Source organism: Echeneis naucrates, chromosome 5, assembly GCF_900963305.1.
Source record: "Echeneis naucrates chromosome 5, fEcheNa1.1, whole genome shotgun sequence".
NCBI lineage: Eukaryota > Metazoa > Chordata > Actinopteri > Carangiformes > Echeneidae > Echeneis > Echeneis naucrates.
In genome coordinates this window covers 12,359,610-12,633,328 of record NC_042515.1, presented here as the reverse complement: position 1 = coordinate 12,633,328, position 273,719 = coordinate 12,359,610, and the positions used below count along the sequence as shown (strand labels likewise).

Genomic DNA, 273,719 nt, shown 5'->3' with positions numbered 1-273,719 from the left:
ATGCTAGAATACAAAACATGTCCAGTATTGTTCACAGTTAATATCCCCTTATGCTTCTTTTGCCAGAATAGGAACAAAAAATAATAAATTAAAAACAGACAACTACAGCTGGATTCTCTTTGGCTTCCAATCACATTGTTATATTCCCCAGATTTTTCCTGTCCTGTATGGGAGGCCACTGCACTGAATTGCAAGTCAGTGAATGTCATTGACAGATATTTATCCCTCCCAATCAACATGTTATTAAGGAGTCTTTGGAAAATATGGTTAATACTCATTAATACTGGTTCGTCCCGAAGGGAGCAGGGCATCTACGGAGTTTATCTATACAGACCATCGGGACAGGACCGGGTTTTGACCACACACCAGACGGATCAGATGGTTGAGTCTTACCGTCCTCATGTTTCGCTTCTTCTGCTTCCTCGCTTTGGTGGCGTAGACGAAAGCCCTCCGGACCGCCCGCACCGCCAGGCTGTAGCAGCGGTTCTTCCGGCCCCTGAAGTGCTGTGGAGGAACCGACAGGGAGGTGACCACAACCAAGCTCACCGCTGTGTGTTTGAATATTAGCTCAGCGCGATGACGGTGCGCTTTCCTGACACTTAACACTAAAATAAAGCAGCATGACGCAACGAGGCGATTACAGCACCGATTACGGCAGAATGGTGACATGAGACACAGCATGAGTTAGCCGGTTAGCCCGCTCGGCTCCAGGCAATAGTCGCAGCCTTACCCGTGCATGTTTAAGAATTTCTTGAACTTTCCAATATCTGTCCGGCCCACGGCTCCTGATCCAACACGACAGGGTCAGGAACACCATGTCTGAGCCCCAGTCCTCTTTCCACGCAGAGAGGACACTTTGATTGGGTGACCTTAAGCCGGTTCACCTGGATGAGGCTGAGTTTGCTCCTCACGCAGGACTGTGACTGACGGAGGCGCGCTGGGGTCCGTTCGTTTTAAATCTCAGTTTATCCGGCGTCCCTACCACCCCGATAAGGAGATATCTGAGAGACATCAGCGACGTGAGTTAGAAAAAAATATATAATACGTTTACTGAAAGATATGAAAAATGTGGGCGAAATATGACAAAATGTAAAGTATAAAGGAAAGGCTGAGTAGAATGTTAGAGTTAAAAACGTCGTCTTATAGACATGCGTGGCGGGAAGCCTGTACACTCTTGTGAGAAAAAGAAGCGCTCCATTGAGAGCGGTAACGGAGCAGCGCAGTGGATTCTGGGATAGCAGACAGTGGAGGTCAGAGAACCTCCAAAATGTCTGCCGCTTGTCTCACGTCCTTGAGCCGCTGTGGTGTTTCGGCCGTCCGCTCCCCCGCCGGACTGGTGGTAGGTTTGAACCCGGGAATGTAACAGCTTATTGGTGTGTCGTTGTCACGGAGCTTCGTGTGTCTGCCCGCAGTGATACATCATGACAGCAGAGAGGCCGGCTATATTCTGCTAACTCCCTGCTAACTCCCTGCTAACTTTCAGTTGCTCTGAGACCGACTCTGCTAAAACGCTGACTCTCTTAACGTTTCAAACTATTACTTATTACACAAAGACAATATAAATAAGTTTAATGATACTTTTAAACAATATTGAGCTCATTAAAGTCCGACAGCGTCACATTATCCCAAACCACAAACAAATAAACAAAACAACCCGGAAGAAAAATCACGGGTCAGATATTCAGCAGTGTTATCATCACAAAGACTTGATCTGTTTCTTTTTTTTTTTTAACGCTGTTTAAATGTAATGACTGTGATTACATATGTTGTCACAGCTACGGTGGGATGATTGTTTCCATTCACCAAGTCAAAAATATTCATCTACTTCCATTCATCGTTTCAGTCGTTTTTAAGGAACCAAGCATTTGGTTTGCTTGGAAGATTAATGAGTTCATTGTCTTCCTTTATATTATGACGTACATCAATAATTGATGCTACATTGATATTCGCTGATTTATAAAGATATCTTGTAGATGTTTTAAACCCTGTTTATAGATATAAATTGGTAGAGTGAGTGATGATATAAAGATGTCAGAGTAAAGTGACTCCCAGGAGCAGTGGGAGGCCAGATTATACGTAAATATGAAAGCATGTTGAAGTTAATACGTAGATATGTTTCTTGTCACGTGAATGAGAACATTAGATGAAAATAAGTTGTGATAGTCAGCAAGACAATGGAGGGGAAAGGGAGAACTAGAGAATTTCCATTCTGTCACTCTTTTCAGAAACATGCAGGCATTTTTCTGTTGCATAGTCAAAACAGTGCCAGACTAATCTTTATTGTTCTCCTCTTGTCCCTGCTGTCAGGCAGTGCGCTATGCCCAAACAGCAGCAGCTCCAGCAGCACAGCCCAGAATAAAGAAGTTCCAGGTGTACAGATGGGACCCAGACACCGCAGGAGACAAACCTCACATGCAGACCTACGAGATTGACCTCAACACGTAGGTGTTACAAACCTTGTTGGCATATTTTCTTGAATACAATATCAACAATGTACAACAGTGTGTCCTGTCTGGCAATAATGGGTGAGACAGGCATGAATCTATTGTTTTCTTCATTAAAACACTGTGTAGGCTGAGGTTGCATGGCAATGAAATGAAGATGTTTTGTTTCTCATTATTTTCACTTGGCTTGGTACTCCAGTCGCTGAAAGCATCACCTAAGTAGATGTATACAGAGGGAATGATTAATGAAGTGAGAACAAGCTTCAGGTGGAAACTTGAGGAGACTCTTGACTGTAAAATGGACCAGAGTTGCCTCCTATTAAGTTTTGATGTTTTACTGAATGATTGAATGGTTGTTTATTTTCATCCAGTTGTGGTCCAATGGTTCTTGATGCCCTAATCAAGATAAAAAATGAGATGGACTCCACTCTTACCTTTCGCCGCTCCTGCAGAGAAGGCAAGTATTATGGAAGCTTTTCATCATGCTCAAAACTTTTTACTGGTAGTGTAAAATGGACGCCTTATTAGAATATCGCCATACAAACTCCAAAGCTACTCTCTTGTGATGGTGCAGCATGCGTTGTTTAGTTTTATTTGTCAGAGCTGGTCAGTGCTCATTTAATCATGGTAGATAATTCTGCACAATCCCCTCTGTGTAAGAGAAAACTGTTCAGGTCGAACTCAGTCATCATACTCACAATATATATTTTTTTCTCTTAATTGTAGGTATATGTGGATCCTGTGCAATGAACATTAATGGAGGAAACACACTTGCTTGTCTTAACAAGATTGACACCAACCTTAGCAAGCCAATAAAGATATACCCCCTCCCACATATGTATGTGGTCAAAGACCTTGTACCTGTGAGTAACAGAGTCTACTACACTGTGAACTGTTGGCATAGCTCTGAATGGTAACTGATGTTAGTCAGTTACCTGTTGTTATCTTGTGTAATTTGAAACTTAACAACTTAAGCTTTTTGGATTTAGAGAATCTTATATAATACAATAATGGGCCAAGTGTGACATGTTTTTACATGTCACACCATCAAGTTAATGTGTCCCACAATGTTGTTGATACATTTCTTGTCTTTTTTGATCCGTTAGTCAGACATGTTTAAATTCCAGATTTAAAACCTTTAATTTTATTAATTAAATGAAGTTCTATTTTGACTGGATCCCTCATTTCACTGTTGTGTTTACAGGACATGAGTAATTTTTATGCCCAGTACAAGTCTATTGAGCCTTACCTGAAGAAGAAGGATGAATCAAAGGAGGGAAAGGAGCAGTACCTGCAGTCAGTGGAGGACCGACAGAAACTGGTTCATAACGCTTTTATTTCGGGCAAGCATTGATTCTCAGGCTTTGTGGTGCTCAGACTCACATGTTCTTTCTGCTCTCCTGTAGGATGGCCTGTATGAATGTATCCTGTGTGCCTGCTGCAGCACGAGTTGCCCAAGTTACTGGTGGAATGGAGACAAATACCTTGGACCTGCAGTGCTTATGCAGGTGTGTGTGAGAGAGAAAGAGAGAGCACCCATTGATTCAGTACTCTGAATCAATTCAAAACATGACTGCACATATGAGTAACAGATATCTGTCCTGTTGTCTTTCAGGCGTATCGCTGGATGATTGACTCACGAGATGAGTTCACAGAGGAGCGTCTATCCAAGCTGCAGGATCCTTTCTCCCTCTACCGCTGCCACACTATCATGAACTGCACCAGAACTTGCCCCAAGGTTACTTTATGATCCTGATCAAAATGTTTCATACTTGTTAAAAATATAAAAATAGATACATTTAAATGTATAGCTTGTTAAATTATAGCCTTTTTTCAATACAAGACAGTTTATGTTAAAATAAGGAAAATGGGATGTACCTTTATTTTGTGTCCTTAAAACAGTACATATAGAATCAAGAATACATGCCACTGTTGGTGTTTTACAAATCCAAGATCCTGCCACTCAATTCATCAAATGTCAGAATGATTCTAACTGATCTCTCCATATCTATCTCCGCACTCAGGGACTGAACCCAGGAAAAGCAATCGCTGAGATCAAGAAGATGATGGCGACATTCAAGGAGAAGAAGGCTGCTGCCATCTGAAATCTCAGTTGTCCTTTTGTACAACCTCTCCCTCCATTGTTAAGTTATATTTTGATTTAAAATGTTAAATGAGGTCTCAAGGGCCAGTGCACTGGTCAACTCCCACACCACTCCTCTAAAGACCAACAGTCAGCTAATGGAGTTTAGCACGGCTGTGTGTGGTTGGAGGGCTCGATGCTGCACAAATGCACATGTACAGTATGAATGCATAATAGTGTGTCGGAGTCTTACATGTACCATAGCAGGTATTTATCTTCAGCTCCATTGTGTGTGTGTTTGCACACTAGAGAGACATAATGAAACATATTATGAAGGTGAAACCATGGCTTTTTATGTGCAGTGACATTTTTTTAGCTCAGTGTTTTAGAAGTTAGCAGCAGTTTTGACATCACAGGGTGTATATATTCCCTCCAATCTTCTTACATACCTACACCAGTCTTTTTTTGATGGAAAATAAATAGTTGAAATAAGAATCAGTTGTCGTTAGGTGTTCCTTGCTGTCATTGATAGAACTCCTCTGCCTATAGTCTTCAGTGTCCACTAGATGCCATTATTGTTCTGCTGTGAGGTGTTCACCCCGCACACTGGACATCAAACCTGTTTGTGTTGGAAGTGTCACAATCTACACCAATGAGATTTGTGCTTTTTAAATGAGCAAAAATAATCCTGATATGTTGTGCTGTCATGCTGTGGTAGTTTGGTTATGAAGTGTGTTGAAGAAGAAGGCTCCTTTTCACCGTACTTGTGTCGTTACCACAAACTAAGCTTCATACAAATGCTGGCAGTTGAGTATAAACCAAGGTGGCAACACTATACGGCACCGATGCGGGAAAAGGTTCATGCATGGTTTCTTTGTTTTTGTTTTTTGACTGGCTCTGGTCTAACCCTGCTGGTCTTGGTCGGGGTTGGGGGGCTGGACGGGACGGGGAGGAGACTCCAGATGCGGGGTGGTACAATGTGGCGCTGCTCGGTCCCCCCGCACTCAGAGACCGCATGAGAGCTGAGGAGAGCTGGAGCAAACTGAACTACAGTAAGGTAAGACACCCGGAGGAAGGCCGACTTTCTCATTTAACAGGACCACTTTTTTTTTCTTTCATGCATGTGACAATGTTCTGGGAGTTACAGGGCTCCGTGTTTCAGGAACATAAAGTGCGATAATTAGTCAGCATGTTAATGGCCGTGGTCCTGACATGTGGTCCGGTGTTTTCACTGGAGAGACTGAGGAGGAGGAGGGACCTCCACAGCCCCAGCCTGCAGACATGGCACCATCACGGACACACGGTGCCAGCAGGGAAAAAGATCAGCTGGCTCTAAAGGTCTGAGTCAAAGAGGACACATGGACAGACGATTTTAAAGTTGGATTTATTTATCATGGTTGAATAAATTCAAATGGCTTAAAATGAAGATGACAGCAGTCTGAACCTCCTGTTGCTGTTCTGAGGAACTCCGTGTGTGTGTGTGTGTGTGTGTGTGGGGGGGGTCTCTAACTGGGGAAAGACTAAATGGGGAGAGGGGGGCTAATCGCTCCCAGATGTGTGCTGTGAAAACATATGGTTTCCGATCGTCACTGTGATGCACAAGAAGAATGTGTGTGTGTGTGTGACAAATACACACACAGATTTACTGTTACATATGCAGAGCTTGTGCTAACAATGTTTCAATCCGCTTTTGTGTTTTGTATACAGTGCAGCCTCACAAAAAGCTGCATGTAGCCACACAGAGAGGGCTCCATAAGCCACTGTAGGATGTGTTCAAAGCACAAATGAACTGCTCCATGTTGTGTGCATGAAGGAGCCTACAGTGCTGCAGCAGAGGAGGAGTGTTCATACTTTCCACAAAGTGGAAAAGTAGTTTAGTTATTCCTGCACAACGCTAAGGTAATGGCTTTTACTCTGTGTAGTACACTGACAAAAGAATGAGCTGGATTATTTGTCACTGTTCGTGTTTTTCTGTCCACACATCATTTTGAGTCAACCTGAGAGGCCCTTTTGCTTGGTGGAGTGTAGAAGAAAGAAAAGGGGGAAAGGGGGGGGTTCGAGGAAATGACCAGTGAGGGCGACAGAAGGGAAATGAAGGATGTGGACACAGACGGATAAAGAGAGGGAGGGATGAAGAAATCTCAGAAAGTCGGGTGGGGTTGAGGGGTCCACTGTTTCTTTTCCTGGAATGCAGCCTCCAGACTGTCTGCTGCAACGAGGAAAAGTAGGAAAACAGACCAATTGTTTTTAGGAAGACAAACGTGCCACATTCTTGCTGTCAGAGTTTTCTCCCCCTCTTTTACGTGCTGTGGCTGTTTGGGGCCAGTGGAGGGGGTTTGGTGGTAGTGGAGGGCAGAAGAACAGCAGTGGGGGGTCTGAGCGGTGATAGAGGGCAGGGGGTAAGAGAGGACAAGACACTTCAAGAGGCTTGGGGTATATTCAGCTCCAAGCAGTTTGTCGACCTGATGTTGGTCTGTTTTGACTGTTCATCTTCTCCTCAGGTCCTCTCCAGTGTTGAAGTCTGTCTACCTCCCAAAGAGACCATGAGAGTCCTCTTACTAGTCTGCATGCCAGGTATCTGCACTGTACTCTCCTTTCACTCAGTCCGTTGAAGCCCACCGAAATGCAGCTTCAAGTCTGACAGATTAAACACTCATTAAATGTTAAACTACCATAGCTAAAGTAGTAGATAATGTACCTTAGTTTGAGAAAATAGAAAAGAAAAGTCACCACTCTGCTCCGTGCCAGAAAGAAGAAGCAGCAGCCAGTTATCTTAGCTTATTATAAACACTGGAAACAGGCTGGAAATGAAAAGCTTGGCTCTGCTTGCAGGTAACAAAATCCGTCTCACGCAGAAAAGCACAACAGCCACCTTGTTCAAACTGTATTGCACCAACTCTAGACCAGTTGGACAAACACAAGTGAAATACCAATATACATACATATAACAAAATGGTTCCAACTTAGGCAGAAAATTGGTAATTATTGTTAATAATTAGTTTTTGAAATTTTTTGCAGTATTCAATATATCTTAGAAATGAGTAGCTGTATCTACCATTTATCCGTTTCCGGCTCATGGGATGTGCTGGAGCCAATCCCAGCTCACATTAGACGAGGGCGGGGTCACCCTGGACAGGTCGCCGGCCCATCGCAACATTAAGAGTTTCTTTGGAATGTTATGTTGAATGAAGATTTTCGTACCGTGAAAGAGCCAAAACCAAGCTCATACTGTGAGGCCCTTGATGTTCAAAGAAAACAACACTACAAGACTATATTTGAAACAAGAAATGTATAAAAAACTCACCTTTAGGCTATAAAAACAGGTCGGCAGAATGAAGCACCTTATTGTTTGGAGAATTATTTTGTTGACGGCGTTTGGGTGACTTGGGTTACAGGATGATGGGTAAGAACCAGTGTGAGTAGCACACACACTTTAAACCTTATGTGTGTAAAAGAGGTGAGTATGTGTTCAGAAACTGAAAATTGAAAATCTAAAGTGAGAGCAGATTACATACACCAGAAAACACCTGAAAAAGGCGCCCGTGCACGATAGTGTAACTCAGTCACAGTGTTCAGAACACTTGTTTTTGTGATTACTCACATTCAAGCCCTATATCTCAATCGTCGCTTCATCTTTGTGATGACTTTATTTCTCTAAAATGTCGACAGTTCTGCTGCTCGCCCAGGGCCAGTACCAGGAACCGTTTCCTTTTTTGGGTGAGTTCATTAAGACAATATTGCTGTGAATTGTTCCAGCTCAGCATCAGTTTATATCAGAGCTCTGCACATCTGTTCCTGATCTCTGCTTGTCCTCTGATGTGTCACCTCGCCCCGGGGAGTTCTCCCTCCTCCTCTGATTGTTGTTTACCTCCCACATAGCAACTGTTGTCACAGTGTAAAACTTTGACCACTCTGCATGTTATTATTTGTAAACATCTTGCGTATGAGGTCATGAATTACAGGCGCACAAGCTGCTCATTTTCCTCATCTTTGGCATGCAGGTGGTTCACCTCATATGGAGCGGTGCTTTTTGTGTGTTTGTGCTCTGAGTTTGAGGGGGCAGACTGTAATTGGTTTCACAGTGTTGATCTCATGAAACATTTTTCTCTCCTGCTTCCTTTACTACTTCACAGACTATGAACCAGAGTATTTTCAAGGTAAAACCCCTTCACACTCACAGAGAAGATCGTTGATGCTCCTGAAATTGGTGGGGTGTTTAAAAGGGGCTCCTCTCCTTCTCTTTAGGCAGTCCAGATTCTGAAAACCCTGATTCCTTTGCGGGGACCTTCCAGCAGCAGGTCCGGCTTGACCCGGTCGTCCGTCCAGAGAAGTTAGGTATCTCGGCTAAATTCTCCTCCAATCATGTCATGATTTAAAATAGGCTTATAATATGCCACCAACCTTTTAAATCTGTTTTCCATGTGGACGTCAGAGCCGGACTTGGAGACAGAGCCAACAGAGCCTGGCCCTCTTGGTGAGAAAGCTGCAGTGATGAGAGCAGATAGCAAGCTCTTTTCTTTAGGTTTCCATTGTTTTTATTTATTTGTTTGATTTCCAGATTGCAGAGAGGAGCAGTACCCCTGCACCAGACTCTACTCTGTGCACAAGCCATGCAAGCAGTGCCTCAACAGCCTCTGCTTCTACAGGTACACAGACCCAGCACTTTAAAAGGAGCAGTTCAACCCAAAATATATCGTCTTTTCTGCCCCAGCATGAGTCACAACCCTACTGAGCACACTTGTATATCGCTCCCTTTCAGCCTTCTTCCAAGCACACTTACATCTCTACCAACAGCTTCTGCCACACAAAAAATATCAGTGATTTATGTGGCACATTGTTGACCTGTAGTTGGATTTGAGGTGGTTCTGTTTCTGCAGTGCAGATTGTTAAAGAAAGGGATGTGTAGAGTTGCCTTTCGCTTAAAGGGTCGAAACAAAGATCATGTTTACTGTCTACAATTTGCAATAATAAGCCGAACTAAAATTTTTGCCTTTCTCTTTTCTCAGTACTCACAATGATGCAACTTTATTTTCAATTACAAATAAAATCGTTTTGATTTCTTTTTTAAGAAGAGTCAGCTTTTACCTTAAACAGCTAGGCAATGTTTTTTTTTTTTTTTTTTTTTTTTTTCAAAAATTACACAAAATAAATAGCATGTTTGATGGGTATTTTAGGAGCAAATAATTAAAGCACCAGAAGGTTCTTGTCTCGTGTTACTCTACAGATCAAACATGTCAATCAAAGCCTCATTGTGATGATTCAAATGTCATTTTAAATAGAGTTTATCATCCTGATTATTCTTTGTATTTTGTCTGTATTTTCTTTATTTTACCCTGAACTGTAACATACTCTACCGGAAAGTTTGGCTCAAACTAGCTGACAGTGCTCACGCATGTCCTAATGGAAAACCTGGTCTGTGGTCACTATGTGGGTCACTGATGGCTGTTTGCATTTTGGGGTGAACTACTCCTTTAACGTCACTTACACATCAGCGTTTTGCACTTGTTTTTTTATTCAGTTTGCGACGGGTTTATGTCATCAACAAGGAAGTTTGCGTGAGGACTGTGTGCGCACATGAAGAGCTGCTCAGAGGTGGGCTCAGTGTATTGTGTGTGTGTGTGTGTGTTTGTTTGTGTACGTTGTGATTTTAACTTTGACATCTCCCTCTGTGTCCAGCGGACCTGTGTCGTGATCAGTTCTCCCGCTGTGGTGTGGCGGCCCTGAGCGGGCAGTGTGCATCACTAGGGGGGAGCTGTGGAAAGAGCTGTGGTGGCTGCTGATTGAGCCTTGAGATCAGGGACACTACCTGCCCAGATACTGCCGCTTTTCCTCCTACTTCCTCCTCCTCACTCCTCTCTCTGATTCCTTTGTATGACTCATTACTTTCTCCATTTAAAGACTTTTATCCGATGTCTTTTAGTTTTCCTCATGTACGTCTGCCCAGTAGATTGTGTGTGTACGGTTAAATATACGCCAAAGAACGTGGATGATTGTATAAATCACTGGTGCTATAAAATCATCACACTGGTGCTATAAAAAGTTAACCTTTAGAGATGCACATAAAACTGCAGAATATCTTTTTTTTTTTTTTTTTCAAAATTTTTGGCATATTGTATCATATTAATCTCATGCTTTGTGTTTGTTCATATGTTACTGTACTTGTGTTGGGAAGCAGTCGTTGTCAGGATGATCAGCTCATCAGCGGTGGCCACTGTGCACTGACATCAGATAAAGCTCAATATCCGGCCTTCTGCCGTCTCACTGTTAAAATTGTGAGACGTGTGAAGAAACAGGTGGAGAGTGACCTCAGCTTTTGTACTCCTGCCACTTGGATCTGCGCTTCGCGACCAAGCAGCAAGCTCATATAAATATATTCCAGTGGCAAGTCTCAAAAAGCATCTCACAAACGGCCTCTGTTGTACTACTGCTTCGTTAAACTGTCATTATAAAGACAGAGGAAAAAAAATAAACCTTTTTTTTTTCTTACTACAGCTGTTTTTGGTGTGTGATTGAGTCAAACATGATTCATTGCTGTAATGTAATCAGAGGCTGCAGCTCAGCGCTGAAAGGTATTTATGGTGCACATTGTCAGTTTATTCTCCTGCAGACATGTGGTTCCCATGTGTAGTGTCCATACAAGTCTTACTGCTGTTGTTAATTATCAGTCCATTGCTTCATTCAGCAAGTATAAAGTATATACAGATAATAAAACAAGTACTAATGAAAAAAAATGTACTGTAAGTATACTGTCACACTGCAGCACCCGACTGCTTTTGGTCCCTTATAAAATACAGCCTGTGCACATAATCACTACAATCTGTTTCTAAGAAAAATCCAGTGCAGTTGCCTTATTATGCTCAATTCATCTGTTTCCTGACACATGCACTCAGTGAAGACCTTCCCGATTTCTTTTTCTGTCCTGGACTGCTGATATAAATGAAGAGGAATCAAGGCCAAACTCCAAAACTGGCAGAGTTTCCTTCCTGCACAGTGTCCAGATTCTGAGAGAGGGAGAATCCTGTGGTGATTTGGGTTTTCTCTTGACTAAGAGCAGGAGGTTTGTGGAGATGTTGACTAAGTATCAAGTACAGATGTTTGCCAGTAATCAAAAGGCTGCCAGCGTTTTTTAGCACAGCTGGGGAATCACATCACGGCCAGTCCTGCCAGTTAAGTGTTTGTTACTTTACAAAATTGAGATTTTTTTTAAATCGAATTATCAAAATGAAACTTGTGATCATTTGAGACTCACAACATAAAACATTTAGCGGGTAGAGTTTGAGTATCAACACCTCTACAAACGCTGTGTGGGTAGATATTGCCTTTCAGCCATTCAAGATGAAGGATTTTCCCTGGATTAGAAAGTTGGTGTGAGGGTGATTCTGAGCTTGAGCCGCATCTCAGTTTCCAGCCACCACTAAGGATGATGGAAGAGGAGGCTGCCGCCGTTTAATCTCCTGCTGGAGCTGCTCCTTCAGAGTGGAGACCTGTGGGAAAACAGTGGGCGATCACAGTATCTTTTACATTTCTAATCTAATATAGATTTCATCGTTACAAACTGATGGCGTAAAGATGTGTAAGGTCCTCCCACAGGTGGCCGCAGATTACAGAGGTGAGAGGGCCTGAATGTGTCACATAAAATATACTATATTATCTTTGGCAGACCCGCTTTACATGCACTGATGTCAAGAGATAGGCGACGCTGTAAAATCAGAGTGAAACAGCCATTTTTCTGTATTTTGGTCCGTGTTGATAAGAAGCTATTTCACTGTGCAATGTGTGATGACTAATCATCTTCTAATACAGGCTAACTCATATACTGTTGGCCTCCTAATGCGTCATTAAATTTGTTTTAAAATAAGAAAACGTGTGTAAAATTAGTAGTGATTACTTCTTGAAGCTTTCAGTGTAAAGCTGAGCTCAGCAGCACATGGCTTCAACCTGTGAGTGAGTACCTGCTCCTCCAGGCCTTTGACTCTGTGTCGGTGAGCTCGCTCTCTGGTGCCCAGCGTTCGCTCTATGTCCCTGAGGTTGGTCCTCAGTCTCTCGGCCTCCCGCTGAGCTTCGTCACGCTGCCTCCCCAAACTCTCACACAGACTGTGTGACTGCTCCATCTCCGTCAGCTGAGTCTATTCATCACACACACACACAAGTGAAACAGAAATGTGAAGGATTGAGCAAAACAGACAGCACAACAAAGACTGGAAGCATTCATATATAAAAACTAGAGTTATGTTTGGCTGGAAGAGTCTAACTTAGTTTTTCACAACCACCTTTATCAGACGCAGACAGCTAACCACCCAGAGACCACGATGGATCCTCTGGGGGAAAACGATACTCATGATTTCTACAGTTGGACTAAACTAAAGCCTCTCTGGAACAATATAATTGTCCTAGACGTCATTGGATTTATTTTTTCATTATCTTTATTGTTGGGATGCACCACCAGGGAGCACTGAGGAGAGTATTTTCCTTGAAAACTCATAACTCATAGACGTAATGTTACTCAAAGTACCATTAGTCAGGATGTATTTTCTTTTTCTTTTTTTTGTTGAATGCTGTTATTTGTTACACTGTTTCCCGTGTGTAGCCCCCTTTTCATAGGTGTAAGTATAAAAAAAGAAAGTAAACATGACAAATACAGATAATGCCTGGCATCTGCACTGGTCTGAAGGAGGCGGAGAAAAGATCAAAATAGTTCAACACCAGCTTTCCAGGTCAAATGGCACAAAGTGTATGTACTCCACCTCTTTGAGTTAATATTAAGTGAAGAGGAAACGACAAATATAAGCATACAGTGTAACATTTGTTTGGCTTTGTCCTTTAGTGAAAGGCGACACCAGGCTGTGTGCAAGCTGTCCCCAGTGGAGGTGTGAAGCAACAGCTAGGAAAACAGCTCTGTGCTTTCTGGGTATGTTACAGCGGGTGTCAGTGGAAGACTGGAGCCCCCCCCCACCTGAAGCATCAGTATCTGTTGTTGTGCCTCCTGCAGCTCTTGCTCGATGGTGTTGAGAGATCGATCCAGACGGCTTTTCTCTGCCGACAGTCGCATGCTGCCTTCTTCAGTCTTCAGCTTCTGACGTTCGACCTAAGAGCAAGTGTGTTCATAGAAATATCACAACACGCGCATACACACACACACACACACACACACACACACTTCAACACTGTGTGTAATTTGACGATTTCCCAAAAGATTATTTATATTGTCACTAAAACGAAAGGAACTTGGCAAAAATTCCAATCGTCATTAATTAATGTAATCAAAAATTGTTGAGTCCAAAAACTGCAAACCTTGAGTGTCCTTTTCTCTCTATTATATATCAAAATGGGATGTTTTTTCAACTTCATATACAGAATAAAAATCAATGCCAAACTCAGAGGAAAAAGACAATAAACTTTGTTTGAAATGACACAAATAATACTTACCCTCTTCAGCCAAATTACAAATAAATAAATAAATTATATATATATATATATATATATAAAAGGATCAGACTTTCTGAGCCTCAGTGGCCCCGGCACTCTGTCAACCACACAGCACCCTCTCACTGTGACTCAAGATGTGGTAAATCCTAAAACACTCATGGACGTCAAAAATTTTGAATCAAAAGGGTCTTTGTCAGGACAGTGCTGACCTTATCCAGTGTATTCCTCAGTGCATTCTTGTCTTTCTCCAGTCTCACAGCTTGTCTTTCAGCATCTTTTTTCTCTGTCTCAAGCATGGCGACTGCTCGCTGCAGCCCACGTAGTCGCTCCTCTACAGCGGCCCGCTCTGTCTGGGCCGAGTGGGCGTTACGCTGCGCCTCCACCAGTGTGGCTGAACGCTGACGGAGAGTCTGACAGAAGGATACAGATCACACACAATGACATCGGGTATGAGACTCATAAAACAGGGACAGCAGTGTAGTGGTAAGGGCCTTTGCTTTTTTTTGGGCAGATGTTTGTCTTTCATGTTTTATCTACACCTCTTGAGTATTGCTGAGCTCGGCCTCCAGTTCCTCTCGCCTCAGCTCACTCTGGTTCAGCTCACTCTGCAGGCTTTGCAGGCGCTCGGAGAGGGTGGCCGTGCTCCTTCTTGCTTCAGCAGCTGACGCCCGGACTTCATCCATTCTTTCCTTTGTGACAGAGTGATCATCACGTAAAATATTTATGTTTTCATCTACATTGTTTCAGGTCTCTTCTCCATAGTTTTCACCCACCTGCAGAAGTCGTTTGTCCTGTTCAGCCACACTCAGAGTCTTCTGTAGAGCGACCAGGCGACTCTGCGTGCTGCTTTGAGTGGCTGCCGCCTCCTGAAGACTCTGGTTAAGAGAGGTGGTTTTCTCTTTGAGGAACGTTTCAGCTTCCTGAGCTTTGAGCAGAGCCTGGCTCAGCCTCTCCACCTCTCTCTGCAGCAGAGACACACGGGCTTCTCCGTCCGCAACCTGCAGTTTGGAGAAATATATTATTGCACAACTCTGTTCTGAGAAGTGATATAATAAGAAAAAAAAAGTGTATTTAAAGTAAAAAACTAGAATTACAGTCAGATATGAAATGCGTTGCACCTGTTTGAGCAGAGAGTCATGACGGTCCTTGGAGGCCTGGCTCTCAGCCTCCCGGTCGCCAAGACTCAGTTTGAGTCTCTGCAGCTCCCCCTCTAGACTGCGCCTCCCTAGCTCCACCCTGGTGGCCCGGGCCTCAGCTGCCTCCAGCGCTTCCCGCAGGCGCTTCCTTTCTGCGTCCACACGCATCTCAGCAGCGCGTTGCTTATTTAACTGGTCCTGCAGCAATGGAGATTAATGTTACAGACCAGTTTCTCTTTAGTAGAGAACTAATTTCTTTGTATACTGGAGACCTGAGATAAAGCTGTCTAGACCTTTTTGTTCTAGAATATTTTCATGTGACAAATATCAATTTTCTCTCCTGAAGCCTCGTCTGTGTGTTTCTTTCCAGTCAGTCTTGTTCCCCCTGAAGTCCAGAAGGTGAATTATAACGAAAGACGTTGGCAGTTAACACAGACATATGGAGAGCTAGCATGGGACGCAACAAAAAGGTGTGACACTGTGTGTGCGGCATCTGTTGTTGTTCCCTGAGAAGTGATTGCTCCTAGATATTGCTCTTCTGTAGAGCGCTGGCATATGGAGATCATGACTGCTGACTGAGTCATAACACAAATACACTGTGATTACGGACATGTGCACAAGCATGTGTTTACCTGTGTGCATTTCCTATCTGCCTCAGAGGTCTGCAGCGCTCGCTCTAAATCCTTCACCCTGTCGCTGAGAGCTCTCCTTTCTCTGTCTCCTCTCCTCACCATCTCCTCCTGCTGCTGGAGCAAAATCTGAGTGGTGGTGAGACGCTCGTCCACGCCCCGCCGTCCTGCAATAACACAAACGCACATCAATACACCACAATTAAGCAGCTATGGCAGCTTTCTACTTGGACAAATAACATTAATGTTGAACCTTCTTGATATTCTTGTAAGGTGTTTTGTAGCTGAGTTAGACGACTCTGAGTTGAGTCTCTTTCTTGAGTCAGCTCCTCCACCTCCCGTTGCAGGACCCCCAGCTGACATCGAGCATCATCCTTCACAACATCAACAAGAAGAAAATGCTTGAAGCAAACAAAAAAATAGCCCTGGGTAGTAATGTATATTTACTTTTTGTGTTTTTGTGTGTTTGTTGTGCTGCTCATCTACCCGCCCTCTCTGTGCGTCACGCAGCTCCTGGAGGAAGTCCCTCAGACCACTTCGCAGAGTTTCAGGGTCCAGGTCTGGCTGAGGGAGGGGCAGGGGGGTACTCGCTCTCTCAGGAGACACCGGCCCTGAGCCTAAAGTGTTGTCAGGAGTGCTTCCTCGAAATTCTTAAAAAAGAGCAAAGATGAAGTTCTTTTTATGACGTGTATTTGTTGTTTCTGAGTGTAGTTTTGTAGTCAATGTTTGTGTGGGGGAAATAGATCTACGGTCTATTTCTTTTATTTAGTGAATTGACTGTAAGAGTAAATATTTACTGATAGTATAGTATTTCCTTGTTGATAAATGTGATTTGAATAAATAAAAGCCTAAACTTCACTTCATTCAGACCTTTAGGAGGGGAGAACGAGGAACGGAGGGGTGAGATGCTGTGGTGGCGGGACATGGTGCCAGGTGATGCTGAGCTGCCCCCTGGGCTCCTCCCCCGTCCTCCTCTGCTACCCGCTCCAATGCCGAGCGTTCGCGTCAGGGCTGACTGGAGGCTGCTCAGGCGAAACTCCAGGTCCCTCCTCCCGGCCTCAGCCCGGGCCAGTTCAGCCTCGGTGGCGGTCAGGCGGCCCTGGGCCTCGCTCAGCTGCAGGCTGGAGTGGGCGGCGGCATCCTGAGCTGCCTGAGCGCGCAGGGACAGATTCTTAACTTCATCCTGGAGCTTCTTCTCGCAGCCACGTGCCTCCTGCAGGTGGGCCGTCAGCTCTCTCTCACAGCCACGCCAGACAGACTCTGACTCCAGCAGGCGCTTTTGAATCAGTGAAAGCTGCAAAAAATAAAAAGAATAAAAAAATCATGATACACTTGAAACCAAAATTATGTCGAGCCAGTGCATCCCTTTTCCCCGTCCTTTACCCCCACCTCTTTCTTGAGGGAGTCTCTGGCTGCTTCAGCCTCAGTTAACTTCTGTTTGGTGGTAAAAACCTCTTTCCCTCTGTCCTCTTCTCTTTGCTCCTCCAGTGTCAGACGAGTTAGCAGCTCAGCCACCTCCCTCCCTTTCTGCTCCTTCTCTGCATCCAGAACTTTCAGCTGCAAAAAAAAAAAAAAAAATCATCAATCAAAGTATTCTTTCTACAAAAAAACTTCACTGTGGTTTATTTCATTCTGCCTTAATATGACATTTGAGCTCTACAGTTTTGTGATGCGGCCCTGAGCTTGTTACATGCTACATGTGTGCGTTTGTCTGACCTGTCGGCGGAGCTCCTGCAGTTCTCTCCGAGCTTCAAGCCGTGACCGCTCAACTTCTCTCAGGCAGCTACGCAGCTCTGCTACTTCCTTCTGGGCCGATGAAAAATTCTCCTCCAGCACAGCCAGTCGCTGCTCCTTCTCCTCACACTGTCGCTTCACACTGACAAACCGAAAACACACGCTTCCTTTTACACGCCACTCTGACACATTTGTCTTATTTTGTTGCGGCTTTCCCGTTCGTTCAAGCATTTACCTGATTCTCTCAGTTTCTGCGCTTCTTAGACTTTCTCTGAGCTGGGTGTTTGACTGACTGAGTGTGTCTCGCTCCTTGCTGGCATCACTGAGGTTGCGCCGCAGCTCAGTGCTTTCTCTTCTGGAGTTTTCTGCTGCCTCCTGAGTTTGGTTGAGATGGCGCTCAGTGTCCATCATGTCCCTTCTCATCTGATCTCTGCTTTCCTCACTCACTGAGAGGGAAGCTCTGCATTGGTCCAACTGTGGGGAGAAACTCATGTGTGTTACTAGAAAATTAAGTGTAGACATATGCCAGGGAACAGCATTTTTTTGGGAAAAAACAGTTTCATGTATTTTAATTATAAGATTAATTAATGTGTGTTCTATGATGTGTCATGTTTGTCAATGCAAATCCAGATCCATAAACACTGAAAGACTGAAATTAGGAATTAAATACTGAAAATTCTGACTCAAAATTACAGATTTAGACAAATGAGCAGCCTCAGTGGATGGAGGTTTTCTCTTTTCTCTACATCACCTCTATCTACTGGTTAGTACAGGGTCATCTACCTCTTTTAGAGCAACGTCAGCTCGTGACTGAAGGTCAGTACAAGTCTCTCGCAGACTGTGAAGTTCACGTTCATGCCCAGAGGCTGAATCCTCCAGCTGGCAACGAAGCTCCAGCAGCTCTGCATTCAGAGCCTCAACTCTGACCTGCATGGATAAAAAAATAACGTAGAGTTCATTTAGTTGATCTTTCAGATGCTTTTGCTGGATAAGACTAAAGATAGTTCAAAAGCTACGGAGAATAATTTCCAACAGGAAATTGCATCACCTGCTCCTGCTCTTTGGAATGAGCTGCTTCTCTGGACATTCGCTCGGCCTCCAGCGCTGCAGCTGTCAGCTCGGCCTGCAGACTGGACAGCCTGTCCGACAAGATAGCTTTCTCTGCCTCCTTCAGAGAGAGGGCCTGGGAAAAAGGAGTGGTACTTATTACAGGAACATGGTGAAAACCAGGCTTGTATAATTTCTGCTTCTGCTTTGTTTCCTCAGTCTTGGAGCCAGATCTGACCTGTTGTTTCTCAGTCTCAGCTTGAAGAAGACTCTGATCTCGGTCATGCCGGAGACTCCGAAGTTCAGCTTGCAACTCCTCGCTTTCTCTCTGTGTTCTGTGGAGCTTATCCTCCATTTCCTGTCTGAGCTTCTTCAGTGCGACCTCATGCTCCATCAGCAGGCTCTGCCGCATCACCTCCTAAGAAACAGGGCAGCAAAGAGGACAAATATTGATTAGAGAGTCATTTCCAGAAGTGAAATGGGCCTACAAATAGCACTTAAAGTAATGTATTGATCCTTCTGACCTTTTCTGAGACAAGTCTCTCCACCTCCTCCTGATGTTCAGCAATGGCCTTGCGTAAAGCCTGCTGGGCCTCCAGCTGTGCAGCATTTAGAGTTTGAGTCAGAGCCTGTTTCTCCCTCTCAGCTTGGACCAATGTGCTCTCCCCATCTGAGCGAACACGCCTAAGTTCAGCTAAAGCCCATCCAGGAAAACAACACAGAGAGAAACATACAAATTTCAACCATCGGGTTCTAGTTTGTTGTGTCACTGAGCAACTTGGATTTCTTATTATATTAAATATCATCAGTTTGGCATGTTTGTGTCATGGTTTTTTCTGTTTTGCTTTATCTTTACATGTTCTTGTATGTCCTGTGTCCCTGTCCCTCACCAGCAGCTGTTTCACAGCGGACTCGAAGGTTTTGGTTCTCCGTCTCCAGCTGCTCTCTGCGAGACTCCACCTGAACTAGCTGCTGCTGTATCTCAAACAGACTGGTCTCCAGGGACTCCCGCTCTGACCTGTAAGGTCATACAAACACAAATTACACACACACCACCCCTTGACCCTGCAAAAACATATTTACCAAGGACAAACAACAACAACACACACCTAAAAGCAGCCAGTTCCTCTGACAGCATAGTGTTTTCTCTCTCTGAAGCCGTCAGCTGAACCACCAGAGCTGCTTTGTCTCGAGCCAGTTCTGCCCGACCGCGGCCGACCTCCTCTAAGGCTACTTCGTTCCTCTGACCCTCTCCCCTGGCAATACTTAACTCTGATCCCAGAGAGGTCACTTCGCCACAAAGCTATCAATCAGAAAACAATAACATAAAAAATAAACAAATAAATGAATAAAAATGCAGAAATGAAAAGCCATTCATAAAACTTCTTCTCATGTGGTGCTTTTGGAAAATGTGCTGTGATTGTGTTGTTTGTTTTATTGGCATTTGGTGGCATTGAGAAATGGCTCCTCTTACATGAATGAATAAGCATTTTATTAAACGCAATTGTAATTGCATGAAATCGTTTCTGAAGGCCACATCCTCTATTTAGAGAGCTTGTGACTTAACTAGAAATGAATGTGTAGAATAAACTCACAAATGGCAAGTGCTTTGCCTATAGCTTTGCTTAAGTGTTTGTAGGTGGCACTGAACCTTTAAATGATGATGTAATATAATCTTTTATGTACCTGGGTGACTCTCTCCTGCAGCTTAAATCTCTCAGCCCTGAAACTTTGGAGTTCTGCCTCCATCCCCGCACGGCTTAGCTCGGTGTCCTGCAGTGACTGGTGAAGGGTGATGCGGGCGGAGTCCAGCTCCAGCCGGTCCTGCTCCAGCCGAACCAGCTCATCTCTCATGGTCAACTTCTCCTGCTCTGCCTCGCGTTTCTGAGCCTGCAGGAGCGTCTTCTCCTCCTCCAGCTTAGAGACACAGGTAAAAGAGAGACTGAACAAGGAGGCCCTAGAAACTCGTTTTGCTGATTAGATTTTTGCCATGAGCAATGGCGAACACTTTCATACACTCTTCTTCCAAAGTTGGAACAGTTTTGATTATTTCTCGTCAATTTCTGCTTTTGTTTGTCCCCTCAGTGGTTTGAAGTGGACAGGACTGTTCATTTGGATCTGATTCCAATGGGTTGAAGGCTTATGTTGCCAGATCAGAAGAAAATAATTAAAGCTCATTCACACAGTCCTGATGAAGCTGAGTAGCTGCATTCTCTACGTTGAACAATTAATATTAAATAATAATAAGCTTACTGCTTATTAATTCATGAATATTCGATGTCTGAAGAGTCAGAAGATTTTAAATTGGGAGCTTTAGTAAGGCCAGGTCTTCAGAGGTGTAAAGGTATAACATGTTATTCTATTTTATCTATTGTGAACCATGAGAAAGTCACTGTCTACCAGCCAGAAGAGGCTATGATGGCAAGTTGTTGTGAATTTGTCTGTTTTGAAATGGGAGAAAAACTAAACATATAAAATGTGATTTTAAACGACACCGAACCAAGTTAATTTCAAGCTTACTGAACCTTGAAAAGTTCAAATACATTTCTTTATTCTCCTAACCTGGCGGATGTAGGTGTTCAGGTCAGCTTTATCCCGGGCCAGGCCTTCATTCATACTGCCCATTTTGGCCAAGGAGTCTCTGAGAGCAGCCTCCTCAGACTGCAGCTTGTTGAGCAGGAGAGAAAGCTCTGCATTACTGCTCTCAGCCTGGAGGGACAGTGAGTGTCGTAATACAAGTAACAGACATTTAAATTAGCACTAAATGGGATGACTTTATCTTACCCGAGCAAGAGCCTCAGACAGTTGGGCCCGCTCTTTCTCCAGCAGTTGCCTCTCAACCTCCCTCTGCTGGTGAGTTTCCTTCACTGCTGACAGCTCTCCTCGCTGAGCGGAGGCCCGGTTCTCACTCTGATCCCACTGTCTCTGTCTGTATCAGGAAAATACGCATCTCCACAGGTTATGGCAGGGTTATCAACGCATTTCAGTACTCTGTGTTTGTGGAAAAGTTATTGTCTGGGGGAAACGCTGTTTGAGTCCTTGGGGCCCAGTAAAACTGAGAGTTCACAGATAAAATATCACACTTTTGTGTTCAATTGTGTCCAAACATCAGTCAGACATGAAGGGAGGAACAGCCTGCACAGTTCTGCTGTGATGCTTCAGATAAAGGATTATCACTAGATCTGATTAACAATGTTTGTTGGTCAAGGAGTGCTGACAGAGGCAGTAAGGATTTGTATGTGTGTGAGTTTTATAAGCTTTTACAGATCTTTTGAATGGTGTTTACTGTGGTTGTAGGCACTCTGTCTTGGCTGCACTAGGCTTTGTGGATTAGTGCCCACATCACATTCACTTAATCATGACCAATTAGCCGACTTACATCCTCTGAGTCTCTGCCTTTGCCCGGTCTCTCTCCTGAATGGCAGCCTCCTTCTCCTCCCTCTCGTGATCTCGCTCTCGCTGCATGGACACCACAGTCAGCTGCAGCTTCTCACAGTCCATTTGCAGGACCTGGTGGCTGCTCTGTGCTGCCTGTATGGCCTTCTCCAAGTTCATCTTCTCACTGTAGTTATTCATGCATGATACGTGTAGGAGAGCATGTTGTAGACTTATGGTTACATTATCAACGGGATTCAAGGATTAGACGCAGATTTTTAAAGGTGATGTAAGTGTCTGTCAACCTGGCCAGAATGTCTTTCTCCTGTTTCAGGCGGTCCTTCTCTCTCTGTGTGGTCTCCCTCTCTCTCTGAGCAATGTCCCTCTCTCTCTGAAGGGCTTGGTGTCTCTGTTCTGCATCTCTTTTCGCCAAATCCGCCTCTGAAAGCTGCTTTCTTAGTTGTTGTAATGAGGACTGCGCAGACAGGAGACGTCCTCGAACATCCTGCAAACACACAGCAAGACATTGGAGGGCTGACTCAATGCAGATGATGATAAAATGTGGCCCATAGAGTGAGGGGGCTAAAATAACTCCTACTGTTGCTGCGTTCACTCGGGATCATTGTTGATCTTTCTCTTTTATACCCTTTCATGTCTCCTTTCTGTTTGTATTGAGGCTCAAAATGCTAAAAAAAAGTGATAAAGAAAGAGGATGTGCTAAAGGTGCAGATTTCCTTGAAATGACATGTCACCTGCAGCTGGAGCATCTTGTTTGTCACAGCAGAGTGGATAGCAGAGAGCACCGCCTCTGGGAGGGCAGCCAATGAGGAGTGGCGAGAAGGGGAGGAAGACCTTCGAGGAGAGGAGGAGCGGTGAGGGGAGGAGCCACACATCAAGGCCAGCAGTGGAGCGGCAGAGTTGTCCTGGTCAGCTTCTGATGATGACTCTCCATCCGACAAAACTGTCTAAAAAAAAAGACATTTAAATGAGACAGAGTTTAATTAGTCATCTATCATTGCAAGTTGCAAATATTCCAATGGACTTTTTATGCATTCAAATTTTTGTTTTCTTGGCTGTATTCAGTCAGGTTGTGTGTCTTTATGTGTTTTTTTGGGTTTTTCCCTTTGCTATAAATCAAATTTCCTCTGAGGGACATAAAATTCTGAACTGAAGCTGGAAAACTGCTACCCAAATGTTATGGCAAATCCAATTTGTGCAGCTTGTTTACCTGAGCAATGTCCCGCAGTGTGTCTAACAATGCTCCAGTGTGAGCTCTCATCATCTGCATGTCAATTTCATCATGGCCACTCTGCTCCTGTAGGAAAACCAGGGAAATGGTGCAGCACCACCTCAGACACCTCAGCAGGGGAGGAGGGTTAAAGCAACAGAGCAATTACAGTCTTTACGATGATCTTCTCACCTCCAGCCTACTCTTCAGAACAGCAACCTCTCCTTCTCGCTCCTCCATTTGGCCCTTTAGTCTCTCCACTTCTCGCACTGAATCTGAAAACCTGATAGTTGGCATTATAAGAATTTGTCAAACAACATGGGAAAAACAGGCCTCGGTTATGTTGCGGTCATCAGCAGAACATGTGTTGTCAGTTTACTGAGGATGGGATGTCACCCTGTCACTGCGGATGATTTATTTTAACTATCATGGCACTTGGGGAACATCTCCCAGCCCATGTAGGACACTCTGACAACACCAGGCTGTTGCACCAGTGGTTTGTGAAGTAAACACACTGCAGGTCATCTCCTCCTGTTTCTGTTACACAATATAACAAACACTGCCCTGGTATGACACCAACTGTGCAATATTCCCTACCTGCTGCTATTTGTGTTACATTCAAATATCTAATTGTGCACTTCAAATTCCCCACAGTGGAATTTATAAAGGACTATCTGATTCTGTGGTCTCTAATTTTACATGCCTTACTGATTGAAGTGCACGTTGGGGGTCATTTTCAAAGTGACGTCATCACACTGACCTGACATTGAGCTCACTTCTCTCTGCATCTGTTCTGATCTGAAGATTCATCATTTCTGCCACTCTGTCTCTTAGCTGCTGCTCCAGCCGGACCCTCAGAGCTTTCTCCTGCTCCAGAGCCGAAGCGGCTTCTGCCTCACGGCTCTGTAGCACGGCGGACAGGCCTGTGCAGGACAGCTGAGAGGAGTGGGACATCCGAGCCAGCTCGTTTCGCAAGTCTGACAAGTCCCTGAGATCAGAGAGAGAGAAGGGGCAAAAGCATCAATGTGAATGTCCACCCTGTTCAAAAAATGTAATCAATACACAGTTTACATAGTGCTGATCTTAACCTTTCAGTGGCACTCTTCATATCACAGACGTGCCTCCTAAAGCCGACCACTTGCCGCCACAGCATCAGCAAACGGCTGTGCTCACTGCTGAAATAACTGTGGAACGACTGAAGGGAAAAATGGAGAGAGAACAACGGGTAAACTATCCTGATGTCATTATTTCCTTTTTCATTTTAAATGTTTGATCATGACCTCTTCTTCTCTCCTCCAGTCAGACTCCTTTTGTTCCAGCTCCTCCCTGGCTTTGGTCCAGTCAGCAGTGAGCCTGCGGATGTCCTGGCTGAGAGCCTCATTGGCCAAACCAGCCTGTTCCAACTGCTCTCTCAGCATCGCATTCACAGCAGACAAACTGCTGCTCCTGAAAACACACAAGAGCAAAATAAATAATGCTGACGGCAAAAACAATACGATAATTTCAGAACTCTGAAAAAATGAAACTCCGGAGGCCGAGGTTTCACCTCTGCTGTTCTTCCTCCAGACGGATTAAAGCATCTTCCAGGTTGCTGCTTGATTCATCTTGATGGCGTCCGTTTGATGTTTCACTCTGATTGAGAATAAATGTCATCAAAAGTGTGGGACGTGAATGACTGTAGGTATAAAAGCATGTTTCCCTCGTTTCATAAATTCCACTTACACCAGGCCTGTTTTTCTCCAGCTCTGATGACTTCTCCTGCAGCATCTGCTCCAGATCGCCACACCTCTTTTTGTACTGAAGCACCTGTTGAACCAGCACAAGCATTATTGTCTGTTATATCTCAATGAAAAACAGAGTAAAATAGAGTCCAACCTTGGCCTGTAACTTCTGCACCAGCTGCGCCTGCCTCTGCTGACCCTCCTGGTAAGCTGTGAGTTTGCGCTTGTAGGCAGCTTGTTCCTCATCCAGGCGTCTACGTAAATCCACATTCTGCTGAGCCAGGCTCCGAGAATCTGGTGACTCATGGTCCCCATCTCCCGTGTCGAAGCGCAGAGCCTGCTCCAGCTGTAGGTTTGATTAGAAATAAGCAATATTTAACACTATGACTCTACATGTATTGAAAGCCCTGCATACTTGCTATCTGATACTGAAATTTTACCTTGATAACAGCCGGTAGGAATTCACCCTAAGTCAATCTATTGCCATTCAGGCTTTATGTGTACTAAGTATAGACACTGAAAGTTTGCTCTTTCAGCCACTTACCTTTTGGGGAATGTAATTATAGCTAGAGAAGTAAAATTTTTGAATATCTAGTGTTGTCATCTTCACTACAGGACATAGGAAACACTTACACAACCTCTGTGTTCCTTACATCGTTAAAAAGCCATACATTTTTGTGATAATGCTTTGGGTGTGAAACTACAACCCTTGAATAAACAGTTTGGGAACTTATTGTCAACTGAGCTCTGAATGGGGATGTAAATGTTCATGACTAGCACAATATTGCAGTACATGCATTCAAAACTAGCTCAAGGACTTTGAGGTTGAGGCTCCGTCCGGCTGTGGACCGTCTAAATGGGACCTGCTGCCTGTCCACCAACGCTACAGCTCCCCTCCTTCCCACCAAAGCCCCTGTTTACAGTCACCCAGGGTGACAGGTGCCATGGCAACATTCCACTTCAACTCATTCCAGCCCCCATCACCTGGGAGACCAGCAGACAAAGAAACATCGAGAAAAAAGGCAAATGGGAAAAAGGAAAAATGCTCCGATAACCTGGAGGATTTTGAACGTCTTACTTTGGACACAAAGAACAGATGATGGTTAGCGATCAATCATGTAGAGGAAGCAACCCAAGTGGGACGCCGTATTTACTGAAATCTAATTCACAGCTAAAAGTTTGGATTGTTTCTTGGTGCCCATCAGTGGCCAGTGCTGTTTCTACCATTACTGCAGTTGTGGTGCTGTGTCCTGCCTCACCCTCTCGCTGATGGCACCATATTTGATGGCGAGCTCATCTCGGTCTGCTCTGCTGTGGGCCAGCAGGTCCTCCAGCCTGGCCAGCTCGACCTGCAGCACCCTGTTCTCCTCCTGGAGGGACATGACCGACGACATGGCCCCTGGTGCTGAGAGGACGAAGCAGACACAACAATTAGGTCGAAGAAAAGACTCTAACCTTTAATCTGAGGATGGAGATCACACTGTAGCCACTCACGGCTGTCGTTGAGGTTTTTAGTGACAATCTCTCGTACTCTGGCCGGTAGACATGTGGGGGGGGCATCAGGTGATGGGCCCCGGACTGTCAGCCTCTTCTCCTCAGACAAAACACTCTCCTCCAGTCTCTGAAGCACAAAACACACATTTATCATTTCAGGCCATTTCAGAGATGATGACAACAACAGCCCTGAATAATAGAAAGTCCATACGCAGGCAATGACTGTGGTTATGGGATGCAAAAAGCATACAAACAGGCCACAACACCAGCTGTATTTGTCACATGCGGGACCAGGCAGCATTCAGACTCCTGCACAGTGAATGAGCCTCAGTGGACGGATGGAGGAAGAGCCGGTCACCTCACCTGAATCACTGACTCCAGTTTGTTGGAGTCCGGCTCTGAGGTTTCTGCTTCGCTCATCGCTCAAATCCGTCCGGGATCAGGATTAACACCGATTAAATTACAACCTCCTCACAAGACCCGCGATCGTCCTCTGTTTTTCCAACAGGCGTGAATCATGAGGAAAAAGCTCCTCAGCCCGGTTAGTCGGTGCTGTCCGAGCCCGCAAAGTTTTCCGGCGGAGAGAGCGTCCTGCCTCCGCCGAGCCGGCAGCACAGATTGAGGACGGCGGGATTAGCAGGTTTTACAATGCCCCCCCTCCCTCCACCAGCATAACACACCGCTGCTGTGAGTCTGCATGACAAAGACACACCGGAATGAAACTTTACCAGCCGCTCACTCTCTGTCCTGAAGAGCAGAAACACCGTTTGGGCTATGCTGCTGAATTTCAAAATAAACTCCGGGGACAGGGGCAGAGGTGTGTTTTTATTCAGTCCACCACTTAAAAGTGGGAAGATCCATTCAAAGGCTGTACTTTTTGTTAGGAAATCCTGTTTGCAAGTCATTTTAATTGCTATTAGTGACTTTGTATTCACATCCGTGTCAGCAAATCTGATTATTTGCCCCAGATTACTGTGGATATCAGTGGATTAACTGCAAATTTATATGAGAATATTCACTGTGCCTGAAACATTAAAGGTATTAAAACTATGAGGTGTTTCTCTTCTAAAAGACAGCAGGACCTCAGGATTGGTTTTACATACAGCATGTAAGAGCACCTCTCCATTAACCAAATACCCACTTTATCACCACTCACAGTGTGTTTGAGATTCAGGGGGTTTATTTAGCAGGACCGATAAAATAAACACAGCTGCACTCTCAAAGTCTGTTTCCTGCAACAGAATTTCAGAAGTTTTCCTCCCTCACAAATTAGGGTTTCAGGTCCAATTCATTTATATTTAGGTGACTGCTAGCCGACACATATATTACTGTTTAATCTCTTTCTGGTTCAGGCCACAGACAACAGAAAAACAGACTAATACCAACACAAGACAGATGTAAATATTATAAATCATATCCACACTGATTTCTGCCAACCAAAACGTAAAAAGTTGAAATCAATTGACATATCAACATGATTTCATTGGCAGCTATTCAGAGAAGTTATTTTAAGTCATGGAAATTTCAAGAGAGAAAAATCTTCCTACTCTTCAGATTTTAAAATTTCTGGTCTTATTGCCCTCTTTTATAGTAAATGGGAGGAATTTGTCAGTCCAAAGATACTCAGTTGTTTCTGATTGGTCGACAGGTGTTGTTGTAACCATGTTTTTAAATTTTATTTTAATTATTACTGTTTGTGCAACAAATACAGCGCACTTTAATGAAAGCAGGAGTCTGTAGTCATGTGAAACTGTGACAACGCTAAACATCGGGGGGGTTGTGCTTCCACCACATAGTGTTTGGATTGTCATAGTTACAGACAAGAGGATCATTGTCAAGACCAGACACCAAACAAACACACACACACACACCTATATAGTCACTGGTGTCTTCGGCTAACCCCAACTCTTATCCTCAGTTTAACCATATCAACCACCTCCTGCCTGTTTCATGCAGGCTGCTGTTTACAGGAGAAGAATAAATGAACATACTGAACAATCTGATGAAGATTTACAATAACAATCTGAACAATCTAAAAGATTCAGCCGATCACACGGGCATACTTCCACTCAGTCTTAGAACATTTTAAGTTAAATTTATCAGACATCAATAATAATGTATTAATGTTAATGTTCATTATTACAGTGGTCCCCCTTTTTAACTAATGAAACCATCAGTAAGCTCCACTGTCTCAGAACACACCCCGTCAGAGCCAGTACCTTGTATGTGAACTATATAAGCTTCAGTGCAGCCTGTTGAGCTCTCCCTTCCACAGTCAAACCATCTAACCACAGCCTGGACTGTTTTCAGTAACAGCAGTATGTCCAGTCTGTGACCACCAGCTGCCTCCTCTGCAGTTCCTGTTTCATACTCAGAAAACAGAAGTGCTGCTTATTGTAACCGATCAGCCGCAGGCTCTGTATTTAAACACAGAAATGTTTGCAGAGAGACGCATCCAAGTTTTCAAGTGTCGCTGAGGAGGCGGAGGAAGAGAGGGGGCAGCGTGTTAAACCGCGCAACATCCGTGATGATGAGTTCAGACTTTGATTTACAGAATCGGGCTCAACGTCGCCTCCTTGTAAACAACATCCGGGTTATAAAACAAACAAACAAAAAAAACAAACAAACAATAAAACCTTCACACGCGCCAGCAGCGCCGCGTCTGTGTGGCGTTTGCTGCAGCTTTTCCCCAAAACATCCGCACACTTCCCGGTCTGATTTCTCCGCTCACCTCGGCTGCTTGGGCCGATCCGGGTTACTGCGCTCTCCTTCCGTGATCTGCAGCCGACGTTGCGATAAGATAAGCGGAGAAGATCCGCCATCCACGTCGTGCCCAGCGGGATCATCAGCGGCGGCCAGGCGGCACAGCCCGCAGATCCTCCATGCTTCTTCCGGGGAGGGACCTCACAGCAGCCCGCAGGCCGGTGACAAGATGCTCCGCTGTCAGCGGTCATATGATCCGTCTACATTTTCAGTAAATTCATCGAAAAACATCGAGATTTTTTGGTCTAGGTGGACCAAACTAAGAGGAGTCAGATAATATCAATTTCTGTGGTGATTTCCTAAAACCTAACATGTTAAACATTTAGAAAATTAATAAGGTATTTTCTTTTTTTGTGAGCAGGTAGCATTTTTAAAGGTAGTTAGTTAGTTTAGTTTTGTTAATATACCTAACTTTATACTACATTAAACAAGTTCCTCTGTGCTGGGGAGTTCCTTTGTGAGCAACAAAAATTCCTTCAACACAACACAAAATAAATATATATACTATACATATATATTTGTAAAAAAAATAAAATATATATATATATATATATATATATATATATATATATATATAATATATACACACACACACACACACACACACAGATCAACATAACAAGAGCCCATGAAATTGATTGTTTATTTACAAGAAGACAGGTTTACATTTTATACATATTTTAGATCTTTTTCAGAAAGGCACTTAATCAAATACCCGTTGCTAATTATCAACAAGATTAAAGAAAATCAAATTTGGTAAAAGGCACAGTCTGAAAAGAAACAGCACACAAGGAAAAGGCAAATGAAGGGTGTACACAAACTCAAACATGAAGAGACCAATACAAACAGACAAAATGGCAATCATGACTTTAGTCCAACACTGTGATTAAAAAGTCTTGGTATCTTTGAGGAGGGCTTAAGAGCTTTAATGTAAAACTGATCAACTATGAACGTAGCCTCAAAGAACTCCTAAAACAAGAGCTAGAAACAGAAAATACACACACACAAAACTTAAACAAAACCTTTAACAGGTAAATTATTTTACTTTCCCAAATGGTAAAGAAATCCTTGAGATGAGAGATGTTGGTGCAACGAGATAACTATGTTATCGCAGAAAGAAAATATATGGATGATGTTGTGAAGACGGAGACCAAAGGGCTACTGTAATGAAAACTGGTTTTGAACAGATTGAGAGCAAAAGGAGAAGAAACTACGGGGAAAATACAAGAACATCTGATTTGAGGCAGCGAATCAATGTTTTCACTTGATAGTGAGGAGACGATCTCCCACCAATCAGGTGAAAACAGAGAGAAAGTTTAGTGGTTACTGACGACTAAAAATCAAAAGACAGATTCCACTGCATAGCAAACTGAAAAAAGAGAGGAAGATTGTAAAGATTAAGTAAAAAGTGCACTGTACTGTTTGTTCCTCAGAGAGTGTTGGTCAGCGGGATAAAGTTTATATGAACTGGTTCTTTACAGTAGAATTGCGGTAAACGAGCCAGTCTGGTTTTCACTAACAGTTCCTCTCTATTAGTTTCTTCCTTTTTGCCACAATGGTCCTGTCCAGGGAATGTTTGAAACATCAGCGTGTGCACATTCTCTCACAACTCAACTAAACTGCACCCATCCTGATTTGACAGCATCTTTACTGGAGCTGTGGAGGAGAGTGGGATGGAGGATGAGAGTGATGATGGAGTGAAGAAAGATTCAAAAGCAGTAAAATTGAAATGAATTTTACAGATGAATGAGATGATTACTACACAAGGAAAACAGGGGAATGTTCTAGAAAAAAAGTTTACTTACTTGGACCCTGCGGATGTGAAGTCCCCCCACATGTCAGAGTTGGGCTGGGCCGCAGGGACAGGGGAACCGAAGTCTAAGAAAGGGGCTGCGTTTGGAGAAAAAAAGTGATGGAAAGTCAGACGGATGTTTCTATTATATGAAGATGTTTTACAGAAATGATCTGATATAAGATCAAGGTATCACCAGTGTTAGTCTGAACAGCTGTGACTGTCTGCTGTCCTCCAGGAGGTGGTATGACCCCTCCAGCCTTTGCTCCTGGTGGAGGTGGGAGCAGACCCCCGCCCATTGGCCGCAGTTTGGCACCACCTGCATCCTTCTTCTTTATGTTCTGGGGCAGACAAGTCATGTCAGTTTCTAAATATTCATAACTTTGTCTTGTTTGAAATGTTCCAACAATCTAACTACCCTTCCTCCCACTTTGATGACAACATACTCACCCCAATACTGATCTTGATTGTCTGTCCCTCTTTGAAGCTCAGGTCCAGTTTAGGTGCTGCACTTTCAGAAGCTTCCAGTTTTGCAAGCTCACCTTCTTGTTTGACCCACCTATAGAAATCACATTTATTTTATAGTAGTCAACACAAAAATTTGTCGTCCGCAAGTACTTAATGTCAACATATTTTAATGAAGTTACTCATTACATAACGATATTTTAATTTGACTTAATGCTAAACTTAAATAAGATGGACTTTTTAGGAAGTAGTAAATGTGCAAGAGTGTGTGCTTAATGCACTAATGTCTACTCACAAAGTGAATTATGCAAGAATGAAAATTCCATTGTACAGATTAAATAACACGTTAGTGTGTCAAGAGATATATTCATAAACAGTATGTTCATGTATGTGCAAAAATAATTATCAGGTGCTGAAACACTAATACATCAGAGTATAACTCACTTAAAATGGTCTTGTAAGGCAACGTTGAAATCAAATGAATCGCCACGATCAGCAAAACCCAGGCCAATAAAAGCATGACGTCCTTCAGTCAAAGTAATTGAGAAGACAGAAACACATTATAATGCATTTGGCATTACATGATAAAGCATATCACTTATGCAATATTTATAAAATAAACATATTAAAACGCTATGGTCACTTGAAAATGAGAGATGACGAGATTCTGGTGTTTAGAGAAATGCTATGATGTCATTTTGACATCATGGTCACAAAAAAACAAAGCTATCTTTACAAACAGGGTTGTCATTACCAGACCCCACAATATACAGGTTTAAGTTGAGTTAGGATGAAGTGTCTTACCGTTTCCGTCCTCGATCCGGATCACAAAATACCTGCTGGAGTCTGTGACTGCTTCAACTACACAGCCTGGATACTGCTCAACAGGAGCTTGTGCAAACAGCTCTCCTGCAAAAAAAACACCACATTGTACCTTAGAAGAATTTTCGGTCTGGTAACTAATCCATTTAAAAAACTAATGAAAGACAAAACAAGATAACCAGCTTATTGAGAGACACAGTGATTGCACTGTGAAAAACTTTGTGAAAAACCCACAATTTGGGTTTCATAACACAAACCATGATAAATATCACTGGAACTGAAGACAAGACCAGTCCTTATCAATTGTGCTGAATTTTATGATATTCTCAGTAACAAACAAAAAACAAAATGCAGCAATTAAAATGTGGAAAGCAGCAACATGCTTGTGTTATCTTATCAGCTGCAAAGTCTCCTACCACTCACCTGCACAAGTACACCACAAAACAAGTCATAGGCCAATCAAACCTAGGGTGTGTGCTGGGCAAACATGAGGTGGAAAGGTGGAGACTTGTTTTCAGCTTATCAGTTTCCTACATGGCATTGTGTTGAATGTGGAAGTAGGGCTGGGTGATATGGAACAAAATCCTATCACGATATTTCATGTCCAAATATCACGATATAAATAATATAACTATTTCTGTCAAGATGAAAGGTTTCCTTTACAGTCCTGAGATGTGAAGGTAGTACATTAATATTGGTTTAAATATTATTTATTTTCTTCCAGAAGTTAAACATATGAAATATCCTACAGACCTTGTAAAACTGTATTTCAAATAAATGAAACGATTATATAATAAACTAAAATCTTAATTCTGACCAGTCAGAACCTTCAAGTGTTACAGGAGAACACAACACAACTAAATTCTTTGGTTAACTACAAAAAATAACATAGGTAATACAAAATAGGAGAGTCTCAATTCTAACCAGTCAAAAGCTCAACACAATTTGCAGCGCACGCTACTCCCCTTCTTCTGTCACTCGTGTTAATATTTTCTGCCATTTTCACGTGTTTCGGTGCCACTCCTAATGTACTGATGGCCAAAACATTAGCATGTGTGCTTACGTTTATGCCGGCTGCATCATCTACTCTCTCTTTGTGTGTCAACCTAGCCTGACGTGGCTGTAACTCTATTCCAGCTGCATGATTGGCTCAGCACGGCGCTGCTCTCATTATCATTGGCTGTTCTTGTTGTCTGTCAAAACATGGATGGAATGAGTTCTATCGCCCCAGTCTTATATTTTGTATCGAGGAAAAGCTATTTTTGCGATAATTATCGGTATTGTTTTATCGCCCAGCCCTATGTGGAAGACATGGTTTCATTCAAGAGTCATATCCTTTCCAATCAATTACAGGTGCATGGGTGAAGGAAACTGCAAGTTGTTTTATCATAATCTGTCTCTCCTTTATTGATATAAGATCTTCCACCATGTAAAAAAAAAAATTCTACCCATTGCCTTCTTGCTACTTTTCATTCCCTTTAATGCACAATTGTCCTCATACCGTATACCAAATGTATCAAGTTTCTTAAGTACTGTGGCACCTAAAAATTACATCAACAAAGCCAGCAGTAACTAACTATTACAGGATCTATTTTCAGTGTTTATAAGCTCTGGTAATGACACTCTTTCTGGGTTTCATGGCTAAAGTGATGAGCATTACTAGCCTTCTGTCTGGCAGTATTCATTAAGGCTGAGCCAATGTGCAGAACTGATGGTTCACTTTAAACAGTGTTTTCCTCATTTCTGAACCACCTGTGTCATAAAAAAAAATAAGGGAATTAGTTGTGAAGCAGTTTGGCTTGGTGACATTTAGAAACATTCTGAATCATGCTCATATTAACTATTAACACACTCAGAAAACACACCCCTACATTACATCCCAGTGACAATTATGCACCTGTGTTTTTGTCCTCTAACTTGATGAAGGCCATTTTGCCTTTAGCAGTGATTTTCATCCGACCACTCCATGCAGGTTCATCCAGCTTCCAGTCAGCAGCACTGAAAGAACCAGAGACAAGCATGTGTATGTTTAAATGGTTTGTGTAATTACTCCTTGTTCACAACCAACAGCGGACTTGATGTCCGGCTGCTGCATTTTGTAACAGGAGGAGGTGAATGATACATTTTTAGGAAGACTGAAACAAGACACTTGTGGAAACAATAAGCTCTTTTGTTCTGCTGTCAACTAAAGAAAAGCAAGTCAATGAGACAACACTAAAGAAAAACACAGTTAAATCGTGTATTTTTAGTTATTTCCACTCAGAGTAAAGAATCATTTGACTGCTTCAACAGCCAGCTCATTACAAACAAATTGACTTAATCAGCAAGAGAACTTTAGATGAATTTAGAGTAAATACTTATGTCTTTGTTGCTTTAAGCTGCCCTCCCTTTTCCTGGTTAAACAATCCTTTAACAAACTTGAATGGGTCCCTGTAAAACGCTGTCCTTACATATTCTTTCTTTTTCCTAAGATATTCAGCCCTTATGAGTATTGCTAGCCTACTTTTCAATTCTTGCAACACGTGAATTTCCTCCTCTCTTCCTCTGCTCTTTTCCACTGCTTTCTTAATTGTCTTCTTTCTTGAACTAATTTCTCCATTTCTCTTTGCCGTCTAGACTTAGCTACCTGTACTCTTTCAACCCTCTTTCTATACCATTAGGAGTAAATTATGTCTCCCATCTTCTCTAACCTATCGCTTGCATTTCCTCCTAGTCTGCTCAAAATTATTGACAAGTCCCTGTTGACTGTCTCCCATTCTTGCTACTATTTGGCCATGGCCAGTTAACTCTAGCTTTCTGCTCCATATTTCTCTCTTTGACTGGCCTATTCACCTGTTCCAGGTCTCATAGGACACAGCTGACATTAAGCAGAATTATTTTTGACAACCGAGTTTGGTTTTGTGGAAGGAAAAAGTAGCAGAATATCTTTTTTTTTTCTTTTATTTCATCATGTCTGCATTTTTTTAAGAGAAGAATCTCAAAATTCATGAGTGTTGATCAGTAAAACTATAGAGTAAAATGCCAATCAGATCAATAAACTGTACAATTAATTGTTGGTTGTATGATGTAATAATGTTTCGGACTTTAGACTAAACTGTTTCGGTGTAAAAAGTCGCTTTTGACAGTCCCAGTGTGAGGGACGGTGTTAGCTGCACGCCGGCAGCTATCAGAATATCCGCACAGTCAGCGTTTGTCCCCAGAACGGGCTAACTGACGGTAACCAGGGAAACTGCGCCAGTTCGCCGTGTGTGTCTGGCCTCTGTGTACTTTCCTGGCGCTGTGGTCCGAAAGAGTCGGCACATTTAACCGAGAAACGGACAAAAGTAACCATTGTCCGTCAAACAACCACCTGTCCGATAATGGATCTATTTCCGTTAAGTTTAGCCCACCCCGGTGCGTCCAAACGTCGCCCCGCTGTCGGCTCGTCTTACCGGTATCCACGGTTGGAGGCCCGCGGCGGGATCCGGTATACATGGACCTCCGGCTTTACGCAGAGCATTGACTCGTAAGTGTTGTCTTCTGCCATTTTGTCAACTTTCACTATAAAAACAACTTCCGACTTTCAATGGACACCGCAACTGAGGAAGAACTGTGCGACAACATCCACCCGGTGCGGGAGCCGGAACACGGACTGAAGCAGCGCCGCCTCCGGCCGGGATGCTCCGAGCGGCTGAAGGTAACAAACATGGACAGTACAAAACCTTTTGGAGTTAGTTAGCTTCACCAGCAGCACAGAGGACAGCGTCTGGGTTTCAGATATGATGAAATCACTTGTGAAAACAACAACGACTATACAATATTTTACATCGCTGCTGCACCTTACAAAACAGTAGACCTATCTGTATGCTGCACTATTTATGTTGTGATATATCAACCAGATATTACTTACTTATATGCAGGGATTAATTAATTAAAGTACTCCGGCACCGTGCGGGATCTGCTGCGAGTGTCGTTGGACTGCGATTAAAAAAGATCAACATTAAAAAAAACAAACCTGTTGAGTTCGTCTAAATGAGAGTAACAGCTTTCCCTCTCAACCAAACTAAGATCACCAGCCGGTCAGCAGAGGTGGACAGTAACAAAGTAGATCTACTTGAGTACTGTGCTTAAGTAAATTTTTTGAGTATCTGTACTTTACTTGAGTATTGTTTTGGTGGGACACTTTTGTTTTCACTTCACTACATTTGAAGGACAAATATTGTCCTTTTTACTCCACTACATTTCTATTGATGCTGTCGTTACTCACTACTTTAACATTAACATCTCTAGTCTAACATTACTGTTCATTGTTTTTAATCGTAATTATTTTAGTAGCACACACATATCTGTGTGTGTTCCAGGTCAGAATATGGCCACGATGTATAATCTTCATCCTACCTGGATTATTAATGATCAGCTCCTTCTTCATCATACATCGTGGCCGTATTATTACCTGAACATGCATTAGCTTGTATCCAGAGTTTGGATGTCTTCTGTGGACATCACTGACAACAACACGGTCCAACTCCTCATCAGTCACAGCTGAATACAGGTCTGTCTCTCTGCACAAAAAAACCCCCAAAAAACCATTAACAACGAGTCACGTCGCGTGTGTTGCTGTGTCTGAAGCGGTGGAGTACTTCTTCTAAATTTGCGGCCATTATCTTTGTCAGATAAATAAATCCCCCCCACTGTGTCTGTGACCTGACTGCAGCTGAAGCCCTCTCCTCTCTGTCTCGTCCTTTCTGATGGAGCTACCAAACTCAGCTGTTTCTGTCAAAGATAATGTGTCAGGCTTTAATACAAGCTAGGCTAATGGACGTTAGCATTAGAGCTGGCCAGTTAGCTTATGTTACAAGCTAACTGTGCGGTTTCTTACCTTGCTCTACGTTTCTGGTCCCAGGTTCACCGTCACCACCTTTTTTAAATATTTGTTTATAAAATGTCTTCACCCTTTATTGTCTTATTCTCTTTTCCTTTCTGATCATCGGACTGATGCTGACTAGACATTTTCCTACCGAACTTCAGACAACAGAAAACAGCCAAGCATAGCAACAGTAACCAAGGGGGCGGGGCTTAGGGAAGGCTCAGTGGCCAAACCATTTGTTGGGGGGGTTAAACTTTGATGGGTGAGTTTGACAGTTAAAATAAATGAATGAAGCACTGCAACAGGACCATGAAATAATTAATTAAATAGCGAAATAATTATATATATTTTGATGAACTGGTAGATTAAATTCTGGTCCTTTTTCCTTCATAAATAAGTCATCTCAGTGGGTGATTCGTTCTGTTTTTTTCCTGGTCCATATTCTCTGGCCTGATCTGGTCTAGTCTAGTCCGGTCAGATCAGCGGTCAAGTCCGGTCTGGTCTGGTCTAGGTCCTGGGGGGGCACCATATCTTGTTTTAGCCCAGTCCATTATTCCTAACCAATTTACCTAGCCGTGGGCGGCAGCCCGCACTGGAAATCGGACCGCATCCTTCTTGTCTGGTCTGGTTTCTTTTCTGGTCCTGTTTACCATCTGTCTACTATCCGCTTTTCCTTGCTGTAGCCCAGGCACTCTTCACCAATTGGCCATCTGCCCCTACCGGGAATCAAACCCGCCCCCTCCTTATTGCTTATCTACTTTATTTATCCTGAAGGAAATTCACTTCCATGCAACACTCACACAGACAAACAATAAGACATACAGAGACATGCTGCCTCACCTTTACACTGCAATGTGCTTCACTTCACAACATGAAGACAAACAGCTCATTTTTGTAGAGATCAGATGATGAAAGGTTTACAAACACAAAATAGGCTCAGCAATGGGGAACGATAATGAAATGTATGTTGATACTTGTGTCACATGAGACATTGTGCTAAAACAGCTGGTTAATATCCACACAGCTCCACTTTAGAGGATCAGACTCCGGGTCTTCTGTCCTGAGTCTCTCATTCACTTGTCCCATGGCCGCTGTGCAGTGTGTGGCCTTGTGGGTAATGTGTGACATAGTCAGCATGCAGCCATGTTGTGTTGTGTGTACGCTTGCAGAGAAGCGTGTTTGTTCCTCTCTCAGGTGAATGGTGTGAGAAGTAACGCCAGCTGTAGCCGCTGTAAGCTTTATAGTCAGTGTGATGAAACTCATAAAAGTCCTGTGTTGTGATGTTGAAGGAAGAAAAGAGCTAAATAAAGCCGGTCCATGTGTTCAACTACTCTACCTCTCCTCTTCCGTGTGCGAAATTAGCCTGGACTGCTAGTCACCATGGTTACCAGCTTCAACGAGCCAAGCTAAGGTTAAACCAGACTTAGCTTTATAGCTAGCTACACTAGCTTAAGCTGAGCTAGCTAAAGTGTGGAGCCGCGACTCTTAACTCACTAATTCTCGCCTCCATTTTTTCCGTCATCCTGCATCTATGACATGAAGTACTATCATAAAAGGAGACAGAGGAGGAACTAGACATGGAGCACACAGGACAGTCTATTAATCAAGGCGAATAGCAGAGACAGAAACACGAGGTAACACACAGCACAACCATCAGAGACCGGACCCCCACAGACCCCCCAGAGTTTGAGACTGTGTTCATTGTGTCCATATAAAATATGTTTTGTACAGATGAGAGACTAGACCAGAGACTAGAGACTGGACAAGAGGTCCCCAAATCTGGTCCTGGATGTTTCCTGATTCCAATGAGTGACTCCTGATCAGACTTCAGCAGAGCTTGATGACGAGCTGATCATTTGAATCAGGTGTGTTGGAGCAGGAAACATCTAAAACCTGCAGGACAGTGTCCCTCCAGGACCGGAGCTGGAGACCTCTGGACTGGACCAAACCCCTCCAGAGACTGGAGACTGGACCAGATCCCTCCAGAGACTAGAGACTGGACCAGATAACTCCAGAGACCGGTGAAGGTATTTTTGAGCTGTAAACATGTCTGTAGCAGAATCGCATCAGTGTATTGTATAATTCCAAAAAAGCTACATTGCTTTCTTGTATTTCTTTTAACTTTTACTTGAGTAATTTTTTAAGCAAATACTTTTGTACTTTTACTTTAGTAATATTTTGACAAAGCTACTTTAACTTGTATTGGAGTAATATTTGACAAGGAGTATCTGTACTTTTACTGAAGTAGTGAAGTTGTGTACTCTGTCCACCTCAGCCAATCAGAAGTAGGGGGTGTGGTCTGGGAGAACTTGGTTGAGATCCTGCAGCAGGTGATGCTGCATTCTAGTAACTTGTGAAAAATGAGCTCTAAGTTATACTCATACTCAGGAATTACTGCTTCCAAAATAAACATAAATGGCTGCTGCACATATTTTAGCGTTCAGCAAACGATGGCAATATGCCAAACGTATTTTTTCTCCTCCTCCCCAAGTTGTGAACGCTATGATATCGGAAGTTGGAAATTTCCAAGTTGTCATACAGAACTCTTGGTTCAGAGTTTTAGTGAACGCAACATCCAAGCCAGCTGTTTTTTTTAAATCAAAGTCACTGATGGAGATGATGGAGAATAAGTTTATGAAGCCAGACAACAGACAAAGGACTTAAAATAAGAAGAGAGGGGCAGAGACGACAAGCAGTTTGGTTATTTATTTCCTATTTTGTATTTAGAATAAGAATTAAATAGTTTACTATTACACCCCCTGGAAAAAAAAAATCCAGGCTCAGGATTTTTACTTACGATATGCTCATTCACTTACATTTTTTCTTTTACTTTGTTCTTTAGTGTTTTTTTTTTTTTTTTACACCATATTTTTATTATAACTGTGGAGCACATGTAATAAACCAAATTCCCCTAGAGATTAATAATACGTTTTTGATTCTGGTTCCTATCATGATTATCCATTAAACTCAAAACACAATCACAAAACACCAAAATAAAACTCAGATTAAAACACATTAAATTCTGATGGGCATTGCATTAGGTCAACTGACTAGTGATGTTACACTTACCCTAAGTTCTGGATATACAACTGAATAAAATCCCTAACCCAAGTCCATGTGTATACAAATCTCTGAGTTCCATCCCCTGAATTTTATTAACATCTGTACTGTTTGCGTGGACGTGCCAACAGTGATTTGTGTAAGAAATAGTTCATAATTTGTTTTTCCTTAAGAAGCAGGTATCATGAAGTATAAAACACACACCAGACTCTCTCGTTGAAGTGTGTTTATTAAAGGGTATTTAAATTTCATTCATGTTTTTAAGCTTCAAAATAACAATGACATCAATTCAGCCTCAAATGCAACAGGAGAAACAAAACATCATGGGTGAATTTCACATGAAAAACATGATAATTTGATTTAAACAGCTAATTTTAAATTCTTAGAAATCTTTTTAATTTCATCAAAGAGCCATGGGGAGTGGATTATAGGCATCAGTAGATATCAGTGATGTTACAACACTCCTCCAAACAGTGTAAATGATCTAATAAGACAAAAATACTGAGATTTCAGAATTGAAAGATAACTTTGGCTCCCTGTCCGCAAGCAGCAACAAAACTTCAGTTCAGCTCTAAATTCTAATTCCCAGAGATCATTAGTGAGCAATGCACTCATCTGACCTGAAGTTTTTTTTATTCTTTGGCAGGTAGTGAAGTTTAATGGGTGGAACCAGCCCAGTTTTAACCACACCGAGTTTGCAGTATAGCACAATTGCTCAGTTGTGTATCGAAGCAAAATGTAAAATTTATTGTTTAATTATAGCTTCAGTGACTTACACTTCCTGCAAGTAATCAATGTACCTGGATTCATTTGGACAAATTACAGTGAATGCACAGCTGTGGAACATTTTAACTGCACATTCACGGAGTGTGTTTTAGTATTATTTTAGAATCCTAAAACTCTAGTTTAGTGTGACAATAAACTTTCCTTTATGTATGTATGATTTTTATTAAAGAAAATAACTGACCCATTGCATGTGCACTACAAGTAAGATTAAAGATCATGGACTACACAAAACTACCCATGGATATTGTAACCAGGGATAATTGTTTTTAAGGCAAAGTATTAAAAGGATCAAAACTTGCTGCAGGTTTATTGTGAACCTTTCAATAACTATCAGTACTAGTGATTCATCCATATTTGACCATGATAGATTTCATGATTTGAAAGCAGAAAATGTTGAAAACTGGTGTGAAATAAAGAAAAGAAAATAAAAAAAAAAAAAAAAAAAAAAAAAACAGCACCAAAGACATTCATCAAAACCAAGCAGTTGAATCTAGCTTAATTCTAAAGGGCAGATTACAAGGTTCAAACTATTTTCATAGTTTGAAACACATTTCCCTGACACTGACAGAATATTTTCCAAAAGGAATCATATGATAATTACCTTATGAACTACTCCATGCTGCACTGTTATTCCAAATTATTAACAATTTTAAGAGCACACAGTCCGTCTGTTGACGGACTGCACTTTGTGACAAGGAAAGCTCCAACTTAACGATTCCCATTAGAAGCAGCAAGACAACGCAAACATACATGATTACTACTTTCAATTCATGGATAGGTCCAACTTTTTCAATTTGATGAACTTTAATGATTCTAACAGCAAAGCTTTCTATGCAGACTACATCATCTACTGATCTCCTGACATACTGTGACTCATAAAACCCACATGCGCGCGCACACACACACACACACACACACACACACACACACACACACACAAAAAAGGGAAAAAACTTAACAGTTTAAAACAAAAACACAGCACAAGTAGTTAGTCAATACATAAATGACAAGCAAAATTCAGGGAGTAATTTCTATATTATTGCTTGAATAAGCTTAGATTGAATGACACTCTGTCCTTCCGGTCTATAATCTTTGGCCACAGGCTGTGTGCCCACCGGGCATTTCTTCAATAGCCACCAGTGCCAAACAGTATGTTGGAAGTGCTGGTCTGGGCTATTATGGCATAAAAACACACTTTTGGCCACAGGGTACTGTTAAACACTGAGTTTTCTATCACCTCGCACTGAAACTCCTGAGCATACAGTAAACTCTTGGCGCTCTCAAGCACTTTATTTCCACTGAACCCCACAAACTGAGGCCAGCTCCCCGGTGGACACCCAGCCATGATCCACGGTAAATCAGTGGAAGAACCAGTTGGTTTGTTTGCACTTTTCCCATGTTCCCACAGATTCTCAAGCTCTCTTTATTCTCCTTAAAGAGACACCTGATGCCCTGGCACTTGACCAGCCAATCAGATTTAAAATCGTAGGGCACCTTATGGTACATTGGTGTATCACAGTGTGTAGGGAAGTGAGGCAAAAACCTGTTCCCAGTGTGGAACAGAAGGGGGGTTCAAATCTTGGCTGATCTCTGCCAACCCCTTGCAATGTTCCACATAAGGGAGAAGGCAAGGTGAAAGCAAAGACCACACCATTAAGCAGAGAGGAGAGAGGGTGGAGAAGATCATCATTGTCCATGCTACGTCTTCATATTTCCTATGTCAGTCAAATTTAATGTCATCCCACCACTCTGCTCTTCATATCACAGACAACCCCTTTAACTGCCACCCATAATGGCCTCTCAGGGAGACAGCAGTTTCCTTGCATCAGGCAGCTCCAGTTTATCTGCAGAGTCGAAAGCCTGAGGTGCCATCTGGGCCAGTTGGCTGGCGGATCACATGATTGTTTGGACGAACTGGTTCTGATGGTTGTTGTGCACTCAAACGAGCTGGTCTAATGACAAAAGGAAAAATGCAAAATAATCACATCTTTCTCCTGCTAATATGCATCAGTTTTTTTCCTCTCACCTTTATAACAAATTGGATGGATTGGGTGGATTTAGATTTTTTTGCCATCATGATGTCTTACCTGTCATGGCATGGGTTGTCCTGAGGTGTTTCATCTGAAGACGCACTTCCCAAAATCCTTCTCCTGGCTTCTGCATACTCTGCTTCCCTTTGAGCCAAAGACTTCATTTGCTGAGAGGGACGAGATAAGGATGCAGGGTTTCCTGTAGTACCATTATTTGAAGGACGCTTTAAAATTCGAATTTGAGGTGGGGGTGCTGCAGGTAGAGAGTCATCCTGGATTACTATGGCAGTTTGCACAAGTGAGCCACCACCTGAACCCAAGCTGGACTTCCTGTAAAGGTGAGAACGTGTGAGAGATAAAAATGAATCCATAGATGTATACATTCATATCACACATTAAAGGTTTGTTTAGTTGTGTTTTTTTTTTTTTTTAAAACAAAGTTGCTGTGTGCTTACTTTGCCGCCTGATTTATTTTCAGCTTTGCCTCAAGTCGTCTCTCTATTTCCTGACGAAATAGAAATAAGTTAATTTTCTGTCTTCATGACCTATACAGCAAAGATGTCAAATTTACAGGCAGTTTTGAAGGATATTGTGACACAACACAATCATGAAACAAAATTCATCTAATCTTTTGGCAATAGAGAATGCAGAAACACCACCTGGAGGGTTTAACATTGATTATATTACAGTTATAGATAAACCAATCGCTTTTTCATTGCAACTGCTTCTACTTTGGTTCCATTATTATTCAATAACATAACTTTAAATCCTGAAAAACAGAATTCATTTTTTCAAGGACAGAAACTGTAGCTCTGTAAGCGATGACCGGGAGAGCTGCATCCACAGTAACATCCACTAGCCATTTGATATCAGTTCATTAATCATTAAATGCTAATAAATAGACATATGCAACTACTGATGATCAATACACTGATTTTAACTTTTTTGTAAGATAATAGGTCAAAGTTCAGTTTTAACATCTAGTCTTCTCCAGTCAAGAAAACAAACAAAAAGCCCAAATTAACAAAAAACTATTTATTAATAACAAATAATAATTTTAGTTTCAACATAAGCATGAAGGAACTCAACCATTAAATTACTTTGATAGTTACAATAACAATGTAATTTTCACAGCTACTTTAAAGGTGTGATGTTGAAGAGAAAATAACATTAAATATGACTATTTTACTGCTACAGATAAATAAACAGACTTTGTCCAATCAAACCCCATTTTGTTTTCGCTGTTGTTGCTCAGTAAACCTGAGTTAACTTTTATTCACTGTGATCATTATTATTGTTGTTGTTTCTTTGCTTTATCGTGACAGATGCAGAGACAGGGAGGTCAGGAATGTGAGAGGTCTGTCCGAGATGCAGAAACGACTCAGATCTGAACTCATCTGAGATCCCAGGCCTGTCTGTGATTTTATTCTAATGGTTCATCTTAGTTCAACCTGCCATTTCCTGAGCCACGGTGCCATTATAGGAAAAGTCTGCTTGGGTTATTGGGTTATCTTTGCCGTTACCACTCAGCATAAAAATAAAAAATAAAAACAGTATTATAAGGAGCAGGAAGTCTTAACAAGAAGTCAGACTCAGCCCGACGTCCTTATGAGACAGTGAGGCCTGGAGGACTCAGTCCGGAAGAGGCGGCCGCCTTTACTTAGAAAACAAACCCGAAGTAATAAACACAAAAATAAAAACATGTTTATAACAAAGCACTACACCCACCCAGAATATGACGGATCCCTCTCAGTGACTGTAGAGCTGAAATAATTTCATAACACGGTTTAGACCGACATGTGTTTCTCACCCCGCTGTCAGCTGCCTCTTCCCAGCTCTCTGCAACCTCCTCATCCTCCATGTTTAGCAGGGCTGCTGGCCGGTTACCTCTTCCTTTCCGCGGGATAACTACTTGCCATACACGCCGGGAACAAAATGACGGATGGCAGTGTCGGTAGTCGCCTACTGAGAGCTGGATTTAAGGAGTTTGGCGGCCCGGGGACGGCTGGAGGTCTGGGTTTACCAGCCTTTCCTGGTCGCGTGTTAGCCGGTTAGCCTGCCGCTCCACCGTGGACACCCCCTCCGTCCTCCGGCGGCCTGCCACTTTAAATTTGGCGTCACGTCCCCCGCGGTAAATGAACCGTCTGCCCTTAATACAAATACACAAAATTATGTCATATTGTATTATATTATTACATTTTGACATTGGTTTTGTTTTTGTGGACTGTTGGATGTCTCTGTTTCGTGTGTTTAGGGGAAGTAAAATATATGTTCTCAACAGGATAAAAGAAGCAAAATCAAAATAATATAAGAAATAAGCATTAACAAAAATCTTTTAAAACTAAAGCACAAACGTAATATTTTGGAAGAACCGCATCAAATCTTAGTTAAGTCTTGCTATTTCACTTGCTGCACTAACTACAACTAAAATGTTAATTTCACAGAATGAAATGCAAATGATTTCAAACCAAACAAAGGCGATTTTCTTTTTTAGTGCTTAGTTTTTTAGTCTTATTTAGTAAACATGGGCATAAGTCCATACATATTATTAAAATTTGGGGTCTAAGGGTTGTATTGATGTACAGCAAATTAAAATACTCAAGAAAATGGCACCACAGCATGTAAAATTGTAAAGATACGCTGTGGCGGACTCTTCAAGGGTTAACTTTGGAAATGACAACACACTCCATTTCCATCAACAGCAAAAACCTTTGATATTTGAATTAGGATGTAATGATGTAAAATATAGTTTAAAACATTGCTTTTTTTGTGGACATACAATCCAAGTTTTCTTTCGATGGGCATTTTTCCTGATTATGGGCTATACCTATCAACTCTTATCATTTTCAGTGTTTGCCTTTTTTTATGTAACAGGTTATTTTATAGTGTGGCGCTGGTGTTTGTATTTTTGGTAAATGACCTCATTGCCTCCCACACAACAACATTTTCTTTACTTTATATTCGCTTTACCTGTGAACCGCAGCTCCCCCCAGCCCCACCCCCGGACAACACTTTCCCCTGCAGCGGCTGGGGGCGCAGTGTCTGGGGCTGGGGACCCACCCTGGTCCACGGACGGTCCGCGGCTGCTGGAGGGTTGCTGTGCTGCGGAGGACGCTCTTCACGGGGCGGAAGATGGCGACTGTTTGGAGGTTGCAGAGGAACCTCTGGAGCTGATACCGGGGAAGAAGAGAGAAGAGGAGACACATCAGAGCCCACGGAAGACTACGTCTAGAATAACGGTATGAACTAGGCCGGCGTGTGGGTTTTCAGTTTCAGGGCTGAAATCACGACAAAGTGTCTGACATTAGAGGAACCGCTAGCAAAGATTACCAGCAGTACACCTGACTGAAGGGAGCAGCTAGCCTAGCTCGTTAGCTACCAGGGGTGTAAGTTAGCCTGAAATTTCGTCGTGTCATCTAAATAATTAAGAAGTGGAAGGGTTTCTACCATGTGTGGAGCAGGGGTATTTAAAAAGAAGCACGTCAGCTGTGATTCTTTGCGTTTTTCTCAGGATTAATTATTGCTAACGTTAGCTTGGGTGGTCATGATAAGTTAGCTCGCGTCGTTAGCCGAAGCTAGCTCTTATTCTCTGAAGATCAAACGTTAAATCCAGCAACCTTTACACGCCGGTTAGTCAGCAAAAAAAGTGTTTGGCATCATAAACAACTCCTCGATATACACATAGCATATCACCCGCTTCGTTCCTTTTTTTTGGATGCAGATATCTTCAGCACTTAATTAGCATTAGCAATCTAACATTTCATTTATGTGACGGCTAACGGCAGATACTAAGATGGTCCAAACGATGTAGAAGGGGCATGCTGTGTTCAGGGGCCAGCGGCTGTGAAGAAAGGCCACCACCCGTCTTCAACAATGGATCCAACAATTAGGCCTTCCAGTCCCAAAATGTTATTCTGGTTACAGCTCTGCAGTGCCATTATGTTTTTACAGTACGCTCAGGTTTCATGCAGTTGTCTTTGAGGATTTCTAATTCATTTTGCCTCAGAAATCCAATAACAAAAAAGGGCAGATGTGAAACAGTGAGTGGAATAGTATACATAGAAATAGAATGACGGGCTTCAAACCTGCTTTAAGAAACACTTTGCTAATAGTAAATGTGCTCCTCAGCATCAGAGTCATTGGTTGATACATCAATATGTCTCCCAATGTCTCAACAGACAATAATGTCCCGCTCCCCAGACAGTGAGGATGGGTACTTTGTTGCCATGGATACAGAGGATGATGGTCCAGAGCCTGCTGGGATAACAGAGGATGTAGAGGCAAAGATGGGGTCCTGTCAACAAGAAGGGAACATGGACAGCAGTGCCAAAAGAGGACTGAGAACAATGATGGAGTTGCCAGAGGAAGTTCTTGAATATATTCTGTCTTTCCTCTCACCTTACCAAGAGCACAAGACTGCTGCACTTGTATGTAAGCAGTGGTATCGGCTCATTAAAGGTATGGCTCTTGTATTTGCATAATCTTGTTCAAAACTGAAACAAAAGAGGGGCCTGTCATTGTGTATCTGAGAACACTGTGAACAGAAAAGTCAGTTAAAGTCATTAACACATGAGACAGATAATGTAAGCGGCATTTATTCATTGAAATGTGGTCATGCATCAATTTGAATATTCTGTAAGTGGAGACGTAACCTCTTTTGTGCCTTATATTTTGTCCTAACTAGGTGTTGCTTATCAGTGCTACCATGGCTTCTTGAGATCTGTCCAGGAAGGAAATATCCAGTGGGAAAGTCGAACATACCCATATCCAGGAACCCCTATAACTCAGCGCTTTTCACACAGTTAGTATATGCTTCTTTGCAACAACTAGGGATATGATTAATGCCCATTTTTCCAAATAAACTAATGGCATTTCTCAGAAATACAGTACTTTGCCTTTGATTCCTTAAAATGTTTAAAAGGTATTTTCATTATGGGTCAGATTATTTCTGCAGCCTGGAGCTGATAAATTACTTTCTGATGCGGATTTAGTTAAGTAGTGCAGCAATGTTGGATACAGTATCCATTTTGTTCGTAGCTAGACTTCAACATCAGTTAAAGTTTTAGTGTTCAACTTTATTTTTTTCAAACTGGTTCCCTTAACCCTAACCCAATAATCTAAAGCTTTATATTTTTACATTTCACCTGTCTTTACACCAAGAAGTTTACATTATTCTTCTTTCTTTATGTCCACACACGAAAACAAAACCTCTACAAAAAAGTAACAATCTGCAGTCAATATGAAATTCTGAAAGAATTTACAGTTTATTGCTGCTGGCTATAAATTTGTGCTTAATTGTTCTTTTTTTGGCAATTGCAGGTGCATGTTATTATGACTCCAACCAATCCATGTATGTGTTTGGGGGTTGTACTCAGAGTAGCTGCAATGCTGCCTTCAATGATCTATGGAGACTTGACTTGAACAGCAAGGAGTGGATCCGCCCTTTAGCCTCAGGTACGAGTACATGGGGATTATGAGGGAGTGAACTACATTTGTGAACAGTAGCAGCTAAGTGCATTGTATTTGGATGAAGTGGCATTAAAAAGATAAAAGCAATAGTATAATGACATTGTAACAAAATAATTTTACTGATGCATTTTATGAACCTGAGGAAATTGCATTCCCAGGATTAAAAGGCTGAACTCTATCTATCGTCCTTATCAGACCTTTAACCTTTGGTGATCTAATCAAACAGCTATAAGAATGTCAGTTTACTTATGGCAATAAAATGGTCCTTAAAAGTTCTCAAGTGGCTACTGCTTATTCGATATTATTTCCCCTTTCTAGAAAAAAATGTATATTTTCTTTTATTTGGTCCTTCAATGTTGTCCAGGACCCAGTAACATTTATAAGAATGATAGAAAAACATCTCTGAATTGAGTCTAAGTGATCACATGTGATATCATCCGTCCACAGTGTGTCCTGGCTCAATTCACATTTGCAATTACAGCTTTCCATTAGTGACTGGGTCACTTAGGGGTGCTGTTAGGGTCCAACTACTGTCAGAGACACTCTGAAATATCATTGCATTAATGTTCATGTAAAGATTTCTTTTCCATTGTTGCATTTGACTGTGATGCGTGTGAAATGATCACTGTCTGAATCTGTGGTGTTTTTTACATTTCCGTTCAGCTATTTTCATATAATAGACTGTCAAGTAAAACTTTGGGCATATTTTCCACGAAATTGACTGGGGTTATTTATTAATTTATTTTATTATTTTTTTTATTTATTTTTTTTTTAAATCATAGATTTTCTTAGATGTATAAAGCATCGTGCTTATTCAGCAAAAAAAAAAAAAAATCTATTGTTACTGTCTTTACCTTACAGGCTCTTATCCATCTCCAAAAGCTGGAGCAACTCTAGTGATGCACAAAGATCTGTTAGTGCTCTTTGGGGGATGGACTCGCCCAAGCCCTTATCCACTGCACCAGCCAGAAAGATTTTTTGATGAAATCCACACATACTCCCCCTCAAAGAACTGGTGAGATGGATTTCAGTACTGGGAGTTAAATGTTGCAGTTATGAGAAATAATAAATGTGTTAAAGCTCAGAATTTCTCTGACCCCCCCCTTTATTGTTTATTATTTCCTTTGCTCTATCAGGTGGAACTGTATCGTTACAACACATGGACCTCCACCAATGGCAGGCCACTCTTCCTCTGTAATTGGAAACACCATGGTGGTGTTTGGTGGATCTTTAGGAGCACGTCAAATGTATGAATATATAACTTAAATTATACGTTATCTAAACCTAAGCTGTGTGAAGTAAAGCTAAAACCTTTGCTGCAATCAAACTACTGAAAAGTTGATGACGCCTCTATATTATCATGTTTGCCAAAGTTTCCAGTCAATAAAAATGTCATTGACTTTTCAGATGTCAGGTGACCTTTGCTGTATAAATTTGCATCAGCTCATTTAAACACAATCCGCAAAACAGTCACAGTTGTTCAGTAAATGCAAGAAAATAGACTTAAAGCTGTTTTGTTACTCTTTTAGTGTAATAGCAAACAATAGACCTTTCAGCTTTAAATCTTTAAACTTGCCCTTTGCTGGTTCTCACCAGGAGTAATGAAGTCTGGGTTCTGGATCTGGAGCAGTGGTCCTGGTCGAAACCGCCCATATCTGGCCCTTCACCACACCCACGAGGAGGCCAGTCACAAGTAAGGAGTCCTATGTTTATTCAAGCTACAGAAAATAATCCATTGTGTTTTTAACTAACTAGTCTTAGATGGGGCTATTTTTGCTTGAAGGTTTTTTATGTGGTCCCTTCAGTCTGATAAGACAGTGGAGGTGTAAAAATTTTAAGAATTTACTGAGCGTAGTTAGCATTAACAGCTGCTTCTTTGTCTGTTTTTTGAAATGTGACAGCTGTCTCAAGGTCGTGGACAGAAAACCTGACACATCACTCCTTCAAGAATCCCATCTCAATATAGTTTTAGTTTGTGAGATTTTGCTTGCTTGTCTTTATTTATTAATTTTATTTAACTAACTGATGCCTTTTTAAATGTTTTCCTACCAGATTGTCATTGATGATCAGACGTTGCTCATTTTAGGAGGATGTGGTGGCCCTAATGCAGTAAGTTTCTTATTTTACTTTATTGTTGTATTGGAACAATTTAGCATTTCTCAGCAAAGGTTTCGCATAGTTGTAATTAACTGCTGATTTTAAATTTTGCTTTGTGTGTAAAAGCTCCTAAAAGATGCTTGGCTGCTTCACATGGGCGTACCACCATGGAGGTGGCAGCAGCTGCAGGTGGAAAATGAGGACCATGGTGCCCCAGAGCTTTGGTGTCACCCAGCTTGTAGAGTAAGCACCTGTCACAACTGTCAGTTACAGCTTGCATATAAAATCATTAAGTCTGTCACTAATGGGTCATTCATTCTTCTGTCTTCTTCAAGGTGGGCCAGTGTGTGGTAGTTTTTTCACAAGCTCCTTCTGGCCGTGCACCACTCAGCCCAAGTCTTAACTCTCGACCCTCCCCCATAAGTGCCACACCTGCCCCCCTGGGCCCCGAACCGCCTTCCTTGCGTTCTCAGTCTCCTGTCCGAAGCGGGGCTGCCGGTGTTGTCCTGGGAGCTGTTGAAGAGGCTCCATGTGTAAATGGCCGATGGGGAACATTGAGACCTCGACCTTCAGCGAGGGGGAGTGCTCGAGATGGGAGCCCATCATCATCCCAACAACCTTCTCCTTCACAAGGCCCAGACAGCCCTCCTCTTCCCCCACTCCCTCCATTATTAAATGGAACTTCCCCTTCACCTCGGACCAGCCCAGCTCAGGCTGCATCTCCTCCCTCTCGCCCTCTCCCACCTGCCTCCACAGACTATGGTTGGGAGTCTCCCCCTTCTGCCTCTCACCATGCTGAGGTGCCCAACACTAATGGCCTACATACGCCTCCTGCAAGTTCCCCACGTACTCCCCCAGGAGCAGTGTCCCCTGCTGCCTTACGAAGAGGCCTGGAAGCAGTGAAAAACAAATCTACTTTACCATCTTCTTCATCACCTACCCTTCAGACGCACGGAGCTTCTCCTGGAGGAGGAGCAGGTCCTCCTGGAACACCTCCCTCATCATCTTCTAGCCCTCCACAGGCTGCTGGAGCTGATGGACACGCTATCCCACCTATCGCACGGCGTCTTGGCCATCATCCACCCCAGAGCTTGAACGTAGGCAAACCCTTGTACCAGTCTCTCAATTGCAAGCCCATGCAGATGTATGTGCTGGATGTGTCACGGGCCAAATCTGTTGGGGTGGTGTCCTGGAGAGTTTATGGCAATGGGACTCCCGCGGCAGTTACAGGGCCACCAGAGACCAGCCTTCACACAGTGGTGCAGGGCAGGGGTGAGCTCATCATTTTTGGAGGCCTCATGGACAAAAAACAGAATGTGAAGTACTACCCTAAAACCAACGCCTTGTACTTTGTCCGTGCTAAAAGGTAATGGAGCTCCAGGCGGAATTGGGAAGACAGATACTTCACCCTGTGACCACACAAGGGAACTGACACTGACAAAGGCCTTTTTCCTATAAAGAGGATTTTGGGGGAAATAAAACATAATCATTGTTAGATGTTCCACTTCAGAACTTCACAATCCCCCTTCTGCCGACTGCAAGCATTTAAACATAAAACACTTTAACTACACTTTGATAAAAACATTTGGTTGAAAGAAAATCTTTACTGCATGAATGTGGTGTGTGTGTGTGCGTGCGTGCGTGTTTGTGTGTTTGTGAGCGCAGTGATGAGAAAGAACAGGACAAAAGTTGTTTTTCCCCCAAAAGGTGATCAAGTAAACAATGACATTTCTGGTTTTCTGTCTCCCTCCTCTGAATTATTGAAAAAGAGAAACGCTGGAAGAATAGACGATTTTGACAGGAACAGTTGACTTTGCTTTTGTATCATTCTTAAAGCCTGCAATGTTTACATTGAAAACCGTGTGTGTGTGTGTGCACGTGCGTGCGCGTGCAGAGTTTGTGTGTTATGTGTGCACTGAGGTGGTTAAAAGTTGTTAACTAGTGTGTGTGTCGGGGGCCATTGTGGGTGTGAGAGATGGCACTGTACTATAAACATAGTTAAACAATAAAAGCCTCCATGTCTGAGTTGTCACATTCCTGATGTGTGTGCATATGTGTGTTTGTTGTCTAGCAGTCATTGCTGCTTTTGTTGACAAAAAATGTCTCACAAGGTCCATAATTAATTTATCCCAAGTAATAGATATTGAGAGTAAAGTTTTAATAATCAATCTTAAATTTTTTACCTGCAAGTGACATTCAGGTTAAGCTTAGAGTTTTTTCAGAATTTAACAAATCCATCTAGCAACTGTTCATGGAACATATAACCTGCAAAGTATTTCACAAGAAGTGACAGCTTAGCCAACTTCAACTGTTCAAGAAGGCAGTGAGATCTGATCAAACGCTCCAGAGCAACAAATGGACTCTGTGATGTGATTTTATTGATTTGAGGGTGAAGAATGAGGAGGTCAAATGCATTTTGTTGGCATTGTGTTTAATAGTGCTGGCTAACAATGACCTCTAGTGGCTAATGATGACTCAAAAAAAAAGAAAAAAAAAGAAAGGGCAAATCGATGAGTCATTCCAACTGGACGTAATATCATTTGTAGCAAATGTTACCAATAGCCCAGACATTTCACAGAAAATACATACTACTGCATATCATTTATCTGTTTATAAAATTAATCTCCACAGCTAAATGTGTTCAAAGTAACTACCTAAATACAAATATTTAATGAAATCATATCATGCCAAAGGAAATGTACAGGTTTGCTTGTTTTGTTGGTGAGATTATCCATGGATTAACCTGGTTTTAAAACTCTTCTGAGCCAGCCTTAGGATCCTGGCCCTCACTCCACCCTCTCCCTTTTCTGACCAACAGCAACCTTTTACCCAGAGAGCTCCTATAGGGCAGGAGCTGGGGCAGTTATGAGCTGGGCCGTTTGATTGGTGTAGACTCAGGGATATGGTGAGGTGGCAGGCAGAACTCACTCTGTATTGGCTCTGAGCTGGAGGGGGTGGGGGGAGACTTTGACAATGAATGTGCTGAGGACACATGTTTACAATGATGGGAGAGAGGGGAAGCTTGGAGCTGTGCTGGACCACCAAACACTGTGAGTTTCTCAATGAAGCCACCAAATTCAAGAGATATTTTCTAATCTCTCAAAAGACAAGGAGTTTTCTCTTACAGTGCATTTTACCTCATGTTAGTGTGCGTGTTTGTATAGTTGTGTGGGAATTGAATGAATTTGACCCAAGTTTGTGTCAAATCCATCAAACTGTTTTCTGTTTATGTGGAACATTAAATTTTAGTTCGACACCTCTACATGCTGTAAATTTAAAGTTAAGTTGCCAAACAGGTTTGTCAGGTAATCAAAACCTGAGCACTTCCAGGAAGACAACAGCTTCTTTCCACACTTGCTGCACACTGTCCTGACGAACATTTGAAATGATGGGATGTGAAATGGTAAACAGAGATATACGGGTACAGTCTTGTGTCCTCCTTACAGATGGTGTGTCTCTTCAACAGACTGATAGTCGAGGAAGCTGATGACAATAGCTTCAGACAGATACCAGCGTGGCTCAGTGTCCTGTCGGAAACAGGCAGAACGAGTGTTCAATGAATCAGCACAAAAGCATTTTCTATGTAATTGATCCGGTCAATATACTGTCCCAGTTCACTAGAAAGTGAAAGAAGGAAGACAAGTCATTTCTCAGGTATGACCAGTGCTCAGCTGCAGGAAACATCATCCAAGGAGTCTGTGTTTGGTGCCCAAACTTCACCCAGGATGGCATCCGCTGTGTCTGCAGTTCCCTGTGGTGTGTTGAGCCCATCCTCACCCCGTCCAGCTGTCTGGCCTCCTCTGGACTTTTGCCTGGGTGCTCTTGCCTGCTGCACAGCCTGTGTGTTCACCAACCCTCTTGAAGTTGTGAAGACTCGTCTCCAGCTTCAGGGAGAGTTGCGTGCACGGGGATCCTACAAGAGGCACTATCGTGGGGTCCTGCAGGCGCTCTGGGTGGTGGGCCGCACAGATGGTATCCGGGGCCTGCAGAAGGGGCTCTCAGTTGGGCTGATGTACCAGGGTGTCATGAATGGTGTGAGGCTGGGTTCCTACTCCTACTGTGAACTTTTGGGTCTCACATCATTCCATGGAGGAAGTCTGTTGTCGGGGGCAGGGGCCGGCGCACTGGGTGCCTTCATTGCCTCACCTGCTTACCTGGTAAGTTTAGATACATTTTTCCTCTCTTATTCTGCAACTTTTGGGATCTATAGTGTTCCTAAAAAAATATATATATTAAGGTAACATCGGCTGCTTTGGTGCCTGCCACCTTTTTCTAAATATCTACTCTGTTTAATTTCCATTTTTTAAGTCCAGCTCCACATGGTGGATGTAGCTGTTACTGTCAGTGCATTGTGCTTAACAGGAGTCACGTCTTATAATCCTGTTGCTTGTTAATATTTTACCTCCAATATTGAGAAGACTGTCGTCCATCATGGTGTCATGTTCGTATCTTTCATACTGACTTTGTGTGAAGTTAAAAGCCCTCATGTAATTGAAACCCTGTTTACTATTGAATGTAGCTCTCAACTGATTAGATTACACTCAGCATGCTCAGTATAGAATGTAAAGAAGTCAGTATACATGTGAGAGAAAACCAAAGTGATGATGACCAGAGGGGACATGCTCAGAGATCTGACTGCTAATAGTTTTCTGAGGCAGGAATGTGTGACATGAAGCCAAAGTCTTTCAGCCCATTACTGTTTTTATGCAAACAGGCAGTTGAATGAAGAACATTGTGATCTATAGAAACCAGTGCATGTTTACTCGTGTTGGATCAGTAATTGAAGTAGAGGTCAGCCACCCTCAAGCTGTCTTCTGTAGTAGCTAAATACGTGTTGGTCAATAGCTGTTAGACATTACAGTACAATGTCTGTCCAAAGTTCACTCAGTTAAGTCACCATTTCACACAAGCTGCAGCAGGACAATCAATCACAATCACAATGCACAATCAAGGATGAATTAAAATTTTTCTCATTTGCAATACTCATTGGTTTGTCTGTAAGATGAATCAGTTTTTGGTTGCTGTTATCATTTCTCCTATCCACACTGGCACATGGAAATTCGTTATTTAAACACAATATAAAAGGAACTAGACCGTGCCCAAGCATTTTAATGTTTAGGTCAAGCTAATAAGTGGATGTCTTACAAAGCTGTGGTCTTTTTTGGTAATACAAGCCTTCCATATTTGATTTCCAGTTTAAATGAGTGAGGCCACTCACATATACCAGTTTTTATTTTCAGCCAGAGCAAAAGCTTGTGAGGAAAAGTAACCAGAGCGAGGTTAATCATAAATAGCTCATCATCTACATTTTTTTATTTAAATATAGTCAGATGCTAATAAGCTTTGTGTAATCGTACAATCATTTAATTTCCTGTCTGTCCCATGAGAAGCACAACTGGGCTCAGCTCTGCAGATGATTTCTGCAAAGACATAGGCCTATGAAATCAAACGAGATTTAAAGCACTCATCTGTTTTTCAATGTCGCTGTCATCCTTTCCAGATCCTCACATTTATATGTACATGTTGCTTTTTAACCCAAAGGCAGTGATGTTGTTTGTTTGTTTGTTTGTTTGTTTTTTTTTACTCTGACTGGCCGACAGTACAATTTAAACCACCTAACCTTTTGCTCCATCATGGAAAGACAATCTTGTGTGATGATATATTTGTTTGTATTCTAGGTCGATAAATATACCTCGCGTTTGCTTCAGACAAACTACTACTTCTCCAAATAGAAAGTATCTTGTGTCTTCCTGAGTTGTGCTGTTGGCAGTGAATGGAGAGAGGTTGAGGTTAAATGGCGAGGCTTCTTGTTTATTGTGCATACTGTGAGTGTGCTCTGCATGCTGACTCCTAAGGCTTGCCACAAATGAATGATTCAGGACATTAGGTAGAGCAGTTTGAGCAGTACATGCTTTCCAGCTGATTCCTGGTTACATGAGCAGAGTTATACAACTCATTGTGGCATCTGACTCAGACATTATCTGAAAGAAAGCCACTTTTATATGGACATGGTTCATTTTCAGCTCTTTATTTCGAGCAGTCTGGTGGATACAAAGTGAACGCATTCAAACTTTTGTGTGCTGCATTTTAATTCTTAGGTGAAGACTCATCTACAAGCTCAAAGTGTGGAAGCCATAGCAGTAGGTCATCAACATAACCATCTGGTAAGATATGCATACCCAAAATAAGACACATAAATACATAATAAGTAGATTTTATATGGAAATCAGATGCGTTACTTATAGAAAAGCAGCAATAACAAAGTTTACATTTACTAGATTATTGGCAAGTCCTTCATCCATGTCCGTCTTTAGATGTTGAACAGCGTTGCCACTGTTACAATGATATGCTAACAGGGATCAAATGTAATTTTTAAACAAGCTTAATATACCTACAGTGCAAATTGCTCACACAAGGGAAGTCACTAATTTCTTTTACCCTAAACATAATAGAAAAGCATACACGGCACTGTTATCTATGCCTTCTTATTTACTTTCCACCTTCTTTTTGCTCCAGGGAGTGTCTGATGCCTTTGTTACCATTTATAGAAGGGAAGGTGTCATTGGTCTTTGGAGGGGTGTGAATGGAGCCGTGCCTCGAGTCATGGTAGGATCAGCTGCTCAACTGGCAACCTTCACATCGGCCAAAGAGTGGGTGTCGCACTCCCAGGTAGACGTGATGAACAGCTGACATTTTCACACTACATGCAACTGAACATCTGCCATCACGCATCAGCCAAAGGACAGTGTGTAAGCTCCTTTCTTTCCTTGCAGTGGCTTGGTTCAAACAGATGGCTCACAGCTCTGATTGCGGCCATGATCAGTGGAGTCGCAGTGGCTGTCACAATGACCCCGTTTGACGTCATCAGCACAAGGCTCTACAATCAGCCAGTAGATGAGTGCCGAAGGGTGAGCTGTGGTATTCTTTAGTATTTCATCATTTTTCTTGCACTCAGTGTAGAGGACTTCAGTTAGATTGAGTTCTGTTTTCCTTTTCTTCCTTTTAAGGGACGTCTGTACCATGGATTTGCAGACTGTATGCTGAAGGTCTGCCAAGCGGAAGGCCTGTTTGGGCTGTACAAAGGCATGGGTCCTGTCTTCCTGCGCTTGGCCCCCCACACAGTGCTCAGTATGTTATTCTGGGACCTGATGAGGGATCAGGCAGCAAAGGTCAACTAGAGCCAAGGAAGGAGCTAAAACATCCAAAATGCCTGCTTAGAATGACTAGGCTCAGTCGTAGATGTCAGAGTGGTCCATCAGTGAGTGTGAGATGAATCTCAAGAAAAGGTTTGACATTTTGCCAAAAAATCACAAAATGTCAAACTATTCCTTTAAGTGAGACTTGTCCCTGTTGCAGGAAGCAAGAACAATGAAGGAACATTCAAATAATGAACAGATGTTGCACATACTCACAAACATTATGATAAAAAACATCGAAGTTCTCAGATATAAAAAGCGAATGATAAACTATCAGGTTTTACCTTAAAATACCTCAAATAATGAATTTGAGTAAAGTGACTCCCTCTTAAGCAACGAAGTGCCGAAAATCTAACACAATCTGGATTATTAAAACATAAACACTCTATGCTAGTGTGTATAATCCAGTGTGGCTGCTCTAATATGTCACAGTTTCATAGCTACAGTTGCCTTTTCTTTCATGTCTGTTTGTTTTTATCGACTGCCATATGAACTGCTCATAACTAAATGATTTGATGGTTTTATTTTCATAGTCAGGTACTTAAAGTCTTTGAACAGCAATTAATAATAATAAAGATTTTTTTTGTATAAAATGAATATATGTTTGTTGTTGTCATCTTTGTGCGATATCAAAGAGAGAGGTGATTTTATTCAGACCCATCTGAAAGGTGCCTGAATGTCCTATCTCTAAACCTAATCATCTTATTTGAAAAGACTTTGAGTAGCTTTTATCAAGGAATGGTGACACTGAGAACAAGAGTCAATCACATTTGACCTTTGGATCGGCAGTTGGAGCCACTCCGACCTGACCTGAGGAAGTGTGAAGTCTTTATAAAGTAAAATGATGTGTTAGTCACTGTTGTTTCTGTGCAAATGTGTAGCTAATAGGGGTTTTCTTTTTTATTTGTCACTGAAAACATAAGAAATGTTTTTCCCCTTCTCCTGGATCCTGGGAACTTCTGAATGGTTGCCTTTTGGTTTAAACCCAATAGACTGTTTTCTTCAAGGTTAGTTTGATGTTTTTCATCCTTCTGGCAAAAGTCTTTATTTGTTTTTCCTCTAGATTCTCAACATGTCTGCAGACAGTCTCCCTAGATATGTGGTTGTATTTGGTTGTGGTGTTTTGGGTTTATTTTGTTTTATTTCCAAAGGTCTTGTTGGTGCCTGTGGAATATCTGTGCTGTGCAGTTTAACGAGAGTTTATCACTTCAATCAGACATGCACGTGAGTTTACTATGGTGAAAAATTGGGTGGGATATGAAAGAAATTTCAAGAGCAGTCATCATTCTCTAATCTGATCTTCACACAGTGAATCTGAAGTTGAAACTAAAAAGAAGTCGTCCTCACCCACCAGTCCTCTGAGAGGGAACTGGAAGACAACAGTCCAGTTCTGGTCCCTGACGCTCCTCCTGTCTGCGGTGGGCTCGAGGGCCTCCTCTCTTATAGTGCTGGAGTTTTCCCTCAGAGCTGTTTCTGCCTGGCTTTCAGCAGGACGGGCAAGTTCTTAAAACACACAGAGCAGCTGATAGCACAATTATTTAGTATTTTGTGTTCTATGTATATGTCAGGGGTTAATTTCTCATTGTTTTCAAAAAACGCTTTTGGATTTGTTTTCATCTCAGGATGCTGACAGCAGAGGCCTTGACCTCCTCCTGATCCAGTGCCAGTTTTCACTGGGTTGCTGCCTCACCTGTACTCTGGACTTCCTCCATCAGGGGGCTCCACACAGCTCCTTCAGTTTGTTTCTGGCAGCTGCACTCAGCTGGGCACTGGCAAGTGTTGGCCATGGTCTGTGGATCCATGTGGCCAGACTCTACCCACTGCATAGCACAGAGCGTTGCTGTGGGAAATGCATCACCCTCCTGACCTCTGGACACACCATTCTGGCTTCACTGCAAAGAGCGGTTGTCTTGGTTTTTGCTCTAGCAACTGTGGCTTCGACCGCCATGGTTTATGACCACTTCCTGTGTCAGAAGGATGCTCTAAAGTTGTGGATTCCACTGATACTCTGCTACACTATGCTGGTGGTCTATATTCAAGGTGATGTTTTGGGACGCTGTGTGCTAAACGAAAATGGTCCTTTAAGAAGACATCCCGAGATGGAAAGAAACGGTAGATTAGATTAGTCTAAGAGGGAAAACTAGTGTGGTTACCCAAGTACAGTGATTAAAAAAGAAGCACAACACTTAGTCAATAACAGTAATAACATCAATACACAAACTAGTAGTTATAGCATTAATTAACTTTAAATGGCAGAAACAACTTTCTGAAAATATTGTTTAACACTCTTTTTTTTATCATGTTAAGCAGAGGATCAGAATCAGCAGACTTCTTCAGAAACCCTCATGCGCATTGTCGTGGTGCGACTGGGAGCCTTACTGGTGCTCATGCTGACAGTGGGCAACTGGTCTGATGTCCTTCACATCCTCTTCACTTTCTTGGGAGAGGCGGTCTGTTTGCTGCCCACTCAGGACCTCCTGCAAGCTGTGTTAAAGTCTGTATGAATGAACTTTCCCACTCAAAATGATGGATTTAATTTTTTCCCATATTTGCATTTAAGCTGTCACCCCTACAACATGACCTTTTTCATATTATTCATTTTATATGGCTGTTACTGCGTAGTATAGTGGTGAATTGTAAAAAAATGACCTTTGGCATTTAATGGTCATGCTTCTTTCTTTTTTTTTCTAGGAGGACGAAGCAACAGTCTCCAGTCACAAAACAAATGAATCCACAGAGACCCGAGGTCTACCTCAAAAACCAATCACAGTAATATTCAATATTACCATGAATAATAAAAAGATTATTCTTACCTCTAAAGTTGTGCATTGACTGTTACTGAACCTTACTGAACCTCACAGCATGGAGAGGAAGGACTTGTTACTGGGCACACGTATATATGTATATGTATATATATATATATATATATATATATATATATATATATAAATAGATAGATAGATAGATAGATAGATAGATAGTCATGGGAAATGTAGGATCCACGTTTGTGTGTTTTGTTTTGCTTTACCTTTATTCAAGACTAAACCACAGATTGTTTCCGCTTCTGCTTCGCATTTCTCATGATCTCTTTTCTATTCTTTATCCAAAAACTCCACAGGCCTTATTTCCAAAGTCTTCTCTTAACTGTTACCCAAAGGAAAACCAAAAGTTTTCTTTTTGGGATTTCTCTCTCAGTGGTAGTCTTCCCACCCTTGCAGATGTTTACAGTTAGGAAATCAGCATTTGCTGTAATTTTGAACAATTGTCGTTTTTCCTATCTACTGTGTTTCTTCCTGTTTCTCTCTTTATTTCCCTTCATTCATTTAATTCCTTTTTGTTTTCCAAAATATCCAAAACCAAAACCTCTCAAAAGATTCAAGGAAAGCATGTCATGATGTTGAAGAGTAAATTGAAAAGTCATGTTGTTAGAAGCAGGGAAGAGGTTTAGAGGGTTTAATGGGGATTTTAGCTGTTGGGGGGGTAGGCGGAGCATGGAGGTCTGGGGATTGTGTCATCAGTAGGCATGCTCCCTCCTGCAGCCATAACATCACTGCAGCATTCCTTTCCACGGAGCTGGAACAACAGAGACCCCCATCACTCTCCTCATCTCTGTCTCCTGTTAACCCTCTCTTGCACATTCCTGCCTCGCTCCATGTTGATCAAGAAAGCTTTACTCAACATCCAGTTCCCTGTTCTATCCTCCTTTTTGAATCCCGGGAAAAGGGGCAGACGTCACCAAGTTTAAGTCCAGAATCTAACCACAATATTTGCTGTTCAGCAGACCTGATATTGTTCAGAGTTATTCTGGTGGAAAGCAGCAAAAACAACAAAGCAGCTTTTTCATAGCTTTCACTGACATCACTTACTGCCCCCCTTCTCTTAATATAGCAACATCTCCTCTTGCACAATGCCCTGATTCATTGCACTGTAATACTGCTGCTCCTTATGCAGCTAAATGTAAAAGTATCCTCAGGAGAGACTGATAAAGTGCACCACATTTTAATAGAAAATGTGCTCCACTCCAGACAGTTGGTGAGGCTCAAATGGAAGCAATGCCATGAGACGCTGATAGTGAATCAAGGCCAAAGTGATAGTGGGGGAAGGGAAGAAGGAAAGAGGGAGAAGAAAAAAGCAGGCAGACGCAATGAGGGAGGTAGGGAAAATAAAGCTGACAGAACAATAAGGCAGACCTGCACATGAGAGGGAAAGAAGGGCGGCTGAGACAGAGAGCTGTTAGCAAAGGCAGGTACAGTCACATCCTGCTGGCATGCAGAAAGATAAAGAAGTGGGAGGTGACTGTGTGTCTACATTAATGAGAGACTTTCTGACATGATATTACATTGTTGCATAACTTAATGTGAGTGTGTGTGTCTACGTGCATATGTGCCAGTGAGTGTGTGAGCTCTTGCCAAGTTTTCATAGTAGATGAATGTGTCATGCTTTTACAGAACTTTGCCCAAGATTAACTGTTCACCTTTTACGGTTCGGAGGGAGGTGGTATTGTCATTCAGCCAGAGAAAGAGGAGGGGTCGGTGGACGGGAGAGTTGGGGAGGGAGGAACAGAAGGAAAAGGAGTGGCCTTCTGCAGATAGCTGCCCTCTCTGCCAGAGTAAAGTCTTCTCACTGTGGCTGCTTGTAGGAGGGAAAACAAACCAGAAGTTTTGAGATACAGAACAAGGAAGGAGAGAGAAGGAAAAAAAAAAGAGAGAGAGAGAACCGTCTTCAAGCCACATTTTCTCCCAGGTATGTAATGGCAGCTTGCAGCCAGTGTGAGTGGGTTTAAAGCAAACAGAAGAGTCATATTTATTCTTTCTGCATGAAAACCATTCATTATAGTCAAAGAGAGCTGTGAGTATGTGAATCTACCCCTCCAGTGAGAGTGAGCACTCACACTGAGCAGACTGAGAGGGTGTGTACACTAGTTAAGTGATCAGATAAAAATGTTCACCTCTCATATGCTTTATTCTTACACTCAAGTGATATGACTCTTGGTGCTATGATCTGTAAAACAATATCCTAATCGTCGTCCTGTCCTCCTGTCAGGCTGTATGTGGGTTAAAGAGAGTCATGGCATCAGCAGCTTCACCAAAAAGGATGGTGTCCTCAGTCTTTATCACTCTGGCATCTCCTTATCGAGCCACTGTAACACAGCAGCAGCCTGCCCTCCAGGCTCACAGTGCCTCGGCTCGGGACAAGCAGCATACTGCTGTACGAGTCAGTCCAAGCGACAGCATCCCCTCCCTCCGACATAGGAAAGAGGAGCCTTCACCGTCCAAATGTTACAGCAGTGTGGACAGCAAAGACCAGGGCCGTGCAGGGGCCCCAGTCCAGGCTTCAGAACTGCAGAATCGCAAACCCGCTCAACCTGGACCCAGCAGAGGGAAGCTAAGAGGAGATGACAAACGTACTGCAGGTATTTATGAAAATGTATTCTTTTTAATCTTGGCTTCAATGCAATAACCACTGCACCAAACCCTGACCTGTTTCTGAATTCCCATGGTGGGATTCCCAGTTCATGTATTATTGGTTACTCTATGTAACTATGACCTCATATATATTATATTTGTTTAAAAGGTTTAAGTATGAGGCCTTTAAGAGATTGTAGCTAAAGATTACAACTTTGCTGAGCTTGACTGATTCCGGTAGCCTGCTTATCAACTTTGCATGACGTTAGTGGTGCCAGCTAGGTTAGTTGCATTTTGGGTAATTTGGGTCACAATTCTGCTGCATCCACTTTTTAGCAGGGGTGCCATAAATCTATAGGTGCTACACAGGTTCTGTAATTTTTTTGTTTTCAGCATTCTCATGCTTTTAGTATTTATTTTGTCATCTTGGGAACAATAATGAATCATCTGTGAAAAACAGCTGCTGAATGTGATTGCATTTTGTTTCCTGTTTTGTGAACATATCTTAGTCATATATGTCTAGAAGACTTAACTTTTTTTCTCTTATTTTCTCTTATTTTATTTTTTCCCCCTTTTCATTAACTTTTATGGGTCCATGCATTTCATGTACAAATACAATGTATATGTGTTTATGCAGTAGATATACATGGTTTCAACTAAGTGTTATTCTGAATTTCAGGAAACGTAATTACTTACTGGAAACCATTGAGACAATTTTTCTGTGAAAGTTACAATAAAGTGCCTAAAAAAATGTATTTTTCTTTGCAAACAGAGCTCTTCCCTCCTTCTCCTCCTCCTCCTCCTGCTACTGCTGCCCTGCCTTCATCCCTAGGAGCTAGGCTCCATGAGGAATCAGCACCAATTCCACCTCCTCCTGCCCAGACACCTCCGTCACACCCTCTGACCCCAGGCCAACCGCCACTTTACAACACAGAGGTAGGCAGACTTCTCTCTGTCCCTAACTATTAATCACATTTTCATCTGACCAATCTTCATGTTTACCACTGATGTCATTTACTATTTTAAACATTTTCAATCCCACTTTCCCTATATAACTGTACATATACAGTTTTTTCCCACAACGAAGGATTACAACTTTGCACGACTTTTACAGATTCTGTATTATGTTCTGCAGCAGTTGTGAAGAGCCATCTGCAATACCCATCATGAAGGAAAAAAAAACAGCTGTCTTTTAAGGATAGTGATGAGAAGGACTGTACACATTTTCCTTCCACAAACACAGATCTTTCCAAACTGCTCATATCTTCAAGCAATTTTTATTACAGCATTTGTTCCTGTCTTTTCAGTGTGTACGAACTCTGCACACAAAACAGGAAATGAGCTGAGTCTGTGTTTTCCCTTTTTTTTTTTTTTTCTCAAAAAAGATCATCCATAAACTGTGAAGAATTGTCGCATTGTGTGGTTCTTCTTGTGAGGCCAAACTCCATTGTGACCTGATCGGTTGTCTCAGTCTGAGGTTTAGTTTTACATGAACAGAATTTTTTACCTTCTAGGCGGAAACAAGCACACCATCTAGTGGGTTAAACGAAGATGAACAGTCCCATGGGATCCATAAAAACGGCGAAGATTCAAACAGCAAAGGTAACATAATCTCTATTTACACAGTAACCACTCAGGCTTCAAACTGCTCTGCTTTGCCAACACACATATTATTATAATCTGCTCTTATATTTCATGTCTGTGTACAATACAGAGGTGTGTGGCTTCTGCCGGAAACCTGTGGCTCTTTCTGAACCCGCAATAGAGGCTTTAAACAGGACTTACCATGATGGATGCTTCCAGTGTAGATCTTGTCACATCCCCCTAGCTGGTAAACATTATTACAACAAAGCAGGAATCCCACTCTGTGAAGCCTGTTACCAGGTAGGTCCAAGTAAATACACCCTCCAATATGTTTCAATTATATGTCTTTGTAAAGGATCAGTTCAATGTTTGTTTCCAAGTATCTGTGTTTTACATTGTTTGACATTTTTTTGACTGTGATAAGCTTGCTAGCTTCACTTGAGATCAACCTGCATAGACCTTAAATTTCCTTAAAATTCATTAATTGCAGTTAAGTTCGTGTTATCTGTTGTGAGTCTTTGTCATTTTCGAATGGTTGTTGGTGCATCTGGAGACTGGTTTTATGCCTGACTGCAATGTAACAAAGGAGCCAAGTTGGAAGTGTCTGGAAATATACTTCATTTAACCATTTCTTTCTGTCTTAGACCAGTCTGGAACTTTGTTGGGCATGTGGCGAAGTCATAACAGACCATGTGATCCGCGCACTAGAGCGAGCTTATCATCCATCTTGTTTCACTTGTACAACATGTAACCAACAAATTGGAGAGCAAGCGTTCGCTCAGGGAGAAGTTGGAGAGGTGTATTGCCTCCAGGACTACTACAGGTATACTACTGATAGAGTAAAATATATCACAAGCATTAAAGGGGAACTTTATTAAAGCTACGGAACTTTAAATCTTATATTATTCTATTTCGAATTTTCCGTTTATTGTACTTTAAATGTATATCTTCATGTTGAGTAGAGTGTTTTGATTCCCTCTGTAGAGAACGATGCTGAACAGTTTTTCTTTTGTCCTTGAAGGAAGTATGCTCCCAAGTGTAGCGCCTGTAACCAGCTAATTATTCCAAAAGAGGACGGAACTGACAGCTACACCGTTGAATGTCTGGGAAACGCCTACCATGAGAACTGCTACAGATGTGAGGTAGGTGCTCTGAGAGCAAACATTACACTGTACACAGACTGATGTATGCAAGCACACAGACACATGTTCGTCAACATGAGATAATCTTTCATTTTGTCTTCAGGTCTGTGTCATCCAGCTCTCCCCCGAACCAAATGAGCACGGCTGCTATCCCTTGGACGGGAAGATGCTTTGCAAATCTTGCCATCTGAACCTGATTTCCGGCCAGCACTAACACTGGCCCTGATGCCTGTGACAAACTGCAACCACGGGAAAACGCCACAACACCAGGTTTAAAGAGATGGGAGACTATACGTGTATGCAAGGATCTAGCATAGGAATGTCATACATTTTTTTCAGTATAACATTGATGAAATATGGTTATTTTTTAGAATATATCATGCTTTTCTGAAGATCCTCCTCTACTCTTTTTATACTTGATAATTTTGCACTCAATAAACTCTCCAAAATGCACCAAATATATTTATGCAACAGACTCACAATGAAAATTGTTACATTTTTTGTGATAAGCCTTCATCAGTATACTGTTTCTTGATCACATTAACGCTTTATATAAAAAAACTTTATATTAAATAAACACAAAACCAACTATATAAAAAATAATATATTTTATCTCCAGAAAGACTTCAACTTACATGACGTTTGTTAAATTACACATAAACTATTGTTAAGTGTTAAGATTTTGTTAAGATATTGATTCAACAAACGACAAAAAACAAGCAACAGATTCGACTCATCATCTCAGTGCATTAGATAATACAAAATATAAATGTGGTTTATCTGAAATTGTGTATAATAGAACAAAAAGAAAATTCTGAATCAACCACTAATAACCAAAAATCCCAAAATAATTTTAGTTCATGCCATTACATTCACATTTACCACAAATACCACCAAGTATTTTGCCACAACAAGAAACTATTTGTATTGATTTGATCACAGTATTAAAATCTCATTTAGATCTCAGTGTAGTTACTTGGGTATTTATGCTTTATATCTCAAAATGACCTGTTTGTGGAATTATATAATTGTGTATTATAAACATTGATTACAACATTTTTGAGATAAAAAGTATTTGTGTTTCTATTCATCATATTTCAGTTTTTCTTTTCTTCTATTTCTGTAGTTATAGTCCTAAATATTATAATCATGTTTTTTGTCTAGATTATTTTGTCTGGTATTTGAAGTCAGACAAATTCACTTTCAAGATGAAGAAATGGCACATTGTTGTTCTCACAAATGAAAAGCTGAATTCATGAGAAATAAAACACAGCCTAACTCAGTTCAAGATCTCGGCTATGTAAAAGACACAGTTCAGTCCGTTTGCTGCTTTTGCATCTCTTCTCTGTTTATGCCATTGTTACATTATGGCATTGCATTAAGTGTTATAATCCCATTGTACCATGATGCGCCCCCCCGAGACTTAGAGACTGGCAGGAACTGAACCAGTGTCACCAAGTAGGACCTTGTAGCGTCCCATTAATGAGGCGTGTGCTCTACATACCATACAACTGGCACTCCGTGTCAGTGTGTTTTGTTATACAACATGAACATAGCCTTACATTAGGTGTTCCAAGAATGACATTTGACAAGTTATGTTTCAGGCTCTTCAAGTTTTTCCTGTTTGCACAAAGCACTGGGGCAACATGAACATTCAATTTCATTTAAAATGCTAAATACTGTCATTGAAGATCATGAGTCTCCTGTATTTGTATTTCCTGCTGATTTAGACATAAAGCAAACATACTTAGTCATATCAGTCATATCGGTGGATGAAATATTTTTGAATGGGGAAAACCCATTTTTGAGCAAGGATGGGCACAAATTTGGTTTTATTTTTGACTGCCTTTTTGTCTTTGGGTTTTGAGGTTTGAAACCACAATTTTAACACATTTTCATTATTTATTTAGACACTTGTCACAAGATGAAGATTCAATTGCAGCCTCATCTCAGTGTGTGACTTGTTTATCAGTTTATACCTAAATGAGACAGGTAACCATCAGTTCATCTAAAAGGTTTCACATGTTGTTCTTTATAATCAAGCCTTAATGCTAATTATCTTCTGTCTAGCTGACACTAGCACAATACTTAAAATAAAAAACAGGCAAATAAAAAAAAACATTGTTTAGGACTCGAATGATGTGACGCCAATCTAAATGTGTGGCCTAAAAACCTGCCTGTTGGCGCTCCCTATCATCGTGGTGTACTTATCATTTTATGTTTTTTTCTTGAGTTTTAATGAGGTAACTACACTTCAGTGTGCACCCAGAGTGGATTCCTGACCGATCTCCTCTAATTCTGTTGCTTTTCTGTCCGATCGACACCTTCAATCACAGCAGAGGAGCTCCAGAGAAACGCAGCTCCGTTTGCGGCGTCAGCTCCGACACGTCGCGTGCTCACCGTCTGGCACGCGTGGTACGCCGGGACCGCGCCCCGCGCGCCCAGACCCAACAGGAGCGAGGCTGGGGCGCGTTCTCGTGAGAGGCTCGGAGACACAGCAGCTAAAGCTACACGAGCGGCGGCCATCGGGCCTAGATCGTTCACGGAGTCCGCCGTCGTTCATTTTGTCCAGGCGCACCTCCGACCGGCAGGGATTAGAGACGTGCCAGATCATATGTGTGTGAAGGGGGGAAGGTTCGCGCAAGATGGTTCGGGAAACCAGACACCTTTGGGTGGGAAATTTACCCGAACATGTCCGAGAAGAGAAAATTGTGGAGCATTTTAAACGGTAGGTTACGCAAGAGGGGATCCTGCGTCTGAGGAACAGCGCGGGCTAGCTGTCTCTCTGCCGTTAGCCGTGTAGCCCATCACTGATGCTAACACAGCTAACCTTAGCCTTTTTAAGTTTTACAACTAATGGGCCCCCTTGTGTTCTGGCTGTAATGTTTTATAGAACAGAGAGGTTGGTTGAAGCGAAATATCGGGAAAGAGAGGGCTGAAGTGTGAATATGTAGAATTTGTGATGTTTCGCTAACTTTTGCGGACGCCAAGAGGCAAGTAGCTATGTGTGCTAGCCGCCGAGCTACCACCCAGGCAACATCCGACCATTTTGTGGGAAGTGGAGACGTTTTCATGATCAGTGCAAGCCAAAAGCCAGTTTACGTTAACTGGAGAGCCGAGCAAATAACAACACATAACTCTTTTCATTTTAGCCACTAATGTAGCCACAGCGTTAGTTATGTGACCTCGAATGTTGTTCAGGGAAAAGCTAAAACGACAAGCTTCAAATTTGAAACCGAGCTCACGGTGCTGAAAATCAGATGTTAGCAAGTAGTTGAGCAGCCTAACCAAGGCGAACATCATTATACTTCAACTCGGCTCTTATACTTCTTGTTGTCTCGCAAGTTCAAAGTAAACTGCGGGTTTTTTTTCCGCCGCTAGTGAGCCAGTAGCTGGATTTAAAGAGTGCTAATGGTCTTAAGTCGTGTTTCTCCTTGTTCACAGGAGTCATTTAGCGCTACGTTTCGTTACATGTCATTATCATTTTCCGTGAAATGCAAAGTCTGCCCGTGTAGCTGATAAACTAATCTTGAACATAACAAACTTAACATCCAGCCACTTCATAGGCTCAGCTGTGATTTACCATAAACATTAAACATTATTAAAACATAAAAAATACTGCTGCAAAGTTGCTGACGTTTCACATCTGTGAAGCCCCAGAGGAATCTATTAATAAAATGAAAGATCTCCAACTGTAATGTTAAGCATTTCAAACATGTTTGGATGCCCAAAGGAAAACTCTGCTTCAAACTTTTCTTGAATTAAAATTGAAATTCAATCATTGTCTGCTCATCATATTGGTGTCTCGTCTGTTCTTTATTTCCATTTCCTGGCACACATTGAAATGGTTATACTAGACCTATTCTTAGCTGCTGTGTATGTAATTTCCTCTCTGTTTTTATTGTAATTTCCTCTCAGGTATGGGCGTGTGGAGAGTGTTAAAGTTCTGCGGAAGCGGGGTTCAGAGGGTGGTGTTGCAGCGTTTGTGGATTTTGTGGATATTAAAAGTGCGCAGAAGGCTCACAATGCTGTCAACAAGATGGGAGACAGGGACCTGCGGACTGACTACAATGAACCTGGATCAGTCCCTAGTGCTGTTCGGGGCCTTGAAGACAGCTCCCCCTCGAGCAGTCGAGACGTTACAGGATTCTCTAGGGGAACAGTTGGTCCAGTGTTTGGCCCACCTGTGTCACTTCACACCAGAGAGGGACGTTATGAACGGAGAATAGATGGGTAAGTGGACACGGCCTCCCCTTAAAATCCAGGGGAATCTAGGTATTGGATAGCTGTAAGACCAAGACACATAGTGGGGTTCTTGTGAGCGATAGATGCCCCGAGGGGGTAACACAAAGGTAATTTAGGGATCGTTCCACTTCTCATCATAATTGACTCGCCATTCCCACGGGATCTAAATGAATTAACTACACATTATCATTTGGTAAGGTAGCTTTAATTCAAGGTTTGACATCTGGTTTGGATATTACATCTGTGAGGAATATCCTAGTGAGTTTTGGATTTATTGCATTTTGTGGAAAACTACCATGGCAAGTTTTGGATATTTTTGTTTAACCATTTTCTCTTCAATATGGATCTAACCGTAATTTTTACTTGGAATCGCTTGAAACTGGAAGTAAATCCCTACTACGGATGCACTTTTCTTTGAAGAATCTATAATGATATATAATTACTTAAAGGACCTTCCATCTTGGGTTGTCAGTTTTTTTTGTTTTTTTTTTCCTTTTGGCAACAACTGATGGTTGGAGTACTTTAACCATTTTTCCATCTGTGGATATGACTTTATCTGGATTTACGATTTGAGCAAGTGGGTGGAGGAACTATAAATTCATTACGTGTACAAAGAAAGACAGATTAGTGTGTATGCATGTGGCTATTTCAGTCGTTTTAGGATAAGTTTTATTATATATCAAGATCACCTTGTTCTCTCAAATATGGAAGCTACTCAAAGAAGACTTTTCAAGATCATGGAGGATCCAAACAACCATCCATTCAAAGTTTGTGGAGATAATCTTGTTTTGGATTGATGTCCACGAAGATACATGAAGGCTGCAGAGTTGGAATGTAACTTCCTGGATGTACGAAATACGATGCCTCGTGCTGGATCTACGATGTGGACCCTAGTATGGATAGGTATAGCTGCCAGTCATTTGGATTACTCAAGTGTGGATTTAGCTGTGTAAGGCCTCAGTCAAGAGAATAACACTCCTAAGCATGTTACAGACGGCTGAAGACAACTTTTTCAAACCAACTTGAAAAAAAGAAGCCTGTCAATGAATATGCAGAGCTGATGGGATACATGGATTGTGGAATTATGTATTCTACTGGCCCATGCGGATTTTACATACTGTGATCATAGTATTTGCTAGTCTACAAGATTGTTTGAAATTAACTACCAAACATACAGTGGAATAAATTTTTGACGATTTTTAGTGTAAAGTTTAACTTTGGGACATACTTACCCTTGCAACAAGAAGAGACTGATCCATTGGATGTATTTTCCCATTTTGGCACCATCTTGACCTATTGTCAACTTGGAGTCTGCTGAATAACACTGAAGTTCATCACTTTTTTCTTTTTTTTTTTAAATTCATATTTATTTATTGAGGTTCTATGTTCCTATGTTTTTTTTGTTTTTTTTTTTTCGCATGTCCTGAAATCCATAAAGAGGTCAATTTCTGTGGTTGTTTTTGTTTTTTCCTTTTTCCATCCACTGAAGAGAATTAAGTAGCCTAACTTTGGATTATACATCAACAATCTACTGGCCTGGTGCTCCACAGTATTTGAAGATAACGTGCAGTGCGATTCAAGAGAAGCGTTTTTGCCTAAATAGATCAGTTGATTTTTCCCCTTGGTTTTTCATTCGGGCTCTCACATTCTGACCACCTAGATTTTATTTGGATTAGTTTCGGTAACTTCTTTCCCAAAAGGTTGGTATTGCTCTGCCCTCTGCATATTTTCTTTGTCTAACATTCATTAGTGCTTTGTCTAATATGAGGTTATGCACTACTTTAATGTAAATATCAATTTGATACAAGACAGAAAATATTTAGACGTTTTATTAAGTGCATATTTGAAAATTCTCTGTATTATGTCACTTATATATGAAGATTTCGAGAACCACAAAAATAATCCAAACTATTGTATGAACTATTTATATGGCTCTGCAAAACACTCTTTGACTTATGCCCATGAAAAATGCCATATAAATAATTTTGACTTGCTTGAAGGGTTTTTGATTAAATACAGTCAATCTGAAAATTTAGGTTTAACCCTTAACATGAGGATATGGAGAAATGTTTCATTTGTAGATTTTCTTTTTCTTACCAATAGTTCATGAACAGTCAACCTCTGAAATCTGCTACCCTGGACACCCCGAGGAGACAAAAATGCTCTGTGTTTAAAGTTATTGAAATAGACCAAGCACAGCTTTCAGCATTACTGAACTATGTGAATGTATGAGTAGCTCTTCAGTCCTGGGTGGCTTTGTTTCATGGGACTGTTTATGAATCTACTTTATAGCATGCTCTTCATAAGTCTTATTTCTTTTAAAGAATAAAATGTCATTTTGGCTGCCCACAGTTTAGATACAAGAGCAGCAACTATAAGTTGTCCACATTTGCACTTACTGATGGTGCCAGTATTTAATTATTTGGAGAGTCTAGTTATATGGCTTGGTTTTTGGGGGTTGTGTTTCTAACGATTGCTATGTTTGTCTTATGCAAAAAACCCAATAAGCCTAAAACATTGCATTCCAGTGAAAATATGCTGCGGTGCTGTAAAGTTTAAAAAGCAGTTGATTGATTTTGGCACACAGTAGGAAGAATGACAAGAATCATTAGATTTGAAATACTGGCACTTGTCGATGTCTCAGTAATGAGATACTGAAGTTATCCCCTCATGGCCTGTTCTGAGTTGTCTCAGCTACAGCTTAGCTGTACTGAACATTTGTATATTTACTCATGAGCATTTAGATGCCAAAACAATTGTAACAACATTTTTCCTTCTTTTATTTGTATCCTAATAATGCTCTTTTCCCTCTCTGCCCTTTACTTACTCCACAGTAGCTCAGAAAGCCGAGAACGTGCATATGATCACAGCCCGTATGGACACCATGACCGCAGTGGAACTTTTGACAGACAGCGGCACTACAATGCTGACTATTACCGTGATCGTTCTCTGTTTGCTGCTGCTGGCCCAGGGAGCAGTGCAATTGGAGGAAGCTTTGAGGCAGCAGACGCACATTTTGAGTCCAGAATTCGAGACCCCTTTGCTCTAACTAATTCTACACGACGTGACCTCTACAGAGATGACAGAGGGCGACGTGTTGACAGAACATATCACCACCGCCGGAGCCGATCATCTCATTCCTCACAGTCAAGGCACCCCTCTCCCCAACGGACCACAGGACAAACCCCCAAAACTCCTCATTCCCCGAAAAGAGCACCTTTGTCCCCTGGGAGAGGCCCAAGATCTCGATCCCGCAGCAGATCTTCTAGCTCTGATTCAGTCAGTAGCACCAGCAGCACGGGCAGTGGCAGGTGTGACATCTCTTTTGTTACGATATAAGAACTCAGTGTTTCACAGGTTTATTGTGTTTAACTGACAAGTGTCATATTGCTGTTCTCTGGGTTTTAGTCCAAGTTCTTTCTTTTTTTGCCAACAGTGATTCAAACAGCAGTTCAAGTGGTGGGTCACGTGCACGTTCTGTTCAGTCGTCAGCTGCCCATGCCCCTCCTCAGGCGTCTATGGTGCTTGACTCAGATGAGCCACGCAGAAGCTTTGGAATTAAAGTGCAAAACTTGCCAGTGCGCTCCACGGGTGAGTTACTGCAAGTTTGACATGCTTCTTTAGTCCATGACTTGTGTAATTTTTTTCTTGCCTAAATTAGGATTCGGATATTTTTTTTTTTTCCAGATAAAACATTAACCAAATCAAAATAATAAACAAACATTTGAATAGGGATATGGTTTTATGACTTGGACTGCCATTAATTGTATCCCCCCCACATCATTAGACCTTTGAGAGTTTAGTCACCAATTTATTGATGTGGCAAATGCTTTTCACATCCTTAAAAATAAACATTTTTCAGGATTTTTTTTGCCAACTAAATATGGTTTAATATTTGGTGTGAAATATTCAAGAAGTACCCTGGTATATTGGATTGAACAAAACAAGAAGAGTTATATGGAAACAATTTGGGGAAAGTGCAGGCACTCTCAAAAATACTCTAAGTTTAAAAGTTAAGACTTTAACTTTGGATGTGATCCCTCTAGCGTACAGGTCAATTTGCTTGTAATGTTTATTTATATAGCGAAACGTTTTCTAGACCTCATTCTTTCTTCAAGAGTGATCAAGATCAGATTGCATACATTTGACTTGATAATTGAAAACATGCAAAGTATGTTGCCATTTTCTTCTGAGTCAAAACCCATTGATTTCTATGTACCTGTTAAAATAGTCCAGCTCAAAAATATTCTGGTGATGACAATTAGTCGGCATCAAAGCAAGTTTAAGAAAACAATAACTTCTGCTAATTTGCTTCTCGGCTGTATTACTCTCACATTACACAAGTAGTTGAAGTCACTTCTGTAAACAATCTGAAATCTATAGAGTGCCGGAAAGGAAAGTGGGATTTAAGAAAGGCTCATAATATGGAAAGCGCACCATCTACTACTACTTCATTATTCCAGAAATCAGAGATTAGTTACAATCGGGTGTTCAAGTGACTTTGATTTAGATTGATAAAAAGTTCAGTTCACCTTCACTTTGAGAATGAGTATAAAATGACAGTAATTTCTTTCCCTTGACAGATACAAGTTTAAAAGACGGACTTTTCCATGAATTCAAGAAACATGGGAAAGTGACCTCAGTGCAGATCCATGGAGCATCAGAGGACCGCTACGGTTTGGTTTTCTTTAGACAGCAGGAGGATCAAGAGAAGGCCCTCAGTGTCTCCAAAGGAAAGCTCTTCTTCGGCATGCTCATTGAAGTCACTGCCTGGAATGGTCCTGGTAAGTGATGAGAAATTAAGTTTGTAATCATTTTCCAAAAGTTATTTTAATAGAAGCTGTTTGTTTGCTGGTGGAAGAGAATACCAGCCGGGCCCTGAGTAGAATGTCAGTAAAATAAATGCTTCCTACAGAAACGGAGAGTGAAAACGAATTCAGACCCTTGGATGGACGTATTGATGAGTTCCACCCAAAGGCCACAAGGACATTGTTTATAGGCAACCTTGAGAAAACCACAAGTTATCAACAACTCCTTGACATTTTTCAGCGGTTTGGAGAAATTGTGGTAAGTTGCCATTATTGATGTGCTTAATATGTAATATTTAAACATTGACCAATTAGAGAACAATACAAGTGTAATGTCTTTTCTCCTTAAGGACATTGACATTAAGAAAGTAAACGGCGTTCCCCAGTATGCCTTTGTGCAGTATTCTGATATTGCTAGTGTGTGCAAGGCCATAAAGAAGATGGATGGGGAGTACCTCGGCAGTAACAGACTGAAGGTAATGTTTTTAATATAAATAATGGCAACATTTTTTATTTTTAAAACTTTTCAATCTAATGTAATCAATCAATGCATAATTCATTTGTTGTTTTTTCTTGAAGCTTGGTTTTGGGAAGAGTATGCCCACAACATGTGTTTGGCTAGATGGTTTGGCAACCAACATTACAGAACAATACCTCACACGGCATTTCTGTCGTTATGGACATGTAGTTAAGGTAAAGTATTTTATATCCTCTTGCTAAATAAATGTTTTCCTTTTTATTTTGTGTTTTTATGTGATTTTTTTTTATTTTTTTTTTTTAATTTGTCCTTGTCATCAGGTTGTATTTGATAGGTTGAAGGGGATGGCCCTCATCATGTACAACAACACAGATTTTGCTCAGGCAGCTGTCAGGGAAACTAAAGGCTGGAAAATTGGTGGCAATAAAATAAAGGTAAAAAAATTTAAAATTATGAAATCGAAAAGTAAAACATACATTATGTGACTGTGCTTTTACTTATGTTAAATTTGTTATGGTAGGTGGACTTCGCAAGTCAAGAGAGTCAAATGGCGTTCTACCGATCTATGCAGGCATCTGGTCAGGACATTAGAGACTTCTATGAAATCCCTCCTGAGCGACGGTAAATTGTGCATATTGTTGATTGCTTTGGTCGATTGATTGTAGGATACATGTCTGATCTAAGGTCATGGTGTGTTGAATCAGTTCAGTTGCAGAATATGAGGTACACGTTCATGGATTACTTGCGTTAACACAATTCCACACTCTCTCCTGTTACTCCACAGAGAGGATCGCAGACCTCCTTATCATGAATTTACCGCAGAAAGAGCTTACTATGAGAACATACGAACACCTGGTCTCTATCCAGAGGATGCTCGAAGAGATTATGCGGCTCGCAGCAGAGACCGCTTTCCTGAACTGGAACATTATCAGGGGGATCACTTTGACCCACGCTATCATGAAGACCCACGCGACTACAGGGACTACAGAGACCCCTTTGAGCAAGACATTCGAAAATACACATATATTCAAAGAGAGCGAGAAAGAGAGCGAGAACGCTTTGAGGCAGACCGCAGCAGGTGGAGCCCCTCCCATCCAAGGAGGGCCTTAACTCCTACAGTATCACCATCACCATCTGAGCGTGCTCCCAGAGACTCAGAAAGACGGGTTTACAGCCAGTCCTCTGAGCGGAGTGGAAGTGTGAGCTCAATGTCACCACCACACTTTGACAAATCTGAAAAGACCTTGCTAGAACACACCTCTAAAAGTGACAAAAGTGAGAAGGGCAGTCAACCAGATCGTGTGACAAGTGCTGAGAAAACCAAGCGTGCAAAGCGAAAAGAGAAGGGTGACAAGGACAAGTCTGAGAAGATTAAATCAAGGAAAGCAAAGGGGCAATCCCCATCAAACACATTACCTGAAACAGAACTTGAGGCTGGTTTTGATGGAGGCTCTGGAAGATTAAGGGGATCAGAACAAGATGCTCATGAGAGGCAGAAATGCAAGGTGGATAGTGATGCTGTTTCCGGAAATCAGTTAGCAGCTGCCCATCATGACTCTGCAAAAACAGAAAGATCAGAAATTAGTAAAGGTGACAGTTCAGATTTTGATGGGAAAAATCGACTCAAAAAACATCAGAGGTCAGATAGTGGAAATGATGGAAAGGATGTATCAGGGAATTCAGATCGCCTTGCTGCAAGAAAAAGGCGCTTTGCTGATTCAGGTGGAAGGCCTGTTCGACAGAAGAGAAGCAGACATGAGGAGGAAGATGGCAATCAGTCCTCTGACTTTGGTGCTAGTGCCACATATTCAAAAGAATCAGACACTGACAAACACAAAGAATCACGGAGGGATTCAAGACTGAAAACCGATAAAAGTGGCACTCAGACAGAAAGTCAAGAGGACCATAGAGGACAAAGAGAAAAATTGGATGGATCTTTAGATGCTCCGGAGTCAAAACGACATCCAGGGAGCTCTACTTCCAGAAGGTTTTCACATGAAGGGATTGCAGAACAAAATAGTACCAGAGAACAAGAACACCATGCATTTAAATTTGGTGCTCAGAATACAGACACTGACAAAAGTGCCAAGAGCAAGGAAGACCATGTAGACATTGACCTGTCTCAGAGTTACCGCAAGCAAATGGAGCAAAATAGACGTTTGCATCAGCAGCAACAGCAGCGCGAGTCTGACAAATCTGAAAAACCAGAAAGTCCCCAAGGAAGTGAAACTGATGATTTGGAACATCGCAGTCTTGTGCATGAAGTTGGAAAACCACCCGAGGATGTCACAGATAATTTCCCGTCTCACAAACTAAAGAAACAAGACCAGTTTGATACAGACTCTGGAATAAAGAGGGAGCGTATCTACAGGAGCTTTAGACAAAAAAGTGAAGATCCTGACTGGAACAGCACCTCCTCCCCAGGACATCAGCACTTCTCTCACCATACAGATGAAGACTTTCTGGATACTTCTCAGAAAGAGTTGAGTAGAAATGATGAAAAAATTCACCCTGATCTGGAGCATTTAGTCAAAAAGACGCATAGCACACAAATAAACAAACCAAACACTCCTGTACTTGGTGTTGAAGAAGAGCAGCAAAAGAGATGGGAGAGCAGAGTTAAACAAGACTTGTTACCTGACCTCAACTTTTCCAGAAGTCTAAGTAAAAACATTCACAATTGCAAGCGTTTGGAATATGGTATTTGGCATGATTTGGAGCCTGGCGAAGTGAGATCTGACTCTGAAGAGGATAGAGAGCCAAAACCCCACTCCCCTGTGCCCTCAACATCTATGCCTTTTTCTGAGAGGCCAAAGGTTGACCGCTTTTCAGATCCCAAACTGGCACATCTTGAAAGAAACAAATTCTACTCTTTTGCACTTGATCAGACCATCACACCTGACACAAAGGCTCTGCTTGAGCGTGCAAAATCTCTCTCATCTTCCAGAGAAGATAACTGGTCATTTTTGGATTATGATTCTCATTTTGCTAGATTCCGTGACAGAAAAGATACAGAAAAAGTAGAATCAACACCAAGACCTACACCTTCTTGGTACATGAAAAAGAAAAAGATCCGAAGTGGCTCTGAAGACAAACTTGATGACAGGAAGGAAGAGTCTAAGCCAGAGGAGCAGGAACGCAGGGAATTATTTGCATCTCGCTTTCTTCATAGCCCTGTCTTTGAGCTGGACTCCAGACGACTTCAACATTTGGAACGCAAACATGAAGAACCTGAGCATACACAAACTCAACAACTTTGTCAGCAAGGGACAGTAGATGGTGAACTTGATTCAGAGCCAGTCGTCCTTTTTCATAGTCGTTTTTTGGAACTCACGCGATTACAACAACAAAAGAATAAAGCCCCACAGATACAAGAGGCAAAGGGGGACGCTATGCTTACAGATGAGAATAAACAGGAAAAAGCACCTGTTCAGGAGCAGCAAGCATCGCAGTCACCTGAAACAACAGGAACTATCACAGCACCAGAGATTAAACCTATCAGTCCTGCTGAAGAGCTGTTAGCTGAACCTAAACTCACAGTTAGTTCTGTCACCCAATCTGTGCCCAAGGGCTCTCCACCACCAGAAGAAAAATGTGTTGTCATAAATCCAGTCACTGATCCTTATCCACCTGTGTCTTTCACAAAGGAAGAAGTGAAGGAAGAGGTAAAGGAAAATAAACATATTGTGCCCATGCCCCATCCACCAACTGAGAAGACATCAGCACCTGATTCTGAACCTGGGCCTGTAACAGCATGTGAATCCAGTTATTCACTTGATAGATTTAAACTTTCTCCTGCTGAAGGAAAAGTGGATATTATTACTGAGAATATTAAACCTCCAGTTACAGAACAACCATGTCTCCGTGATTCACATGATGAGTTTGTAAGCAGTTCAGAACCAGAGCTGGATCCTGAAATAACACAACCAGAAGTGCCTGAAAACACCAGTCCCGTACCATCAAGTCTTACAGATGAAGTGGATGTAATCAAGAAAGAGACTCAATCCACTTTTAAGGCAGTAACAGAGCCAGAGGGAGAGAAGAAACTTCCAGTTAGTAAAGTGCAGATGCCTACTGATGATGACACAAATGATGAGCCAGTCTCCTCTCAGAAAGAGCATAAAACAAAAGAAATGAAAACTAAAAGGTCCAAACAATCTCCTGCTCAAAGTACTCTTATTCTGGGTATGTCTACCTCTGGTCCTGAGAAACCAGCGACACGCAAGAGTGAGCGCATTGACAAAGAGAAGTTGAAACGTGGATCATCTCCAAGAGCTGAAAAGTCCACAGCGAAATCTCCTATTCATGGATCAGATCTAGATATTTTAGAGCAAAGCATATCACTAGGTAGAGCAAGGCGAAGAAATGTAAAATCTGTGTATGCCACCCCAGTTGAAGATGATGCACCAGTTCGTTCTGGAAAGGAAATTACAGAGTCGCCACGCTCTGCGCGGAAGCGAGTTACAGACAAAGATCCAGCGCACCAGCAAAATTTTGAGCAGGATCAGCCTGCTCCTGCTCCTGCTCCTGCTGCAAACAAAAGGGGTCGTCCTCCAAAGAATCGTAAACAAAGTGAAGACAGTTCAGCAGTTAAAGTGGAAAAATCAAAGATTGAAAGTAAAGACATTGATTCAAATGAATCAGAAAGTGGCGAACGAATTCCAAGAGTGTTAAAGGGGAAAACATCCCCTCATGCCACAAAGAGTTCTCCGATTCAAATGTCAACAGCTCTAGGATCTGGATCATTAAGGAAGGGGTATAAAACCGATGTGGCAGAGGATGATGATCAGGAAATGGCTTCCACAGATGACGATACCTTGGTTTTGCAAGATTCAGCAATTTCATGTAAAGAAGATCCATCAACAAGAGTTGACCAAGCAAAAGAGGAGAAAGACAAACAAGGTAGCCATTTGGCCAGGGATAAAGACATTCATGAAAAAGTATGTGATGGTAAATCAAATGGGAAAGAGACAGATTCCCAAGTTGTAGAGGAGAAACCCACTCCAGAAAAAGAAAGGAATGTAAGAGGAAAGACGAAGTTGGCAAGAACTCCCAAGTCACCTGTCCTCAAGAATCTCAAAATTAGACTAAATGTCACAGAGGTGAAGGATCTTCTGCAATTAGGAGAGGATGAGCTTGGAAATCAAGAAGATTCTTCAAAAAGATTAAGACCTAGTGACCACAGTGATCATGTCTCAAAGTGCACTGATGCTACCAAGGGGGTCTCCAATAATGAAGAAAATGAAATTGCTGCCTTGGAAAAAAAGGAGCTCCTGGAAACTTCAAAAAGCCTAATTTCACAGGAGTTGGAATTGGAGCAGGCCGTGGAGAACATTGCCAAACTCACAGATCCTGCTTTTCCCGCAGAGGCACCAGTTCCACCTGTACATCCAGAAGTTAAAGGTGACCAAGATGACGAAAAGCCTTCTAATCCTGCTAGTGAAACAGAACTCATGGCTGCTATTGACTCCATAACTGCTGAGGATATACCTGTATCCTTAACTCAGCCACCTCCGTTAACGTCAGATGTAGGTTCTGAACATGAAATGCAAGACATCATTCATCCTTCTAAAGAAGATGAACCTGAAACAAATTCATCTGTACAGGATGAACCTGTCTTTCCAACAACACTGAAAAAGGGACCCACAAGAAGACCTAAATCATTGAAACGTTCTAAGTTCCAAAAGCAAGCAAGAAAGGACTTAAAGGAAGGACATTTAGTAGGTGAGGAACTGCCAGCTACAATAACAGACAACGTAACCTCCAGTGTCAAGACTGTCACTGAGACAACTCCAGTAACGGCAGCTGCTGCAGTTATTACTCCCACAACCTGGAAGCCAGACCTTGAACCTTCAGTTCTCAAGGCTACAGATGTAAATGCAGAGTCAGAGCCCTCTTCTGAGGAACAGATTCAACATCTTAAATCTGTTTACCCACAGTCTAAGAGCCCAATGTGCCCAAAGCCTCAGCAGCTGCCATCTGAGTGCATTTCTCCTTCCCTGTCTCCACTAGCCAACAGGCCAAATATCAGACCCATTCCAACAAGCAGAATTCCTGTTTCTCCACCAGATTGGCGTCACCAGTCTAAAGACATGGGTGTCTCTGCTCCACCTGTCATGCCATTAGCCTCCAAAGAAAACCAACCTTTACCTTCAGACTCTGTTAACGTGGAACCAGAACATGGCACAAGTGACTTGAGACAGATTCTCATGAAACACAAAAATATTTCACTGCCGGGCAGCAGTTCAATTTCTAGCAATCTGTCCACCCTCCATGATCAGAGCCCATCTGAAAGTAATATTCCATCAGCTGTTGTGCCAAATAAGTCACCACTGCCTGATAGTAGAATGCCAGCTCATTCAGCCTCACCTATTGTTCGACCTTCAGCTTCACTGCCATCTCCTGAGACAAAGTCTGTGATCTCTGTAATTGCATCCACTGCAACCTCTGTTATCAGTCGTGTTTGTAACGCTCCTGAGCCTGAAGACAAAGTGAACATGAACATTGGAAATCCCTGTGTGGACATGACTCTACCAAAATCGACCTATAGGCCTAGCAAAGATGATGCTGGATCTTACCATGGATCAACAGTTGGTGATGAGGGAGGAAGTGCTGCTCGCTGCCTTGTTGAGAGTCCCACTCTTGGGATGGGCTCTTGCCCTGGTCTACGGGTAAATACATCTGAGGGTGTGGTTGTGTTGAGCCACTCAGGACAGAAGACAGAGGGACCCCAGCGTATAAGTGCAAAAATAAGTCAGATCCCACAAGCAACAGCAGGTGATATGGAATCTCAGCAGTTGGTATCAATGCCTCAGATAAAACAGGAAATGTATGGTCACTCTCAGTCAGGACTTCAAAAGGGCCCTTCATCGCAGGCAGATCATGGGCATCCTGGTAAGACACAGTCAGCTTTGTCTTCTATTAAACAAGAAAACTCTGGTTTGGAAAAGATGGAATCGGCTTACCAGTCTGGACCTCAAGGAGTAGTCAAGCGTCTTACACAAGGTGGCCAGCAAGTATTGAGCTACCATCAGGACTACATGCCATTAAAACATGCTAAGAAAATGGACAGTGCCGATCCTCACACTGCAGATAGTGCAAAAGCACCTTGGACCTCTGCCATAAGTCCTGCAATAAGTCCCCATTTGCCCTCACCACCTGGCAACCATGTTGGATTTGTTTCAGCAGCTGGTGACAGAGCTCCATCACATCTCAGTGGGGTCAAACAGGAACCACGGTCCCCACGCAAGTCAGGTCACCCACACCCTCCGTTTACTAAAGTGTCCTCACCCATAGGGTCATCCTCACCCAAGGGCATACCAGTGATGTTATCTACAAGTCTCCCTGCCATGCAACAGTTTATCACAGGCGTACATCATCCAGAGCAGTCTGTTATCATGCCGCCACACAGTGTGCCTGGAGGCTTGGGACGGATGTCCCCACACTGTGTTTCCCAGTCAATTCCAGTGGGTCATCTTGTCCAAGGAGATGTCCGCGTCAATACTCCACCTCTGTCTGTGATGAGCTATGGGATGCACAGTGAGTCTCTTGCCTCTCCCTGGTCTGGCTCCATGCAGACCCGACCCACCTCACCCCAGGCTGTTGGCAGAGACAAGGTTCTCAAAGTAAACCCTGGTTCTTTGAGGGGTCATGAGGGGGAACAGGAAGACACAAGACATTTTCACATGGCTGGGAGACAATCGGCCACACAGCTAAAACCAGAAACTATGCAATCAGATCCTCGTGGGTCTTTGCGGAGTAATGTCCCATTGGAGACATACATGTCACAGAGAGATTTACGTGTACTCTTGCACCAACAAGGAGAGCGTTCAGCCACAGAGACACATTCTGGACACATTCAAGACACTCTTCCCCCTTCTTCAACACCTTCCAACATGCCTTTGTCCCTGTCTCCAAGATCACATGTTTTGCCTAAAGGTGTATCTGAAAAGGACATAACAAAGCCATTGGAAGCAAAGAGGTCCCACTCCCCTCTTCCTAAAGATGGGATGATGGGTATCCGACAAACTGGGCCAGCAATGGCATCTCCCCAGCGAGTTCAACTAATGCCACCAGCACCTGGTGGCTCATTTCCAGAGTACTCAGGGTTGTATCCAAACCCAAGAAGCATCCATTCTCAGATGACAGAGGCGTCTGCTGTTGGACTTAACCAGCCACCTTTGAACGTCACACCGACTGTGGTGAGTTTGCTGCTGTTAAAATGGTACCTAGCTCAAATCAAAAGAACACTGCTGCATTCAAAAGTACTCAAATGAAGGTTTGACTTTGTTTTACCAATTTATCCCATTGATGTAAGAATTCAGATTAAAAAGCATCATTATATGACAACACGCTGTAACTATAAGTTCATTGTCTGAGTTAAAATGCAAGGCTGTTTTGATATCCTCGTTTGAAAGAAACTGCCCACGCCTCACTATTTTCTTGCATCATTAGGGTGCTGACCTTCAGGCAAAACCAGATGGCAAGATGACACAACCTGTTAATATGGTGCAGTTGCTCACGGTAAGAATAGTTTAAGAAAATACAATTCTTACTGTCAAATGCGTTGAGGATTGTTGATCTGAACAAGACCTAGCTTTGTCTGACAAAGCCTTTGTTTTGTCTCATTTAAACAGAAATACCCGATTGTGTGGCAAGGCCTGCTGGCACTGAAGAACGACACAGCTGCAGTCCAGTTGCATTTTGTCTGTGGCAACAAAGCTTTGGCTCATCGATCACTCCCCTTACAAGAGGGAGGCGCACTGCTTAGGATTGTCCAGAGAATGAGACTAGAGGCTTCACAACTTGAGAGTGTAGCCAGAAGAATGACAGTATGTGATTTGTCTTACTGTGATTGAGATATTTTGTGTTTGAATAAACTGGGTCAACCAACACTTAACGTATTTTCCTTCTTTAGGGTGATAGTGACTACTGTCTTCTTCTTGCTCTACCATGTGGACGCGATCAAGATGATGTCCTAAACCAAACTCAAGCTCTTAAAGCTGCTTTCATCAACTACTTGCAGACAAAGTTGGCTGCTGGTATCATCAATATCCCCAACCCAGGTTCCAATCAGGTGAGACTGTTAGATTCTTACATTTGAGAGACTTAGACACATTCCGTGTCTCATCTCTGTGTTGTGCTCTCAAATTCTGCCTCAATTTCTGCAGTGCAGGTGAAGCTGAACACAGGTGGTTTGTATGAATGAGGATGTTATTCAGTCTCAGCACAATGCTGAAATCAGTTGGCCCTGGGGAAAGACATGAAGTAGTTTTGTTTCAGTATTGTACACTAAAACCTTCATGTCTGACTTTCATATCAACATGTAACCAGCTCATGACATTTATAAACGTGGTTAAAGTTTCATTTTGGTTTTTATACTGCAGGGTTATTAGGCATATCAAGAAAATAATCATAACCAGCTCTCAAATGTTTCTCTGTAACGCCATGTATGCTTTTCACTTTTTTTCCCCAGCCTGCCTATGTGCTACAGATTTTCCCACCGTGTGAATTTTCAGAGAGCCACTTATCCCAGCTCGCCCCTGACCTCCTCAACAGGATCTCCAGCATCTCACCACACCTCATGATTGTCATCACCTCTGTGTAACCTCCACTGCTGGGAACTGTCCCATGGATGAATGTTCTCACTGATGAACCTCAGGAAACCAGAGGAATATGAGAACTTTTTTTCCCCCTGAACACAATGGGAATGTGTAGGATGTACCCTATCAACACTTTCTGCGCAACCCCCCCTTTTTCCCTTCTGTCACTCCTGTCTGGTATTTTTGTCCTTCTCAAAAGAACTCAGGGATGGACCAAACCAGATTAGTCTTATTTGACCATCTCTCTGCTGTATATCTATTTATTGGAGTTTTATTTTAATGGTCGGAGATGCTCTGAAGAAAAATGTTTAATGAACAAGAGTGACTATTTGGGTGGCCTTTACTTTCATCTGTCTTTTATTGATTGTCATTCATTTCTTCACAAGAGAGGATCATCAGCTGTTGTACTACAATGGCTAAAAGACATTTCAACATGTAATTTTAAATAACTATGTACAGACTTTCTCACCCAGGCTTTCTTTAGAGGGAGGAACTGGGCCCTTGTAAAACTATGGAGACCCTGTAGAGGACCACGTTCATTTAACAGCTCCTTTAATTCCACCAGCTCTGCTCATTTCTCACACTCCTGAAGCAGTTACACCTCTGGCATCTGCCTTTGCATCGAACAAGCTACAGTATGATTTGGGAGTTTTTGAATACAGGACTTTGTAAATATTTTAAATATTTAAACTTTGACCATGGAACTTGGACAACAGAGACCTGAACTCTGGGACTTTCCAGAACAGTGTGAAAATTTAGATGGATATCGTTGACTATTGGGTGTAAATACTTGTAACACAAGAAGGTTAGCAAACTCTCCTGTGGAGTCTGCTGATGGCACTTCATATTTTGTAACTCAAATAAAACAAACTCCAGAAAACTTGAGTATTTAATGTACAGTCTTTTATTTTTTTATGTTGTGCATTAGCAATAATGCCATCTGTTAAAAGATGTAATGTTATTACATCTAAAATAAAAACAATGCATTGCAATACAACAGTCTGGCAATAAGCCCTAATGTCAGGTCTTTGTGCCTGGAGGTGATGCATTAAGATCATTTTGGAAGATGTTTTCATGCAGCTGTTAGAAGTATACTTTCATATAGATATTTCAGTTAAACTTAACCTCACTGATTTTGCTTTGACAGATGATCAGGACAGCGAAACAGTTTCAACTTAAACTAAATGCTATAGTCTTCACAAAAGAAGGATTTAATGCAGAACTATTACACTCGGCTGCATGTTTTTTTGCTGTGTGTTCTTAATAAAGTGCTAACCGGGTGTTTTAAGGTTTATGTGAACAGTAAACCTCAGCCATTAACAGTTAATGCACAGCACCTATTATAGCCAGACCAAGAAAAACAAATGCGTGTATGTACACGACTGCAGAAACTGGGACCTTGGTGGTTAAAGAAAGAAACTGCAACAGCTTTGTGGGAACTTGTTTTGACTTTTTATTTACAATGTGGCTGGATGGATTGTTTTTATTTTCTACTCGTGAGAGTTTGAGTCATTAGATAATATTAAAATAGAAAGTTTTCAGCCCAGAGCTTCATTAAAACTTATTTATTAGTCATTTAAAGGTCAGGTCCTGTCCAATGGTTCTAGGCTGTACCTCTCACTGTGCTCAGGTACGTCTGAGTGTTGGTGGTACATGGATGTTATTTAGGTGATTATCAGGAGAGTCATACATGAAACAGTGTCCTCTACTCACAGCATATTTACCTTGTAGCATCACAGTTTTACACGGCTGGTACATTTTACTGCATGGGACATATAAGCCATGCAGTGCTACTATGTTTTATCAAAACCGCTGATCTGTAATTTTATGTACTAATGGTTCAGTACACTGGAGCCAAACAGAGCCACCAGCTGCTCTTCGTACTGGGAGATATTCCTCCTCATGATGTCCATACATGGGCCCAGCAAACGCTCAAAAGCCTGGATGTCGATTACTGGAAGGAAAGGAAACATTTAGAAAGAGGACATTACAAGCTTTGTAGGAAGCAAAGTATTTGTTAACACATTTTAAATGTGACTTTGAGTAATGTTCAGTCAACTGCATCACGCGGCTACAGCTGAGGTTTTTTCTTCCTGTTTTCTCCTGTTCCACCTCATCCAATCAAATCAGATTTATTTATACAGTGGCAAATCAAGGCACTTTACATAGAGAGCAGGTCTAAACCAAATCCCATCTCTCCTGAGCCCTGAGGCTCTTTTTAGCTGCTTCATGTCTCTTTTTCTTGTAACTTTCTTGATTAACTATCAAGCAAGAAGTGACTTGCAACAGAAGCTCAAGAGCCCTGAACTACAGCAACTTGCAGTGAGAACAATTGGAGAGAGCTAAAATAAGTATCCTGCTTTTCCTGAAACAGAGACAAACCTAAACATTTGGTTTCCCCCACAGCGTAAACCGACGCTGCTCTCGGTTTGTTGGTGACTAATGCCAGTTCCCCAAAATACTGCCCTCGAGTGCAACGAGCCACCTCCACCTCTGCATTGTCCTGCTGGCCGGCCTTCATCTGTAACAGACAGAGGAGTCGTGCAGTTATGTTGGACAATAACCCCACAAATGACAAGATTAAAAACGGAACTAACATGTAACGTCTGCCTTCTGCCAAACATGAGCAAATTCATTTATCCACTCATTATTTGAAACCACTTATCCGTCAGGGCTGTGAGCCAATCCCTGCTGGCGTTTAGTGATGGTTCATGCTCACACTCATCCTTTGTGCAGTTTAAAATCACCAAATAATCTAAACATACCCAGTTATCAAACCCAGAAACTCTTTGTGAGGTGCACCACATGCGTCCTATTTAGGGTGACCAGACGTCCCAAAATTAAAGCAGTTGTCCTGAATCCCGAATCCTGCCCCAATCGTCCCAAATCACACTAGAGTAGAGTCTGGAGTTTTTTCCTGATATAACATTAAAAACTGATCATGGTGGTTGAGTTGTCCTGCAGCTGCACAGTGTATGAGTGTGCAGTCACTGCTTTGTCACCCCCCCCTCCTGAATTTTACCCATTCCCATCTGGTCACCCTACTCCTATTGTTTATTTAAAACATTTTGTGGTATAAAGTAGATCCAAATATAATGTTACCACTGCACTTACATTGGTCTTTATCATTATCTTCACCTCTCCTGATTCCACAATATAGAAACAGTCAGCTTTGTCCCCCTGCAGACAGAGAGCAGCAGAAACACCTCGCCTATCAGGTCCATCCAAAACAATAAGTAAGTAGAAACACAGCAACAGATGTCCCAAGACTGTACTTGTGTAATTATTCGCTCTCCATCTTTGAATCCTCGTCCTCCCAAAACATCAACAATCTTCATTCTTTCACACAGCTGGTGAGAAGAAAACAAAAGCACACTTGAAATTACATTACAAATTGATCAAATGGCCCAAAATGTCTGTATCTAAACCAACCTCCAGGGAGTTCAGGAGAGGAACACAGTCGATGAAGGCCTCGTACATCTTCCTCTTCTTTGCATTGTTTTTCACAATCAGTCTGTGAAATGTGGCTCGATCCTGAAAAAATATCATAACAACCAAATAAAAAAAATAAAATAAAATAAAAAAAGCTGTTCTTGGTTCATTCCTCATCAGTGCCACTTTTCAGTGGTCCTCCAGATGTACTTGGAAAATGCTTCACATCTTTGTTTGCTTTCAATAAATGCTTCAGCCAATAAAATGGCATTAAGTAGAAATGTACTAGACTATATTTGGCAGGATAGCTGCTGGATGTTATATAATTTTATCACATACTGTAATAAACACATTGAAAATGATTGATCATGGTGAGTTTCCATTGTTGGAATAGTTGTGAACAGGGGCAATTATTAATATAATAAAGAACCGAGGTTTGGCACATGTCACGTCCTTGCCACAAGGCTGCAGGACTACTGGATGTCCAAGTTAGGCCACAAAAGCAGATAGACTTTGTATTTGTAAAAAAAAAAAAAAAAGCCAACAAGTAAAAATGACAGGAAATGTTATGGGCGAAAAACAGACTTGGTGTGTTACTGATCTTCCTTAATACAAATGTATTAATAACAACAATAATAACTCTCATTAATGCTTCAGAGAGCCACAGGTGGAGTACTGACTTAATATATGATATGAATATGAGAGCACTTTATTGCCAATTCACCCTTTCGTTGACTTTATTCCTATATGAGTGTGGGACAAAGGTTGCACACACACAGACGTGGCAACAGGACCTGATGAGGCACTGTTAACATTTCTGTGAGCAAATTTAGTATTTATGCACCGCTATTATAAATGGAATTATTTTGGGCTGTAAGAGAATTATGAAATTAAATGTGTACATTGTCCTGTGTCTTTTTCTCACATGATACGTGATAGTTATCTCCCTTTGTTGCACTCACCAAGCCCCACAGGGCGCCCTCTTGAGTTGCAATGATTGTGGCAGCTCGGGGCGTGTTGTACATCAGAGCCAGCTCACCAAAACTTCCCTTGTTGTCATATTTTCCAACTTGAACAGGGACTCCTTCCTTCTGCACAAAAATATCATATACACCCCTGGAAATAATGCAAGACACAGGAGGGGGGAAGGGCCATTATCAAAACACAACTTATTCTAATTTAAATGTTTGAAAGAAATTTTGAAATCTCTCACTCACTTCTCTATGACATAGAAATTATCCCCATCATCTCCTTGGTCAATGATGTGCTCCTGAGGTTTGACCAGGACCTCAAACATGGCATCCAGAACCTCAGAGGACTGCTCCTGCAGGACATTCACCAGGTTTATGTGTGTTGCTTCTTCCAAAAGTGCTTTATATAAGGCAGAGAAGGGGATCAAGTATTTAAGAAAACATGTAAGATTTAATAAGAACATAAAATGGAAGATAAGAGAAAAGAGGAGAATATAACATTACGTGCTTGTCTTTGTGTTTTCAAGAGGAGCCATCATTTTTTATTCTTCTAATATACAACCTGCTGTACCTGGTCTAGTGTTTTAAACAGTAAAATATCTTTGCACGCATCCTGGAGTCTGCGGCGCTGCTCGTCTGTTTTGGGATGCACCACTCGGGGCTCTGCATCATCGTCCTCATCATCATCAGGGTTGTACGCCTCTGCACAAACTACAGCAGGACAAGCAAACTAAAACAATGTGACGCTGTGCACGCATTAATATTCATCACATTTTAGGTTCCATCTACTGACCTGAAACTCTGCGGTTGTATTTGTGTGTGGTGGACTCTGTGGAGAGAGACGGTGGTGAATATATTTGATTACTTCACAGGACTGTTGAAGGTCATCCCACTGTACTGCTCCAGCTCCTGTGACGTGTGTGTGCTGGTTACTTTCCATTTCTGCACACATTTTAACCTCCTATGTGCTCATCGTAGTTAGAGCCATCAGTTTTATGCCTGTTCACAGAACAGAGCCTAGTTTTTCTTTCACATGGACATCTGTCTGACTGCAATGTTTGAAATGCATCAATGCATTCATTCATTCACTCGTCTTCTATCGCTTATCCATTTCAGGGTCGTGGGGGTGCTGGAGCCAATCCCGGCTCACATTAGGGGACAAGGGAACGGTCCCAACATGCATGTCTTGGGATGATGGGAGGAAGCCCACGCAAACATGGGGAGAACATGCAAACTCCTCACAGAAAGGCCCCAGGGCCCGGGAATCAAACCTACAACCTTTCTGTTGTGGGGCAGAAGTAAAGGTCAGGTTAGGCAACAGTTCTAACCACAAACAAACTTAGTAAATTTGTAAGACGTCATTGAAGTAATATTTTCCGCTAGAGCAGAAAACAAACAAAACAATATACTTACTGACAGAATCTTCCTCCTCTTCATCCTTCGAGTTGTGTATTTCAAAGGTGATGCCTTTTCTTGCTGGTTTGCTGCTGCATTTCTTGGCTCGTTGGTCATTTCTTTGGTTTTCAAAAACATGTGTGAAATACTGCACCCCAAATTCAGCAATGTTTGGTGGCCTGCGGCGAAGCACCTCCACAGTGAATCCCTGCAAGAGCTCTTTCAAACCAGCTGGTATCCCAATATTAGTCATCATTCAGCAGCAGAGATTTGAATTTGATCATGAACAATGAACCAATAAACTCTAGAGGACCCACATTTCCAATGAGCTCAGTTGTTCACACCTGAAATATCAAATCGTAGTGAGTCTAAAAAATGTCCAACAGATCTAATACGATCTTTTGTCCAGGCCTTCATCATGGGAGCAAACTAACTCCTCCCTCGCTCTCATTCAGCAGCTTATTGATTTCTTTATTCAGCACAGCCTGTTGGAAAGTATTGACCTGGACTTTTCACATCACTTGTAATTAGGCTATCGAAGGGATTGCACATCAGAAGTTGATGATTTGGAAAAGACACAGCATGCAGAGAGGACATCTTAGCATTTATGATGGAGGTCAGCCTGAAGTTGACCTCTGTAAGAAAAAGCCTCACTACATAGACACCGTGGAAATCTTTGGTATGAGGAGTATGTTTTCCAATTCAAACTTTAAAACCATACAAGCCTACTAGAAAATAAAGTAAGAAATTATTTATTCATTCATATTCTGCCTCTGATCCATTTCCAGGTCACAGGGCCCAGAGCTCACTCTGGGCGAGGGCGGACTACAGCCTGGACATGTCAGCAGTCCATCACAGGGCCAACACACAGAGACACACAGAGACACACAGAGACCGACAACCACTCACACCTACGGACAGTTTAGAGTCAGTTAACCCAAACATGATGTCTTTGGACGGTGGGAGGAAACACACACAGGCACGGGGAGAACATGAAAACTCTGCACAGAAAGGCCCCAGGCCGGGAAACTGAACACGCAACATTTTTGTTGTGGTGCAACGGTGCTAAGCACTATGCCAACAAATCTGTGACCCTGAATTCCAAAAAAAGAAAAATTAAACCTATATGTGGTTTTTAGTAGGAAAGCTCAGGTTTTTGATTTCACCTGTTCAGAAGACTCACTTGATTAATCCTTCGGTTGCTTTAGGTTATCAAAACCAGATCGTTGTTATTTATCTCTTGGTCTTGGTCAAAGGTTCAACTTCTGCAAATAAATAGCCTGGGCAGAAAAAACACAGAGCTATCTTCCACTTATGACTGAACTGATATTATTCACACTATCGTTGTGATAATATGAATTTTCTCTTTTAAATTTTGACAGTTATTTGCTTCATTTTCCATTTATGGCGTTCATGGCTTCATAGGCAGGAACATTCATGTCTACAATGTTTTAGGACAGGAACAATATTCATATTTGGATTTTTCAGTTAACCCGAATAAGATGTGCTACACAGTCCAATTTTTAAATATGGATTCTGCTTTTTATTTCTATACATATCAACATTCGAAAACTGTTCAATCAATCTCATGATGACTACGATCAGAGTTTCACATTAAACAAACAGAAAGTGAAATATCAGCGGTCACTGATGTGGCGTGTGACCGTACAGGATGCACAGACAATCTGTAAGGCGTGTACTCCTGAGACTGAACACACAGTACGACAAAGTGCACCTTTTCCCTGATATGTACACTTGCTTTAAGGTAACAAAAGGTAAGGCACAAAATGTTCAATTTACTCCTTTTCCTCGATAAAAAAATGTGGAATTTGAAATAAATCAAAAACACGTAAAACAAAAAGGAGTGCAAACATTTGTTTGTTTGTGTGTTTCTGTACTGGCTTTGATACAGAGTCAGTGTCTCCACTGAACTCTCAGCAGGCGTGATGTGCATGTTCAACAGCGACACAAGTTATCAAAGATAATCAAGTGGATTTTTGGAAAAATTAGTAAAACCTCTTTATATGATTTGAATCTCTGAGTGTGCACTAATAATACCATCGATTTCTTACACACTTCTCTTCCTGGGATTCAGACATGAGGTGATGCTGAGCCGTCATTACAAGTTTGGCGCTAACCAGTTTAGGAACTTCATTGCGAGCTCAAATCCTAAGAAACAAGCCTGAACACAAGAAAAAAAAAGTTAGCACTTAGTGTGTTATATACATATACCATGAAACATGTTTTTTTGTGCATATATATCTATATATAGTCCATTGAGCTTATAAAAAAAAAAAGCCATGTCAGCATGTTAAAATGGTTCATGTATGACTTTGGCTTTTGCTCATACTCTGATCTTTAAAATGGAAACTTCACTCTGAAGTGCGTGTTTTAAATTTTCAACTTTTTTTAACTTTAACTTTATTGAACCAGCTTAGTGACACTGATATCTGTGTGCTGTTCTTTATATCAAATATCAAATCATAGTCAAATCCTCTTCTTCATCTTTGTGCTCGTGCTATTGAACCATACAGTTACTCACTGTCACAACATTACTAAGAAAAAATATACTCACTGCATTTGCAGGGAAAGCTCTAAGCATGACAGCAGTGAATCCTTTGTACAGCGAGCCCACACCTTCCTCTCTGATCAGCTCCCGCAGAACATCCCGAAAGCCGTTGGGATATTTTCCCTCAGGAGCTAATGGTAAAGATATATAGAAAACAAAACATGTAAACAATCAAAGCCTGCCCGTGTAAACTGCAAAACCACGCCACCCCTAACTGAGCCTACACAACATCTCAGACTAGAAACTATATAGCAAAAAAGAGACAAGAGACAAAAAAATCTGGCAGATCTGGGATTTGCCCGAAATATCAACTCTCTTCTGTAATAGTTATATATAATATATAATAGGAACTACAAAAATACTTTTTAAAAAGTATGTAACTCAAAACAAATACTGAAATGAATTAAAGAGCAAACCTGTCTGGAAACGAGACTTGAGAACATCAGGTGGAATGGCGACTGCCCAGTTAAAGATCCCAGCCATTCCTCCAGCAAACAGCACGCTGGGGATGCTGAGTTCGTTATGGCTGCAGAGAAACGACAGCAGGATCAACTGCTCGGGTCTTTTTAAAGCACATTGGTCTGATTACTGAGAGAAAAAACAAATATACACCTTCTTCCTGCAGGTGTGAGGAGGTTCTTCAGCCACTCGTAAGACATGAAATACATCCCACTCGCTGGAACATCTAAGTTTGAATATAAAACAGGGACAATTAAACAAGTGCTTGTTTGGCACGCAGACAACAACCTACAGTGAGTTAGAATCACTGATTTGATTCTAATTATCAATGCAGTTAAAAAAAAAGTCATATTAACTCATTCATCAAACAGCAGACAGCAGAAATGTAGCAGAGCTTCAAATATGAAATATGTCAAATGATGAAGACAAACTGCATCAGGGAAAAAGAACTGGCAGCAAGAGTGGAAATCCAAGACTAGCAAAAACCTCCTACAGGTACTGTTTATTCACAGGTCTAAGTCTGGCTCTTTTTCATAAAGTCCCCCCCTCCTTTTTTTAATGAGCACACCTTCAAAGCTCAACCATCTTGAAGCATCAAATTCAGCAAGTTGTTCAGGATTCATCAAAGTAAAGAAGCACCTCTCATGAGAGTCAAAGCAGTGCCTTTGTAGATTCCCCTGATCCCAGAGTCTCGGTACAGCTGTTTGACACAGTCCATGGGTCCAGCATACTTCACTTCCCCAGTTGATGCCTGGATCTGTGACACAAGCACACACAAACACACCATTTTACACTCTTTTCTAACAATAAGATTGGCAATTGGCAAGAGGAATCAATTCCTCGTGGTTTAGAGATTATGAGTACAAACACATCCAGTAAGCACTAACCTGTAGGAGGCATTTGATTCGCTCTCCAGGAGCCATGATGGCTGTAGTGAACACACCAGACAACATCCCTGCAGCAAACAGCTGAGGATACCTGAAGGGGAAGAGTGAAGAAGGCTGATTCTGATAACAGTGAAAATAAATAACCTCGTCCAGAGCAATGACCTACGTCAGGATGTCATCAGGAGTTTTCTGTTGTAGTTTCTTGCCGAGTCCAAATCCAAAAAAACAGACGGCAAACATGGGTGTGACTCCAATGATTGGGGCAGCCATACCTTTATAAAGCCCTTTCACACCCTGAAAGACAAGAAGACAACAAGGAAACATCGGCAGGAGAGGAAAAAAACGTCATCACAGTTCATCTGATCTTTCTTTAACCCTGCAAGCATCCTCACCTCTTTGGCTAAAGTCTTTTTGAAACAGTCAATGGTCCCGGCATAAATGAGGCTCTCCCCAGGTTTGGGCTTGGGCTGAGTCTGTAAACGCACCTGAGAGAAAAACATGTGGGGTTTTTTTAGGACTTCACACGAAGAAAATTACAACACAACCGTGCTAACACACGAACCACTTAACCACCAAAGCCTGCCACATGATGAAAGATTTGAAGCCCACAACAAATGTTATTCAGAACTGCCCTGACAGATGAACACACTCCAGCAGGTTAGAATAAGAATATTGGATAACACTATAGTTGGTCTGTGACTGATGGATTTGTAAATAGGCAACTGTTTGCTCACTGTGTTTACAGTTTGTTTCTCCAGGCTTACACAAACAAAAAGAAAGAAATCAGTTGGACAGACAGGGAGTCCTGGACTGTTGGTATCTGTTTGTCATAATGAAGTATAAGACAGCATGTTGGTGCTGATTCAAGTGCAACTCCATCCAGAAGCTTCCGAACTAAAGCACTGAGCTGAGTCAGCAAACACACTGTGGATGGAAAGGCTGCAGCAGTGGACATAAGCAGTGGACACGGTCCCTGCAGCAGTGGACATAAGCAGTGAGTGGACACCGTCCCTGCAGCAGTGGACATAAGCAGTGAGTGGACACGGTCCCTGCAGCAGTGGACATAAGCAATGAGTGGACACGGTCCCAGCAGCAGTGGACTCATAAACATTGGACACCGTCCCTGCGGCAGTGGACATAAGCAGTGGACATGGTCCCTGCAGCAGTGGACATAAGCAGTGGACACGGTCCCTGCAGCAGTGGACATAAGCAGTGGACACGGTCCCTGCAGCAGTGGACATAAGCAGTGGACATGGTCCCTGCAGCAGCGGACATAAGCAGTGAGTGGACACGGTCCCTGCAGCAGTGGACATAAGCAGTGAGTGGACACGGTCCCTGCAGCAGTGGACATAAGCAGTGAGTGGACACGGTCCCAGCAGCAGTGGACTCATAAACATTGGACACCGTCCCTGCGGCAGTGGACTCACAAACATTGGACACCGTCCCTGCAGCAGTGGACTCACAAACACTGGACACCATCCCTGCAGCAGTGGACTCATAAACACTGGACACCGTCCCTGAAGCAGTGGACTCATAAACACTGGACACCGTCCCTGCAGCAGTGGACTCATAAACACTGGACACCGTCCCTGCAGCAGTGGACTCATAAACACTGGACACCGTCCCTGCAGCAGTGGACTCATAAACACTGGACACCGTCCCTGAAGCAGTGGACTCATAAACACTGGACACCGTCCCTGCAGCAGTGGACTCACAAACATTGGACACCGTCCCTGCAGCAGTGGACTCATAAACACTGGACACCGTCCCTGCAGCAGTGGACTCATAAACATTGGACACCGTCCCTGCAGCAGTGGACTCACAAACATTGGACACCGTCCCTGCAGCAGTGGACTCATAAACACTGGACACCGTCCCTGCAGCAGTGGACTCATAAACACTGGACACCGTCCCTGCGGCTCAGACTATCAGCAGTCTCTCTATAGCGATAGATGTGTCCTATATGAGATGTCGTGTGTAAGTGATACACAAACACAGACACACACTGGAAGCACTCACTTTAATGGTGTCCAGTGGATGTCCAGCGAAGACGAGACAGACTCCTCCAAAACCTCCGGCGAAGAAGTTCTTCAGCGGACTGATCGGCTGCTGCTGTTTGGACATTTTTGTTTCCTGGTCTGCTGAAGAAAAGAAAAACTGAACGGCAGAGAAAAAGACACACGTTTTAAAATGAGAGAAGACCGACGAAGACAGCAGCTCACCTGGTGGACTCTGTCTCTGTTGTCTGATGGACCTTTGACCCACTTATCCACCGGACCGGTTTGACTGGAACTCACCGCTACTGTAGTCCGTCACGGTTTGGTGTCCGGGTGGAAACGCCATGATCGACAACGATGGTTAAAACATAAACAAACGGTAAAGTAATACTAGTAATACTACTACTACTATAATAATATAATAATAACAACAACCATTGTGTACTCACAATATTATGGTTATTAATAATGTGATTCTATGTTATAGCAATTTAAGATGTGTTTGTGTTATGTTACAAAATAAAAATGTAAATAAAGAAGAATGTTGTGGAAGAAGTTCATTTAGCACACATTGAGATAAATAGGTGGGAGTGACATGAAATTATAATATGCAATGTTTTCCCACAAAGTATATATACTATATTTGATATAGTTATATAGTTATACATGTGTGATACACACGGTGGCAGGGTGGCTAATACTTTTTCCCACAATGCAAAGACATACAAATTAGGCTAATTGTTGACTCTAACAGTAAGTGTGTTTGTTTGGTTGTTGTCTCTATTTTGTGCTACAGACTGGCAACCTCGGCTGTGACTCATCCTCCAAATGTCAGATGAATTTGGCTCCAGACAAATGATGATTAAGACAGAGAAACTATTTTTACCTTTTGCATTAATGCTCATTATCATTATCTTTTATCTAACAAAAATTGGTTACATTAAAACGAATATACAAACTTATATTATGAATAAAAAGACCAACTATATATATAAGCACAAATGACTGTTTAGCCCTTCATATGATTAAAGCTCTAATTGTTTAATGTCTCGTGTCCTTAAGAAACAGAGTTAGCAAAATCTTAAGTTGATTTCATTACACTGTAAAAATATTCTATCATACAGCAAGTGATCTGAGCATCTGCACTGTTAAAATATATCTTTATTAGTTTTATTACAACACAGTTGTAGCAGTTTTGCAGACAATGTTAATAATGGAAAGGAGATGGCCACCTCTCTCTCTCACACACACACAATGTAAACAGACTCACAAACAGGTAAGGAAAGAACTCAGTCATGAACTAAAATCTGATATCAGTTCTGCATTGTGTCAACCTTCCTGATACAGAGAAGCCATATTGGACAAACACAGATAGGTTTGAGTGTAAAATGGGAGAGGAACATCAATCACTACTTCATGAAGAAGAAACAAGGAGCCATACAAGTTGCTGTTAAAATATAAGATCATGAGGAGAAAAAAGAAATGCCCTGTATTCCTTGAGGACAATAAGATTATAACCAGAAATCAGCAACAATGACTAAGTTATTATTATATATAACTGCAGAACACTTTTCAACACATCAGCCAATATTCAGTTATTTACAGCAGAGTCTGAAAAGTCTTATTGCAGCACAGTTAGTTTGAATGCAAATGCAGCATAGAGACATAAACCCTTCAGTCCAACAAGCTGGCATTAATCTGTAAACAATCAGGAAGTTCTGATGCTTGGAGAGCTTTGTATATGTAAGTACGGATTGATTAGCTTTAAGAGTCTGAAAAGAAACAGAGACAACTGTACCAGACGGAACCACAGGAGAGACTCGATACATAGCAGCAAGTTACTCAGCTAAAAGCTTCGTAGCGATGACACATAAGTCAGTGTGCTTTTTCTCACAATGATCGTATACTGTTCAACTGGATTTTTATTTAAAACACAGTGAAACTGGGGGTAAGTGAAAGAGGAAGTCAGCTTCAGGGAGCACTGTACTCTACAAAGAAAATAATGCTGTCAGAAACACAAAGTAGTTTGGTCCCCCTAACAGGGAAGCAATCAACATTTTCTCACAGCGGTTCACTGTAGTGGGTCCGTTATTCAAACATAAATTCAGATCTGCTTTTTTACCAAATAACTTTGAATTAGTTATAAGATACATTTATTTTATTGTAAGTCTCTTTGGTTAGGATAAGTTTCAGTCATGGTTGTGGCTACTTTAATTTCTATATATTATGAGTCCATTTAGTTCATGTATTATTTTTAAGGTAAGAATTCACTGTGAGAATGACTCCATGACTTGGCCTACTTTAGCTACATTTATTTTAGTCTAGATCTCACAGTTTTCTTTATTCATTTGTCATATTTTTAACCCTCAATCCATCAAAAGCAACCTCACACTCAAATTAAACTCACTTCAGAGAGGAAAGGCTGTTAAAAAAAAAAAAAAAAACTAAATCTTTTTTTGATATCAACATCACATGGATGCTGCAGCCCTGGTTTGAGTCCAGGAAAACATTGGCAAAACTGATTTGTCTCTCAGTACAGGCTATCACAGATTACGGGACATCCCATCAAACATCAGTTCATTTTTCTTTCAGGCTTTTTCGTACCTTCCTGCAGTAGACGGGATCAGGCTACGGTGTGTGTGTGTGTGTGTGTGTGTGTGTGTATGGTAATGATATCATTAGTCCTGGTTCTCACAAATCTGTGGAAACTCCTTGTAGATCTGTTGTACAATTAGCTTATCCATCTGTTTGGCTGTAGAGCTCCCCTCATCCTCTCCCGGATCTTCCTCTTCCCTGAGAATCCTCTGCAGAGCCCCCTGCAGGTCAGCCAGGCGATGCTGGTGCTTGAAGTAGTCTGTCGAGCGCATTATGGAGTGCATGAGGGAGAGATACTCCATTCGCAGCTTTGGGTGAGGGACAGATCAGGCCGGTTAATGATTTGCTCACATACTGTAGACAACATTAAAACTGTACAGCGTCTCACCTTGTCCCCTGGGGAGAGGTCAGATATCTGCCGGACGGCTATGTCAATCATAACCATCATGTCAGTGCTGTAAAAGATGTCAGCTGTCTCTCTGCTGGCAAAGATGTCCTGCAGAAACTTGAGAACTGAGTGTGGTGCAGGTGGGGTGTGTTTGAACATGCATACAGGGTCATCTGGAGAGCAGAGGACAAAAGGTGACAATGTGAGGAGTAAAAAGTAAGGGTACCTCGAGCAAGAATATGAAAAATTGGGCATTTTCTTTACCGCCTCTGTTCAGAAGTAGCAGCACTTTTTCTGACAGGATCTTGACATTTTTCTTCTTCACCTCCTGCATGATCACATTGTTGCTGGGTGCTGGGTGACAGACAGAACACAGACATGCAGTACAAATAAGCATCTGTAGTAAGAGTAATGGATTACAGTCATCGCTCATTTATATGTTACACTACTGTTATCATTAAGAGAAACTCTTTTTGAGGATGCTCTTACTTGTGTGGTGCAGGTTAAAAGCCAGCAGGAGGTTCAGAAAGGTGTCGGGCAGCTGCTCTGTGGGATCAGAGGGAAGCCCGTCCTCCACCACACCCAGCAGGAACTGAACAAAGTCAGCATTCAAGTGCTCTGAAGCAGGGAGGGGCAAGAATTTGTCTTAACGATTGTACATATTGTCTCTCTAATCCTTGCATGTCCTAGCAGAATTTGACAGAAAACTTCAAGAATCTGTGCAACGACATATTCTTATTTTATTTATTTTTAATTTATTCTGTTTTTATGTTCCTAATTTTACATGAAGGATTTCAATTTTTAGGACATCATGTATGTGATGTACCAACGAAAATGCCTTTTCCTACCATAGTGATGATATGGCACCTGTTCACCCATTGAGAAGATCATAGTGAGCACCAAAGCCGTGTAACACATCTTCTGGTGCTCTGAAAAAAAAACAAAAAAACAAAAAACGAAACACAAAACAGACAAAAAACTAAAATTAAAAAAAAAAAAAAAAAAAACATGTTGAGGTCACATCAAGAGGAGACAGAGCAAAGGGGCATGTTTTCACCTTGTGTGTCCGTCTGAAGGTCTCTGGCCAGCTCCATGGGGAGGATGGCATTGAGGAGGGTGGAGATGAGTGCAGCGTCCAGACTGCACATCGCCCCAAACACTTTGAGCAGCAGCAGCCGCAGAGACACACGGTGCTCCTGCACAACCAAAGAAACAATTTTGTTTCACTTTTTGTTCATTGTTCATTGGTCATTATTGTGACTATTGTTACCGCTTACCATCTGATAATATGAAACCAGAGAGAGCACATTTTCATAGTCATTGGCCTTGCACATCCTCTTACAAACTTCTGGATCAGCATCAGTCTGAAGAAAAAGCTGCTTTTAGTTTCACCAGTAATGATATAATAACATTATAATGTAACTTGATAATCTGTTCAAGTGAACATCCCAAAGGATTATAGAGCCCATTTACAACTCATCAGAACATCCCAACCCTGATCTGGGGTTGGGTTAGGACAAACTGCCAACAAAGAATATCTAGCAGCCTGGAGGGTTTACAGATACAGTCTTCAACCACACAGCTGGATTTCCAGAGTTGGCTGAGTCATTCTGATCCTATCAAAAATGGTTGGTATTTACAAATCAGCATCAGGACAGGTCCAGGGGCCACATTGTCACCAGCAGAAATTTGTGTAATGTAATAACGGCAAGCTCCATGGCCAACTTAATTTAATAAGCATATAACATATCTTGAATATAGTGATCCTCTCTGGTGACACAACTTTATTTGAATCTTCTTTTTTGGCTCCTTTTTTAAACATAAAATAATGTATTGGCAAAAAAAAAAAAAAAAAAAAAAAAAAAAAAAAATATATATATATATATATATATACACTATATATGAATCCACAATTGCTTATGTTGGGTTTGAATTTAATTTAAAGTTAATCTGTTTTATTTATTTTAATCTTAGTCATGTGTGACACCGTTAGTAAGGATGAATCATACCAGTATCTTCAGCAGCTCCTCGAGATAGCAGGCAATTAGAGCGTGGTCTTCATGAAGCGCCCAGCTACGCTGCTGGGAATCATCCCGGTGACGGGCGAGGTCACCAAAGATCACCTCCAGCCGCTGTTCATCATGGCACACCTGGCCCTGCGGCAGCGCTGCACTCAAATCCTACAGAGGCAAAAAACATTTTAGGGGGGCTTCAACTATTTATCTTCCATGTCAAGTGATGTGGCTGAAACAGTTGTTGCATAATCAGTCTGCAGGTTGGTCCCATTTCATTTTACAAACATTAACTGGATTCACTAAAAATATAATCATCCAAGCTCTAACCCCCAGTTTGGTTTTGTTTAAATGGCTTTTTTTTCATCAGATCCTGTCCTGACATCCATGTTGGATGTCTGACAGCAGCTGAGGATGCCTCTGTAACAAATCACAGAGTCCGAGGCTGTTCAGTCTGATGAGAATGAGACAACAGAATGTTGACAAAAAAGATTGCTGCTTTTCGTTTCATTAAAGGGCTGACTACTAATCTCCTTAAACCAAGGAAACGTCTGCCAGGAAACGATCAGCAGTTCTTTCATGCTTCGTTTGTTGTAAAGTTTGCATTAAAAACAGGAAATGAATAATAGGTGCTGTCCTGTGTTTTTACAATGACCCTGAAAATGTCATCTAAAAACAAAGTGAGCTGTGATAAAATGCGCAACATTCTCCCCTAAGCTGTCAAGGCCTCAGGATGCTGATCCACATGATGTCATGAAAACAAATCTGACCTTACTCTCCACCAGTGAGACAAGAACTTGCTCCAAAGCAGAGGAGGCTTGAGGTAAAGCGCTCTGCAGATGGCCGACGACCACACCGACAGCGACCCGGGACAGCTCATAACTCAGGTCCGTGTTCTTCCGTACCAGCTCGATCAGCTCAGCCCCAATGGTCATTGGAACTGGCTCAGATGTAGTGGGGCTGCCAGGGGGACTTTCAGCGACAGATGGGGGGGCAACAGGCCATTCACTTTCTGGCTCATTCTCCAGCGAGGGGGGGGTGGGCTTGGGAGGCTGTGGTGCTGGGCTTTTCTTTGCAGGAGCTGGCTGAAAAGAAGAATCAGAGGGAAGGACATCTGGGGGCGTGGCCGAGGGCTTCACACGGGATGGCACGGGGGGAGGGGGGGTGCTGGAAACACTGGGGAAACTGACATCGGAGGAGCCCAGGGAGTGGGAGGAGCCTGATTCTAAAGAGGTGGTGCTGATCGAGAGGGAGGGAGCAGGGGACGGAGGAAGAGAGGAAACCCTGGATGGGACCTCCGGCTCTGCTGGTAGGGAGAGAGAGCGTGAGAGTGATCCTGTTACTGAGGAAGAGTGAACAGGAATGACCGGACTAAGAATAGATTATGTTTGTATCGTACAGAGCTGAAGCATATAGCATCAGCTAAAAGCAGCACAGAAACACTTTGCTGAAATGTCCAACACTGGAGAGTGAGAGTTAGTATTGTTTCCACTGCTGTTCACTAACCGGGACGCCGGCTTCTCTGTTTCTCAGGGGGAGGAGGGGTGATCGGGGCCGCACGCCGAGGCTGAGGAGGCACCTGCAAGAGGGGACAAGGCTGGATTACCAACCAGGAAAAGCAGGCAAAGGCCACAGAGCTTCAGACCCCCAGGGGCCCAAAATCTTAAGGTTCTTTGTTATTCTTTTGACTCTTGGTGAATCTTCCCATTCCAGATTTGTAAATTAATCTGTACCACAAAACATATTCACTGTTGATCAGCCCAGCATTATTGCTGGATTATGCTACATGTAGTTATTATTTAAATAATCAATTTATCTGCAAATTATTCAATCAGGTCACATTTTCATTGGGTCCTTGATGACCTACTCAAATGGCTTTTGTACAATCAACAGTCTAACATCTAAATATTTCTTAGACAGTGATATAAAAACTGAAAACAGTTGGAGAAGCTGGAACCAAAGTTATTTAACAGAAGAGATTAATTTTCAAAAGACAAAATTTATTCTTACTGTTATTATTATTATTGTCAAAGCTAATTACTATTCTGGATATTCAATAACTTAAAATAAATCAACTCATTATCTATATTTTTAATCCAAAAACTCAGAACTATTTTGGATAGGTTTAATATTCTCATAAAATTGTGGCAATTTTCATAATGTTTTTGAAAAGCTGACAAGAAATATTCTTGAGCAGACTTCAACAGAGCTCGTCAGAGCTCATGGTTGACATGATAATGGCTGAGTTATATGGGTGTGTCTCATTAAGTTGTGATTCATTAAAATTACCACTAAAAGAGAGGGTTATTTTTAGTGCACCGCAGCATTTCTATAAATGTCTGTGGATAATGATCATGACCACACGATTGTAAAACCAAAGAAAAGCATGAAAACATGAAAAATTACCATTTTATAAATATGTTTTTCTGTTTAGAAAGAAAAATTTGAGGGATTTAAACTTGTGATGATGCTCTTCAATGTTTGTATGAGGAAATGAAACTGGCCCTGAATGCATCAGTTGCAAATGTGAAATTAACCAAATTTAGGGCACTTTGAGGGGAACGTAACATGTAACCTGTTACGTGTGTTACCTGGTAAAAGCCCGGTTCTCCTTGCATGTTGTCCATGCTTCCTGATAATGGCACACTTCCCTGTCGTCCATAGTCTCGGTTAAGGCCATTGGGTGGAGGCGTTTGACTGAGAGATATTTCACTGCTGGATGATGGTAAACCTTGTTTGTGACCAGAAGAGGAAGAACTTCGCCGAGCCAGCGTCTCCTTTCTGTGATGGATCAACTTTCTGTGACAGAGCATGATGACTTACATTACAGCACATAACAGGAGAGTGTCTCACTGTTAAACACTTATTGTGTGGATTTTGAACTCACTGAAGAACATCTCGCTGTTCCAGATTGTATTTGCCTCCATTTTTTAAGGCCACATTGTGAATGCCTTCGATTGCTCTGTCAATAGACTGCAACACCTCATCCTGCTCCGGAGCCTAGAAGATAAAAAAGAGAAAATTGACCCGAGAAGATGAACAAATGAAATATGCATTAACATGGCAGGCGCATAATTATTAAATTTTAAACATACCAGAACAGAAACAATTGTGACTGCGGGCATCAAGAAACTAGGGCAGTAATCTTACAGACAGGCTCTTATCCACGGGAACTCAGCGAAACCTCACATTCAGCCTCACTGAGGCTCAACAGCCAATGTCATTAAAAACAGACCAAAGCATTCCTGTGAGAGCCTATGATTTTACCAAATACATGCTCAGACTAGTTCAGTCAGTACAGCTTTTATCATTGGAAAAGAGGGAGTCCCCTCACTTTGGAGCACATGTGGGTGTGACTGGCAGACAGCTCAAAGTTATCTGGAAGGAAGCTACTTATTCAACAAGAAGAAGGATACTTGGGAGTTCTTCCAGATAATAAATTGCGCAGAGTCACGGGTGAAGACTACTTTAGTGTGAGAAGAAAACAATGGCTTTTTGTTTTGGTGACTGTCTTGTCCTATTCTGTCCTGGACTGAATCTCTGTACCCTGTGTCATCTCATCATGTCCTGACTCCTTCCCTCTGTCGCAGTCAGCAGCTGCAGTGCAGAAGGCCATGACTCCACATAATCACTTAGGTCCTCTGCAAACCTGCACAAACCAGCATTCAGCCACAACACGGCCTGCACTGCAGCGTGCACACACACACACACACACACACACACACACACACACACACACACACACACACACACACACACACACACACACACACACACACCAAGTCTTGTTTGTCGACCCCCCAACAGACACGTCCGAGATTTCTGTGCGCCTCCAGATGCGCCACAGTGTCGCAGGGACACGCAGCGGTGGTGCGCGGAAGGAGGGCGGCCCAGAGTGCACTTTACCTGGATCTTCTCGATGTAAGAGGCGGGGATGTAGCCGGTCTCCCCCGAGCTGCAGCGGGACCCCAGCCACCAGTGTTTGTTGCTCCTCTCCAGGATTAGGAAGCTCTCTCCGGCCGCGAAGTGCAGCGAGTTGGGCTCGGCGGATCGGAAGGCGTACAGAGACCGGTACATACTTTAAGCCGGACTTAAACCCGAACTGCAGCTGGACAAACGGAGTCTGGATCCGGGAGGAGAATCTGGTCGTCTGGGGTTGATTTAAACAGACAGCGGAGACATGGACCCGGCGGATCGCTGCTGTCTATTTACAATGTGGCTCGATCATCTGACCTGCGGCTGTTCCCAGCAAACACCGCGGGGGGGCGCCGTCACGCCCCGAACACGCCCCCTCCAGACATTTTAATCAAAAGCAGAGCCGAGAGCTCTTCATACAATTTTTCTATAATAATATTTGACAAACCTTTTTTTTCCGACATCTTTCGATGAATTTTTCTAGTTTCTAACCTCTTCTGGATTCATCAATGATCCGTCATATGTTCGTGTTTATGTGTCGGCCCGCGTGTTCAGCTCGCACAAGCTAAATTAAAATAACCGTGATATCAAACATGACGTTTATAACATAACATTATTATTTTATTAACGATATAAACATTACAGAGTTCATAGGGCTAAATAACAGATCAGATCGACTTTGCGTTATACAACACCGGAAATGAGTTGCTGGTGTCACCCTGAAGTGTGTCCCCCCTGCATGTCCCCGTGTGTCTCAGTCCGTCAACATGTCCACTGCGGTATGTTCCAGGCTCCTGTCCTCCAGAGGGACAGCGGGGACTGTCTTCATCAGGACGGTGCCCGCTTTCTGCAGGTAGGACGATGTTTTATTCATTTAGGTCACAACCCAAAATAATTTCGTCTCTGTGGGGTTGGACCAACAAACTGCCCCTCTTCTTCTCAGACTGCTATGAAAAACCAGTACATTAAAACCTTTATTATTCTTATTCTTATTTTTTTGTAAATTATGAACTGTCGCACCAATTAGTTCCTCTGAGGTGATGGTCTTCATTGGTTGTTTTTTTTTTTTTTTTTTCCCAAAAACATATTTATAATACAATTTCCATAATGTCCTAGATACAACTGAAGGCCAGTGCTGCAACGAGATATAATTGAACCATGAATACTATAGCAATTGACCAAAATGCAGAGCACGTCACATCTTTTGGCTTTATCTGTAACATCTTCATAACCATTTTTTCTTATTTTCTCTTGGAGGTTTAATTTGACTGTTTATAAGAGCAGATATCAGTGATAGATTTGGGTTTTCTAAACCTACAGCCAATGGCTTTTCCTGTCGGTCGCCTGTTGTGGGATGAATAAATATCCAACTGCGAGATATTTACATATGATGATGTTTGTTTGTGGTGTTTTGTGCCTGATGAAGATCTAATTGATTGAATAGTGGATAAAGAAACACCGTAGGGGAATAGAAGAGTTGTTGCTTGTTATTGTTGCATCACTTGTTTTGTGTGCATCCTGTTCGCTCCAAACAAACCCTAATCCTTTCTGCCCATCAGACTAACTCTGCTTCCATCTGGTGGAGTCAGGTATTACATCCACACTTTGTCCAGGTCGGGGCACGTTGTGCTGCTTACATAACCATCTGGCGAGTCAGCAGCTGAAAAGCAAACGCAGAGCTTCATTGCTCTCAAATAGAAGATTGCTGAACTCGCTCAGGTTTCTGTAATAGGAGGAAAAGGTGGGAGAACAAGAGGATAAAACCTGCTTCAGCTCCTTACACAAGCAGAAATTTTTGCTTCTTGGCTGTCTCTGTTCTTCAGAAACAGGCCGAAAGCTTTTGGCTCTCAGCCCTGTCAGTAGGTTGGCCTTAGATTCTGGCTCTTAAACTGGGCCATATGGCAACAGCTCTGCAGTGCTCCCTGTTTTTGTGAAATTTAATGTGGTGGAGAAATAAATGCAGTAAGAACAAAATCTCACTCAAGCCTACAGTTCTTCAGCCCACTAGCATTCTTCACATTGATGATACTGACAGTAAACAAACGAAAGCTATTAGAAAAGCACCACACTCTGTGTTCTTTTCCAGCCCATTTCTTTCTCGTGCTCATCGACTGGGACCCAGTGATGATGAGATGTATCAGCGTACTACAGTGTCTGTCATGCAGAAGGAGCCTGACAGTGGAGTCATGATACAGAGCTATAGTTCCAGAGGATTCACCATCGACGGCAATAAGGTGTTTGGACCCTGCGCTGTGCTGCCTCCCGCCATCCTGCAGTGGAATGTGAGTGAAATATCCAGACTCCCTTCACAGATCATGCTGCACCACATGCTGCTTTGTATTCAATTAACACACCTTTTATGAGTTTTATATGGTTTTTCTACAGGTTGGCAGTTATAAAGACATCACAGAGGAAAGTGTCTCTCTCTTCCACATGCTTGAACCAAGAATAGGTAAATTGACAAATGCCACCCAAAATACACATTGGTGTTAAGGTGTTAAGCACAGCTTTACTGATACTTGACTTTGTCGACAATATTTGAAACCATTCTTCCAAAAGATAGTCCTTCATTCGATGTTTTTAGGATGGTGGCCTCTGGCCTAAAATGTCCTGTGTAACTTTCCTAATATCTGGTGCATGATTTACATGGTTTACATCAATTTCATAGTCATCGAACCATTCAGTGACTCCTCATACCCTGGATAGAAGCATCTCCATGCAGTTAAAAGAAATTTCCACAATATAAAAATTTTTTTAGATGTACATGTGTATAGATGAAAAAACATTTCCTGATGCATTTTTTTCTGTTATTTATGCAGAGATCCTAGTGCTGGGCACAGGCGCACGGGTTGAACGAATTGACCCATCAGTCCTCGCTCTACTCAGGAGAAAAGGCATTGCTGTGGAGGTGCAAGATACGGTAAAGCATGCCCAGTCAGTAAAATGAATATGCTCATCCTGACAACATGAAACCCTTTAACAAAGACATGAAGATTTTTTGTCTCACCAGCAGGACCTCAAACATGGCTGTCCTTATTTTCATAATTTAAAAAAAAAAAAATCTCTGCTGTTTTTCAGCCAAACGCATGTGCAACCTTCAATTTCCTGACTAGTGAGAGACGCATTGCAGCAGCTGGTCTGATCCCTCCACCTGTTAGCACAGCCCTGGAAGTGAAACAGGAATAACTTTGAGGATAATCTGTAATATGGTTACATTTATTGTGTTCGAAGCACACAATGGAACAGCAACAGAAATCTCCACCTTCAGTATTTGGTTTAGCAGTTACTTTAGAGATAAATGTGTTTAGAACAGCTGATGTCATCCCTTGATCTGAGGCAAACAGAACATTGAACTGATGACAGTTTGAACAAGCATTTGGACTGCTTTCAGATCTTAGGGGGCAAATAAACTGTGTGCGTTTGTTCGTGCACAAATGCTCAGGAAATGTAGTCAAGTGAGGACAGCAATGATGGAGAATTAGACCACAGTAAAGTGCAGTTCTTGTATAAAAACTGTTTGTATAAATTGTGTATTTAAATGCCTTACATGTCACCAAATATATCTGATGTGTATTTAAGAGGTTTCATGCATACCATAAATGTATAATAAGACTAACCAAGTTTGTTTTGTTGTTTTTTTTTTTCAATTTAAACAGACAGAAGAGTTGATTTTGTCTGTGCAGCGGTCGATAAAGCAAAACTCTATATGTGAAAATACATTCCAAGCTATTGCCTCAGGTGTTGGTGGGAACTGTCCTTCACTTGGATAGGCCTCTTCTATCTGTGTGTCTCTGCATACTTTGTATTTCTGGCACCAACAAGCTGCCTGTGTGCAGCATATGACATATTTCAGTGGCTTTGTCCTTCTCACCCTACATAGATAAGAGAATCCACAAATCCTCTACAGATCGCTGTGATTCAGCTCTAATCTTCTACCCCTGTGCCTCATGCCCCTCCTCTGTCTGAATGCTTAAATCCCTGTCATTTGCATGTATGGTCCTACTTGAATATGCGTCAAGCATAAAAAGGACCTATTTCTATTCACAGCCTGTTCACGCGGTTTCATTTGGGAGCTGATGTGTTAAGTTAGGTCAATTTAGAGTTATATCTCATTTAGACCATGTGTCGGTGGTCTTTGAAAAATGTAGTCACGTTAATGCTCAAGAGAATACGTGAGACCTTTTTTAGACAAATGTATGAAGAAACGCCTGCATGCTGACAACATTACTTTAGTGCTGTTAGTAATAAATTCTAAAAAATGTCATTGTATATTGCTGTTAGAAATCACTGTAATCATCTGTTATCACCAGCAAGAGTTTAAATACAACATGGTCCCACACCAAAACACTGCAAATACAGAATAATGGATTTTAAAAGAACTGAAAAACCAAAAAATAAATAAATAAATTCCAAACCGTTCTTCAACATCATCCCAAAGGGAGAAATTATAGCACAACAAATCAGAAAGGAAAAGAAACACACAACCCTTAAATAGCACACTCACTGCCCAGTCTACCTACTACTTAAAACCCTCTGCCCAGTGATCTGGTACAGATGTTGTTATTCATCATCAGAGTTGTGAGACTGGTGCCTCTGTGATCCTCTGAAGCAGAGCTCTGCTCCTGTGATCCGCTGGTACAGGTCTTTGATGTCTTCACATTCAGCCTCACAGTGGTTTGTTGCATCATATGAGCGTGACACAAATATCTAAACAAGGAAGAGAAGAGCAATTTGTTTCCAGCACTGGGCCCACCATGCTTCACCTGATGTAAAAAAACAAGCTTTTTTCTCTCAGAGGAACCACCGTCATTACCTGACTCTTCCTTCCGTCTTCGTTGGGAACCAGCATATTGTTTACTGAAACAAATCTAAAGTTCAAAATGGACACAGGATCAATGAAATCCAATTTCAATTAAACATTACTTACACAACCATAGCAGTGAAGTGAAAGACTCAGAGGTTTCACTGACTTTTGCATGATAGGCTCGAGAAGCTCCAGTGCAGGCTGCACCTCCTTCTCTGGGTTACTGGTTTCTGCTGTCGTGCTGACTGTGGCGATGTACATCCCGTCGCAGGTCACATTGTGGGCATAGGACACCACAGATATGTAAATGTCTGCATGGGAAAACAGAGGAGTGTTCTGTACATTATAAGGCATTGTGCGATCTATTGGAAGATTATTGACAGCAAATGAATTACATGTAAATAATCTGCTCATAAATGCAGGAAATAAGGCTGTCATTCATTTCTCAGACTCTGACAAATATCTTACCTGATTTCCTGTTGACCTGAGCTTGAGGGATGATGATTTGACAGGAACTGGCATCATGGGTGTTTTTAACTGGATGGTTTAGTAAACAGATGGCCCTAATGGCACGTCCCACTCTCCTCACTCGGTTGGGAACATAGCTGGGATCACAGATTAGCTGTTTGCAGTGAAACAGCTGTTAAAGGCAAAATCAGAGTACAGTTATTCCCAAGGGTCATTTCAATCGGCACATTCACCACTTTTTTTCTTTTTTTTTTGCATCTACTTACCTTTCCCTCAGATTTCACAGCTGTTACTTTACCGTTCTCCATCACAATCTCATCTACTGCTTTGTTCAACAGGAAAGTTCCTCCATATTCAGCACTCAGTCTGAAACACACATAAATGACGTGAATGAAATGCGTGTCGATCCATCAGTCAATCAATCAATTTATTTATAGAGCACATTTCATGCACAAGGCGAACTCAATGTGCTTGCAAAGTACAAAGAAGTGCTAAGCTTTTAAGATTTAAACCAAACAAAATCAAAAAAGTATCGCATACACGTATTTCTACATACATGCTCAGGGGCAGACAAACACACACACAGAATTTAGTCAAATGCAGTTTGGAAGAGAAACGTTTTTAACTTGTTTTTGAATGTGGTCACTGATGTCGCCTGTTTTACTGTCTGGGGCAGGTTGTTCCAGAGGTGTGGGGCATAGATGCAAAAAGCTGCCTCCCCTTGCATAGTGTTACTACGAGGGACAATTAGACTGCAGTTATTTGTAGATCTGAGAGTTCTTGGTGGAGTGTAGTTGATGAGCATGTCTGCTATGTACTGAGGTACATTACAGTTGCTGAACCTTTGTGATCACAACTGGTGTGAGTGTAACCTTGCGAATCCCTGTGGTAGTTCTCCCAGGCCATACACAGGGTAGATGTATGGACTGGAGTTGTGGCGCGACAAGGACTCAGCGTACAGTCTGATTCGTCTAATGGTTTCCACACAAGGCTGGTCCAGGTAACTACAGGGACACCAGGTGACAGGAAATGAGATCAGGCAGGTTTCCATTTAGAACAGCATCTGACATCATCTGTGACTGACCTCTCACTGCTGTGTAAGGCAATGGCATGACCTGTGAACTCCATAACATCTAATCCCAGATCGTAGCTGCTGAACAGGTCCCGTGTGGTCGTTTTTTGAGGGTTCACATCCTGGTAGGTGCACGGGTTTCTCAAATCAAAGTTCATGGCGAAGAGCAGCAGCTTCCTGAACCTTCTCTTGTCAAACATGCCCATCAGATCTGAAACATTATGTGTTAAAAAAAACGAAAACAATGATGAACGCATTGCTATTTATATATGGAAAATAGGGGAAACGGAAAATAACAGTACCTGAAGTGTGGGCCTCTTCCTCTGTGGCGGGGACTTTGTGTACTTTCCCTGTTTTATACACATAGCTGCCATCAACAACTTTGAAGTCCAGATACCGGGTAACATCAGTGTGCACCAAGATCTTCACCAGCTGACCTAATGCAAACAGACAACACATCTCACTTGTAAATTTTAGAAAATCACATAGGATCAACAGCACAAGTCGCACTCGCTGATGAATAACACCAAGCTCTCACCATTGGCAAGAAAGAACTTGGGAATGAGGTCGATGTTCCACTCTTTTCCAGGGCGCATAGATTTAGCAGGACCTGGAACCTTAAACTTCTTGTACAGCTGTGAACGCAGAAAAATATTGGATAATAAACAAATCAGCAGTGTCGCACCACTTGTGTTTATGGTAGATGCATTTATGTTAGTTTGCTGTTTGTATGAACACACCTCCTCAAGGGGAGAAATGGATGCACTCTCTCCTCCATAGAATGGATTTCTGTCAATGTGAAGAACCTTTTTCCCACTTAGGGACATTAAACCAGACAGGACACATTCCTGGGGGAGACAGGGGGCAGTTGATCAAATGCTGTCAATAACAGCAGGACAGCAGTTTGCAGTGTAATGTTATTTAAATATTGGCCTTTAATGGTCAACAGTAGTTCAATACTGTCTGTGGAACTGTTGAAAATATGGAAATAAATATGGAGATTTAGCTCATTAACAAATGTCATCAATACTTAAGCCATCAAATGTAGTTAATAAGCTCCAATAGCATAAAATGTGTCATCGGCAACCTGCATCTGAGTATCGAGAAAGCTCTCCTGTCTGTGAAATGATAATCTTTAATTTTTTTTAGCACATTCCAATAAGACATGTCTCTGCCGTAGCACTGCTTGACTATTTTATTCAAATAAAAAGCTCAAAAAACTGAGAAGACAGAACTTACATTGACAGCTACATGGATTTCAAACAGCAGGTTGTATACAGTACATTCCAAAAAAGACAAGTTTTCTTACCTTAAATCCAGTTCCAAGCACTATGATATCATATTCCTGCATCCTTCCACTCTGTCCACTTCTTTTTCACTGTCTCACTGAGTCAGTGAGTCCCCTTTCCTGACTGCAGCCTGTTGCAGTATGTATGTTTGTGTGTGTGTTATGCGTGTGTGTTTGGTGTGTATATATGGATGCTTATGTGTGTTTGTATGTGCGGCATGTGCATGCATGCTTACAGAGACATGATGATGAGTGCTGCTTCATTAATGCAATAATCCTATTAAGACCGGCACTATACAATCCTGCATTTGTGTGTGAGAGAGAAAGGGAGAGAGGGAGAGAGAGATTAGCTTTAACAGTTCAGGTTTCCCAGTGACTGCAGTTTGAGGTATTGGATGAAGATCATGACATCAGTGATGAAGGAAGCAGTCAGTTCCTGACTTAGTGTTCAAATTAACACAACAGAGTAAATCTATAGAGTTATGAGTAAAAATCATTATCTACCTTATGAAAAAGTAAAGTAGCATTTGTGGCAAATTACGGTCTGCTTCATGTAGCACAAGGAGAAAAAAGTGCTTCTTGTGTAAAATACCTCTTAATTATTAATTATATATATATAATGTTTTCCTCTGAAAAGTGGTGAAGTGGAAGTTTTTACTATCACAAAATGCACACTACAGTAAAACATACAAAATGAATTCCTTTTAATTCATAATGAATGCCACACCTCATTAAACTACAGACACTAACGGGCTGCTAAAAAACGTCATTACCCATGATACCTTGAAAAGACGACGTTCGCTCCCTGTATCAGGTCATTCCGGCGGCGGAAAGGCGATAGAGACGTACGACGTTGACTCCGCCCACCGGGCTCCGTCGGCTCACGCCGTGTAGAAAACGGAGCGGACATTGGTGCCAGCACTACCTGCTGCTGCTTCTTCCAGCGTCCGACTTCACTGTTTGACTGCGGAGCCGAAAGAGACGGAGAAATGTCCTCAGCACAGACAGTAAGCTGTTTATTTCAACCCTCAGGTTTCATTTTACCAACATTAACTACTTCCGGGTGTTACTGTGCAGTTGACTCCTCACCGACCGAACCGCCTCCGTTTGATACCAACGGCGGGTTAATAACTTCAACACTTTGGGTTTTTCCTGATATATTTCATTTCTTTGGAAGAGAGACAGAAAGATCAGAGACAGAAAGGCCAGGAAAGTCAAAGCAGCAGAGACAAAGAGAGGTGTGTCTTCTGAGACAAGGCTCAGTTTCAGGACTGACCTGAAGATCCAGCGAGCTGTTTGATCACAGCTCGTTTGTGAAATAGTTTGGGAATATCTGGAGATTTTAACCAGAGTTATTCAATGATTTCCTATAAAACGGCACCATAACACTTGTCAGCTGTACCAGAAAGTTGTTTTAAAATCCTAAAATGAAATATATAATTATTTAAATTTATCATGACACACACAATTGCTATGACTCAATGAAGGTTTTCTTATTTTGAAGTCAAATCTGAATCTGAATCATTTCCAGTCGAACCAGAAATGTAAATTTATTTAAAAGATGAAATTCAGAGTCCAGTTAAACTTTCACATGTCATTCATGTTGGGATAATTGCTGACAGTCTCAGTTGTTTTTGCATGTTTGTTTCAGCTTTCAGGTAAAAACCCAAACCAACACAAGCGTGTATCCATCAAGTCCAACCCTGGATTTCTGGAGCGATTAAGTGAAACTGCAGGGGGGACAGTTGTTGGTGTTGGACTGTTTTTCCTGTCTATTTATGTTCTTTTTACCAATGAGGTAGGAAGCACTGACTCTGTCTCAAACACTTACAAGAAGTGTTGCTAGTTAACGCCACACCAGACTGAAAACAGTGCATGTCCTCCATGTTTTTCTCCTCAGGGACGAGCTCTGCAAACAGCATCTTCTCTGGATGAAGGTCTTTCTCAGGTTGTATCACTTGTGCCCTATGTTAGTCTTGACCTACAGAACAACAACCGTTTAGTTCACCTGTCTGCACAGCTGCACACTGCACAGGTACGTTGTGCATGACAATTTGTTGCAGTTTTAATTCTCTTCCTATTTTCATGTCAGTCTCACCAATCTATTATGACAATTATCAAGAGAACAACTGTGAATGGAGTTGACAAAAGTTTAATGTAAACTATCTTTCCACATTTGTGGTTTTGTAGCCTTTGCATGACCCGAACTACAGAGTGGTGGTGAAGGCAGTGAAACTGAAGAGGCAAGTGGAGATGTATCAGTGGGTGGAATACCAAGAGAGCAAGTGAGTCTGACTGCCATGCCCTGTTGAACACAGTCAGGTGTAAAAATGTTACAGAATATTTTTGAATGAAGTGGGGCGAGTTTGTAACGTCATAATAATTTTCAGGGACTACCAAGAGAATGGTGAAACCAAAACTGAGACAACATACAGCTACAGTAAGTTTCTTTTTCATTTTTCTTCTTTTTTATTTATTTATTTTTTTACTATTAGGACTGTAACCTGATTTGTATTTTGTGGCAAGATGACCTGAATAAAATTGTCATCTTTTTTGAAGCACAGTGATTTTCTTCTTTCCAGACACTGAGTGGAAGTCAGAGCTGGTCAACAGTCGTAATTTTGATAAGGAAATTGGTCACCAGAATCCAAGGTAACCCAGTAATTCTGTTGTGTTCTGTAGTGTCTCAAAACATTTTCTGTTGTCCCCTTCATCTTTTGATGTAATCTTCATTACAGCGCCATGGCGGTTGAAAGTGTAACGGTAGTGGCTCCTGAAGTCAAAGTCGGGCCTTTCATCCTGTCTAAAGGTATCTGAACACTCTGATATCGAAATTGTTCACCTATTATTTAGCAGACTGTTGCGCTTCACTGGGTGTTTGTCCTCAGGTTTGGTGGCGCAGATAAATAACTTCCAGACGCTGAGTTTGAAAGATTTTTCTGCCTTAAACATTGATCCTTTTCTTTCCATTGATGATGATTATTTCTACCACACTCAATTCCCACGCAAGCCAGAGGTGAGTATCAGGATGTAAACTTCTCCCAGATAGACAAGGTGCAGCAAGGTGGAAGACATTATGTCTTCCATATTGACGCTCATCCTGAGCTGGTACTATTATTTGGGTTTTATTCACAAGGTTGGGGATGTGCGTGTGAGATTCTCCTATGCTGGACTCAGTGATGACACATCTCATCTTGGCCCAGCTGAAACTGTGAGTGCTGCAGATGATGTATGGTGATGGTCATTATATTCATCTCAATAACAATGGCATGTCGTTGTATAATGGACATGTAATTATGAAGCTCTAAAAATCTGCATACTGTCAAAGTCAAAAATCAACTTTCCCTCTTCAGTTACAAGAGAAAACAACTTTTCTTTTTTTAGGTCAGTATTGTGGCCATGCAGAAAGGGGAGCAGCTGATGCCTTTTAAAACCAAGTCTGGGGACACCCTGGAGATCTTGTACCTGGAGGAGCTCTCTGCAGAGGTCATTGGATTTTATTTCTCTTTTGGTTCAAATCTTTCCACTTGGTCTTTGTTCTGGTTCTTCATGTGTTTGTATTGCTGTCTATAGGAGGTTTTTAAAAGGGAGCACCAGTACAACAGTATGAAGACGTGGGGACTCAGAGCTGCAGGATGGGCTCTCATGTTCCTTAGTATTCAGCTGACCATGCGCATCATCTACACACTGGGTAGACCAACACTTCTTGTCAAACCTTCCATGGATTTCATTCATCCCTACATCAGTTCTTCTTTTTTTTTTTTTTTTTAATATTCCATGCATGTTTTGTTCCTGCAGTGGATTGGGTGCCTGTTCTCAGAGAGCTCGTGGGTGTGGGGCTGAAGATCTTCGCTTTGTGTGTCTCCTGCTCTCTGTCCCTTCTCACGATCGGAGTAGGATGGCTTTTTTACCGACCATTGGTGGCAGTTGCTCTGGCAGCTTTAGCTCTCCTGCCAGTACTTCTCGCCCGCTCTGGACTTCCAGCCAAGAAGGACGAGTGACTTTTGATCTGATGATCATCATAACACAACACTCTGCTGTCTCGGTGTTGGGCAGTAATATACAGCTGTTTTTTCCACAGCAGGCAAAGGATTGGTCTTATTACATCCAAACATTCTCCCAGTGTGTTTTGGGAAAATAAGTTTAGTACAACATTCTGTCTTTGAATGGACACGAAAATTTAAAAGTTTTTCAGCGCTCACCATGACAATATGGCTAAGTACAGTAAGAACTCACCTCAACAACACTGCTTAGCCTATTGGTCACTGGTGGTTAGTGTGTGCTGTTGAAGTGTTCATCCACCGAGGGAGATTTTAAACTGCTGCTGCTGCTCAGTGAGGAACAGTCATTTTTTTACTACAGAAATCAGTGACACCAAAGCTGAGGCTCAGCTGCCAGGTTGTAAGTACATATAAGAAGCTAATTCTGTCCGTTACAAAAGGTCTGCAACAGACAAATTTAACGAGGAGAATAAAGAAAAATAAGTTGCTTTCAAACATCCTCCTTTTTCCAGTTTCATCTATACACAAATATTTTATTTGTATATTCATCGTGGAATTTTTCTAAACTTGAAAACCAAATACAGTATGTTAATGCACTTCTCCTTTGTAAAGTTATTACTGCCATGTTTTCAAACCACTCTTGATTAAAAAAGAGCTTGGTCAGCATCAAAGTTAGTATCGGCAATTTACTTCTATTGTTTGTATGCAATGTATCAAATAAAGCACTCTTTTGTTTTTCAACAATAGATCATTTCTGCCTCATGAATTCCTTTGAGGAGTAAATTAAGTTAGCCTGCACGTAAAGAGGAAAAAAAAAAGATCAGTTTTGCTCAAAGATCAGCAATTGCAGGAACTGACAAAAAATATTATGTTCAGAAATGTCAATTACTCTTCTGAAATTTAGAAAATGTAGTTTATCCACTAGAGATCAAAGAAGTTTATTTTTCAACTGGGTGAGGTCTCAGTAAATATTTTGGTCTTAATTTAACCAATTTAAAAGATCTTCAGCATGCATGTTGACAACATAGACTGATTAGCTACTTAAAGAAAAGCTTGTATTAAATAACAAAGCCTGCCAACTTTAACTAAGTCTCCTTGAGCTTGTACTGAGAAGTGCGTATGCAAAAAGACTAATATCAAATTGCATGTTGAAAAAGTTTAATCCTTGTAAACATTTTGCCTGAATTTTGTTTAATGAGGAAAAAAAAAAATCTTCATTCAGTTTATAAACTGGATTACGATTGACTGGGTTAAATGTCACTCAGTGATTAGCAAAAGATACAAATTATCAAGATTCTTACAAAGTAATTTATTACACAAAACACTAAGTTTCCATTTGCGTTTTTAACAAAATGAGTTTCCAGTCTCATGTTGTGCATGTGATCATAATGCACATAGGATTTGTATATGAAGCGCACAAACAAATTTCTACTTCATGTGTGCATCAGTTTGTTGAAATTATTCCAAGGACTATGGGTCACAGTGTAGAGGTACTTCACCCTAGTTGGCTGTGGAGAAATTCCTCAGATCAGCAGGCAGGGCTTAAGCACTTAACTGTAGTTGGCAGGTATGACACAACAGGTCCCCTGGCTGAACTCTGATTACACGTTGACAAAGGAGGTTTCATTATGGCAAATTTACTCATGTTAAAGTACAAAAAAGTATTTTTCCATTACCTCAAAATTGAATACTGACAGAACCTGACTACTTTTGCTTAAGACCAAAAAAGTAAAAGCATTACACCTTTAGTAAAAACTGGGGAGAACAGTCTTTTTTTTGTGGGTGTGTTTGGGGGTGTGGGTTTGACCTAACGCTCCTTCTTCCTTCCCCCGTAGGAAGCAGTCCTCGTGCCCCCATTTACAGTAGGACACATTTACTGCTCTTCTTTCCCCGCCTAGCCTGTAGTGCGGCCCTGGTGGCCATCTCGAAGACTTCCCTCACACCATCCTTTGTTTTTGCAGAGCACTCCATGTATCCAAAGGCACCAATCCTGTTCGCCATGTCTCGTCCGTCTTCTGGTTTCACTGGTTCCTTAAGAGAAAGGGAAAGTGGAGTTTTAGGAAAGGCGTTTACATCAGTGGGAGACTTTAAATGCACTTCAACAGTTTTACCTGCTTCATTTTGGCAAGCTCCCTTCGGGTGTGATCATCATTGCGTAGGTCCTTTTTATTGCCCACCAGTATAATGGGGACATTTGGGCAGAAGTGTTTTACCTCAGGGGTCCACTTCTCTGGGATGTTCTCTGAATGAGGGGATGACAGACGCCACCAGTCACAACGGGAACACAATATAGTACTGCAGCAACCAAATGTTTTCATTACTGAATAATCTGTGGAATATTTTCTCAACGGAACAACTAAGTTTGGTTTGGTAAAACACCAGAATAATGTAAATGCCCAATTCAATTTCCTTCAGCCCACGATAATCAGGAGTATCCTTTTATTATGGCTGCACTCTCATAATTAGTTTGGAATAAACAAATCTTCTGTAGTTTTGGAAGGAAAAACAACCACATAATGAAGATAATCATCAAAAATACTGTCTACAGACTACACAGTTGCCTCAGTCATTCATTAATATGAAGCATAAACACACTAGTGATGTATAGAGATGAGTAAAGAAAGTGATATGATGTGACACAATCACTAGAGAACTCTTATTAATATGCTACTTTGGCCCTCTTTGTGTCTCGTGTATAATTATTTTACATCCATTGTGCTAGTTCTCTACGTTCTCTCCCAATGTATAGACGTTTTTATATTAACAAGATACAAAGTGGGGCTAGGCTTTCCTGTCATTTTTGTAGAAATCCCTTGTTGGCACAAGAAAAGACAACAATGAAATATAAACTTTAAGATACACCTCATAGCTTTCTGTAATCACTTACCAAGACTGTCAGGGCTGTCGATGGAGAAGCACATGAGAATGACATCGGTGTCTGGATAGGAGAGTGGACGCAGTCTGTCATAGTCTTCTTGACCTGCTGTATCCCAGAGTGCTAACTCGACCTTTCAAAAGAGTTAACAAGTTATTAACTACAGACGACCAAATGAGCATCAATATTCTTTTTTTCTATAGGTCTGATATAATCTCAACCTAATGAATTGCTCCTGTGTTTAGAATTAATGATGCATCACTAGAAAACTACATCCTACATTTGCAACGACTGACACACAATTTTACATAAAATGTGTTATATCACACAAGGATTATTGTGATGAACTGTTTGAACGCTGAAACAAGTATTTAAAAGAAATGATGGCAAATTTAAAAATGTAAATCCTGCTTCAGTATATGTTAAACATTAATTCTAGCATTCAGATAAATCTCTGGTTGTTCTAAATTGGTCTCCCTCTTACTTCTTATAGAGTTAAGGCCGTAATTTGGGATTGGACACATTTAATCATGCTAGTGTAGTGTTGTAAACGTTGCACTGATCTATAGAAACAGTGGCAATGACTTAAAGGGCACCAGGAAAGACATGTACAGACTCAAACTAATCTTACCTATAGCGATCAACTTTTCATACCCCTGTGCACCTGAGGGTGTGAGGATGATACAACCAGCTGCCAAATTACATAACGGTGTTTCTGGTCTGAAATGGGATAAGACTTAAATAATTCATACCTGTTTGCTATCGACTTCAATGTCAGCAACATAGTTTTCAAAGACTGTGGGCACGTAGACCTCTGGGAACTGGTCCTTGCTGAACACGATGAGCAGGCAGGTCTTTCCACAGGCTCCATCTCCCACTATGACCAGCTTTTTCCTGATCGCTGCCATAGCTGCTGACAAAACCCAGCAAACGGCAAAGGTTACAACGTGAGAACATTTTATCTTCAACAACAGGGAGGGACGTCTTACTGCATTCATGCATTATGCAACCACAGCCATCGGTAGGACGGTGAGCAGCCAGGAGCTGCAGTAACCTTCAGCTGTGTTGACACAACGCCAGAGCCGCCTGAAACCAACACCCGAGGCTAGCTCTTTAGCTCCTTAGCTCCCAGCACCGATGCTGTTCACACTTAGGTACCCGATGTGTTGTGTACAAGGAAGGACGTGCGAGCTGTATAAAATGATGACAGTCCCGTTTTAGTTGACTTCTTCTACGATGAGACATTTCCGCCCAAGTATTTCTGACCCACCCCGGCATCAAGCCCGACTCATCCCGCATCACCAGTACTTCATCCACCAAACGGACAGTAACGTTTAAACACCAGCAGTTGTTACCGACATAAAATTGTGGATCACCTCAGTACAGACTGACCTAGATCTCAGCTAGCAAGGAGGATGTTCTGTTTACAAAAGACATGACGCTAGCTAACAGAGCTAACCAGCTAGCTTTAGCCGGATATGCGGCTAGTGCGCCAAGTTTACATCTTTATGAGTTCTTATAAAGACGATGTGTGCTATATAGCTATACGATACTTGTCATACAATTCATCTACCTTTAAATCAGTTTTTTGGCTGCTTCTAAATCATTTGGTCAAACATCGCTTTTCCCTTTGAGTCATAAACCCGTTCGGCTAACAAGCTAAAGTTAACTTAGCATAACGGAAGTCAATGCGACTTCATCGGGTTGTTAGCTGGCTAAGGTAGGCACGAGATCGGAGGAAAATAAAGGTTAATTAAAACGATTAAACGCACATATTGCCAGCAAGACAAAGTGTCGAGGAGCTGAAACTCCAATATAACTGTTAATATCATGATCTTACCAACTGATTGCCTTAAAATATGTCCAAAAACTGTCTGAGTAGTGCTTTGTTGGCCTCCGTCGCTTCTCCCTGACTGCGCCGCTGCGGCTGGAGGAGTAACAGGAGGGAAGTGTCGGAGGGGCGGGGAGAAAACAACAATGCCCCGCTGTGTCAATGCCACAAATCCTACCTTACACCGGCAATACAGTTTTCAAAGAAATGCTGATCTGCGAAATATCAAATTATAAGTAAAACTGCTCACACAAAATAATGGCCCCAGTGAACGAATAAGGCCAATTTCATATACATACCACTGTGCTATGATCACTCAGTTGGCTGTTGCATTTTATATTTTTATTTTGTAAGGGACTGCAAGTTCTATATAATTACCATGACAGTTTTTTTTCTGATTATTTTCCAGATTAGTTGATTGATTGGTTTGCAAAACTTTAGAAAGTGATTAGAAATATGCTCAATGCACAAAATTTGTCCTACCCAAGTTCAAAGTAACACAATTGTCCATACCTCAATAATGTATACATATTAAAAAAACAAAAAACAAAACAAGATTAACTAATGACTCATTTCATATTGACTCCCACAACACTGAAAGATTATTATATCAAGAAACTATATAGATTCAAGATAATTATAAAGAGCTACATACATTGCTAGATAGCCATTTTTCTTAATTTGATGACATCACACACTAATGATATATACCATGCAAACACATAGTTCATTCTATGTGGGAGATATTCCAATTTGTCATAGTAGAAAAGTAAAGGCATTATTGATACCATTAACATTAACACATTAACAGTATTCTCTCTGAGTGTACAAGTCAAGCATGCCAGTATGACAGAGAGCCAGCATGAACAATAGCAAGAAAATGAAACTGAAGAAATTAAAAGGAATTCAGCCATCACTCATATTTACACTCTATTTACACTCACGTTTCCTACTGTGACATGTCGCTGTGTCTCCTTAACTGGAAAAAGATTTTGAAACAGGCCCTCATCTGGGCAGGACCACCCATTCCATGTCCACAGATGCTTTAGCAGCATACAGTCTCATGCTTCAAAGACAAACCATGAACCATGTCAGGTTTTGTCTTTGAAGCATGATGCTTCAAAGACAAAACCTGACATGGTTCATATTGCAATGGATCACGTTGTAGTTCAGTTTGCAGCTCATGTCTATAGCCGAGCTTGTTTATAACAAACTTGGGTCTTGTCAGGCATTTGCCATTTTTACCCAATTAGTCATTCAGCCATGTGAGATACGTGGAATTGCTTGAATATTTTTATAGTGTGGTTGTTTATGACACACATCTATATCACAGCATTTTAGATGGAAATATTGTACTTACTTGAGTACTATACTTAGCAGATTTCACATCCATCTATCTATAACTAGACCTACTTATCTGTGCAGGGTCGCTGGAGCAAATCATAGCTGACACTGGGCCAGGCTGGGGCAGAAACTGACCAGGTCACCTGTCTATCGCAGTGCTGACAGTGCTGACACAAACCACCATTCACACCTCTGATAAAATTTAAAAGTTACTAGTTGGCCCAGTGTACATGTAGACTGTGGGTTTAAGCTGGAGTGTCCTGAGGCAGCCAGGCACAGCAAGAGCATGAACAATCCCCCAGGTGCGGACCCAGATCCTTGTTACTTTGAGGCAGAAGAACTGATTTCAACATTATCCCTCTCTTTCACAAAAAGTATGATCAGTAAATTCAATATATTATTACAGACTAAAATACAGAGTATCATCAATGCATAGCTGCATATAGCTCCATCTCAACAAGGTACATTAAAATGTCTCTTACGCATGAATTCATCAATATCTAAAGTCAAATAACTCACTAATGGCCCCCAAAAATGTGGTCTCAGACTTTTGGACCCTGAACTTCACATTTTATGCTCCATTAGAATATGCAATTAAAATGAGTTTTACTGATATAAATTTTGATTTCTTAACTTTCACATGTAAGAGAATTTTTACACTGTAATATTTTAGTATTATTCTGAGTGTTGTATGTTGTACTGATTAGCATCAGCTTACAGCCTCTGCAGTTGTGGTGCGGTGATGTTGTTTACCGAAAGTCAAAACATTCATTAATTTATAAAGGAGATCGGGAACAGCACAGTGACAGAGTGGTTATCGCTGTTGCCTCACAACAAGAAAGTTGCTGGTTCAATTCCTGGGCCTGGGGCCTTTCTGAGTTTGCATGTTCTCCCTGTGCCTGTGTGGGTTTCCTCTGGTTAATTGGTTTAGGTTGCTTGGTGACTCTAAATTGTGTGAGTGGTTGGTCATCTCTGCATGTTGGCCCTGTTATGGACTCACCCAATGTGAGCTGGGATTGGCTCCAGCACCCCCATGACCTGGAGACAGATAAGCTGTAGAAGATAAATGAATAATGGAGATAGTGATTGTTATGAGAACAGTGCTTTGATATTGGTAATAAAAGTCATTTAAAATTTGACAAGAGAAAAGATTCAAACGAACCAGGTTGGTGGCCTGAGGCAGAGACAGTGCATCTGTTCAACTGGCACAGCCATGTATTAATAACTACAGCTCTTAGTCTAATCCAGATAAGAGGCTTTCTCAGCATTGCTCAGTTCCTTCTAGCAGAAACTACCTGAGGTGTTTTGCCATAAAAAATTTACCACTAATACATCCGGTTTATCTGTGTGTTCAAGTGGTCATTCAATGGTGATAAGAAAAAAAAACCCTGTTTGTAACAAAAGAAAATATTTGAGGTCACTTTCCTTGAAATCCACAGGCACGTATAATCCAATTCTGAGAATAACATCAAATTTCAATCGATGTGCTTTGATTGGCTGATAACAATTTTCCATGAACAGCCTTTGATCTTCATTCAAGTATTGATTTAGTGAGAGGATATGCTTTACTTTTTTTTTTACAGCTGGTGGTAAAGGAGCACAGGCAGCACAGACCCAAGTGCAGAGACACAGACAGGCTGACATAATGAAGGACTCTATTAGATTAAGTGATGAGGAACAGGCTCACCGTGAATTCTCTGGACTGGTAGACAGACAGGTAAAGACAACATAAAGCATGAACCGCACAGAGGGAAACATACAGAGATATTGTCGCGTTTAATTTGGGGAACAACTAGGGAAAGGGTGTACAATAAATAGCATGTAAAAGTAGCGAGAAATGAGGAAAACAGGAAAGTTCTGGTAACTGGAAATGGAAAGTAGATGGATGTGGAGGCTGAAAGAAAGTCTGATGACATCTGATGGGCGGATGGAGTATCACAGGAAATCAACAAACAAAGCTAAGACAGTATTTGTAAGTAGGCAGTCATTAAATGGTGAAAAGATACACAAACTAGACAACCCTAAGATTTATTTCTCCATGTGAATGTCTGAGCCCAGAGAACAGCACCTGATTGTAAACAGATTCTTCAATATCACCATATTTGCCATGAACAGCTTTCACTTTTCACTGTTAAGGACTTTGTGAGAAGTAATGCTCAACTTTTGAAAATGGAAACTATCTGATGGAATAAAATGTTCTTGCACGTAAAAAAAAAAAAAAAAAGCAAAACACGCGTGCTACCCTGACTTTTATTTTATCATTTAAAATGAGTTCAGCGACCCATGACCCTCCAATGTGCAAGTCCTATAGTGTCAGTGTGACCTCTATCTATCCAAACATGTCTCAGCAGTGTAGCCTTAAATATTCTATCTCTTAATGTATGTTCTACTTGTATCAGGATTCCTCATAATAGGAAACCATTAAGGGTGTGAGGACATTTTAAAAGGCTTTAGTGTGATTTTTGTGATACTCATAATCTTTCCAAAACATTGCAAGTTAAAGGAGCTTGCAGGCTTAGCTGTGGTTCATCAAGTTCATGTTGATTTCATGCATATCACCTCCCAGCTGTCCTTCCAAAGAAGAGGAAAGACAGGCTCGATGATATGGCTGTGTTGTTATGACTGCTGATACAGTTAGGGCTGCTTTGTTGAAAAAGCAAAACAAAGCATAACAGTAAAACAGTTGAGGCTGCTGACCTAACAGCATGCAAAGATCTAAACAATTCGCTGTTACTAGAAGGAAGGAAAAGAAATAACAACAAAAACCCAGAACTTGCATATTGGCATTGTAGAAATAAAATGAATCAATTAATTACAGTGACTGAAACATAAAAATAATCTTGTGGATCAACAGTAGCACTGTAGTGAGAATGGGCTCATTCACGAGCAAGGGGTTCCAATGAGGTTTATTGCAGTAACATTACAATATGCTCCATCTGGACCCGACTCTGTTGCCTCGGGCGGTCTCAAATTGTCACAGTGTGCGGTCATGGAGTGTGACCCTGAGCCATGTTTCAGTCTCCATGTCCTCTGTCTGAAGAACAGGGACTCTCATATGTGGAAAGGGTAGTTCTGCAAGTAGTGCAGCAAAAGCTTGGGGAGTGGAAGCTGGTCTGGGCAGTTTGTGTGTCTGTTGATAGTGAGGCGGGCCAGATGCTGCAGAGAAGGGAAGACCTCAGATTTATGTAAGGGGTGCATCAGCTTTAGAGGAATTCCACTGTCTTTAGATGCATGGGGGTTAGGGTCAGTTTTGGGGTGAATGTCATTAGATACCTGCTGCTGTGGCGTGTGGCATGAGCTTTTGTAGTGTTGTATGAGACTGAGGACATCTGGGAAGGACTGCAGATGAGCCAGACCAGGAGAGATGGAGTCCAGCCAGAAACAACCCCTGCTGTACTCAATTCGTACACTTGTAGGTCCATATCGGGTCTTCACTGACAGGGCCAGCATATACTGAGGGTGACTGCTGTCCCGCACCAGGAAAGTACCTTCTGACTTTGTAAGGAGAGCTTCTCGAGCCTCACTTGCAGAGATGGAGCCCCAGTACCAGCCTAAAAAAAATCAAAGAAACACATCAAAACAATCATCAAACAAATATAAATCTAGAAAACACGCACATTTTTTGACAAAAGAGGATCACACTAAATGACAAGAAAACGCTTATTTGAAGACAAAACAACTGCAGCCATTTTCACTGGCTCAATTATGTGGTACAACTGCTTTAAATAGCAAGCACACAGCCCATGTTCTCATCAACATAGACTAATAAGAACTGCAGCTCGCAAGGCAGTGAAACACATGACATGAGCATCCAGCACTAGCACAGGAAAAAAGGTGAACAGGTAAAACATTATAGTATCACATTTGCATTAAAGTTAAAAGTTGATATTACTGTGACTTGATCAGATGTGAACGCACACAAGCTAAAAAGCAACACACAAAATTAAGAATAGGCTGTGTTGGAGGGAATGAACAAGTGACAACCTTTTATGTGCTGATGTACCTGAGGTTTGTAGATACTGGAAGGTGGTGGTGATGCAGTGAATATCCTCTGCAGGGTCCCAGGGTCGAGAGGAGGAATGTGGGGGGCATGAACCGCCGTGCTCCTCGTGATGGAAAATGGTCACTGCTTTGGCAACCATTTCAGACTGAAGACCTAACAAGATAATGTTCATGCAGCATTACTTATATTTGTTACATGTAATGTTTGATACAGTGACGGAGACAGGAATAAGCTTCTTATGCAAGTGTATGTTGTATTCTCTTCCAAGATTTCTCTCAAGTAAAGCAAGTTATGAAAATCCACACACACATTTATGTTTTGGTTGCTTTTTGGGGGGATATCATCACAATTTTTGGATTAAAAATAAGCAGCAAACAAAAAAGCAAACAGGCAAAGTAACTAAAGGATAAGGGTCAAAAAACAGACTATATTAGGGGTTAAGTGGGGGTGGTTGGGCTAGGTGGATCACGTTTACATTTACTAAGCAAACAAAAATATAACACACACACAAAAACAACATAAAGTAATGATAATAAAATATAAAGTAACCAGTCAATACAGCTCTATTGCTAAATGCTAAAACCTCACTGTCTTGAAATTTCTCTTTAGTAGCTTTAATACGTTGTATTGTTTACATTATATTTCCTTGAGAAAACATTCATTAAATACATTAGACTAAATATATTTCTGAACCCAGAGAGAAACCAAAAATTATGTCAGTTCTTTTTATTTATTTTTTTTATTAATCCCTATTTTTAGATTAAAAAAAAAAACTACTACAACTTTAAGTGATTATATGAACAACATTTAAATGGAATGTAACTTACATACAGTGCGCATACACATACTCAGTCCATACACTAGCATTTGAAACAGACTAAAATTAATAAGAGAGCCCTGTCATGATATGGAGGGTAAAATACCAACGAAACTGAAGATACACGGAGGGTAAAACAGGTTTACCTTAAGTCAATCAAAATCATGCGGACTGGCTGAAAAACCGGCTCGATGTATAATCCATCAATATCTGGGAGTAGAAAAATAAAGATGTGTGCTGATAGCGGCAGTCCCCATCAGCTGTAGTGTCCACCGTGTGTGTCTTCACTTAAAGGACTGAAGGACAGAGAACAGTTGAGTTCAGTTCGGATCAGACTGTCCGGTTCCAGGAACCTGTTTCCAAGAAAGGTTTTCTGTTTCAGCGCAAGTCAGCGCGCGCGCACGCGCGCGCACACACACACACACACACACCACTTCCTGCACGGATTTCAAAACAATACCCACAACCCTTGAGCCCAAGTCTTTACATGACAGGATAAATACAAGTGGTATTTAATAAATAAGCTTGTTGTGAGAATTGATTTAAAACTTTGTCTTTTTTTGAGGGGGGTGGTTGGAGGCTGCAGCCAGTGCCAGCTGACAGCAGACATAATGAATATTTGGACAGTTTTAAAGCCTCTACCAAACCGGCACATCCGTGCAGGGAGAACTATGAGAAATGTTAATGTAACTTCCTCGTTTGTTTCATCACTTCTCGATGCTACAGACAGTTTTTCAGACTTTGAATTTGAAGGCAGAGTATAACTTCCGGTGGTGTTCGGGTTACTGCCCTTTGTCTTGACGCAGTAATGTGTGTGATATTGCATTCAGCTTCAGCGGATTGGAAACACCGTTTTATTCCATTTTTTCTGTGTATGTGTGTTGGGTATTCTAATAGTGAAATGTATGATTTCAACACTACACTGCTATCATTTCTGACTTTCTGACTCCTTACAAGCAGTCATTTCTTTTATTTGAGACACATCATGTGTGTTAACATCGACTCTATCCAGGCTGCACGGCGCACACTATTTCAGTAAGAGATTGCATCTGTTCATAGATATTACTTAGAAACTTGGCGTGGAAATGACTAATTTATCCTTTCTGAGAAATGAAGTAAAGTGCCACATCAGAAGTCAGCGTGTCTCTAAAACATCCAGGTTCATCATCACTCACCTTACAGTTCCCATCAACGGAGATAATGAAAACTGTCATTCAGCTCTCCACTGCATTTCCAAGAAAACGTGTTCTCATCAACAATCTTTCCTGTGAGGCATGAGAGCAGCAGAAGGAAGAGCTGAAGGCTTCTGAGTACAGACACTTCCTGGAAAACACACACATAACAAACTGACCTCTACTACTGAGCCATGATCCCTGCTGCTGCTGGCCTGCATGACTGTATGACTTCGGGATATCAATGTCTCTCTGTTACTCATGAAACTAAAGAAAATACTTTAATTTTGGTACATGTGAAAGAGCAGACCTCACTTCTAATGTAGTCAAATTGTGGGAAAAAAAATATATATATAAAAAAAAAAAAAAAATATATATATATATATATATATATATATGGGATAGAGAGTGAACCACACCTATGCAATATGGAAGAAATTTCACCATGGAATTTACATTTCATTTTCATGTCCAATGGTCTTTTTAATCAATGTGAAAGATCCTAAAATCCAGTAATTCCCGGAGAGGACACAAGCCACAACTTAGACAGGAAATATTTGTATAGACTTTGAGTAGGATTGGCATTTTAACCCTCTAAAATTGCTTGGTAAGATTCATTCAGACTCACTGTTCATCATCATCATTATCTTGGATATTGTGTATCCATTCGTCAGTCGTGAAGTTTTATTTGTGTTCATAGACTGGCAGGAGTTTGAAAATACTGATATTCTGGTGGATCAATACATGTATTGAGAAGAAAGAAAACTTTGGATTTTTATCTACAAGGTGGTGTACCTCCTTCAAAGTATACACACTTTTGAAGTGTGGAGATTACTACTATTTTTAACTGAGAAATGTCAGGAAATCACCTTGAACTTCTATTTCAGTGTTGACATAGCAGTTCCTGGAACATATTTTGATGTTAAATCGGTATCTTGGTTATAACTTAAAAATTCTCACATTCATTTCACCACAGAAAAACATAAATTAATTCTGCCTTTTGGTGGATTCATTTTTTATTTATCTTCAGAGAGATTTATGTCCTGTGTAAAAGCATAGGAGAGGAGTCTGAATATTCAAATTACAAATCAATTCAAGTCATCTCAGAGTTGTGTCTTTTTAGTGTCTAACTTTCTTCCCCAATCTCTCCTGCACCCTTGATGAGACGTTTGTTGCCCCTTTTGCCTCCTGGCCCCCGGGGCTTGGCAAAGGCCTGCTTTAAAGTGTGCTCCATTGGGTGGACTTCTTCATACAGGAAGTCTGCTGTCAGGCCATCGCCACTGTCTATCTCCATCTATGCACACGCAGAAAGTAATGATCACACACATGAACTGTTCGACTGATGTATCACTATTTTTCCATATAGAAATTCCTAATGGTCTTGAGCTATGATCTTCGACAGGTCCCAGATCATGCAGAAACAACTTATTGCGTATTATTTTATTGGCAACCTGTACCTTTTTGGTGACCTCCAGCTGGTAGTCTCTCTCCACCTCATCAAGTAGCCTGTTCTTACAGCTGGAGTACAACATCCTCTCCTTGATGCTACAAGTGTACCCGGGCATTGAGTATATGAACACTGGAGGAGGCATGAATTTGTCAGTTAGGCAGATGGTATTCGCTACTTCACTGGATCAGTTTAAAAATATAATTTCTGGGGTCAGAGGTATTTGACACAGAAGCCAGAAATCCCCTTTACATGGTTTAGACAACAACATATGAGATCAGTCTGTTGGACTTAAGAGAGCGCATGTTGAAAACTGCCAAGCAGCAGCTGCTTTGAAACCAGTGCAAGTTATCACTGTGAAAAGGCAAATAAACAATGTCTGAAAGCTGCCATGGATTCATTTTGTTGTGAAGGTGTGAGAGTGAATAGAACTATAACGTAAACACTATGTGAACATCGGGAGAATATCACACTATGAGACAGACAATAGACCTTTGATCCTGTCATCATATAAACTGGTGATTAGTGCAGCTTTAAACTTAGAGTTGGGGCCCCACTAGATGCCACTTAACAAAGGGTGGAAGTCATGAGAGTTTTTAGGAGATAGAAGATTACGGTTTTTTTTTTTTTTTTTTATATCACCCTAAAGATGTTCATTGCTGTATTGCTGCATTTAGTCACAAAGGAACCTTATCCAGATTAAAATCTGACTGAGATTTTTTTCAATAAAAAAAAGAGATACATATATTTTTGATAAAATAGTTCTTGAAAAAAAAAATCCGTTCCTTGAAAACACAGAACAGAATGACAGAATTTCATATCTCCGAGTGATACTTTATAAGCAGCAAATCTGACGATCGTTGCCGTCTCTGCCTCAGCCCACCGCTGTGCTCACACCTACAGTGACACTGTGTACTAACCAAGTGCCTCCTGCAGCTGGCCCTGATGAGAGTGTTTGAAGATGAAGAAGTGGTATCTTGGTGAGTCTGTGGGGATCCTGTACGGAAGCTCGTGGGTTTCTGTGGGCTTGGTGTGAACCAGCTCAATGGTCTCTTTCTCTATATCCAGTCTCTGTGACACACAACATACCAACAAGCTTTGTTCAGGGGTCAAGTCATGCACAGCCAATTTCACTGCATTTTACAGACAAACACTGGAACATACTCTGTTTCTAAAATAAATCCCTGTAAGGGCTTACGTGGTGGTGGTGGGGGTTACATGCTGTATAAATTAGTAATAACATTTTCTGTGAGGGCTCACCAGCTGTATGTAGTTAATGCGTTTCTGCTTCAGATGCTGCAGAGCTTGTTTGGCCTCTACTTGTAATGGGAATGCGAGACCCTGAAGCGTCTGTGCCCTTTTGTCCAAGCCAAACTCCATTGTAACCTGGATGTTTGAAAATCAGAAATCATATAAATAAAACAAATTACTTGATTGGAAAACTATTGCCTTTGCACAGGACTGATCAAACCTTTGCTCGTGCAGTTGGGGTCCCAATTCTTCTACGTTCATCCTGTGGACATAAGAGACAGTTTTTAAGTCTCTGTTTGTCTCTCCTCCTCATTCACAGACACTTAGATTTGTGTTAAGAGGAAAAACTGCATACCCATACAACCTTATCCTGTAGGGAAAATGTAGAAGTACAGAGAGTGAGTGCACATACTCCGCGCAACATATTAAGTGTGCATATTCACGCAGTGCTTTGACTCTACCTCGGTGACTTTAATTCGTTGTAATTCTTGCTCGGCTGCTGTGAGAGGAGCTGGAGAGGAGCAGGACGACATGTGTCGGAGGTACCCCTGGAAACACAGGTCATCCTGCAAACAGAAGACACCAGGGCATTTAATTAGGGGAAAAAAAAATGTCACCAGCTGTCATTCTAGAAGAACTTACTGACCTCTACTGTACCAAACAGTTCATCTTTGATATGACCTCCTCCAAACTCCTTCTTCAGTGTGGCACGGGTTGCTGCGTACATCATCTTTTGCCTCACCTAGATGGAAAGCACCGCAAGATATAATGAGCTTCAAACGTATAATTATATGATGCTCAGTTCTTTGGATTTCTATAGAAAACAGGTTTTACCTGGTTTTATCATTTTTGTTTTGTTGATTTGAGGGCTGGGTTTGGAAGTCACTGACTGAGTGTACACACTCCTATACAGATTATTCTGTTATGCATGCTTTCTGTTTGCTCGCTTTTACCGAATGTATAATCTGGTTAATGTGTGTTCATCGTGTTGATTTAATACAGCACAAGGCTTCATCACAGCAATAAGGTGAATCTTTTACAGTGTTTCTCCTCTGGTGTTCTGCCCTTCTCCTTGGCAGCTTCTGAGAAACTCACTGCCTTGTATGGCAGAGCACCCGTTTCCCCCTATGAAGCACATCTATCCATCCATTATCTCTACTGTTTAACTGTACAGGGTTAATGAAATTGGACTTACAAACAAAGACATGAAGAGATAAACATTCACACTCACATTTACACTTCTTGGCAATTTAGAGTCATCACTCAACCTGATCCTGTATGTCTCTGGGCTGAAGGATGAAACCAGAACAATGAAGGGAAAAAAAAAAAAAAAAGTAAACCCCACACAGAGAGGCCCTGGGCTCAGGATATGAACCCTTGACCAGCACTGTGTCTTGCTGGCGGTAATGAGTGTATGAAAATATATACTGAAACCTTTTTAAAAAGCTTAATCACCATCTAAGCATGAACCTTTTGTCCTGCACATGGCACAATAACTCGTACTCTTATTGTGAAATTGTCATGCAGCCTCACATACAGAATAAACTTCATTTTCAGCTGTTTTCGTGGATATTTCTCATAATCCTTTATCTGTCAATAACAGGGTTTTTGAGCATCTAGCTTTAATCTAACTCTTAGTTTATAGTGTCTTTGTTGTAGTAATACTTTGAGACACGAAGAGCTGCAGACATACTGGTGATTGGTCAGGAGACCAGGCGATGAAGAGCCACTCATATCCTTGTGCGTTGTGGGAATCCAGACGATAGAGGATGTAGCAGGGCTCCCGAGGTGTGAGCAGAGGAAGCAGAGACGGATCATAGTCCTTGTCCCAGCTGTGTACAGGCTCTCTGTATGAATCGAGCACCAACTCCTCTGCAGATGAAAATGTACGGCAGCCAGTTCATTTCAGTGTTTAAGAAAGTGTCAATGGTGACAAATGCTTTTGATTTAAAGAAACATCCATTGTTACCATTTCTGATGATAATCTTCATTATTCTGATGGCACCTCCCCTCGCTCGGGCCAGAAACTCTTTCAGCTCAGATGTTGCTAAAGTAACCAGATATAAGACAGAGAAGTTAAAACTGATGATCAGGGGGTTGAAAGCAAGTAAGTTGGGTAAGTAAGAACCTGAGACTACACTTCAGGGAGAAAATTTGATCCACTGCCAGGTTGTCACGCTATCTGCAAACATGCTCCAGATGGGAAACAAATTTTTGACAAAAATTGCTGTAACCTTTGAATGTTAGGGATAAACCTCATCATTCCCACGGCTCAAACTTCTGAGGGATAGCTTGGTACCAAAAACTAGCGTTAACTCTTTGTTGAACTCCGTCCTCCTCTCTCACCATGGTTACCAAACACAGCGGTCTCATAAATGATGTAAGAAAAAGTGAGAAAGGTGAGAGAGGTATGCTTCCTCCAACCTGTCCCCCTGCACTCGGATTACCAAATACCATAACACGCATGCATTTGTTGCATAAACTACCAATAATCACTTGTAGGTGCTAAATATCACAATTAGTGGTATCACAACATTGGACACACAGGCTTACACTATGAATCAGTTGTATACAACCCCACAAGGTCATGAAGCTGATCCACAGTTGTTTAAATGATGTCGGTGAATTTAAGTGATCACTTCAGGATGATTTTAAATGATCCTCTTTAGAGAGAAAACATTCAAACACCAGATAACATCATAAGGGAGATGATGAGAATATTTTATATTTTATATTTTATATTTTAAACAGCATTGATCAGATGCTAAAAAGAATGAAGAGATAAAAGAACCTAAAATGCACATTGAAACAATTTGTTGCCAACTGGACTCTTATAGTTTTTGCTTTGAGAAGAGTTTGGTTCCTTTGAAATAAGAAACAATACTTACCATTAATTCCAGTTTGGTGTGACATCTTTTGGCAGTCTCTGTGTCTTCACTGTTCGCACTCAGCAGGTAGGCTGTCTCTCCACTGATGGCAGACAGATGGACCCACCAACTCCAGTGACACAAACGCCTCGAATGTGACTTGGGAGAGTCCTAAGACTTGAAATACAATCTGCGGAACTGTGGCTGATGAGCAATAACGTGCCTGTCAGCGGATATGCCACCCTAACCACTGATCTAAAACTCTTTGCGTATCGATGACCGCAACTTTAAAGAAGCTCTGGTGGGGGTGCATCTACCCGATCACACACTGTCTGACACACTCAAGTACGACAGGCTGTATAGAAGTCCATTGTTGATGAAGTCAGTGATCCACATGCAATGACATTTTATTGCTCATTCCCACGGAGTGACCACAGCAGATACAAGTAGCATGATCTCAAATTCCAGCCATCTGGTCACAGAAATGTGACACCAAGTAAGAATCTGGCTGCTACATTTCAACACTGTTACCTGGACCAGGAATTTGACCTTTAAGGTATTTGTACATTATGTCCATTTTGGCGGACAATGTAACCATTAAAGACAAATAAAAAGGCAAGAATGAGGAAGATTGTTGGGGAACTGGGACAGTTCATCCCCAAGTGTAGTGTTAGGATCCCTGAGCATTGAATTGGTGTGGACAGATCGCTGACATACATCCAAAGGTAGTAGAGCATGTGTACCAGATACGAGTCAAGAATATGAGCAACAAATGCTTAAACCATCAGAACGTATTCCTCTAATCCTCCATCACACACAGACACAGGTTGGTGAGAAAAAGATAAGTGTGTACCTGTGAGGTTACCTGTGATGGGATCATCCATTATTCACTCCATGGTGAGTACATAACCCAAGCATCTATACATTATTCAACAGAGCCCCCACTCACTCTTCTATATCAGGAAGAGAAACTTTAAATGTACAAAAATGACGAAAACTAGACATCAAAATTATTGAATACGCCCATTTCTCTCACAGAGAGAGGAGATAGATTGATAGACTGACTGAACTTCTGCTTACATCTGGTAAGGGATGTGTCACTGTTCTGAGACGTAGTAATGCACTGATGTTGTAGTTTGGTGTATATAGACTGTAATATTCACAGTGTTTAAAGTTGTGATTGTTTGATGATTGATCAATCATCTTTTTGAAGGGTTTTCCACGTGTTGCCAGCTGTAACAGTGTACTGCTTTCATTTGTACCATTAGATAACCAACTGAATATATTCGGATAAAATAAAAAGCTGCAAGAAAACACCTCAGGCTTTGCTTGAGTTTTCACATTATTAACTATTTCCTTACATTTCACAGTCCAAAATAGAACTTACTTCATTCACTTATTAAAATAACAATCAACAGATTAGTAAAAGCTAAAATAATCACCACTGGCACTTTGATTTTAAAATAATTCAGTTAAAATTGTGGCAAATGGAGGGAAAAGCAAGGACGGCAATAAAAGAAAAACTCTTAATAGTTTAAAAAAGGTTTATTATATAAAATATTTTAACAATTAAAAAAATGACCATTGAGTGTAGACTGTTAATAAAGCTATCTAGGCATTTTAGGTAGCCTTTAACGTTACTGTTAAATACAGTTGGTAAAAGTCTGAAAACAAAAAAAATCTCCAACAATAGATCGGAAGAGTCTTATGAAAAAGCATAAAAAGATTTATGTGCCCTGCATCATTGCTGATGTAGTGAATCCCACTATAAGTCATCAAGACACGGGAGCCAAAAAGCCTGTTAGGAGAACAGGAGAGTAAAGTAAAAATAAGCACACAGCTTGTTCCGCAAAGGTTAATGTAGTGTTTGATGTTCTCACCATGTTAGTGCAGGCGCTGGCAAACGTCATGTATCTGGGGTTGAACTGCAGAGTGTTGATTGGTCCTGGATGTTTCCCATCCAGCACAGCCACCTTCATCCCACTTTCAATGCTCCAAACATGGACTCTCCCATCTTCAGAGCCTGCACACCAAGAGACCATTACATGTCATGAGATCAGAAATCTTACAGGAGGGACACCTAATTATTAAAAATCTGAGGCTGCTGTATTACCAATCATGACAAACTGTGAGTCTGGAGTGAAGCAGGCCTCCAGAGAGATGCCTCTACTGTTGTTGTAGCCCTTCAAGTGAGCAAAAACAGGGCAGCGCTCAGCTACTTAGAATTAATTGCACTGATTAACAAACAGATGTAATTCAGTTAGTTTGGGGTAAATTGATTTAATCACTGTAAAGCTCTTACAGAAAAAGTGTGCAGCACTGATCCATTAAAAGCATTAAGGATACGGATGATCCCTCCATTTGTGGAGACAAGAATCTGTTTCCCGTCGTTACTGAATTTTAGCCCAGTCCAGTCACAGGGGCGAGTAAACCGGGTCTCAAAGGAGGCAAACGGACCCTTTTGAAGGGAAATAAAATGAGTTATAAAAATAACCAGCGCACAAAAATAAGTGAAAAATGAACATTTAATACACTGAATCTGTAGTTCACCTTGTCAAAAGCACGAAGGTCATACAGTTTGATGGCCTGTGATTCTACGCCTGCAGCAAATATCAGCCCATCTGGGTCGAAGGAACAGACAGGTTTCCCCAATGGATTAGTCAAACCCTGAAACACAAACACGTAAATCCTAACAAAAGGTTGCGTGTACATGTCCATATTCCTCTCTTATTCTCCCATATTCTTCTCTACCATCTTACAACACATCTGTGTAGGTACTGTGCGCTAGTCTAACAGAGAAGACACCCAGTGTTCCCAGAACAACACTCATTACATGGGGATTAGCATCAATTTGATATACAGTACTTTGAGGTCAGCAACTATAGCAGTAGCTAATCACAAAGTGAAGTGACTGTCTACAAAAGTGTCCTTTTCAGTCTGCCTACGCACTTGACAGTTTGGAGATCGAAGGTCCCAGATTCGGATCGTCTTATCCAACGAGCCTGAGATGAATGTATCATCCACTGGTGACATGGACAAAGCAATAACCCTGAAACCATGCAGTGATAAAGAGACGTATTAGAACAGGTAGAAGACAAAAAGTCCAGATAAGCCAAAGTGAAACTCAACGAAACCTGTGGAAAACTGGGTAACTAGTTGCTGAGCGAAATATACGCTAAGAAAGACAGAGCTTTTTTGGAAAACATGAGTGTAAGGGTGAACACATTGTTGTGAACATATATGGATTATATATGGTATGAATAACAGAAGGATTAAAATATGTATGCTACATCTAAAATCCATACATTGCTCGTGTTGATGTCAAACAGTATATAAGTTGTTTTTTCTTTCTTCTTCTTCTTTCAGTAAAGAGATTCTTTGGTAATGTGTCACGATTTCCTGGAGGGGCTGATTGACTTTCAGCTTCTTAATATTCTTTCAAAGTTTGGGCTGTTGTACCCGTCACTGTCAATAAACCAGCTAAAGCCAACACATAACAACACTATTAGGGCATGGACCTTTCCCCCCTCTTTTCTATCTTAACCCAGCTGGTCAGACAGATGGTCTCCATCGTCACCAAGTGTTCGCTCTTGATGGGAATGGTTGGCTCTTTGCAAATAATATTATAAGTAGAAACCCAAGACTTGCTCTTTTGGCAAACTGCCTTGAGATAGCTGCTGCTGTGACTTGCCAATATACAAATGAAAACTGACTTGACAGTTCTTCTGTTTGAATTCTCAGCACATGGCATGTTTTCTGAAACACATTCTTCTTGGTGTACCTCTGTGTTCTCCAGGCAGTGGCAGAGCCAGAATGTAGCTCATGGGTGAGCCTGCAAAAGTCTGGATGGGTTTGATTTTTTTTTTTTTTTTTTTAAGCTGAGATGTGTGTACAAACTCTATCGTTTAAAAGAAATCTGTCAGACCAACTGAAAATTATAATACACCTCGTAAGACAGATGCCTGTCATTTAAATATAAGTCCTATTCTATTGAATACTCCACAGTTAGACCTCTGTTCTGTTAAAATTCACTGTTAAGACGCGATGGGGAAAAAAGGAAATAATAATTTTATATATATATATTATTATTATCCCCCCCCCCCCCATGAATCTTACTGGGCGGGCATAGATCCGCCCCTGGCTCCAGGTGGACTCACCTGGCAGTGTGACCCGGGAAATACCGGATGTACTTGTTGTCAGTCAGAGACAGGTATCGGATGGTATCTACAGGACATGAAATCATCTTATTTTCCCAAACTAAAATTTTACTATTGTGTTACCATTTGGTACTTCCTGACAGCAGTTCTTACCATCCAGTTTGTTGGAGCTGTAGACCACCGTCTGTGTGTCTCCATGAGTGTACCGGATCAGGTCCACCCCATACTTCTTACTGAAAAGGGTCCGTTCAGGTCTGAGAGAAAACAAAATATTCATGTTGGTAATTCATTTGACCACATCAAAAGTAACATGCTCAACACCTCCTATTCTCTCACACATACAAAGCACTTAATCCAATATTAAAATAGAAGCTGCATGAATTGGCTGTAAATGCATCCCAATTTCATCTCATTCACGCAGTCAGCTGTACAGCTCCTCACTTTCCCTCCAGGATGTCATACAACACAATGCAGTCGTCGTCGCTGCTTGATATTGCATTCTCCCCGTTTGGGCTGTAATCCACACAGTTGATTTTTTGCGCATTTTCTCTGTAAGTCCTGGCGACCCTGAAGCTCCGCAGCGCGCTGTCGGTGATCTTCATGTCTGCAGAAAAAAGCTAACGAAACGTTCAAACCAAACTCATTCTTGTTGTTTCCTGGTGGACGTGTAGAAAGTCCCGTCCTGTTCTCCTGAGGCTAATTCACTTCTTCCATTTGCCTTAAAAAAAACACACATACAAAAGAAACATCACAAATTAAAGTAGCGTTGAGTCAAAATTGATTTCTTCTTCTTGGACTTAATAGCGGTTGGCACAACACGTTATGGTACATTACCGCCACCCACTGGTCTGGAGTGTGGATCGGGAGTCTGACTGAATCATACTAAGGGAAACTCAGACGGTTAAATACAACAAAATTATATTCTTTTTATTAAACCAGTTCTTCGTCATAACATTTTTCATTCGAACTTCTCTGTTAACTGTCTCTTCAGTTTTGTGAGGCTCAAAATATTTTATATTTTGAACATTAAAGCAAGACATGTTCTCTTGTTTCCTGTTAGTCACAAGAGTCACAGTTTCCTGAGACATGTTTTTCATTATTTTTTTATTTTATAGAAGGTGCTGTTAAGTCCTGGGTGACCAAATCGTAATCTTGATATTACTGTTTCCTCTCTGTGGGATCTTGCTGTCTTCCTTGTGGCTTTAACCCTTCTTTGAATTCTGCAGTACCATCTGCTCATTCTTTCTTCTTCCTGTTGTTTTTGTCACCTTTCATTTGTTTTACCCAATGGAACTTGGATGTCATTTATTGGTTATTTCTTGTTTGCTGTTTTGCTCAGTCCCATCATTTGACTTCTGTATATTTGTTGAATTTCTGCTGTCTGACTGTCCGTATTTTATGCTCATCAAAGATGAGCTAGAGTCAGAATATTACTGTTTCCCAAGGTCTCACTTCATCAACCCACTGGACTGCTACTAATAACGCCATCATCTCTCCTTTATACACCGATAATTCATTGTTGATTCTCTTGCATCCTTTAATGTTAAATTTGGAATTATGAATGAAATGCCTATTTTGTGGTCTGAACTTTTCCATGCATCTGTATATATTTGAATGTGATCATTGTTGTTACTTCTTTTATTAACTGTGGTAGTTGTTGTTGCTTTTTGTTTAACAGTGTGAGGTCCACGCTAGGTTCAGGAAGTACCCAAGGTTGTGTCACCGAGAGTGGAACTGTTGGACTGATGTTTATTGCTGCTATTTCAAGTTCTTTTGCTTTTCCCTCTATTGTCCACCCAAAGCTTTTTGTTTCTCTCCTCTCTTTTTCCCAACACAGCTTCAGTACGTCTTGTGTTGGGTGAGCTCCATTATGCCCTTTTAAATTCACCCCGTAGCTTAGAGCAAGCTGTACTCTCCTTAATTCTAAAGGCATTTCACCCATTTCTACTTGCAATGCTGAAGTCGGGGTTGTTCTAAATGCACCTGTACACAATCTTAATGCCTGATATTGTACTCCACTAAAGAATCGTTGGTTCCTATCCCCAGTGACTCCCATCTGCCTCAAGCCTTTTGTTGATCCGTTCCCAAGATACATCTTTGAAAGCTAAACAATTTTCAACTCCTCTCACAATTGTTTTTATTTCCTCTGCTTTGTGTTTGACTTGAGTTCTGTATTAGTCTGCATTCTTGGAGCTCCCGCTGATTTTGAATTTGTATAGTTGTTTCCTGTCTCCTCCATCCCCTTTTGTACTTGCACTCTCTTCACTGCTTCAGATGCTGTTCACAGTTCGCCTGCTGAATTTTCACTGCTCTTTCCCTGAATTCACAGCCACAACATCCTCTCCGCAGTCCTCAAATCTGTCCTCGCCCCAGCACTTTGCACACCTTCGCTATTAACTATTTCTCCCTTTTTTATTTCCCTGGTTAGTATACCGGTTGGGTCTTACCTCCTTGTCCTCCCTCCTGGTTGCTTTGCCTCTCACTTTTCCACAACAGGAGTCCTGTCATCGAAGTTCATTTCATCCTCATGATCCACTCCCTGTGATGCCATCCCGATCCAGTCACAAGCCGGTTCATGCTGACCGCCAAGTGAAAATCCACAACGCCAACTCCACCAAAGAGTTTGTTTTCCTCTGTCACCGTCAGACCTTAACCTTGCTTCTTCACTTATATGCGTGAACAAAATAAAAGTAAAACTAAGGGTTTCTCAATTTTCTTTCATTTCTTTGTTTTTTCATTGTCACAGACCATAGGCTTGGTATGAATTTATTTTGAAAGGTAAGACTCGGAAGTACTTCCTTGTGAGCAGCGTGTGCTCCCCTGAAGTTTGTGAGTCACCCGGAAGTAAAAGTGACTCTTCACAAACACACACCGGGGCAGTATGAGCTGCTGTAGAGCCGTCCGCCGTGCGGCCGACTGGACCTCCGGACTCAGCGCCGTCCTCTCTCGGGTCAAAGCCCAGACGAAGTGTCTCCGGGGCCCCGAGGCAGCGCCGTCTCTCTGCCGGAGCCAGGCCACCATCTCCGGTGAGAAACCCCGCCGGAGAGCGATCGACTTGGCCCGTAAGATCCAGCAGGAGAGGGTGAAGCCCCGGGCTCCGGTGTCCGCTCAGCAGAGGAGGGTGACGGAGCTGAAACGATTCAGCCTGCAGCTCCAACAGGTTCACCCCAACGTGCTGGCCAAACACCTGCACCGGAGCGTCCTGCACCAGGACCGAGATCTGGTGGTCGTCAACAAACCCTACGGCGTCCCAGTCCGAGGTGAACGAACCAGGACCCCCTGCTGTCTGTCTGTCTGTCTGTCTGTCTGTCTGTCTGTCTGTCTGTGTCTGTCTGTGTCTGTCTGTCTCTCTCTCTCTCTCTCTCTCTCTCTCTCTCTCTCTCTCTCTCTCTCTCTCTCTCTCTCTCTCTCTCTCTCTCTGTGTGTGTGTGTGTTAACTAAAGCCCTGAAATGAAATGGTTTAACAAAGTTTAGAAGGGCTCTTTGTGATGCATGAGAGGGGGGCTCCTTCAAGGAATAGACGTTTTTGAGCAGACAGTTTTAATGAATGGGAGCTTGTTCTAAATACACTACAAGCCGGTGTAATGTCGCTTCTGCTTCTTTCGGTATATACAGCTGTAATGACTGTGAATAGTCAGACTTTTATCAGTAAAGAATGCCATACACGAGGATCCTTAATGATTGCAGGACTGGAGTAGGACAGTTATTTGGAAATTAACGTGGCTAAAACAAAATAACTTATAACACAAACGAAACCAAAGGCAGGTAAAACTCAGCTCAACTCATCTTTATATTGCCCTTTAAAACACAGTTGAAACAAAGTGCTGTACGTAAATAGACACAAAAAAAACCCCAAAAACAACATAATCTCTGTTGTGTTTAACAGCCAGTTTGTGGAGGTGTAATTTTTCTAGAAATATATCTGGAATGTAATATGATATTTTAAAATTTGTTTAGTCCAACTCACAGTCTAGATGATCATTATGAATAGACAAACAAAAAAAGCAGCATACATAATTTCAAAATTGGCACCAGTAAATATTTTGTATGTTTGTTTGATTGGAATAGCTCAAGCTATTTGCTGCTGGTAACATTTCTGCTGGACATTATCATCCAGCTTTAGCTGCAGCATCTGAAGCATTTCTTGTTCTTACTGTCTCTCAGATGACCCCAGAGTCACGTCCATCTCCTCTGTGCTTCCTGTTCTTTCCAAAATGATGGATGAGATGAAGATCAAGTCAGATTCTCAGCTGTTCCCCTGTCTGGGTCTGGAGAAGGAGACAACAGGAGTCCTCCTGCTGGCCAGGAGCGAAGCATCAGTGGAGCACATAGTCAGCTTGCACAGAAGTAACCAAGTGCAGAGAAAATATTGGTAAAATAACAAATTACTGCTCCTATAATCTTATGAGATTAGTCCTTACGCTGTGCTGTATCTAGAGGTTTGTTTGTCATCTTTCTGACCTCCCCTCCACAGGGTCATCACAGTCGGCGTACCTGTACCATCTGAAGGAGTGATTGACATTCCTGTCATACAGAGAGAGGTCTCAGGCCCTCGGCCGCACTATAAGGTGACAAGTTCATAATGATCTGTCAGTTAGTCAACCCACAAAAAATAACTGCCGAATATCATAATCTACCAAATTGTGGTAGTGAGCTCTTCAAATGTTGTTTTATGCATTAAATTATATCATATCTACATCTGCTCAGACTAGACAATGATTATTAACAGTAATTGGGAATATTGAGGTGCAAGAATTCCCCAATCTCATTGCTTTTTTTTTTTTTTTTAAATTTCAGATGGCGTTGAGTCCTCTCTTTAGAATGAATGATGCTGGGGATGGTTTAACAAAAGTACGAGCCCATCAGCAAGCTCATCCAGCTGTAACCAAGTACAGAGTCCTGGACAGTAGCAATGGTTGTAGCCTTGTGGAGCTTCAGCCTTTAACAGGTAAGAGGCCTGTGCTTCTGGGAACAGTACCATATTAAATTAGTTACTGTAAGTCACTGTTTTCACTTTTTCTTTCTTTGATGCAATTTTTTGTTTTCCTCTTGTGGTCACAGGAGAGAAGCACCAGATGAGGGTTCACATGGCCTTTGCTCTGGCATGTCCTATTCTTGGTGACCATAAATATTCCCACTGGAACAAACTGGCACCACAGGTAAAATCTGCTCTCATTGTACCACAACACCCTAAAACTGATCTGGGAGAAAGGAAACTGACACTGTAGATGTTGTCTTCATATAAGACACAAGTTAACAGACTGTTGGAATCAGTGAATGCAATTGACATGAGCGACTCTCACACGAACAGCTAATGGCTCTAAAATGAAACGTGCTGTTTTACTCTCTCTGTCAATGGACCTACCAAGGCAATGCAGGTGTTATTTCATAGATGGATGGTCCTTCGTATTGATGCAGTATTTTTGTTGTTCACACTTATTTGACTCTTGACTGGTTTTTGCATAAAGACAAGGAGAAAAGTCTTATTTAAAGTCCCAGGACATTTTAGCCATAAATGAAAACTGATTGTTTGACAGAAAGGTACAGTGTTGATCCTTGTGGTCTCAGTGTAAAGTTGTGAGAGTGATACTGAACCTGCAGCCACAATTATACAATAAAAACCCAAACCAAGAATTATTTTACTGCACATTGTTCTAGTAGCTGCTGACAGCTTTGTTTTTGTATGCAATTCTGCATACATGCAGTGGATTCCTTCAGCTGATAAAACTCTGATTGTCTGACCAACACAATCAGCAGGCAAAGATGGGCTGCTCTGTTGCAGATGTATACATTGACTGTAACTGTAATTTTTAATAGCCAATCTAATATTTCCACTCCATAAATTGGGAATTAATGAGCCAATGCCTATCTTGTACTTTAATCTCCCTCTCACTCAATCATTTTCATTAAGTTTCAAAATTACCTCAGAGTCATGAATATTCTTTAATCTACTTGATCCAATTAAGTTTGGAAGTTGTGTTTTTTGTTTTATGTATTTATGGAAAGGGAGGAGCCAAATTTCTGTAGCTGTGTGGTTCCTAATTTGTCACTAACAAATAAATGGTACACCTTGATCCACAGAAATTACCAGAACGCGTGTTGGGAAGGCTTGGACTGGAACAGAGCAAGATCCGGTACCTTCCTCTTCATTTGCACGCTCGACAAGTGACAGTGTCAGGAGCCAGTCATGGAGACATCGACGTGTCCTGTCCGCTGCCCAAGTACTTCACACAAACATTGAAATGGCTGTATTTAAACCCTCCTGATGAAAAAGACAAATAGCAACATCCTTTCCTTCTTTGCTACTTCTGTTTGTCACCAGGTACAAGGCGTCAATTGTGAAAGTTTTCAGGTGCCTTCATTGAAAAAAAGTGTAAATATTGAAATTAAATTATATTAAAAAAAAAAATTGTGTACAGTTGTGTAAAACCAAACAGATTGTGTAGATTAAAAAAAAATGTACTACAAAACTCATTTTAGTAATAAATGAAGGAGAACTGTATTAAAACGTTGTCAATGTAGTTTACATGTAATTTCCCTGGACTTACAACTAGGCTATGATGCAGCTGATGTTAGAAGACATTTTTAAAAGGCCCACAGCTAACCCTCATTTCAAATGTCAAGAGTCACATTTCCACAGACAACACAGCACTAAATACTTTTCATTGGTGAAGTGTTTGACATGACTCCTGATAAAAGGATTAACACTCCATCAGCTAAACAAAGATGTTTCCGTTGGGATATCCTGTGTAATGTACATATAGGATTGAGCTGGCAAAAATCCATGGTGGGTTTGAATCAGTAGCTTTGACCTGAGAAAAATGTTTCCAACCACCTGCAGGAGTACAATATAGCACTTAACCTTGCAAATATGAGGTTCAGCCCCCTCTATGATCTGCAAGCATAAATTATGTAAAAAAAACAAAAAAAAAAAACAGGCACAAGTTCTTACACATTACATGATCCAAAATGCAGCCAATATCCAAAAGTCATATGTGGTAGTTCCTGCAATAGTCCATTAAGTTATTGTGTATCATAGTGGGACTGAGGACAAGTAAGATATGGTCAATGGTCTGAGGTGACAAAGTGAAGCGTTAAAGATCTTCACTTATTGATTCTACAGGGAAAATGTGCCACCTGTACTCAGCTGAGGGATCAGCAGACCAAGAGATTGATCGTGATGCAGCAGCAGTGAGACTGAAGTCTTGTTTAAACTGCCAGTTCAAACGGATTCTAGTGGTGATTGCTGAAAAATTCTTGTGAGTTCAATCACAGTACACTCCTCGGAGGAAAATGACGATTGTTTCAGAAGTTGATCCATTTTATTTGAGATGGTCAGTGGTGTCAGGATAGGTACTGCATAGTCAATCAGTGACTGGAGAACCGGTTAACATCAGTCCAGTCAGTGCTCTCAGTTTAACCCATGTTCTCTGGAACAGCACCGATGATCTCCTGGATCTCGCGGACCACAATGATGCGAGCTAGCATTTGCTCCACCTGCTGATTTGTGAGGGGTTGTGAAGAGTACCACATCGGGCTGTTTGGGGCAACAACAGGCTCTGGAGTCATGTAGTATGCATCATTTCGTCCCTTCACACTTTGAGGACTGGAAAAGAAAAGGGGAGTCAGTTTTTCTACCTTTTTGAATATTAATCCAGTTGAGCAGAATTGATTAATGGGTCACTCACCACTTGAAGAGGTAAAAGTCGTACAGTTTAATGGGACAACGAAGTGGATTCTCGGGATCCTCGATTTGCTCTTCATACATGTCATCAGATCCTGAAACAGACGTCATTAAACAGGTCAGTGTCAGCAGTTTCTGCCATCAAAGGCTGTGATTCATAGCAAGACCTCATTGTGAAGCTAAGTGTATTGAACACCTTTCTGTGCAGCATTGTGTGGACCTTGTCCTTTGAGAAGGCGGATACTCGTTGCTTTGTCCTTGGCATTGGTGGGGTTCTTTCGCGTGTGTCTTAGGACTTTAGAGAAAGCTACTTTCAGGTGCTGTTCAGGTGTTATCAGGCGGAAATACCTGTAACAAAGAGACCCTTTTACCACACCGAATTTACATCCACGTCTGTGTCATTAGTGCAGAGCTGATGCAGGTCATTTAGTACTAAGTGGGGGTTGCTCACTTTGTATTGAAGTACATCAGAGTTGTGAGCAGTGTGGATGGTGAATGTGCACCAAGCTGTTTACACTCCCACAGCATCTCCTCTGTCACATGACTTGGAATGATGTACCCTTAGATGGAATCAGAGCAAAAGTCATTTTAATAGGATAAAAAAAGTAATCATTTTTATTTAAGGAAAGGAAAATAAAAATTGAATTTTGATTTGCTCTTACCTAATGGATGGACGCTTGGTTTCCAACCATCCAGGATGTTGTGTAAAGACTCACAGAAACGTGTGTAATATGGATCGGCAAAAATATCATCCACACGTTCATTTTCGGAGAGATACTATAGGCAGAAAAACACAAGCACTTTCACAAAGCTTTCTGGGATGGTACACAATACTTCTGTTTGAATGGGGAACTACTAACTTTTTGTATACACAAGAAGACATAATAAAGAACATCGGGTGCAAATTGTTCTTCCTCTGATCCACGAGCTTCTGTTGTCATCAGAGAAAGGCCCAGATTTAGCTCAGCTACAGCACTGGACACCAAGTCTTCTTGGAAGCACAGAGGCTGACGACCTGGACATCACCACGGGGAGATGAGCACACAAATTAAGTTATTTTATTTTAGCTAAAACATTTTTTTTTTTTCTTATTTCTGAGTTCAAGCAGATTAAAAGTTATTAAGTATTGCATGAACATGAACATTAGAAATCTCAAAGAAATTACATTATATTGCCCCCAGTACATGTAATCATAGCTTTAAAAAAAAAAAAAAAAGTCAAATATGAAGATATAACAAAACAGGCTAACTTACGTCCTATGGGTGCAAGCTTTTTCTTCTCCCGCTTGCTAAGTTCTTCATTTTTTCGTTTCGCCCAAAGGCGCCAGACCTCCAAGCCCTCCTCTGGTTTTAGACAGACAGGAACCAGAATCTCAGTGGGTGTTTCAGCATGAGACTCTGCCTGTGATTGATCCTGCGCAAGGCCAAAATAAAAACAGGTAAAGGCTTTGTGGTGAGATGTTCGGCAAGAATAAAACATCTCAATATTCACTTGATGATAATCAAATAATAAAATTATGTAGAAATAGTTCATGTCTTTTTCTAAGCACATGTTGAAAAAAGTTTTAATGTTATTTCTCAGCTGCTTTGACTAAGAACAAGATGCAATTCCAAAATGTCACACTTCTGTAGCTTTGAATTGATGTTTCACATATATGTCAGTATTTCCTGACTATAAAGATACAACGTTACCAGTTTTCATCCTCATCACAGCATCAGGATTAGTTTGTTAATAGTTTATCAAACTATGTATTGAGCAGTGAAAAAAAACAGGCTATAAATCAGTTCCAGATACACAGTGATGCACAGCAAGTCTACAGACAGCTGCTGGAAAAATGGTTCTTCTAACCTGCAGATGGAGCTGCTGTTCTTGTCCCTCTTCTCCTTGGCTCTGCTGTTGATTTGGGTCCCATATGTGTACCGATTGTGTAGTGTTGTAAGTCCCTCCTACAGTCTGTACCGCCACAGGGATGTGAATGTTCCCGTTCATGAACTGTGCAGGGAACAGGGTCTGTACTATTTCTTCCTGGGCTCCAGTTGGGGCCAGCTGCCCATCTGCAGACCTTGATGAGCAACTGGGGGAACCTTTGTCCTTACCGTTGGTGGTGGTGGTAACTTGCACTGTGCTGTATGTCTCCTGTGGTATAGCAATGTGAGTTACACCTTGCTGTTGAGGGGCAGAGTACACAGGGATGGTCCAGGTCTCACCCGTGGGACCTGTGATTGTTCCTGTAGTGCTGTATAACTGAGCACTGTCAACAGTGAGCAAATCTGGGCGCAGGGACACGTAGCTTTGCTGCTGCCCTTGAGGGATGGCCAGGACTGTTGCCACCTGCTGACCCTGTGGAACAGCATAGGACACAGCCAGAGGGACATCTACTTTACGCTTCTTGGCAGGTTGAAGAACAGTTGAGGTAGCACAAGACCTCCTTTCTGCCTCCCTGGGAGAGTCCTGTGGCTGGGAAGGAGACATGGCCTCTATGGTCTGAATCTGGATCTGTTGGCCACCTTGTAGTTGAATTTGCTGTCCACCCTGTAGTTGAATCTGTTGCCCACCCTGTAGCTGAATCTGTTGCCCACCCTGTAGCTGAATCTGTTGCCCACCCTGTAGCTGAATCTGTTGCCCACCCTGTAGCTGAATCTGTTGTCCACCCTGTAGCTGAATCTGTTGGCCAGCCTGAAGTTGAATTTGGTGACCCCCTGGCAGCTGAATATGCTGTGTTCCTTGTAACTGGATTTGTTGTCCTCCTGTTACAGCTGCTACCAACTGTGCCTGAATCTGTAATAAGCAGTTAGCATGGATGTAAAGACAGTAGAAATTAATTCCCTTGATACGGCTGATGGAAATGAACAATGTACCTGTTGTTGTTGCTCCTCTGTGAGCTCTCCTTGCTGGACCAGCTGGGCTGTGGAGATTCCCTGCAGGTCCTGCTGAGAGGGAGAGGCCACTTGAAGAACTTGGCCAACTGTCTGACCCTGCTGTTCTTGGATCTGTACCTGTCATGCAGAGTGAGATCATCAAAAATAAACAGGCTGATCAGTGAGCAATAACAGTTGCTTTACTGTTAACTGAAAATAAAAGAGTTGTGTTTTTTACTAAGTTAATTTATGTTTGATGATAAAGTAAATGTATCTCTGACACAATCATGGTATGGACCTTTAATAAAACATCTCACGCTGTATCTGCCTGACCTGGATAGTATCAGTGCACATGTCAGTTGTTGGGTTTTTTTTTTGTCTAATAAACAATTTAATCCCAAGAGAAATTTACATTTGTTCCAAGATTTAATCCTATAGTGATATTGATGCATTTGAAGACACACAGGGACAAGCAAGGGTGCAGCACCAGAGGAACGGTGTATGACTAATCCCACATTTATATATGGCCATAGCCACTAATACTGCCAATGAGTATCTTTCCCAGTGTCACGGTAACTTGTAGTTAAGCTACTTGAACTACAGTTACAGCTACAGTGAATTTAACTTGACCAAAGAAATCTAACACTACAACGTCAGCTGAAAGTGTTTAAAATGACAACATTTCTGGGACCTCCAGACCCATCAGTTCAGAGAAGTTTTAACTTGGTAACACCATATAAACTAACCTGCACTTGAAGCTGTTGTTCAGACCCCTGGTGTACAGACAGCTGAGGTGAAATTTCTGCTGAGGTCACCTGTACCTGTCATAAAATGTGTGCTTGTACATAAATATAGATATAGAAACACCGACAACAACTCATCATTCAACAATAACAAAAAGGATTTTACCGGGCAGGCCAGCTCTAAAAGCGAGCCAGCCACCTCTGTGCTGTCTGTGTAGACACAGTTGTTGCCCTGCTGCTGGTAAACCATGGCTGTGGTGGCGGCTGCTCCCTCCTGCTGGCTGAATTCCTGCAGCACCTCTGGGCCCTTGGCAAGGCACTCCAGGAACTCCTTCATCCTGTGCTGAGGCACAGTCCGGGCCTTCTGCCGCACATATTCATCAAAGGAAACAACCCCACTCTCCTGCTCATTCATCGTCACTCTGACCTGGACAGAAGCAAAGACACAATGGACGTTTTCATAAGGACATTATAATCACGGCCCAAACTGTTTACACTTTGATTGGGGTGTCATCAAATCTATAACGGAGGGTACACTAATGAAGAGGGCTGGCGGTGTAAAACATCTAAAATTAGCATAATAAACCGTGAAGGTATGGTTTCAAGATTATCAATTATATAAGAGTTGGAATAACACAAAAGGACAAAAGGCATTTAGTCTGCTATTATAACCGCTTGTCTCTCCAGCGCTTCAACTTTCTCCACTAATTGAAAAAAAGTTACAACTCTGTAAGAACTAAGTCTAAATTTTTATGAAAGTAATTTCGTTTAATGTTTACAAAGCTGCTGGGAAGCACGAAAAGTGTGATTTTCAGATTGTATGGCTGACTCTCCTACGTTATAGCTTGTCGTTAGCAAGTAGTAGTTAGCTTCACACTGTTAGCAGGGAACAGATTTGACACACTCCGTATGGATAATTGTGCTGGCTAGCTATGTTTTACACTGTCTGATAGTAATGTGATGTGTAAAGGCAGTAACCCAACGGGATTATTGAACTAGCACACCAGTAACACCCCATTCATTAAAGTAACGTGACGCTAATTAGCTGGCTAACCATTGCGCTAACGTTAGCTAGCTAGCTAGCTCAATGGCTCCGGATCCTGTCATGCTACCTTAAATAAAACGAAATCCTCTCCTCTCCGCCAAGGCACGGTGTTTAAAACTAAAAAGCCGATAAATGTCTAACAGCTACCGGCAGCACGCCCTCCGCTCCTCTACATAATGTGGCGGCGCTGCTGGTGTAATCCCACAAACAATGCTGTGATTACATGAAATTTAAGCGGCAGCGAGCAGGCGAGGTCTCTGACGTCTGCTTGTCTCAGTGGCTGCGGTCCGGACGAAACAAGTTTCTCCAGCAGATTGATTTATCCAGCAGAGTCACCGGTTGATCTCCGCAGCCCGCAGCACAAAGCACCACATGCACAGGCGGCTCGGCCGTGTTTATCCAGCGAAACATCAAAATGACGGAAGTAAAGGCCCCGGAAAAAAAGGCGACTCCTCTCCGCGCCGCTCTGCCAAATGACTGGCCGGCCCGTCCCGTTCACAGGAGCCCCGTCCCACAGCAGGACCCGGACCCGGACCGCGTTTATGCATTTAATACACTGCTCGGAACAAATGTCAGAGGAAACCTGGAATTACACACACGTGTCTGCCTGATGGGCACAAAGCAGCATACGTTATGTCTGAAACTGGAATGAAGCTTTATCGCCTTTGATTATTTATCTGTTGAAATGTATCATCACCAACATGGATTCATGAGTTCATTTGAAGCAATATCATATAATCTGTACACACACACGCATTACTTCTTGCTATTTCATATAAAAGAAATGATGCATATTAGATAGATAGACAGAGGGACAGACACACACGTACATTGCTGGCATCTGGCTCTGGCAAAGCCCTGAAAAAATATTTGAACGCATATACCTTTAACTAAATCTAACTTCCCCAGTCTGCCTTAAAGAGCCAGGCATGTGTCACTGAGGGCCTCCCCCTGTTCGCTCCACAACAAACTGCCTCTTGCCCTTCTTAAGGTGGACCGACAAGGATGTACTGTGTGGATAGGGTATGTCCACTACATACTGGAGAGCAAGAAGTTAAATCGCACACTTGGTACAGACAGTTTGAAACTTTGTAAGAGCTCTTTGGGGGGAATGGGGGCCAATATCTGTGCATGTTTATTTATTTTCCCTTTGATAAAAATATTCATACCACAGCGACAAGGAAAACAACACTTCTAACAATCTTCATTTAGTGTTATCAGACACTGTGCATAACATTTACAGTCAAAGTGTGATACGATGTTTGGCATACGGGCTTGCTTACTTTTCAAGTCTCCAAACCCATCAGTTGGCATGAAACAATACTCTAGTGCTCGTGTCTACTTGGCTGCACATTATCACTTCATGTGACTTTGCGCCTCTGTAAGAATCTTAATGTAATCCTTTCTGAAGGGATTTACCCTAACACAACTGTTGTAGAAAGAGGTAGATGAGGCATATATTAATACACAATAATTGTTGTGGGTGTTTTCCTTTTTACATCTCCAAACATGAAAACAACAACCTGGCCTGTATTTGCGTAATTTTTTTTTCTCTGAAGTGACCCTAGGCAGTTGGGTCCTGCTTTTTGTCTCTGCATGTGACACCATGATGGGAGGTTGCCAAGTAACCATCCGGTGCAGTAATAGGAATAAGACGTCACCTTTAAAGCTAGATGGCTGTGAGGATGTCTGCAAATCCTGTGTGATCAACGTTCAGTGTGATGCTCAGATGTTCCACATCATTATGTTGCTCACACTTGTACTGCAACTAGAGATGGAGCGCAGACCATGAAGGAATAAAGGGAAGCAGGGCACAAGAAATCACAGGTACAGCTGCATTCTGGCTTTTCTGAAGTAGGTGGGCCTGGCACGGTGTAAAAGAGGTTGCTCTGGAATCAGGTTACTGTTATTTGGTAAGGTTTTTTGGTCTGGAAATTGTTGGCAAATTACAAATTATGCTTTTTCCAAATCTTTGTATTTCATGTCTATTTTTTTAAACAAATAGTATAATTTCTCAGTGGTAACCTGATACACAATGTATGCTATATGTTTTGAGCAATGGCAAAAAATAACCTTAATTATAATCTGAACGCACTTCAGGCTGTATTTTGAAAATCAGATCACCTTTAAAAAAAAATTTTATGTTAGCATTATTAAACAGGGTACTTGGCCCATATCACTGTAAGGGCAACTTGAAATTTGTGACCCAAAGGGCAATAACTGATCAGACTGACTAATTATATGTTTTTGAATAAAGCTATCCACAGTTGTTCTTCACTACTAAATATACATTCAATTTCTATTTTGTGCTATATACATATACTATCCATATACATATACTATTTATTATGTGCAGTAACAAGTTCATCTCTGGTATATAAATCAGCACCAACATTTCTCTTCTAAATAATATCACTCTTATTATTTTTATTATATATTTTTTCTATTGTAGTTATTGTTTTTAGAACTTATTTATTGTCCATATTCTTATTATTATTCTGCTCTTCTAGTCACTGTCCACTTGCTGCTAGAACAATGAGAATTTCCCATTATGGAACAAATAAAAAACTATCTTCTTTTTTTCTCAATTTACAGGTCTTGGAATTTTGATTTTGGCAACAAAAAAATGGGACCGCCATCTTTGCTTTTTATCACACTAAGTTTGTCCATTTCTTCATTTGGAAGTCTTGTTCAAACTTCTCATTCGCCGGGCAACTCTGATTCAGGCCAGTTTGTGAAGGGCAGCGGACATCATGTTAACAGCACAGCACCCAAGAAACTCATTGTTGAGACTGTCGCTCCAGAGGAGGATGTTCAAGCCAACATTAAAAACCGTTCTGGATCTTTAACTACTACACTGACACTTAGTCTACACCACTTACTGGCTTTTGATCAAAGAGCTGACAAAGCTGATACTCCAATTACAGGACACACCCACTCCAGTGTACACATCATCTCTGAAGAAGCTTTCTCAGAGGTCAGCCACAAAGCATCTGAGGAAGAATTCAGAGAGAGTAATACATCAGAATTAAATGACGATTTTATGGATGGTAAGTGAACATGTGATAGTCAATTAAAATCAAATCTTCAGTCATTGTTCAGATTCTCCTTCTTTATAAACACTGATTGTCAGTCTGTTAGTCATATATTGTATACATATAATATCCAACTGATTCCTGATTTTCACAAGACTGTTACGAATTCTTATTTGAATTATTCTCCTTCACCTCTTTCTCTTTCAGGTGGGGAAGTCTCTGATATCACTTCCTTAACTGATGTTTTTACTTCTGTGATGAACCAAGACCTCTCAGGACCTGGGGGGCCCTGTGTGCTTGGTCTTAGACCCTGTGTTGTTCTCAAAAACCTAAATGGGACCAATCTTCTCTGGGATGACATGAGCCGCACACTTGCATTTGCCTGGGAAATACATGTCTTTGGATCTGCCAGCCTTTTCATACTAATGGCAGTCTTGGCAGTTTTTGGAATGGCTGGTGCATGCATTCTTCCTCATCCCCTCTGTGATGCCATGAGCCTGGCAAATAGTCTCATAATTATGAGTGGTACTTTACGCGGGGTCCTACTTCTACTTGATCCATATGGCACCCGTCAGATCCTGTCTCGTCCTACTCTGGCTGCACTCCATAACATTCCTGTACATCTTCTTCTGTGGGCACAGGTTGCCCTTTCTGTGGTTACACTCAGAGGGTTGAAATTGGTACTTTTTCCTCTAAAGCTGCAGAGCCCGTCGTTGGTTGGCGGGTTAGCTGTATCACATTGCACTATATTACTGGTAGCAGACCTACAGTCTTCAGGTTTATCTCCTGCCCTCCCTCTGTTGCTACAGACTGTATCCCTCTGCTGGGGCCTCCCATTCTGCATAGGAATCCTCACCAAGTCTCTTTCTAACCTACATTCCTTTCTTAGATCATCTCTACCTCAGTGGTTTCCTTCACAGATGATTGAGAAGCGAGCAAAGAGGGTTACAGCAGTGTGTGCCTTCCTTGGGATCCTCTGCTGCAGCCTTCAGATGTATGGTCTTCTGTGGCTTTATGGGTTATTGGGGAACTGGAGGCGCTTTGGCTGGGGCTGGTGGCTTAGTCAATTTTGGGCAAGGATCCTTGAATTAGCATGGGGACTCTCTTTGCTTGTCCTGGGATCCTGGCTCTTCTGGATGCCTTCTAAGAGGCATTCAAGGGGGGAGCATGGGCAGCACAGAAGTGAGGTGTCTAAAGGCAGTGAGGAGAAAAGCTTATGGAATAGGGTTTTGGCCACTGTACGAAAAGGACCACTGAGAAAATCAGAGAAAACCTGGGAAGACCTGATGCCAAATAACTGGGCAAAATATAACCTATCGAGAGCAGGTATCAGCAATAATGTAATGTGCCCATATGGTGATCAGCTATCCAGTGTAACAGAATATAAACCTGATCCTGTTAGCAGCAGCAGCTCTGACTCTCAGGCTGCCTTGTTGTGGCAAAAAGTTGGGGAACATGAATGTATCCTTTCACTTATAGAATTTGACATGCGACCCCCATCTCCTATTAATCTCAGGCGCAGTATTGATAATGCCCTTCATCATGGACAACTTGTAGCAGGAGGTCTTTTCACTCCTCCACCTCCTTCTTGGACTCACACCATGGTCACAAACAGCACCCATGGAGACACTGCACCTGTAGCTCATGTCAGCCATGGGTGGATGTTGGATACAGAGTCCCTTTCTGCATCTCTTGACCATTTCCAAGCCAAAGAGCCAATATGTTCGCCCTGTGTCCCAGTGGAATATAATGGTATCAAAGGGCCACAAACCACTGTATATCAAGGAGAAGAGTTAAATTCAGCGCTGTCTGCCGTGATGCATCAGCTCAACTGGTCTGATGATGATGTTACAGACCTCTAGACTTTAGTCCCTTATGTGAAGAGCACCAGTACTTTCTGTTTTAAATAATCATATCTTGGTGAAAAGAAATAACCAGATATTGCTGTAATGCTAAGACTTCATCAATGTATAAACTGATGAGAAGTGTCTGCTTTAGTAGAAATAAGACCTCTACTTTCACCAGATCTTGATCTGTTTTCCTATTTAAAGATTTAAGTGCATACACTCAAAAAAGTGAACTCTGTGAGTTGTTGAATTAAATAAATGATCATATATTACATTTAATTAACATTTCTGTGTTTGGTTTTAAAACCAAGTCCACTTTAATAAGTCTAACTTAAAATGAAAACTTCTCAAAGCAAAAGAAGCCAGTTAAGTAAATGCAACATAACACTGTTGAGTGAATTGCACAATCAAACTAAGAATGTTCTAGATGGCTTTCTGCGCATGCTCAGAAGCTGATTCCACAAACTGTTGCCGTGTGCAAATTGGCGGGGGCTGTGTTCTGGTCAGGTTTTTACCCTTCATCCATTGGCATCTATCTCTGTCTGAGTAAGTATATTTTTTTGATGTTGGAACATTTGTGAATGGTTAGAGTGATATTGTTGGTGCTATTGTACTTGTCTTGCTAAAATCTAGCATATATGAGCACATGTTAGCTCATGCTAGCTAGCTAACAAGCTAGCCAATTAACAAAATGGCAGATGACAGACATACATTAAAATAACAATTTAATTCTGGAATTCTAGTTTTAGCATCTCACCAAATGCAACATTACATTGGTTTAGTTTTAATGGCGTTTTTTAAACAGCTTGGTTAAAAACAGTGTCATTAGCTTGTGTTTTAGCTGCAGGCCAGCAGCTAATGGTAAGATAGTTGAGTGACGTTTTTTTTTTTTTTTTTTTTATGCTAGCGGAGTGAGTGAGTGGGCGTCCAAGAGTGAGGGAGTTCAGTCAGGGCTTGGTCAGGACAGACTGCGCTGCTCACTCAGAGCTGAGTCAGCATTTGAAAAGGAATATAGCGTTGTGTGTAAGTATAGAGCCACATTTTGTGATAAAATATACTATGCAGTGCCTTTGAGGAAAGCAGAGTTTGAGAAATACGTCAGATGTGGCTGTATGTTGTGATAGAAAAATGAATTTTGGACCGTTTTTTACCCCTAGCCTAAACGATAGCAAAATACAAAGGACATTTTAAACTAGCATGGTTAGTTTTCCACCACTACGTAACTGTTGCTGCGTGCTTCAGAATTGGGGCAGACACCATAAAGGTCTACTGATTACCATTCTGCTTCTTCAGCCTTATGTTCTCACTACAGCCGTTTTGGTACTACTGAATTACATAACTGTTAAATGATTGGCTGTCTGTCTGTCTCTCATAGCGTACAGGGATATGGTAGGCTGTTTGAATGAGCCAGGCAGGGATCCCTGCACACGTGGGACTGTCAGATGATTGTACTGCAGGAGTTTTGAAAACATTACTGATGTAATATATTATCCTAGTATATATTATTATTCTGCATGTTTATGAATACAAAAGGTTATTCTGTATCATTAATAATACATAACTAAATGTGGATGATGGTGCAAAATGCATGAAAATAATAATATTACTAATGAATAACCAATTTTATATAAAACAAATAATGCTTTCTTTACCACGCCCAGAGTTGGTTATGTGTTGAATGATGATCACTTTCAGGTTTCAGTGCTATTCCAACTGTAAAACTGAACATGTGCTTGCTCTCAATATGTTATAATAGTTTGCTTATCACAAGTGTAACTGATATTTAATAGACTGTACTTGTATTTTACAGGTCTTCATTTCTGAGCTTGAGGACTGGACAGTCTGGATTTGTTTGTGGCTCTTCAGTAGTGGTAAGTACAGTTACGAAGTAATACATCCAAACTTACCCTTTAAGTATCCACAGATGTTCAAATCGAATACTCTATATGGGATGGTCATTTTTTTTTTTTGGTTGTGTTTCATTTCCAGTATTATGAATGTGGAAGTGTAGAGAGTGTGCTGCAGAGGAAACGACAAGGTATCAGTTATTGAAGCACTATAGCTTAAAACATGGCCACTTTGGCCGCAAACACCCTTATCCATGCACATATTCAAATTGCCCGTGCACATTTAAAACGTGGAATGCACTGCGAAGTCACCTGTGTAGATCACATTTTGATCAGACCTCTCAAAAATCAGTAGATTGCACAACATTCAACTGCCACCATTGTTCAAATAGCCACATTGCTTCGTTGAAAGAATTTTTAACTCATGTTAATAGCCATCTAAAAAAACACGAAACTATATGTTGCATTTTTGAGAATTGTTCCTTTCAAACAAATATTTACGGAACATATCAAACTCACAAGAACAGAAAACATAGGACATATACACTGAATGATTTAAAAGCTGGAATTGTGAAAAATGCCACAGCAGATTCATTAAATTGTTCTTTTGGAGGAGCATGTCTGACAGATAGTAATGAGTCACTTGACAATGCTGAACTTGAAGATGATGCACTGATCCCAGAACCTGAGGATGTGCCCAAAGTTATAGAACAGAAATTGGCATCTGTCTTATTAAAGTTGGAGAATTGTTTCCATGTACCAGCCTCGGCTGTTGATGAGCTGTTAAATGAGTTGCATTATTTAGTTAATTCTGCCCTGGTGCCTGTAGCTAACAACATTCTTGCTGACTTCTTTAGGAACCGTAATTTGCAGGTTGACCAATTACTCATCAAAGAGTTAAAGTGCACACTTTCTTCATCTAACCCTTTGTCAAAAGCTTTGGGAAAGGAGGGGCCATTAGCCACTGCATTTAAGCGGAAGCAATATTATAGAAATCATTTTAATATTGTTGATCCAGTTGAGTTTATACTTGATGCAAAAGCTAATAGAAGTTTTCAGTATGTCCCTTTGCTAAAGGTTTTACAGCAGCTACTTAATCAAAAGGATGTACTTAGCAAAGTTATTGAAAAGAGAAGACTCCAACAGAGAGTGAGTGACCAGCAGCATTACAGATTCTTTGAAGATGGCCAGCACTTTAAGAATAATCTATTTCTGTCAGGAGAGGAACTAAGAATCTCTCTCTGTTTATACATAGATGATTTCGAAGTTTGTAACCCCCTCGGTACATCACGGAAAACACACAAACTGTGTGCTGTCTATTGGGTTTTGGGAAATTTGCCCCCTGGCAGCCATTCCTCTTTGGCCTCAATATACCTGGCTCTCCTATGTAAATCTGATGATGTAAAGATCTTTGGCTATCACAGAATATTTGAGCCACTACTCCAAGATCTTGTTACCTTAGAGCAACAGGGTGTTTTTGTCTCACATTTGGGTACATTTGTGAAGGGGACACTTCAGAGTGTGGTAGCAGACAACCTTGCAGCACATGGAATAGCTGGGTTTGTGGAAAGTTTCTCTGGCCAGTATTTTTGTAGATTTTGCACGGCTCAGCGGGAAGAAACTCAAGTCAAAGAAGTAAAATCAGGTGCATTTACCCTCAGAAACAAAGAACTTCAACATTTACATGTTAATACTGCACAGGCAAAAGGAGGTACTTTTTTTGGTGTGAAGAAAGCTTGTATTTTCACAGAGAGACTTGCCCACTTCTGTGTCACATCAGGGTATCCCCCTGATGTTGTCCATGATCTTTTTGAGGGCATAGTCCCTGTTGAGCTTGCACTGTGCTTGGGACTTCTCATTTCCAAGAAGTTGTTTTCACTTGTTGACCTTAATAATCACATTAAAAACTTTCAATACAGGTGGGGTGACAAAAAAAATCGCCCTCACTTGGTGCCACATACTTTTGCATGTCGCAAAACAATTGGTGGTAACGCACACGAGAATTGGTGTTTGTTAAGATTGTTACCATTTATGATTGGTCATTTGATCCCTGAAGATGAGCCAGCCTGGAAAGTGATTCTAGACTTAAAAGATATTGTTGAGCTGGTGGTTGCTCCTGTCCACTGTGATGAGTCTGTGGCATATTTAGAGTATAAAATCTCAGAGCACAGACAGCGATACCAGGAGGTATTTCCAGGTCACAGACTCCTACCAAAACATCACTTTCTGGAGCATTACCCAGAAATTATAAAGCTGTTTGGCCCCATAGTAATGTTTTGGACAATGCGTTTTGAGGCCAAACACAGTTTTTTCAAACAGGTTGTCAGACACACAAAGTGTTTCAAGAACATCACACTGTCTTTGGCAAATAAGCACCAGCTGATGATTGGCCATCACATCTATACAGGGAGTTATGCGAGATCAGCCTTTGATGTGACACATGTCTCGTCAATTCCTGTAGATGTCATGAAAGAGGATGTGGCGCTTCATCTATGTCAAAAATACCCTGATCTCACAACAGTTACTCTAGCACAGAGTGTCTCTACCAATGGCATACAATATAGAAATGGAATGATTATTGTGCATGGATCAGTTGGTGGATTGCCTGAATTTGTGGAGATACTTCAAATGTGTATATTGGAAAACACATTGATCTTCATATGCAGAAAATTGGCATCATGGTACAGAGAGCACTACAGGGCTTTTGAGATACAAGCATCCTCAGCAACAGAGATTGTGTTGGCTGAATTAAGTGAACTAATTGACGACTATCCCCTGGTTGACTACAAGTGTGGAACCCGCCGAATGGTAACCCTTAAAAGATACATACACGTGTCTGGTAATTATTCTTGATTATTTTTGATGTTGACCGTGTTTATGGGAATACAGTTAAAATGATACACAAGATAACTCTTCAAAGAGCTATTTTTACACAGGAACATGAGTGCCTTTTAATGTGTCAGAAGTAGAACAAGACTTTTTGTGGCTTCAGGAGGAGGTTATTTGAGCCAGAACAAACACTACAATGACACTACACTGCATCATAAAATAATGTTGATGACGACTTTGTAAATTTATATAAAATCAAGATTCATAATAAACAGTAAGCTAATTTAGAAGCAAGTGTCTGACTTTTGTGCGTCATTCTGAGGGATGCTTTCTTTACACTATCCCTATGCTTTTAATCTCCATGATAGTCATACTGATGATGAATGAATGCTGTCTGCTCAAACTTCTGTTACATATGGTTTTAATCATTTTTTTCTGCTTTTCTTCAGAATAACCTGTCAAGCAATATGGCTACATTGGCAGTGCTTCGCATCATCCTTGGACAAAATGACTCTTCCAAAATAAGCCTGCCTTCAGGAATACCTGATTCTGTTGAGGAAATAAAAAGTGAGATAAAGAGACAATGTGAGGTGTCAGGAGACTTCAGACTGCAATACAAGGACAGTGACTTTGATGAGTTCATAAACCTGAAGTCCACCTCAGACATTCAAAACAAAGCTACTCTCAAAGTGATTTACCTCCCAAGTGCTTTGTCTCTTACTAGCCCTTGCCTGTCTTCAGTGGAACCCAGTTGGGATGACACTGCTTCCATTTCATCTGTGGACACTGACATTCTCTCATCTTCTAGCTCATCATCATCGTCCCTCAGATGTGAGCCATGGCCAGACGTCTTCCCTGTGCCTGAGTTCGGCTATGATGTCGAGCTCCAACTCCAGCGTGCTAATACTGACTTTCAAAATAATGGTATCCTCTTCAGTCCAAGTCCAAGAATGAAGTCAGACATTCTTGAAAGTTTGGCATCCCAGATAATCAAATATAAAGCTTATCCGTACAATGCTGAATTTGATGCAGTAGCTGAAGCACTCGTGAAGAAACACCCATGTTTAAAGGAGCAAGGTTCTGTTTCTAGCTTTTATGGGTGGAAAATAAGCTTGAAATATAAAATGGCAAACTACCGCACAAAACTGCGCAATATTGGATGTTCTGAGCTGAATGTGAATTCCTTCAAGCGTAAACAAGGTGATCCACGCACATCTCCAAATCAAGTGAAGAAAGCTAGAAGAGCAGAGGTGAACTATTGTCCAGATTATCCAACAGGACAATCCCAAGAGAGCTTTGAGGAAGAGAGACTGGCATTATTGTCCGAAGTGAGAAAGAGCAACAACCAACAGGTGGTTAAGGAGAAAATGGAAAAAACATTTGCTTACAGGCGGCATGAAGTGATTGAAGAAAAGCCTTTCATTGCTGAATTCAAAAGAAGGTGGCCAGCTCTTTTCTCTGAACATGAGGTCAGTCATAACTACGTTTTTTACATTTTAGGGGGTGAAGGGATGACATTAAAAGGAATCTTCACTAGGGCTGCAACAACAGATTATTTTCATCAATTTGATTATAAAAAATTATGTCTTCAAATGTCTGTTTATTTGCAACACAGACACTCAGAGTAAGAGGGAAACTGGACAATTTTGGCATTTTTTTGTCTGCAAAAAAATCTCAAGATTATTTGCTGCTCTAATCTTCACCCAAAGATGAAAATTAGAATTATGAATTTAAAAGAAAATAATTGTGTCAAATTTGTTGTACTGCAAGCATGTGGTGGTCATTGGAACTGGGCAACAGAATCATATCTGAAAATTATAACTTTTGAGATATTTTGAGAAATAACTAAGGGATATCCTTGTTGTAGTTCTATATTCACACAGTACCTGATCACGTGACAACATTTTAATCTTAGGAAGTCACAACAACATTTTGTTGGTCCGGTAATTTGATTGTTTTCTTTGACCTGTATTGTGTTGATGTTTTTATACTTTCTTAAATGTCTGTAGGTAGAAGCAGAGTTTACTCGCATCACCACTGTACCACTGAGATCGAAATTCATGCAACAGCTGGATCATCATTCTACACGGCTGATGACAATCTTCAAAAGTAAAGGAGGAGTAGCAGGGCGGAAAATAAGGACTATCATGGCAGACTTGGATAAGGTACTTTTTATTTTATTTATTTTTTATGATGAAGATTAACCAGCTGGCTACTGTAGGGCTGAAAATTAGTAGTCTGACCAGTTTGGCTGAACAGTGATGATCTGTAGTGGTAATTGCTGCACAATGCAATGCCAATATAACCTCTCTTACACACTTCCCTTGTTCTCTGCTGCAGAATGATGCTGTTGAAACAAGAAGAGCCTGTGTACTGAAAGCACTAATGGTTTACCTCAATGAAGACCCTGAAAATCTCATAAGAGAGTACATGGTGAGTATTTTGGCCTTTGATTTCTACTGTACTTTCTCTCTAGAAACTGAAAATGTGATTGTTATTTTAGTAGTTTTTGACAAGTCTATCACACAGAAGAATAAGATACCATGCAGGCTTAGGGTACACATACAAAACTTCTTAGTTGGCAGTTCCTTAGTGCCTTGGATCCAAACATGATATATATGGACAACAAGAAAAAAGCATCAGATTGCCTGAAGGCTGGATAGATAATAAATGGTATGTATGTTGTAACTGAAGGTGTATTTGTTTTGTGTTTGAGGATGTTGAAGACAACCAGGAGGCTATGGACCAGACAGTCCTGGGAATCTTTGCCATAAAGATGGAAGGTGCAGAGTCTACAGATGGCCTGGCAGATGTTGGGATGATCATTGAAGGTGTGGAAGTGCTCCATGACCTTGATAACATTTGAGTACACATTTGAGGTTCTGCAAAAACTTGTGATGGAACTAGATGGCAAGAAACTCTCAACAAAGGCCCAAGTGCTAAAAAACAAACTACTTGAAGGAACATTTTAGACAAGTGTAGTGCTCCTAAGCAGCACAGATGAAGCTTGGAGGACAAACTCCATCTCAGACCATCTGACATAAAACTGATTTTTGGACCCTGCATGTTGAACTGTGAACAGTGAAGAGTGGATCAGATGCACTGAATGTTAAGTTGTTAAGTTAAGAAAATGTTTACAAATAGAAGAGACAGTAACAAAATTGAAAAACACAAACGAGAAGTTTGAATTCATGTCAGTTGCAGAAGTGGACATCAACAATGTGAAATGGAGAGTGATAGGTGAATATTGAACGTTGTAGCAAGGAGGATGAGAGAAACAAATGGAAATCGTGTTTATGGTGCTGTGATCAAATGTTGACCAAGTTCCTGTTCATAGGATTTGGTACTGTCTGTTGAAAATGTATGTTGGACTTTTTTTCCCTTTGTGGTTTAATTTTAGAAAACACTGCACTGATTTGTTTTTTTTTTTTTACCCCTACAATGCTGAAGTGGCAGGGAGGAAAGAAATATTTTTGAAGTATTTTTACTTGACATTTGTTCACCCTATTCATGTAGATGGTTCATCTTTAAAAAATCAGTATCTAATGTTTCATCGTACAGTGTTCAGTAATTGTGAGGGGAAAAAAGGGAAAAGAATATAGCTTTAAGGTTTGGTTTGGTTTTGTAGGTCCTGGAAGAGATTTTTGTTTTCATTGGGCATTTTATACAAATTTAACTGTAAACAAAACAGAGTACTTTATAGCATAAAAAATATTTTAATATAAACATTTTTATTTAGAAATGGGGAAATAAAAATAAGCTATACATAAGCTATACATAAGCTATACAAACAATGTTTGTTTGATATGCAGGAGCATTTTTAAAGGTATAACTCTCGCAAATTCAAAGTTTGTGGTTTTAAATTTGTTTGTTTGTGCTTGTTGGCAATAAATAACATTTTTCTACAGAACTAATGTATTGTAATTTGAATTTACTTAACTACATTGTGTGGAAATTGTTGACATAACTAGGTTTAGTAAGTCCAACGCTATTTACTAACTTGATAACAATGAAAACTGTTTAAGTACGGATTATTCAAGTTAGTTAAGTTGGAACTACAAGGGGTTGTTCAATTAGTGTTACTCAATGCAGCTCAGTTACATTTACATTAGTGAGTTAGGTCAGTGTTATGAACACCTGTTTAGTTAGCTGAACATTGCCTGATCAATTAAGGCTAACTTGACCAGATAATATTGAAATTACTTAATACAGTCTTGTTGGTTTCACATAAGGTTATTATTTTCTCTGTAATAGTAGTATTAAATTAGTTTGAACACAACACAGTTTTGTGGAAATTGTTGACATAACTATATTAAGTACATTGAACAAATTATTTTTTTGAGTGTAGAAAATGGGGGGAGCAAAGTGCAAATTACAAAATGTATCGATGGATGTCACAAGTTGTTAGACACATTTCAAAGTGGGAGTTTTACTTTTTTTCCCCACCAGGTTCAAGTCAATATGGTTAACATTTAAATCAACATATTTGCTGTTTGCATCAAATTAGTGAAAATTAGTGTTGTAACAACTAATAGTTCAGGTGAGCATTTGTTATCACCATTGCTTATCTTTGGTAATGTTTGAAGCCACACTATTTACCTTCACAGAACTTTACATAATTTGATGTCTCCATTTTTTGTAAATAAAGAGAGTTTGCTATAAATACAGATGTGGGTCATTGTGTGCATATTGGCAGGACAAAGGAAACACTCCGGAAAAACCTCCCTCTACGGCAACCCCATCAGTCAAATCTCATTTTAAAAAGCATATTCCTATATATCTGTTTAGAGAGGAAAATAATGGACGTAGTGCAATACAATAGCGGGGAAAAATTAAATTTGTTGTCCTGCGGCACAGTTTGATGGAGGTAACACCGAAACACATTCATCTGTACAAGGCACCATCACAGCATTTAATTCTTCTTCTGGACTTTGGAGGTTAAGAGGAGGTTGTAAAACTTCTAACATGTGTGTCTTGTTCTCGACAGCAAGTTCAACAAAAACTAGATTTCCATCAAGATTCTTGATCTCCTGCAACCAGTTTTCAAAAGTCAACTCCACATTCTAGTGCCATCCCCTGAACTCATGTGCTCCAGAGGGGAAGACTAAAGACTAAACAATGTATCATCAACTCCTGTACTCACAGCAACAACCAGCGCAGCTACTGACTTTAAGACTGCTACTCAAAGGTCATTTTATTAGTCCCACGCTGACAGAAGTATATTTTACTCCTCAGCTGGCTTCCCATGCTTCATATAGTGATTCTAAAGCCAAAAATCCCTGATCCCTTTTGATCACCATTAACATCTACCCCCTTTTCAAACCATACCTACATTTTCTTGTGGTGGTGGTTAAATTCAAAGTCAGCTAGATAGTCGCTGTTTGAGTTTCTATTTCTACTTTAGTATAAAATGATTTGTGATTAATTGAGAAAATATGGTGAAACATGCTCATTTTTTTCCAAGAAACAATGGGGAATGTCTTAATTTCGGCCCGACCAACAGTAAAAAAAAAAAAAAAAATAGGACATCCTCTTCATTATAAAAAGGATTAAACAAATTGGCATTTGCATTTCAGGGGTCTTGTTTTACTTGAATGAGAGATAATTTAACTAAAATAATAATCACAAATGGATGAATGGATTACTAAAAAGTTATTTTACTGATGACTCCAGTGTATACGGTAATGGCGATTTTCCGCACGCTTTCTATGTGACGTAAGGCCGCCGCCGCTCAGCTGTTCTGACGTCAGGGCGTTGTCTGACGTCACTGTGGGAGTGTTCCACCGTCGGGAGAAATGAACGGTCATCAACACAATCCTCTCAGCGCCCATGTAAGTCCGAGCCAGCTAAACACTCGTTTTCCCTACAGCTCTATGAATGAAATGCGTTTCCATAAGCTTTAACCGGCCCGGCTCCAGGTTGGCCGTTCGTTGGCGTTATTTTTCATTTGGCCGCCGCCCCGGGCGGCTGCAGCAAACCGAGCCCGGAGCCGGAGCCGGAGCGGGGCGTCTGTAACCTAGCCTGCTAACTGACAGGCTGGCCGGACGGGGCTACGAGGGAGCGCTCGCTTTGATAACCTGGATAGTCGGGGTGGGCGATGTTGAGGTGTATGTGAATATGAGCGCTCGACGTGGCCATTCAATACCTGCACTTTTTTTTTTTACTTCAAGTCCGCAAAGATTCAACTTTGGGGCCAAAACCCAGGCCTGATGTGTCGGGGTGATATTTCCGCAGCGATCAGGACTCCACCAGCTTAATTAAATAGCGACACTTTCAGATCAGGGAGCAGTTTTGACTTTGTCCTTAAAAAACTGGACTCAAACAGGAGGCTCTCAGCTAACGCAAACCTGTACTGGGACGAGCTGAAGCGATACACACCACCCTGAAATACAAGACTCCCAAGGTGTGATTAAAAAAAGCCTGCTCGGAGTGTGTGACAGATGGTCAGCCAACACCTCCAATCTGAACTCCCCTGTTTAAGCCTTTCACTCAGTGAGGGCTGCTGAAAGCCGGCTGGACACAGTTAGTTGCAGGATATACATTTGTTGGGTTTTCACTGATCCAATTGGATCGTAGAGCGAAGACAATATTTATGACTGTGACATTTGGTTTTGATAGTTGGTACAAGCCACTAATGATTAACAAAGGAGGAATGCAGCCAAATTATTAGTCATGAGTCTTAAGGATTATACTGGAAGGTCTGTCATAGACTAATTCATTTTATATTCAGGTTTGGTAGTAAACTTGTTGTTTGTTAAAGCAAATGCGCACAGCAGATAGTGTAACAGCTACAGTAAATAATAAGAGGCCATCAGATACGGGTCTCTGTCTCAGGTTATTGACCTTTCAAAATCTATTTCCTTACAGCAGCAAAAAAGATGACAAAAGCATTTGGGCAACTGAAAGGTTATGCTCCGGGTGTGTAGAGGAAGGTATTTTCCCATGAATGTGAACATCGTGTAGACATGATCTTACTAGTGGGATATTTTAGGTGTTCAGGTGAGGCCATAATAACCGGGGGGGGCGGGTAAACAAGCTGCACCCTGGTAATTGCAGTCTGCTGAGATAAATGCAGCTGTTAGGTGTCAGGTGTTTCGTGCTAAAGTACAGTACAGTGTCAGTCCTCAAGCCTTGTGGCGTTTGCATGTTAGCCGACACGAAGCCCCGCACAGAAACAACCGGTGTGCACCGCAAAGGGAAATGAACGCCCTCCGATGCTGCACGTTAGCTCGCACTGCTAGCTGCTAGAGGAGCAGACCAGCCATGAAAGCGGGGACAACGATGTTTCGAAATTTCATCCAAGCCGGCGATTTGCTAAATCTCACAGTAAAGTGATACATTATATTTAGGTTTCCACCGAATATGTTTGAGTGTTGTGTGATTGTAAGATCGGGGCCTGTGACCGGGGGGCCAGCGAGATGATGCTAATGTCATCCTCTTCTTAATTGTTGCTAACGTTAAACCTTTGGGCTCAGACTCTTTACAGTAACACAGTAACTTTCCTCTTTTATACAACATAGTGTTTGTGTATGTGATTCACTCCATTACACAGCCTGCCCCTTAATATTTGATCAGTAGGACAGTAACATACATGTAATGGCTCCGAGTGCACCTGTTACCTCCTCAGAAATGAACCAACCTTAGATGTATGATGACATCAAGTGTCAAGAAATCCGCAGTTTGAAGCAACAATCTGCTATCTATTATTTATTTTATCTGTCATGTCGTAAAGCACCTGCAGCGGTAACAAACAGGGAGAGAGTTTTTTTTTTATTATTATTATTGGTTTACCATTTAATGTTGTAATGTCACACGTCATTACTTTATCTCAGTTGTGGTTCTACAAGTCAGGCAAATGGGCCATGTCCTGCATTACTGGGCACCAATAATAAACATTACACATTAGATTAAGTCAGAAAAGCTGGGGAGACTGTGCTGAGTAAAATGAAAATAAGTTTTCATTTTGTAATTTTAATTATGACTCTATAAAGGTTGTTGTTAAAGGTAATGTTATAATTGAGTATTACTCCAGAAAGTTTAGTTTTCCTTAACAACATGTTTAGTATTTGTTTTCATCATATACATGCACTTGATAAATGTAAGTAACTGCAACATTTTATTCTCTTTTTAACTCACTTTTGGGCTCCGTTTAATGTCTAATGATAGTATAAAGAGTTTTTGTTTGTAAAATGCTGCAATATGTTTAAGGGCTATTCGGTCTGTTGCCGCCTGTTGACCACAAGGCTGCGAAGAGGGGAACTTGTAATATTCTGTCCGTGCATTAGAAAATTCCTCATGCTGTCTTGTCTGTTTCTGTTTTTCTTTTCAGCATGTGATTTTTCTAAATTTCCTTGGAAACAGCTGACTAAAGTTTGACACCTATCACTAGATTTGATTTGGAAGAATTACCTTAAGGGAGTGGCGGTGGAATTTCACTTGGATTATTGAGTCTTGGCCTGTAATAACTGCTGATGACCACATCTGAAGGTATGTTTAGCCAGCATTAAATTCTTCATGAGCTATCCCTTCACCACACTGACAGTTAATGTTATTCGACTTGGAACATACAGAAGCTGAAAAATGCTGTTGTTTTCACTGCACCACACTACAGAATTACACTCAACTACAGTCAATTTTCCCATGTATTTTCAAATGTGATTTCCTCTTTGTGAGTTCTACTCATGACTGATAAAGGAATATTGGAATAATAAGCCTCCACTGTGCCAGGGTTAGAGTCCTAAGAGCTGAAATGGTCCATGACATGCACAACACTCTATAGATGGCGTGACCTTGGTGTGCTGCGGGAGAGTGATAGGCGAATGTTGGCTGACCCACTTCAGAGAGAACACTTTGCCCTCAGCCTGCAGGAGTCAAGCACAATTTTATTTTCATTGTAAAGGAAAGCTAGTTCTACACCTGCGTGGACTGTTTGTGCCGGTGTCTTCTTGGGTGGACAGAACTGTCCTTTTCTGAAAGAAAGCCTCCCATTGATTAATCTTACTGGTGCTATTGCATTTTGTATTAGAATTTCAGTATGTTGCCTTAATGGCACATTAAATTAATGTTTAAATATGTATTTTAATCTTGCTATAGTGGTGTGTTTTATTCTTGGAGTAAGACCATCACTGAGATACTATGCATCACTAATAGAGCATTTCATTCTGTTTTAGATGGGAGATTGTGCTATACGCAGCTTGTTAAATGATACTCAGCAGCCCTGCTGACTCATGAAATAATTTTATGTTGGTCTGCAAAAGTGTACCAAGTTGTCATGTTTGTTATATTGACCATATGAATTATTGAGGTTTTGCAGAAATATAGAGCATATTGATTGTTAAAGGGCTGCTTAAAGATTTAATGCATGATTAAGAAACGTGCTGCAGAAAAAAGATGTTTTATTCCTGTCTTTGTGAAAAGTGCAAAGGTTTGTACAGTTGATAAGTTTGTTTTTCATGCTTCATGATATGTAATGTAGAACAATTGATTGCAAACAAATGGCACAGTTAACATTTAGCTGCTGAAACCAAGGACGGCCACTGTTTTCATTTTGATACGGTGCAAATGAAGCATGCAGAGATTTAAGTTAGTGGCATTCGAAGTGACTATCCTTGAAATGCTGAATTTCCAAACATGAACTATTAGTTTACCCCTTAATTGGACATTTTGGAGAAAAAAAATTGATATTAATATTAAAAACCAATTTAACTGTAAATTAGATGGTGCTAAAAAACCTTGGATACCTTCTAAAATTCATCACTTTTTGTGAGAAATGCTCATGATCATCATCAATTAAAAAGTAAAGGAGGATCTTGACAGCTTTTAAAAGCAGTTTTACAGTTTTCAATGCCATATTTTTTTCAGTTTGTTCTATGCCAACTAGCATCATTACCTGAGCAGTATCGAGGGCTGATGTCATGTTTATATAGTTAAAGCATTTAATAAATGTTAAGTGTGCAGTAGGTGCTGTATTTTAAATTACTGTCAACCAAAGCCTTTCTATTTCTGTACCCTTCTCATTTTGTATGGAGCATATTTTGTAAAATGTTGGTTTTGTTCCTGCTTCATTTAGCCAATCCTGAGTTGTGAGTCAGCAGAGGAGAGGCCGGGCTGATGGTAAGCTCTCTGTCACACTTCTGCTCTTGCTTTCTTTCTCATTGTCTCATTACATTATTGGTTTACCAAACAGGTTTTACGTAAGCTGTCACCTGAGCTGAAATTGCAAATTGTTCCTTTACTCAGTTTATCCTTGTAAGATGAAATGCAAAGGGTAAACTGCTCTGATCATTGAACACCTTTGTCAGATAAAAATTAGACAAGTTAGAATTTCATCTACATTCACACTCTTTAGTGTTTTTGTTAGCATCATCCAGGCACTCTCAGTTATGTTGATTTTGTTACTTTCCAGAATGAACACTTTCTGAAATGTTCAACTGTCATGAGAAACTTTGTTGGGCTCTAATGTCCAGAATAACAATGGAAAACGTTTCAGCCTACTACATGTGCAATATAACAAAATGAAACATTTCAGAATGTGTTCTCAGAAGCATTATTATGTAGATTTATGTTTTTTGCATTACTGGGTTGGCACTGTCATACATGTTAAATGATAATTTCAGTTGTGAAGGGTCAAAGTTTTTCAGTCATAAACTAGCCAGAAAACAATGATCTAGAATTGACAAATATATTAAAAATAAATAAATGTCGGTGTCAACCCAGTTTTTGTTTCTTTGTGTTTGTTTACATTCTGCTGCTGCTTATTATGTTCACCATCCACTGCTGCATGTTATAATCCATTTTATTTTCCTTTTGTGGTAGACAAGCATGAAATTCAGCCAAGCCACTGATGCATGCCCACTCACAAGGCCCACCTGAGCGCCATCCCCTCTGCTACCCGGCTTTCAACCAGCTTCTCAGAGGTGGGTGGTGTCAACGGGACGTAACTAGTCCCCGCACGCCCAAGTAGAACCTCACTGTGAAACTGGAGGTCTCTGATGGATCAGGGTAGTAGTGAGCACAGTCCAGAGGAGCAAGACACAGGAGGCCGAGCAGAGCATGAGGTCGGTAGGAGGGCGTCAGAGTCAGAGCACGGCTTGTCCAAAATAACCCATAATGCCCTGGAGAACATGGGAGCGTTGGGCCATGGCCTAAAGCAGCTCTTCCAGCCACAGCGCCGACGCTCCTCCGTTTCCCCACATGACTCTACATTGCCCTGCACAGGCACCTCTCCTTCTGAACCTACTGATGTAGGGTCAGATGTAGGGGACGCTACAGCCTCCTTGGCCCTCCCTTTGGATTCTGACAACCCTGCTGCTTCCGCCCCCCCTGCAGCTCTGAGCCGTGTTCTGCTGCAGATCCGAGGTGGTCCACCAATGAAGCGAGGCACTAGTCTTCAGAGCCGCCGCAGTAAGGCGGGGGGAACTGGGGACCCCCCCCAGAAAGGTAGTCCACAGATCCACAGGCGCAGCACCCATGAAGCCCTGCTACAGTCTGGACGGCCACGCTCGTCCTCGACCACAGACACACCCAGCAGTCCAGCTTTGGCTGACATGCTGCTGACCTCTGGTTATCACTCCACTGAGGAGCCTGACAAGGTGAGTGTCAGAGCCCTGTCAAATGCCATGGGACATAAACTGGTCATGCAATAGTATATACGTTAAAAGAAAGGTGATGCTAGTAATCCACAGCAAGAGGAGTTATGAATGGGGCTATAACTACGGACAACTATTATTTTCCTTCCTGATTTATCTGCAGATAATTGCGGTTAGTTGTTTTAAACACCCATTATCATCTACCAACCTTGGTGATGGCAATAATTAATGCAATGTCACCAGTCTGATATGCAAATGTGCCATCTCTACAACAAAGAAGCTGAGCTGCAGTTAACTGTCACTATGGCAGCATTTTACCAAGTACACAGGCAAGCCTAATCTCCAGAAAAGAATAAAACTAGGACCATATGAAACTAAATATTTACTTATATATTTATATATTTTGGGAAGTCATTCCTTTTTGCACACAGTACATGTTTGTATTATTTAGAATAATCACCATTCTTTTTTTGAAAATTTTTGAAAGCATGTAACCACACAGGCCAACTAACCCTCTGGCCTAAGAAAAATTATTTATTCTAATTTTATTTATTAAAGTTTGGCCTTAGGGACATAAAACATTTTGATTCATATTATCACAGAATGAGGTATCGTGCATTCATGAGAAATTAAAATTCATTATATATGTTTGAATCTTAATGAAAGAACAGTCTCATGTACCAATGTCTAAAGTAAGTGAACTGGGGAAATGTGCTTCCCCAGTTTACTTGAAATGTGAAGGGATTTGTCGTTTAAATGTGCCTGGATGAAGCAGTGAATGGGTGGATGAGCTGTCAGCGGTGGCAGGTCAGAGACTGCCTTTGAGTGGTTGGTCACTATGTGCTTTAAGCCTTTCTAAATTTAGCTTGTGCTGTCTGAGTACACTTCAGGTCAGAGAAGGCTTGCAGGGCTAAACATACTTGTTTCATGAATTCATTCCCCTTTTATTGCTGTTGTAAATAATTACAAATAAAATTTAGGAAAACTAAACCCAGAGTACTTGTTCAAGCTCCTTGTTCACTAGTGCCTGAGTCATCAGCATTCTTTGTTTGGTTGTCATATACCATACTGCATATCACAACTATAGGTTAGGGAGGATCTTACCAAGTGAAATTTTAAACAAAACTTCTTTTGTGTAATCCGAGACAGCACAAATTTTTTACTTGCTTTATAGTTAAAAGTTATTTAGGTGTCACAAACATACTGTGGTTCCAGGCCAAAGGCTAAGAACTTGAATGTTTTCAATAGTGACTGGTGGCTCTTATTGGACCCTTTCATTCAAGATTGATCATTTGTCTGATGTCCTGCCACCTGTCTTTATGCCTCAGTGCAAACTCCAGATTAACAAGTGTCATAAATCCATCTGAAGCTGTAATTAACTAGGCCTGCCACAGTTAATCACTTCATCTTTATATCCCCTGAAACTTGAACATTGAAGTATGACCAAGGGTTACTTTTGCTTTATCGGCACCAGCTGCTGTGTTGAATGTCGACTGACAAACATATTACATTTTTCGAATGCTAACTCTCATAAAATCAACTTGAACGTGAACAGAAGAAAACTGTTCTGTACCAAGAGAGCATGTTATTCAAACCGATTAACTGTTTCAGTGCAAGTGCTGGAATGCTGGAACATTTCATGAGAAAAAATTGCTAACAAAAAAATCAAAGTATTACTGCTGAATGTATGATCTTCTGTTTATTCCAACAGCTGGATCGTTATGACGGATCGGGCCCTGCTGTGTCACCCAATGCCCTCCCGTACAGTGCAGATGGGTACGATGTAGTTGACAGTACTCCAGACCCCCAGAGAACTAAGCAGGCCATCGCACAACTACAACAAAAGATCCTCAAGCTCACTGAACAAATCAAGATCGAGCAAACAGCTCGTGATGACAATGTGGCTGAATACCTGAAACTCGCCAACAATGCAGACAAACAGCAGAGTGCACGCATCAAACAGGTGTTTGAGAAGAAAAACCAAAAGTCAGCTCAGACTATCCAGCAACTGCAGAGGAAGCTGGAGCACTATCACCGAAAGCTTCGTGAGGTGGAGCACAATGGCATTCCTCGCCAGCCGAAGGATGTTTTTCGAGACATGCACCAGGGGCTGAAGGATGTTGGAGCCAAGGTGTGTGCTTTATTGTGATGTCTTCAATGTTCTGTGCTGACCAAGTCCACTCTTTATCATTGAAAATATTCCATGTCATTTTACTGGCCAAAGATTGCATGTTAAATAATCCCTCTTCCACCTTGCTGAAAATATTGTCCTGGGACATTTTAAGCCTGTTGATATAAAGAGCATTGACCCGATCTTGCTGATTACAGGTGACAGGTGGCCTATCCAGCTTCTCTCAGGCCACTCATTCTGCAGCTGGAGCTGTGGTGTCCAAGCCAAGAGAAATTGCATCCCTCATTCGTAACAAGTTTGGAAGTGCTGATAATATTGCTGCCCTGAAAGACCCTTTGGATGAAACCCAGGGAGATGAGGGTGTTGGCTCTGGGGCAACGAGGACCCTTGGGACAGGACAGTTGCAGTCCAGCCCGAAGTATGGTAGTGATGATGACTGTTCTAGCGCTACGTCTGGTTCTGCAGGAGCCAATAGCACCACTGGAGCTCCTGGAGGACCCCCCAGCTCCAAAGGAAATACCCTTGATCATGTCCAGGCCTCAGGCTTTGATGCTGTACTTCATGAAATCCAAGAGCTTCGGGAAAACCAAGGACGACTGGAGGAGTCCTTTGAAAACTTAAAAGCCCACTATCAGCGGGACTACACAATAATCATGGAGGCCATTCAAGAGGAACGATACAGGTAGCATATCAATTCTTTTAAGAATAGTAAATCTGTATGTTTCAAAGAAGATCTTCTGTTTGTAATGCACTGTTGTTTTTGCTATTCTCTAGGTGCGAACGTTTAGAGGAACAACTCAATGACCTGACGGAGCTCCACCAGAATGAAATTCTGAACTTGAAACAGGAACTAGCCAGCATGGAGGAGAAGATTGCTTATCAGTCTTATGAAAGAGCAAGGGACATTCAGGTAAACCTCACTGGAACAAACATATTTCTGCTTTATCAGAACTATTCCACTGACAGTTTTGTCTCTGATCTACAGGAGGCACTGGAAGCATGTCAGACACGCATCTCCAAGATGGAGCTGCAGCAGCAACAACAGCAAGTGGTGCAGCTGGAGGGTTTGGAGAATGCTACAGCACGGACACTTCTTGGAAAACTAATAAATATACTGTTAGCTGTTATGGCAGTCCTCTTGGTGTTTGTGTCCACAGTGGCGAACTGTGTAGTCCCATTAATGAAAACACGCAGTCGCACACTTTCTACACTGCTCCTCGTAATCCTCCTTGCCTTCCTCTGGAGGCATTGGGATGCCATTTCAGAGTATCTGCATCGCTTTCTTTTGCAACCAAGATGACCAGCTTGGAGAGGCTTATTTAAATGAAGGGACCGAGGGTTTGGGGCTGATGTGTTAAAGATGACCCGTAGAGGAAGTTGTATCTCAAAAGTCCTTTTTCTTTTTTTTCCCCTGCAAAGTCTCAACATTTTGGAGGATCGCATCAGACATTTGTCACTTTATCACTTTTTTGGAAGTGTTTTTGAGAAGAATATCAGAGAATAAGATAAGAAATGGTTGGATATTTGGTGTCAATTTACAAGCTCTGGAGTTGTGGCACAAGTATGCGCTGGAGGGGTGAATGGGGCTAAGAGAACTGCACACTTGATTTCTCTTATGAGTGAATTTGTTTACACGTGGAAAACTTTATAGTTTCCCCACAGAAGAAATAGTAATTCAGAGTTTTACTTTTGAGCTGATCCAAGTGGTATTTTTGAACATGATTCATTTTCTTTCAACTGTAATGGGCTGACTGCTTTCTGCCAATTTAGTTATCCATGTTCTCTACAGTCTTTTTTTTCCCCCCCCAGTCTCCCCTTCCTACTTTGTTCTGTGTGACCAACTCTTTGTCTTCTCGCTCACTACACTCTGAAGAATGGGGTGCTTGCACATCAGCTACATTTCTCTGGAATCAGACTCATGACCGTGCTGGGTTTTTGACTCATTTCCTTTGGATGTGTGAAGTCATTAACACTGGTTCTGCTACAGCCAGGATAATATCAAGAAGATTTAGTCTGGAGTTGTGACCCTGCCCTTTGGGCTGACTGGATCATCTGGTCCTGTGGCTTTTCCACTGCAGAAGAACTATGTAAGAACTGATTTAACATACTTGAAGAGCGGTTAAAGTGCTCAAAGACTCAGTGCTTCCGTACTGTTCCCGTTAGTGACAATATGTTTTAGTTGATTTTTTTTTATTTTTTGAAAACAATAAATTTGCTGTTTTAAAATGTGATATTTCCAAGATGCATTTGTCTGCAAATGTTGGGGTGACAGGGGTACGCTTTATGCTTAAAAAAGAAACAAAAAAAAGAAAGTCAAACTCAGTTTGCAGTTTTAGGTACTTACATCTAAAGATGTCTTCGACAGGTGAAGCAAACAATTTTGGATACTGCAGTGGTGAGGCTGAACTGTACTCCACACTTACATTACTGGGTGGGGGGGCACTAAGAATTAGAAATGCCAACTGATAAATCAGTACAGCCTTAGGCTGACAAAACAGCACTCCTCCCCCCCCCCATTGTGCTGAGGATGCTTCTCTGGAGATGTTCCTGTGTGGCCTGAGATAGCATGACGCATTGGCCATTTGGTTGCTATAACTGAACTTATGTTAGGCGTAAGTTTGATGGAACAGATGTTTGCCAAGCAGCTTTTGGAGTAGGTGCTACAAAGCCAACTGGAAAGTCAGTGAATACAATTTCAAACACCTACAGTTCTAAAAGGACAGTGAAAAATATCCATATGGGTTTACTGCCAGTGTACATGGTCTTTTGAAGCCCAATGTCCACTTTAGAAGTTGGTGAAGCTGTGACCCATAATCACAGGCTACTTGGCCTTTCCAATGAATGGAGCTCATTTTTTTCAGCATAAACTTGTATGAATCATGGTCCATTTGCAAAGCAACACATCAGTGCAATATTGCTAAATGAAAAACTAAAGGTGTTTACTACAAACTTAAAAACAGGCCAAGTTCTGGTTTTGATTTAAGATTGAATGCAACTAATTTCAGTAGGTGAAAGTGACTTAAAAAAAAAAAACACTTCACTTAACCCAACAGTTTAATAGTGAGCTATGACTAATGGGGAAATGCTTGCATTGCTTCAGTTGTCAAATTGAACACCAGTTCCATTTGAAGCAGCATTATTGTAAGTCCTGAGATAAGCGTAATGGTTCACATAAGATCACAAGCGCTAAAAGTTAAGATTTTTTTATTAGTCACCAGTATAAGAGTTACCTACAGATTTATTCAGCTTTCTTCCCTCGTTTCCCTGTTGCTTTAGAGACAGGGGCATCAGTGCCTGCTTTAGCAGCCTTGCTCTGGGAAGACTTTCCTGCCTTTGCCTCCTTGATGGCCTTTGCTGGCTTCACTTTGGTTGAAGCAGATGTTCCCTCTTCATCCTTTTTCTCTGCAGCTTTTTTAGTTTTTGGCTTCTTTGCTGGCGCAGCCTGAGAGGTAGCTGCTGCCTCATTTTTCTTAGTCTCTTTGGATGGCTTTGAAACCTAAACATGTCAGTGAAGTCTTAACTGTTATAACCCAAAGTATGTGCAACTTTGATTTTTAATATTGTAGCCTGTGTTTGAGGATTAGCTATCCCTGTACATAAGACATGACAACCTCATCAAGGAATAAAAGTTTTACCTCATTTGACTGGTCCTGTTCGTCGATATCTTTCTTCTTTGAGGCAGCTTGAAGGAGGGGTGGGGGGGTGGGAAGAGAGAGAGTTAACCAGAAAAAGCAAGCGTGATTACATTTATCATAGTCAACTTAACACGTCTTTCCTTACCTGGATTTGGCTTTTTGGCGCCATCCTTGACCGCTTTGGGAGCTTTTTGCACATTAGGATCTGTGTTCTCAGTTTTCAGCTTTGGCTCCTTCAGTTTAGGTGCGAGCTTAGAAGAGGATATCAAAAGGGCCAGTTAATGGAGTTAGTGGATCAGTTTTCTGTGAACCTCAGAACTTGATATCTCACCCTGAACTTGCCCGTGACGCCCGTAGAGGCCCTGGAGTTGGCAGGACGCACCAGGGTGCCAGTTTCGATGCCTTTTTGCAGGGTTCTGCGTACCAGGTGCTTCAGCCTGACCAGATCCACTGAGGGGTATTTCTGTTTGATGTAGCTCTGGATGGCCTGCGATGAGACTCCTTTGCGTGAGTCCAGCTCTTTAAGCGCTTCTCTCACCATGATGGGTGTTGAAGGATGAGCTGACAGTTTGCGCAGCATCTTAGCATCTGGAGGGAACAAACAAAAACACATTCACGTCAAACACAAGCCAGCTTTGAAAACTGACAAATATTTACTACAGCTTTTGTGTGGTGTTTGCCCATCAACCTGCTGTGGCCTTCGGCTTCTCCTCCATTGGGGCGTCACTGGAGGACGCAACGGTCAGATCAGCTGCCGCCTTTTTAGGAGGCATTATATTTGGAGTACAATATTAAAATAAAGCCCAGGCGGCACAAAGGAGGCTCTATAAAGCATGCAACACACGCTTCCTAGCCAGTCTGTGTCTTTATGCAGGTGCCTTGAAACGAGCCCAGGTGAGTCCCATCACAGCAGGTGGAGAGCATTAGGCCAGCAGATTAAAGCCAGCCAGAAGGCCTCCGCTTGCCATCCCATAAATACAGTCAGTAGGATGTTTGAACACATTTTATCACTACAAACAATGACAACCGGGGGAGGAGGGGCACACACACACACACACACACACACACACACACACACACACACACACACACACACACACACACACACACACACACACACACACACACACACACACACAAAGGAGAACCGGACATTATCATCAATTAATAAAAACCCCCGGACGTAAAAAGTGGACATGAGGACGTTTGGTCAGCCTGACTTATCCACGTCACCTGTCGCATCCCTCCCAGCAAATTCATCTCTGTTAAAGCCCACTCTGCATACAACTGTAAAAATTAAACTGTAGTGCTCCCCAGTGGTGCCACCAAAAAGCAACTCTCAGACAGCAGCCTCATCTTCCGTTACACATCCTGTGCACATACCATCGTAGATATTAAAGGTCACTGCTTGTTTCACTTCTCGTGGTTTACTTGTTCTGCAAAATGACACACATCAGCCAGAGACGTGAGTGTTTCTGAAGGAGCCACTCAGCTTCATCATGGTTGTGTACCTTTTTGTCATTCTCTTGTGTAAGTTAAATCTTCAATGGATTTTGTTATTATTGTGTGAAATTAGATCATTTTGGCAGTTTGTAACATGCGAATAGTTTTTACTTATTTTAAAACATCTTTTTGTTTTTTGTTTAGTCTTGTTCAAAGCATTTGAAGAATATGATTTGTAGGCCAAGGCCATTTCAGGACATGTTGCCTACATAAAAAATATTGTAGCTCCTGTGATTTGGATATTGCACTCAGCAATATTGTGAGTTTTGAATTTTGCAGCTCTAAATTTCAACTCAAAAAAAGGATACATTTATGGAGCAATAGTATTTTATATCAAAATGGTGAAATGCCATTTCATTCTAACAGTGTTCTGCAAAAATACTGACCATTACTGAACACTGTCTGAGGAATGGGAGATTTTGTTTCCTGCATCTTTTTTTGGTTGATAGAGACAAAAGCATACCAGAACCAACAGCAGAGTAATGCTAGTTCGAAATGTTATATTAAGTCGTCCTACTGCCTGTGTAGTTGCTCTGTGCTGTTTCTTACAGGGAGATGGTTAAGCTTTTCTCATTTTGTCAAAATTAATTCACTTTTGCATCTTATTTCTCCTGATAACACATTGTATTTCTAACAGGTTCCTTTAATCAGATTCAAGCTCCAGGTCAGGCTGACTGCTTTTCACCTCAATTACCTTATTTACTTTTTGATGGTCTGCAAATAATTGTTTGGTTGTAGTGTATTACATTTACTTCCTCTGTATCAGATTCATTCTTAAAGAAAATTGTGACATGAAAGCTAAATATTACAGAAGTCTTTACATTTTACTTTATTGTGATTAATGAGACAGACTCCATTTTATCTGGTAAAATCACGATGTGATTCTCCATCTTCACACAGTGAAGTATAACCAGCATCACCATGTACTGTATATAATATTAACTTATAGGTTTAATCTACCGACAGAAAAAAGAAGGGAGCTGATGATTCAAAAACTGATTTTCCATCAAAATGTCTGTGGACTAAACTCAGCAGCAGCAGTTTTGTCACATAAGAACATTAAGAAACATGAATGGCATGTTGTGTATATATTATTTTTCATTTTACCTTTTGTAGGTGAAAAACCAAAGCTGAGTCATGAATATTTTTCTGGCACTCTTTTATTCACCTGCCTACTTCCTGGATCTGCCAGTAATGAGACCAAATGTAACCTGTACTTTGGAGAACACAGTCCTGCAGTCCTGTCTACCACCATTTGGAAAAAAAAGTCCTTGACTAAACCATGGTCCTGTCAGTTTTCTGTGACATTAGATGACTTCCTTAGACAAATAGAATTTGTAAAACAGAAGCATGCCAGTTGTGATTTCACTTTGGGAAATGATCTCAGCTCTTTGTCCCCTCGTAGTGATAGATACAACTTGACTGGTAAGTGAACGATGCCATGAGTTCACACACCAGGTTGAGTTTGCTTCACGCAGAACTTACCCATAAACTTAATTTACAATGATACGTGCATCGTTAGATCAATCCAAACAGGATAAATCATCTGTGCTAATTAGTTTTACAAAGTTCTGCATTGAAATGTGAAAATAAGAGAAATGGTACCAATTCATGTTCACGTAAAACTTACAGGCATACCTCTTTGCCTTTCATGGTAGAGTTTGTGAAAAGAGAATCACCCGCAGAACCAGTTTTGACCACGAGCGAAGGTGGGACATGTTATACATTTAAACTGCAACAATCATCACAAATGACCAATACAATAATTTTATTTTGCTTTTAAAGCAACAGATTTGACTGTGAATAGTACTCACATTTCCACACCTGTAACTCCTGTGGAAGCAACACAGTGACACATTTTTTGTGTATTTCTTTTATGACATTTGTCACAAATTAAGTTAGAAAATACAATTTTACTTCTATAAAATAGTTTAGATTTATTTTGTCTTTGATCAGCAGAATGGACTGTTTACACAACTCACGCTGACACTGCTGTAACTCCAGTTGAAGCAACATCAGGTAACAAAATTATTTTTGGTTTTCCATCACAAATTTAATGACATACATGATACATACATAATACACTTCATGTTTCTTTTATTGCTGTTACTTATATCTGTACACACAGATATACATGTACATAATATTTTTCAATTTTATTTTGTTTTAAAGCAACAGATTTGACTGTGAATAGTTCTCACATTTCCACACCTGTAACTCCTGTGAAAACAGCATCAGGTAACATTTTTAGTCTGTCAGGTTTGACACAAATTTGTCACAAATTAAGTATACATCTGTACACATATGAAGCTAACAGGTCTAAATCCATATTCTTGTTTATTTACATAGTATGCATTCATGTGACATATGAGACATGTTATACATCTAAAGGCAATTCAGAGCCTTTAGATGTATAACGTGTTACTGTTATATACATGTAAATAACACAGGTTACTTATATCCCATATTATTCAAGTTTACGATGTTTTTAATGAACAGATTTGGCTGTCAGCAGGCCTCACATCTCCACTCCTGTAACTCCTGTGGCAGCAACTTCAGGTAACAAAATTCTTTTGTGTTTTGTACATATTGTGGACACATTCACAACAGGTAGGAACGTAACGCATTTAAATTGATATCTAGATATTTTTTCAAAGCACTCACCATAAATGTTATTTGAAAGTTTTTACATCACAAGGTTTGACTGGCAGGACTCATTCAACTCCTGGAACTTCTATAAAAGATAATATTACTGGTACAGTATACGCTTTCCAACTATTGGGTTATGAATATAATGCAATGTCTTTCTTCATTCATGAAGTCTGATTGTTGCTCAACCAAGTAACACCATTTGCTTATTCCATAAGCCAGTGAAACCAGCATATATTCCACAATTACAAGAGTAATGATACAGCATTTAATTTCATAATGGTAAAACCTGTTTGCACCTTATCAACAGATTTCAGGGTTTATTAATCAGCAGTGTTTAGCTGGTTCATTTTGTGTCATTTGCAGACGCTTTTTCTTAGATTTTTGTATTGTGCTGCTTGTACCCACAGTCCTCCTGCTTTTGTGTTTAATTGACATTTGTTTGTGGCCCCCACAACAGAAAAGAGGACATTGACCATGTTTGCAGTATCTGCGACTGGTTTTGGAGTAGCTGTGGGTGTATTCTTACTGGGATTGGCACTTCTTTGTACCAAAAGGGGTGAGAACTATTAAGAATTTGATGTTGATCTATAAGCATCCCCATTAAAATAAACCAAGGCATCAAGATGTTTACTCTTAGTTTCTAAATAGAGCTATATTAGTGCCAATACAACTGGACTCCGCTGTTTGAAGAACCTCTCAAAGAATCACAAATTATCAGCCTTCGTTTTGTAGCGTACTGAATGTGTCAAATGTCTGGGAAATAGACAATGACTATGAAGCATCAGAAACTGTTAATGAGAGTGAAGAGAAGTGCTCTGTCTGAACGCTCATTTCTCTTGTTTTTCCTTTTACAGAAACAGGCTCTCAAAAAAGGTAAGAAATTATTTGTTTTTCGATTTAACAAAGTTGACTGACTTGGTATTTTTCTGAGGACATTATTTAGTGAATCAGTGGGGAGCTCTCATCATGAGGAACGCTCTCTTAAGTAAAACTAATTTTCCTTTATTTCTATGTAGGGCTCCAACCGGAGTCACTGGTAATGAACACATTTAACAACTCTTTCAGTCATAAATTCACTTTGTTGTATGTATTGGATTTATAGTTTTGTCATTTACTATTCTGAGATGTATTTTGCCTTCTGCAGGTGATGCTGTACACCTGAGAAATCTGGAACGTGGAGAGTTGGTAAAAATGAAAACTATTAGAAATCTTTGTTTCTGCTAGTCATGACGTTCATGCCGAAACATTTAAATTTCAAGGCCTCTTCAGCCAGAGCTCACACCTACAAATTACATATATCCACAACTGGAACAGTAAAAAGTTTTCAGTGACCTTTAAGGGAATATTTGTTATGTTTTCTGTTAATGTAATGAGGATATGTTGATATACATTACACTCCTCTACATGCAGATCATAAAAGCATTAGCACCAAGGCAGTGTATTTGTTTCCTGCCAAAATATCAGTGTCCCCAGTTTTCACTCTACTTATTATTTTATCAAATCATACTTAGAACTTAGAATCTCTTAATTTTAGCCTTCAACAACCTTTTTCTTTCCTGGTACAAATCCAAAACTTTGCACCCAGTTGTATATTATTTTAATTATATGTTTCAGTTTAGTTTTAAATAAAGTCATCTGTAGACAGGGTTATTCTAGGTGAATTAATGTTTGAAGTTCTCCTCGCTCCTCCTCCCTGTTCTTTAAAGTTACCAGCAGACAACGATGAAGCCTACAGTAAAATCACCTGGGTCACTGGTGCTGATTGTCCAACTGGTGAGCTGCTTTTTGGTTTACACCTATGTGAAGGCATGGTGTATACTATTACCTGACAGTTACATTTACTGCCATTTTAGATATACGATTGCCCAATCACAACATCAGTAGACATCATCCTAGTCTAATCATGTTTTATTTTGTACTTTGGTGTATTAATGTGCCACCACTACTGCGTGGCTTTTTTACTTGCAGCTTCTGCGGAACCAAAGTGTCAAGAACCTGGAAATGAAGATGTGAGTGCAACATGAGACACATTATTGAATATATTTTGAATATATTATTATATTTATATTTATTTAGGCTTAAATATGTGTTATATTTAAAGGACTATGTTTTCTAGGCTGACCTAAACCACGTGTACAGCACTATCTCTGACAAGCCAGCTCAGTCAACCCTGAAGGAAATGGTGTACAGCACCCTGCAGCCACACTAATACCTCAAGAGGAAATGACGGATTTAAAAGTATTTTTGTCTACTGGTCAGTTTCAACGTCCCAAATTGCACTGTAGAAGAAAATGTGTGACTTGTGAAAATATCTGTTCCGCACATTGCCAACTTCAAAGCTTTCGCACAGAAATGTTGATTTAATGCAATGCATGCATGCACGTTTGTTTTCATGCTGCTTTAGCGTGGGCACCATGAGTTTCAGCCAGAAGTGAGACTCACCATTGGTTTTAACTTTGTTGTTACAAAATAGAAAAATGGACATGAAAGTTACACATAGTTTTGACTGGTTTAGGCATAACTGTGAGAAACCACTGTGATAGATTGGATCACTTCCTATGCCAAGTAAACGTCAACCACACAGATTCTGCAACCTTCCCACGGTATGATAAAACAGTGAGTGAGCAGAAAACGTCCTTTTCATTGAGATGTGCTTTGTTTTTCTTTCAATGAAGAAATCCTCTCCACTTTTGATATAATTGCTAATTGAGAAAATTCATACAAACTATTTTTTCACAAAACATTTCATTGTGATTGCTGCCAGAATTCAATGACTGCAATGGTGGTCTTTTGAAATATTGGTGAAATAAAATTTTAATGCTAAACAATTATTAAAAGGCTAAATGACCACAAAACACGGACAGAAACACGAGGTAACACACAGCAAACCATCAGAGACCGGACCCCCACAGACCTCCCAGAGTTTGAGACTGTGTTCATTGTGTCCATATAAAAAAAGAGACTGGACCAAACCCCTCCAGAGACCGGTGAAGGTATTTTTGAGCTGTAAACATGTCTGTAGCAGAATCGCATCAGTGTATTGTATAATGTCAATTAAACTACTTTCTTTCCTATATAGTTTTTTTTTTTTTTTTTATACTTCAGTAATTTTTTAAGCAAATACTTTTGTACTTTTACTTAAGTAATATTTTGACGAAGCTACTTTAACTGGAGTAATATTTGACAAGGAGTATCTGTACTAGTAGTGAAGTTATGTACTCTGGCTACCTTTGCCAGTCACTGATTAACTTTGACATATTCAGCTGCCCACACCAGGTATCAAACCCACAACACTCTTATTGGAGGGAGACAACACTGACCATTACACCACCATACTAAGTAAAAGCAAACTTGTGTATTATATGCCAAGTAAGCAAGTCTTGTTGCCCTTCAGTGTTTGAAAGCCATTTCAGTCATTACTCAAATGACATCTACAGGTGGCTGCTTCCTCCTCATGGTTTGGTTTGTATTCTGATATTTTTTTTCAATGCTTCTATTTTTAAAGCTTCATATAATCTATTTCATTGCATCACTTGTTGAGGCGGATTTTCTTTTTTTTTTTTACTTCCAGGGACATAAGACATGCATATATGTCCCCACAAGATACAAGTACACACCCACACCTAGGAAAATAACACAAGATGTGAATGAAGGAAAATATTTCTTTGTATTTATTTATCAGCTTTCTCAGACATGTGGGAAAGAGTATGTGGTCACCTTGACAAATTATGGATGGATGAATAAATGACATTCTTTGAACGCAGTTAAATCTTCATCATGCATCTTTAGCTTATCTGAAATGTCATCTGCCTCAATAACATTGACTTTTTCGATATTCTCTCTGACATTGCCTGGTCCATATTATTATTAAAATTTAAAGAAACTCAGTTGCAAAATGAATGTAATCCATTTGACAAAGAAGAAGAAGACAAAGTATGACCTTACATAGAACACTCTGCGTTCCCTGCTGCTTTTCACATATGACAAAAGTGCATTTTACATTCTGCAGACTTTTACATCAACTTAAGGTTTTTTTCCCAACACAACAAAACAACATGTGATTTACTATCATCCTTCAGGACTTCTGTATGCACAGGAATTTGTTTTGACTGTAGGCAGACAACGTTCTCTTATTTGATTTCAGCACACATTCATGACAATATGGCAAACTTCAGTGACGTGATCTGCAATGCTCTGAACAAAGTCACCAAGCACTTGCATTGAACTCATTTTCTTTTGCTGCACCACATCACTTATGTTTTCTACATTAATGGATGTGAGTGTCAGTGCTACAGGAAAAGATTTTTTCTTTAGTGCTGCCTTTTGCAGAGGTATAAGCAAATTCATGTCTTTGTGGCCATGTTCTCTATGTGTTTATAAGCATCTTCTGTTTGAGCTAGTCCTTACCGACGTCTCATCCTGCTGATAATAGTCACCTGCTGATGGTCGCTGCTATCAGAGGGAGCAGAGCTGCTGTTAGATGACTGGAGAGTTGTGTAGCTGAACCACACTCCATTGCATTTTCCTGCAGAAGACAAAATCTTTTTTATAATACATATGTAGCAGTATAAGGTTCAGTCATTTCCGCTTCTCTGATACAAAACGACAGATTTCATTCAGTTTTATCATGCCATTTATTGGTGAAGGATGTCCAAAAACTATTTTTTCCCCCTAGCTGGTTTGTAAATGGCTGATTCTCAGTCACATAAAGGGGACACAATGTCACAAAGATCTATTGAAAAGAATCATTGCATTGTGAATGTAACATAATTATTAAGTCTGTTTGTAAAGTGATGATTCAAATGGCTATTCCCTCCTTATTTCAATATGACTCTAATGCAAGACAAATTTTAGTTTATGTAGTTTATTGTTTAGTAGCAGTTGGGTTTTGGTCACCATCCTTTGAGTGAAGTTGACACGAAATGTTAAATCTTGGTAACTTAGCAACTAAACGTAAAACCAGCATATAATCAATATTATTTGTTGATGTTGTGCAAACAATCAATTTTAGTCGTCCAGCATCACAAAACCTGCATTCAACCTCACATCTTCATCAAAGGACATTGGTGGGCAGCTGCGTGCCTGTTCAAAGCCAATTTTTCTTGCCCAGATCTCAAACCTCAAAACCTGGATTATGTTACTCCTGTTCGTTCCTTCACTGAAGCTGAGTATCGTAATGTGAGTTCACAGATATGCACATATGTTCACATATTCCGATATCCTCGCTTCATGAACGGTATATATGCTATACATTACTCTGCAGCATTTCTAACTGTATAACTGTTCATTTAAAATGCACACAGAGGAGCAGTATATAGGCTAAGACTTTTCTCATACCTCAGCATGGAAAGGATGACATGATTCGGGTTTCTTTCTGTCCTTTTGAAATTTCAGTCTGTCACATTTGAGCGACTCATTGTGTTCAGAGGTGTCAAGGATAAAAATAAATTAAATGAACATGTTTGAATGTTTAAAGCTTTGCACACTGTATCACAACTAATTCAGACAGATGTGAAACAGGCTGAGCTGTGCAATTGAAAAATCCATAAACTCTATGTCTTCTTATGATGAAACTCTAATCATAACAAACTGCTGCCAGACATCAGACATTGTTGTTTCATTTAAAAAGGATATACATGATCTCGATGGGGTCCATAGTTACTGGAGGGGCACTGCTGCAGTCGCACTTATTATCCACAACAACCATGAAGAGGTTGCTGCTCGGAATCTGCTGTATGACAAATGATCTGCGTCCCAATCACGGACAGTGTCAAAGTATTAGAATATGAGTTGTAGCAGACATTATGACAAGAATCAATTGATAATTGAAGGTGGTTTAAAGCAGTACCTGATGCATCCGCCACAGTCAATGTTGCCTGTTGTTTCTTTGATGGTGCGTTCAGAGACAAAAGCAGGGTATTCTGTGTCACATGGAACCATCATGGTTTTTCCCCGGGACCTCTGAGCTGAAAGTGTCACAGAGACACCACAGCAGTTTGACAAACCTGACAGAATATTTCCAGCATTCATGAGCTCTCATTTATCTCTCTGTCACACATACAAGGTTATAATCATCATCACCAACAGTTACCTTTAACTGAAAGGTCGACGTTCCACCAGCTGTACAGGTTGAATTCAAGTAGAAAACTGATTGTAAAAAAACAACAACAAAAGAATATTAACCTTTTGTTGAAAACAGTAATGAGAATTAGTTTAAAATTTTCAAGCAATTGTTTCAGCAATGTTGTTGCTATTAAATGTTTATATCAATGAAAACCTTAATAAATTCACAAGTGCAGGCAATGACATTTATTGATATTTGTCACCATGCACATTAAACAATGCATCCATACACTGGTTGTCATTTACTAACTTGTATTGCTGCACAGTTGATGTGGTGATTGTTCATATATGTGCATGACATACCCATTAAAAAAATGTATAGTTTTTAAAAATTCTTACATGACAAGTTCAGTCAGGAGCCACTTGACTACAGAGAAAGGCTGAGAAACAGAGACAGAGACACACATTTACAATTTAAGTAATACAACTCTATAATGATTGTTATGTGCAGACATAGCCTGTGAAAGGTGCCATTGCCTTTGCTTGTGATCTTGCCTCGGGACTTATAAAGGTAGATTCACTATCACACATGATAAGAAATATTGCATGTCTACATGTCTAACATCTTCACGTCTGTCAGTTGATATTCTGTCTTGCACACTTACGTCTGATAAAGTTCGCGCACTATCGCTGCTGCCAGCATAATCTTTGCAAAGGGCCTGGTAATCATAGAGTGTGATCCTGCAATACAGACAGCAGTTACAGTCAGAGGGAAATAAAAGCAGCTTCTGAAGCTCGGGTTTTACTGAAGCAAAGGTTAAATTGTGCCAGACCTCTTGAAGGAACCCATTTGGAGAAGTTTGTTCATTACAGCACCCTCCACCTCTCCAAAGAAGAGTCCTGTCTGCAAGAGAAATTATGCCAAAGGATACAAACACTGTTCAAAAAATACCGTAGATTGGGATGAACAAACGGAAAGAAAATTGAAGGAAATAGTTGCTCCAAAAGTTGATTAAATCTGTATGAACTATTGAAGAAACACATTGTGTATACAACATTGACTTTTCATATTTTCATATGATGTTAATTGTTTGTAAACAGTTTTACATATTGTATATTAACATATGATATAGTTAGAGCTTTACAATTGGTTTATTAATTAATTAGACTATTGGTGACCCAATAGTCGAGTGGTTAGAGTGCATACGATTTGGGTGAGCAGCAAACCACCAGTTTTTATTTTCTGCATGACAATTTGTGTTTCTGTGCCATTTCCTGTCATTCAATTATTCGATTGAACAGAATGGGGAAAAAAAGCCCTTGTGGGTTTGTTACAAAGGACCCCTTTAACCCTGTCAAATTATGGCGGCTTGAAAGATTTGTTGAACTTAATGATCATAAATACTAATAATTCACAGCAAAGGGGGAACAGGAGCTCTACGTTTACTGACAAAATGCCCAATTTTTTTTTAAATAAACATCTTCAGTGACTCACTTCCTTCAAACAATATCGCAAAACATATACTTACACCAGGCAAGGATAATTTTTTGTAAATTAAAGACATGTAAATGAAACATTGTGAGTCTGTAGGAAGTCATCTGATGTTGTTGGACTGCATATTATTTTACTATTGCAGATGTAAGTTGATGCAAAGTCTTTCTTTATTTTGAATACTTTCATCAACCTAGTTACAACCAAATTCTCATTGACCCTTAGTGATGTCAGGCAGTGTTTAAATGATTTGGCTTTGGTTCATCAATGAGCAGCCCAGCGGCTCAGTGGTTTGTGCTATTGCCCCACACCAAGAAGGGAGTAGGTTCAGTTCCTTGGCCTGCGGCCTGTCTGTGTCTGTGTTCTCCTCGCCTTCGCTCAATGTGAGCTGGGATTGACTGCAGCACCCCCCATATATATATATATATATATATATATATATATATATATATATATAACATGCATATGTAGACATGCACACAGTACCTGAGACAGCTCTTCCGTAACAAGAATGAAGCCATTGTTATCGATGAGGTAACAGTTAATGTCCTGTCAGAGGGTGAATACAAAAAATGTCAGCAAAACAATACAAATTCCGTAAGTATTTAAGTCACTGTTCTTACCTCACTATCACAGCTAATGCTACACTTGCCGTCCAGAGCTGTACACTGAGCACAAAACACAAGGACTTTTTTTTCAAAATCCAATCAGGAGGATCGGTTTTTACAGATTTTATCAAGCTATTTTTTGTATAGATACCTGTCTGCAAGCAGTCCAGAACTTCCTCTGAAAGAACTCCAGCTTCATTTGGATTCCTACAGCTGCAAGACCAAACAAGAGCCAACACTTGCACCGAAACTAAACTTTCTACAAGCCCTCCGTAAAAAGATGTCAAAGTGGTTAAGAGCGTATTACCTGCAACAATTGGAGACTTCCTGTCATCAAGCAGCTGAATTGCTGTGCTGGCCAAAACCACACTCTTATTTTCTAAAGCTAGAGAGAGAGAAATAAAAACAACGAACAATCTGTTATACATTTTTTGACTTTATACTCTTTGCTCAGTAGATGGCGCCCAGTACTCAGCAGTCTCCATCATCTGGCTGAAAATAAACTGCAGCATCAGTCCATTAGTTTACAGTAATGGAGTCCAGTCAGAGCTTTTCTACAGCCAGATGACTCTAATATTTCCAGAATGAGAGCTGTGATAGGACATTTCACGTTGTGATGGCAAATCCTGAGTAGACGCAGTTATCATTAAACAGAGGAAAGGTGGTAAATGTCCTGGAGCTGAACTCTTTCTCCTCTCGATGTGGGATACTTAAACAACAGAAAAGCTGTGAGGGAGGTGGAAACCAGTAAAAACCAAAAACCATAGCAGGAAGTTGAAATGCTGACTGACTAAGGCAAGTGAACTCCCAAAAGGTACTTAATATAATGCTGCACTGGAAAGTAAAAAGTATATCGAGATGAACTGAATGCAAGATGCAGATAATACTTCAGCATTAGCCAGATAAACTCGTGTTTTGAGTAGTTCTGTCTTGTCATTTTATCAAGTACATTGCACACATTAAATGTTGTGATCACCTGTGCTGAATGGGATGGAGTAGATGAATGTGCCAGGGACCTGCTCTGCTGCTCTCTTGTACCACAGAGGGAAGTGATCTGCATTGAAGACACCCTCCTTGTCCTCCGCTGTCAGGAAATCTCTGCGGATGCACACAGAATGAAATGCAAGTGAGGTGCTAAGAATGAGAATCATCAGTCACAAATCCCGGCCTGGCCATGTGTAAATGATGATTAGAGAAGAAGCAGCACTCACTGATTGGAGAGCTGATCAACGGGTACAAACAGATTAGTTCTCGACAGGCCAGTGCGTGTTCCTAGAAAAGCGATCTCCACTCCTTTGTCTGAGTTCCTGTTGGTGTAACGCAGAGCACATTTGTGTTTTCCATGAATATTTCTGACAGATGAGAGCACAAAAGTGTGTTAATTCTGTTTTTAAAAAAGCTGATAGTCTAAAAGTGTTGCAAAAATAATTATAAAAAGATACAGCTCACCAAAATAAGGGGTTTGTAGTCATTAAACAGAAGTGTGTAAATGTGGTAAAAATGTTTTAATTGATAATGAAAACAATTAGGTGACAAAATATGTCCTATATGACAAAAAACATGTGATTTAATAATTTCATACAAATAATATGGACTGCACAACGTCAACATCATAACGAAAGGAAATTTCCAATTCAATATGTTACACTGTCTAACTTTCTAATTAATAATTGTTCACTTTCTTGCTTAATTAGAGCCCCAGACAGGAGACTAGAGATTAGTGTAGTTACATTAGACACATTTCTCCACTCACTAAAAATGTAATTTCTATATTTTTTGAGTTATGTCTTGCCAAATCAATCACTTGGCCATGGGAGCCTGTGATGGTACACCCAATAATTTTCCACAAACTGATGAACAGATTAATGAAAAAGGAAATCAATTATTTGATGCTGAATATAACAATTGATTTGTAGCAGCTGCAGATCTACACATATATTTCAGGGCACAAATAAATACACACACACAAACACACACAGTTTTACAGGACCACTTAAGAGGATTAAAAGAGCTTTAGTGTCTCCTTTTGAAATGTGGTTACAGCTTTCTACTAAGGCAAATGTTTATTCACAATTTGAACTATTGTTATATTTCTTGCTTAATTTCTAAGATTTATCATGACGATGCTTACTCTGACTTGTTGAGGGTCAGTCCTGTCCAGTAGGCCTCCAGTGGAGCAGTCACCACAGCGTCAAATAAAACTTCTTGAATCAGTTCCCTGTCACCTGCAGAATGGAACGTCAAGACCTGATCAACAAATACAGATGTCTTTGAATAAAAAATTCCCTCCCATTTTTCACAATCACATTTTTATCTTACTGTTACCACACTACACATGATAAGTAGTTAGCCCCACAGGTAATACAGACTGCTTGTACAACTGATTAGGTTGTGACTCAGATACATCTCACATTTGAGGTGCGGTCGGCGGCCCGTCATGAAGAGTTTGATGGCTTGAATCTGAGTCAGGTGACGATGCTCATGCTGCTCCTCTGTGTTGCAGTAGGTCCTATGGTTCAAACAGAGCCACGCTGTTACATCTCTGGTGAACACAAAGGGATAACCTATATAACGCATGAATGCCCTCTTCCATAACCCCAGTGTTACCATTCATCTGCCAGGGCGACATCTGGCTGTTCCAGATCACGGAGCCCTGAAAAACATAAGTCATTAACGCTCCAGCAATGCCAGCATGGGTAGCCTGCAATAATAAGGCCCCCCAAACAAACAGGTCAGATTGACGTGTATCCTAAGTGCAGTTAGGATTTTGCTAACAGACATAAATGCACATTTGCAGTGACATACCAGTTTCCACTGATACATTTCCTCTAAAGAAGTACTTTCCGTGGCCTCTGGAAAGAGCCACACCAACACTAAAAGCATCGAGAGTTGAGAACAAACTCAGTCAGTCAGTCAGCGTTTAACTGAATTTAGGCATAAATTGGCAGAAAGTCATTTAGGACAAGAATAAAACTTGTCTGTCACCTGAATGGAGTTCCTTTGATGTCAGTGTAATAGTAGTCATTGTGCATCTTCAGGACACGCCTCTGGAACAATAGAAGAATGTCCCAGATGAGATTTACTCGTTTAGGACAGACAACAGAAAGAACTGCGCTCATCTGGGAGGGAGACACTAAACATCTTTATGTAAAGCCTCACCCCTCTATCCACGGTTTTCTTCACCTCCATGGAGAAAGTGCCTGTCCTCCTGTTCACCATCGCATTGCGGAGCTGAAGACAAAGTACACAAAGATTTGAGAAGTCAAGGCTGAGTCACTGGAAGGAAGAACGCAGCAATAACTCTTAGAGCTCATTTCATTTGATAAACTGGACGTTTCACAGCTACAAGGTGAAATTCATTACAAGTGTTCTATTTAGATTAAAGTTCCGTTTGTATTTTATATTGTGTACAATATATTCTTGAAAATAACAGCAACTTTTCAGCTTTAAATTTTATTTTTCCACAGCATTACTATTTTTGACCCGTACAATGTCATCTTTGTCCTCCCACTCCACCTCGGAGAGATCCACACTGCTGTAGTTGGGCTTCCTCCTCTTCTTACTGTCCTGGTACTGCACAGAGGAACACAATAAACACAACTTAATGATCCCTGTGACATTTATATCAACAAAAATTCATAACCATTGCTCAGTCATGTCAACTAATCTAGTTTCACACAACTGTATGTGGAACTTTTTCAAATAAATTAAACACTGTGCTTAATATTAAAGAATTAATTCTGTATTTAAAAAGTTTCACAGTCATCTGTCTTCTTTTTTGTGTTTCCCTGTTAAAAAAAAAAGTATATTTATATTTTTAAAGCCCTGCTTTTATGAGTAATTGTTCAGCAAATCATCTGTGAAATTAACACTGTCAGGTGAATGAAAAACAATTAATATGATTGATAGAAAGTCCACGCTCAAACACATCTACATCAATGTGCTACATTGTACAAGTCATCTACTGCAGCTATATGTAGTCTGGTCTACACGAAACAACAAGTCAATGACTACTATCACAACACAGTTTTAGCCACAAAGACACATAAAAAAAGAATAAAGAATAAAGAATAAAACAGCACAGACCAACACACACAAAGTTGCACAGAGAGGAACAGCACTAACACTGGCACGCACAGATCCACTAGCACAGCCATAGCTCCTGAGGAACCAGCGGTCCCAGGGCGAGTGGCTGTGGTCTCTGCCAGCAAGTGTTAAGTTACCTCTGGGAAATCTCAGGCCAGCCAGCCCTATGAATGGCCTTTATCCCTGCATGCATACATCAAAGGAAAAGGCGGGGATTACAGACTATACGAGTCCACGGAGCCTCCTAACCAGATAACACATTTGCCTCTGTGTGCCCTTGTCAAGGGAGGCATTCAGATCACTTTGGTTATGCATACAATTGCATGGACAAAGCAAAAAGTAAAAACAGGGTAAAGTCAGGGAATGCTATGAGACTGTTCAGGTGTAAAAAGAAGGTGAAGATACTGTGGTACCAAAGGCCTGAGGTCCGGATGTGTCAGGATGTATCCATTATTTGTGATGGCAAATGCATAACCATGGATCCCCAACTAGAAAAGCAAAAGGAGATACAGAATGTGAGAGATATGTTGCGAAATGCAGACGATCGTTCATTTATTTAAGCCAGAGAACAGCTGATCATACCATATGTTTGGGGATGAGCTTCATCAGCTCCTGCAGAGGGATGTCTGTTCCTACCACCCCCAAAAGAATACCCTGGTTTTTCTGCATGAAAACATTCAGAACACACAGACACAAAACTTAACTGGAGGAAAACTGTACACTCTCCAATTCAGTTTCCCACGTAGTGAGCCACTCACCGTTTCATTTTTTGTGCTGAAGACAGGCATGGCTACTGTAGTCATCAGACTTGGGCCAGCTTTTTCATTCAGCTAAAACAGTTTAAGAAAAAAGAAAATAATCAGTTCAAATTGGTATTTTGCCTCGCTTCATGTGCATTATTCATTTAAATAGAATGTGACTCAAAGGTTTGACCACAATTTCTATGTAATTTACACCACAGTTTATACATTTACACAACATTATCTTTATGAGTTATAAACAATACACAGTTACACATTATACTGTAAACATACAGACAAAGTGCTCTGTTTGTCACCCGCTACAACTCTTATAGCAATCAGTATCGAGGTGAAAGAAATGCTCATATCTTCTATTTTAAAACTAAACTAAAACAAATTCCATAACCACACAAGGTGTTGTCCGATGCACAAAACAATCAGTTCAAATGTCCACTTAAATAAAAAAGAGCAGCGGCTGCAGGACTTGCAGCTGTAATTTATCCAAAAGTGGCTCAACATGACGAGAGGTTTTACTGTAAAATGCTGATTTGACACAAAATTTATTCCTGCTCAAAATGTTTAAAACTCAAATGGAGTCCTGTGGAAATACATCTATAAATGATCCTAGTCACAGCTGTCCTCCTGTCACACCCCAACAATGTCATGCTTGTGTGGGCCTCAGAGGAGGAGACTGGGTCAAGTTGAGAAGAGGGAAAGGCTGACATAATTAAGCACATGAGCATCACTAAAGTAGGTCTGATATTCCCTCACCTCCTGAGTTAATGCAGCTGAGTGTTCACGTCGGTGTGTGTGTGTGAGTGTGTGTGGCTGATGCTCATTTCTGTATGTGCATGCATACGAAGCAAACGAGCTGTGAACTGCAGGGTGTACTAGCTAGCTTGACAAAATGAAGAATGGTGTGTCCTTAAATTCATCACAACACATAATGGAAGAAAAAACAGACACGCATTTGTTCGCGCGCGCACAAACACACACACAGGCAGGTACGCCCAACCACCAAAACCTCCATCTCCCTCTCTTTCTTTCTTAGTCTTGCCTCCAATGTCAGTTTTAATATGGGCTTTAGGAGATAAAATGCAATGATCCACAGAATGATGAATGGTGTGTCTGAGGCTGAGATACAACAGCACACACTCCAGGGGACAATCTCCTAACCCTTCTGTCTGTGTGTGTGTCTGTGTGTGTGTTTGTGTGCATGCTGCTTGTCTCCATACTGGAAAGAAGGACAATAAATGCTTCTGTAGTGCGTTTGTGCCTCAGAGGGAAGAGCTTCTCCTCACCTTGAATTTCTTAGGAACTTTTCAAGCACAATGTTGAAAGGGAGGGAAAATAAACAGCTTTTTCACTTTTGGAAAGTCTAATTTATATAATATACTACAACTGCCAGCAATTTCGTTTAAAGAGAGTTCAAAAAGGTGCAGATATGTTCTTTTACTAAATCAAGAAAACTAAGGGAATGACAGAGAGCTTTTGAAACATGTGCTTTCTTTTAGAAAAGCAAAACTTGAGTTTCCCCTTTTTTTGTTTTTTGCTCAACTCCATTTCACATTTTTAAAGTCTCAACCACATTTATAATAAAGAAGTTCAACACATCTTTACATTTCAACAGCCATTATTTTCTCTTTGTTTGCCTCTGATAGCCCACTTTCTTCCTTATTTTTCTCTGTAGTGCTACTCTTGCCTCTCTTCTGTGTCTCTCCTCTCTACAGGTACAGGTGATGCATAACTGCATATATACAGTTCTTCCACTTATTAATCAACTCTTAACTGGTGACCTTGACCCATCAGCATCTGGCAGCTTCTTTTACATTACAAATTACTTTTTCTTTATTTTCTGTTTGTGTGTGAGTTTATGTGAAAGAACTTTAGCTTCTTACCTTATGAGCCTGTGAAAGCTGAAATTAAAAAGGAGACATAAGGAGACAAAAAATGTAATCCTCCAGTGAATGAATATAAGCAGATTCTGCATCGAGTTGATGTAGACTGATGTCCACTGTAGCGAAGGTCCTTGCAAATAAATGGAGTTCATAATGAAGAATCATTCCAGCAGCATGAAGACTAATGATGGCAGAACAGAAACACACACATGGACACTCACTGTACAGTACAGGGATGGACAAAATAACGGTAACACTGTCAGATGTGATTCAAGGCATGGCATTAACAGTACAAACGACAACTTTGAGGAGCACCTGAAGGTGGAATCAACATCTCTGTGGTTCGTTTTTGTGTGTTTGTCAATGTACGGATGAATGTAAGGACAAATAACATGAATACTCACAAAAAAGTTGTGACACTGCTTTAAGCTAAACTTACCGCACTGTCCACATATGCTTCGGTCCACACCGTGTCATGCTCGTGGTCGATAACCTTCGGGCGGCTCATGACATGAAGATACCTCATCACGTTTTCCTGAACATCTGCTAAGGTGGAAATTTGACTGAAATATCCTACAATGAAACAAACACATTTAAACCCAAATTAATACACACACACACACAATGTGTAGTCCTATGTCTTTATACACTGGTTAAATATTCACACTAAAATATTACAGTTAATGTCTGTAGATGGAAGAAGTATCTCATCAATGATGTTAAGTCCTGCAACAAGATAAAAGTACTATCAACAGCACTGTAGGCAGGATCTTAGAGATATGACGGTTATGTCCCCTTTCAGAAAACTTTGAACACTCACAATTTTTAGCACCTGAAACAAAATTAAATTCTCACACACTGAATGTAAAGTACCTGAAAGCTAAAAGCTCATACTCAGATGTAGGTATTCTCTACTGTCCCTGTTATTACTAGACTGTGCTGAACCATTTTGGAGCCGTTCTCCTGTGGTTCAGCGTAGAGCGACACAAGAGTCATTTGACTTGGTGTCAGCTCCTGCTGTTGCGGACAATAATTCATATTGGACATGCAAGGTTATTTCACAGCAGGGGTTTGTTCGGGGAAGGAGGTAAGGGGCTTGTCTCCCCACAATCCCCCTGTGATCTGTTTTCCTGGCTGTGACTTTCCCTTCCAGAGGGCACTCATCCAGAGCGTTGACACATCGGACCCATCAGCAGTGAGCATCCAAGGGGGAGACACTCTGACAGGAAGAGGGATTAGTGCAGATTGACCTATGACCCCTAAGTGTCACATCATTGCCTCTTGGCACAAAGCATCTAAGACACCACACACACACACACACACACACACACACACACACACACACACACACACACACACACACACACACACACACACGCATGTAACCACACATAACATAAAACACATAAGCGACCAAAAACACAGAGATACCTGCACATCCTCGACCTACTGTCTTTGTGCACGTACACATCAGCATCAACACTGCTTTGGAAAGTGTTTGTATAAAGGTCTCAAACCTTTGTTGGCACAAGCCATCCATTTGAGGTTATCAGCAAATGCAGACTCTCGTCCAATCAGGTAAGGGAATATCCGCACCTGTGTAGAGGACACATAGATGTTGATGGTTTCAAAGATCAAAAGATCAAGAACAAAACATACAAAGTGATGTGTCCTCAGTCCTTTATCTTCCATCCTGAGTCTATCAGTGCTAGGAGGAAAAATTAGATGCACCCCTATGAGGAGATTAGTTGCTTTCACATGTCATCATTTTCATTCTCAAATTTTTTCTGCTCCCCTTTGTGTGTTTTGAACCTTTTTCTTTTTTCAGTTTATGCAGTTAAATTCAATTAATTTTCTTTTGTTGGGGGTTGGGCAGGAGGGCACTTTCCTCTGTCCTTTAAAAGAACGCTGTGTGACACTTTCACAAACCTGCACAGCTCATTGGCTCCAGATGCTTTGCTAAGCATAATGCATATAGGAAGCACTGAATGTCTGCCACATAGCAGCCCTGAGGGTGTATGTGGGGGGGTGGGATACCCTGCCAAATACTGCCCAGTACCCTGCCAAACACTGCCAACACACATATGCTTGAGAGGATGGAACAAAAGCCCTGGAGCTGTTGTTTTTATTGCTCTATGAATAGCACAACAGTCCATTTCATTTCAATTGCTTTTAGGTCTCACAATGGGAGCCTAACAAAAGAGTTTAAATTCAGCGTTGAGTCCAGGACGAAGTGTGGAGCAAGAACAGTAAAGGGGGGATGCAGACTGTAAACTGAGCTGCTTTTACATGCTCTGCCCTTGAAAGTGGTTAATTTCCCATGTTTTATTCCCCCTGGGGGTAATATTGCTGTGTAATGCGTCAACACATTGGAAAGCATCATATTGAGATGATGTGGATTTTACATTAAACAGCTCAGAGTTGTAATGAACTAGGAAACCAATTCCTCAAAACGTCAAGACAGAGCACCAACTGACATATAATATTAAAATGTAAAATTATCCCCAAAGCATGGAAAGTGCAGTGCAAGCAGAAAATTCAGAAAAAGGACGTGTAATGTTAAAAATGAGGCACTCTGTGGAACAGAAAAGAAGATAGAGAAGGAAAGGGTGATAAAAAAACTGACGAACTTGCCTTTCTTTCTGGCCAATTGTATTTTTCAAAAACATCATCGTACATTTCAGTTGCCCCGTCAGTCACAAGCATAATGGCCTGGCTGCACACACTGCCACGGCCAGTCTGGTTAAACTGCAGAAAGAAAGACAGCACGTGCACACACACACACACACACACACACACACACACACACAAAGAAAATAAAAGCCAAAGTCAATGATTAATCCAATCACTATTATTTAAACATAAACTTAGAGTCAATGATGCCCATTTCTACTGTGATTTGGCAGCTGAAATGCTATTGATTAATAAAACACAGATAATGTCTTCGGAAAAAAACACGAAGAAAGTGTTTAACTTCATTCTGGTACCTGATGACGCATCGTAGTAATTAAGTGGTTTATTGACCTGTAACAGAGTGAATGTGCAGAGAAAGAAAAGTGTGTGGTGACATGAGCGCAGGCTGAAACCTGCTGAGTGCGTACAAGTACCTGCTCTCCCTCCCTCTTTCCCTCTCTCCTTCTCTGCCGCTCTCTAATTGCTTGGTGTTGTTTTATCCATGTGTTGTGGTGTTGCAGCAGTGTCGACAGAATGTCATGTAGCAATAATTAAATAATATAAATTAACATCAACAAACCCAGTAAATACGCCAATGAGAAAATGCTCTGTTAATGGTGTAGCAGTTGAGCTCTGGGTGTTTAAGGGGGATCTCAGTGGTCTTTAACTTGTATTCATTTTGGTGGAATCACAATCAATCAGATCAAACAAGAGCACAGCATGCATCTGTCTTCTCAATCTAAAGCAGCCTACTTCTGCAGCTTTGTCTGCAGTGACTGTGAGGTTGTGACGTTACAGGACTGCAAACAACAGATCAGTCAGCAGGTTGCTTCAACTACGGCAACAGCAAGAACACAATAACATGCCTAATCAAGATAATTCATATTATTTTCACTCTTAAGTAACACATTTATCCACAGAATTTGTAGGTTATAAAATAACTTGTAACTAAGCGCTTTTTTTTTTTTTTTTTTTTTTACAGCAGATGTTTGCAGGAATAAATAGAGTTACACTGAACAACAATGACAATAGCTTAACTCCATTGAAGTGCCTCAGTAAGACAAAGCTGTGAACCATCCTGAACCATACTGGGAAAATTAAATTGAGGCAGTTAAATGGGGATTTAGCCATTAACGTAGACCGTTCCTATCAAGCCCAGGAATAAGAACGGACTACATTAAAGGATATCCAGCTCGTGCCATTCATTTGGGGCCTTTGAATAAAAAAGGTAATACTTCTGCTTTTGGTATAATCCCTGTGAAAGGTGTGAAATCTCCTGAGCCTTTTCTGAAAGTGTTCATGCACTCTCTGCTGCTTTGTTTAAACATACATCACATCATTTGCTTCAGCATTTTTAAATAAATTATTTTCTAAATATAAACATTGCAGTGCAAAGACATCAATTACAGAGGTTGTTGTAGACTATGTTGATAAAATCTTATCAATCCAATGTCCTTGTTGTCCGTGTTGTTGTGAAATCATAAAACAAAAGGATGGACTACATATTCGGTGATGGCAAAATATAGTCAAATATTTTATCGTGTGTGTGCTGTTTTGTGATTCTTTCACATTGTGCCCTGCAGAAAAGCATTGCATCTCGACACTGCTCTCCTTCAGGAGACTCCGACTTGATGTGAAAACACTGCAGTGATCAGCCGGGGAATTGAGTGGCTTCTTGATTTGGTCTGTGATTAGTTGTAATCTGACTTAATTCACCAGGCAGTGGTGCGACAATGAACATCACCAGTAGGCTACTGGCTAGCTGATTACCATATTCATTGCAGGGCTTTAATTAATCTGACAAATGCAGAGGTAAAAGCTGAGCTCTCTGGGTTTCACCAGCGCAGCCAAAGCTCGCCTGAAAGCAGGGAGATAAAAGTAGTGCAGTGCTCCTCCTGGCCTTATCTGCTTTGTGTTCCAATCAGCCACCTTATTAATCATTGACATTAATTAGAGCCATTAATCACGCTTCAGAATAGATGTGTCTGTGTTTGGAGGGCAGAATGGAGATAGCACTGGAGCGTTTCAACAGGAGACACACCTCCTAGCCACTCTCATGTATTTGACTGGAGTGTACTACTTTTTCATGATGAGCTGAAAACATGCAGAACATGTTTCAACACTCCCTTGTCAGGGAAAACAAATGTGGCTGGTAAATTAAAAACTTTCCTGATGTTCTGGTCAAGTGAGTCTAAATGAGAGTAGTTTATTTGTGTTACATGCGCATATTTAGTTTATTATGGCATGCAAATAAATAAATTCATCATTCAATTAAAACTTGTGAAAATATATCATCACTTGATCAGCTTTGTGATAAATGAATGAACGTTTGAACCATATTCCCATTACACTGATTGAACCTACATCATTCAGGATTATGAATGCTTCAGTCAGAGCATCACCGAGGAGTCCGATCCCTTTGGCAAACAGCTTGTCCAGATGTTCATGGAAATGCTGACAGGAGAAAATAAAAGTTAGAGAAAGAAAAAAGGAGTTTTAGACATTACTCACACAAGCTCAAACTGATATAATCCACATACATTCAATATGTGTCAGTTTAAATAGAAACTCACGTCTTTATTGGTTCTGTCGGCCCGGACCAGCGTGCCATTCAAACAAGGCTCCACATAATGAATCTCCTGATTATACTGACAAAAGATGGCATTTAGATAAGACAGATTTAAATAAACACTCTTTGGTTGTCATGGAAGACTGAGCTTCAGTTATCCCAAACACTCAACAGAAATGGCTAAAAACATTTAATGAGCAGAAACAGATTCAAATTACAGAGAAATGTGACTGAGATGCAGAAACATTATAAACCAACATACAGACAAATTCAAACACAAGCAGAGAAAAGGTGACCACAGCTACAACTTACTGCGATGATATTAAAGAAGTCGTCCTCTCCCAATGTGTCCAATATGGAGGAGACAGTCTGTCTGGCGATGGTCAACCTCAATCCTTTCATGCTCCCGCTCACATCAACTAAGATAACCACATCCTTTGGAGATGTCGCTGCTTGGATATACCTGTGATATGATGTTAAATTACCCACTATGAAACCCGAGTTATTACAATAAAGCACAAATATTGGGAAAATAAATACACTCCTTCCAAACTATTCAATGTACAGCAATGTTTTCTCAGATATGAGGATGTTTACCACTTTCGATTTCTGCAGTCAAAGCCAATGACACCATGTTCATCTGGATGCCACTTCACTCCTGGGGAGAGGATCAAAAAGTCAACTGAGAAACAGCCAGGGCAGAAAAGTGCAAAGTGTCACAGGAGACAAACTGCCACAGGATGTGTGATAAGTGAGAGCAAAGCAGCGGACTACGGAGCCTCAGGGACAAACATGGAAAACAGCATTTAATTTTGCATCGCACATGATAAAATATAGATTCAGATAGTTCAAATTGTATATGCTTAGACTTTGGTGATATTCTGTATTTTTATTGCTAAACTTTACTTTAGGTAGTGTCTATATATCTTATATAGCAGCCTTATTCCTCTGAGCCATTGATCTCCACTGACATCAGTGAACCGCACTCTGGGCAACATGTTCCTTCATTTTGATGAACTCACACAGTGTAGTTTATCTTGATCACGTCCCTGATTCACCATCCTGCTGCAGGACAATATACACTAGTGCCAGAAATGTGGATTAAAAACACCAACTCCTCAAAAAATAACACTGCATTGTTTATGCCTTTTCTGTGAAAAACTGATGTTTTTCTGCATATAAAAGAATCTTTAACAATGGCCAAACCAAAAAGCTAAGAGCGATTTAATAGTGTGTGTGTGTGTGTGTGTGTGTGTGTAACATTTACATTTTTATGATTATCAATAAAAACCCGCCATATGCTGCTGACTGACATCTCTCCATTATTAATTTCCACTTGTACAGCAAACATAAAGAGTGTGAGTCAATACAACAATATTATCAGTCGTCTGTCATCTCTGTGGCTTTGCTCCAGCACTGCAGAGAGCTGAGGCGCTGCTTCACATCTTTCTGATAACTCTGGCTGGATCCAGCAGCCATGCACTGTTTCTCAGTACAGCTGTAGGTCCACGCTGGCAAATGCTGATTAATTACAGTCCATGCATACGCATCCTCTCTGATGGTCTGTAAAATTACAACATTAGCCAAATTACCCTTTTTGTAATTCTAAATCATTTGTTCTGATCCTGTTTTTTTTATTATTTCCTTCACTGAGGGCTGATGGCTCCCATGGGACAACCATTTCTTTTCTCTCTCTCTCTCTCGCACACACAAAATATGCACATGCACACGTAAACCTAGAAATTGGAAGCCACAGTGACGGACTGACAGCACTCACCAGGGTACTGCCTGAAGAAACCCTTCGCACTCCCAAAGTACTGCCAGATGAGTGTGGGGTCTCTCTCAAAATTATCAACAAATACTTTGTTCAAGGCCTCAGACCAGTACACTCCGTTCACTATGTCGGGATCTGAGGAGATGTACGATGTGGGAAAAGACACAGAGAGAGAAACAAGCAAATTAATTGGTGATGATGGTGACTGTCCTGCCCACCACCCTGCTCACTGTTGACCTTTGTGTCCCATTGACCCCCCTCCCCAAAGAGATACAATGCCTGTGACTAAATCATCCCCTGCTCCCCTCCTGCGAAACGAGCCTCCCTTTGTGCTGTGAACAGAGACTTATGGGGAGTCCATTACAGCCAAACAAAAGCCCCAGCCGATACAGGCAGTGGGGACACACACTATTGTACAACAAGATGTGACTTAGCAGATTCTGCAGATACCCTCACACAATCCGCTCTCCTGGCTGCTCCCTTACCTTTGTTGTACATGTTTGTGGGGACCTGCACCACACTGAGGCTCAGGTTGACTGACAGGTTATTGAAATGATCATTGGGCTCTAGGATGAACTGTCCTCCCAGCTCCACATTATTGCCCTCCTCGTCCACTTCATTGATCAGCACAGCGTTGAAGTATTCATACTGAGGTGAGGAGTGAAAAAAGAAAAAAGTTAGAAGACAATGAAGCAACAGCACCTTAACTGAGATCGTTACAAATGGCAGGAGAGCAGTTTTTTTACACAGTAATCTCATTACAGTATTGCAGCATTTCTGTTTGATACAGATTGATACTGATAAAGTCTGCTTATGCGTTCCTATACATGATGCTATTTTGCTGCTGAAGTAATTTGTACTGTAAATATTATCCATCATGAGACTGCGTCTTTGCATGATTTCACTATAAGTAGTATAAATCTTGCTCTCACCAGATTGGAAAAAACATAATTTGAAGGTTGGCCTAAATTGTCGTAACAACAGATTGTGCCTTTTTTTCTGCATTTTTATCAAATGTAGTTATACTTGTATCTTCCATGCGGCAATTATAAAACAAGATCAAACATAATAAAATCTGACAAAATAGTATTAAAAAAAGAAATAGGCTCAATAAAAAATTTTACTTGCCAGAAATTTGCAACTGCAAATGTTAGGTTGAAATCTTGTACAGCGTAGTTTAATTACTTAATATTCATGGTAGTACATATCTCAGTCTATACATTTGGAAACACTTGTCTGTGGAAGTCCCCGGCTGTACTAAAAGAAATGTGTCCCCTCCATTAAATGAAAGTCAACAGTTTGTCTGTCCTGTCTTTCACTGCACTCTGCAGCAGGAGGAAGACTACCTCATCCTCTCTGAGCGGCCCCTCTGTGGCCTCTGGTCCTTATTGTCTGCACTGACTGAGGGGAAAAAAAAAAAAAAACGAGAGACCGAGAGGGGAAAGATGGAGGGAGGGAGAGATTGGTGATGGACTCTACAGCATCACACTCTAGGGAGGCCACACGGGCATCACCATCAAGCAGCCGCTGACAGCTCATACCACGCCTGAGCAGGTCTCTGACGAGCTGCGGCGGGGCAGAGGGGGTGGGAGAGAGCTGCTGAGGGGGAGCGGCGGGGGAGAGAAACGTGCACCCTCAGCAGAACTGATAGTGCTGTACAGAGGTGCGTTAACCACCAGGGTTATTACTGTAGAGCAGGCCACGGGACACTGCAGCTATCCCAGCCACTCCACTGACTCTTACACCACTGCAGTTAGCTGAGGCCTGATATCTGGACATGATGGCGGCTCTCTCTGAGCTTTACCTTGGAGTCTGAAGCTTTAAAAGGCCCTACGTGTGTCTTCGCTATCATTTTGGAAACTAATAAGCTCAAAAGTCAGACCACCTTTCCTCAAGTTGAGGTGCAATTTTATGAGCTGCTGTTTGAGCAAATATGTGAGCAACAAGATGATACGGCATTACACATACTTTCAACCATTAGAATAATATCGTCTGATGTTATAGTGCACTCACATTTTTACAATGGAAGGACTATGGAGGGGGGGGGTCAAAAATGGTAATTTTATATATATATAAAGTAAGCAAGTGAAACCTTTTAATGATACTGCCAACAAATTTCTGTCACAATTACAGAAATTAAATTCAGTTTATTCAGTTTTTTTTTATTTAAAAATGCAAAAATATACATTTTTTCTTTAACTCTGACTTCATGAGAAACTGGAAATAGTCATTATTTTCAATATTTTTCTGATCTCTTGTAACTATTGAACGTTTGAGGATCTGTTAAACGACACTAGACAGAAACGATAGTAGATACATTTATGAAGTGGGTCGAGCTGCTTGATCAGACCTAATCTGTGCACCTTGAATTGAGGATTACACTAAAGTCAATGCAAAACACCTGGCTGTCCTCCTGCGGAGCAGCTGAGATAAGGGCAGCCGTCTTATCTCTTTGTGGTCAGTGAAATGCTGCATGAAAAATGTGTGGTGTCAAAGGAGGCGAGGCTGGTTAAGTGATGCCACAAGGAGGAATATCATGACATCACATCATTACTGCAGGTGGATATTGAATTTTCCTTACTTTTTTTTATAGCCTTTAAAATGAGATGTTTGTGTGATAGGCCTGTGCTGTACAACTGTCAGCTGCTTGAATTAAAATACTCAAACGGCTTTCAAGGTGCAACAATTTCACTGTGAGAATTACAGCCATTTCACAATTTATAAGAAAAACATTAAAATAATTTGTTGGTCGATTTATCAAAAGAAAGCAATGCAACTATATACTCCTTATATAAAACATCATTAAAATATTTCTTACGCATATTTGACAAATTAAAACAGCACTTCCTCCGTATTCAAACTATATTTGTGGAATTTTCATAGATATTGTTTGGTGTGAGAAATGTCCATTAATGATTTAAGATGAAAAAATTAAAAATAGCTAAAATGAATATAACTACAGGAAATAAGTAGTCGTCCAACTAAAGCACAAATTGAAATCTAGTGGTATATTTTTCACAATAACAAATCCTAGTAGGCTATTATTATTATTATTATTATTGTTATTATTATTATTATTATTATTATTATTATTATTAATCATGATAATGATAATAATAATTATTATTATTATTACGGTCAAAAATATTTCCTTTAAGAAAAAGCGGCCCTTTAAAGCAAAAATATCGTCTTAATTCCATTTGTTAAAGATGCATGGACTCTCGAAACGGAAAACTAAAGAACAAGGTGACTGAAAAGTATTCACATGATGTAAAAGCTTCTATTAAGTGTAAAGTGCTGCTGTTATTTTAGTGTTTTGCTGCTCCGGTGGGTTTCCAATCTAAAGGCAGGAAAATGAAACAATGCGTCGAGCAAAAGAGTTTCATTTGTCTTTGTCCATTGGAGGAGGTGTGTGTGTGTGGGGGTGGGGGGGGAATTAACCACCGACAGAAATACTGCATTCCCTCTGCAGAGACTGAGGGAGCTCTGTGCACCCTGAAAATCAGCAGGAGGCGCATTACAGCAAACCCCGAGAAATATAATAAACATGAAAAAAAAATCTGTACCTCATTTTCTCTGTGCTTTGTAACTCAAAAAAAAAAAAAAAGACCAAAGCATTTGCCACACAGCTGAGCTCCAAATACAGGAGGCCTCCTTCTTTCTGAATCTCAGATCATGCACTACACCGCAATGTGCAGGCCTGAGTTATGTCTGCGAGGCGCTGAGAACCAATCAAAGACTTTCCGGGCCTATTACCCTTCTCTCACCTTGCAGCCGCTCCTCCCCAGCCCGACAAGAAACGATTCATCCTGGTCCAACACCGTGACAAATCACATTTTTAATAATTAGCTCATGTTCCTCTTTTTCCTTTCTTCCCTCAGAGCTCACCTGCAGGTCGGGATTATCCTCATGCTGATGGTGCGCTTCTTCTGCCGCTTCCACCAGCCGCTGAGGAGAGGAGAGAGGTCTGGATAACAAGAACACAGCTGCAAAATCACACAAAAGATCCCATTTCACTGCAGCATGAGAAGCAGTGAAGTGGGTTCATTCTGATCACTGCACCAAATCTCAGTCTGTAAGATTTCCATCAGCTTCCTCAAAGGTCTCCGGAAGCCCACTCGAGATCAAAAAAAAAAAAAGAAATAGAAATTTACTCTCCGCTGCTCTTTGTATTTCAGGAACTTTTGGTCTGGCAATGAATTATTTCAGGCTCCGAAAATGTCACCCCCCGGAGAGGTACTTGATCGAGGACCACGACTTGGCATGAGATTAATTTTTGGATGAAATCGACGGCATGTCAAGTTACTGGTTTAAATTCGATAAAATCATATGTAGCTCAGAGAAATAAGGCTTTCCTCTCCTTTCCAATCCGTACACTGTCATAATAATAATAATAATAATAATAATAATAATAATAACCCATCCAACGTAGGGCAGTCCTGTGTGAGCTGTGAGGTGATTGATGGAGGCAGGTGAAAGAATGTCATAGCGTCAATAATAAAAGTGGAGTCTGCAAAATGTGCTTGGATGTGTGTTTCTGGGGAAATGCCACCTAAACACCCCCCACCAGAGCAGGTCATTAACATCTGTCACACGTCAAAATAACTGCAAGCCCACATAAACACGACTGGGCTGTGGTGTCCAATTTCAATTGACCTCATGGTGAGTTCTCATGTTGTCAGCATTTGGCAAATTAAAAAGAAAGAAAGAAGAAAAAATAAACGAATAAAAGAAAATGAAATAAATGCTCTCTTTTTTTGATGTAGATGAAGAACAGCCCAGGTGAGGTGAAGTCCATTCGTCATCAAGGTCAGCGGCTCTTTTTCTTTTTTTTTAAACAACATCCAAAGTCTTGCCTAATATTTCTGATACATGATTAAAAGACACACTTTGATATGAATCCAATCATATTTATTATTGTAATTTGATGGCTGAATTGGTGTGAATTGTGGCCCACATGGGATCATGGAGGGAGAGATAAACGTTATCATTTCCCAGCAGTCCCTCTGTGCTGAGGTCAGACTGGCTGCTGCTGAGGGTCTGACTATATCTGCCACTGTAATAAACCTCTCACACACACCAGAATGTCCCAGACAAACCTTTCACACTGACAGTGAGGACACACTGAACAATATCCTGCTTTTCCAGATAATTAACCTTCTTGATTTAGGGACTGTGCGGAAATTAATTGAAGACAATCCATAACAATATTTTCACTTAAGAATAATTTATATATTAAGTGATACAATATAGTATTTACACCATATTATTTTAGCACAAAAAAATATGTAAGCCACCTTATATCACATTTCAAGTAGAATTAGTAAGTCCAAAAATTATAATCAAACTAATGTTGTGGCCCATTTTAAAATAAAAGACTGCTGCTATTGTTAAATGAGAGTTGTTAAACATTATAACAATCTTATTGTAACAAATAACTATGTGCACGGTCACTGGATGAGCAAAATATACACACATTATACTGTTAAGCAGTTTAAATGATGTAGTTTCTAACAGCACACACCAGATTGATAAAAGATGAATTTTATCAGATGAAGTTAGTGTGGTGATCAGATGCCAGGCGCAGTCGTACAACCAGACGGTTTCACACTTACCCTGGTGGCCTCTGCTTTTTTCCGGAACATCTCCTCCATCTTCACAGCCAGATTTTTGACCAGTTTAAAACCATCAATTTCTTCCACTCTGACTGACTTTTCAAATTCTTTATATTTCTGAAAATAACCAGAAACGAGAAGGTGGCATTGACAGAGAAGACAGCTGTTAATCAGACACTGTTTGTTGAAAGATAAAGTGGAAGCTGATTGTCACTGAGCTCATGTGACTGATTAATGAGTTTGTAGTTTAGCCAAAATCTTAAAAAACAAAGAAAAAAAAAAAAACACAAGTGAGGGAGAAAAGAAATCAAATTTGGATCATGAATTTCGGTCACGGGTGCAACATTTGGCCGACTCTTGTTTCTTTGTATCCCAGTCCAGAGAGATTGGGAATTGTTGAACAAGGTTTATAAGCCTTCACATGTTGGCTGACAAGCTGCTGGTTTCAGATGAACGGCTGATAAACCTGCGCTGCAGCACAGTGTGATTGATAGACTTTATCTGCTCTCAGTCATTGGCTGCACATGCTGCCTCTTTCTCTCGGATTGGCTGGAGATGGCCATGTTGGTGGTCGGGGGGGGGGCTCTGAAGTCTATGCATGGTAAGAGGGTAATTGAAATGGAGTCAAAGCACAGGAAAAAGATAATAACGTGTCAGGCTTGGCTGATTCTGGGTAATGAACTACACCTCACATAATGCTGATTCTGCTGGATGCACAGGACCTCCAGTGATACAGAACAAAGCCCGCCACAGTACAACATTACATAATCCAACACCTGCCTAAGACACACTCACACACGCACACACACACATTTACAAAGATCCAAAATAAAAACAAAGGCCTCATCCGGTCATGCTGACCAGTCAGACACATCACACACTTCCAACATCCTTATCTGAAAATAAACACAGCCGCGATGGGCTCGTAGCACACATTCACATTGTGCGGATAAGACGCACACAAAAGCACACACACACATCAGTACATGAGGCGACAAATTACCTACTGAAAGGAAGAGTGTGGGCTCGCAGTGGAGCAGAACAGTTCATTTCACGCCTGTCCTCCTTGCCTCAGTGCCCAGTTCCCCCTCCTCCTCTCGACTCACACTCCTCCAGTCATCAAGTGGAGGTTAAGCTCCATTCATCAAAAACACTGATCATGATTATTGATTAGAGAAAAGGCCGGTGCAGGAGTGAGGTCTGCCTGCTGGGGGTTTGAGGAGCGTCAGTGTTTCCCCCTTTTGCAGAAATCTTGGTGAAACTGAGCCGTTCACCATAAAAGCACCTAATGATCAGCCTTAATGACCAGCCTCCTAATGACCCGTCAGTTCCCTCATGGCTCACTGCTTTGTGCTGACTGCTTCAACGCAGCTCTGTCCAGACATGCCTCCATGAACAAGAAGTGCAAAGTGCTTACGAACACAAAAAAGGGAACAAGTATGTGCGACACAATGCAAACTGATTTTGTGCAGTGAATGAAATGAATATTTGGTAACAAATATGATGGAAATAGAAATGGAATAGTGCTTCATCATCCACCAGGTGATTGAACTTAAATCTTACATTACTGAAACGGGCTGTCACCTCAGGACAAGGAGGGCTGAGGTTTGGACCCTGGAGTCGCTTTCTGAATGCAGTTTGAATGCTCTCCCCATATTTGCGTGGGCCTCTAGGTCCTCCGCTTTCTTCCCATGCTCCAAGACATGCAGCGGAGCTTTTAGGATTAATCCTGCTGCTGCCCTTGGCTGAGGAGCTGGTCTCAGAACTGGAGTTGTTCCCCGGACGAGGTGCTGTAATAGCCCACAGCTCCTAAAACAGTGAGAATGGGTCAAAAGCAGAGGATTAATATGTATGGCAGGGGTTGATGCAGTAACTTAACCTGCAGAATGGGAGGAATGAGTTGTTACACACAGAAGGTCCAAATTCAAACTGATCCACCATAGCTATAAATCCAACTCTAATAATGAAACCCAATGTTTCTGTTTTTACTCTGATCCAGTTCTGCAGGTTTGCAGTCACTCAGACGATGCATTTTGTCTTGTTCTCATATTAATATATTTCGTTTACGTTGCTGTGTGTGTATAATTGTTTGAGACAATCAACTAACATACTGGGCACAAAAGTCTAAAAAACAGAATGTCTGTGTTGGACATTATATATAAATATATTTATATATAGCCGGGCTTCAGCCTTCCAAAAAAGGATGTCTGATTGTTGAGCTGAAACCTCCACATTTGAGTGTACAGCTAAAAGCTAGAGCCTTTTCCAATACTAGGGCAAGTCCCATGGGTTCAAAAAAATCCTGACATGTTACATTGCATTTTGTGGAAAATATATATAAAGTAATGCCACCTTTGATTTACAAGATCAGCCTTAAAAACAAAGCATATTGGGTTTGAATCGTTCACTTCAGTATTACATAGTATCAGACAATCTACTCATATAACACGTGCGCGTGTCTCATAGAATGGATATTAATTTTTTTTTTAAACGTAGGTTTTAAAATAACTTTGCATGATCATTTGATATTTTCATGGCTTGTGCAGTTTGTGTCAGTGTTTTCATTGAATAGTCTATCTCCTTTTTCTGTAAACCATGGTTTTCTGTAATGTAACCTAATGGCACCATCAAGCGTTAATGCCTTTTACAATGCCAAAAGGCATGACTGTAATGTGTGCACAAATAGTAGCCTTTTTTTCCAGATTCATTTAATATGGATAAGAGAGACTTTTTCAGCGTTCATGTACTTTTAGTGTTCAGTAGTTTCACCTCCGGCTGTTTGTTTCACAGTCTCTGGTTTGGTCATATTTAAGTGGAGCAGACAGTTCATCATTCTTCAGCCTAAACTGTCTCTGATCACCTATTTAAACTGGATGCTTGTGAACAGAGTCCACCTCTGCCATCAAGTGGTCAGAAAGTTGAATCCACTGCTCTGGATCATCACTCAATCCGTACAGTCTTCAGCTGCTCATCGTGTTCACCCCCTCCCACATCAAGCCCCACCACATGCTTATTTAATTTGTCTCCTTGTCCCATTCATTTCAAGAGGTTGAAACTCTTGGCTCAAGAGAGTTAACTGGAGGGATGAGATGGGAGAAGAATCAGAGCTGTGGTTAATGAGCTGTATCAAGTGCAAACACTCACGTGTACACACATGCACATGCACACACGCACGCACACACACGCACACAGCTCTGTCTCTGCCAAACACACCTGAGTCTTGTGTAGGATAATGCATCAGCATTCAGCTATAACGCCAAAATGCCTCTGCAGCCATTACGTGTTCCGCTGTGTGTAACTACATGACCATCAGACAAAGAGAAGGAGCATTTCTTTTCACATTGGACTGGGATGTAAGAATACCTTCTGTAGTAGTTGGGATCCAGAATACTTTGCAGAAATGGATTTAATTTCTCCACCAAATGCTGAGGCCCAGAGCTTTATGCTAAAATTGAGAACAAAAGGAGAAATTAAATATCATGGAGAAATGCAGATAAAAGACGGTTATGGCCAAAGTTAACTACAGTATTCATTGAATACCGCATGTCGTCATCCAATTTGCTTTTAAATGCATTCAATCTCTTCTCATCTGTCCTTTTCCTGACTTCTTTTCTTCTTGATCAATGAAAAGAATGTTGTCATGGCCCAGTGGTCCTGACCTTGACTCTCCTGCAAGATGATTGCTTGTAATTTTCATGATCTATGCTGTAGTTACTAGGCCCTCTGCTATTAAACTGTAAATGCTTTTGACTAAGTGTTGCAGTGAAGAACCTAAAATACCTCATATATACAACACAGGTGAATTTCATCATCATGTATAGATTACAGAAGATTTATTCAGCTATGCCTGCAAAACAGTTGCAGATTAATTATTCTGCGGAAGCAATGTCACTAATACAGTAAAAATCAAAGTACTTCTTACAAGAACACTCCCAAAATTTTCTGATCTTAATGATGTCCGGTCTGCTGTTGGTTTCCAAAATCTTACGCACATTGTGACTTCTTTCATTCTAGATTTTATTGCAAGATCTGTTTGGTTTTTTATTTAAACATGGACTTGAACATGTTATATCATGTTAGAAAGATTTTGACACCCTATAGAAAGACGTATAGTTTGCTGCAGTGTGTTGCAAAGGGGCTAAATTCCCAATTTGGAATTTATATTTTGAGGATTGGCGTTATTTTTACTTTGTATATTTTACACTGTGACATTGAAACCATCCTCTAAAACAAAAGAAGTTAGTCTTTGTAAAAGCTGATAGTCCTCCTAGTTAGCGTTAGATAAAATCTAACCTAAAAGGAGATTCACAGATTAAGAAAAGTGTGAGCAGTTCGTTATTGTTCCGTAAACAGCTCGGAAGGATTTGATTTAAATGCAGAGTTGGAATTTCAACCATTATAATGTGTATTTTCCAAAAACCTCTCTCTCAAAAATCAACAAGAGTCAGTTCATTTTCAATTGATAGGCTACACTCAAGAAAAAAACCACTGTGAGAAAAGGCGCCACTTCTTAATTAATATAAATGATCCCACAAATGTGAGAGATATTAAGATGTTTATCTTGTTTGAGGCAGAGCAAATGCAGATCAAGCCCAGCATTACTATTTTGACTTCTGATTTATAAACGATTTAAATATCAGGATCAATTGAACGGTACAGGGCAGCAAGACAATGTAGAAGTTGGGTTTTGATTTAGCAAATTGTAAAAATGCACAGCATGTAGACTTTTTTCTGCTTAGCCGTCAAAAATTTGTTATGATTACTTTTTTTTTTTCCCCCACCAGCATCACTGTACTACAGGTACATAGACAGCCTGATAATATTAAATCTGAGCTCTGTGCTTCAATGAAAACCCCACATGGTCACAAGACGAAGCAGACCCAGCCCGGTTTAAGTTTTCTAAAGGGCTGATCACCTGATGGCTACATTAACACACCAGGCAGTTGTTCCATATTGCTGTCAGAAAGTTGCAGAGCAGCTTGAGACTCACACTGACAGAGGGATCCCCTGCTGGGACCCCGACACATCCACCACCTTCAAGCCGACGAAGATCCAGAGCAGAAGGAAGCTGGAGCTGCACATGTGGGAGAAAAGCATCCTGCAGTTTCCCCGCATCTTCAAACTCTGCTGCCACAAGCGGACACAGTCAAGGTAAAGTCCTGATCCTGGAAAAGGACCGTGCCGGACCGGTTAGTCCACCTTCTGCCAGCACGTCCCCTACTGTATCTGCCCACAGAGGGAGGGAGGGGGAGTGTGTGTGAGTGTGTGTGTGTGTGTGTGTCTTTCTCTGGAAACACACAGAAACACTCGTTCAGCTGCAGGAATCACAGACCTTTCCCACTGAAAACGAAGCCAGGGCTTGTCTGCAGGAAGCTGCGGGGCTTCCCTCTCGGTCCGTCCGGACAAAGAGTAACAACACACAGATGTGGTTTTCCTGCAGCTGAACATGTGAGCAGAAAACAGCCGTGAACTGCTCTCAAGTTGGTGAATGTAACGCTGACGCTGCACACTGAGCCGCCTCCAACATCCACAGCAGATATTTTTACAGGAACTGAACTGTGATCACTGAATGTGAAATAATTATTCCGCAGGGCATGAAGAGAAAGCCTGGAGATGTGTTTACATAAAATGGCTCTGTGGGCGATAATGAGACTGCAGATGTTTGATGAGGGGAATGGAGGCTTCCGCACCCCTAATAACACAAACACACACACACACTACACAAAATTACAACACTTCATCATAGGAGCCATTTGGTTTGGGAAGATGACCACTGCAAATGGACCAAATAAGAGAAAAGAGCCAGTTTCTGTATGTATGTATAGATAGATAGACAATTTCATGAGTTTTAGTGAATTTCAACTAAACAGCCTATAAAATGAAGACATTAAGTCAGATTAGTGCAATAAAATACAGCCGGAAGTTGTCCTGTTCTCTTTCTTCTGATTAGGAAGTGATAATGATGTCAGAGCAGCAGGCAGGCTGGTGCACAGAGCCCCTCCCGCACCATCATCCCCACCAGCACAGAGGCAGTGTTTCCACTTGAGGCTTTTATTAGTTTAGTAATTGCATCATACATCAGAGTTGTGAGGAGCCTCTACTGTCTGGGACATGCTGATAAGCTGTCCTCATGTTGGATGATGGTCAACAATATCCAGTCTCCTGCCCAACAAGCCGCTCAGCAGCAAGGGCTCTGACTGCATTCATTGACTATCAGCAGGAAAAAAAAGCAGTTCTCGGTCCTGACACTGAAAAAAAGGCTCACGTTTTATTTGCCTGCACAACTGCCACTCAACACATGCAGAAGTGTCCTTGAGCAAATAATGCCATGAAGTTACAAACCATCAGGCTACCTGATTTCTGAAATTAAAACATGCTGCCAGTTCAACGGTCAATATATCATTGAAATGTCCAGCATGTTTATCTGTGAAATGAAAAGGTGGGCCGTCCAGGTTGGGCTACTGAAAAAGGTGATGATCAGATAAAGGTTTAAATTTAGAGTCAGCCCACCGTTCAACTGTCAACCCAAACACAGTTGTAATCTCTGTCTTGACTTGATTGGAGCTAAACCTCTTAAAAGGTTAAACAGCGGACACCTGTTGTCAGGCTGTCTTGATAAGCTCTGGGATTTAACCCCACCCCGCGGTCTCAGGAGCTGGGGTGATTCCCTCACATTATCGCCAACAGTCAACATAACTATCTATCCAGATATAAAAGGGATCTCAGAAAACCTTCCACATGGAAAAGTTCAAATAAATACTTGGAGCAATTTGTTTAAATCTTGCATACCATAAGGCTTATTCTTTTGCAGAGACTCTCTGAAGTATTAATTTGACAAGTACTTATTTACACTTTTGTTTAGCAAAATGTCTCAGTACGACATAATTGGTTAGTGTATTGTACTTGTTTTGATGTACGGTTTCATCACTTTAATCCCTGTTTGCTCCCAAGACAAACCACCAAACCATCACCAACTAATTTACATTTAAGATAAATCAATCAAAAATGAATTTACTAAATATGAATTGAATATGAAGTAAGCTGTCTTCATACACTGAAAGCCATATGTACATAATATTTCTCCATATATGAGTCACACTCATTTTTGGGATTCATATTTTCACTGAAGAATTGGGTATTACAACAAGTTTAAAACATTCAACTTGAATGTTTTCTCCATCTGGAGGACACTCTCGCTCAGCACGTCTTGGTTTACGTTAGTTTTCAGTTTTTCAGTTGGACCAAACAGTGAAACTGGAAGGTAATGCCAGAATGTACAGAAATATTGAACTCTCCTTTGTTCATTACATCATTTGTCCTACAAGCGCTCTAAAAATAAACTGACTTGACTCAATATACATTGAGTAAACTTTCTCTGACCCCGGAGTTGTATAAGGGCAGCAAAGAGACACGAGACTCAAAAACTGAGATTAAGGGTCAGAACACATAATCAGTGTCCATCTATCATTACTGTAGATGTTAAATGGCACACTTCCACCAAACATTTCTCAGAAAGCAAAAATAGCACCCTCTTTATCCCCCAGTGAGGTGGGAGTGGCCAGAGGTTGCCTGTTTTTTGTACTTGCTCAGTGGAGTGATCCAATACTGTGCAGTCATCCTCTTTAAGTGCCCTTACAATCAAGTAAAAGGCAAGGGGATCAAGGATCATCATGCTGAGGAATTACTCTTTGCTAGTCCAGATCTAGACATCTTATTCTTAGACCCCGTGTATCTAATCTCCCACTTGGAGCTTTCACACTCTGAGTTGTGAGGTATTGAAGACCTAGAGACTCCAGGTGAAGAAGAAACTGACGACTTTTTAAAGGTTTTGCATCCATGCAACACTCGGCCTTTTTACCAAATGCGTCCCTGTATCTGGGCCCACAGGGGGAGCCGGCCCTGTCACGCACTGGCTTTATCCTCCTCTCCATCATTATGGCCGTTTTCACCGGTCCAGCCATCGTACTCAACGCTACAGTGATTATTGTGTCCCTCATGCACAAGCAGCTGAGGCAGCCACTCAATTACGCTCTGGTGAACATGGCTGTGGCTGACCTGGGCACAGCCATGACCGGAGGGGTGCTGTCTGTGATCAACAACGCCCAGGGGTACTTCTCCCTGGGAAGAACAGGCTGCGTGTTGGAGGGGTTTGCAGTGTCCTTGTTTGGTGAGTGAAAAGACAACAGTTTAAGTTTTCAATATGCAGCATTATAGTGCACATGAACACTAACGTAAAAATAAAATGTGATCGACTGGATTTACTACTCACAATGAATATAATTTAGAATATATTTTTAATTTAATCCATTTACCATGTAAAATAATGATTCATTTCTCCAGGTATCACATCTCTGTGCACTGTTGCTTTGATCGCAGTGGAGAGGATGTTTGTTGTGTGTAAGCCTTTGGGCCAAATAACCTTCCAAAGGAACCATGCGGTCGGTGGTATTGCTGCGTCCTGGCTCTGGTCTCTTACGTGGAACTTACCGCCCCTGTTTGGTTGGGGCAGGTATGAGCTGGAGGGGGTCGGGACGTCCTGTGCACCAGACTGGCACAACCGAGACCCACACAATGTCTCTTACATCCTGGCTTACTTTGCAGTATGTTTTGCAGTTCCATTTTTCATTATCCTGGCATCTTACACCAAACTACTGTGGACATTACATCAGGTGAGCATTTATATATTTAGTTTCCTTATGGTGGAAAGTCACTGAGTTCATTTATTCTTGTAAGAACAATCTTGAGGCACTTTAAATATTGTACTTTTCACACCAATACACTAATATGATGATTAAAATGTCAAGTTGGCTTACAAATGAAAATGTATTAGTAAAATCTCTTAATGAGAAGACAGTTTGGGTAACATACATGTCTTGTTGTCCTCTAATTATCTTTATAAACAACAACAAAAATAATAATAATACATATAATAAATATTTTTGGGAGTTCAATTGATCCTATGTTTCTTTAAAAAGCAAATAAACAGAATAGTGTGGGATGTAATAGTAAGTATATAGTAAGACTAGTAAGGTTTTTGAACTTAGGGCTTCTAGTTATATTAATTCTGTTTTCATTATGTTTAAGGTGTCAAAGATGACCTGTGTGGAGGGCGGCGCAGTGGCCAAGGCAGAGATGAAAGTTGCATCCATGGTGATTCTGATGGTGCTGACATTTCTGATCAGCTGGCTGCCTTATGCTGCCCTGGCCATGCTGGTGGTCTACAGCCCTGATACAGAGATCCATCCCCTTGTAGGCACAGTGCCCGTCTACTTGGCCAAGAGCAGCACTGTGTACAACCCTATCATCTACATCTACCTCAACAAACAGGTATTGTAAAATCGTATGTTGTTTTTTTTTATTATTATTATTGTTGAATACAACTATATATGAAAAACTGAATATGAAAAACTTTTTCATTAAAAAGGTGTTGCTCTTTTGGAACCCTGGCACCACCTAGTGTTATTAAAAGACAATACAGTACTTTGTGTTTGAGTAGCAGGGAACTCTGCTAACATTGGATTAGTGGTCATTTTGACAGCAATTTTTTATTAAATTTTAGTAACAGCGTTTAGATGAAAACATAATTTAGTTTAAGTCATGATTTAGTCATCTAAACTATTTTAGTTGCAGTTTAGTTTTAGTAAAATAAATATCATTACAATTTAGTTGATTAAATCTATTGTAGATTTAGTCGACTAAATTCCTCTATAATGATATAAAGGGTATCTGACGTCTTAAATGAAACTTCTATTAAAGTGTTACAGAATGGCATTAAGGTTTGAATATGCAACACAGACACATTTCACTGGTTCTTTCAAACACAAATATATCTTTATTTGTGACAGGCTGCATTTGGGTATCTCATTTACAGTAAAAAACAAACAAAAAACTATGAGAAGTAGAGGCCTTCCTTTCCTGACTAAGATGTGCCTTAATCATCACAGACTGCACATGGCGTTTTCCATGAAAATGAATATTGTGAAAGAAGCAATGTCCATGCTATATAATAAACCAATTTAACTATCCATAATACTCACCTGAAACTGTTCCAATGGCTGAAACTCTAAAAAGCATTTCAAAGGATATAAAGATCAGATATAAAGACTAAGTTCAATTCCCTGGTGGCAAAGGACGTAGAATTGAAAACAGGTTTCTAAATGCAGGCACCATGTTATGGTGGTGATAATCTTCTCATTGAAAATCAGTACGTGGGTGAGGCGCTTGTCCGAGGGCCAACAGAGTCTTCTGCTTTATTTTGCTCTACACAAAATCAGCAGCAACTTGTGGCCAGGAGTGTTGCTGTCGCATAAATCGAGTCCAGTGGATGCCCTCCAGGCAGCTGCCAGTCTCTCTTCAACTTTTTTATTTCATCTTTGAGATATTTCTCAATCAGATGACTTATTTTAGTTTTCTTCAGCACATTCAGTGTGCCAACCTGTAGTTCCCTCATGCTCCACTGTGGTGAGGGGCCATCCTGGACAGCCGACCCACTGAGCCAAGGCCTCTTACTGGGCCCACTGCTGTCCTCAGATGTCCTCTGTAACTTTAGATACATTTAGAGCTTTCTCCTGCTTTATTTGTGTCACAGATGAACTGCTGAAAGTGCTTTTCTACTCTGAAGACTTAACTTTCCAAGACAACGTTGGTGTTTGAAATTCGTAGCTTTGTCACAAACACGCAGCAGCTCATCAAATCACGTCAGCTTCAGCAAGCTTACCTTAATATCAGGAGGACTTGTTCGTTGTATTCTTATAACATACAGGATAACGACACAGTGACAGTTCACAATGCGTCTTGTCGGTCTTGATATGAAACGTGCTCTCCTCTTTCTCCTGACTGACGACATCTTTCGGTTCTCATGCGAGGTTCACTGTCGCCTGCAGCGTTAAGATCAAAACAAATGCACGCGCCTTCCGCTTCTTCCGCATTGCTCCAAAATATGAGATCTGATTGGAGCGCTTCTCAGCTCGTGCAGCCTTTTCGACCTTCCGATTGGATATCGTCTCTAGTCCCGCCGGCTTCTTCTGTGTCCTGATTGGATCAAACTACTCGCCTGGTTTTGATTCGCTGACGGAAGTGTCAGTAGATTTAGTCAGAATTTTAAACAGGCACGTTTTTATTCCGCCGTCATCTCTTTTCCGCCAGAAAAAGATATGTCGTTAACAAAGTTAACACTGAATTGTGTGGGAGGACTTCAGACAGCCGTATGCATATGTTTGGAAAGCTCCGCGAAACTGGATTTTTATTTTACTTATTCAAGGTCTGAAATGACTTTAGAAGTTGCAGTTAATGTGAACTGTTGGAGTAAAGAGAAAGGTTTCCGATCAAACTTCACGCCTGCTTAAAAAAAAAAAAAAAAAAACAAAACAAAAAAAAAAACACATAAAAAAACAAAAACGAAAACTTAAATTGTTTTCACTAATGATTCATTAGTATTATTTCCATTGAACCACATGGCTGCAAAAAGTGAAAAAATGAAGGGTGTGAATGCAGTGTGCTTTAAGGAACTAAACTGTTGCACAAAACAAAAATGGAAAAAGAAAAACTCAAATATGAACTGCTTTACAATATGTCATGTAGGGTGGGTAACATTTGTGGGTAAATTGGCATTGTAATAAGAAAATGCATTCATAATATATATATATATATATATATATATATACAATTCATTTATGATTTGAATTTATATTTGCATGTATGTCTGAATGTTAAAGAGTACAATTGGCCTTGGATAAATTTATGTTTTGTTTCAATTTGTTTTTATTTAGTTCCAAAAATATGCTGTGCCCTTTCTGCTGTGTGGGAAAGAGCTGTGGGAGGAGGAGGAGGCGTCAGAGGCAACAATGACCTTGGAGCCCACAGCCAATAAAGTATCTCCTGCCTGAGTGACATTCTGCCAAGAACCATCTGTTATCAAGTCTGAAATATGTGTAGTTCAGTTTGTGATTTGATTTCACTGTATATGTCTTGTGCCTCTTTCTGATGGTGTGTGAAAACTGTATGAGTTGTCTCTTTGCTCTCTAAAAGTTGCAGATTACAAATGAATGAGAACAGTAACTCAGCATAAGTTTATTCAGTGATGATCAATAGAAAATAAAATATTGGTATTGATTCAAATAGAGTCAAGGCTCAAATAAAATGAAAAATACAAAAAAATGCATTGATACAAAACCTAAAGGGTTATAGTAAAGCATTTGCTACTAGGAGATAATTATGTTTACTGAATAAAAACATTAATGAGCAACTATCAAGACTTTCAAGTAGAGAACATTGCCATGGGTCTTTCAGTACTTTTGTACATATTTTACATTATCTTCTATTTAAATACAGCTTTCAGAACATTAATAGTTTTTATAGTAATTAGAATCATAACAATATGAAGAAAACTAATAGAAGTGTTCAAATCAATATATGTTTCTCTGTAAACCGGTACTTACTTCATATTATTTTTTCCCTACCCACGAACAGAGGAACAGTGCACCTTGAAAATATTTTTTAATACTCTTTCATTCCCAGCATTGTAAGGTGAGGTGTAAATGACAAATATAGAGTCCACTAAACCATACACACAGTCACAAAAAGTACAAAATTGTCTCACCTTAATACACAAATCTGTTTTGAAAAAGGAGAAACAATAGCACTATACAGTTACTTGTGCAAAGACAAACAGCTATGTGCTAATATTTAAATACCATTGGTATAGACTGAACCAAATCTTTATTTTGTTTTTTTTTTTCCAGGAATCCCTGACATGAGGTAAAAGTAAGTTCTTTTAATCTTTAGTTTAACACAACTTTTAAAAGTCTTTACAAAATAATGCATATCTTCAGTTCATCAGTACTGTAATTGCTACGAATAGTACAATGTGCCTGTTATGTGCATTGGTCCTTTTATATGACAGTCATCAAAAAAAGGACTAAAACACATTTTTTTCTCACAAACAATTCAAAGAGCCCTTTCAATGTGCAGACAAAATGGAGAACCTACATTTTCATGACAGTATTCGGTTGAATTAGAGTACATTATGCACTCGCCTACAAATCAAACACTCATGAACAACGGATCACATTTACCCCATCCTTGGTACTAATTTAAACTCTGTGGTAATGCCTGAAAAAAGCTCATTTCTGTTTTGGTTTTTTTTTTGTCCAGTATCCTTATTGTGACTGATCAATAAATGATAACTGATGAAAACGAAAGATATTCTGTTGTTTGTGTTCAATCTTGTGGGTATCTTTTGCTTCTTTTCGTGCATCCAGAAGGATGAGTTTTCCCCTCTGGTATCACGAATAAATATGAATAGAAGAAAAAGAACAAAAACTCCAGGTTCAACTCTACGTAACCTTTCTAAGACTCCACTTTGGGACGCTGCGACAGACAGAGAAGTTGAGACAATGATATGTTATCATCGGGGCCTAACGAGGTATACTGTATGCAGGAACCAGGCGGGCTGAGAGAGAAAGGGGCCGGGGTTTAGTATTGCTTAGCCTCTCTGCAGCATCCTGACACCACGACACCCTCTGTCCTTCCACCTACAACGCATGTCTGCGTCGTCCGTTTCCGACCTTTGGATGCTCACGTGTCTCCTGCCACCACAGGCTCTGAGCCCTTGCACACTACATGATGACTAAGATGTGACTGCAGAGATTCAGTATAAGATTTGATGGAATCACATCATGATCAAGAAAGAGTAGTGTATGTCCCAGAAACCCCAGAATGAGCAATGACAAATATTAATCTATCCCTGTTATTATCATCCTTCATTTTTCGTTCTTTCAGCAGCAAAAAGGCATTTCAGTAGGGGCTGATGGAATCTAGGTTTGTCTCTGAAACCAACTAAATAAGCAGCATTGTTAATGCACTATGCATTTTAAATTCTTGTGCATGCCCTGCACAAAATATGCAAACAAATGTGTTCATCACATCTATATAAAATTTCGGCACTGGATCCTTGAGGTTTGCTTTCTAAAATGCTCCTTTAAAGGGGGCTTAACCTTATGCAACTGGTGTTGGTTTGATGAAGTAACATGTACTTCTATGCTGAGAAATCAAAGCCATTTGCATATCCTGTGCAGGACTGATATCACACAAGCAGAACCCCTTAGAAATGCTGTTTCATAGGCAAAATAAAGGGTGCATATTAGCAAAGAAAGAAACAAATATTAGAATATTGTACTCAATAAAATAATGCATGTCTGTTTTTATAGCATAACAGAAGTCACAAGGATCCATATTGCTGATCTTTTAAATGATACATAATTACAAAATATAGAATATCTCTTTACAAATTTTCTTTTGTTGTATAATACAATTTACAGCATATCAACTATGAAATATTAATCAGGCTATTCTAAAATTTGAAATAACCTGCCTGCTAGTGCATTTATCACAAATGCGTTTGTCACTTCAAAAGTACATATCTCAAGTTGAATGATGCTATAAGTAGGACAGTTAGTTCCTGCATAATCTGGTACAACTCTACTGGTGCTCTTCTCTTTTTGACTCAGCTGTATCAATCATTAAACCACCTCTTCCAACAACAAAAGGGATGAAGTTATTCTTACCAATAAGGGAGGAGATATGCCTTCCCATGCTTGCATTGAAAACTTGCATGATATGCCAAACCTTAATAAAGTGACTGAGGTAATGACATCATACATCTGATTGTCATCACCCTTAAAGACCTGCTCCATGGAGTATCTCACACCTTTGCCAGTTGGTCAATCTTTGACTGGAATCACTTTCTTCTTCTGAATGGCTGCAGGCTGAACCTGTATATGAAAGCCTTTGACCAGAGGGTTCAGTCAGTTGTTCTGTGCACAGCCAGGATGGTGTCAGGCCCCACACTGTGAACTCCATTTACTGGCAGGTGGAGCCCAATTAAATGAACAGGACTAATGTGTCTCTCTTCTATATGCCTTTTGTCTTCAATGTAAAAGGCACTTCTTTTGGTCGAAACCAATAGATGCATTTCTTTTTTATTTTCAGTTGTTGTAGTCTGACACAAGTTCTAATTTGCAGATTTTTCTATCCACTGCTATAAAGTTGTGATGCAAATCATCTCATCTGCCAGGTCCTCTTCATAAAGAGCTCTGGGTTCTGTCTCTGGCTCCTCGTCACTGTAGCTGGCTGCTGTGTCCTGCAGTTCATAGTCCCTTGGAGTCAGAATAGGAAACACATTGACCCCATTTACACCTGGGGCCATCCCTCCGTTCAGTAAGTGACTGGCTGCACTCTCCATTTCATCTATTGTCATCTCACACGCATCTGCTATCTCGTGCTTTGTGGCAGCAACGAACTTGGGATCCATGGCATATCTCCCAAGCCCCTCTGATATCAAAACCTGTTCAAAAGTGTGAAAAGAAAAAAATGTTAGAAAGCAAAATGTGACTTTAACAACCTTGTTTTACTTTTCTTGCTTGCAAAATTTTGTTTAAAGAACTGGATATCAACCATATCCAGTCACTTTGGTAACTCTCTGCCCTCCCATGTCACCAAATAGCCACAAACTCACCGCTTCCACAAGGCTGGTTGCACTGCCTCTCTTCTGGTGGTACTGGTTATGGTACTCAGGTGGCACCTGTAGGTGGACAGGTGAGTAAGTCCTCTGGGAGTACTCGGGGTCATCTGTGTACCAGGAGCTCTTGCGTACAGAAACATGGCTGCTAGCAATACTCCCTCTGTGTGGGTGGTCCACGTGGATGAGAGGGGTGTAGTATGGTGACTGGTCTTTACTGGCCGGGGTGGCAGGTGGAGTTGCCCAAGAGCGGGTGGAGCGGGTTGGGGAGAGGCGGTGGGCTCTGCTGGAGTCCAGGCCTGCTACAGCCATTACCTGACAGGCAAGGAGAGAGCCAGGAATACTAGTTTGATACAGAGCTGCATAGGAGAAGATCATTTTGCTCAAGAAGGACATGTGCCTGCGCTACCTGGTGCTGCATAAGGTGCAGTGGTAGAGCAGTACGCTGATGTGGAAGCTCGTCCTGGCTACTTTGTCTGCGGAGACACTCAAAGTTGAAGGATGGCCTCCTGTGACCTGAAAAAGCCAACAGCAGACCCTGAGTGACACTATGCAGGAAAACTGACATTATGCAAACCTAAAACATTATAAAAACTCTGAGAATGGATAAATGGTGTGTGCAAACAAAACAGTACTCCCAAAGGCTGCATAGGTTACATGTTTTACATATTCTGTAGTGCCCAGTAATAATTATATGATAATTGGATGACTCAATAACACAGAAACAACGCACAACAAATGTGACATTACACATGGGCAGGAGATACCTTGAGGTGTGGCAGGAAGCAGCCGTCTCTTTGGTGACCTGTGTGAGTCACGATAGAGAGGTTGCTCATCATCGTCATAGTAACTGTCCGGGTGGTGGTAGCCTTTGGGAGTCTCATACTCTGTGTCACTGTTCTGATACCTGTCAACAATTGAGAAAAGGGCTTGTCAGGTGATGCACCTTGACCAAAGTCTTATGAATAAATTTTGTAAACAAAGGAGGATAAATAGCTCAACAAACAGGAATTCAGAGGGAGTACTACCTGTCCCCTGAGAGCATGCTATCATCTTCATAAAACTCCTCCCCACTATAATATTCCCCAGAGAAGCGGTCTTCATCAAACTCCTCCTCCCTGCGGATAGTGGGGTGGCGTCCATCCCCTCCATGGGACCTGGAGAAAGGTCAGGAGTGAGGGGTTACAGCGCGCATCCTGAAGTTAATATGGGAAGGGGTCACTGGAATAGGGCCATGCATTGCCATGCAGATGGAAGCCTCCAGTGGGGAGCAATGCGAATGCCCAACATTAGGAATATTAACTTCAGCCTAACCAGCAAAACAGGCAAAAGTTTGGGGCTTCATCAGATTAATTAAAAGACATCTCTTTTTAGATAAAAATCTTGAAGTGAATTCATTCAAGAACTGAGCAATGGCAGCGTAAAACAGAACTGGTAGTGATTATTCAAAAGCTTTTTGAAAACATTTTCTTACACTTTTTTTGTTTATCAACCTTGTGGGTCTTCCTCAAAGCAAGCACATTTCTTTGACACATGCATAAAGCAGGGCTGTTCTCAGCAATATGCTGGCCACTCACATTCATGTTAAATTAAAAACATTAATAACAGGTGAATAATAACCAAAGGACTGGCCAGAATATAGCTCATAACATTGACTGAGCAAAGGTGCAGCCATTCATCAATGCAAAACAAAGTCAAAATTAAGAAAATAAACATGAAACAAAATAGTTCCTCTTTGCTGTCGAGACATACTGCTGCAGTTAAACCTAGAAAAACAACATACCGAACATAGGTCTCATAGTAGCGCCTTCTGTCCAAGAAAGCAGAGGGACGGTCAAGAAAAAGCATTTTGGTTAGGAGGGAGAAAGGGAAAAGGAAAGACACAGAATAGGGAGGAGAGAGTGCAACATATATATCGTACAGTATATGAACCATATACAGCATTCTCATATATATGTACGAGGAAGAGAGAGAAGGACGTTGACTCCAGTGATGGTTGACAATTCCATTCTCTATTCACATAAGATTCAAACGGAAATGAATTTCTCTTTTGTAAAGCAGCAGTAATGAAAATGTCTCCCATACTTATAGGGTAGTAAACAAAAACACCCAATCCTGGAACGGTGGACTAAATGGGGCATGGGAACTCAGGAGATAAGTATGCTATTGGCCACTTATGAAGTTAGGTATCAGTATGAGTGATACATTATGGAATAGAGCGTTTACAAAAGGTTTGTGAAATGGGAAAGGTTTGGCAAGAGGCTGGGTGCTGACTGTGGAAAGAAACACTTCAGCAACTGATAATGTCCTCAGGACGTGTGGTTGAAGCAAAAGCTCAGTGCATTTCAAATGTCCTCAGACCTTAGTCATATGCTGTCATCAATAGCTGCAATCTGAAAAAGCAACTTGGGTAAAAAGTGGAACAAGAGAAAATGTAAAAGTTGTGCAATTGTTTTGTTATTATATATTGAGGTTTCAGCCTTCAGGGGAAATGCACTGTCATTTAATACAATACATACACAATGATAATACCTAATTTGCCTAATTTTGTGCCCACATTCTTTAAATGTGAAGTTCTTTTCCCAAAGTGTACAAAAGCCAAATTTATTAGAAAAACTCAACAAGGGATGGACATTAATTCATTATAATCATCTTTTTTGCCAAATAGTTTGTGCAAAATCTACGGACCTATAACCTGCACCCAGTTAGCTTATTGATTTCATTTTCTCTGTGTATAACTCATCGGGTCTGATTTACACAAAGTGATGAGTTGAGACATCAACATCTGGCACATTATGGCAGCAAAAAAACATCTGCAAACAAAATGGCCATAACCACAAAACATCAAAGGCTGATGAGTGCGTGCATACCTTTGACCCTGGGGTGTCCGTGGTTTGTCGTAGTCATAGTACGTGCTGCGTAGACCTGGGTAGCCATTTGGAGGTGCGTGTTCATAGTAGCGATGGTGTCCTCCGTTGGGCAGACTGGACACGTTGGCATTGTTGAGGTTGATGTTGGTGGATTTGGGAGACTTGCCATAAGAGTTGTGGTGGCGATGGTGATGGTGGTGGTGGTGATGGTGGTGGTTTGGGTGGGACATTGCGTTGGCTCGAGACAGGCGTCCCACTGGTTGCTCCATGTGGGCGTAGTGAGGTGGGGGCTGCACCTGCAGGGGTCGTTGTGTGGCATTTGTCTGGTGGCCATTGGACCGCCGATGACCACCATTCATTAGATGGTTACCGAAGAGTCCTCCATTTCGCTGTGAAGGAATGTTCACAGTAAAACCACCAGGACCCAAACTTCTTACAGTAAAACACAACCAACGTGCGTGCTATTGATGTTAAGTCTGTGAGCTGAGTTTTTTTTTCAGAAATTGTATGAGCAAAAATAAGTTCAGAAGCTGATTTTAATGGCACATGACATATGTAAGCAAAATGAATGCACTCTTAGTAGTCTGTTGAAATTGAAATGGAGGTAAAACTAGGAAGCCAAAATAAACCAAATGAACCATAAGCTACTTATTGTAGCAATATAATTTAGAGACAGCTCATCTACTTTAGCTAAACAATGGTCTCGGAGTACATTTGCTTATAAAGAGGGGACTTATATATTACCAGAGAAATGTATCATCTGGCAGCTTCATGACATCCACAATATGTTAATTTTGCCACAAACATTCTTCCTGTCAGGTAAAATTAAAATAGTTTACCCTATAAATTTCCTCGTCTTCCTCTGGAATAAAGTCTACTAGTTCGTCATCTTGCAGATCACATGATATCGCTCGGCGAATTTCAGGCCCAATATCATGCAGCGTGCGAAGGCCGGCCTGTAACCATGACATGACAAGGCTAAACACTAACAGCTGGGACCTTCATCTTACAACTCACAGTATGAAAAACTGGTATCACACAGTCATGACCACCACACATACTGGGCAGACACACACCTGTGCTGGAGTATGCAACACCTGACATTTACAGAACTGACAGACTGTGAGATGAGAACACACAAGACAGACAAATGTGCTCTCTTGAATGCAGCCTGTTGTGAATATTATATAGCTAATATGTCTTGCGGAGCATCCAGCTGTGCTTTCGCTATATTATAAAAAGATACCTTTTTTCATTCTCTCTGGTGCAGATTTACATTTACAACTAAATTTGTACAAAATTCACAATTTGTTTATTCAAAATATCCTGAGCGCTGCTCATGTTTACTGTCTGACAATGATATATGGGGGTACACTGAAGCCATATATCATACAATATAAGGTAACAGAAATGACAACAAGCTTTGCATGTGAATTTCATGAATTGCTGAGTGAATTGTAATGCACAGTAAACACATGAAATGATGGCTGATGATGAGACACGCTTAACATCAACATATATGATATTTAAAGACACAGACACAAATAACATCACACGCTGGGAACACGTAAACCACAGTTGCAGATTCATACTCTACATCAAGATCATGAATGTCCTGCTGGATCATAAATCATAACATTAGTGCACGTGATGCCATTTAAATGGAATGTACAAAGACCTATTTTACTCAGACTTGACTAAACAACAATACGGTGCTCATAAATTCCACAGTGTTCAACAATCACTCCCATCTCTTTTAGGTAACCCACAAAAACACTCAGAGACACAAAAAAACTCAGTGAGACTCACCTGTAAGGCAATCGCTGTGTTGTTCTGGGAGGGGTGCGCACCCACCAGGCCTTCCTCTTTACGTTTCTTGAATTTCCTAAAGTAGTCCTGTATCAGGAAAGTGGCATAGAACTTCCCCACGGTTACCTCATCATCTGAGTGAACAGACCACACAAATGCCTCCTGTGTCAGCAGGTCACTACACACAGTAATCTCGGAGAGAGAAGGGGACACTCTTCTCCTCTCATCCATCATCTTTCAAATTCTGGGTTCATCATGTCAAGACTGCAGACAAGCCATCAACCTCAGCCAACCAAATCATATTCATCCATCTTGATGGCGTATATACACCGTACCTCAATCAAACACTTGAGATCTTTCACCGTATTTGAGAGAGAACAACAAATGCAAATATATACTTTAATCGCTTGCGTGTTTGTGTGTGTGTGCTTCTATTTCTGAGCCATATGAAACTTTGTTCGCTTATAAAATTGGTGTAACATGACACCTAAAGTAGTGGATAATAAGTACTTTCACTTAGTGGTCCCAATGTTGTGCTCCTGATAAAAAGTAGTAGAGTAGAATTAAGATTAAATTTGATTTCGAAACTACTGAACAAATTATAAATGTAATCTGTACAATGACACACATGCTGTAAGATAAAGTGAGAAAATTTGCTTTGATATCTAATATAAAATAACCTTCAAGATCAAAGGTTATATTTTACATGTTTTATGCTGAAAGGTGCGGAGGTGGTCTTTATCTCCAAGAATGACATTTACTTAACTGCTTTAGCACATGCAAGCAAGCAAATCTATAGATCTTATATATTTGTCTTTTTCTGATGAGTGCCATGGTCAGTGAGAACTATAATTGAACTACATATGAGCATGTTTGTGTATATACACTTTGTCCCATGATATGTACTTCTTTTACAGCATTTGCAAGAATGCATGAGAATCATTCTGAAGCAGGGGTCTGAGTCACTTTGAACAAGTACGCTGGGGACAGAAATCGGAGAGGCAACACTAGTTCCATGCCACCACCCTAAAACAGAACTGCTTCAGAATATTCTGAAGTGTTTCAGAGTTTGGATACAGAGATATTAAAAAGTGTAAGGAGAAAAAGCTGTGGAAGCCAAGCAGTGAGAAAAGGACAGAGATTAAGACAAAAGAGAGTGTCAGTGATGGAGATAAGACAGATAAAGAAGGAAATAGGGAGATATTAATGAGAAAGACAGAACATGCACTTGCACAGTGGTCTACAAGGCCATGCAAGCACAAAGCCCAGCAGACAGTCAGTGGCGTCCATCAGCACCCGGAACAAAGAGGCGTGTGGATAAAACACACATGGATGAGAAACACACTGCTGAGGGGGCAACAAGGAGGATGTGAGCAGAGTAAAAACAATGCAATACGCCTTAAAGTGTCTGTGAGAGTGATTGTGTGACTAACTTTTTACTAAAGATGTAGTTGTGAGAGAGGAGTTTACAGTAAATTAATGCAAACAATACTTGGGGAACATATTGTGTGTGTGTGTGTGTGTTTGAGAGAGACTGTGCAGGCAACTTCAACAGAATGAGGACAAGGAGCTGCATGAAATTCAAACACAAACACAGGGCAATATCACTAACCACCAGCAGGAGGTACCACTTGATCCAGCAGCTTCATGCTGGTCCTTTTCCAGATTTTCTTGATGACAGCTCGCAGCTCTTCATTGGCCTGCTCTAGATTACCTGGATCACAGGGACACAACTGTCTCTGAGAAACCGACAGTGCAGTTCACAGCCATTTTAAATCCTCACATGGCATAATTATAAGTAACAGCAAACAATACACTTGCAAATTAATCAGCATAGTGTTTCATTGATTTTTAGAAGGCAGTACAGGGCAAAATGATTTATGATTTGGCCCATACCTTCTGTTTTGATTTTCAGGGCCGTTCGCACCAGTGCAAAGAGAGTGGCATTAAACATGACTGTCCCATCACTGTTCAGAGGCATGTTCATGGCTACCAACCTCTGAGAGAAAGAGCAGATAGAAATTTTTATTATGATAGCACAGGCCACGTTCAAAACCTATATGTTTGTGTGACATTTGGTAATGAAATAATGTGAAAAGAGCAGAGACCTTGCAAGCCACTCTGTGAGGGCACAGCTTCCCAAACCCAAGAGGAGGCTGAATACGACGAAGAAGTGTTACAACATCCAGATGCTTAATTCTGCCTCTGCATGAGAGGAAATAACACATGGAAGATGTTAAAAAAGGCAAATGGACGTGGAACTATGAATGCGAAATATACACCAGTTACAGCAGATAGTAAGGCACATACTTGGCCTCAGGGTCGTACTCTGACCAGATTCTTTTGAATTCATCAAGGTGGTGAGGACCAAGAATGGACCAATCACGGGTCAGGTAGTCAAAGTTATCCATGATGACTGCCACAAACAAATTGATAATCTGGAAAGAGACCGTAAAATGCTGACATACAGTATAATGTATGTATGTGTAAATTTACAAGACATTTCACAAGTTTTAAACCACATAACCGTCACTGACTACACACCATGTTATACAGTGCTGTATACCATGTTGAAATGTATCTAAAATGTCTTAATATTCCATTTAATGGACTTCTAACTGTAAATATAATAAAATATCACAATCTTGAAGTGATCTTAGGTATGTATGAAGTATGAAATGCAATTTGCAGAGTAAATAGGAGACAAATATAAAGTAAAATGTACCAAGAAGGCGCAGAGCATGTAGAAGGTGATGAAGTAAACTATTGCAAATCCACTGCCACATGTCATTTCCTCTCCGGGGTTGTAGTCAGACTCTGGGTCACACAGTTTCCCAGGCATACAGGCCAACATGATCTCCTGCCACGCCTCTCCAGTGGCACATCTTGAGAATAATCAGGTAAGACGGACACAAATACATTGCTTCACATTAAAGATCAACTGAAGCAAACACTGGCATCAACATATGAGCCCTGAGCCTGCCCACACCTGAAGAGAAGGAGCACAGCCTGAGGGAAGGTCTGGAAGTTGTTGTTTCTGTTGATGTGTGTGCCATCCACCATTGCAATCTTTCCAAACACCTGAAGAGGGAAAAAATATTGTCCGCGTGAATACAACTGCAACCCTGTAAACTTGGCTAACACAGAGAAAAATATTTTCTCTCAATTAGTTACCAACCTGCATGCCAATGACAGCATAGATGAAGAACAGCATGGCTATCAGAAGTGCAACATATGGCAGAGCCTTTAAGGAAAGAGAGAGGAGGAAAAATATGAAAACATTAGTAGGAATATCGACAATATTTCTCTTACTCACTGATTAGATACATTGTACTGTGCCCTACTTGGAAGGATTTGATAAAAGTCCAAAGCAGGGTACGAATGCCCTCCCCTCTGCTCAGGAGCTTGACAAGCCGCATGACTCGAAACAGACGGAAGAAGGTAATGGAGATGCGGGCACTGTCCTCTGTGTTCTGTGGAGATACAGTCAACAGTCAGAAGAGGGCAGAATAAAGATGATTGCAGTGAACACAGAGATCCTGGCTGTGCTTTATGAGATGATCAGGTCCGCACTGAGACCTCAGCTCCAGATACATATGGACTGTGAAAGCAGCACTGCATTCTTATGTCATCAAGAGACATTGAAATCAAGCTGTTTTGAATTTCATGAGTTTTGTGTGAACCATGTGTATACAGACTAACTTTGATTCAGTTGTATTCATATTATTTGCAGTTTTTATGAGATTTGGTCTCCAACAGTGCAGCTGCAGCTGATATGTTTCTGTTTGTCTGCATCCAAAGCACTGTCAGGGGCCCTGTCACTGTACAGACCTACAGGGGAGGAAGCAAGGAGGCAAAGCATGCTGGAGAAAACCTTGCCATACTTGACAGGACACATCTGCACAAGCATGGCACCCTTAGTCCAGAGTCACTGCATGCGGAGTCACAGTGGGACCGCCAAAATGGCTCGGCTAGGAGGTTCACAGGTCAGAGGTGGGTGACCTGATCCCAGGGTTCATCCATGGGTCACTACCCCACCCAAGAATGGTGGCAGAGACCATGTAGCAGTGTCAACAGTACAAACGTGAGGAGCAGCCAGAAACTGCTCCCACCTAACAGGACACACAGCGTCACGTTTGAGTGACACACTCTCCTTAGATATAACTCCAAACATTGAGTAAAATGGAAATCATTTTATAAGAATGTAAAGAATAATGAAAGAAGTAAAATAGGTAGAAAAATAGATAAAATGGAAACCTTATCATGAAAAAGTAGACAAAACTGAAATAAGTCAAAGATAAAGATGCATAGTAGTCAACAGAAAAATACAAAACAAAGAAATGTAACTCTAAACATGGCATGGCCCTGACAGGGGAGAGGGAAAGGGGAAGAGGGGGTGGGCGGGAGCAGAGCATCTTACCCCCATCTCATCCACCTGAGGAGCCTCCGTTGGCTTTAAAATCAAAGACCTGTATTAATGACTTGAACAGAGCCCACAGGTCTCACAAACATTGGCCCAAACACGTAAACATTACATTAGAAAAGTCTTTATCACACAAGGCCCATATCCGTCAGTAGAGACGTAGACAAAACAAACTCACTACTCTTCTCATTGACGGGACAAAACTGTCTTTTTGTTTAACTATGACAGAGACAGACATTTATTGACGCCTCTACTGTACATGTTTCACTGTCTATTTACACTTAATATAATGACAGACATAAAACATTATCTTAACACTTTAAAAGACCGCCACACAACAGGTTTACAGCTAAACACTCCTATGTGGGACTAAACAAGTGCATGTCAGACTGACGAACAACATGAAATTACTTAAATACATGTAGCAAGACGTAAGACTGGCAGACAACTTTATCACTCCCCCGGTGTAATGGGTGTCACTGACGGGATTCAATGGATTTTATAGCTGAGACGTCTTTGGCAAACTGCAGACAATATTAATAAGTTAACTGGCTGATTCATATCGGGATCCGTCTGCTATTCTTACACAGCGTCAACTCAAGACTTTGGATTCAAGTAGACACACATGAATAAATGACTTGACTGGAGACAAAAATCATACATTGTGTGCATAATGTAGCATTAATGGATTTCATCAAGCACATGTAAGACGCCTGCTCTCCTCTGACTCGTGATATATAAGCATTATTTTGAAACCAACAGTTTAAAGTGGCAGAAATGAAAATGCTTGTTGATTTAAAATTAAAATAAATAAATAAATAAATAAATAAATAAATAAAAAGATAAAATAAGATAATTGAATCTGTGCAGTGGCTCACACAAATCCACACCCATACAGGTTTTCGCAATTCATATCATTGAAAGGAAGCTATGTCAGTGAGCATTTGTAAAAAAAAGTGAGAGTTTAGAGGTGCATCTTAAAACAGAAACATCAATCATAGTGGTGGTGGTTGTTAGATTGTACAATGACTATGTTGTTTTTATTAAAAAGGAAAAAGGATGAGCATAATTCAACACTGGAAAGGGTAATATCAGAAAGCTCAGAACTGAAATCAAAGAAATTCTCCAGACAGATATGGCTTCACTCAAATCCCTCAGCACAATACTTCACAAAACTGTCAGCATGAAGTGCAGAATGAGCATAAATGATAAAATGTAGAATTAGCTTGAGGAGGTTCTTTAGGTAATCCTGGCCACAGCGTTGATGGAGCATGCGTTCGGCATTGCCACATTGGTAGGGAAGTGCTGCACGCACACACTACACATTTGGATGATGAGGGGCCACTGGTGATTTCATAGCAATGCAGCAACTCATGCATTGTGCCCTTCAACAAAACTGCCATAGCAGGGTGCTCTCACAGTCCGGTGCAAAAAGAATGAACATCAGTAAGGGAAGAGAGAAAGATGAGAGAGGGAGGAAATAACCACACACAGAGGCCAGTACTGTGACAGAAAATAAAACCAGGGAGACTAAATCATACTGAACTGGGAAGAGAGAGGACAGGCAGAGAGGCATCAAGAAGGAGAGAGTATTGTTACTGCAATGTTCATGCACCTGACTGGAGTCTACACACCTGCACTACACAGAGCTCCATTCTGAGCTTTAAGAGCTCACTACAGGAAGACAGAACAAAACACAGAGACAATCACTCACAGAGACACAAATACAAGATCATCAAAGAACCTCAAACTCCAATCTTGAAGCCATCGTTAGAGTAAATGTGCAAAAATCAGGCCTACTTAGGGTCTGCTGATGATTTTGGTGGTCAAAATCTTACCTGATAGCTGTATAATGAGAGGATGTCTAGACCTTTTCTTTAACTTTAGAAGCACAACTGAAGCCTAATTTAAAGTTGTGGCAGAGAAAGCCTTGCTTTATTTCCAGGATACTGTAGGACTTGATTTATTTTCCTTAGATTTTATGAATAACATCAGCTGTACTGAAGTCTACACAGTGGCCTACACAACTTTAAGGAGAGTGAATGAATTCATCTCTGAAAAAACACACCTGCTTTTTATTAGATTTTTGGTGAGAATCTGTTTCACATATTCTATATCAAAACAGTCCTTAATGTTGTGTGGGATGAAAATTTCCAAGCTCTGAGCTCCAGGGCCATTCTGTCTGGAGGTAAAGATGAATGGGGTATGGCAAGACAGAGAAGTCAAACTTCACAATGGTCTATGGAAACAACTGACCGGAGGAGAATGGAGTGGGTGGCCAAGCGCCATCTGTGAGAGGCGGGACACGGAGAAGATGTTAGGGGCTAAGGTGAATGGTTGATGCTTCACAGCATGCATTTGTAGACATCACAGTGGCCAGATGAGAAATTAAATCACACAACTCATAGCTGGGATGGATAACAGCCAGCATGTAGCAAAAACGATCTAATTAAAAATCAAGCCTGATAGAGATCAGTTATTATATATGATTAAAATGGAGTAATATGATAATATCTGATCAAGTCAGTTTGCTACTGTACACAAACACCAATAACCACATGCAATGCAAACCTCAAGCAAATGTAAATGGTAAGCAGATGGAAGGTGCCTCACAATAACCACTATGAAAGCTCTTGGGAAATCAGCATCATCTCCCTGGCATTCACAAAACACAGACATACTACACAGATAAAGCACATTGTAAAGTGCATACTATACACGTGTAAAACACATGCATAACAATGAATAACCTAGACACACACCACCACTGTATGTTTTAAACACAGTCGATGCTTGTATACACACTCATGCAGGCACATCGTTTGGAACAGAAACAGAAAAAACACTGAAAACATGAAATATAACTCCAGCTAAACAGCACTGCAGCTCAGACACCAGAGCACTCAGGAAGGGGGGGTGAGGGCAGGCTGATCTGTGGGTCTTTGGCATACTGCACCTACAGGCACCATTCATCACTAACTAGTCCCTTAAAACTAGGTCTCAGCATTCCTGGCATTTGTTTGTATCTGACACTCCATATTTGCTCCAGTTGATATCAAAAATCATCAACACAAAGGACATATTTTATTTGGAAATGCTTTTGGGCAAAACAACACGATGAGGATAGTAGCATTTGGTAGTGAGTAAAATTAAATAATAATTAATTAAATTAAATAATCCACCATTTTATCAAGCCTTTGAATTTTCAAAACTTGAGTAAGCACCGAAATAAGTTTGCAATTACAATGAAGTCTATATGTTACCATTTCCTACAATTTCCCAAATCAATAAAACACTAGACGACTAATCCAGTTTTAATCCATCGCACTGTAAAGGGGTCCCAAAGATAAAGTTGCTAGAAACAACAGATTACAGACAAACAACATTTTTGCTCAGTGCCATACTTGCCTCTACAAGTTTCTATGGAAACAAAGTGAACAAAAGTAAGAATTAGAAAACCATGTAATGAATCATCCTGCCCTGAACCAAATGCAGTCCTCAGAAGTGTGGCTGCCATGTCCAAGGGTTACCAATCAGCATGCTAATCAGACATTTGTCATGATTCCAGTAACAAAAATTTCTTCAACAATAAAACATTTAGCAGAAGCAAGATCCCAGCAAGGCAGACTTTCAGAACTGTTCAGAGAAGATTTTAAAAGGACATAAATGAAAGTCAAACTGAAGCTTTACAGAAATGAACAATGACACATAAGCAACTATGAATGCCTCTCCACAGGTAACAAAACACCCTTTCAGCTTGCTATTAAATTAACTGATTAAATTAACTGCATTTTAATGTTAAATGTCCCATTTGCGTTTATGAACTCCTACATTGTTCCAACAACTAAAAGAGCTATTGTTGCACTGACTACATAGCCAGCATTAATATCAACAGCTGTTTCCAGCCAGTCTCAAATAAAGTAGTGTGAATTCAGGATCAATTTTTGTTCTTTTACTGGAGTTGTCTCCATTGGTGGAAATATTGTTGTCATCTTCTGCTAACAAGTCATCTTCATCCCCAAGTCTCAGTAATCTCCAATCTGCTGCTCAGAGGATGTGTTACAACCTAAACACACGAATGGCTGAAGCTCTACCCAAGGCTGGTACTGTAAGTAAACAGCTGTAAATGCAAATGTTGTCTATGTAGCCAGAGCAAAACCTGCAGATAGTTCCAATAAGGGCTCCTTCAAATAAAAATATAAATAAACAAATATTACTAATACTGTTGGTTACTATATGGTTTTTCTGTAAAGCTTCATTTCAACTTGAAAGGCAGGAAAAAGTTATACTTACATTAACTTCAGTGATAGCAATATCGACGACGCTACCAACAACAATTAAGGCATCAAATGTGTTCCAAGCATCAGCGAAATAGTGCTGTTGATGCACGACACAACACGCAAGGGTCAAGAAGGGAATGAAAGAGAGAGGCCATGAATGGAAAGAATGAGGCAGAGGTTTTAATGAAATGTCAGGGTCAGGGGAAAAGAGAGGAGATAAAATGTTAAGAGGGACAGACAAAAATTAGAAACACTAGACCTGCCATTGAAGCCTGGGTCAGAGAAAGAGGTCAGTGAGCAGCGAGGTCAGTTGTAGCTGAACTTACTTACATCAATCTCACTGAGAACAATGTCTACTATGCTGCCAATCACAACCAGGGCGTCGAAAACATTCCAGGCATCCCCAAAATAGCCCTGAGTGAGGTGGAGTGAGTGGTGGGCAAGTTGGATGCAAGATCAGCAAAAACAGAAAGTTTGTACTTTAAATTGAAATTTAAATCCACTTTTTCTGATAATCTGAAACACACAGGAATCCCTGATTTGCTGTTACAGAGAACCCAGTGCATGCCAAATTGATGGTGGTAGTAGTACTATCACATGCAAAATCACTAGTCAAATACATTACAAAAAGAATCAAGTCCACACTCCACCCCAGATTTGGTCTCTTACAAGCATCCTGTCCTTTTTTGCAACACAGAGCTGTTTTTCACAGGCGAGAGAGAATGGGGGGGGGAAAAAAATTAAATAAAAATTTTGTGATTTTAGTTAGTTTCCATATGTTCAAATACGCAGCTCCTTAAATATGAGAACAATGAACATTTAGGGGAATATGCCTTTATATATTCTTGTTCAGTTAAATGAGAGGATCAACACCAACATCTATTTTACATGAAGATACTACCAGCTTAGCAGAAAGACAGAACAAGGACAAAAAGCTAACCTGACTCTGTTTGAATCGAACAAAATTCACCCATAATGCCAAAATGCTGTGAGTTAAAACTTGAACTTTGGTTTTAACTGTGGGACCACTCCCATTTCCAGTCCTTGGGCTGGATGTAAGCTGTATGGGGGGAAAGACAAGTGATATTGATCCTCCCACCTAACTTTGCGTAAAACTGAATGAGAATATTTCTCAAAATTTCTTTAAACTACCATATATAACAATAACAAAATTTTTCATTGTTTGTTTGAATTTGCATCGATTTGTGATCTCGGCTGAGTAGATGATTGTGAAGACATCTGCTAGATTACTCACCCTAGGCTTGAAAGCGATGAGTTTAAGAACCATTTCCACAGTGAAAACAGCAGTGAAGACCATATTGAGAATATCCATTACATAGTTAAATGTCGCCGATTGGCCATAGTGCTGCAGGAAGAAGATCAACACAATTATTTAAGGATGTGGATAAGGATTTCTTCACAACTCTGCATTGTTAACCGGTTTATTATCTGCATGTGTTACATTACTACATACCATAGTATTAAATAGTTTATAAAAGACTCAAATGAATAGTGGTGAGAAGACGTTTTAAAATTTGCTACATATTCTGAACATTATGAAAGTAGTTATAAATGATCATACAGAATCACAGTATTATTAAATGTCAACTTACAGCTTTTTCTCAACTCTTGCTTTAAAATGAAATAAAGTTTAACAAAAACTACGTTTGGACAATACTGCATTATTGTCACAGCAATGTGAAATGTAGTTATTTATTACTGCTGATTTATTGTTATTATCAAGCGACATCCCATTCCTTCAACAGAAACTGAGTTTGCAGAGGTGGTTAGTTTTGGGATACAAGTTGACTTCTTACCTGTACAGCAAGGCAGAGAGTGTTGAGCATGATGAGCACAAACATGATGTACTCAAACCCAGTGGAGTTCACCACATACCAGAACTTGTACTGGTAGGGGTTCTTAGGGATGTATCGCCTCAGTGGACGAGCCTTTAGAGCATACTCCACACACTGACGCTGCACAAAAACAAATTTGATTTTCATGTTTATTTAAATTTTACTTTGAAAATAAATCAATTGTTCTGAGCCTCCACGCTCATAATTGTCAATGGGACCAATTGAAATTAGTTTTAACTTGCTATTGCTATAACACAACAGATTTTTCTTTAAAAACGATACAAGTCATGAAGTCTAAAAGCTTTTTAGGAATAACATAAAATCCTCAATTTAGAAAACAAATCTTAGCGCTCTGCATCTTTTATCAGTATATATAAACTTTTCCCTAAGATCTCTTTCATTTGTGACCTTAGACTTCGACACGCACACACAAACAGCTACAGCACACCCTCCTTTTGTGCACCTGCAGACACACCTGGTTTTTGTCCAGTTCACAGTTTTTGTACTCTTTTTCTCCTTGTTCCTGAAATGTGACGATTACAAAACCTACAAAGATGTTCATCATAAAAAAAGCAATGATGATGATGTAGATGATGAAGAAGATGGAAATCTCCACACGGTAGTTGTAAATGGGGCCAAGGTTCTCCCTGTTGGAGTCGATGGCTTTGTATAATAACCTGAGGAGATATAAACAGGGGGGAAGCAGGTGATGAAGCAACATAGTCTACTATTCTTTCAACACAAATATCATTTGGGGGGGGGGGGTTCATTTCTCTCAGTGCACTTTAATTATGAAATGCATCCCATGAACACAGGGAGGAAAGTGTGTGGATCTTACGCAGGCCAGCCTTCAAAAGTGGACACAGTGAAGAGAGCCATCATAGCCATGAGGACATTGTCAAAATTGAAGTCACTGTTGTGCCACTGTCGTCTGTGGATAGATGGCTGGTTCACATCTCCATCCTTATACAAGATGTAGGTTCCCCTGTGAGAGAATGGCAGGTTACATGCAGCTTAACACCCAGTCTAGCTTTTCAAGAACAAACTGCTGTACAGGAACCAGACAAAGTAGACTAACTTGCACTCCTCTGGGCTGGACTTGGCTTCATCAGTGCAGCGATAGAACTTTCCCTGTGGAGAAAAGCAAAACATTTTCCCTCTGATACTGATTATTTCAAAATGATTAACTCAATACTTCCTCTGTCATGTATTGAATAGAGATGACATTAAACCACTGCTGACCTTAAACAATTGCACCCCAATGCAGGCAAACATGAACTGGAGCAAAGTGGTGACGATCATGATGTTACCGATGGTTCTGATGGCCACAAACACACACTGCACCACGTGCTGTAAGAGAAAGTTAAAAATGTTACATCGCTGCATTCCTCATGAACAAAGAAGTGTGAGATAGGGTTTATCAGTAACTTTGTGAAGATGCCACACCTTCAGGCCTTTGGCTCTGTTGATGGCCCTCAGCGGCCGAAGAACACGTAGGACTCGAAGAATCTTCACCACTGAGATGGCTGAAGATCTGAATATGTGAAACAAACGTGTTTATAAAAAGCAAATACTTATAGGGAAGAAGTCCAAAGAACAAAGCAAGTGAACTGTTGTACTCTGAAGCCTGAATATATAAAACACTCAGCAGCTCATCTGCCATGGACAGAGTGGTTTCTGTCTTTTTTTTTCCACCAACTGCTTTGCATTTATTCATTAATTCTAGCAAAACATCAGAGAAAGGCAAAAACTCAACACAGCTTTTTTTTTTTTTTTTTTAATTTCATACTGCACAAGATATTCTTTTTAGGACACAGAAGGGCAAAAAGGATTGCTCAGAGGGGGATGGTAGTTCATACTTTAGCCTCTGAGTTTTGTTCATGGGGCCCAACAGTTCTATGAAGCATAACCCATCTGAGTTTGTACTCACTGAATGCCAAAGGAGACAAGAGAAACTCCCACCACCAACAGGTCAAGTAGGTTGAAATAATTCCTACAGAACGCGCCTTTATGGAGAAAAGCGCCATACGTCGTCATCTGAGGAGAGGATGGAGGAAGTTAGAGGAGCAAATGAGAACAAAAAACAAAACAAAACACATTTTTCATGTAATTAACATCAGACCCACACAAATACAGAGGACGCAGACACACATATACAACAAACATGTTATTGTTGGCACTCGCTATCTTGCAGTCAAATGCACACACGCGCACACATCTCCACACTCTTGTAAATCACTCTGGTTCGGGGTGGTGAGCTTAGAGCAGTGAAAGAGGAGGCTAAATCTACCTTTGCCACCCCTATGGCCCTTAACTTCATGAATGTAGTAGTAAGTCATTCATTTCACAATCTACTATGGAATGAGGCAATAAAACATGCATTTTGTTGCCATGATGTCAAGGATATTTACTACCTGCAAGAGTTCTATTTATAGAGATTGGAAAGTGGAAATGGTCTTACTGTCACATTCATGTGGACCGCCATCTTAAAGCACATTTCAATATGTTCTTTAATAGTTCTGAAAAAGGGGAAGCAGCTCCCAATTCAAACTTCAGAATTCAGCAAGCAGAGAAGAAAAACCATCCAAAAAAAACTCTTCTTCAAATAATAAAAGTCAAGGAATCATTTCCAAGTGCATGTAACTATGGAGCCCTGCAGAGTGAGAGAGGAGAGTGCTAACTAAGAGCATTGAAGAATTTGGAATCAAACAGTGGCCGTCTTGGCAGGTTTTTGCCCAAACAGCTGCAGACATGACTCCACATTTCTATGCACTCGGTCAGGGAAAGCAGACTGAACCATGCTCGGCGGGAACATGGTTGGTTTTGCCCCCTCTTTTATGGGTAATCTGAAGAGCAGTCAGTGCGAGAGGCATGGTGTTAGCTTTGACTGGAGTTGAATTTATGTCTTTGAATGCCCCCCTGAACCCTTTCAATTTTGAAGATAGATGACCTCAAACTCAACTTCAGCCAATGCCCTTAAAAATGTCTGAAAGGCCCATTGAATTTTGTTGCATCACACCATTGGTTGCATCATGTTTTACATATCAGCATTATGAAAATCATTTCAGCGATGACTGCCCAAATGACATGAAACCCATGTGAGTATAATGTAATGTTGATGTGATGTTTCCTTCCCCCAAAAGGAGCTCTTTGCTCAGCGTAATTTCAACACATCTTGTGTTTGTGTTAGTGTGTGCAAATAATAACGCCAATATTAGTTTGATCTTGTTTAAAAGAGGTGCCGTTAAGAAAAAAGCAAATAAGAGAAAGGAAACAAACAAGCCAGGTTGTACTGAGTGGCAGGTGACACACAAGGAGAGAATGCAGCAAGGCTCTCGTTGTCACTTAAGGGGTTACCTTCAATATGATCTCAAATGTAAACATACTAGTGAAGACATAATCTGCATAGCCTAGGACCTGGAAAGCAACAAGACGTTTGGAGTGTTATTGGGGTGTGGTTAGTCACAGCACGGACAGGGGACACAGGCATTTACCTTCAAAACGATCTCAACTGTAAAGATAGCCGTGAAAGCATAGTCAAAGTAACCAAGTATCTGCAAAAAGCAACGTAGATGTTTAACAAAGACAGTTCAATGTGCAGCTTGATACATTATATGAAAACAAATAATCCGGAGAAAAGCAAATATTTGTATTTTTTCTAAAGAGATGTTCAGATTAAATGACACGGTAAATTTTAATTACTGGCATTATTCCCTACAGTATTCATTTGCCTTTACTTATGCAATACACTCTAGGTTATGAATGGAGGTAACAATGTTATCATAATACATTTGAAATCTTTACATTGAAGGCAAATGAAACACAAATATCATAGCCTAAGGGATTATTTACACAGTCGTACTGGTGTTTTTGCTTTTTTAAGCTCGTGAAATTCAAAACATGTTTCTATAACTTTCAATCAAAATGGCCAATCTCTCTCAGCTCATTTCAGTGGTGCCAAAGGTGAAGTGGGTATTTATCACTATGATGAATTCTTTATATAGTTTTTTTGTTAAGCATTAGATCCTCAATGAATTAATGCAGGGACCATTTGTAAAAATTATCCTTTATGATGCATTTAACGGGACACAAGATAGCTCAGACATGTGAGTTGCTAAAAGCACAGCAGCTCATAAGCTTTGCTCACAGTAAAACAATTCCAAATGAGTTTAGTTTCTTGGTTTTAAGAGGTTTCTGCGACACCATCAAATCACAACTGGAGCAAAAGAGCAGCAAAAAAAAGAGCACCCTTTATATGTAGACAGGCCATATTTTCAACTATTCATCCTGGTGTCCTGACAGGAACAGTCTTTGTCCTGACAATTGCACTGAATCTATCTTGTAGAAAATACCTCCAAGTGATCTTTGTGGAATGTTGTTGTCAAGGACATCGGGATGATGAAGATGCTGACCAAGGAAAAGAAACATTTCCTCTCACTCAATCATTTTCTAACCCTAACCCTAACCCATTTCTCTGTCTTTTGCCTTCTGTGTGATGTACAAAAAGTACAGCTCTAGTCTCTCAGAAGATAATTACTCCTTGACCTGTACGCTGGTAGACTGGTGTGGAGAGTCACAAATAAGGTAGATATCCCTTTTGCATTTTGTAACCAGAAGTTTTTCCCATAAAATATTATTAAATTATTTTGTATGAATTTCTTTTGTGGCATATTTTGCTGACTTATTTGTACTACATGTACCATATCAGTGTTATTAGTGACAGATCTCATGTATTTACCTTCGTCCTACAAATCAAACCTGTGTGTAAAAACACTGTCATGATGATGACAATTTATCAATTTATCTATAAGCTACTGTTCAGTTGTAATGTACAATATGTGCATTAAATTAATCATAAATCATTTAAGGAGGAAGATTTATGAAACTATAGCTTCTCAATCGCTTAACTCCATTGTTTGCACCAAAGTGATAAAGGTTTTTGTCAACTTACAATATTACGAGCTGAGAAGTTTCGGATGGGATCTTCAGCAGCAAGTGAGACGGAGCTGAGCATGATGAACACCAGGATGAGGTTGGTGAATATGTGGTGATTTATGAGTCTGTGGCAAAATACACGAACCCTGCAGGACAAAGAAAACACAATACACCAGGAGGTCTCAGTGCAATATGAGTTAGTAATGTGTGATGTTTGAAAAGTTAGTGCGTCTTACGGGTTTGTGGTGCTGAAGATGAAGAAGGCACTTCCCTCTGGAATGGGAGTGATCTTCTCCTTCTTTACCAGTTCAGAGATGGCTGGTCGAGGCCCTGATGGTACCTCTGGATCTTCCTCCTCTACTGCTGTATCATCATTCTCCTCCTCCTCATCCTTACAGTCAAGTAGGAAGTGTGAACTTTGTCAGTTTACATTTAATCTCAAACTGTGATTTGTGATTCGATATTTGAAAGAAATTCAAAGTACCTTGTCATCTTTATCATCATCCTTTTTGTCCCTGTAAAAAGCAGAATTTTTTATGAATGATGACCGTTTACAGCCAAAATCTATAGTTACATTTGTAAAATAAAGACAGTAATCACCCTTTCTTGTCTCCTTCATCTGTGTTGAGAGACTCTGCATCTGCCAAGTTGTCCACAGCAATAGCCAAGAAGACATTCAGCAGGATATCTGCACAACGTGTTAAGTAAAGGGCACATCTCATTTTTAATTAAACCTATGAGCATGACTACACTATGAGTTAGCAGTGATTGGAGCAAGATTGGCAATGCCCTTTATTTTACCAGTAAAATTACTGCGGGAACAACTTAAAACCACATTCTTCCAACAACCACAGACCAACCACTGTGCACATAAACAGATTTAGACTTAATGCCCAGTTTGAGACACCTATAGTGTAGTTGTGTTTTTATGAGTGAGTAAGGATACAGTTTCCACAGATGAAGAGGATGATGAAGTAAAAGCACACAATCACTCCAGAGGAGGAAGGGCCCCCATAAGCCATTATTCCATCATACATAACAGCATTCCAGTCTTCTCCAGTCAGGATCTATAATCAATCACAAAACTTTTTTTTAAAGTAGATGCATCACCAGCGGTTAGTCAAATTAAACCGTTACACAGGAAATGTGCCAACAATACTTTTTTGCTGTAGCCGGGTTCCTGACTGGTTGCAGGGAGAGGGATCACATTACTCTTATCCTGGCCTCTGTCCATTGGCTCCTAAATAGCTTTAGGGTAGCCTTTAAGCTTCTATTGCTTTTTAAGCCCTCAGTAGTTCAGTTTCAGCCCTACATCACATGGGCCTCTTCACCACTCCTCAAACTTACCTATAACAGAGGTGCTTTCTCACTGCTGATATCTATCAGATCTTAGGACTTAAAGTAAGAAGAAAAAAAAAAAAATCCTGAGCCTGAAATTTTTTCCAGGTGTCTGCAATAGTAAACTATTTCATTTTTATTCTAAATACAAAATAGAAATAAATTGCCAAACTGCTTGTCATCTCTGCCTGTCTCTTCTATCCACACCCAGCGCTACTTATTTTAAGTCCTTTGTCTATTGTTAGGACATCTTCCCCTGGCTTCATAAACTTATTCTCCATCATCTCCATCAGTGACTTTGATTTAAAAAAACAGCTGGCTTGGATGCTGCGTTCACTAAAACTCTGAACCAAGAGTTCTGTATGAAAACTTGGAAATTTCCGACTTCCAATATAATAGCGTTTTCGCAACTTGGGGAGCTAAAATATGTGCAGCAACCATTTATGTTTATTTTGGAAGCAGTAATTCTCGAGTATGACAACTTAGAGCTCATTTTTCCCAAGTTACTAGAATGCAGCATCACCTGCTGCAGGATCTCAACCAAGTTCTCCCAGACCACACCCCCTACTTCTGATTGGCTGAGGTGGACAGAGTACACAACTTCACTACTTCAGTAAAAGTACAGATACTCCTTGTCAAATATTACTCCAATACAAGTTAAAGTAGCTTTGTCAAAATATTACTAAAGTAAAAGTACAAAAGTATTTGCTTAAAAAATTACTTAAGTAAAAGTTAAAAGAAATACAGGAAAGCAATGTAGCTTTTTTGGAATTATACAATACACTGATGCGATTCTGCTACAGACATGTTTACATCTCAAAAATACCTTCACCGGTCTCTGGAGGGATCTGGTCCAGTCTCTAGTCTGTGGAGGGGTTTGGTCCAGTCCAGAGGTCTCCAGCTCCGGTCCTGGAGGGACACTGTCCTGCAGGTTTTAGATGTTTCCTGCTCCAACACACCTGATTCAAATGATCAGCTCGTCATCAAGCTCTGCTGAAGTCTGATCAGGAGTCACTCATTGGAATCAGGAAACATCCAGGACCGGATTTGGAGACCTCTTGTCCAGTCTCTAGTCTCTGGTCTAGTCTCTCATCTGTACAAAACATATTTTATATGGACACAATGAACACAGTCTCAAACTCTGGGAGGTCTGTGGGGGTCCGGTCTCTGATGGTTTGCTGTGTGTTACCTTGTGTTTCTGTCTCTACTATTCACCTTGATTAATAGACTGTCCTGTGTGCTCCATGTCTAGTTCCTCCTCTGTCTCCTTTTATGATAGTACTTCATGTCATAGATGCAGGATGACGGAAAAAATGGAGGCGAGAATTAGTAAGTTAGAGTCGCGGCTCCGCACTTTAGCTAGCTCAGCTTAAGCTAGTGTAGCTAGCTATAAAGCTAAGTCTGGTTTAACCTTAGCTTGGCTCGTTGAAGCTGGTAACCATGGTGACTAGCAGTCCGGGCTAATTTTGCACACGGAAGAGGAGAGGTAGAGTAGTTGAACACATGGACCGGCTTTATTCAGCTCTTTTCTTCCTTCAACATCACAACACAGGACTTTTATGAGTTTCATCACACTGACTATAAAGCTTACAGCGGCTACAGCTGGCGTTACTTCTCACACCATTCACCTGTGAGAGGAACAAACGCTTCTCTGCAAGCTAGACAACAACAAAGCTACATGCTGACTATGTCACACATTACCCACAAGGCCACACACTGCACAGCGGCCATGGGACAAGTGAATGAGAGACTCAGGACAGAAGACCCGGAGTCTGATCCTCTAACGTGGAGCTGTGTGGATATTAACCAGCTGTTTTAGCACAATGTCTCATGTGACACAAGTATCAACATACAAGTGAATTTCCCTCAGTGTAGATAAAGTTGATGTCTATCATATTGAACAGCACGGGGTCGTAGGTTAGCGCTGCCAAGCCGCAATATGGAGGGCAGGGTTCAATTCACGTTAGGAGCAGATGTTCAATTAGTGAAGAGTGACTATAGCAAGGAAAAGCGGATAGTAGACAGATGGTAAACAGGACCAGAAAAGAGAGCAGACCAGTATGCGATTTGATTTCCGGTGCGGGTAGCCGAACACGGCAACATTAATTGGGTAATTCGTTACAAGTAATGGACTGGGCTAGTGCAAGATACGGCAACCAGCAAAGGACTGTGCTGCAGAATTATGTCATAATCCTTAAAACCTTAGTTGAAAATGTAATTACTTGAAACACAGTCAGAAGAGCTTGGGGAAAGTTGTCAAAGGTACTCCTCTTGGTTTGAGTTTCGTCAAAGTTGAATTTTCCACCAAACACCTGCATGCCCAGCAGGGAGAAGATGATGATGAAGAGGAAGAGCAGCAGCAACAGGGAAGCAATGGACTTCATGGAGTTGAGCAGGGACGCAACCAGGTTACTTAGAGACTGCCAGTGCCTACAAGGAAAAGTCGGCCAAGGGAGGAGAGACGGATGATTAGGGGAATGCCAGACATACACTGTCGACACAAGTACACCAAGAGACATACCGAGTAACCTTGAAGATCCTCAACAGGCGGACGCAGCGGAAAACAGAGATACCAAGGGGAGACATGATTTCCAACTCCACCAGAATAGTTTCAGTAATTCCTCCGCACACCACAAAGCAGTCAAAGCGATTGAACAGCGAAACAAAATAGGCTTCTAGCCCCAGACTGTACATCTTCACCAGCATTTCACATGTGAACAGGGCTAAGAGCACTTTGTTGGCCACATCTGAAAGGCAGAGAAAAAAAAAAAAAGAAAAAGGACAAAGATTAATATTTTATAGCACAGAGGAGTAACTGCTTGTAAAACACCCAGAAGAGCATACAACACAGTTCACATAGGCAAATCACAAAGACGCTTTCAGCACTAGGCCCATACACATATATATTTGTGTGTGTACATCCACGTACATTTCTATTGAAATTAAGGCAGTAGATCATGCGAAAATACCAAAAGTGTACTAAAAGTACACTTGATGCTACACAAATGATAAACAACTGTAATTATCAAACCTTATGTGATTGTCATTGTATTTTTATCGTTTGTATAGTTGTCTGTTTATAGTTTTTATTATATTGTTTATATTTTTCACGTTTTTTTATTATTATCCTGATGTACAGTGTGTCCTTGCTGCTGTGACATGAGAATTTCACAGTTTGGGATCAATAACGAGACGACTGAAAAAAAATTTGCTGCTTTTTGAAAATCTGCGTTTCAGCTTTTTAAAATATCCTAATAATCAGGAAATACATTAAATGTTAACCACAGTTATGATATGAATGGATACATGTTTTTGTCACTGTGGAATAAGATGCTTATGAGCACACATTTGTTGTTCATACCTTGCACTTGTGTCAGCCACAGGGGCTGGTTATAATGCTCTGATGATATGGTGAGGGTGTTGAGAAACACCAGGATGATGACCAGCCAATAGAAAGGCACCGATTTGACGGCCAACCGGCACTTCCTGCGGCAGAACCTGTTCCAGCGGCGCCAGCGCCGACTGCAGGGGGAGTCAGGTACATTAATACAAACAACAACACCATTATGACTCACTTTGTGAATCATAGGAACACAAGTCACATAACTTGTAAAGTCCAAATAATGGAATAAATACATGACTTCAGGGTAATTTTTCATCATTTTATAAAGAAATCATTTAGGCGCATTTGAGTTATATGAAGAATGCATTGGACAAAGGGAGTGGGCCCACAGGGGAACTGCAACAATGTATTTTTCCCAAGTCATACTGCACAGTTAATGAACTAAAAAATACTGTGTAAGACTATTCTCTAAAAAATACCACATAGTACATGCTGACTTTATAAAAGCTGATGATTTATCATCCAGCAGTAAAGCAGGCACAAACTTCGTACAAACATCCTAACAGCTGTACGCAGCATGCAGTGACAGACTCCAATGGATGCACTGACCTGAACTTTGACTTTGAAATTTTTTGACTGAAAGACAAAAAGAGGAAATTGACAAATGCTGGATATTAGTTAAATTACGAAAAAATGTTTGGATTGCAAAAAGATTTTTTTATTGATCATATCATAAGACAGCATTCTGTTGCAAAAGTCAATCCTGTTACAAAGGTAGGAGGTTGATATGCACATTTACTGTAAGTAAAATGTTTGCTTTAACCATGAGAAAAACAGAAGACTAGAAACAGTCATACAAGAAAGGAAAATCTGATTCATTGCCATTTAATGTAATATGAGTGCTCCTCTTTTTTTGGGAAATGTTTGTCGTGTACATGTTACATGCTCTCACCACAGAGGTCCGCAGCATGGTGTCTTTTCATCCTCCCCGTTTTGATTCTCCGTGTTGACAGACTCTGTTTCACTAGCTGGGACACTTGCTGCAGCAACATATAAAGTGGCCAAAAGATCAAAAGGAAAAAAATGTCATAAACATCACAAGATGCTTCAGAGAAACATGACACAGTGCATCCCAGGGGGGGAAAGAAGTACGGAAAAAAAATTAAAATGCAGATTGTGCATCAAATCAGGCACAAAAAAAAGAAAAAAAAGAAAAAAAAAAGAGTTTAAACTTTTTTTTAATTTTCAAGGCCATGGTGCAACTACATGGCTACACTACCTCGCAGAACAGAAGGCACTAAGCACTTTGGCTGTGCATCACTGTCATCATCGGTATTATTTACCAAGTGTTGAAAGGGAGCTGACATGGGACAGGCGAGTGGACAGCTGCTCTACAGGGACTGACTGATGCAGACAGTGAGGAGTGGCGGGAAGAAAGAAGAAGGGTAAAGAGGACAAACCTCTTAAAGGTATCTCTGAAATGCTGCACTCTGAATACTGCTACTGCTTTGGGAAGACGAAGATGATGATTAACTGTCTGAAACGTCTCAGCGCTTTAACTTGTATGCGGACGTGTGGTGTGTGCGCTACTGCTTAGCTTTTGTAGACGTGTTGCCTTTGATTCCTGAGTGGTCGGACAGCTCTCAGCTCTGAAAATAGTGCTGACTGTCGGAGTAGTGATCTGGGTTGAGCCCTGTTTCCTATATTCACACTGAGCCCCAGCTATGAAATGGGACATGGGAAGGAAACAGGGCAGGCATGCTATCAAATGCAGTTTTATTACTGCTGCATATCAGACTCACTGAACAGAAACAAGATAGGCAATTTCATTTAGAACCAGTAAACCTTAAAAAAAGGGATAAACAGGAGGAAATGAAAAAACACAAGCTGAAAAGCTGTGATGCTCAAACACAAGGTTTAACACAATAGTAAAGCAGTCACACACACACACACACACACACACACACACACCAGTTTTACGCATCTGCTGTTCATTTTTAACCCGATTTCTTACTGTCCAATAACACGCTTGGGAAAAGCTCAACAATTCTAACTGTCTTGGCTTTAATCCCTTTAGTAAAGGAGCAGCAGTATCATTTTTTATCTTGTAAAATGTTTTTGGTCTATTTTCAATAAAACCTTTGGTGGATGAGATAACTTCAATAACTTCACACACCACACACACACACACACACACACACACACACACACACACACACACACACACACACACACACACACACTAGCTAGAGAACATTGAAGGGAAAACACTGGATTTACCATGAGTGTCGGACGACTGGCTGAACCACCCAAACCTTCCTTTCTTCTTCTCAGTAAGGTCAGCCAGAGTCACCCCTTCATGTGTAATGCATGCAAGCCCATGCATTCAGACACAACGGCACAGCAGAGGGACATTGTGGGGGGGGGGAAATGGGCTGCTATCAAAATAGGTCAGAGCACACAGGCACCACAGGACAACAACAGTATTCAAAATATCAATATCCAACAATGACAAGCGCAGCAGGAGCCACAAGGGCTGCAGACACTGAGGAGGGCAGAAGAACCACATGGAGAGCGGTTAGTCACAGGAAACGCTTGCAGGTGACGGCCCTGTACTAAAATGTTATGGTGCAAATTAAAGCATTTGCATGTTAACATATTAGTAGGGGCTCATGTATTGTTGACAGACACCAAAAGCCAGGATGGGCGTGGACGAAAAGCAGTATGGACCTGCCTCCTAATAACATTGGATTATTTTACTTAGTGATCAATGTTTGTGATGATGTTGCAACTGCAAATTAGAGAGTAAACTACAAATTATCTGGAGCTATGCCCTACATGAGTAGTAGCTAAAGGAAAAGACAGGTGGGGAAAACAACAGTAAATGAGCACAGTACATAAAAACGAGGGGAGTAGAGTGCAAAAAAACAGGCATCTTATGCTAAAACGTAAGGTGGAGCAGTTGCACATTTTCTGTTCTGCATCATGTATGCTGCTTATATAAAGAGGATTTGGATTAAGAGTTTTTCTACTGCTCAAGTAATATATTTTTTTTCTTTCTACAAATTCCTGTGGTACACACAGTGTGCTAGACTTCCATCTGTGGCATACATTATGTGTGGCGATAAGACCAGTGTGTGCAATTTTCTTCAGCTTCCTATCGCATATTTATATATAGTACCTATAGGGAAAGACTGTGACATGGCTCTGTATAGTTTAAATTGTGTCTAAATTGTGTCTTTAAGTAGTGCAGATGCCATAAATATATCTGATTATCCAGCATAATCTTCAGTGTCTTTTTTTCCTCAACAGCCCACTACATGAGCATAAGTACATTAGTGTTAAACCTGCATCCTCTCATTCCACATCAGATATTGATTTCTTACTGTTGCTCACTTAGATAAAGGTTACATTTCCACTAATTGCATAAAAAATTACTGCTGGAATACAGGAAATTCTTTTCTCTCAGATGGATTTCTTCCCTGTATGAGTATGAAAAGTTCTTGGGTCTGAAACAAGAGAGGACTTGAGTTGCGTTTTGGACTGATGTATTGAATCTTTTTCTTTGTAATTGTTATCCTATGCTGGATCTCTCGCAGCATTACTGACCAGTTAACTGGGGCAATAAGAAAAACATAGCACATTATACTCAAATAGAGACAGAAATGCAAAGAGAAACATGTATCCTGCTTAAACAGTGTATAAATATTTAAATATATCTGTACTAAAGAAGAGAGATGTTTGAGCTTCAATCAGTTTTTCTGATGATAAAAATAAATCTAATTATTCATCAAAGGAATCACATCCCTCTGATGGGTAACACGGCTGAACAGATTTGATCAGTCTGAAAGGCTCTTGTGTTACTCTAAACAATGCGAAGGGGGGGTTGGGTGGGTGAGGAAGCTTACGGTTGCGCTTGCTCTCCTCATCGGCCTCATCCTCGTTGTCAGGGTCGATGTCTTCAGCCTGAGTGATCCAGTCTAGGTAACCCTTCAGATCCTCCTCCAGCTGCTGCTTCTCACGCAACTTTTGGAAGTCTCCACGAGCTTTGGCCTTCTCTCTCTCCTTGGAGAACTCTCTGTAGTACACAAGCGTGCATAAATGACCAAGAACACACACAAGCAAAGAGCACACTTTCACAGCAAACAACAAAATAGAAATAAACGAGTCTTCCCTCTGATACCAAATGACCAGTAGCAACAGAAGTTTTCCACTTAGGCACATGAAGATGGCCTGTATACATATTTGCTACATTTACGCATTCACATACTTCAATCAAGCCTGTGTGTTTGTCTGAAACCTAGCCACTGGAGGGAGATGTACACCTTTCAAAAACAAGGCAGTAGCTATATTTAGAACCTGACAATAAAGCAGCATATCCTCCAGGAGAGCATCTAAGTCAAATAGAAAAGGCAATTTAAGCAGATGGTTTCAAGAGACACACAACATTTGCAAATCATCTAAATGCATAGATTGTATAAGACATCTACTGCAGAAACAGTAACAATTCATAAGTGTCTCGTTGACAGGAAGTAAATAATGTGTGTATGGTGCATATTGAGATATTTTTATTACTAAGAAAATCATGCATTTAAGCTACAATGGTGAAAAAGTTGAACATGACAAAGAGTGACACAAAAACAAAAATACCTGATGGTAATAAGTTTGCACAATAGTGGCTGTGCTTAGACATTTGATGTAGATTACAGACTGTGCCAATCTGAAGCAGCCAAGTGAACTGCAGGGTTGAGTTGATTATTATGTTAACCTTGTTGGCTTTTTTCAAAAGTCAGACTTTGCCGACTGGTCAACCATCCAGAGTTAATTCTACTGTAATATCCCTACCCCCACTCCACAGAGCTGGGAAAGCAAACTGGGGTTTGAGAAAGCTTAGCAGTGCAGAGGGAGTGAAGGGGCGAGGAATAAGATTAATTTCTCTCTCAGGAGGTTGGGTGGGTTGGGGGAGGAAATGCTCACTTTGCAGTTGCCGTGGAAAGGCCATGATAGTTTGACATCAACAGAAGTCTGTTAAGAATATACATTTATCTTAAGGGCCAATCATTGGGTAATGATTTCAAAGTGTTTGTACCAAGAGTGCCACAATCTCTACTTCCCACAGCCCAAGATTCTTCATCAGAGAACAAACTCACTTATAGGATACTGCTACTTCACAAACACAGCAAGCAGTGCAGGGTGCACAGCAACGCACGGCACACACAAACTGCAGTCCAACACCACTGCACATGTTGCTTCTTACCCACTTAGCACACCTAACACAAGGTTTAACACGAAAAAGGAGCCGAGTATGATCAGGCTAACAAAATAAATCCAAGGCGTCTCCCATCCGATGGCATCATTGACCTACAGGAGCCAAACAAAGCTGTTTTACAGAGAGAAAAAACACAAGGACAGAGAACCTCCAGCTTACAACCACATAGGAGGTCTCTGTCTTTAAAGAGAAGAAGGTGCTTACCCGCTCAACACACCCAAAACCAGGTTAAGAACGAAAAATGAGCCGAAGATCACAAGACTGACAAAGTACACCCATGGAAGCTCAAAGCCCATTGCATCGTTCATCTGGAGTATCAAGCATTGCCACAGAGGAAGGAGAAGAAGGGGAGAGAGGAGGAATGAAAAGAAAGAAAAGAGTGAAATAAGTTGTTGAAGCTATAAACTGACAGACAAGAAGAGTAGAACATAGGTTAAATAGTAGATTTCTCTTCAGACCAGGAAAAACATTTTGCAGGAGTATTTGTGCAAGGAGAGCATCGTGCTGTTAAAGGGAGTTGTTGTGTGCATTCAATCATTTAGTCAGTCAATCATATTAGAGTGATAAGAGCAGCCTCAGAAAATTATCAGCAGCTTCATCATCAGAATGTCAGTCACATTACTGTTATGTGTCTGATGTGAATAGACATGGCTAAAGGCGAGTGCCAGGGACTCACCCAGTACAGCACGTCTGTCCAGCCCTCCATGGTGATACACTGAAACACTGTTAGCATGGCAAACAGGAAGTTGTCAAAGTTGGTGATACCACCATTGGGACCTTGCCAGCCTTCCCTGCATTCTGTGCCATTGATGGGGCATTGGCGCCCGTGCCCTGAGATCGCACACGGAGCTGGTTCCTCCTCTGCTATCATATCTACAGAAAGAGACAAACCTATTTTAATTCAACAGAATGGATTATATGTAATTGCTGATACCTGGATTAAGTAATTAAGAACAGCTCCACCTGAACCCTTTCTAACAGTAAAACTTGTTTTAAACTTGTAATGAAGTATTTTTACATTGTGTTAATGCCAAGTGTTTAAGCAGCCCCCGTAGGAGAGAATAACCTAGCCAGGTTTACTTGCATTTTATCACCCACGCAGTACGTTCCATCCACAGACATGCTGTGATAAAATAAACCATGAAGCAAAACTGCAAAATGTAGTTTTAGACAGAAACACGCATGCTGTGTAAACTTAGCTATTAGCAGAAAATGACATGCTGTAGCAGTGTCTCCTTTTTGTCATAGTCCTGAAACTAGAAATAAACCCCACGTTTTTTCGACATTTGACGCAAAATGATTTAAATAATATCCTTAGACCTCCAGGGTGGAAAAAGCACATTTGAGACTTCAGTTTGTGCAAAGTATAGGGAAGATAAGCTATCATGTCAACTTGTCTTGACAAATTCTAGACACCTGCTCAGCCTGGCATGCAAGCAGTAAGATTAAAAAAAGAATTTGGCTGGTTTCATCTTTAGTATCAAGTTGAAATGCTGGTTGGTATTTGTAGAAAATCAGTGCACATTCTTATTTATAGGTTTGGAGATTTTAGTCATGAAAAAAAACTGTTTCTCACAATATTTAAAACACATAATATACATGTATATGTCTATATTGAAAGGTTCATTTGATTATATGTAAAAGAGACAACAAAAAGGGCCTACCTGTGCCGGGAATAAAGCAGGTTGCGTGCATTTTGCCAATGAAAAGCTCCAGGCCAATAATAGCATAGATGATAATGACAAACAGGACCAAGAGGGCAATGTGAAGGAGAGGGACCATGGCTTTAATGATGGAGTTCAACACCACCTGTAAACCTATGCAAAGGATGAAAGGGACATTATATGAGGCCAGTCTGCACTTGTATATGCACAGCCTCTATCAATCTGCATCAATGTAAGTACCATAATTTCCGGATTATACAATGCTACTTTTCTCCACACGCTATGAATTCTGCGGCTTAAACAACTGTGCGGCTAATTTATGGATTTTTACGGGTTTTCAGGTGCACTCTATAGTCCAGAAATTACGGTATACTATTTTCTTCATCAAATATATTTTCAAAATATGCAACAACAATGTATTCTGCATGCCTTCTCCTTTTTCTTCATCACTGTCAGCATCTCTTTTTGTGATAAGTACTGCTTTATTGGCAAAGTTTTAGCCATTTTCAGTCCATACATTATAAGTTCTACAGTACATCCAGAACAACATTTAATTCAGAAATGTGTCAGATGTGTTTACACTGAGTTTGTTTGTTTTTATGAAACAGAGAGCTCGTGTCTCTAGGGCACTGATGTAGTAGTTGAAAAACAGTCCTCAGGGATGGCACATGGACCATCTGGCCCCGACCTTTTCTGGGGAGAAGGAGTAAGACCATTATACAATATGTAAAGAAATATGTCCTAGATGTTATATATTGGTTTGCACTACATGTGTGTTGGTGTGTGGAGCTAAGCAGCTCTCATTCTCACTGGGTACTCCTGAGACCAGCCGCAGGGGTCGTAGCACACGGAAGGCTCGAAGGGCTTTAACATCAAATCCACCTGGTTTACCCCCATGCCCATGCATCGACGGATTGATGCTAGCTCTGTCACCTTCTGGCTTCTCCTCTTTGGTCAAAAGCTCCAAGACAACACTGAAGAGTCTGTCAGAAAACAACCAAATGAATTTAATCTCATGACGAAAATATCGGAGTGCGTGCATATGAACAGTGCATCAGTCTGTCTAATTTTATTAGAGCTGAAATGAGGTTCAAGTTGATTTATCATTTGTTCATAAATGAAATGAAAATAATTACCAACTGTTGAAATAATTAATTATTTCAATCCATTTTTAATCAAGACAATCCTAAACATTCAGCAGCTACAGTTTCTACTTATTTTTTTCCTTTCAAAAGTTCTGTCACTCATGACACTGAACTAATTATTTCTGGGTTTTGAACTGCTAGTTGACATCACCTCGGGCTATACTATTAATACTATTATATTATATTCTGAGATGAGTTCAATTCTTCAAGCTCAGTATTTGTTAATGACAAACAGTCAATTGCTCCCTTCAGTGATGGATTTAATCTAATTCTTTTCTGCAGCTTGTAGCTGACACTGTCAGTGTATTTGTGAAAATAATTGTTTCCTAAAATTATTCTTCATTTTGCCTTTGAGCCATAAAAATTTTAACAATTTGCTATGAGCACCTGATATCACAAGCAAAGAGCAAGATTACTTCACATACCAAATGTAATGCCAACAGATGGTAAAAAAAAAAAGCTGGTTACCAAACAAACTAAACAACCATATGCTTGGTGTTTTTGAGAATGTGAAAAAAAAAAAAATTACCAGTTATTTCTTTTCCCAAGAAAATGATTATAGCTACCATACTATGCCATACAAGTCATTATAAAGTCTGGAGAAAGGCTGAGTGTTCTGGCCAATGCAGATACAGCAGATAAATGCAAAAGTCTCCCACTGCAGTCCTAAATTAAAATCAGCTGTGAACAAATCTCTCACCATGACAGTGGACGCTTCATTATAGTCAGTTAAACATTCTTCACCTAGCCTAGAGGGGAAATCATCTCGACACATCACATCAAAGCTGTGGACTAAAAGTAGTGAATGAAGCTGCCAATAGGGCTGGAAGGAGTTCTGAGGGCCTATAAGCACAGTCTGCTCAGACTTATGTTACACTGACTCACAGCTGTAAGATCGACCGCTTGCCACTGGGGTTTCATTACTCACCTAGTCATGTTCAAACCAAAGCCCTTCACATACAAACACCTTTTTTACTGAGCATACCAAAGAAAAGCCATTTTCACACGAGTGATAATTGTGACTGTGCCACCAGTGAAATCAGATTCTGTCTCCCATTATCTCTCCTCAATGTTTATTTCAGTGATTTTATATGTTTTAGCTCCATTATCAAATATCTGTATGGTGCTGGGTAAACAGTGGGTGCAGTGTGGAAAGTGAATAAAACAATACATTCTATATCATCTGCTAGCTCATTTGTCGAGCTAACATGTCCTTTTCACTATTAATTACCTCCATTTCAAACTATGTTTAAATTTGTAAAAAAAAGAAAATTGCTATTTTGTGATTTTACTGTTAGCAATTTGTAATTAATGTAATGATATTGATAAATATTAAATACCTAGCTGACCACTTGATTTTAGACTTCTTCTCCATTAGAAAAAAATTATGCCCTACAAGTCTTTTCATGCGTTTCCATGTTTTCATTTTCCTTTCAGTGAATATCAAAGTTGAGAGATTCAAACATACAAACACATTGAGAAAGCTGTGATAATGGTCTGCACCTTGACCTTGGACATGGATTTATAAAACAGTTTCAGAACTATATTGATTTATATTTTGACATGACATAATGCAGTGATTTAGCAGCAATGGTCACTCTCCACAGCAGGAGCAGCAGTCTTTGCATTTGACTGCATGGCAGATCAACCTTGCATGCTGCATAAAGAGAGATCTGACCCAGCTACCCACTGGACTGTGCATATTAGAGGAGAGATAGAAACAAGAGAGGAGGAGGAAGATGGAGGAGAGAAAAAAGAAGGTGTGATAAGTATAAAGATGACAAGAGGAGAGTGTACAGGAGATAGGAATGAGGACAACATGAGGTGGGGGAGTGTAAATCATGAAGGGGAAGGTAATAAAGAGCTGTAGAGACAAAACAGAACAGGATGGGACAGTCAGTGAGAGGAGAAGAGGGAGAACGATGGGAGGGAGTGTTGGAGAAGAGATGAAGTATGGAGAGATGGTGACTCACTCCAGTAGTGGTAAAGCTCTGATTTATTCTCTCTGTCTTTTCTGGGTCATATACTGTGGGTGTATGAGGGTCTCTATTAGCACTTGGCCACTTGGAGCAGAGGCTTAAGCAACTTTAACTGTAACACTTATTGCCTCCCTCTGAAACACTGTAAACTTCGACTGTCAAACTAAGATTGAAGTGCAAATTCAAAACCATCACTGAAATAAAATAATTCACGTTCGCAAACAGACATATCTGATATGACATCTAATAGGGCAGATGCCACGTTTCCTTAAAATAAATGAAATAAGTGAACTTAAGGACTTACCCGATGACAACAATGACGAAATCCAGCATGTTCCATCCATTTCTGACATACGCATTCTGGTGCATCACCAAACCATAAGCAATAATCTTCAGAAAGGTCTCAATTGTGAAAATGATGAGGAAAGCATACTCAACTGTTTCCTATGGACACAAAAAACAGAAGAACTTGTGAATAGAAGTTAGATATCACAGTTAAAAAAAAAAGCAAAAACACACACACAAGCATGGTATTAATAGAGACACAAAGTGCAACTAAAGAAGCACACACAGATGTGAATGGGAATGTGAGGAGTAAAAAGAAATAAATATTCTGTGGAAAGACATACAGCATTAGTCCAACCAATCTATAGTTTTTATACACATCGCTTTCTGATCCACTGATGCTGAGAATGCATCAGCATGTGTTGTTCAATTCCTCCCAAACAGCAGATCATCGCTCTGTTGGTCATAGGCTTAGTGACAAATACCATAACTGAACTAAATTGTTGTGGCCCCAGCTGACCTCCAGGCACTTTCACAGCTTCCTTAAACACCTAGAAATCAACCAGTACTTTGCAGATTCAATGAGAAACATTTTAAGAGAAACAAAAACTCTATCGTAAGCTATTATCACACTTACCCTTTATTAAGTCTGAGACAAAAAGTAAAAAGACTCCTTCTGTTGAAATGGGTCTTGAACAACATCACTTAACCAGAGCAGCAAAGTTTCACTTTGTCCTGACCTCATTCTGATCAGGTCTGGATTTACAATATCAGAGAGTATTTGACCAAAAGTGAAAACAGTAAAGGACAAAAATTTTTGTGTGTGTGTTCTAATAATCAAAGTCTGCTAATGCACAAAATAGCAAAATGCACATACAATATATTATTATACACATAATAACCTCTAATAACCTCCCGCTCTGTGTTCACTGTGGATACCATAAATGCAGGAGCAGTGTGGGCTGCAGGGCTCGTTTTCTCAACAGTTTACTGTCGATTGTGAGAAGCACTTAGCCCAGAATGAGAGACATGGGCCTCTTTGTTACTCAAGTAAAAAGGTTGAGTTAAGCTCACGGCTGGTGTCTGTACAACAGAGCATGCTCGCGTGGCAGAGAGAACAGGACAATCCACATTAGCATGGGTGGAAAGTGACAGAGACACAAATAAACATTAATATCTCACATTAATTTATTTGTGCTGTAAAGAGACTTACTGTAGTATGTCTTCCTTTCTCATTTAGCATATAAATAATATCAACACCTGATATATTCCCTTCACTTGCTGTTATTCTCTTTGGTATACATAATGACATCACACATGATGCACTCGTGCAAACAGAGACCCACACAAACACGCAACATGTTAATGTCCTAAAAGGCATGCAAACAGCACACGGTAAAAACAGGGAAAACAGTGTACCACACAATATAATATGGTCCTCCTCAACTCTCACAGCTGATCAGTGTTCATGTCCACAGGTATAACTCAGTCCGTCTCACACACTGGCAGAGCTCAGTTCACCATATGACAAAGGAGGCTTACTCATTGAACCAAGCATCCCTCTACAGTATATGACATGTCATGAGACTGAGCCAGGCAGACAGCAGTAATATAAACCTATGAAGAACTCAGATGAGTGTGTTCACAATGCTCAGGAGGCCCTGTGTATCTACCTCCAACTATATAGAAAAAAAATCTCTAATTTCATTTTGTCTAACAAATAGAGTGTAAATGGTGTCATAAAAAGCAATTACACAGCTTGTCTTGCAATTATTGTGTGGCTGATTGCACATAACTATTTATTATCTACAAAAACTCTGATTTAAACTACAGACTCCTGAAGTGAGACCAGGAAAGTGAATATTAATCACAGTCCTCTGATGTACTACAGAAATTCAAGATGAGACACGATGCTTAAATATTGACTGTTGTTTCCATAACTACAAAACCAGCCAGAACATATGCTTAGCTGAGCTAATGATGAACACAAAAGCTATATCAAATTAAAGAGAACAAATTCAAGCCTACTCAGTCCTTCAAAAACAAAAAAAGATAATCAATTCTATTCTACATGTAGATGAAAACCAGTCCCAATACTACAAATCTACATAAAAAAGGTTAAATTAATGGAGGGATGCCTTCAAGCTACTTCAGGCAGACAACTTGAATTGTTCTGCCAAACTCGTATCACATATCCTATTCTCCATAACCATCCTCTGGTCACAGCCTCTCAATTTCGCAGTCTATTTTCTATTTAAACTGACAAGTCCCCCTACTCTCCCTCTGCCTGTAAATTGGTCTGCTGTGGCAGTAATGCTACATGTTCTTCAGCCCAGCATCCACCTGACGGCTAAGACGCATTGTTCAGTATGTTTAGCCACTACTTTACGTATCCGTGTAAACTATCTGCAGGGAGTCAGAAGGTCGGAGCCTCAGCGCCAAACATATAACACGTGTTTACTTTTGCAATAAATATCTAAAAATGTAAGTTGGCTGGCTGAAATGAATTACATCTACCCAAAGGCAACTGCACCTTACTGGACCTGGACTGATGCCAAGGTCCATCATTATCCCTATCATTATATATCTATTAAGTCATGACACGCTGCTCTGTTGCTCTATTTTGGCACTTTATTGGTTTAAACAGCAGAGTACAGAGATTTTTCTTCCACCTATGGGACTGGTAAAAACAAACAAACAAACAAACAAAAAAAAGATATCAGAACACAATGATACCAAGAGTCTACTCAACCTGAAATTAATGGGGATCTAATTCTGCTGATCAATGTATGATCAGCAGAATTCCAACGATTCCTCTGTGTTGTGGTTAAGAAAACCAGGAAATATTCACACTTAAAAAATCTTGATTGTTTGTTGCAGCTGAAATATTTGTTTTTTGCTCCTCTAGTAAATAAATTGTACATGTCTACATTGTACATTGTCTGTTTCATGTATTCTGGTATTTTTCCACGTGACTACCTGAGAGTTTTGTGTCACATGTACGAAAAGCCACATCTGAGTATGTGGCAACAAGCCCAGAGTAACATGAGTCAGAGTGACCTCATGCATGTTTGATATCAGTATGCAACGAGAGCATTTACAGGCAGAGCAAACACTACAAACTATAAAGTAATACCAATGTCAAAACAAGCCATATGTAGCACAGCAGACAGTACACAGTACATACAACATATCAGCTACACAACACAGCAGCCGATACACAGCTGACTTGACTGAGAACCAAATAAAGCTTTGCAGTTTTCAGTCAGGGGACAGTCTGAGAGCAGATAATTCCTGAATGTAACAGAAACGTAATAATGTCATTTTGGATCTGATTCTACACACAATAAGCAGGTATATATTTTGTAGGACTTCCCACATCACTCTGCCACACCTCCCTCCCACATGCTCTCTCCATCCTTCACCAACTCTTTCCTTCATCTGTCTGTATAGATCAGTCAGTGCCATCCGGCCAAGTCAGGGGGGTGAGGGCAGCCAGCATTTAGTGCTTCTTCACCACCCACTCCTGCAGGTTTGCACATTAAATAAGTGTACTTGGGAGTGCAGTGTGTGTTATTTATGAGGTTGGTCTTCATCTTTTAATAAGGTCTGGTACATTAACAGCTGATCTTACAATATGTAAATTAACTTAGACATAGAGCATTTTCATCCACCCTATTTCTCATTAGGAAAGAGTTTGCTGAAACTTGTGGGTTACAATGTTCCAACAGTTCAATAGCCACAGAATAAAACACTGACTACATATAATAATCTATCAGCAACAAAGTGTCTTGCTGTTTTTGAACGCATCAATTCACATCCAGTATCCCCACTGCAAAAAACAAGACAATATTATGCGTTCCTGTTGTAACGCTATCTTCTTTACAACTATATAGCTGTGTTCATGCATTTGAGCATGTGCACTGTGTGTAGCATATGTGTAGACACAGGCTTTTGTGTTCTGTGTATGTGAAGTACTATGGGGGCGGGTAGGAGTTGTGTGAGGATGTGGATGTCACACTGCCAAGGAAAACACTACAAGTGCAGGTCATACCCACACTACCAAGTAAATATCTTCACAAAGAAAGAAAACATTACGCTGAATAGTTGTTGCATAAGGTGGTTGCTGATGTATTTCTTAGTTTTGCCCTGACGTTACACAACAATTGAACACAGTCACTGAATCTAGATGCAGTTGGGAGTTTTTTTGTGCCCTAAGTGCTGCAGGTGTCAGAGACCACAAACTGTGAGTTTTGACCTTTCGTCTGTAAACACAGCACAACCTGTAGACAGCAGCCCTGTTTCAGAGATTCCACCTGCAGAGGTTGCAGAGATTTTTAGATGAGTTTTAGATGGTGAAGTGAGAACAGAACCATCTAGAACCATCAAAGCTTCTCTTGATGTTGTTTAATTGTGTTAGTGTATCCATGTGACTGTTAAGGTGGATAAAGAAGCACATTTCCACATTTGATAATGAAACACTGCAGCACCAGACAGAATATTGCATTTTGGTTGAGCCAACATACGCAAATATGCACAGAAAATGACACAATTCTCAAATGAAATGTAGAAGAGATGTGCTCCTTCTTCCACATCTTTTTAGATTTGTGTCTCATCTGTGCAATTGTGAATGAGAAGAGCACAGATTTTGTCTGCAGACTTGTCCATACAGAGCAGTAGATATGACAAACCACAACAATGGCTGAGCTCAGGAAATAAATAAATAAATAAAAAGATCACCAAAAGCCTAACTGGCTCTAAAGCACCTTGCTGCATATCAACCAATCAGCTCGGTATATCAGTTTTGTTGAAATGTCTTATTATAGATTTTGGCTCAGAGAGGCGCTGGACAATACTACACCTCAGTCAAATATTTTGCAGCAAGTATCTGTACTACTCAACACCGAAGTCAGCTTGTCAGGATTCATAAAGGACTTTCACGGGAAATTGTTGAACAGTCGAACATGAGCAGAGATCTCCATCGCTCTCTGGTTTTGTGTCTCATCAGCGTTTAGTCTGCAACAACTGTTTCCATTTTCACTGTTTCTACCGCATGATATATTCAACTCTTTCACTATGGAGCCTCACTACCCACACACACTCACACACAACCACACGTGTAAGCATGTGTGCACACACACTTTTGGAGAGACAGCCAAGTAAAAAATACAAATTTAAATAAATATTTTGATGCAACAATTACAGTTTAATGTGGGTTTAATGACAGCAAATTATATGATAAAACATATAACTGCCCAAAAACAGTGTAACCATAGGAGAAATGTTCCCATTATTGCAGCACTGTGTTCATGGCACAATATGTTTTAAAAGCATGCCAACACCAAACCAACCTGTTAAAATTCAAAGCTAAAGACCAAAAAAAAAAACACTGGTGTGCAGCTCTCGGTGCACAGTCTACACACTCACTGTTTAAACGACGGCTTAGTAATTTTCCTGTGCAAGAACTGCGTGCACATTTACCTAAACGTCAACCAATAGTTTCAGTGCAAACGGTGAGCAAAGGCATGGAAATTATTCCTGATGTAAAGTGAGAACAAACCAAAATGCAAATGCAAACAATAGTCCTGGACTATTTCACAACAGCATAACTAGCACATGTAAGCTATGATGGCTACAGACACACAGGGAAATATAATTTAATCCTTCTTATTCACCTGTTTAGTTTGTTTCTGTCAGTAACATTCGTATATGCTGGAAACAAACCCGCCCCACCAACAAGGACTTTGTAGCGTCGTCGTTATAGGTGACATCTATTTTATTTATCCCTTTGTGTGTTTTGTCTGGCATATATATATATATATATATATATATATATGATATATATAAATCAAAGGTAGACTCATTCTCTGCTTTAAAAATGGCTGTTTGAAACACCTGATATTGATGCTCTCCTGTTGTACTTCATCATGGAGACATTTTTCTAAATATCCGCACAGCTCTGACCCTCTCCTTGTCTCTCTTTCACTCTTGTCTATGTTCCTAATTTACACAAAACACACTTGCACAAATTCACCCAGTAATACACTTTCAAGATAATGAGCAAGGACAGTACTATTGTGAGGCGCAAATGAGCAGTTCCATTAAGTGACTAAACACATACTTCTACCATCATCTCTATGGGACTCCACAGTCCAGACGCGGCTGCTTGTGCCAGCCATTAAACACAGACAGTAACTGCTTCATCTCCAACATACATGTTCTACAGCACAGCAGTGCAACCAAAACTGCAGGGACCTCAGCAGGACAACATATATGCTTCTATAACATCTGTATTCATAGGAGCATTTTAATGGAATGAAAGGCAATACCATGGAATTTCACAATGAAGCGCTTACTGACTGTGATCAGTTAACAGGCACTGGCTTTGAGTCACAAGTAATGTCGTCTTCTTTATTGATAGATGCTCATTTTGCAGAGCAGTGTTTGCATCAATAACCCAACAGAGGCTGGCATGTTAATGCAACTGTTGAGCTATCGAGTTACTGGGTTAAGACTGTTAGGTTGAGAAGGGAGATTGATGGTTGATTTTTGTGGTAGCTGATTTTTCCTGTTTGCCAGTGAAGCTGTTTTATGTTTAGAGGTTGTGATGTGTGAAGTGAGGCAATAGACCTGTGATGGTTATTTGTGCAATTCAATGTACTTGTGATTGACAGTGTGTCATAGTGATGGTGTGTGCGTGTGTGTGTCTGTGTGTGTTGGGGGGGTGTTGTTGGTATTGTGCTATTATTGCTATTATTGGTGAAGTGCATTGGTAACACTGTGCACTAAAAGCATGCGACCTTTGTTGTGTTGGCTACAGCCCACAGCAGCCTGTGGTAAATCAACAAAGCTGCTAAAATGGCCCCCTGTCCCATTTCTTCATTAAGGAGAGATGCAATCATTTTATAAAGTTTAGTTTTCAATCACAGGCCTAACTTTTCCTCATATCAAAAAAAGTATGGCGTTTCATTTCTTAAGATAGAAATTTGCCTTTTTTGCATATAATTTCATGATAAATTGTAAGTGATCATAATATTCTATTCTCTACAAGAGTAAATAAATGAACTGAATATAACATTATGTCTTTAAGTCTTGTAAAATATGTTACAAAAGGATCGTTATGTCTGCCCTTTGTGTCATTTTTAACAAGTTTCACTGGTTCATCTTAAACAATGGAGATAGATGGACATTGGGACCCTTTCTAATCCTCCAACCTCAACACCCATAACCTGTTTTGCAGAAAACACATTTTCCTTCTTTTGATAACAGAAAATTTAAATCATTATACCAAAGAAAATCAGCTGTCATAAATATCCTGATTCAGTAATAAACCAAGCGTTCACATTTGTACCTAGTGTGTTTGTAGTCATACATTCAAAAATGATTCATATTTTATAGATGCTGACATACTTAACTGAAAGTGCATCTGAATATGAAACTGATTCAAGTTGAATGTACTCTGCTGGCAACCAAATTACCTCTCTGTCGGTTTGTCCATGGCCAGTTCAGTCTTTACATTACATGTCCTTTTGTCCCCAGTAAAATAAATCTAGCTCTGCAGCTCCAAAGTTGTGTATTAATAAATACTACATAAGACCAGACACAATTCACTGTATGCTTCTTTATGAAGGATAAGATGTATGAATCATATTCACCATGAAATAGTCATTGTTTTGCTTGGCTACGTTCAACAGGAGCTGCCTGGGGTGTTGAGTCTCAGACACATAAGAAATTACCTTAAAGTAAAGGCAAGAGGGTTGCAGACTATTTGTCTGTCCCCTTGATGGGGTGAGTGTCATGGGGACACAGTCATGTGCAAAAATGGGATGTGTGCACTGTTTGCTATTACGTTGGAATGACTTAACAAGAAAGAGCAATAAAGGAGAGGCCTAAGTAAGAGAGGAATTAAGAAATGCCAGTATATTCCTGACAAGGTTTGTTGTCTTCAAAGGCGCGTGTATATGTTCTTGCTACATCCTCTTACTCACTTGTGCCTCCTGGTGGTGGCAGGAACCCAATCTCTTGTCCTGTGTTCTGCCCGAGGAGGAAATTGCTTTCTATTTATAATGAGTTGCTGCATTTAACCAAGCCTTACTAACAATACGGGCAGGCTCATGCTATTAAGCCTGTATGACTTTGCAGCAATGCACTGTTCTGACAGTATCTCTGCAGCACCTACATACTATCTATAGAGTGCTGCGTGAACAAATGGATAGAAACAGCTTCCACCGTTCAGAAATTAAGGATAACTGAGAATGCGTTCTAAGAAAATACACTTAGTGAAAGATTTTCCCACCCACAGGCAGCAAAGTCAGTTTGTCTGCATTATAGTTCCAGGTTCTCTGTGTGCTGTAACTTACCACATCAATACCATGTTTAACTGCGTAACTGAGCCAACATACTGCTGCTGACTTGTAATATAATTTGATCCTTGCTTTACACATTAGACCTCTCAGCATCCAAGCTCAGGTTTCATAGCAGTCCTCAGTCCACCTGTGAGGCTGCAAAGCTAAGTAGTGTGAAATAGGAATCTTCACTACAGTCCTAACTGCTGCCAACTACAGCAAAACTAGCTCAGCTTTTTGCTCTGTAGCACTCCTCCTGTGAGTACAATGCAGCTTGAGTTCTGTAACACAGCTAAAGCCAAGCTGGCACACCTGCCCTACAAAATATTCCATTGTTCAACCTCTGCTGAAAAGAGAAAGAATGCATTATTCACCCTCTGTCATCTGATTTAAGTTTGGAACCGTAGAATTAAACCAAAATCCTGAGGAACCAATGCAAAGCTGCCTGTACTTTTAGACAACATTCAATCTAATAACTGAAAGCATAAAATATTTCTACTGAAGTTTAAGAAGACGTTATATGAGTGGGCAGGAAGCAGTTATACATTTTTACCTTTTTTAAGTTAGCTAAGGATTATTAAAACAAAGCCAGTATATGATACACTCATCAGCTTGTCCTCTCATCTCAATGTAATGATCTTGTTCATGGCGCATGTAGGCCATGTCAGTGACGTTCAGTTCTGGGCCATCTGACAGGCATTGCATAAAATGTATCATTCCAGGTTAGTTCTTAAATAATGTGTAAGATGAGATGTGCAGGTACGTTCCACCTTGGAAAGTGTAACAGTTTAGTTTGTTTCCATTGTGGTTGTGATTGTTAGAGTCAATGTTGTTCGATTGCTGCTCTGAGGCTTCCAGGCCTTTCTCTCTGCCACACACCTTCAGATGTGAACGCGTGAAAGCAAAGCTCTGAAAATATGCATGAAAGTAAATGTTTTGATGCCAATGTGCAAAGGGTCCTAAAGTTTAGAGACAATAAAAAAAAAAGTCACCAGTATGAGACAAGAACCTGTCAACGCTAGACTCATGGTCAATTATCAGTGTGAAGCCTGGCACATATTAGAGAGTGGCATCTGTCACTGAGAGCTATTTAGCTCAACAGCCATCTAACACACAATGGAGCTGCCATTCAGATGAAAGTAGCTTCTCTAAATAGTCAAATTAACACATTTTTTCTCTGCAGGAAAACTACAACACCAGAACCAAGATAACCCAATCTAATTGTTTTGTCTCTTGATCTCTGCTGTTAAAAGAGAGTGGGGACCTGTCTATGAAACAGATAAGCAGTATAAATTATGAATGAATAAATGTATACAAAAGAGAAACCTTTTCCAACACATGGCCAATTTGGAAATATCATAACACTGGGCAACAAGGGGATTAGATGTATTTTACTGCACATTCAAATTGAGATAACACTGTATGACATGGTCTGGCGGCAACAATAAAGTAAAGTGTCCAGGGTGGCCCCACCCTCGCCCAGAGTGAGCTGGGATTGGCTCCAGCACCTCCCGCGACTCGGAAACGGAAAAGCGGTAGAAGATGGATAGATGGACAATCTTCACATTTAATGTTGATTTCATTTTGAACCATTTAGAAACATAATTTAGATAATTTATAATCACATATTTGTTATCAAAAATATCTTGTTGTGCAAATGGTTTGTCAGACCAGCTTTGTAATACCTATGACCAACAGGCTCCAGCCCACAGTTTCAACAACTGTTGAAGAGTTAAAAAAAAAAAAAAAGTTTAAATTAAGCATTGATAATTCATTAGCACTGTTGGTTTCAGAATAATGGCTTAATACTATTTTAACACATAAAAGATTAAACAGAGCTGATTTAGTTCCAGTAGTTCTACAAATGTAAGGTCAGGTCACAATAGTATGGTCATAAGAGTACTGATACTCATCCAACGGGTCAGACTGATGTATCTGTAAACTAAAGGCAAAAAGAGTCGGGGGTGTACACAAAATAATCACTCTTCAGCAAGCACACTAATCATCTTTAAAGTCAGTTTTTGCTGCAGTTAAAGTATAGAGACATTTGTACAATGACTGATCCAACTAACCTCACACCATATAACTTAATTTTTTCCCCCATATCCATTAGACAAGTGGGCACATTTTCTTCCAGGCCACTATTTGGACAATCCATTCTTCAAGCTTCATTCCAAACAAAGCTTGACAACATGCTGTAGATGGCACTGTATCAGACACTGTAATGTCCCAGATGGCCCACTTTCCTCTGATACACCACCACGGTGTAAACAAACACCCTGAGGTCACCCTCCAGGAGGTCAAACTGAGAAGCAGCACACTTCACTAAAGTAGACCAGACACATTTTTAACCAAAGCTGTAGCTTATCTTGCACAGCGGGTTCACCAGCATAACAGTCAGAAAAGATTCCCGCCGGTCTTTTACAGCAGGCTGGCAACCTTTTTCTAACTTGTTCCCACTCTTAAACGAAGCTTTCAAGAACATTTGAATGTCTGCAGACACACTGTATAAGCTTCTCATGAATCATTGAACACAAAAACTAAATTGTGTTCATGTAAGGACAACATTCTGTGTGTCTATAAGGCTTTTGGAGAGTGAACTCATCCTAAGCTTTGGAACAATGCTTACAACACTACATCACCCATAATTTATCAGCAGGCATACATGCACAAGGTGCACAGTGGTGCAATGACGAGAAAATTCTAAAAATAGAGAGCTGAATAAAACCTCTGAACAGGAAAACTATGGCATGATAAAGCACCAATGAGGATAGTTGTCAAAGTGTTTTGCTGTGTGGGCACAGCAGATACAGTCTGTCTACTACTGTAAAATATCCAACAACTTCTTCATTGTGAAAACACGATACAATCAAACTTTATCAGCACCAGGGATTAAGATAATAAAAAGGCATTTTACAAAAATGGTACAGATTAAATTTTACCAGAAAAATTACAGTAATTGGCACTTAAAGAAAATATTTCCCTCTTTTTGTACTTAACACAAACATAGCACAAAAAGAGTGTAGCTATTCATTCAAAAATAAAAACCTTTAACTTAAGCCAGACAGCAAGAGGTTTTGAATACATCCCGTGTAAAAACACAGAACAGGAGCAACCCGACACTGATTGCTTTTGCTGATTCTAAGTAGAAACAACAGGCAGCTGGTGGAAGAATTGATAATATGAAGTAAAGACAATAAAAAGGGCTACTCACTAGGTCATGGTTTGTGGAGTTGGAATCATCTTCAGGGAAGGGGACATAAACAGCTAAGGCCATACAGTTGGCAAAAATAGCAATTAATATAAAGATATCAAATGGCCTGTGAAGAGAAATTAAGGAAAACACAGAATATATAATAAAGTTTCAATTAAATTACAGCCAAGTACAACTTTTATATAAAGCCATTGTAAAATCAAAAAATATATTGAACATACTGAACAAAAGCAATAGCAACCCTCCAACTTGATCGTTTGCCACATGTCAAAGCCAAAGCTTAATTTTAAGTTGCTGAAAACCAAAACATTTGCAATCCACTTAGCTAAAATAATGGATAGTTAAATTACTCAAAGTCAGTCTCAAAACCTAAATAACTGCATGCAAAAGGAAACTACCAGCCTAAAATTTATAATCATATAATCAATTTATAATCATGTCACCTATCTCCCATATTCAAACAGGATATAGCATTAGAACAACACAATAATAATGTCTAAACAGGCCAAATATTCAGGACAACTCTCAGAAACAAATATGCAGGATTATTGCAGTGTTGCATGCAGAACAATTTGGGATGCCCGACATATCTACAGCTGCATTCCCATTTTAAATCCCTGGTGCCTCCCCCCGCCCCAACGAACACACAAAAGTGGATAATGAAATGTAGCCTTGTGTTTCATATTAGGCAGTCATTTATACCATCTGATGGCTTTTGTGATGACAACAACTGCTTAAGCCACAAACCTAGCAGACCATCACACAGCTGTGTTGTGCCAGTGATGTTTGTCTACTACGCTACTGGTATTTTAAGGATTCAGGACTTTGACTCTGTCTTTATTGGGATCCATAATAAGTTACTTAAAAGGTTAGCTATCAAAAAATCTGTTTGAATTAGCTTTGAATTAGCTTTCAATACTACTCTGTTAATCAACAATAGTTGATTATCAGATTAGATATCTTTAAGAACTGCAAAACAATGAAATCTCAACTCTCCCATGTACAACTAACACCACATGGAGTCATTGTAAAGGATACTTCCACTCCACCAGGCTGATGCAGGCCCTTCGTATGGGGTTGTTGAGGTTGAGGCAGAACAGAGCCCTCGGTGGCCTGCTGTTGGCATTGCTGCCTTGTTTCTTGCTTTTGGCATACTGCTGCCGCTTCTTCTGTGCCAACGCACCTACAGGGATGGTAGTGGCTGCTGGGGCAGGCGGAGCAGGAGGAGCGGGTTGTGCTGCGGGGGCTGGAGCCGGAGCAGGGGCAGGGGTAGAGGCAGGAGGGGCCTCTGGAGCCGCAGTGGCTGGGTCTGGGGCAGGCCCGTTGGCGCTCATGGTGCAGGCGTGGCTCTGTGAGGAGCATCCAGCAGCATGGATCTGCCAGGGTAGACAGGGAGGCTAGAGGAGGCCGGAGTGGTCTGTCCAATGAGCTGGCACGTCTCCAGGGGGAGCGACTCTGGTGCTGCTGGCATAATTTGCCTCTGAGAATGAAAAGGTGAGAAGAGACAGCATTAGTATATTTTGCACCTTTTCTAACATTAAAGACATAACTGATATTGCCAAGCAAAAGCATAGATAGCACAGCACATCTGCCATCAAAGCACTTCAT

At 40.8% G+C, this 273,719-nt stretch overlaps 29 protein-coding genes across 47 annotated transcripts in view; 13 read left to right on the top strand and 16 right to left on the bottom strand.

The window, feature by feature from the left end:
- Positions 1 to 998, bottom strand: part of mrpl20 (mitochondrial ribosomal protein L20) — a 2,483-nt gene extending 1,485 nt beyond the window's left edge. The window contains exons 1-2 of the mRNA XM_029501645.1: positions 731 to 998; positions 394 to 504 (exon numbers count right to left, since the gene is read on the bottom strand). Coding sequence (XP_029357505.1) covers positions 394 to 504; positions 731 to 817 — 198 coding nt within the window. The 5' untranslated portion in view covers positions 818 to 998. The remainder of the gene's footprint in view (positions 1 to 393; positions 505 to 730) is intronic.
- Positions 999 to 1,228: 230 nt separating this feature from the next.
- Positions 1,229 to 5,276, top strand: sdhb (succinate dehydrogenase complex, subunit B, iron sulfur (Ip)). 2 transcript variants are annotated; one of them, XM_029501621.1, is made up of 8 exons: positions 1,229 to 1,339; positions 2,308 to 2,441; positions 2,816 to 2,901; positions 3,171 to 3,307; positions 3,649 to 3,765; positions 3,851 to 3,952; positions 4,060 to 4,182; positions 4,469 to 5,257. In XM_029501621.1, exons 1-8 carry the CDS (start codon positions 1,268 to 1,270, stop codon positions 4,547 to 4,549), a joined length of 852 nt encoding a protein of 283 aa, XP_029357481.1. In that variant the 5' UTR covers positions 1,229 to 1,267; the 3' UTR covers positions 4,550 to 5,257. The 2 variants fall into 2 exon arrangements, with proteins under 2 accessions (XP_029357481.1, XP_029357480.1); XM_029501620.1 differs by having other exon boundaries at positions 1,268 to 1,336; positions 4,469 to 5,276.
- Positions 5,277 to 5,460: 184 nt separating this feature from the next.
- mfap2 (microfibril associated protein 2) lies at positions 5,461 to 11,018 on the top strand. 2 transcript variants are annotated; one of them, XM_029501625.1, is made up of 9 exons: positions 5,461 to 5,584; positions 7,029 to 7,101; positions 8,197 to 8,244; positions 8,661 to 8,684; positions 8,773 to 8,862; positions 8,960 to 9,001; positions 9,086 to 9,173; positions 10,046 to 10,119; positions 10,204 to 11,018. In XM_029501625.1, exons 1-9 carry the CDS (start codon positions 5,543 to 5,545, stop codon positions 10,305 to 10,307), a joined length of 585 nt encoding a protein of 194 aa, XP_029357485.1. In that variant the 5' UTR covers positions 5,461 to 5,542; the 3' UTR covers positions 10,308 to 11,018. The 2 variants fall into 2 exon arrangements, with proteins under 2 accessions (XP_029357485.1, XP_029357486.1); XM_029501626.1 differs by lacking the exon at positions 5,461 to 5,584 and adding an exon at positions 6,874 to 6,926.
- Positions 9,632 to 29,193, bottom strand: crocc (ciliary rootlet coiled-coil, rootletin). 3 transcript variants are annotated; one of them, XM_029501587.1, is made up of 37 exons: positions 29,049 to 29,193; positions 26,318 to 26,444; positions 26,083 to 26,228; positions 24,978 to 25,169; positions 24,825 to 24,908; positions 24,649 to 24,734; positions 24,383 to 24,548; positions 24,191 to 24,297; positions 23,863 to 24,090; positions 23,295 to 23,385; positions 23,103 to 23,189; positions 22,627 to 22,839; positions 22,180 to 22,379; positions 21,879 to 22,061; positions 21,284 to 21,428; positions 21,062 to 21,208; positions 20,186 to 20,416; positions 19,609 to 19,802; positions 19,390 to 19,517; positions 19,024 to 19,193; positions 18,738 to 18,917; positions 18,501 to 18,635; positions 18,236 to 18,379; positions 17,688 to 17,926; positions 17,435 to 17,594; positions 17,108 to 17,275; positions 16,589 to 17,012; positions 16,205 to 16,368; positions 15,972 to 16,092; positions 15,722 to 15,885; positions 15,072 to 15,287; positions 14,727 to 14,951; positions 14,493 to 14,642; positions 14,163 to 14,363; positions 13,481 to 13,612; positions 12,480 to 12,653; positions 9,632 to 12,011 (listed from the first exon to the last, which is right to left on the bottom strand). In XM_029501587.1, the coding sequence occupies exons 3-37, from the start codon at positions 26,215 to 26,217 to the stop codon at positions 11,925 to 11,927; spliced, it is 5,871 nt and encodes a 1,956-aa protein (XP_029357447.1). In that variant the 5' UTR covers positions 26,218 to 26,228; positions 26,318 to 26,444; positions 29,049 to 29,193; the 3' UTR covers positions 9,632 to 11,924. The 3 variants fall into 3 exon arrangements, with proteins under 3 accessions (XP_029357447.1, XP_029357448.1, XP_029357446.1); XM_029501588.1 differs by having other exon boundaries at positions 24,383 to 24,539; XM_029501586.1 differs by having other exon boundaries at positions 24,649 to 24,908.
- Positions 29,194 to 29,715: 522 nt separating this feature from the next.
- Positions 29,716 to 35,788, bottom strand: necap2 (NECAP endocytosis associated 2). The gene is made up of 8 exons (XM_029501624.1): positions 35,591 to 35,788; positions 34,057 to 34,157; positions 32,142 to 32,246; positions 31,782 to 31,863; positions 31,323 to 31,431; positions 31,069 to 31,213; positions 30,886 to 30,970; positions 29,716 to 30,736 (listed from the first exon to the last, which is right to left on the bottom strand). The coding sequence occupies exons 1-8, from the start codon at positions 35,683 to 35,685 to the stop codon at positions 30,691 to 30,693; spliced, it is 768 nt and encodes a 255-aa protein (XP_029357484.1). The 5' UTR covers positions 35,686 to 35,788; the 3' UTR covers positions 29,716 to 30,690.
- A 4,471-nt stretch (positions 35,789 to 40,259) lies between these two features.
- On the bottom strand, positions 40,260 to 45,030 carry LOC115043310 (SUZ domain-containing protein 1-like). Its single transcript, XM_029501644.1, has 4 exons — positions 44,692 to 45,030; positions 43,337 to 43,386; positions 42,939 to 43,211; positions 40,260 to 42,803 (listed from the first exon to the last, which is right to left on the bottom strand). Exons 1-4 carry the CDS (start codon positions 44,740 to 44,742, stop codon positions 42,692 to 42,694), a joined length of 486 nt encoding a protein of 161 aa, XP_029357504.1. The 5' UTR covers positions 44,743 to 45,030; the 3' UTR covers positions 40,260 to 42,691.
- On the top strand, positions 44,249 to 52,444 carry fbxo42 (F-box protein 42). The gene is made up of 11 exons (XM_029501593.1): positions 44,249 to 45,012; positions 45,865 to 46,120; positions 47,060 to 47,339; positions 47,566 to 47,682; positions 48,201 to 48,335; positions 49,212 to 49,365; positions 49,487 to 49,597; positions 49,947 to 50,043; positions 50,403 to 50,459; positions 50,574 to 50,690; positions 50,783 to 52,444. The coding sequence occupies exons 3-11, from the start codon at positions 47,066 to 47,068 to the stop codon at positions 51,815 to 51,817; spliced, it is 2,097 nt and encodes a 698-aa protein (XP_029357453.1). The 5' UTR covers positions 44,249 to 45,012; positions 45,865 to 46,120; positions 47,060 to 47,065; the 3' UTR covers positions 51,818 to 52,444.
- Positions 52,445 to 53,408: 964 nt separating this feature from the next.
- slc25a34 (solute carrier family 25 member 34) lies at positions 53,409 to 58,240 on the top strand. 2 transcript variants are annotated; one of them, XM_029501611.1, is made up of 6 exons: positions 53,409 to 53,497; positions 53,914 to 54,604; positions 56,546 to 56,611; positions 56,964 to 57,116; positions 57,221 to 57,355; positions 57,455 to 58,240. In XM_029501611.1, the coding sequence occupies exons 2-6, from the start codon at positions 54,104 to 54,106 to the stop codon at positions 57,623 to 57,625; spliced, it is 1,026 nt and encodes a 341-aa protein (XP_029357471.1). In that variant the 5' UTR covers positions 53,409 to 53,497; positions 53,914 to 54,103; the 3' UTR covers positions 57,626 to 58,240. The 2 variants fall into 2 exon arrangements, with proteins under 2 accessions (XP_029357471.1, XP_029357470.1); XM_029501610.1 differs by having other exon boundaries at positions 53,413 to 53,497; positions 53,894 to 54,604.
- Positions 58,241 to 58,392: 152 nt separating this feature from the next.
- On the top strand, positions 58,393 to 60,450 carry LOC115043294 (transmembrane protein 82-like). Its single transcript, XM_029501616.1, has 5 exons — positions 58,393 to 58,650; positions 58,795 to 58,867; positions 58,953 to 59,139; positions 59,266 to 59,683; positions 59,954 to 60,450. The coding sequence occupies exons 1-5, from the start codon at positions 58,569 to 58,571 to the stop codon at positions 60,145 to 60,147; spliced, it is 954 nt and encodes a 317-aa protein (XP_029357476.1). The 5' UTR covers positions 58,393 to 58,568; the 3' UTR covers positions 60,148 to 60,450.
- A 1,773-nt stretch (positions 60,451 to 62,223) lies between these two features.
- Positions 62,224 to 66,869, top strand: fblim1 (filamin binding LIM protein 1). Its single transcript, XM_029501608.1, has 8 exons — positions 62,224 to 62,386; positions 62,687 to 63,056; positions 63,821 to 63,984; positions 64,563 to 64,650; positions 64,763 to 64,932; positions 65,277 to 65,455; positions 65,654 to 65,774; positions 65,878 to 66,869. The coding sequence occupies exons 2-8, from the start codon at positions 62,711 to 62,713 to the stop codon at positions 65,986 to 65,988; spliced, it is 1,179 nt and encodes a 392-aa protein (XP_029357468.1). The 5' UTR covers positions 62,224 to 62,386; positions 62,687 to 62,710; the 3' UTR covers positions 65,989 to 66,869.
- Positions 66,870 to 68,243: 1,374 nt separating this feature from the next.
- On the top strand, positions 68,244 to 85,792 carry LOC115043271 (msx2-interacting protein). Of its 2 annotated transcripts, none has more exons than XM_029501581.1 (15): positions 68,244 to 68,502; positions 69,693 to 70,007; positions 72,857 to 73,330; positions 73,456 to 73,610; positions 74,603 to 74,803; positions 74,935 to 75,086; positions 75,178 to 75,303; positions 75,407 to 75,520; positions 75,626 to 75,739; positions 75,826 to 75,926; positions 76,090 to 83,506; positions 83,760 to 83,828; positions 83,942 to 84,136; positions 84,223 to 84,381; positions 84,781 to 85,792. In XM_029501581.1, the coding sequence occupies exons 1-15, from the start codon at positions 68,420 to 68,422 to the stop codon at positions 84,910 to 84,912; spliced, it is 9,807 nt and encodes a 3,268-aa protein (XP_029357441.1). In that variant the 5' UTR covers positions 68,244 to 68,419; the 3' UTR covers positions 84,913 to 85,792. The 2 variants fall into 2 exon arrangements, with proteins under 2 accessions (XP_029357441.1, XP_029357440.1); XM_029501580.1 differs by having other exon boundaries at positions 72,854 to 73,330.
- A 110-nt stretch (positions 85,793 to 85,902) lies between these two features.
- Positions 85,903 to 91,212, bottom strand: prkar2ab (protein kinase, cAMP-dependent, regulatory, type II, alpha, B). Its single transcript, XM_029502985.1, has 10 exons — positions 90,724 to 91,212; positions 90,104 to 90,139; positions 89,882 to 90,021; positions 89,557 to 89,663; positions 89,302 to 89,455; positions 88,340 to 88,441; positions 88,183 to 88,257; positions 88,013 to 88,087; positions 87,290 to 87,428; positions 85,903 to 86,861 (listed from the first exon to the last, which is right to left on the bottom strand). The coding sequence occupies exons 1-10, from the start codon at positions 90,959 to 90,961 to the stop codon at positions 86,740 to 86,742; spliced, it is 1,188 nt and encodes a 395-aa protein (XP_029358845.1). The 5' UTR covers positions 90,962 to 91,212; the 3' UTR covers positions 85,903 to 86,739.
- A 1,021-nt stretch (positions 91,213 to 92,233) lies between these two features.
- On the bottom strand, positions 92,234 to 96,968 carry slc25a20 (solute carrier family 25 member 20). 2 transcript variants are annotated; one of them, XM_029501618.1, is made up of 10 exons: positions 96,843 to 96,968; positions 96,640 to 96,758; positions 95,013 to 95,105; positions 94,787 to 94,914; positions 94,621 to 94,711; positions 94,373 to 94,490; positions 93,887 to 93,959; positions 93,691 to 93,800; positions 93,281 to 93,405; positions 92,234 to 92,887 (listed from the first exon to the last, which is right to left on the bottom strand). In XM_029501618.1, the coding sequence occupies exons 2-10, from the start codon at positions 96,742 to 96,744 to the stop codon at positions 92,825 to 92,827; spliced, it is 906 nt and encodes a 301-aa protein (XP_029357478.1). In that variant the 5' UTR covers positions 96,745 to 96,758; positions 96,843 to 96,968; the 3' UTR covers positions 92,234 to 92,824. The 2 variants fall into 2 exon arrangements, with proteins under 2 accessions (XP_029357478.1, XP_029357479.1); XM_029501619.1 differs by having other exon boundaries at positions 96,640 to 96,761; positions 96,843 to 96,911.
- Positions 96,969 to 97,760: 792 nt separating this feature from the next.
- nckipsd (NCK interacting protein with SH3 domain) lies at positions 97,761 to 105,883 on the bottom strand. Of its 2 annotated transcripts, none has more exons than XM_029501591.1 (13): positions 105,519 to 105,883; positions 104,500 to 104,612; positions 104,204 to 104,411; positions 103,119 to 103,191; positions 102,383 to 102,918; positions 101,610 to 101,780; positions 100,878 to 100,964; positions 100,658 to 100,796; positions 100,449 to 100,529; positions 100,090 to 100,218; positions 99,865 to 99,954; positions 99,601 to 99,773; positions 97,761 to 99,520 (listed from the first exon to the last, which is right to left on the bottom strand). In XM_029501591.1, exons 1-13 carry the CDS (start codon positions 105,687 to 105,689, stop codon positions 99,296 to 99,298), a joined length of 2,196 nt encoding a protein of 731 aa, XP_029357451.1. In that variant the 5' UTR covers positions 105,690 to 105,883; the 3' UTR covers positions 97,761 to 99,295. The 2 variants fall into 2 exon arrangements, with proteins under 2 accessions (XP_029357451.1, XP_029357452.1); XM_029501592.1 differs by having other exon boundaries at positions 102,383 to 102,915; positions 105,519 to 105,873.
- Positions 105,165 to 109,137, top strand: ndufaf3 (NADH:ubiquinone oxidoreductase complex assembly factor). Of its 3 annotated transcripts, XM_029501636.1 has the most exons (5): positions 105,165 to 106,380; positions 107,614 to 107,809; positions 107,913 to 107,979; positions 108,347 to 108,447; positions 108,606 to 109,137. In XM_029501636.1, the coding sequence occupies exons 1-5, from the start codon at positions 106,295 to 106,297 to the stop codon at positions 108,711 to 108,713; spliced, it is 558 nt and encodes a 185-aa protein (XP_029357496.1). In that variant the 5' UTR covers positions 105,165 to 106,294; the 3' UTR covers positions 108,714 to 109,137. The 3 variants fall into 3 exon arrangements, with proteins under 3 accessions (XP_029357496.1, XP_029357497.1, XP_029357495.1); XM_029501637.1 differs by lacking the exon at positions 105,165 to 106,380 and having other exon boundaries at positions 106,557 to 107,809; positions 108,347 to 108,461; XM_029501635.1 differs by lacking the exon at positions 105,165 to 106,380 and having other exon boundaries at positions 106,623 to 107,809.
- A 950-nt stretch (positions 109,138 to 110,087) lies between these two features.
- LOC115043287 (rab GDP dissociation inhibitor beta) lies at positions 110,088 to 113,222 on the bottom strand. Its single transcript, XM_029501607.1, has 11 exons — positions 113,181 to 113,222; positions 112,612 to 112,719; positions 112,410 to 112,506; positions 112,174 to 112,308; positions 111,884 to 112,082; positions 111,672 to 111,803; positions 111,066 to 111,165; positions 110,800 to 110,971; positions 110,498 to 110,642; positions 110,341 to 110,395; positions 110,088 to 110,234 (listed from the first exon to the last, which is right to left on the bottom strand). Exons 1-11 carry the CDS (start codon positions 113,220 to 113,222, stop codon positions 110,088 to 110,090), a joined length of 1,332 nt encoding a protein of 443 aa, XP_029357467.1.
- An 809-nt stretch (positions 113,223 to 114,031) lies between these two features.
- On the top strand, positions 114,032 to 117,902 carry tmem43 (transmembrane protein 43). The gene is made up of 12 exons (XM_029501606.1): positions 114,032 to 114,166; positions 114,811 to 114,957; positions 115,060 to 115,194; positions 115,350 to 115,444; positions 115,550 to 115,599; positions 115,742 to 115,811; positions 115,898 to 115,968; positions 116,048 to 116,175; positions 116,296 to 116,370; positions 116,544 to 116,645; positions 116,733 to 116,850; positions 116,958 to 117,902. The coding sequence occupies exons 1-12, from the start codon at positions 114,149 to 114,151 to the stop codon at positions 117,158 to 117,160; spliced, it is 1,212 nt and encodes a 403-aa protein (XP_029357466.1). The 5' UTR covers positions 114,032 to 114,148; the 3' UTR covers positions 117,161 to 117,902.
- Positions 117,903 to 118,448: 546 nt separating this feature from the next.
- Positions 118,449 to 121,981, bottom strand: LOC115043306 (transforming protein RhoA). Of its 2 annotated transcripts, none has more exons than XM_029501639.1 (5): positions 121,876 to 121,981; positions 120,788 to 120,945; positions 120,048 to 120,168; positions 119,272 to 119,402; positions 118,449 to 119,191 (listed from the first exon to the last, which is right to left on the bottom strand). In XM_029501639.1, exons 2-5 carry the CDS (start codon positions 120,941 to 120,943, stop codon positions 119,018 to 119,020), a joined length of 582 nt encoding a protein of 193 aa, XP_029357499.1. In that variant the 5' UTR covers positions 120,944 to 120,945; positions 121,876 to 121,981; the 3' UTR covers positions 118,449 to 119,017. The 2 variants fall into 2 exon arrangements, with proteins under 2 accessions (XP_029357499.1, XP_029357500.1); XM_029501640.1 differs by having other exon boundaries at positions 120,788 to 120,948; positions 121,876 to 121,963.
- Positions 121,982 to 122,204: 223 nt separating this feature from the next.
- LOC115043302 (cytokine-inducible SH2-containing protein-like) lies at positions 122,205 to 128,348 on the bottom strand. 3 transcript variants are annotated; one of them, XM_029501631.1, is made up of 4 exons: positions 128,177 to 128,348; positions 127,214 to 127,366; positions 126,484 to 126,761; positions 122,205 to 124,263 (listed from the first exon to the last, which is right to left on the bottom strand). In XM_029501631.1, the coding sequence occupies exons 2-4, from the start codon at positions 127,350 to 127,352 to the stop codon at positions 124,207 to 124,209; spliced, it is 474 nt and encodes a 157-aa protein (XP_029357491.1). In that variant the 5' UTR covers positions 127,353 to 127,366; positions 128,177 to 128,348; the 3' UTR covers positions 122,205 to 124,206. The 3 variants fall into 3 exon arrangements, with proteins under 3 accessions (XP_029357491.1, XP_029357490.1, XP_029357488.1); XM_029501630.1 differs by lacking the exon at positions 122,205 to 124,263 and adding an exon at positions 124,273 to 126,366; XM_029501628.1 differs by lacking the exon at positions 122,205 to 124,263 and having other exon boundaries at positions 124,273 to 126,761; positions 128,177 to 128,347.
- Positions 128,349 to 130,328: 1,980 nt separating this feature from the next.
- LOC115043291 (twinfilin-2-like) lies at positions 130,329 to 134,813 on the bottom strand. Of its 2 annotated transcripts, none has more exons than XM_029501612.1 (9): positions 134,789 to 134,813; positions 133,870 to 133,947; positions 133,594 to 133,772; positions 132,547 to 132,642; positions 132,344 to 132,466; positions 131,910 to 132,035; positions 131,570 to 131,720; positions 130,660 to 130,781; positions 130,329 to 130,496 (listed from the first exon to the last, which is right to left on the bottom strand). In XM_029501612.1, exons 1-9 carry the CDS (start codon positions 134,811 to 134,813, stop codon positions 130,329 to 130,331), a joined length of 1,068 nt encoding a protein of 355 aa, XP_029357472.1. The 2 variants fall into 2 exon arrangements, with proteins under 2 accessions (XP_029357472.1, XP_029357473.1); XM_029501613.1 differs by having other exon boundaries at positions 132,362 to 132,466.
- Positions 134,814 to 136,307: 1,494 nt separating this feature from the next.
- Positions 136,308 to 141,515, bottom strand: LOC115043293 (WD repeat-containing protein 82-like). Of its 2 annotated transcripts, XM_029501614.1 has the most exons (10): positions 141,372 to 141,515; positions 139,366 to 139,642; positions 139,078 to 139,178; positions 138,925 to 138,991; positions 137,717 to 137,816; positions 137,318 to 137,434; positions 137,070 to 137,225; positions 136,881 to 136,950; positions 136,648 to 136,790; positions 136,308 to 136,565 (listed from the first exon to the last, which is right to left on the bottom strand). In XM_029501614.1, the coding sequence occupies exons 2-10, from the start codon at positions 139,524 to 139,526 to the stop codon at positions 136,533 to 136,535; spliced, it is 948 nt and encodes a 315-aa protein (XP_029357474.1). In that variant the 5' UTR covers positions 139,527 to 139,642; positions 141,372 to 141,515; the 3' UTR covers positions 136,308 to 136,532. The 2 variants fall into 2 exon arrangements, with proteins under 2 accessions (XP_029357474.1, XP_029357475.1); XM_029501615.1 differs by lacking the exon at positions 141,372 to 141,515 and having other exon boundaries at positions 139,366 to 139,705.
- A 274-nt stretch (positions 141,516 to 141,789) lies between these two features.
- Positions 141,790 to 145,859, top strand: rpusd4 (RNA pseudouridine synthase D4). Its single transcript, XM_029501609.1, has 6 exons — positions 141,790 to 142,184; positions 143,089 to 143,296; positions 143,399 to 143,492; positions 143,722 to 143,872; positions 143,986 to 144,083; positions 145,006 to 145,859. Exons 1-6 carry the CDS (start codon positions 141,806 to 141,808, stop codon positions 145,204 to 145,206), a joined length of 1,131 nt encoding a protein of 376 aa, XP_029357469.1. The 5' UTR covers positions 141,790 to 141,805; the 3' UTR covers positions 145,207 to 145,859.
- On the bottom strand, positions 145,011 to 151,707 carry qrich1 (glutamine-rich 1). The gene is made up of 12 exons (XM_029501590.1): positions 151,478 to 151,707; positions 150,376 to 150,636; positions 150,213 to 150,287; positions 149,467 to 149,604; positions 148,457 to 149,386; positions 147,862 to 148,021; positions 147,469 to 147,623; positions 147,271 to 147,385; positions 147,060 to 147,168; positions 146,805 to 146,956; positions 146,613 to 146,703; positions 145,011 to 146,530 (listed from the first exon to the last, which is right to left on the bottom strand). Exons 2-12 carry the CDS (start codon positions 150,622 to 150,624, stop codon positions 146,341 to 146,343), a joined length of 2,364 nt encoding a protein of 787 aa, XP_029357450.1. The 5' UTR covers positions 150,625 to 150,636; positions 151,478 to 151,707; the 3' UTR covers positions 145,011 to 146,340.
- A 14,883-nt stretch (positions 151,708 to 166,590) lies between these two features.
- tmcc1b (transmembrane and coiled-coil domain family 1b) lies at positions 166,591 to 178,130 on the top strand. Its single transcript, XM_029501600.1, has 8 exons — positions 166,591 to 166,643; positions 169,142 to 169,299; positions 170,882 to 170,925; positions 171,628 to 172,403; positions 174,112 to 174,531; positions 174,729 to 175,213; positions 175,306 to 175,441; positions 175,517 to 178,130. The coding sequence occupies exons 4-8, from the start codon at positions 171,804 to 171,806 to the stop codon at positions 175,829 to 175,831; spliced, it is 1,956 nt and encodes a 651-aa protein (XP_029357460.1). The 5' UTR covers positions 166,591 to 166,643; positions 169,142 to 169,299; positions 170,882 to 170,925; positions 171,628 to 171,803; the 3' UTR covers positions 175,832 to 178,130.
- On the bottom strand, positions 177,770 to 178,939 carry h1m (linker histone H1M). Its single transcript, XM_029501627.1, has 5 exons — positions 178,855 to 178,939; positions 178,498 to 178,754; positions 178,312 to 178,417; positions 178,167 to 178,213; positions 177,770 to 178,027 (listed from the first exon to the last, which is right to left on the bottom strand). The coding sequence occupies exons 1-5, from the start codon at positions 178,937 to 178,939 to the stop codon at positions 177,770 to 177,772; spliced, it is 753 nt and encodes a 250-aa protein (XP_029357487.1).
- Positions 178,940 to 179,622: 683 nt separating this feature from the next.
- Positions 179,623 to 185,314, top strand: LOC115043597 (uncharacterized). 4 transcript variants are annotated; one of them, XM_029502200.1, is made up of 14 exons: positions 179,623 to 179,696; positions 180,307 to 180,333; positions 181,328 to 181,378; positions 181,629 to 181,688; positions 181,848 to 181,907; positions 182,169 to 182,228; positions 182,353 to 182,424; positions 182,779 to 182,877; positions 183,176 to 183,194; positions 183,338 to 183,357; positions 183,466 to 183,506; positions 184,028 to 184,094; positions 184,290 to 184,330; positions 184,438 to 185,314. In XM_029502200.1, the coding sequence occupies exons 1-14, from the start codon at positions 179,666 to 179,668 to the stop codon at positions 184,528 to 184,530; spliced, it is 741 nt and encodes a 246-aa protein (XP_029358060.1). In that variant the 5' UTR covers positions 179,623 to 179,665; the 3' UTR covers positions 184,531 to 185,314. The 4 variants fall into 4 exon arrangements, with proteins under 4 accessions (XP_029358060.1, XP_029358059.1, XP_029358061.1 ...); XM_029502199.1 differs by having other exon boundaries at positions 181,842 to 181,907; XM_029502201.1 differs by lacking the exon at positions 181,328 to 181,378 and having other exon boundaries at positions 179,624 to 179,696; positions 181,842 to 181,907.
- Positions 185,315 to 186,025: 711 nt separating this feature from the next.
- On the bottom strand, positions 186,026 to 214,947 carry cacna2d3 (calcium channel, voltage dependent, alpha2/delta subunit 3). Its single transcript, XM_029502014.1, has 38 exons — positions 214,830 to 214,947; positions 213,203 to 213,284; positions 209,840 to 209,956; positions 208,113 to 208,172; positions 204,710 to 204,872; positions 204,228 to 204,359; positions 203,048 to 203,108; positions 202,763 to 202,913; positions 202,455 to 202,529; positions 202,246 to 202,335; positions 199,843 to 199,956; positions 198,726 to 198,804; positions 197,648 to 197,781; positions 197,209 to 197,226; positions 195,329 to 195,400; positions 195,153 to 195,233; positions 194,984 to 195,058; positions 193,974 to 194,057; positions 193,644 to 193,715; positions 193,470 to 193,531; positions 193,290 to 193,357; positions 193,092 to 193,137; positions 192,896 to 192,993; positions 192,616 to 192,709; positions 191,696 to 191,791; positions 191,461 to 191,582; positions 190,792 to 190,869; positions 190,636 to 190,697; positions 190,500 to 190,544; positions 190,363 to 190,425; positions 189,218 to 189,288; positions 189,050 to 189,125; positions 188,784 to 188,824; positions 188,413 to 188,468; positions 188,170 to 188,287; positions 187,956 to 188,068; positions 187,659 to 187,741; positions 186,026 to 186,846 (listed from the first exon to the last, which is right to left on the bottom strand). The coding sequence occupies exons 1-38, from the start codon at positions 214,934 to 214,936 to the stop codon at positions 186,754 to 186,756; spliced, it is 3,252 nt and encodes a 1,083-aa protein (XP_029357874.1). The 5' UTR covers positions 214,937 to 214,947; the 3' UTR covers positions 186,026 to 186,753.
- A 2,728-nt stretch (positions 214,948 to 217,675) lies between these two features.
- LOC115043951 (parapinopsin-like) lies at positions 217,676 to 221,724 on the top strand. Its single transcript, XM_029502744.1, has 4 exons — positions 217,676 to 218,006; positions 218,180 to 218,508; positions 218,924 to 219,166; positions 221,608 to 221,724. The coding sequence occupies exons 1-4, from the start codon at positions 217,676 to 217,678 to the stop codon at positions 221,722 to 221,724; spliced, it is 1,020 nt and encodes a 339-aa protein (XP_029358604.1).
- Positions 221,725 to 221,983: 259 nt separating this feature from the next.
- cacna1da (calcium channel, voltage-dependent, L type, alpha 1D subunit, a) lies at positions 221,984 to 273,445 on the bottom strand. Its single transcript, XM_029502745.1, is given in 44 exon segments — positions 221,984 to 225,182; positions 225,354 to 225,671; positions 225,766 to 225,872; positions 226,124 to 226,302; positions 226,385 to 226,513; positions 228,227 to 228,615; positions 229,066 to 229,182; positions 230,036 to 230,169; positions 231,648 to 231,749; positions 231,932 to 232,034; positions 232,144 to 232,240; positions 232,346 to 232,473; positions 232,761 to 232,920; positions 233,025 to 233,116; positions 233,214 to 233,279; positions 233,380 to 233,508; positions 239,069 to 239,152; positions 239,994 to 240,104; positions 240,556 to 240,714; positions 241,070 to 241,271; positions 241,433 to 241,579; positions 241,673 to 241,725; positions 241,837 to 241,944; positions 242,041 to 242,128; positions 242,525 to 242,631; positions 244,089 to 244,148; positions 245,546 to 245,675; positions 245,766 to 245,920; positions 246,014 to 246,044; positions 246,130 to 246,217; positions 246,476 to 246,596; positions 249,090 to 249,297; positions 249,389 to 249,614; positions 250,229 to 250,389; positions 250,820 to 250,846; positions 251,163 to 251,250; positions 254,119 to 254,288; positions 255,684 to 255,787; positions 256,156 to 256,352; positions 257,144 to 257,296; positions 257,954 to 258,126; positions 260,572 to 260,711; positions 272,112 to 272,217; positions 273,150 to 273,445. Coding segments are annotated over 44 exon segments (6,249 nt in total). The 3' UTR covers positions 221,984 to 224,876.
- Between the last annotated feature and the right edge of the window lie 274 nt (positions 273,446 to 273,719).

What these genes read in the sequence shown, in the direction of transcription:
- sdhb (XM_029501621.1), top strand. Translation starts at nt 1,268, where the DNA reads ATGTCTGCCGCTTGTCTCACGTCCTTGAGCCGCTGTGGTGTTTCGGCC. An exon ending in TGGTCAAAGACCTTGTACCT is followed by an intron (nt 3,308 to 3,648) that starts GTGAGTAACAGA and finishes TTGTGTTTACAG; the next exon opens with GACATGAGTAATTTTTATGC. An exon ending in GCACCAGAACTTGCCCCAAG is followed by an intron (nt 4,183 to 4,468) that starts GTTACTTTATGA and finishes CTCCGCACTCAG; the next exon opens with GGACTGAACCCAGGAAAAGC.
- mfap2 (XM_029501625.1), top strand. Translation starts at nt 5,543, where the DNA reads ATGAGAGCTGAGGAGAGCTGGAGCAAACTGAACTACAGTAAG. An exon ending in GCAAACTGAACTACAGTAAG is followed by an intron (nt 5,585 to 7,028) that starts GTAAGACACCCG and finishes TCTTCTCCTCAG; the next exon opens with GTCCTCTCCAGTGTTGAAGT. An exon ending in TGAACCAGAGTATTTTCAAG is followed by an intron (nt 8,685 to 8,772) that starts GTAAAACCCCTT and finishes CCTTCTCTTTAG; the next exon opens with GCAGTCCAGATTCTGAAAAC.
- crocc (XM_029501586.1), bottom strand. Translation starts at nt 26,217, where the DNA reads ATGTCGTCGGTCATGTCCCTCCAGGAGGAGAACAGGGTGCTGCAGGTC. An exon ending in TGCAGAAGTTACAGGCCAAG is followed by an intron (nt 24,909 to 24,977) that starts GTTGGACTCTAT and finishes CTGGTTCAACAG; the next exon opens with GTGCTTCAGTACAAAAAGAG. An exon ending in TCAAAGGCCTGGAGGAGCAG is followed by an intron (nt 12,012 to 12,479) that starts GTACTCACTCAC and finishes GTTTTCCCACAG; the next exon opens with GTCTCCACTCTGAAGGAGCA.
- necap2 (XM_029501624.1), bottom strand. Translation starts at nt 35,685, where the DNA reads ATGGCAGAAGACAACACTTACGAGTCAATGCTCTGCGTAAAGCCGGAG. An exon ending in CCGGATCGAGGACGGAAACG is followed by an intron (nt 31,864 to 32,141) that starts GTAAGACACTTC and finishes CTTTGACTGAAG; the next exon opens with GACGTCATGCTTTTATTGGC. An exon ending in AGCTGTTCAGACTAACACTG is followed by an intron (nt 30,971 to 31,068) that starts GTGATACCTTGA and finishes CTCCAAACGCAG; the next exon opens with CCCCTTTCTTAGACTTCGGT.
- LOC115043310 (XM_029501644.1), bottom strand. Translation starts at nt 44,742, where the DNA reads ATGGAGGATGAGGAGGTTGCAGAGAGCTGGGAAGAGGCAGCTGACAGC. An exon ending in AAGAGGCAGCTGACAGCGGG is followed by an intron (nt 43,387 to 44,691) that starts GTGAGAAACACA and finishes CTATTTCGTCAG; the next exon opens with GAAATAGAGAGACGACTTGA. An exon ending in AAAATAAATCAGGCGGCAAA is followed by an intron (nt 43,212 to 43,336) that starts GTAAGCACACAG and finishes TCACCTTTACAG; the next exon opens with GAAGTCCAGCTTGGGTTCAG.
- fbxo42 (XM_029501593.1), top strand. Translation starts at nt 47,066, where the DNA reads ATGTCCCGCTCCCCAGACAGTGAGGATGGGTACTTTGTTGCCATGGAT. An exon ending in TCTTTAGGAGCACGTCAAAT is followed by an intron (nt 49,598 to 49,946) that starts GTATGAATATAT and finishes GGTTCTCACCAG; the next exon opens with GAGTAATGAAGTCTGGGTTC. An exon ending in GGTGTCACCCAGCTTGTAGA is followed by an intron (nt 50,691 to 50,782) that starts GTAAGCACCTGT and finishes GTCTTCTTCAAG; the next exon opens with GTGGGCCAGTGTGTGGTAGT.
- slc25a34 (XM_029501611.1), top strand. Translation starts at nt 54,104, where the DNA reads ATGACCAGTGCTCAGCTGCAGGAAACATCATCCAAGGAGTCTGTGTTT. An exon ending in TTGCCTCACCTGCTTACCTG is followed by an intron (nt 54,605 to 56,545) that starts GTAAGTTTAGAT and finishes TTTAATTCTTAG; the next exon opens with GTGAAGACTCATCTACAAGC. An exon ending in GTCATCAACATAACCATCTG is followed by an intron (nt 56,612 to 56,963) that starts GTAAGATATGCA and finishes TTTTTGCTCCAG; the next exon opens with GGAGTGTCTGATGCCTTTGT.
- LOC115043294 (XM_029501616.1), top strand. Translation starts at nt 58,569, where the DNA reads ATGTTTTTCCCCTTCTCCTGGATCCTGGGAACTTCTGAATGGTTGCCT. An exon ending in CACTTCAATCAGACATGCAC is followed by an intron (nt 58,868 to 58,952) that starts GTGAGTTTACTA and finishes ATCTTCACACAG; the next exon opens with TGAATCTGAAGTTGAAACTA. An exon ending in CCTGGCTTTCAGCAGGACGG is followed by an intron (nt 59,140 to 59,265) that starts GCAAGTTCTTAA and finishes TTTTCATCTCAG; the next exon opens with GATGCTGACAGCAGAGGCCT.
- fblim1 (XM_029501608.1), top strand. Translation starts at nt 62,711, where the DNA reads ATGGCATCAGCAGCTTCACCAAAAAGGATGGTGTCCTCAGTCTTTATC. An exon ending in CGCCACTTTACAACACAGAG is followed by an intron (nt 63,985 to 64,562) that starts GTAGGCAGACTT and finishes TTTACCTTCTAG; the next exon opens with GCGGAAACAAGCACACCATC. An exon ending in TCTGTGAAGCCTGTTACCAG is followed by an intron (nt 64,933 to 65,276) that starts GTAGGTCCAAGT and finishes TTTCTGTCTTAG; the next exon opens with ACCAGTCTGGAACTTTGTTG.
- LOC115043271 (XM_029501580.1), top strand. Translation starts at nt 68,420, where the DNA reads ATGGTTCGGGAAACCAGACACCTTTGGGTGGGAAATTTACCCGAACAT. An exon ending in ATTGTGGAGCATTTTAAACG is followed by an intron (nt 68,503 to 69,692) that starts GTAGGTTACGCA and finishes ATTTCCTCTCAG; the next exon opens with GTATGGGCGTGTGGAGAGTG. An exon ending in TTGGTGGCAATAAAATAAAG is followed by an intron (nt 75,740 to 75,825) that starts GTAAAAAAATTT and finishes TTGTTATGGTAG; the next exon opens with GTGGACTTCGCAAGTCAAGA.
- prkar2ab (XM_029502985.1), bottom strand. Translation starts at nt 90,961, where the DNA reads ATGATGACTAATATTGGGATACCAGCTGGTTTGAAAGAGCTCTTGCAG. An exon ending in AGAGGAGGAAGATTCTGTCA is followed by an intron (nt 90,140 to 90,723) that starts GTAAGTATATTG and finishes CTCTCTCCACAG; the next exon opens with AGTCCACCACACACAAATAC. An exon ending in ATACAACCGCAGAGTTTCAG is followed by an intron (nt 90,022 to 90,103) that starts GTCAGTAGATGG and finishes GTCCTGCTGTAG; the next exon opens with TTTGTGCAGAGGCGTACAAC.
- slc25a20 (XM_029501618.1), bottom strand. Translation starts at nt 96,744, where the DNA reads ATGTCCAAACAGCAGCAGCCGATCAGTCCGCTGAAGAACTTCTTCGCC. An exon ending in ATCCACTGGACACCATTAAA is followed by an intron (nt 95,106 to 96,639) that starts GTGAGTGCTTCC and finishes TTTTTCTCTCAG; the next exon opens with GTGCGTTTACAGACTCAGCC. An exon ending in GAGCTTTCCCTGCAAATGCA is followed by an intron (nt 92,888 to 93,280) that starts GTGAGTATATTT and finishes TCTTGTGTTCAG; the next exon opens with GCTTGTTTCTTAGGATTTGA.
- nckipsd (XM_029501591.1), bottom strand. Translation starts at nt 105,689, where the DNA reads ATGTACCGGTCTCTGTACGCCTTCCGATCCGCCGAGCCCAACTCGCTG. An exon ending in CTTACATCGAGAAGATCCAG is followed by an intron (nt 104,613 to 105,518) that starts GTAAAGTGCACT and finishes TTTATCTTCTAG; the next exon opens with GCTCCGGAGCAGGATGAGGT. An exon ending in GAACAGCGAGATGTTCTTCA is followed by an intron (nt 104,412 to 104,499) that starts GTGAGTTCAAAA and finishes GCTCTGTCACAG; the next exon opens with AAAGTTGATCCATCACAGAA.
- ndufaf3 (XM_029501635.1), top strand. Translation starts at nt 107,468, where the DNA reads ATGTGGTGGAGAAATAAATGCAGTAAGAACAAAATCTCACTCAAGCCT. An exon ending in CCGCCATCCTGCAGTGGAAT is followed by an intron (nt 107,810 to 107,912) that starts GTGAGTGAAATA and finishes GTTTTTCTACAG; the next exon opens with GTTGGCAGTTATAAAGACAT. An exon ending in CATGCTTGAACCAAGAATAG is followed by an intron (nt 107,980 to 108,346) that starts GTAAATTGACAA and finishes TTATTTATGCAG; the next exon opens with AGATCCTAGTGCTGGGCACA.
- LOC115043287 (XM_029501607.1), bottom strand. Translation starts at nt 113,222, where the DNA reads ATGCAGGAATATGATATCATAGTGCTTGGAACTGGATTTAAG. An exon ending in TGCTTGGAACTGGATTTAAG is followed by an intron (nt 112,720 to 113,180) that starts GTAAGAAAACTT and finishes TGTCTCCCCCAG; the next exon opens with GAATGTGTCCTGTCTGGTTT. An exon ending in CTACCACAGGGATTCGCAAG is followed by an intron (nt 111,166 to 111,671) that starts GTTACACTCACA and finishes TGTGTGTTTCAG; the next exon opens with ACTGAGTGCTGAATATGGAG.
- tmem43 (XM_029501606.1), top strand. An exon ending in ATTGGTCACCAGAATCCAAG is followed by an intron (nt 115,812 to 115,897) that starts GTAACCCAGTAA and finishes TCTTCATTACAG; the next exon opens with CGCCATGGCGGTTGAAAGTG. An exon ending in ATCTTGGCCCAGCTGAAACT is followed by an intron (nt 116,371 to 116,543) that starts GTGAGTGCTGCA and finishes TTCTTTTTTTAG; the next exon opens with GTCAGTATTGTGGCCATGCA.
- LOC115043306 (XM_029501639.1), bottom strand. Translation starts at nt 120,943, where the DNA reads ATGGCAGCGATCAGGAAAAAGCTGGTCATAGTGGGAGATGGAGCCTGT. An exon ending in TTGAAGTCGATAGCAAACAG is followed by an intron (nt 120,169 to 120,787) that starts GTATGAATTATT and finishes CTCTTTTGAAAG; the next exon opens with GTCGAGTTAGCACTCTGGGA. An exon ending in AGCTTGCCAAAATGAAGCAG is followed by an intron (nt 119,192 to 119,271) that starts GTAAAACTGTTG and finishes CTTTCTCTTAAG; the next exon opens with GAACCAGTGAAACCAGAAGA.
- LOC115043302 (XM_029501628.1), bottom strand. Translation starts at nt 127,352, where the DNA reads ATGGTTGCCAAAGCAGTGACCATTTTCCATCACGAGGAGCACGGCGGT. An exon ending in CCAGTATCTACAAACCTCAG is followed by an intron (nt 126,762 to 127,213) that starts GTACATCAGCAC and finishes GATTTTTTTTAG; the next exon opens with GCTGGTACTGGGGCTCCATC.
- LOC115043291 (XM_029501612.1), bottom strand. Translation starts at nt 134,813, where the DNA reads ATGTCACACCAAACTGGAATTAATG. An exon ending in AACTGTTTGGTACAGTAGAG is followed by an intron (nt 132,467 to 132,546) that starts GTCAGTAAGTTC and finishes TTCTGTTTGCAG; the next exon opens with GATGACCTGTGTTTCCAGGG. An exon ending in CCAGCTGCAGGAGGCACTTG is followed by an intron (nt 130,782 to 131,569) that starts GTTAGTACACAG and finishes TGCCTCCTCCAG; the next exon opens with TGTTCATATACTCAATGCCC.
- LOC115043293 (XM_029501614.1), bottom strand. Translation starts at nt 139,526, where the DNA reads ATGAAGATCACCGACAGCGCGCTGCGGAGCTTCAGGGTCGCCAGGACT. An exon ending in TTCCCGGGTCACACTGCCAG is followed by an intron (nt 137,817 to 138,924) that starts GTGAGTCCACCT and finishes GCATGGTTTCAG; the next exon opens with GGTTATTGCTTTGTCCATGT. An exon ending in TTCGATCTCCAAACTGTCAA is followed by an intron (nt 137,435 to 137,716) that starts GTGCGTAGGCAG and finishes TTTGTGTTTCAG; the next exon opens with GGTTTGACTAATCCATTGGG.
- rpusd4 (XM_029501609.1), top strand. Translation starts at nt 141,806, where the DNA reads ATGAGCTGCTGTAGAGCCGTCCGCCGTGCGGCCGACTGGACCTCCGGA. An exon ending in GCCCTCGGCCGCACTATAAG is followed by an intron (nt 143,493 to 143,721) that starts GTGACAAGTTCA and finishes TTTAAATTTCAG; the next exon opens with ATGGCGTTGAGTCCTCTCTT. An exon ending in GGAACAAACTGGCACCACAG is followed by an intron (nt 144,084 to 145,005) that starts GTAAAATCTGCT and finishes CTTGATCCACAG; the next exon opens with AAATTACCAGAACGCGTGTT.
- qrich1 (XM_029501590.1), bottom strand. Translation starts at nt 150,624, where the DNA reads ATGAATGAGCAGGAGAGTGGGGTTGTTTCCTTTGATGAATATGTGCGG. An exon ending in TTTTAGAGCTGGCCTGCCCG is followed by an intron (nt 150,288 to 150,375) that starts GTAAAATCCTTT and finishes ATTTTATGACAG; the next exon opens with GTACAGGTGACCTCAGCAGA. An exon ending in ACCAAGCGTCCATCCATTAG is followed by an intron (nt 147,169 to 147,270) that starts GTAAGAGCAAAT and finishes ATTCCATCTAAG; the next exon opens with GGTACATCATTCCAAGTCAT.
- tmcc1b (XM_029501600.1), top strand. Translation starts at nt 171,804, where the DNA reads ATGGATCAGGGTAGTAGTGAGCACAGTCCAGAGGAGCAAGACACAGGA. An exon ending in CCACTGAGGAGCCTGACAAG is followed by an intron (nt 172,404 to 174,111) that starts GTGAGTGTCAGA and finishes TTATTCCAACAG; the next exon opens with CTGGATCGTTATGACGGATC. An exon ending in ATTCAAGAGGAACGATACAG is followed by an intron (nt 175,214 to 175,305) that starts GTAGCATATCAA and finishes GCTATTCTCTAG; the next exon opens with GTGCGAACGTTTAGAGGAAC.
- h1m (XM_029501627.1), bottom strand. Translation starts at nt 178,939, where the DNA reads ATGCCTCCTAAAAAGGCGGCAGCTGATCTGACCGTTGCGTCCTCCAGT. An exon ending in GAAGCCGAAGGCCACAGCAG is followed by an intron (nt 178,755 to 178,854) that starts GTTGATGGGCAA and finishes TGTTCCCTCCAG; the next exon opens with ATGCTAAGATGCTGCGCAAA. An exon ending in CGCCAAAAAGCCAAATCCAG is followed by an intron (nt 178,214 to 178,311) that starts GTAAGGAAAGAC and finishes CCCTCCTTCAAG; the next exon opens with CTGCCTCAAAGAAGAAAGAT.
- LOC115043597 (XM_029502198.1), top strand. Translation starts at nt 180,653, where the DNA reads ATGATTCAAAAACTGATTTTCCATCAAAATGTCTGTGGACTAAACTCA. An exon ending in TGGTGCTGATTGTCCAACTG is followed by an intron (nt 184,095 to 184,289) that starts GTGAGCTGCTTT and finishes TTTTACTTGCAG; the next exon opens with CTTCTGCGGAACCAAAGTGT. An exon ending in AAGAACCTGGAAATGAAGAT is followed by an intron (nt 184,331 to 184,437) that starts GTGAGTGCAACA and finishes TATGTTTTCTAG; the next exon opens with GCTGACCTAAACCACGTGTA.
- cacna2d3 (XM_029502014.1), bottom strand. Translation starts at nt 214,936, where the DNA reads ATGCTTTTCTCCCACATGTGCAGCTCCAGCTTCCTTCTGCTCTGGATC. An exon ending in AGGATAATCCCGACCTGCAG is followed by an intron (nt 204,873 to 208,112) that starts GTGAGCTCTGAG and finishes TCCTCACCTCAG; the next exon opens with TATGAATACTTCAACGCTGT. An exon ending in GACTGCAGAAATCGAAAGTG is followed by an intron (nt 202,914 to 203,047) that starts GTAAACATCCTC and finishes ATCATATCACAG; the next exon opens with GTATATCCAAGCAGCGACAT.
- LOC115043951 (XM_029502744.1), top strand. Translation starts at nt 217,676, where the DNA reads ATGCAACACTCGGCCTTTTTACCAAATGCGTCCCTGTATCTGGGCCCA. An exon ending in GTTTGCAGTGTCCTTGTTTG is followed by an intron (nt 218,007 to 218,179) that starts GTGAGTGAAAAG and finishes TCATTTCTCCAG; the next exon opens with GTATCACATCTCTGTGCACT. An exon ending in ACATCTACCTCAACAAACAG is followed by an intron (nt 219,167 to 221,607) that starts GTATTGTAAAAT and finishes GTTTTTATTTAG; the next exon opens with TTCCAAAAATATGCTGTGCC.